This window comes from Ornithorhynchus anatinus, chromosome 11 (assembly GCF_004115215.2).
Source record: "Ornithorhynchus anatinus isolate Pmale09 chromosome 11, mOrnAna1.pri.v4, whole genome shotgun sequence".
Taxonomy (NCBI): Eukaryota; Metazoa; Chordata; class Mammalia; order Monotremata; family Ornithorhynchidae; genus Ornithorhynchus; species Ornithorhynchus anatinus.
The window spans coordinates 63239342-63506031 of record NC_041738.1 but is presented as its reverse complement, the minus strand read 5'-3'; the positions used below and the strand labels follow the sequence as shown (position 1 = coordinate 63506031).

General features: G+C 50.7%; 2 protein-coding genes across 7 annotated transcripts in view; both read right to left on the bottom strand.

Annotated features, from left to right (window-relative positions):
* Window positions 1-23272: 23272 nt before the first annotated feature.
* On the bottom strand, window positions 23273-240778 carry ASIC2 (acid sensing ion channel subunit 2). Of its 3 annotated transcripts, none has more exons than XM_029075932.2 (10): window positions 240131-240775; window positions 79482-79632; window positions 69629-69756; window positions 49076-49226; window positions 46603-46659; window positions 44546-44699; window positions 43395-43486; window positions 32086-32165; window positions 29128-29196; window positions 23273-23600 (listed from the first exon to the last, which is right to left on the bottom strand). In XM_029075932.2, the coding sequence occupies exons 1-10, from the start codon at window positions 240701-240703 to the stop codon at window positions 23592-23594; spliced, it is 1464 nt and encodes a 487-aa protein (XP_028931765.1). In that variant the 5' UTR covers window positions 240704-240775; the 3' UTR covers window positions 23273-23591. The 3 variants fall into 3 exon arrangements, with proteins under 3 accessions (XP_028931765.1, XP_028931764.1, XP_028931766.1); XM_029075931.2 differs by having other exon boundaries at window positions 23273-25582; window positions 240131-240774; XM_029075933.2 differs by lacking the exons at window positions 23273-23600; window positions 29128-29196 and adding an exon at window positions 32594-32629 and having other exon boundaries at window positions 32121-32165; window positions 240131-240778.
* Window positions 240779-264368: 23590 nt separating this feature from the next.
* Window positions 264369-266690, bottom strand: part of LOC103165922 (pollen-specific leucine-rich repeat extensin-like protein 1) — a 6030-nt gene continuing 3708 nt past the window's right edge. The window contains exon 3 of one of the 4 annotated variants that reach the window (XR_003762798.2): window positions 264369-265591. Coding sequence is in view for 2 of the 4 variants with exons in the window: in XM_029074742.2 (XP_028930575.1) it covers window positions 264795-265569 (775 nt within the window). In the remaining 2 variants the exon portion in view is untranslated. Of the gene's footprint in view, window positions 265592-266287; window positions 266663-266690 lie in introns of those variants that run through there. The other 3 variants (XM_029074746.2, XM_029074742.2, XR_003762797.2) reach the window with 3 other exon arrangements.

The window sequence follows — 266690 nt, the reverse complement described above, 5'->3', positions numbered from 1 at the left end:
TTCAAGACAGTCCCAAGGCCCACATTCCCTCCCATCGGTGCTCTGTGGTATCAGGGCAGATGTGGAAGAGATCTGATGGTGCTCCTGAGGGCTGAAAGAGCGGGAGGAAATGCAAATAGTGCAGTTTCTCTAAATGGAACATTTCTCCACCACCCCCAAATGAACTCTTTTAGCAAAATGAACATCAAAAGGAGGACAGCCACTGACACCCTGGCTTCTCCACTCATCTCCACACACCCAAGCCAGGGAAGTCTTGGGCACAATGGACAAGAAGTCTGAGGCAACTGGTAACCCAACAAGGGTATGAGAAGGCCAGCAGTACCCAGATCCTGCTTTCTATACACCCTATCAAAACCCCACGTAGGAAGCTAGAATTCCTGACTTCTGTATATGGCAATGTCAATTTCTAGGACAATGTCTGTATTTTCACCTGAATGTCTGGCATGGAAGTTCATGATGGAGGAGAGACATTCACCTGAATGTCTGAATTTATGAGGAAGATTTGGGGAGAGGGAAAAATTCAGGGGTTTCAGGTATTAGACTCTTGGGTAATAGTGATAATATTTATTGAATACTTCCCAAGGGGCAACATATTGTACTAAACACTGATAGGTACCTCAGTGACAAGTAGGGAATGAGGAAAAAGCTGTGGATTTAAAGCCAGAGTTAAATCTGGAACACAGGGTGAAGGCAGTAGGCAAGGAAATCAATGAGGGAGGGAAACCATGGTTGCTGAGTAGGGGAGAGCAAAGTTGAATTCCTTCTCACCTGCTAGGAGATGTTTGAGGTGGTCCTAGTGCCTGATTCACACCAGCTTCCCTCTGTGGCACAAAAGCAGGAAGAAGATCTGTTGGTGCTCCTAGAGGCTGAGAAGGAAATGGGAAGAGATGCAGGCAAGTCAGTTTCTCTAAAAGGACACATTCCTCCACCCCACCTCCCCAAATCAATCTACCATTGAAGATGGATGAGATGACCCCCAGAGGCACCCTGGATTCTCCACTCTGTCCTCCCCCACCCCCAGACTAGCTAAGGCCTCCACATAGGTAAGAGGTCTCCAGGGCAACTGCTGAATTAACAGGGCTGAGGAAAAAAACTTGCAATACCCAGGGCCATTTCTGCTCTCTACTCCCTACCCCAACTCAGGGAGGAAGCTATAGGGCTCTAGAGTAGAAGGGGATGGTGGGTGCGTGCGCGCGCGCGCACACACACACACACCCCAAGTCTCAACACTGACCTCTCACTCCCCTAGGAACATCCCTTTACAGATATGGAAAAAGGTCCCTTCTGTGGGTGCTACAGGTGTGCATAGCAGGTCCCATGAGAGGACCGTTCATTATCTTCTACCCTATTCCTGCACTGGACCCCTCTCCCACAAGCAAGTATCAGACCTGTAGGGCTGATATTCACTCTAAAGATCCCCCACACTTCTGTATTAGAAAAAAAGTCAGTAGTACTGATGCCTGCATCAACTCTCCAACCTCTATGCAACTCATTCACTTTACCTCAAATGGTCTCACATTAAGTCTCCCCCAATTCAGTTTCTCAGAGGAGAATCAAATAGACAGTGACCTTCCCTGCCTCTCTCCTAAAGCACCTCCTTCCTTTCTTCCCCAGAAATGACTGCCAGACACAGAAGAGTCCCTTCATGGGAGACTGAGGATGTCCAGAGTGACTCTGGAGACCGGATTGTGAGCACCCAGAGGTTAGACCTGTCTATAGAATTAAGGGCCCCAGGTCTTCTCAGACCCACAGTCAAGCCAAACAGAACCAGCTCCCTGCACAGAGCCCCAGCCCCCCTTTCCAGAAGCAGTTTCTGTGCCTACAGTGACCTCTTCTTGCTTGCTGCTCTCTCCCCCAACCTAGCTAGCCCTAACCCCTTTCTTTCTTTCTCTCTCTCTCTCTCTCTCTCACACACAAAAAGCTACCAAAACCTTCTCTTTGAGATAGCAATACAAGCCCCAGCTCCACCTCCATGCTGGGGCAGGTCAGGTCTCAGAGTTGACCTCAAAATCCAAACAGCAGAAGGATGGCCCTCAAGGCCAAGAGATGCATCAGGAAACCTCTGTGGAGAAAGTAATATCCAATCAAAATCTGCTCTTGGTCTCCCCCAACCCTAACCTATGCCCAGCTAGGAACTGAGAGTGCTGGACTTCTTTCCTACTCTCAGACTGGGGCTGACAGAGGAGCAGTGGGGGGTGTAAAAGATAGATAAAAGGGCTTCTAGAGTAAATAAAAATAGTGGATATCAGGGAAAGAGTTCAACAGCAAAGGGGATTGCATTTTAGTAGGAAAAGAGATTTTTAAATGTTGGAGTCAAATGGGGGTCTGGGTTTTAGCTAGCTGAATAAAAGAGAGGAGGTGATAGAAATACAGTGAGAAGAGTAGCATTAGAAGAGTAGAGTGCATGGTCTGAGTTGTAGTACAAGAGGAAGGCAGTGAGGCAGGAAGAGAGAAGGTGATTGACTCCCTTAAAGATGGTATTTATTGAGCCCTGGAGTGGAAACAAGCAAATGAGGTTAGATGCAGTCCCTGCCCCTCATGAGGTTCACAATCTCCATCCCTGTTTTACAGATAAGATCCTTGTGGGGCAGAGAAGTGAAGTAACTTACCCAAGGTCACAAAGGAGGTCAGCAGCAGAGCAGAGATTAGAATCCAGGTCCTTCTGACTTTCAGGCCCATGCTCTATCCCCTACACCATGCTGCTTCCTGAAGAAAAATCAGCTGCTCTCTGTACTCATATAAGGGGGAATTGGAGATGTAGGGGAGCTAATTGCAGGAATAAGCTTCAGGAAAGGAGAGAGCAGAAAAATCCTCACAATGATCAATACTGGATGGAGAAAGAAGAACAAGTAAGAAAGAGGAAACAGCATTTAAGTTACTCAGCTGTAGGGGCTGGTTAGAAATAGGCAAGTCACCCCCAGGCTTCGGGCCAGCAAAACATCTGAAAATTAATACAGAAAGTCAGAGTGAATTACTGTAGCCAGATTGTGAAAAGAAAATAGATAGGTCCGCTAGGCCTCAAACCCCCAACCCCAGCCAACCCCCTCCCCACACAGCTACTAACAACCCATACCCTCATCTGGACTCAAGGTGACCCAATCCCCCCCCCAAAGAGCAGAGAAACCCCCATAATGACCACCACCTACCAAGCCCCAACACTGTAGGAAGAAAAGCAGCATTTCAGCAAAAGCTGAAGAAGGACCCTAGTAAAAGTGGCTACCTTCCCGGAGGCTTATATGGATCGGGGAGCTTAATTGGGAGCAGCTAATTAGGGTGGGAGGCAAGCAGGGCCGGACCGGCCAGGAGTCCCTTGTCCCTCATCTCCTAGGCTGGAGCAGGAACACCTGGGCTGGGGGCGGGGTGGGGTCAGCAGTCTCCTGAGAGGAAAGCACAGAGTGCTCCTTGGAGGAGGGGGGCTAGGGTGGGGGCGGGGCCCAGGAGTCTCCCCGGGCCTCCCCCAGTGAACCCACTTTCTGGAAACCCGTGGTCACTGTGGGCTAGCCGCCCCACATTTGATCTCTTTATCCGGGGTTTGACAATGCCATTATTCCCTTTCCCACTGACATTTTGGCTGGATTCGGCCCCTCCTTAGGAGCAGGGGGTGAGGGCGGGGGGGGGGGGGGGATCTCGAGGAAGAAGTGAAGAAATGCCCCCACCTCCATAGCTCTGCCCAGCGAGCCACCCCTGGAGGGGGAGGGGTCCTCTGCCATCCGGGGGAGGGGGAATCCCTCTTTCTCTGGATCCTCAGAGAGAGAATAATTACAATCATTGTGGTATTTGTTAAGTGCTTACTTTTTGCCAGGACTATTCTAAGTGGTGGGGTACATGCAAGGTAATCAGGCTGGGCATGGTCCCTGTCCCACGTGGGCCCAATGGCATTTGGAGATGACTCCGGGGGACGGTCTGCGACCGTGGCTCGGGCAGTCTTGGCTGGGGGTGTCGAGGACCGGTGAATCCAGTGCCTTCCGGGATGGCTGTCGGTAGATTCCGGAGGAAGATGGTTTGGCTGGCGGGCCGCGGGCCTGCGGGCCACAATCGTGGAGTCGCTGTTCTATCTACCACTGGCTTTATTTTGGCGGGGGCCAGGGTGGGAGTAGTGAGAGGAGATGAAGTCAAAGGAGGGAAAGGGGCATGGGGGGTGGAGGGGTGCATGGAGAGAAAGAGTCCCCGAGCCTCGCCCTCCTCCCTGCCCATCCCTCCCTGTGATGGCCACTGTCCCCCCTGTGATCTCTCCCTCAGGAGGGTCAGGGGGCACCGAATGGCAGTGCTGCATGGAGTTCAGACCCACAATCCCACCTCTTCCTACCCTGTCCTCCCGCTCCCCCTCACCATGCCACCTCCGCTGCCCCCCTGCAAAACGGGGCCGGGGAGATGGCTGCCGGCACAGAGGCGGACGCGATCGCATGACCCCATCGCTGGATACGGGAACTCTCTCAGCCCGCATCTTCGCCTCGTTCTTCCTGGACACAGGGACGTTTGGATCCGCTCTCAAGCTGGAGGGTAAAAGTGACCTCTAGGCAGATTTTGAAGGAACAGACCCAAGGTAGAGGTGAGAGTCCCGATATGGAATCGGCCTGAAATTCCCTCGCCCACACAATTCACACCACAGAGTGCCGGGGAGCCCTCCTCCTCTGGAAGTCTTCTCCGACCCCTCCCATCTCAGCCCAGGGGCCGCCGTCCGTGCCGTCCCGGGAGAAGCCGTCTCCTAAAGGAAATTAGAACAAACAGGGAAAAAATCATTCGCTCACACCAAATTCCCTGCTGAAAACAGTCACTCGCTCTGGGCCCAACACACACCTGGAAGAATCCCGCAGATCTGTCGGTTTCTCCTTGGTCATTCTGGGAGTCACGGTTGAACCCTGCACATCTACAGAAAAGGCAAGAGAGACATTCAGAGACTGGCCAGTACCTCAAGGGGGCCGCAGATATACAGAAGGTTGTCAGCTCCTCGTGGGAGGGGATTCTGTCTATCGACTGCATTATACCTTCCCCGGTGCTCAGTACAACGCTCTGCACACAAACACCCTTTGTGTATTGAGATCGGTTCAATAAAGGGATGCGTGAGGAATCTGATCATGCAGAGGCACATAGACTTGACTGATCGGCGGACCCTTTTTAAAAACCAAGTTCTTTAGAACAAGCCGGAAGTGAGAGCTTAGGTCTAGACTCTCTAATTCTCTGCTAGGAAACCTAAAGTATGTTGGATCTAGAATAACTCACTCGGAGTTATTTATTGAGCACCTACTTTGGGCACTGAGCACTTGAGAGAGTACAAGACAGGAGAACTAGGAGACTCATTCCCTTCCCCCAGTGAGCCCAAAGTCTGTAAAGGGATACAGCCATGAATAAATTATAGATACAGACTCAAGTGATATGGGGTTGAGGGAGGGGTGAATAAAGGGAGGAAATCCAAAGTGCAGGTATTGAATCGACATGTTACAGGTTAAGAAACTGAGGTACAGCAGGTTTATGTGACTCGCCTAAGGTCACAGAGCTGGCAAGAGGCAGAGCTGGGATTAGAACCCAGGTCCTCCGATGCCCAGGCCCAAACTTTTCCCGCTCAGCAGGCATCTGCCCAAACCCAAGTTTTAAAAAAAGATAAAAAGCACCCTGCCACAAGGTGATGCCGCCTCTAACCTGTTCAGTAAGCCTACAGTCTGAGGGGCACAGTCCATCCGGTCACTCCAAAGACAGTAGAGCCGACCGGTGGGCACGATACAGGTGGAGATTCTTCCAGTGATCGTCTGAATGAGCGGCGAGTTCTTCGACCTGTTGGTCCTCAAATATGGCCAAGCCCCAAACCCAAGGGTAGAGTCCAACTGAGGTGAAAGTGACAAAGCCAAAGCCATCTTCACTCTCCCTGGAGCCCAGGCACAAAAATACAATTGAGAGAATCGATTCCCAAGGTTCTGAAGACAGTCCCCCATTTTCCTGGCCCCAGAATTTTTCTTGCTCTGCCCGATACTCAGGCCATGCAGACCCAACTAGGAGAGTTACATCTGGGGTTCATGGCATGAAGCCAGCCCCCCTTTGCCTCGCACTCATTTTATCATTCTTCCCGACACCTGAGTCATGAAGACCCATATGAGAAGACAAATCTGGAGTTCAAGGAATGAAGCCTGGCCCCCTTTCGCTGGCACTCCTATTTCATTGTTTTTGCCAGTCTCTGGGCCATAAAGACCCATTTGGGAAAACTGAAGTCTGGGGTTCATGGCCTGAAGTCAGTCCCCACTTTTGCTGGCACACATTTTTATTCTTCTCAATGCCTGGGCCATGAAGACCCAAAATAGGAACACTCAAATACAGGATCTGCAGCATGAAGTCAGCCCCCCGTTTTGCTAGCACTCATGTTACTATTGCTCTTCCCGGTGCCGGGGCCACGGAGACCCAAATGGGAACACTTAAATCTGGGGTTCGTGGTGTGAAGCCAGCCCAAATTTTGCCAGCACTCACATGATCTGTTGCCTTTGGGCCTGGGCCATGAAGACCCAATCGGAAAGACTTGAAAATGGAATTCGTGGCATGAAGCCAGTCCCGTTTGGCCAAAGCCCATGTTATTATCAAGCTTTCAAATGCCTGGGCTGTGAAGACCCAAAAGGGGGTCAAATCTGAGCTTCATTTCATGAAGCCATACCCTCTTTTGCCACCATTCATTTTTATTGTTTTTCTCGGACTTGGGCCTTGAAGGCCCAAATGGGAAGACTCAAATCAGGGGTTCAGGGCATGAAGCCACACCTCCTTTTGCATGCATCAATATTTCTCTCTCCCCCTGCCACCCAGGCCATAAAGACCCAATAAAAGAGTCAAATATGGGGTTCACAGCATGAAGCCAGTAAGTACCTCCCTTTAGCTGGTATATTTTTATCATTCGTTCCAGTGCCCCGGCCATTAAAAGACCCAAATGAAACTACTCAAATCTGGAATTCATGGCATGAAGCCATACCCCCTTTTACAGGCACCCAAATTTTTAAATTGTTCTCCCTACTGCGCAGGCCATGGAGACCCAGATGGGAAGACTCAAATCTTAGGTTCATGACAGAGGCCACTACCCCTTTTTGCCAGCATTTTCTCTGATGCCCAGGATACGAAAAACCAAATGGGAAGACTCAAATCTGGGGTTTGTAGCCTAAAGCCAGTCCCTGCTATCTTTATTGTTGTTCCCAGTACCTGAGCTATGAAAACCTAAGTGGGAAGGTTCATATCTGGGATTCGTGGCATGAAGACAAGACCCTTTTGCCAGCATCCACATTTTCTCTCTCTCCCTGGTACCTGGGCCGTGAAGACCCAATAAGGGAATAAAATCTGGGCTGCATGGCATGAAGTCACACCCTCTTTTACCAGCACTCATTTTTATTGTTCTTCCCGGTGCCTGAGCCATGAAGACCCAAATGGGAAGACTCAAATTGGGGGGTTTGTGGCATGAAGCCAGTTCCCTCTTTTGCCAGCACCCATATTTGTAATTACTCTTCCCAGCACCTGGGCCATGAAGACCTACACGGGAAGACTCAAATCTGAGGTTTGTGGCTTGAAGCCAGGAGCCCCTTTAGCCAGGACACATATCATTATTGTTCTTCCCAGCACCTGGGAGATGAAGACCCAATAAGGGAATAAAATCTGGGCTGCATGGCATGAAGTCACACCCTCTTTTACCAGCACTCATTTTTATTGTTCTTCCTGGTGCCTGAGCCATGAAGAACCAAATGGGAAGACTCAAATTGGGGGGTTTGTGGCATGAAGCCAGTTCCCTCTTTTGCCAGCACCCATATTTGTAATTACTCTTCCCAGCACCTGGGCCATGAAGACCTACACAGGAAGACTCAAATCTGAGGTTTGTGGCTTGAAGCCAGGAGCCCCTTTAGCCAGGACACATATCATTATTGTTCTTCCCAGCACCTGGGAGATGAAGACCCAATAAGGGAATAAAATCTGGGCTGCATGGCATGAAGTCACACCCTCTTTTACCAGCACTCATTTTTATTGTTCTTCCTGGTGCCTGAGCCATGAAGAACCAAATGGGAAGACTCAAATTGGGGGGTTTGTGGCATGAAGCCAGTTCCCTCTTTTGCCAGCACCCATATTTGTAATTACTCTTCCCAGCACCTGGGCCATGAAGACCTACACAGGAAGACTCAAATCTGAGGTTTGTGGCTTGAAGCCAGGAGCCCCTTTAGCCAGGACACATATCATTATTGTTCTTCCCAGCACCTGGGAGATGAAGACCCAATAAGGGAATAAAATCTGGGCTGCATGGCATGAAGCCACACCCTCTTTTACCAGCACTCATTTAATTGTTCTTCCTGGTGCCTGAGCCATGAAGAACCAAATGGGAAGACTCAAATATGGGGTTTGTGGCATAAAGCCAGTCCCCACTTTTGCCGGAATCCATCTTTTCACTGTTTTTCCTGGTACCTCAGCCATGAAGATCCAAATTGAAAGTCTTAAATCTGGGGTTCTTGGCATGAAGCCAGTCCCCCCATTTTTGCCAGCATCCATAATTTTATTACTGTCCCCGGCACCCAGGCCCTGAAAACCTAAACGGGAACATTGAAATCTGGGGGTTTAGGCATGAAGCCAATCCCCCCGTTTGCCAGCACCCATATTTTCACTGTTCTTCCCGGCACCTGGGTCATGAAGACCCAAATGGGAACACTGAAATCTGGGTTTCTTAACAGGAAGCCATTCCCCCCTTGAGTCAGTACCCTCCCAACACCTGGGCCACGAAGACCCAAATGGGAACATTAAAATCTGGAATTCGTGGCAAGAAGCCACTCCCCATTTTTGCCAGCACCCAAATTTTCATTGTTCTTCCCAGTGCCTGGGCCATGAAGATCCAAAATGGGAAGACCTAACTGTGGAATTTGGGACATGAAGCTAGTTCCCATTTTTGAGGCCACCCAGGTGTTTGTTCTTCCCAAGCTGGGAAGACCTAAGTCTGGGGCTCATCACTTCAAGCCAACCCCCTTTCTCTGGCATCCAGTTTTCTGTTTCTTCTTCCCAGTGCTCGGGACGAGAAGAACTGAATGGGAAAATTAAGGTCAACCCCCTTTTGCCACCAACTATATTTTTAAATCATTCTTCCCGACACCCAGGTCCTAAAGGCTTATAGTGTCACACAGGCATAACATTGCTATGGCCCTGCCCTCGAGGGCTCACAGTGTCACACAGATACGACGTCACAGCGGCTTTGCTCTGGATGGGCTCACGATGACCCACCGGCGGAACATTTCTGTGGCCCTGCCCTAAGGCGAGGGACTCAGTGTCCAACGGGTCCAACATTGCAGTGGCCCTGCTCTCGAGAGCTCACAGTGTCACATGGGTACAATGTCACGGCAGCTCTGCTCTGGATGGGCTCAGTGTCACAAGGGCAGAACAATTTTGGGGCTCTGCCCTAAGGGGGAGGATTCACAGGGTCCGACGGGTCCAACGCTGAGGCGGCCCTGCCCTTGAGGGCTTACAGTGTCACATGGGTACAACATCACAGTGGCTCTGCTCTGGATGGGCTCACAGTGTCACGTGGGCAGAACATTTTTGGGGCCCTGCCCTTGGGGGGGCGGGGCGACTCACAGTATCCAACGGGTCCAATGTTTCGGCGACCCTGCCCTCGAGGGCTCACAGTGTCACACGGGTACAACGTCACGGCGGCTCTGCTGTGGATGGGTTTACAGTGTCACAGGGGCAGAACATTTTGGGAGCCCTGCCCTAAACAGGGGGGACTCACAGTAACCGACGGGTCCAACGCTGAGGCGGCCCTGCCCTCAGGGGGCTCCCAGGGTCATAACATCACGGCGGCTCTGCCCTGGAGGAGCTCACAGCTTCAGACCGCTCCACAATTGTGGCAGCCTCATCCTCGGTAGCGAAGGGTGGGAAGGGGGCTGAGCCACAGATCACGGCCCGCCACCCTGCCTTTGGGGACCCTACCCTCAGGGGGTTCGGCGTGTCCGACGGGTCCAGGTTGTGGCAGTCCACTCTTAAGGGGGCTCATGTGTGCGACCGAGAGCCCAGAACACTAGAGCGAGCACAATTTTACATTAAGGGCATTTAATAAGTGCCATTATGGGCTAAACCTTTGGGAGGATTCAGCACAAACAACACACACCATCACTGCGCTTCAGGATTTTACAAGTACTGCATACAGCTTGTGTGCAATAAATACCATGGATACATTGTAGTGTACTCTTCCACATGCTTAGTTCAGTGCCCTGCACCTATAAAGTGCTTAGCAAAGACCACTGACTGATTTGAAGAGACAGAACCATTATCTTTTTAAAAAAAAACAAAAAACAAAAACAAAACACAGCATCTGTTAAGTGCTTACCTTTTACCAGGCCCTGTACTCACCGCAGGGAGAGGCACAATTTATCGGTTGGGACACAATCCCCATGCCACATGGGGCTCACGGTGTTAATCCCAGTTTTACAGGTGATGTATCTGAGGCGGAGAGTGGCGGAGTACCTTGCTCAAGATGACACAGTAAACACATGGCAGTGCCGGGATTAGAACCCAGGTCCTTCCAACTTCCAGATCCAAGTTCTATCCACTAGACCGCACTGCTTCGCTGTTGTCCATAATTCCTTACAACTGGTTGGAAGAGAAAAGAGCAAGAACAGAGACAGAGCAGGAAGCAGCCCCCCAACCTCTAACTCCCTACTCCCAACCCCGACGAAGCGACACAGTCTCTGCCCACAGGCACAGGCTGCTCGCCCACAACCCTGCAGAGGCGGGACCACCCCCTCCACCCCTCTCCACTCCCGACCGGTACTTTCTGGGCTTTGGGCACCACTTTGAGCTCTGGGTTCTTGGTTTACAGTAGCTGATAAATGTTTCCCACGGGTCAGGCACTCTACTAAGCACAGGAATAGATACAAGCTTATGGGACTGTGCCAACCTGATTACTTTGTATCTACCCTAGCACTTAGAACAGTGTTTGACACAAACTATTATTATCAGATCATATCCCACATGGAACTCCCAATCTTAATCCCCATTTTACAGAGGAGGTAATTGAGGCCCAGAGAAGTAAAGTGACTCACCCACGGTCACAGAGAAGACAAGTGGCAGAGTTAGGATTAGAATGCAGGTCTTTCTAACTCTCAGGCCCGTACTCTACCCACTAGGCCATGCTGCTTCTCATGCAGCATACCTTAGTGTAAGGAGCACGAGTTTGGGAGCCAGAGGTCATGGATTCTAATCCCAGCTCTGTGACTTGTCTGCTGTGTGGCCTTGGGCAAGTTACTTACCTTTTCTGTGCTTCAGTCACCTTATCTGTAAAATGGGGAATAAGGCTGTGGACCCCACATGGGACAACCTGATTACCTGTATCTACCCCAGTGCTTAGAACAGTGCTTGGCACACAGTAAGCACTTAAATACCATAATTATTGTTATTATTATGGATGGAGAGGACAGTGTCCCAGCCCTCTTATTAGAGGGAGTGGGGCAGACAGACCAACATTCAAGACACACAGAGGTGTAGACAGACAGACAGTGAGCATGCACCACCAGACACTCAGCCCACACGCCCCATGCATCCGTCAGTAAGGCGTCCTCTGTCTCAGCCATTCAGTACCCTCGACTCGAGATCCAGTGGTCACCCCAAAACCAGGCCAGACTTTCCCCAAGACCAAGACTATCTGACCCTAAAACCTTCTCCCAACCACCACCCCGCAACCAACCTGCATATGCCCCCAACCCCCAACCAGCAAGGGCAGCTCTCAGCCTCCGGACCCCTCCCTCCTCAGACCTTTCCCCCAGCCCCCCACCTTCTCTCCCCAGTTTCCCAAATCCTCCCCCACCCCAAGCAGTGCACAACATGTACACATCATTGGCAAAGTCAAATGCATTTGGCACCCAATACCCTTCCCTTCCCCCCCAACATGTGTATTTCAGTCATTTCAGAAACCGTGGAATCAACCCCTCCCTTACCCCCCTCCCAACCCACCAACTCAACCCTAATGGCTCTCCCCAACCTTCATTAACATCATCATCATCATCATCAATCCCACCAATTCATCAGCAATCCCAACAACTTCAGTCCCACACCCACCCTAAAAAAGGGTAGGGGGTATAACTGGAACAGCCAGAGCCCCCCTCCTTACCTGAGCCCACTGTGGGCCACGTTCTGTCTCCAATCATCTTGCAAACTGAGGCAGGCCAGACTCAGAAGTCTTATATAGGGCTGGGAAGAACCCAGGAGGCTCTGGGGCTGTAAAGGGGCAGTTCATTCATTCATTCAATTGTAATTACTGAGCACTTATTGTGTGCAGAGCATGGCACTAAGCGCTTGGAATGTACAACTCGGCAACATATAGAGACAAACCCCACCCAACAACTGGCTCACAGTCTAAAAGGGGGAGACAGACAACAAAACAAATCAAGTAGTGCCTCCTGACATCATTGAGACACACCTGGGGAAGAAATGGATTAGTTAGGGGTGGGGCCTGGGCTGAGATGCTCAGCGCTGCGTTGCCCTACAACACTGAAAACACCTGAGCCCAGATCTGTTCTTTAACTCAAGTGCAGCACAACGCTTTGGTCTGTACATCCGCCTTTTTGTCTACACCTCTGTGTGTCTCTGTGTGCCCAACAATACTGAAGGCCAGCACAAGGCTCTGCGCAGAATGAGCTCTTTGTGGAGGTGAGACTGATCAATCAGTCCATCGATCAATCAATTAAGCTTATTTATTGAGTGCTTACTATGTATCTAACACTGTACTAAGCACCTGGGAAAGTATAACATAACAGACTTGGTTTTGGTTTCTCACTGCCTATTGGTCTCCACCCCCTTCTCTCCGTCTCCCCTCTACCCTTCGTCCTTGCCCCACCCCAATTTTTGTATCTCCAGATCCTGGCCGGGAGGCCGGATGCCTGGGTGCTTGGGTTTGAGGAGCAAGGGAGAGGGAGGAGGAGAGAGGTGGGGATGGTGTCCCTCTGCTCCCCAGGCCTGCTGTGGACTTTTCCAGAGGGGAAGGGAGGGGAGTGGCCTTATGGATAGGAACAGGGGAAGCTGTTCCATGCATGGGAGTGGCTTGGACAGAGATCGAGCCGTCCCCTTTTCTGGGTGAAACACAAGTACCAACAGCTAAGTGGTCTGAAACCTTGGGAGAAAGTGGGCCCCCTTTCTCCCTATCCTTGTGAGTGTCCGCTCAGATCATTCCTCAACGTGCCTTGCTTTCTGACCGCCACCAGTTTCGACAGCGGCCAGCGGGATGGTAGATGTTCCGTCAAGATGGAGATACGCAGACCAGATCGCAGAGAGATGAGCCTGCCATTTGTCTTCTTCAGGCTCTCTCCTCAGGGCACGGTGCATTGGTCTTGGGTGGAACACAAACTCATTATTTTAATAAAGAATTTGTTTTAACTTGGCTATAAGTCCTCTTGAATACAGGCTATAAATGTATGAATCGCTTTAAAAAATTACTCATAAAAAAGATAAGTTTGCAAAATGTGCCACTTATTCCAGAACTGTCAGTATTGATAATGACATAAAGAAACCAACAATTCAAAGCACTGAATAGGAGGGCATCATTCTGAATAATTATCATGCTATCAGTTTTCCTTTTTTGAAAAAAATCAGCCTAATGTTCCTCGGCAAACTAATGAAATGTCAACTGCAGTCCATGTTGGGGGAATGGATGACAATGGTGTGGGCATCACTCACCTTCCTGGATTCGGCATAGACTTTCCGGTCCCCCACTTAAACCCCACTATTGATACATTTAGAAAGTCCACTCTGTTCAGCCAGTGTTTCAGACTTTAAAGCAATTAGATGGAGTGTCCAACCTTGTGAGTCAACACAAACAAGGAAGATCATGGTCTGGAGAGTCAGGACTCAATCAATCAATCAGTGGTATTTATGGAACATTGACTATGTGCAGAACACTACTAAGTGTTTGACTCAGGCAGACTGACATCATGGAAGGCTTTGGAAAAAGAATCTGGGTGGTTCCTGCAGCCTCTTGTTTCGGAGGCCAGCGAAGGCAGCCAATCGGTGACCTCGATCTATCCCAACTGAACCAGACTGAACCCAGTGTGTTGGGTCTTGGTCACCGATGGCCAGGAGAAGATCCAGTTTCCCCGGGGCCAAGGCACTGCCGTCCACCAGCAACCTCTGGCATCCGGACTTGAGTAAAGGAGCAATCCCACCTCTGGACTCCGGGGTGGCCCGCTCCCTCCTCCCTCTCTGATCTGCTGCTCTCTGATCGCTGATCGGGACTGGTGTCCAGGGACCACCATTGGGATGTACGGTGGCATCCAGATTCAGGAATGTTGGAGCTCCTGGACCAGCCACCTGACACATTCACTCCACGGTCAACTTAATCTCATCAATCAATCACTGGTGTTTATTGAGCGCTTACTGTGTGCAGAACACTACTAAGTCCTTGGGAGAGTACAGTATAACAGAGTTAGTAGGCGTGGTCCCTGGCCAAATGGAGTTTACAATCTAGAAAGGGAAATAGACATTAAAATAAATTAGAGTGAGGAGAAATGCCAGAATGTAAAAGGATAGATACATTCTGTGGGTCTGATGGTGGGGTGAATATCATTTGCTTAAAGGGTACAGCTCCAAATATATAGGTGATGCAGAGGTGGGAGTGGGTAGGGGGAATTTGTCCAGATTCAGCAGTGACGAGAGTTCGTGGAGCGGTACTCAACACAGACGCTCTGCCGCCGGCTGCGTCTCATCCAGATCCACTGACACAGATGTGGTGTTTGGCATATAGAAAGTACTTAACAAATGAGGTAATAATAACATTCTGGGTTACAGTACAACAGGAGACCATAGCACAGTGTACATCACCCTACTTGGATTCTTTGGACAACCAAGCAGGGCAGGGATGGGTCAGTGATTCACCACCAGGCCCAGGCTTAGCCTGGCAGGGATCAGCTCTTCATGGCCCGCACGGGAGTCCCGTTTGCTGGCTTTCTTCCCAAGGCTTCTCAAGAGAAGCAGCGTGGTCTAGTGGTTAGAGCATGGGCCTTAGAGTCAGAAGGACCTGGGTTCTTATCCTGACTCCACCACTTGGCTGCTGTGTGACTGTAAGTCCCTTAATTTCTCTGTTCCTCAGTTCCCTCATCTGTCAAATTGGGATTAAGACTGTGAGCCCCATGTGGGACAGGAACTGATTATTCATTTATTTGGCTGTATTTATTGAGCGCTTACTGTATCCAGAGCACTGTACTAAGGACTTGGAAGAGTACAATACAAATATAATATCTGTATCTATCTGATTATCTTGTAACTACCCCAGCACTTAGAACAGTGCTTAGCACATAGTAAGCATTTAACAAATATCATAAAAACAAAAACAAAAATGCTGGGAGCCCCACACTTGCTCACTACACGACTGTGAGCCCCTCACTGGGCGAGTGTGTGTAGTCCAAATTCTCACAGGTGAGCCTTCACTGCTCAATAGGGGCATCACCAATCTGAGGGGTCCCTGCACCCCCAACAGTGGTCTGAGGCATCGGTATCTGGGAATCTGGGGGCTTCCTGGTCAGAGGGCGACAGAGGAGACTGACTTGGGCCTGGGAAATCGGGGGTTCTCTGGTTGGGAGGTTCGAAGGAAGCTGGGGGCTCCCTAGTCAAGGTGTTAGGGAGGAAGCCGGGGGCTCCCTGGTCTGAGGGTTAGGGAGGAGATAGGGCTTGCTCCTGGGAGGTTGGGGTGGGGGTGGGCTCCCTGTCTGCAGCGTTATGGTGGAGTCTGGGGTCAAGCCAAGTAACAGCAGGGGCAGGGACTGGAGGAGCTGGAGAGGCAGCAGTTCTACTAGAAAAAACACTCCTTTATCTTCCTTGAAGCAAAGCTACCTCAGGGGAGATGACATGCTTGAACTTCTCTTCAGTTCCTCAGAACAAAAGCAAGTTTTGCCAGTCCTGCAGTCAGCTCAACAGCATGGAAGCAATGTTAGCATTCAATAAATACCAATAATTGATCAATTGATGATAATGGAGGTAATGGTGGGATTTCTTGAGCACTTACTCTGTGCCAAGCCTTGTGCTAAGTCCTGAGAGTGATGCAGTACAATCAGTTCGGATGCAGTCCCTCTTCCAAATGGGGCTCGCAGTCTAAGAACAAGGAGTTGAACTCCCCTAACCCATTGCCTCACCTGTAAAATCTTCAAAGAATGTGAGGAGAGAGCAGGGGGACAGAGTGGACAGATGGCCAAATGTAATGGTAAGAGAAGAGAGTGGATGGATAGCCCAGAGCTGTGTCAGGAAGAGAGAGTGGACCACCCAGAAGAGTAATGAGGAGAGAGCAGGGGGCCCAAGATAGCAACAGAAGGTGAGAGTGGATGGCCCAGAGCAGTGACAAGAGGAGGGAGTGGATGGCCCGATGCAGTAACAAGAGGAGGGAGTGGACAGCCTGGAATAGTAGTGAAAAGAGAGCAGGCGGCCAAGGTAGTGACAAGAGGTGAGAGTGAATAATAATAATAATGATGATGGTATTTGCTAAGCGCTTTCTACCTGCCAAGCACTGTTCTAAGTGCTGGGGTAGGTACAAGGTAATCAGGTTGTCCCAAGTGGGGGTCACAGTCTTAATCCCCATTTTACAGATGAGGTAACTGAGGCACAGAGAAGTTAAGTGGCTTGCCCAAGATCACACAACAGACAAGCGGCAGAGCCGGGATTAGAACCCACGTCCTCCGACTCCCAAGCCCGTGCACTTTCCACTAAGCCACACTTCTTCTCTGGGACCCCAGAGCAGTAAAAACAGAAGAGAGAGGACAGCCCAGAGCAGTGACAAGAGGAGGGAGAAGACCACTCAGAACACTAACGAGGAGAGAGAGGGTGGCCCAAGGTAGTGTGGAAGCACGGTGGTCAGGGCCTTTCATTTGCTCCTTCTCTTCAGACTTGAGCTACTTTGCCTCTAGGACTTCTTGATTGTCTCATAACCATTTTGTGAAGTGAACCAGAGTAGCTCCAGTGACTAGTTGAGAAGCAGTGTGGCTCAGTGGAAAGAGCACGGGCTTTGGAGTCAGGGCTCATGAGTTCGAATCCCAGCTCTGCCACTTGTCGGCTGTGTGACTGTGGGCAAGTCACTTAACTTCTCTGTGCCTCAGTTCCCTCATCTGTAAAATGGGGATTAAGACTGTGAGCCCCACGTGGGACAACCTGATTCCCCTATGTCTACCCCAGCGCTTAGAACAGTGCTCGGCACATAGTAAGCGCTTAACAAATACCAACATTATTATTATTATTAGAGTCCTTAGGAGTGGTAGAATACCAAGGGATAGAATGTGATTGACCTTTAGGCCTGAGCTCCATGTTGTCAGGGCCCAGCTGTCATTTACTCAAAGCAGGCACTCTCTTCCTTGGTTTCATCCTGTCCAGACTTCTGCCTTAGAGGGAGCTTGGCATTCCAAAATCTTGAGACAGGATGAAGCTATTCCTCCCTTAGCAAGGTCTGCACCCCTGGCCTGGCTTAACAGCCTGAGAGAGTGGTATTCGCCCACTTGACCTCTATAAAGAGGAGAACCAGGCCAATTACCCTGAGTTGGAAATTCACTCCTGGTTGTCCTAAAGTATAAATCATGTATTTTGCTCTCCAATCACATCCTAAGGTCAGATTTCATTCATTCATTCATTTATTCATTCACTCAATAGTATTTATTAAGCACTTACTATGTGCAGAGCACTGTACTAAGCGCTTGGAATGTACAAATCGGTAACAGATAGAGACAGTCCCTGCCCTTTGACAGACTTACAGTCTAATTGGGGGAGACAGACAGACAAGAACAATGGCAATAAATAGAGTCAAGGGGAAGAGCATCTCATTAAAACAATAGCAAATAAATAGAATCAGGGTGATGTATATCTCATTAACAAAATAAATAGAGTAATGAAGATATATACAGTTGAGCGGACGAGTACAGTGCTGAGGGGATGGGACGGGAGAGGGGGAGGAGCAGAGGGAAAGGGGGGAGAAGAGGGTTTAGCTACGGAGAGGTGAAGGGGGGGTAGAGGGAGCAGAGGGAAAAGGGGAGCTCAGTCTGGGAAGGCCTCTTGGAGGAGGTGAGCTTTAAGTAGGGTTTTGAAGATGGGGATGAAAATTAGTTTGGCGGAGGTGAGGAGGGAGGGCATTCCAGGACCGCGGGAGGACGTGGCCCAGGAGTCGACGGCAGGATAGGCGAGAACGGGGGACGGTGAGGAGGTGGGTGGCAGAGGAGCAGAGAGTGCGGGGTGGGCAGTAGAAAGAGAGAAGTGAGGAGAGGTAGGAAGAGGCAAGGTGATGGAGAGCCTTGAAGCCTACCGTACCAACTGCATATAAAGAAACTCTGTATTGTTTGGAGCTGAGTTGGCCTTGACTAGTAGGAGAAACTCGGCCTGTCAACTACCGCTTCCTACTAGTGCTGGTAGAAATAAGCTTTTCTCTGACAAACCCACTTTGACAAGAGGAAAGAGTGGAGGGCCCAGAGCAGTGACAAGAGGAAGGAGTGTACGGCCTAGAACAGTGAAAAGAAGAGGGAGTGGGCGGTCCAATGTAATAATAATTGTGGGATTTGTTAAGCACTTACTGTATGCTAAGCACGTACTAAGCACTGGATATGAGATCATCAGATCTCATGTGCAGCTCACAGTGTAAAAGGGAGAACAGGTATTGAATCTCCATTTTGCAGATGAGGGAACTGAGGCCCAGAGACATTAAGGAACTTCGTGTTGGACTTTGAACTGTCCTTGATCGTTCATGTAAATGACATCCTTCCCTTGGAGATTTCATTTTGCACCAACTGTGTGGCTCTCGTGGCACACTTGGAAGTCTTAATTCTGAAACTGGAGCCAGCTCAGGGAGAAGGAGAGAAGGTTTACCCAGATCCACCTAAGATGAGCAAAGTGGACAAGTGGACAGAGGATGGTAATAGTAGAATTGATCTTGTGATGCAGGGAAAAGGAAGTTGTGTGTTAACCAGTTTCTGCAGATCCAATCAGAACGTAACATCTATTTTCCTATTTTAGAGTAATTAGAAGGGCTGTGTTAAGAGGCTGGGGTAATCAATTCATCAATCAGTCAGTCAGTGGTATTTAGTGAGTGCCTGCTGTGTGCAAAGCTAAGTACTAAGCATTTAGGAGAAAAGCAGCATGACCTAGTGGCAAGAGAATGGGCTTGGGAGGCAGAAGACGTGGGTTTGAATCCTGACTCTGCCATTTGTCGGCCGTGTGGCTTTGGGCAAGTCACTTAACTTCTCTGGGCCTCATCTGTAAAATGGGGATTGAGACTGTGAATCCCATGTGTATCAGGGACTGTGTCCGACCTGATTAGCTTGTATCGACACCAGCGATTAGTACGGTGTCTGGCACATAGTAAGTGCTTAATGAATGCTATTATTATTATTATCATTATTATTATTATTATTATGAAACACACAAAGATAACCCTCCCCACCGGCCCCAGTTAGATTATTAGGCCCCTGATGGACCTTCCTACAGAAATACTCTGGATGTGTCACCCCCCTCCTCAAAAATCATCAGTGATTGCCTATTCACCTTTGAATCGAGCAAAAACTCCTCACTATCAACTTGAGAGCTCTCCATCCCCTTGCCCCCTTGTACCTCACCTCCCTTCTCTGTTTCTACAGCCCAGCCCGCATACTTCGCTCCTCTGTCGCTAACCTCCTCACTGGGCCTCGTTCTCACCAGTCCCGCCGTTGACCCCTGGCCCACGTCCTGCTTCTGGCCTGGAATGCCCTCCCTCCTCACATCCACCAAATTAGCACACTTCCCCCCTTCAAAGCCCTACTGAGAGCTCACCTCCTCCAGGAGGCCTTCTCAGACTGAGCCCCGCCTTTTCCTCTGCTCCTCCTCCCCTCCCCATCACTCCATTCTCTCCCTCTGCTCTACCCCTTCCCTGCCCCATAGCACTTGTGTATATTTGTATATATTTATTATTCTATTTATTTTATTAATGATGTGTTTATATCTATAATTCTGAGTATCTATTTTGATGCTATTGCCGCCTGTCTTCCTGTTTTATTGTCTGTCTCCCCCTTCTAGACTGTGAGCCCGTTGTTGGGTAGGGATTGTCTCTGTTGTGGAATTGTACTTTCCAAGTGTTTAGTACATTGCTCTGCACACAGTAAGCGCACAATAAATATAATTGAGTGCATGAATGAATGAATGAATGAATGAATGAATAACTTGCTCAGGGTCACACAGCAAACAAGGTAGAAACAAGAACTCCTCCCGGCCTCTCCCCGTCGCCGACACACATACAAACAAACACACAGTGGAGAGAACACCGACATCTTCCAATACCTGTCATCAACAAAAAAGGGGAAAGTAAGTGCGGTGGGGGAAGAGGGAAGAATGCAGGAGGAAAAGGAGTGGCACTTCAATCCCAGGACAGCCTGTTCTGCTAAGGCACAGTTTCATTATGCAATTTGGGTAAATCACTTTCAAAGAACTAGGGAATGTTCTTTGTAATATGCATACCTCTCTGGTTAGATTCCACAAGTTGAGATCATGTAATGAACAAGCTTATATCCATAAAGATCAAATTACTGGAACTCTAATGCAGGAGGAAACCTGCATGTAGCTTAACTTCCTGCAGATGATAGGTCTCAGTTAGAGTGTAAATTCCTTGTAGGTGAGGAAGGTGTCATTTCTTTGTCTCGTACTGCCCTAGCACTTAATACACAATACTGTTACCGATTTGTAAATTCCAAGCGCTTAGTACAGTGCTCTGCAAATAGTAGACGCTGAATAAATACTATTGAATGAATGAACACTGGCCTGGTGGGTGCTCAGTAAATGCTATTTCTACCTACTGCCATTAACTACAGACAAATGGAAGTTGAAGAAAGCATTGAATTACTGGCCAGAGTAAGAGTTAGAACCTCACTCTCACGGGTGTGCCTGAACTCAGATTGAGGTGTGAACATGCCTGGGCTCCAGTCTGAGCATCATCTGTCAGGGGCGTAAGCAGAGCGATCCAAACCCGGAGGCCAGGAGGTAGGAGAAGAGCAATGGAGACCCGGCAGTACAGCAACACTGTTTCTGGTCGAAATTATGAGATCAATAGATGGCAGACAGAGGGACACGTGGGTAGCTGCTGGAAGACAAACGGGATCAGGGACCATCAAGGGGGCAGAATAAAGTGTAAGAAGGTCCGGGGCAGCACAGTCTCAAGCAAGATGACCCAGCAGAGAGGCTTCTGGGAAACCACTGCAACAGACAGATCATCTTGCAGGAAGCAGCCAGGAGAGGTGTTAAAGCTCCAGGGGATAACCAGATACCAAGAGGCAGGCTTGAAAACAGAGAGGATTTGACCGGTCTATTGTGAATGTCTTTAGGTTTGTCTCCATTTTTCTTTATTTTATTCATGCATTTAGCACTTACTATGGTCCAGGCACTGTACCAAGTGCAGGGGTAGATACAAGCTAGTCAGGTTAGACACGGTCCATGTTCAATATGGGGCTCAAAGTCTTAATTCCCCATTGAGGGAATTGAGGCACAGAGAGCTAAGTGGCTTGCTCAAGGTCGCATAGCAGACAAATGATTCATTCATTCATTCAATAATATTTATTGAGCGCTTACTATGTGCAGAGCACTGTACTAAGCACTTGGAATGTACAAGTCAGCAACAGATAGAGACAGTCCCTGCCCTCTGACGGCCTTACAGTCTAATAGGGGGAGACGGGCAGGCAAGAACAATGGCAATAAATAGAGTCAAGGGGAAGAACATCTCATAAAAACAATGGCAAATAGATAGAATCAGGGTGATGTACATCTCATTAAGCAAAATAAACAAAATAAATAGGGTGATGAAGATATATACAGTCGAGCGGACGAGTACAGTGCTGAGGGGGTGGGACGGGAGAGGGAGAGGAGGAGAGGGAAAGCAGGGAGAAGAGGGTTTAGCTGCGGAGAGGTGAAGTGGGGGTAGAGGGAGTAGAGGGAAAAAGGGGGGAGCTCAGTCTGGGAAGGCCTCTTGGAGGAGGTGAGCTTTAAGTAGGGATTTGAAGAGGGGAAGAGAATTAGATTGACGGAGGTGAGGAGGGAGGGCATTCCGGGACCGTGGGAGGACGTGGCCCAGGGGTCGACGGCGAGATAGGCGAGACCGAGGGACGGTGAGGAGTGGGCGGCAGAGGAGCGGAGCGTGCGGGGTGGGCGGTAGAAAGAGAGAAGGGAGGAGAGGTAGGAAGGGGCAAGGTGATGGAGAGCCTTGAAGCCTCGAGTGAGGAGTTTTTGTTTTGAGCGGAGGTTGATAGGCAACCAGTGGAGGTGTTTAAGAAGGGAAGAGCCATGCCCAGAACATTTCTGCAGGAAGATGAGCCAGGCAGCGGAGTGAAGAATAGACTGGAGCGGGGCTAGAGAGGAGGAAGGGAGATCAGAGAGAAGGCTGACACACTAGTCTAGCCGGGATATAACGAGAGCCTGTAGCAGTAAGGTAGCCATTTGGGTGGAGAGGAAAGGGCGGATCTTGGCGTGTACTTGGGAGTCAGAGGTCGTGGGCTCTAATCCCGGCTCTGCCACTTGTCAGCTGTGTGACCTTGGGCAAGTTGCTTAACTTCTCTGTGCCTCAGTCCCTCATCTGTAAAATGGGGATGAAGACTGTGAGCCCTACGTGGGACATCCTGATTACCTTGCATCTACCCCAACGTTTAGAACAGTACTTGGCACATAGTAAGTGCTTAACAAATACCAACATTATTATTATTATTATCATTTTGGCAGAATACCAGTTACTGCTAATCTGGGTTTCCCAAGCACTTAGCACAGTGCACAGTACCAAGTGGGTGCTCAGTAACTGCTGCTATTATTACAACTACCCCTAAAGGACAGCATAATTATTGCAACAAACTCTATTCTCCAGTGCAGACAGTGCTGTCCCACTCAGTCATACACTCAGTCTGTCCATGGCATCGTCTATGAAAGTGAAGAATGGCCTTCATGTGTGTCTTCAATCAATCAGTCAATCAATCAATGGTATTTATTGAGCACTTACTATGTGCAGAGCACTGTACTAAGCTTTCAGGAGGGGACAATTCAACAGAGTTAGCAGGCACATTCCCAGTCCATAGTGAGCTTACAATCTAGAGGGAGACAGACATTAATATAAATAAGTAATTTATAATGTCTAAGTTTAAGATATGTGCAAACCTGTAGACATGTAGATATGTCTGTAGACACATGTATATGGATGGACACACAGACACTCAACAGACAGACACACACAAATACACATGGTATAGCAGAAGGAAAGCTCAAGACCATCGTGTTCTCCAAAGGCAATGTATCCAGCAGATGGACCCAGCCCTGACAAAACAGCCAAGCTTAGTTCTTTGTAAAATTCACTGGATCTTTTTATTTCACATCATATTGACAAGATACATAGTCCCCCTCCCCTGGGTGGTGGTGACAAAGTGAGAACCCGGCCGGGGAGTGCATTGTTGCTTTACAAATCAGAACCCACAGAGCACGCTCCACATCTATGCTGGAAGAATGTGGTTCTGCGAGCAGAGCGGAGTGGTGGAGATGGCGCTGGGAACAGTGATGGGGGCAGGAGGCAGGGCCCAGCTGGGGCTGTTGGGCTCCACCAGAGCGGGTCGATACCAAAGGCTCGGGTCACCGGCGGCTTGGGAAAACACCAGGGGCCGTCAGTGTGCCTTGAAAACAGAATACGGAGGAAAACTGCTTTGAGCAAAATGGAATCTTCTCCTGCTCAATGAGAAACCTAAATCGGTCCCAGTATTCCCCGACTAAAGACAACTGTGAGAAATCCAGAATGTCCTGTGTTACCATTCTGATGGGTCTGGGAGACACGGTGTCCGCAAGGTCTGAGCTCACCGAGTTTTCAGAGCTCCACTTCGTGTGGACCCTCCCAACCCCTATCCTCTCCTGGGCACACCCAATGACAGACAAGACTCCAGCCGACTACAAGAGGTGTCATTGGCCGTGAAAACTTCCGGAAATATGGGACAGGAGAGTCACCCATGAAGGAACAATGAAAAGTAGTTTCAAACAGTGAAGAGCGCGGCCTTCCCCGGTTTGCCAGAGGCCCGGACGTTGGGATCCCCTCCTCCCAGATGTCACCCCAGAAGTCTCTGGGAGCAGCCTTTGGAGGAGGTTGGAGGATAGGGGAATGCTAGGAATAGGAAGACTCAGTAACAACATCTGGCAACAAAGGTCCCTAGATAACTTAGGCCATATCTTTTTTTCTGAGTCCCAACCACCTCTGGGTAGCTCCGGGGAAGGTGGAGGGGTCTGCCCAAAGAATGGAAAGGAGGGTGAACCCAAGAGGGAATGTTGTTCTTACATTGGCAAGCTGGGCTCTGAGCTCTGGGGAGGCCGGGTGCGAAGAGTCTGCATGTTGGGCTCGGAGCCAGGGGGTCTGGCTTTGGATGCCGCAGCAGTGTGGCACTTGGGTGGGATATACCTGGCCTCCAGTAGCCAGGGGAGCCCCGAGCAGACAGCCTTGCTCTGCTGGGCAGTTCTGTCTGAAACCCTGAAGTCTCTCCCCGGGCACAGATTTGGGGAAAGAAACCACCTGGCTTGGGCAGGAAGAAGCCAGTGGTGGGGTTTGGTGTGGGGACGGGGGGTGGGGCGGGAGGGGGACATTTCTGCTCCCAGGAAGAGGACATGGTGGATGGATGAGTCTTGCACTGAATCTTGGATGAGGGTCACAGCTGCTTCCCTATCCCCACCCTCGATCCTGGTCTCACAGCAGTTACTGCAGAGACCTTAAACAAGGGACAGCTTCCGCCTCAATCCCGCTACCCAACTTTGACCCTCCAGGACAGTGACTGAAGGTGGACATTTCCATGAGATCAAGTTTGATAACAGGAACGATTGAGATTTGAAGCACAGAATAAACCAACCTTCTCCGCCCCCCAATCTCCAAACCAGACTATACATGCTGCATGACAAACCTCAAAGTACAACATAGTAGCCTTGGAATCTGTTCCAAGTAATCCAGTGCACCGAGTCAGAATAAGCGAGCGAGGCCTGGACCTAGTGACCTCTGACCCCGGGGCCCCAAAGGCAGACCGGTCATCACAAGGCCTGGCCCGTTAGGTTGTGAACCATCACAAACTACACAAACACAAAACATGTTAGGAGTCTGTCGGTTTCCTTTGTTTTTATTCTAGTTCAGCCTATGATGCTAGTCGAGGTGAGGTCGTCGAACATTTTGGCAACGATTTCATTCTGAGGAACAAATCTTGCCATGGAAATCAGAAATCGTAAAGAGGAATACTGCTTAAAAAGACAGGTATGAATATGTTGCCATAAAAAGTATCGGCATGCAAGTGTTTTATACATCTGGCAGGATATGACATGGTGGTTTTGTTTTCACACGGTTCAAAAATGAGGATTCCTCCATTTTAGAAGTAACCCCACAGGAAACGAGAGTGTAATCAAGCCAGCGGGGACTCTAGCTCGGTTTTGGCAGAATTTTTATGCATAGCAATTGACTTCTTTCCACCGGTTTGGTCCTGAGCTGGACATCGCTGCTCCCAGGCAGGGTCGTCGCTCCGCCGGCGAGGGGTCAGCAGGCGATCTCCTCTGGCGGCCCCAGTGCCGGCTGCAGCGGCACATTCACAGTGTGGCTGACCGTCTCCGAGTGGTTGGGCATCGGGCCGCAAGTGCTCTGAGGGGCGAGACCAGCTCTCTTCCTCCTGCCTGACTGCCTCCCTTCCCCGACCACCACCATCCCTCACTCCTGTGGCCATATGACATCGCTCAAACATGGCTCACTATCAAGCATCTTCTCACTGACTGGATCCTGACCAGGCCCCACGGGCCCAGTTCTCACCAAGGGAAGATGAGGGGAGGCTCTTGGACAGTGAACCCTACCTGGGGTTTCCTGTCCTGCCTCCCACCTCAAGGCTGCAGGGATGGGGTGCCCGCGGCCAGCGGGAGGGAAGAGATGAGAGCTGAGGCAGATTTTGCACCCATGGCAGGAAACAATGAAGCAGGGCTTGGTGAGGAAAACAATTAAAGTCTGGTCATAATATCTAAAACTATACACCACCCTAGTGGTAGCGGGGCTTGGGCCATCAAGACAGGGCTCAAAGCACTAGTGACTCCAGGCCTCTGAGCCCGGTTCAGTGTGGATAAGTAGCATGGCCTAGTGGAAAGAGCCCGGGCCTGGGAGTCAGGGGACCTGGGTTCTAATTCTGGGCTCTGCCACTTGTCTGCTGTGTGACCTTGGGCAATTCACTTCACTTCTCTGGACCTACATTCCCTTGCCTGCAAAATGGGGAATCAACTCCTGTTCTCTCTCCTATTTGGACTGCGAACCCTGAGGGGGACTTGATGAGCTTGTATCTACCCCAGTGCTTAGTACAGTGCTTGGCATGTAATAAGCACTTAAATACCACATTTATTAATTATTACTCAGGAGTTGGGCCTGATTGACCAACAGAGAACTGAGGCTTTACTGGTTTCAGTGCTACCACATAAGGGCTTAGGACAGCCCCACGAATGAGGCCTATGGCAGGTGAGCAGAAAAACCCACTAGGGGCAGCTCCAAGGACAAGGCCAATGGCAGCTGAGGAGAAAACCCACTAGGGGCAACACCGGGGATGAGGACGACTGAGGCGATCAGGGGAACCTGCTCGGGGCAGCCCCAGGGATGAGGCCAATGGCAACCGGGCAGAGGAACCCTCACAGGGCACTCCCAGAGGCGAGGATGACTGAGGGAGAATCGAGTAACTGGCTCAGGGCAGCCCCAGGGACAAGACCAACTGTATCTGCACAGAGGTGCTGGGAGCTCCTGACAGCAGCCTCCAGTTGACCCAGACTGCTATTCACCAAACGCTCAGACCGGAAAGAGGGTTGGCTTCCAACAAACAAAAGAAAGCACTTCCTGTCCCAATGGGTGGAAGCCCGTGGATTTGGTTCCCAAAGGAAGTTATGCAGAGAGAAAACACCAGCAGGTGTTCAAGGTGGGTGCTTGGATAAATCCTTGGACAATAAGACCATAGTGTGTTGTGAGAGGGAAAGCTAGGGATGCCTTAGGGAAAGGTCCAGTGGGAAACCTTGACAGGGGTTAAGGCAGAAGGTTTGTTACTAGGAGAACCGTGATGGTTCATTATAAATCCAAGCTAAGAGTCCTGAGAAGGTGCTTCATCACTGTGTGTCCAAGAAGATAACCACCTAACCTTTCGTTTTTGGGGGGTTTTTTATGGTAGTAGTTAGGGGTTGGTATGTGCCAAGCACAGTTCTAAGCACTGGGGTAGATATGAGATAATCAGGTTGGACACAGTCCCTATCCCACATGGGGCTCAGAGTCTTAATCCCCATTACAAAGATGAGGTAATTGAGGCACAGAGAAGTGAAGTGACTTGTCCAAGGTAACAAAGCAGGCAAGTAGAGAAGCAGCGTGGCTCAGTGGAAAGAGCATGGGCTTGGGAGTCAGAGGTCGTGTGTTCGAATCCCAGCTCTGCCACTTGTCAGCTGTGTGACTGTGGGCAAGTCACTTAACTTCTCTGCGCCTCAGTTACCTCATCTGTAAAATGGGGATTAAGACTGTGAGCCTCACGTGGGACAACCTGATTACCCTGTATCTACCCCAGTGCTTAGAACAGTGCTCTGCACATAGTAAGCATTTAACAAATACCAACATTATTATTATTATTATTATTAAGTAGCCGAGCCGGGATTAGAACTCAGGTCCTTCTGACTCCCAGGCCCATGCTCTAGCCACTAGCCCACACTAGTTCTTCCCAGCATCTCGCTGCCCAAATCCAAAACAAAATATTAAATTGGATGGACCAGAGACCTGACCCAACCAGTCAATTCTTACACTCTGGTGAATTTTTTCAACTTTCCATGAGGATCGCTCCAGGCGGTCAAAGCCAGAACCTCTCAAAGGAGATCTGTCATCTGGCCTGACGACTTGGACGACGTGAGCTAATGCTCTTCCCGAGATGGTGGGGTGAGAAGGTGAGGCATGGAAATTCAGAGGGGATGTGATGGCCATGGGAACCCTAACTAGGGGTGGGAAGTCCTTCCTGAGTTCCAGAATGGGAGTACCTGAGATCTTTGGGACTAGATTCAAGGGGTAAGGGGCAAGAAACTATTGGAAGCGTTTTGTGGAGGTGTCCTTGAGCAAAAACAGGGCAAATGGCTCGAGACATCTGACGCTTCCCAGGAGGCAGGACTGGAGGGGCTGAGCAGTGTGAGTGGGTGGTGGGCCCAATGGGCAGCCTGACCTAAGTGATGGGCGTGCCCATTCCAGCCCTGCTCCACAAGACTCCCTGTGTCCGGGGCCCAATGCCCAGAGGGTTCCCAGTGCCATTAAGGCCTGTTGCCTGACATGGAACCTGTAGGAGTGGATGGCTTGGACAGAGAATCTTGAAAACCTATTCCCTGGTGGGCAGGACCTCCAGCTCTTCTCATTCCTCACCCTCTCCACTCAGCTGAAGGGAAGGGCAGGGTCTAGGGACCCGGAGTAGCTCTTTGGAGTCCTACTCCCTCCATCCCATTGGCCAAGTATCTCTGTTTCCTGCTCCCTCCCCCAAACACAGTCGATGTTGTCTCTAGAATTGGTCCCTGGGCTCTGCTCCCTACCTACCAGACCACCCACTCTCTGAGGCGCCACTCTGGGCAGTGCAGTAGGTAGTGGGCATTGGGCCGACAGAGAGACCATGCTTCTAGGACTTGGTTCTGTGCAAGAGCCCGGGACCCAGAAATCCCAGATGCTATTTGGACTGGAATTATCAGCTTTGACACCCAAAAGATTCACTCCTCTGGGCCAGCTCTCAGGGAGGGCTTTTCTTCTCCCCAACCAGCACCTCTTCCAGATGAAAAGTCAGCAGCAGAGCCACAGGTCGATGAGGCCAGCCCAACTCAGTACAAGGAGCTGCAGGCTTGCTGAGAAGCCATGCCATGGTTCTGGCCACTGAGAGGTATGTCCCCAGGGGTCCCACACTACAGAGGACAGAGGGTAGGCCCCGGCCCTGATGAGGGTAAGGGAGGCCGACAGAGGGAATGATTGGATTTAGGAAAGTGAAAACAGAAAATTTCCTCATTAGTCCCAGTGTCGGGTGCTTGGAGTAGAAGCTACTGAAGGGAGATGTCCCAGGCTGGGCGTCTCCCTGTCCAGCTAGGCCTTGGAGAAGGAGCATCCGGGCCCCAAATGCTGGCCTGGCCGGCCGAAAGAGACAGGGCCCGCAGACACATTCTTACCACATTTTCCTCATGGCTGCTGTCCTCTTCTTCTCTTCCAAGCAGATCAAACAACTTCTCTTTGATCAGCTGAAAGAGAGGAGGATTCAGACTTAGAAATAGGATGGTCCAGAACCCACTCAGTCAGGGAATTGTGGGAGCAGTGGAAATGGCCTGATGGGAGGAGGGAGAGGGTTTCTTCTGAGTCGGAGGAGGAAGGGGGCTTCTTCTGGGTGGGAGGAGTGAGTGGGCTTCTTCTGGGGGGGAGAAAGGAGGGAGCTTCTTCTGGGTGGGAGAAGCCTGGAGAGAGAGGACTTCTCCACTGGCCTTCGGGGAGTTTGTAGCCAAGTTTCACTAAGCCTAATTCTGCCCATAATTCTACCCTCCCCATGACCCTCAAGTTCAAGCAGAGGTTCCTACTCAAACCACCCCCAGCACACAGTAATTTTCTGTCAGATATGAAGAGGGAGGACACTCCAGGCCAGAGGCAGGACGTGGGCGAGAGGCTGGTGCCGAGACAGAGGAAATGGAGGTACAGCAAGTCAGTTTGCATTAGAGGAGCCAAGTGTGCGGACTGGGCTGTAGGAGGAGAATAGAAGGGTGACGTAGGAGAGGACAAGGTGATTGAGTACTTTAAAGTCAATGGTAAGGGGTTTCTGCTTGATGCAGAGGTGGATGGGCAACCACTGGAGGTTCTTGAGGAGTGGGGGAACATGAACTGAACGTTTTTGTAGAAAACCCAACCCAGACATTTTGCTTCTCTAAAGCCAACCAACTCACTGCATCTTGATCTCTTCTATCTCACTGCTGAACTCTCGCTCACGTCCTCTCTCTGGCCTGAAATGCCCTCCCTTTTCCAATCCAACAGATAATTACTCTCCTCCATATCAAAGCCTTATTGAAGGCACATCTCCTCCAAGAGGCCTTCCCTGACTAATCCCTCTTTTCTTTTTCTTCCACTCTCTTCTGTGTCACCCTGACTTGCTCCCAGCCCCACAGCACTTATGTACATAGCCATAATTTATTTATTTTAACGTCTGTCTCCCCATCTAGACTGTAAACTCATTGTGGGCAGGGATTGTGTCTGTTATATTGTTGTATTGTACTTTCCCAAGTGCTTAGTACAGTGCTCTGCACAGAGTAAGTACACAATAAATATGATTGATTGATTAATGATAATATTTTTCTGGGAAGGGAAGGAGGGATACTTCCTTCCTGGCAGAGGCTCCAGAGCCAAGAGCTCTGTGAGTGAGAGCACATCTCCCAGACTGCTTCCTTTGGCAAGCAGACCAACTCTCCACTGGAGGTTGCCGTCCCTGGCTGCCAGAACACCTGCCTCAGAAAGCTCCCATCGATCCAGGAGGAGCTGTCTTCTCCAGAGGGGCTGGAAAGGCAGTGTGAGCAATCCCCTCCCTCCTCTGCCCATCTCCAGACAACACCCCCATTTTAGATAGAGAGGAGTGGAGGCACCAGGCATTACTCGAGGCACCCAGAGAAACTGGAGGAGGGATGGGGCAGAATTCAGGGCGTCCATTCACAAGTGAGAACTCTGTATGCTGGACCACCTGGGAAAATCTGACGGCAGGACCTCTTGAGACTCCCCACCAGCTGGCGGCAACCCTGTTTTGGAGAAGTCACTCAAGTTCGGGTCTCCTCTGTCACCAGAGAGGCTCTGTCCCATCCTTCCTCCCCAGCCCTTCTCAACTCTCTTCAACTCTGCCCAGCCCTCCTGCTGCCTCGGAGGAAGGGTGGGGGTTCGGGGGGGTACCCCCAGTGATCTTGGCAGGGAAACCCAGGGACCTAGCATTCTATGGGGGAATCTTTACCTGGAGGAAGGGATGGGGGATGGTAGAGGGAGAGGAAATGCCCTGAGACTGGGGGTGGAGGACCAGTTATCTCTGTCCCCCTTCCCCGCTTCCCCATCTCCAAGCAGGGTTCCTCTCCCGCTTCTCTGCCCACTCTCCGGGAGGTGTGGCAGCAGAGGGGCAGGGTGTCTTCAAAGTACCCAGCAGAGACAACAGCAGTGTCGTGGGGGAGCTAGTGTTCACAGCTCTATAGAAAGAGGCCGAGGTTCTTCGGCTCAATAATGCCCGGATCTTCTCTACCTGAGAGAAGCCCCCTCTGGGCCAGTATAGCCCTGATCCTAAGTCTGATCCTAAGTGTTGAGGAGCAGGTGGCCAAGGACCACAAGCTTGGCCCAGGATGGAGTGTCCAGAGCGGCATTAGGAATGGGTTTGGCCCGAGGTGGCTGCAGCTCTCTCGAGAGCCAAGGAGCTGATCTCAGAGAGGAGCCGAGGAACTCCGAAAGATGGGCCGCCATCAAGGACTCTCTGGACTGGGCTGGGCCGGGTGCTGGAGACGAGGCAGGCGGCACTAGATGGGTCCGGGGGATGGGATCTGGGAGATCAGGAGGCTGGGGCATCAATACTCAGGCCCAGGGTATCCTGGGTCTTCATCCCAGTGGCCACTCACCACCATCCCATCTCTGCACCAGAATCAGAGAAACTGCCTCCAGTGCTCCAATTTACAAATATGTAAAAAAGATTCATGAACTACTGTTTTCCTTTTGACATTCAGAGCATTGGGGGATATTCTTTTGAAACAAACCTAGTGCAGTGGGCAGATTTCCAGAAGTGTCAACCCGGTAGGGACATTTAGAGACTAGCTAGTAATAATAATAATAACCATAGTTGTGGTATTTGTTCAGGAATCTTTTTCATTATTTGGTAGTTTCCAATCCATTCCACATTACCTGCCAGAGGTCTCCTACCAAAGCAGCCAGTCCAACACAGGCCTGGGGATCCGCAGCAAGATTTGGGTCCTGGCAGGCAGCCCCCAGGCCGCAAATAAGGCTGGTACATTGGTAACCCTGATTGTGAAGGACTTCCCATGGGGTTCTCCAGCCCCTGGCCCATCAGCTGAGGAGAAAGCGAGGTTTCTTTTCATTATTTGTCTGGTGAGAAACAATGTCACTCTTACCTCATAAATGTAATCAAAGAGCTCTAGTATTGTAAGGATACTAGCACCAATAAATAATCCCATCTGACCACCAATGTCACCTAGAGAGAGAGCATAAGGGAGAGAGGAGATGGAATTTTCATAGGACACTGTGGGAAAGAAGGTTCAAACAACCCCCCCCACAATTCTTCCCAGAACCTGCCACCCAGGATGGATTCTGGCCTGGAAATCCCACACTCCCTCCCCCAGTCCAGCCCTCTCCAGGAGCAGAGTCCAGAAAGCAACGGTGTTCACAGGGGCTCCTAGGACAGCTCAGGAGTGAGACTCCAGGCGACTCATTTCCATCCGCCCCTGGCACAATCCCCACTAAGTTCTCGTGCCATCTGGGCTTGCTCCCCACCAGCTTGGGGCAACAAAAGCGGCTTCTGACAGGAAACTCTCTCTCAGTCCCAAACCAATCCCTGCCCCTGGCCAGCTTGGTCATTGCTTCCACCAAAGAAAGGAAAACTGCCTCTCGTGGACACCATACCAGGCCCCTCCTACAACTACAGCGACAACTGCAGTCCTGGAGAGAAAGAGAGAGAGGAAGAAAGGGAGGGAAAGGGGGAGAGAGAGAAAGAGGGAGAGAGGGAGGGGGAGGGAGAGAGAGAGCATGTTTCTGGAACATGCAGTAACATGTTGTAATACAGGTGACCCTGTGACAAGGGCAACCCTCAGACCAGCCAGAGGGGCCTTTTGTCAGGGAACCAGAAGTGACCCTCTAGTTTTAGCTAGGGGACTTAAGACTCAGGTCCCTGGACTCCTTACCCTTGTCCTGAAGTTCCCTCATCAGCATCCCCCAAAAACAGCAGTGCCAGAGGAAACCTGTCAGAACAGGGCCTCAGCCAAAGGCTCAAGGGCTGCCATTATTCCAGCCAGCTACTGGCCACCCGGTCAATAGACCACTCAGCATGGTCTGAATGTCACGTAGGAGTTTGGTGCCTGGCTGCTGTTTAGTAGCTGGTTCTCCAGGCACCCAAGAGCATGGTCCCGCAGGGATGATAGTGGGGCCGGGGCAGGGCTGGATTGTCCCCACTGGGGTCTGGTGACTGACCACTGGGGTGCTGATGGGGCTTCTCCCTCTCCTTAGCACACCACACCTGACAAGAGGAAAGGGAATGGCCACGACATCGGTAAGACCCCAGGGCAACGTGGCCTGTCTCCCTTTCCAGCTCCAGAGGCAAGTAGCCACTTCCCCCATGCTCTGCTCACAGCAGCTCTTATGGCTAAGGCACTGGACCCTGGGCTCTGGCTCCCAGCCCCCGGCCCCCAGAACAAAGCTGTGACCTCTCAGGTCCCCAGAGTTAGAGCTTGGGTGAAGGTCTCTCCTGATGGCCGCTAACCTCCACCATAGCTAACCTGGTGTCCGTCAAGGAGGAGGGTACAGATTTGCTTGCCATTCCTCCAGTTCCAGCCCATATAAGCATAGTTAATGCACACAGTAAGCACTTAATAAATATTACTGATTGACTGATTGATGAAAGGGACATTGGCTTGAGGCCCTCCAAGGCAGCAGGTGGTGGTGAAGTTTGAGACTCTTCCTGCTTGCCTATATTTTCAATGGGGGTGGTCAGACCTGAGATTCTGGCGTGGGATCAGTTATGAGGCCAGTGGCAAGAGCCTTCTGAATGGTCTTTTGGTCTCCACCTCCAATGAACTCAACTCATCCCTAAAGCAAAAATCTCATTTCTGAGCACTGACCAAACAGCCCAGTGATCTCGTTCACTGCCGGCACCACCGCACTCAGATGTACAGGGGAACCGGCTACTAAATGGTACCCAAGCAGCAAACTCATGTACAACACCTCTCCGAGGTCCAGAGGCCACTATGGGGAGTTTTGAAGAACCACTGGTCACATACACAGGACAAGATGATGACTGTGAGGGGAGGAGTCAGAGGTTGGTAATGGCAGGGGGTGTGGGGCTGATGCTTGGCCTTTCCTTAGGCCCAGAGCAGCAAGCTGGGATTGGGAAGGCAGCACAGGGCTCCTGTGCAAAACTCAAAGAGACACATGGGATGATTTCTCCCACAGAACACTACGCCTTGGGGCGTGGCTTGGCTAGAACGGCCCCTCCCAGAACAAGGCCCAAGGGGGACATCTGCTCCTGTTTAGATTTTTCTGATCCAAGGGTGAGGAGGCAAGAGTCAAAGAAAGGGCATTTTGAGGAGCAGCTGGTATTCCTCAAACAGAGACCCTTCATTCTCAGCCCGCTTCATGGCTCTGTGTTGGTCCTGGCTCCGCAGTGGAGAGGTTTTTAACAAAAGCCACTGGATAAGAGATGCAGGCAGCCAGAGAAGGGCCTAGACCCACACACCAATCAATCAATCAATCATTTTTATTCAGCATTTACTGTGTGCAGAGCACTGTACTAAGTGCTTGGGAGAGTACAATATAACAGAGTTGGCAGACATGTTCCCTGCCCACAACAAGCTTACAGACTAGAGGAGGGGCAGACACTGATGTAAATAAATAAAATACGGATATACACATAAGTGCTCTGGAGCTGAGGGATGGGTGAATAAAAGGTGCAAATCTAAATGTAAGAGCAATGCAGAAGGAAGTGGGGGAAGAGGAAATGAGAGCCTACTTGGGGAAGGCCTCTTGGAGGAGATGTACCTAAAATAAGGTTTTGAAGGTGGGGTTAGTGACTGTCCGATATGAAGAGGAGAGAGTTCCAGGCCAGAGGCAGGACGTGGGTGAGAGGTCGATGATGGGACAGATGAGGTTGAAGTACAGCGAGTAGGTTGGCCTTACAGGAGTGAAGTGTGAGGGTTGGGTTGTAGTAGGAAAGCAGTGACAGCAGGGTGGTCATTTGCCTGGTTTCATACCAGAGTGTCTGATTTTCCACTGATTTAATAATGTTGGCATTTGTTAAGCGCTTACTATGTGCCAAGCACTGTTCTAAGTGCTGAGGTAGATACAAAGTAATCAGGTTGTCCCACGAAGGGCTCACGGTCTTCCTCCCCATTTTACAGATGAGGTAACTGAGGCACAGAGAAGTTAAGCAACTTGCCCAAGGTCACACAGCTGACAAGTGGCTTAGTCAGGCCGGGATTAGAACCCATGACCTCTGACTCCCAAGCCTGGGTTCTTTCCACTGAGCCACGCTGCTTTTTACTGATTTGTCTCCTCTTCAGTATGGTGTGTGTGTGTGTACGTGTGCATGCACGCACATGCACGTGCACATATATGAACATGTGTGCACACAGTGGGGATTAGACAAAGTGGGGTGGGGGGGCGAGGGTCCTGGTGTTCTTGACTGCTGTCCACAATCACCATAGTCACCAGAGGCTGACCCTGCTTGACTCTGAGCCTCCACTACTCTGTCTCTAAAAAGGGACCAGTGAACACCCCATCCCCTGTCTACCACCCAGCAGAGATGGAGAGAGCACCATCCCTCCAGGACTCTGCAAAGTTTGGAGAAATCACCCCAAAATTCAGGGTTGCCCACCCTTCCTCTCCTAGACCATGTCCTGGCATGGACCCAGAGGAAAATGGTGAAAGGAGGGGTGGTCTGACTGCTTTTCTCTAACCCTCTAGAATAATAAAGATGATGACCATAATTCTCTGTAAGTGTCATAGGGTTGAGCTTCCTGATCACCAAAGGTCAGTGGTGAGAACAGATTGTGCCAGCAGGGGGCAGAATCAGCCTCAAAAACCATTCAACTTTATTAATGCCATCTTTATTTTGTTTAGTAGAAATAGCATATGAATTTAGGTTCTGCTCTTCTAGCAGGGAGAGTAGTAAGTGGATAAAGCAGGGGGAAGGAATGTAGACTCCCCACTGTGCCCACCACCCCCATCTCCCCCAACCTGAGTGAGGCAGCTGTTTCCGGAAGCAGCAGATCTCAACTCCGGAAGTGCGGAAGCAGAGCGAGTGGCTCCTGGCCTTGGGGGCTCTGCCCCATGACCGTCTTGAAGCAGAGAGATCAGGCAGCCCCGGACTCCCTTGCCTCCACAGTTTGGCTAAGAGTGGTCCCAGTCCAATGCCCCACACTTGCTCTGGGGCCGCTGGAATGAGGGGCACGGCGGCAGCTGGGACGCAGCCCTGGAAAATGGTAGTCCTGGACTTGACCTGCTTTCAACCCTGCCTTGTACTCCTCTTCCCAGCCAGTGTGGCTCAGCCTCCTTTCCCCTCCCCTGTCATGGCCTGCAAGCTGTGAGCTGCTCTTTGTCAGTCTGGGCTCGGAGCCAACAGCCTCTCTGAGCCCGTCCCCAAGTCCCTTTCCCCGGCAACCACGGGCTTCCCATTTCATCCCTAGAGTGGCCCAGGTTCGCCTGGGGTTGGCTCTCTGAAGAATAACTGCACTTCCTACTCATTGAGTCACACAGCGACAAAGCCAGGTGGTGGGTTCCGGGCTCGGCTAGCAGCTGGGTCCAACCTTGAGCTGCGGGGGCTTCCGGAACTGAGTGGGCTCTGATGAAAGCCTGGAGTGGAGGGATGGTAATGCAGGAGGCTACTTTTCCTTTTCCTTGTTGGCTTTCTGGGATCCTGAAAATACAGCCCTCTGAAGGCTTTCTCGCATATGATCCTGCAACCACCAATCGGAATCCGGCACTCGTGTCGGGCAAGTCTTTGGGCCTCCTGGTCCCATCTGCTCTCTCCCGCTGTTCTGATTACTGTCTGGGAAGAGGGTTGATGCTGTCTGTGACTACAAGGTCAGACTTAGTTACTGCCCATGGAAATGGAGGCCAGAGCTGAACCTCGCTCCCAGTGAATCAGAGTCCTCTACCCCTCCAAGCTCCCGCCACACTCTTTCCATCCAACTTGTGCTTCCTCAGTTTTTCCAGCTCCGAGTTCAGTTTTGACCTGGGTTTACTTGTCCTGATGACTTTCCTCCTCTTTTTATTGACTGATTCTTTACTTGCTTTAACCTTATCTCAGAAAGCTCAGTGCTTAAATGTTGACAACCCCCTCTCCCTCTTTGGCCCCTATCACTAGTAAACAAATGGAAGAAAATTACCTTAGCTCACTGCATTCCTGGGGCCAGATAGCCCTAGGTCAACACTCCCTTCACTAATGACCTGCAAATTAACCAGCCTGGCTCTCAGGGAGGAGTGGGCAAATAAGATCAAGCTCCTGAGCACCATTACAGGGCAGAGGGCAGAGGCCATGAGTGTGGGAGGGAACTCGAACCCCGCTCCAGTCTATTCTTCACTCCGCTGCCTGGCTCATCTTCCTGCAGAAACAATCTGGGCATATCACTCCCCTTCTTAAACAACTCCAGTGGTTGCCTATCAACTTCCGCTCCAAACAAAAACTCCTCACTCTAGGCTTCAAAGCTCTACATCACCTTGCCCCTTCCTACCTCTCCTCCCTTCTCTCTTTCTACCGCCCACCCCCCACGCTCCGCTCCTCCGCCGCCCACCTCCTCACCGTCCCTCGGTCTTGCCTATCCTGCCGTCGACCCCTGGGCCACGTCCTCCCGCGGTCCCGGAACGCCCTCCCTCCTCACCTCCGCCAAACTGATTCTCTTCCCCTCTTCAAAACCCTACTTAAAACTCACCTCCTCCAAGAGGCCTTCCCAGACTGTGCTCCTCTTCTCCCTCTACTCCCTCTACCACCCCCCCTTCACCTCTCCGCAGCTTAACCCTCTTTTCCCCCCATTTCCCTCTGCTCCTCCCCCTCTCCCTTCCCATCCCCTCAGCACTGTACTCGTCCGCTCAACTGTATATATTTTCATTACCCTATTTATTCTGTTAAAGAAATGTACATCGCCGCGATTCTATTTAGTTGCCATTGTTTTTACGAGATGTTCTTCCCCTTGACTCTAGTTACTGCCATTGTTCTTGTCTGTCCGTCTCCCCCGATTAGACCGTAGGCCCGTCAAACGGCAGGGACTGTCTCTATCTGTTGCCAACTTGTTCATTCCAAGCGCTTAGTACAGTGCTCTGCACATAGTAAGCGCTCAATAAATACTATTGAATGAATGAATGAATGAACACCTATGTTTCTGCTCATCTAGATGGCCTGTCACTCAAACATGGGGAGAAGTCACCTGGTCTGAAGAGTGGCTGTCTTTTTCACAAGCTCAGTGAATCAAGCTTGTTTCCTGAGTCCCTGCCACATATCCTAGGACTGAGTACATCTTTCATTCATTCATTCATTCATTCATTCATTCATTCATTCATTAGTATTTATTGAGCACTTACTATGTGCAGAGTACTGTACTAAGCGTTTGGAATGTACAACTCGGCAACAGATAGAGACAATCCCTGCTCAGTAACGGGCTCACAGTCTAAACAGGGGAGGCAGACAGCAAATCAAAATAGAACAAAACAAAACAAGCAGTCTGGCGCAGACATCATCAAGATAAATAGAATCATAGAGATATACACATCATTAACAAAATAAATAGGGTAATAAATAATATATACAAATACGCACAGTGCTGAGGGGAGGGAAGGGGGAAGAGCCGAGGGCGGGAGGGGGGGAATGGGGAGGGGAAGAGGAGCAGAGGGAAGGGGGGGGCTCAGTCTGGGAAGGCCTCCTGAAGGAGGTGAGCTCTCAGTAGGGCTTTGAAGAGGGGAAGAGAGTTAGTTTGGCAGATGTGAGGAGGGAGGGCATTCCAGGTCAGCGCTAGGAGGTGGGCCAGGGGTCGACGGCAGGACAGGCGCCAACGGGGGACAATGAGGAGGTGAGCGGCAGAGGAGCAGAGCATGCGGGGTGGGCAGTAGAAAGAGAGAAGGGAGGTGAGGTAGGAGGGGGCAAGGTGATGGAGAGCTTTGAAGTCCAGAGTGAGAAGTTTTTGTTATGTGCAGAGGTTGAAAGGCAACCACTGGAGGTTTTTAAGGAGGGGAGTGACATGCCCAGAGCGTTTCTGCAGGAAGATTATTCGGGCAATGTATTGAAGAATAGATTGGAGTGGGGAGAGACAGAAGGAAAGGAGATCAGAGAGAAGGCTGACACAATAAGCCAGTTGGGATATTATGAGAGCTTGTACCAGCACGATAGCCGTTTGGATAGAGAGGGAAGGGCAGATCTTGGCGATATCGTAAAGGTGAGACCGGTAGGTGTTGGTGACGAATTGGATGTGTTGGTGAATGACAGAGCAGAGTCAAGGATGACACCAAGGTTGCAGGCCTGTGAGACAGGAAGGATGGTAGTGCCGTCCACAGTGACGGGGAAGTCAGGAAGAGGACAGGGTTTGGGAGGGAAGATAAGGAGCTCAGTCTTAGACATGTTGAGTTTTAGGTGGCGGGCAGACATCCAGGTGGAGATGTCCTGAAGGCAGGAGGAGATACGAGCCTGGAGGGAGGGGGAGAGAACAAGGGAGGAGATGTAGATTTGGGTGTCATCTGCGTAGAAATGATAGTTGAAGCCGTGGGAGCGAAGGAGTTCACCAAGGGAGTGAGTGTAGATGGAGAACAGAAGAGGGCCAAGAACTGACCCTTGAGGAACCCCTACAGTTAGTGGATGGGAGGGGGAGGAGGAGCCCACGAAGGAGACCGAGAATGAACGGCCAGAGAGATAAGGAGAACCAGGAGAGGTTGGAGTCCATGAAGCCAAGGTGAGATAAAGTGTGGAGGAGAAGGGGATGGTCGACAGTGACAAAGGCAGCTGAGAGGTCGAGGAGGATTAGGATAGAGTAGGAGCCTTTGGATTTGGCAAGAAGGAGGTCATTGGTGAATGAGCCAGCTAGGACAGAGGACAGTGCTGGAAAGCCCTTGGGGACCAGGCACTAGCACCAGAGGCCTCCAAGAGCCCCAGCCAGTCCTGGCACTGGGCTTCCACCCTCTACTTGGGGGTCCTAGATTGGTTGGGGCCATCGCAGGGCTGGGGAGCTGGGGGGCTGGGGCAGACAAGCCCATTTCTTGGACAACACAATTGACTTGACCACCAGCCCCTTGGCCAACAAGATTACTTTTTCAGGAGCCCAAATGACCATGGCCTAGCCCCAGTTTTCTGGGAGGGTGAGCTGGAACTTGGAAACAGTGGGCGGGGGGGAATCTTGAGGAACAGGCTCTCATTTCAAGAAAGATGGGGGGGCCCTTGGCCCTGATGCAATCTCAGCAGCCCCAGACCAGAAAAGGGCAGATGAGGGATCCAGAGCCCAAGTGGTTCCTCCAGGAAGCAGTACCAGGATTACCTTCACCCACTGCTCCCCACTGACATTTGGCTTCAGAACTCTGCTCCACAGGCAGGTCAGCAGGTTACACCTAGCAATCATGTGAAAGCCATTGATGGGGAAGATTTAGAAATCGATGAGGAACTCATTGAAGTGAGAGTTCATCTCAACATCCAGTGCCAGGCTGCGACCTCCAGAACTAAGCTATCACCCCTGGCCATGCAAGACCTTAGTACAGTGTTCTACACACAGTAAGCCCTCAGTAAATATGATTGAATGAATGAATGGAAAGATAAATGTCATGTCTGACTGACAGACACCGGGAGAGGGGGGTGAGGAGGGGACAGGGTTGAACTTGATCAAGACCTGTAAGAGGAATTGGGAGAAGCTTTGAATGCGTGGGTTCTATTAATGGGCATGATCTGTTGTCCCTAAGGGGGAAGAAGAGGATGTCCTTCTGCTGAAAGGCTGTTTACCCGCCAGATTGTGCCCGAACAGTAAAGGCTGGTGTGGGGAACTTCATTAAAAGCTGAGACCTGCCAACTGTTGGGGGCGGGGGTCCCTCTGGCACCTGCTGTGGGGTCCAGGCTGGTGGAAGAGGTGGGCGAGCAGCCATCTCAAGTTCTTGCCCAACTCTGACTTTAGCTCCCTTGGTTCTACCATTTCCCAATCTCTCCTGCACACTCCTGGGCATTTCTGTGCACTTATGTGATCTCCCAAACACTCCTGGGTGTTCCCAAACACTCCTGGGCTCTCCTGGGTACTTCTGGTTCATGCAAGGGTCTTTCAGGCCAGGACCTTTCCCTACATGCCACGTTGGGGAGAGCTGAGGGAAGGAATGGGTTCAGGGCTGCAAACAGCCCAGAAGCCTGGGAGCCCAGGAGTCCTTCCCAATGCCAGTCTCCACGGCACACTCACAGAGAGACCCGAGGTCTTCTCTGGGCTCAATCTTCCATATCCCTAGCTGAGGAGGAGCTGTGGCATCTCCTCTTGGGTGGCTCCAGAAATTCCAGAAGCCAGGAATTCCTAGAGTGGCCCAACCCTATCAGTCCCTATCAGGCTCGCAGAGCTGTGGGAAGGGCCATCGGCCCTCAAGATACCAGGCTTTCTGCAGTCACCTGACAACCCGAGCTCCCCAACTGCTGCAAATTTCCATTTTAATAATTTGCAGGTGATACCAATGTTTTCCTGGCAGAGCATTTCAGTGAGGGAACAGTAGCTGGATAAAGTCTGGCCCTCCCTTTGGATGCAAAAATGCAATAGCAGACATACCCAGAGTGCACTTTTCTCTTTTTTTCCTTAATAAATTGCAAATTTGGCTCAAGAATTCAGGGTCAAATGTGGTAGTTTAGTTCTTTCCAAGTGAACTTCCCTCTGCTCACTGTAAGGAAGTTTATTGTGAAGAGGTGATGACCAGCTTATCCCATGGGGTGACCACACAAGGTTATCGCACATAGGTATCACCCAAGGTTATCTCCTGGGATATCACCCTGCGTTATTGCACGGGGTTACCTCCTGAGGTCATTGCCCGGGGTGTTGTACAGGGTTATTGCCCAGGGTTATCGCCTAGGTTTATCACACAAAGTAACAGATGTTTCCAAGACCAGGTACACACAAATTTAACTGGCCCCTGTGGCTCTCTGGCCAATCCCCTAAACCAAGGCACCTCTGAGACCAGTTCTAAGGGAAAGTGAGAGGAGGGCAACTAAGATGGCTGGGCAGTGGAGGCGCTTCTGGCAGAAGGTGGACTGAAAAGTCTCAGCCCCTTGGGTCAAAAAGGTTGAACACTGAGAGCTGGCTGCTGGGGAAGGGAACTGGGGAAGGGAACAGAACATGGCCAATTCCAAAAAGGAGAGAAGGAATACAGAGAGGGAAGCTCAAGCCCCTGCCAACCCACCTAGGATACATGGTGGGACCACTGCTGCTGGGCCACTACAATGGGACCACTGTGGCTGGGCTTCTACATTGGGGTGACTGCAGCTCATCCACTGCAGTGTGTGGTGGGATCACTGGGCTGGCCCCTGCAACTGGGTCACTGCAACTGGTCCACTAGAGGCCACTGACCACCACGTGGAGATGCCCTAAAGGCCAGAGGAGATTGGAGAATGTGAAGAAGGAGAGGGAACGGAGCTGAAGAGGACATTTGGGAGTCATCGTCACTGAGGTGGGAACTGAATCCAGGTGAGCAGATCGAATCCCAGAAACAGCAAGGGTGAATTGTAGGAATAAAGGGCCCAGAGCTGAGCCCAGTGGAGCTGCCCAGACTGAGGGCAGAGCTCAGTGGAGCAGCCCAGACTGAGGGCAGAGCCTAGTGGAGCAGCCCAGACTGAGGGCCTTCACGAGGAGGAAGAACAGCATTGGAGACTGAGGAGACTGTAAGCCCCTATGGGGACAGGGAGATTGTCCCTGAATTCTACTGTACTCTCCCAAGTGCTTAGTACCATGCTCTGCATACTGTGGGTGCTCAATAAATACTATGGATTGATTGAAGAGGATTAAATTGAAGACAGGCCAATAGATTGAGTGAGAAAGCAATGATTGGAGCTTGGGGGAGCCCAGCGTCAGTAAGGTGAAGGGAGACCTGGAGACACTTAAGCACTTGTACAAGCTCTACCTCAACCAATGGACCAATGAGGAAATACCAGAGCGACTCAAAGATGCCATAGCATCTCATCCCCTCCCTCTTCATATCTGATAAATGACCACTCTCCCCACCTTCAAAGCCTTATAAAAAGCACATCTTCCCAGACTAAGCCCTCATTTCCTCTTCTCCCACTCCCTTCTGAGTAGCTCTTGTACTTGGATTTGCATCCTTTATTCACTCCTCCCTCAGTCCCATGGAACTTATTTACATATCCTAATTTATTTATTTACAATATTGTCTGTCTCCCCCTTAGACTGTAAGCTCGCTGAGGGCGGGGAATGTGCCTACCAACTCTGTTATATTGTACTCTCTCAAGTGCTTAATACAATGCTCTGCACAGAGTAAATGCTGAATAAATACAAATGATTGATTGATTGACCACTCTTACCCTCCTTAAGAAGAAGGGTGAGAGCTGAGTTTACAGCAATTATTGGGGCATTTCATTACTCTCCATTACCCACAAGATCATAGCCAGAGTCTTCATGGGTCCCCCTCCCTAAAGAGTCCTCTGCCTTCCCCACCTCCCCCACTCACCCACAAAGAGTTGGCAAGAGATAGGACTGAGGTTTTGGCTCACCGAGTAAGGCTGCAACTTCATATGCTTTCTTCTGCTCAATTGTCTCATAGTTGAGCGCTTCAAAGAAGATATCAAGGACAAGAATATTCTCTCTGTGGAGACAGGAGAGCAGATGTAGACACAGAGACCAGGGATTCTCTTTCCCTTCCCTCATCATCCTTGCTATGCTTCGCTTCCTCTGCCCTCCCTCAAATGCCTCCACTGGCCTATACCCTCACTGCCCTTGTCTCTACAGATGTGTGTCTCCCTCAAACCCCTCCCCTGTGCCCCTTGTCCCTGCCACCGTGGAGGGTTGGGTAACTGCTCTCCTCCTCAGTGAGATTGGAAACTCTGGGCCTTCCCTGGAGGCTCCTGGGGTCAAGTCTCCCTGGCACCATCAAGCCAGGATTCAGCCTGCAGATCCAGGCCTGGGAGAGCTGGCCTCCTACCTGCACTCTAGTGGGGGGATGGCCCCACTCTGGAGCTGGCTTCCTACCCAACGCACTAGGGGAATGGCCCTGCTAAGGAGTTGGCCTCCCACCCAAACTACTGGGGGAGTGGTCATGCTGTGGAGCTGACGTCTTGCCCATACACTACCAAGGGAATGGCCCTGTGGTGGAGCTGGCTTCCTGCCCACCCAACTGGGTGAATGACCCTGCTGTGGAGTTGGCCTCCCACCCATCCTGCCGAGGGAACAGCCCAGCTGTAGAGCTGACCTCCTACCCTCACCCTATCGGGGATACGGCCCTGCTGTGGCCATGAGTCCTGGAGAGATGGGAGATATGAACCTGGCCTGTCTAGGGGCCACTTCAGAAGGTCGGAGTGAGGGGTTTACCTATTCCATTTATCCCAGGGAAACAGGGGCAGCCCAAAGAAACATCTTGGCAATAAAAAAGTAATTATGTTTCCACAAAATATCTACTAAGAAGCAGTGCTTGACAGACCCTGCTGCTTCTCGTTAGCCCTCGCCTTCTGAGAGATTTAAGTCCTGCAGCAACTAGTCAATTCTGTCCACAGAAAGCATACATGTTCTTATGAGTTGTGAAGACATGACTTAAAGCCACCTGGTCTGCCAAACACTTCCAACTCCCTCCCTCCCTCCTTTCCTTCTCCCCATCCTATGCCCCCTTCCCTCCAGTCACTCTCCAGGAGTCTGGCCTTAGGTTACTTACGAGATGTATTTTTCTGACTTATTAAACTTTTTCTCCAGGTACTTGGCAGAGGTTTTGCTGGGAATCTTCACCATGGACAGCTCTTTATTGTACCTAGTTAGGTTACAGGGTGTCCTGCAGATACAGTAATTACTGTCCTTCTCGGCCAGCAAACCTGGGCAGGAGAAAGAGGTAGAACTGAACGAGGCAGGGATGGTCTCCCTGGACTTGTGAATTTATGAGCCCTTCCTCAGATCAGTGTTCTCTACGACAGCCCAATTTGTTTATCTTGACCACTCTAATCTATACTTTTCTGCTTGTTTCCCTTGTTAGAATGGAAGGTCCTTGTAGGTATGGCTCATGTGACTCTTGAGGGAGTATGCATTAACAAAGCTTGTGATAATAATAACAATAATAATAATGATGGCATTTGTTAAGTGCTTACTATGTGCAAAGCGCTGGGAGGGCTACAAGGTAATCAGGTTGTCCCACGTGGGGCTCACAGTCTTAATCCCCATTTTACAGGTGAGGTAACGGAGGCTTAGAGAAGTTAAGTGACTTGCCCAAAGTCACACAGCTGACAAGTGGAGGAGCCGGTTTTAGAACCCATGACCTCTGACTGCCAAGACCGTGTTCTTTCCACTGAGCCACGCTGCTTCTCTATTCTTCCAATTTGCAGAATTGTAGATTGAGTAGTTTTTTAACTGTATACTCTCTCCTAGGACGTAGGTAGTCTGCGTTTAGGCAGCTAGAGTCTTGTGGGGCTCCAGATACGGGCCCTGTATTTATAGTATAAGGGAGGGGTGGTGGTGAGCGAGGCTTGCTTGAAACTTAGTGCAGCAATCAATCAATCATATTTATTGAGCAGTTACTGTGTGCAGAGTACTGTACTAAGCACTTGGGGGACTTCAACATAGCAGAGTTGGTACACACGTTCCCTGCCCAGAGCCAGGAGCAATGAAACCATAAAACATAGGACTGCATAATGGATGAGCTCTGTTCCTCCCACTGCTCTCAGACCCTGCCTCCCAATTCCTTCACACTCTTCAGAGACTCTGGCACTATTTGAACAGGCTAAAACAGAAATCCTGGCTTTCTATGGACAACAATTAGAGAGGCAGCATGACCTAATGGGAAGGGCACAGGACTGGGAGGCAGGAGATCACAGTTCGAGTCCCACCTCTGCCACCGGCATGCTGTGCGACCTCGGGAAAGTTGCTCAACCTCTGTCGGCCTCATCTGTAAAAGGGGGTTAGAGGAATTGTGAGCCACATGTGGGACAGGAACCTAGCCCAGCATTTGACCCCGTGGACCGTAAATGCACTTCACCCAGAAAAGGGTCTCGTCGCTTTTGGCCGAGAGCCTCCAACCTTACCCAGAGATCTCTGAGGAAGGAAAGACACAGAGACACAACCATGTCGAGGGGCAAGGGCCAGCAGAGAAAACACCACCCATCGGGTTGGAGGAAAGGATAAGGCATGAGGGCAGCGCCACCCGACCAACTCATCGTGGAAGGACACAAATGATTGAGAGGACCAACAGACACCCAGTGGGAACAATGGCAACCAGTGGACACGAGGGAGGTTGTATGTAATAAAGTGCATTGGAGTGATCTGTGAACATTCTCTGGCAGTGACAGAGGATGTGCCCATCAAATTTCAACTTCCCCCTTGATCTGTGATGACAAGAAAGTTGCTTCTTGTTGCCTTTAACTACCTCCTCATTGAGACTCTGTGGCATCGATCCACCAGAGCTAACAACTTTGTGATTCTGTACTTCTCAGGTACTTAGTCTAGTGCACCATACCAATCAAATGCTCATAAGCACTATTACTATAATTACTACTGGGACCCGGAGCTTCAGAGCACCTGGGATCCCCCATGACAGGAGCTGAAAGGGCTTAATGGAATGGTAGGAGGGCACACGGCTTGGTAAGGTAGGGCCAAAAATTGGGATTCCTGTCACCGGTCTTCTGTCCCTGCCCACGGCCTCCATGGGGAGAGCAGTGAGCCCTCGCTGCCAGCAGCTCTGCAGTGTCCACATCCCCAGAGAACCGGGAAGCACATGGGTGTACTGACCTAGGGCTGGCTCGGCACATTCCTTGTACTGCTCAGGGGTACAAAAAGGAGCGTCACCTGCAGGGAGTGAAAAATACACATTAGAGAAGCAGCATGGCCTAGATCATTCATTCAATCGTATTTATTGAGCACCATGTGCACAGCACTGTACTAAGCGCTTGGAAAGTACAATTCGGCAACAGATAGAGACAATCCCTACCCCACAACGGGCTCATGGTCTAGAAGGGGGAGACAGACAAAAACACAAAAAAAGGAGACAGGCATCAAAATAGATATATAGAATGATAGATATGTACTCATCATTAATAAAATAAATAATAATAATAATAATGTTGGTATTTGTTAAGCACTTACTACATGCAGAGCACTGTTCTCAGCGCTAGGGTAGATACAGGGTAATCAGGTTGTCCCACGTGAGGCTCACAGTTAATCCCCATTTTACAGATGAGGGAACTGAGGCCCAGAGAAGTTAAGTGACTTGCCCACAGTCATCCAGCTGACAGGTGGCAGAGCTGGGATTCGAACCCATGACCTCTGACTCCCAAGCCCGGGCTCTTTCCACTGAGCCACGCTGAATAAATATGTATAAATATACAAAAGTGTTGTGGGGCAGGGAAGGGTGTAGAGCAGAGGGAGGGAGTAGGGGCAATGGGGAAGGGAGGAGTAGAGGAAAAGGGGGGGTCAGTCTGGGAAAACCTCCTGGGGGAGGTGAACTCTCAATAGGGCTTTGAAGAGGGGAAGAGAGTTAGTTTGGCACATGTGAGAAGGGAGGGCATTCCAGGTCAGCACTAGGACATGGGCAAGGGGTCGACGGTGGGACGGGCGAATGAGGGACCGTGCAGAGGATAATGGTGGAGGAGCGGAGTGTGCGGGCTGGACTGTAGAAGGAGAGAAGGGAGGTGAAGTAGAAGCAGGAAAGGTGATGAAGAGCTTCGAAGCCAATAGTGAGGAGTTTTTGCTTCATGCGAAAGTTGATAGGCAACCACTTGAGATTTTTGAGGAGGGGGTTGACATGCCCAGAGCGTTTCTGTAGAAAGATAATCCAGGCAGCAAGGCGAAGTATAGACTGAAGTGGGGAGAGACAGGAGGAGCGTGGGCGTGGCATGGCCTGTGGCATGAACATGGGCTTGGGAATCAGAGGTGATGGATTCTAATTCCAGCTCCAACACCTGTTTGCTGTGTGACCTTGGGCAAGTCACTTCACTTCTCTGTGCCTAGGTTACCTCATCTGTAAAACGGGGACTGCGACTATGCACCCCATGTGGGACAGGGACTGTGTCCAACTTGATTATCTTGTATCTACCCCAGTGTTTAGAACAGTGCTTGGCACATAATAAGCACTTAACAAATACCATAGAGAAGCAGTGTGGCTCAGTGGAAAGAGCATGGGTTGGGAAGTCATAGGTCATGGGTTCAAATCCCGGCTCAGCTGCTTGTCAGCTGTGTGACTTTGGGCAAGTCACTTAACTTTTCTGTGCCTCAGTTACCTCATCTGTAAAATGGGCATTAAGACTGCGAGCCCCACGTGGGACAGCCTGAGCACCTTGTATCCTCCCCAGCACTTAGAACAGTGCTTTGCACATAGTAAATGCTTAACAAATGTCATCATCATCATTATCATTATTATTATTATCATTACATGGTGAAAAGAGAAGCAGCGTGGCGCAGTAGAAAGAGCACGGGCTTTGGAGTCAGGGCTCATGAGTTCGAATCCCAGCTCTGCCACTTGTCAGCTGTGTGACTGTGGGTGAGTCACTTAACTTCTCTGTGCCTCAGTTCCCTCATCTGTAAAATGGGGATTAAGACTGTGAGCCCCATGTGGGACAACCTGATTCCCCTGTGTCTCCCCCAGCGCTTAGAACAGTGCTCTGCACATAGTAAGTGCTTAACAAATACCAACATTATTATTATTATTAAAAGATGCTCCAGAAAGTTGCCGAAACCAGCCAAGAGATGATCTGCAGGGTCCCCCTGGGTTCTGGACTGTGGCAAGTCTGACCCTGTGCCCCCTGGGGGAAGTGGGCTGCCCACAGCTGCTACACAGGGCCCAGGAGGCTTCTCTCTCTTCCCCAAACATGTTGGCCCCCAGGCTAAACAGTCTGTCCAACTTCCAGCCTGGACAGAGTGCTTGGCTGGGAGCAGGGCGAGGTAGTGATAGGTATGAGGAAATCCCAAGGGTGTGATAGGGAATTGGCTGGCATCTTACCCATGCCGGGCAGCAGGATAATGGTCCCCACCTCCCCACCCCCCCGACCCACTCTCCACTGGGCGCCAGGTTAGGGCAGGGTGTGAGGGAGAAGACAAGTCGGGAGAGAGACTTCTTCTAGTGCTGCCTCTGGACAACATATGCTGGGGTCTTTCACAGCAGTAGCAGTTGTACCTGGGGGCAGCACAGCTGAAGAAATGAGAGTCAGCATCACAGGAGGGCAAAGCAGGCAGTGTCCTGCTGACCCCTGACCCCGCCTGCATTTACCTGGCATGTGGACCATCCTGCAGTTGCAGTTCTCCACAATGTAGCGGGTCTCACAATCGATCCTACAAGCCGTAATGCTGTAAACAGGGAAGAAGTCCAATCCCAGGTCCGAGGGCCGACATTCACCCCAGGGAGGGGGCAGGTACGTCAGCTGCAGGACAGGAAGGGGCAGAGGTGAGTGGGGGGCACGGTTAAGGCCTTCTTTCAGCCCAAACCAATGTGGGGGAAGAGCGGGGCCAGAAGGAGTTCTACTGATGACCCTGGCCTCTGGTTGTTTGCTCTGGAGGGTCCCTCACTGCAGGGTCCCTGGCTGGAGGGTCCTTGGCTGGCAGGTCCCTAACTGGAGGGTCCCTCAGTGGGCAGTCTCTGGCTGGAGTGTGCCTGGCTAGAAGGAATCTGGTTGGAGGGTTCTTCAGTGGAGGATCTCTGGCTGGAGAGTCCCTCATTCGAGAGTCTCTAGTTTGAAGGTGTTTGACTGGAGGATCCCTGGCTGGAGGGTGCCTGCCTGGAAGGTTCACTCTCCAGTGGCTGCTCCTGCAGGAGGAAATTCAAGTTCAGGATTGGGAAACATCTTGGAGAAATGGCAGCAGATATGGGATTTGGGAAGGCAGAAGCTGATGGTCCTTTCCCCCAGCCCTACAGGCCCTACCCAGCCCTGTCTAACCTTGCCTTGCCTTGCCTGGCCTTGCCCATGTGCTTTACAGGGAAGGAAGATGGTGGTGGAGGCCGCAGAAACTGTCCAAGGGCTGCCGCTCTGACCTTGGATGGGAAGGGGGGCGGACCGGGCCAGTGGGTTCTAGCTGGCCCCGAAGGTGAACCGAGACTCACCTGGAAGCCAGATCTGAGAAGTCAGTGCCAGAAATGATGCTATCTACATTGGAGGGGGGTGAGGAAGGGCTCAGTTCCTCTAGACTGTAAGCTCACTATGGGCAGTGAATGTCTATCAACTCTTTTCTATTGTACTCTCCCAAGCCCTTAGTACAGTGCTCTGCATACAGTAAGTGCTCAATAAATTCGATCGATTAAATCATTCATTCATTTGTGGGGGCCTGGAAGCAAGTGTCCAGGAGAAGAGGGTGCAATAGATAGTGTTGCCAGCTCCAGGTCAACAGCTCCGTGAGTCAAGGCCACTGGGTACTGAGCCCAAAGAAGGTGAGAGCAGAGGCTCGGGGAGAGGGCGGGGGAGTCTGGTTCACTGGTGCAGTGCTTGAGAGCCACTGCTTCACTGCAGATGGGAACCTACCAGCCTGGTGGCAGCAGGGGTCAGAGCCTAAGGCAACAGTGTGTGCCCCCCTGCCTGCTCCTGCCCCAGAAGGCATCAGTCTTCATCATCCTGTGGCCCAGCCCCCCTTCTTGGCATCTTCATCACATACTGCCACCAACCATGGGAGACTGACATCACAGGGTGCCTCCTGGCCCCATTCCTGCCCTGATTCCTCATGTCCCACGTGGCCAGCAAGACCCCGAAGCCCAGGCTGCACTCTACTCTTAGAGGCTGTTTATCCCTCCTTGGGGGCTCATCCGTGGCCCAGGCTTCTCCTGGGTCCCAGTGTCCCGGCCTCCCCCGGGTTGGGGGGAGAGGGCGGCGGGGAAAGGAAAAGCAGGCGGGGCTCCTCTGGGGGCGGGGGCAGGGGAGAGTGCAATTCATAAACCTGCATGAACCTAAATATTCTGCCTCCCCGCCCTGGACTGTCCCAACAGCTCAGTACAGTCCACAACCTCAGGGAGTCGGAAGTAAATACCATTACTACTACTCCTTTTTGTGAAACACAATCTTCTCATTCCATCTTTAACATGGCTTACCCAGTTTACACACCAGCTATAATTGTAATGTAATCCCCACATCCTGACAGGTCAGGCAAATAAGAATAAATAATAAGCAGCACTAACAGCTCACATGTTTGGATTGCATTTGGGATGGGACCCCCTCCTCCCTGCACCCCTCCCTGTGATCCCCCTAATCTTTTTCTCCTCCTTGCTGGAGGTTCGAGGCTGGAAGATCACTGGAGGAGGAGGGGCTGGAAGCTGGCAGCCTTGGAAGCTTGTTAGGGAGTGAGAGAATGGAGGTCTGGTTCAGCAGGCTAGGGGCCTCATGTTCGATTGAAGGATGAGAACCCTCAAACTACCTGCTGTGCCCTAAAGTCGCCACAGGGATTCAGTCCACTCTAAGCACTTGTACCTACTCCATTGTTTTGTACAGCGAATGGCAGCGTATAGTCAGGGCTTAATAAACCCCATTTTTGACTATTATTATCAAAATACTACAATTATTTAACCACTCAGTAGTCACAGACCAGTATGACACCAGTCAGCCTGGAATGGGAAGCTTAGTCCAGAGGACTGACTCCAGGTGGAAGAAAAACCCCGAGATTCACAGTGAAGCCTACGGAATGAATCCACCACTTACGTAGAACTCTCTGAAAACAGCACCACCACAGTTTTCTTCCCCGCAATGTCAGCCTCTCATTAGATGGCAAAAAACAGAATTTGTTCGCCACCATGCTCAGAGGAGTGCTGGAGTGCTTCTCTTCATTTATAGCTATAATGTATCAGAGCGCCAGCTGCTCCCAGTTTGTCATCCAGGCCTGAGAACAGGTCCCAGATGCTGTACGTTGCATTACAGAGCATAATAAATAATCCCAATTGCAACTATGGCACTAGTTGAGCCTCGGAGGTGCCCCATCCTTCCTTCCTAACTGCCAGAGAAGGGGGCAGGAGAGGAATAGAGCCGATGGGCACAATCTCCTTTGGAATCAAGCCTTAGGTTGTCTGTCAGTTGACCATTATGGCCATGGCAGTCTGTAGGTGATGGACAGGGCTTAACCAGACTCTAGCTGGACCTCGACATTCAGGGGAAGAGCGTGGAGTAGAGGCAGGGTTACGCTGCGGCACTACACTGTACTGGATCTGTGCTGGGGCTAGGCTGGGGCAGGTCTGGCCTACGGCTGTTGGGTGGGGGTCTCTATCTGGCCAATGCTGTTGAGTTTCCCTCCGCACTTGGCTTTGTTTCTCTGGTTTTTGTATGTGGACTTGCATTCTGTCCTAGGATTACACAGTGGTGGGAGAAGCCAGTGAGGGTTTGGAGGGGGGTAACATGGGGGCAGGGGAGGTGAGGGTGGAGGGCCCAGAGAAGAGTGAAAGGAAGACAAGAAGTATAGTCAGGAGGGAGAGAGACTTATGCTGAGGAAAAGGCACAGGGCAAGCATCATGCTGAGGATTTTGTCTTTTCAAAAAGGATAAAAGAAGCAAGCAATGAAGACTCTCTCAACTCCCACCCCTGCAGAAAAAAGGCAAAGAACATTTAGTGTGAAGCATTAATTCATTAATTCAATTCATTCAATCATATTTATTGGGTGTTTACTGTGTGCAGAGCACTGTATTAAGCACTTGGAAAGTACAATACAACAATAAACAGACACATTCCTTGTCCACAGTGAGCCCACAGTCCAGAAGGGGACACACAGACACCAAGATAAACAAATGAAACACATGCATCCAAGTGATGTGGGGCTGGGATAAAGGAAGAACAAAGAAAGCAAGTTAGTGAAATGTAGAAAGGAATGAGGGAAGTGGTGAGGGGAGGGTAGTTTGGGAAGGTCTTCTAGAGGAGACGTGCCCTCAATAAGGCCTCGAAGCAGGCGATAGTAACTGTCAGATTTGAAGAGGGAGGGTGCTTCAGGCCAGAGGCAGGACATGGGTGATGGGTCGGCGGTGATATAGGCAAGATGGAGGCACAGTGAAAAGGATAGCATTAGAGGAGCAAAGTGTGTAGGCTGGGATGCAGTAGGAGAGTAGCGAGGTGAGGCAGGAGGGGGCAAGGTGATTGAGTGCTTTAAAGCCAAAGATAAGTAGTTTTTCTTTGATGCGGAGGTGGATGGGCAACCAGTGGAGTTTTCTGAGGAGTGGGGTGACATGTCCTGAATGTTTTTGCAGGAAAATAATCAGGCAGCAGAGTGAAGCATGGACAGGAGTGGGGAGAGACAGGAGGCTGGGAGGTCAGCAAGGAGGCTGATGCAGTTATCCAGGTGGGACAGGATGAGTGATTGTATTGACATGACAGTTTGGAGGAGAGGAAAGGGTGGATCTCAGAGATGCCGTGAAGGTGGGGCCGACATGATTCAGCGATGGACCCAACACGTGAGTTGAATGAGAGAGAGAAGTCAAGGACAACACCAAGGCCACAGGCCTGAGAGACAGGATGGAATGGTGGTGCCATCTACAGTGATGGGAAAACCAGGGGGTGGACAGGGCTTGGGGGGAAAGAAAAGGAGTTCCATCCTGTACACGTCAAGCTTGAGGTAACGGCAGGACATCCAAGCAGAGATGTCCTGAAGGCAAGAGGAAATGCAAGACTGCAGAGAGGGAGAGAGATCAGGGCCAGAGATGCAGACCTGGGCATCAACCACAGCAGGGGAGCCTATTGGAAAGATCACAGGCCAGGGAGTCAGACGACCTGGGTTCTCATCCTGGATCCGCCACTTACCTGCTATGTGAACTTGAGAAAGTAACTTAATTTCTCTGTCCCTCGGTTTCTTCATCTGTAAAATGGGGATTCAATATCTGATCTCCCTACTACTTGGACTGTGAGCCCCATTTGGGACAGGCACTATAACCAACCTGGTAATTTTGAATCTACCCCAGCACTTATTATAGTGTTTGGCATATAGTAAGTGCTTAGCAAATACCATTATTACCAGATGGTTCAGCTATACTCTTAACATTCAAGATGTATTACTATAAGGCCAGTTAGATTGAAATTCCACATATCTTGAAAGCCCTGAAAATAAAATGATCCCTTAGTGGTGTGGGGTCGAGTGCAGGGGTGACAAGTAATAAATCATCTAAAATTTATCAGCCAAAGGGAATACTCTGACTAAAAATCATAATCAGCCCATCTATGACTTCAGTCACTGTATCAGTCTGATCATTCTCTGTTTTAGGGTGTGGCAGAAGGTCCTGATTTGGGTCCCTCTTCTGGCCCAGCAGGGGGCTAGGCCAATCAGCACAGCCTGCTTGGGCAGAAGGGGCTCGGATCAGAGCAGAACTGATGCGGGGGAGGTGGTTCTGACTGGAGGTCTGCGTGCTGGAGCACAGGAAGTCGCTCCAGTTGGACTGATCCCACTGCCCAGAGGCAGGGGCTGGGTTGCCCCGAGGTCTGTGTGCAGAGGAGCTTACAGAGGAGCTCCAAGTGCAGAGGTGGAGATGCCATCGGCCAGGGGGAGCAGCCTCAGCCCAGGGAGCTCTGGCCAATCGAGAGAAGTCATTCCAAAGTGGACGAGGGCACCAGTTTCTTTTTTTTTTATGGGATCTGTTAAGCACTTACTATGTGCCAAGCACTGTACCAAGCACTGGAGTAGATACAAGCTACTCAGTTGGACACAGTCCATGTACCACACGGGGCTCACAGTCTTCATCCCCATTTACAGGAAACAGAGGCACAGAGAAATTAAGTGGCTTGTCCAAGGTCACACAGCAGACAAGTCACAGAATCATTCATTCAATAGTATTTATTGAGCACTTACTATGTACAGAGCACTGTTCTAAGCGCTAGGAATATACAATTCGGCAACAGAAAGAGACAATCCCTGCCCAATGACAGGCTTACAGTCTAATCGGGGGACATGCGCAGTAGCCGCTCTCCTCCTCCTCGCCTTGAGAAGCAGCGTGGCTCAGTGTTAAGAGCCCAGCCTTAGGAGTCAGAGGTCATGGGTTCCAATCCTGACTTCGCCACCTAATAACAATAATAATAATAATAATAATGATGATGATGGTTGTTAAGCGCTAATTATGTGTAATGCATTGTTCTAAGTGCGGGGGGGGGGGGGGGGAGGGGGGCGGGGAATACAAGGTGATCAGGCTGCCCCCGTGGGGCTCACAGTCTCCATCCCCATTTTCCAGAGGAGGCCACTGAGGCCCAGAGAAGAGACCTTCATTCATTCAATAGTATTTATTGAGCGCTTACTATGTGCAGAGCACTGTACTAGGCTCTTGGAGTGTTCTGCTGTAGAATGCCTTGTTGAAGGTTAGGCTCGGTGGATGTGCATTGAATGTTGGGCAATTCATTCACCCTCCTTTCTTAAACATTCTTATCTGTAAAATAGGGAGAACATAGCATTGCCTTTCATGTTTGATGCTGGATTTTAACTGGGTGTGGGATGAACTGGGGAAACCAATGGGTTGCACCAAGCCCTTCCAGTCTGTGCCCTTGAAATGAGTATTGTTTACTGAGTTGTGGTATTTGTTATCTTGCTGCTGATTGGTTGATTACAGGGTGGAAACCTTTCCAGAATCTTCCCCTTTGGTCCACAAACTTTCTGGGGCTTCGGTTTGAAGACAGCCTCCTGAGGAGGTTTTAAACAAACCCAAGGAAAAGCTTTTTCTCCTTTGACTTTACAGGCTGAGAATATCAAAAGGTTCACAAGGGGTTTGGAGACAATCGTGGACAAGTGGTTTGTAGTGGGAGGGAAACATAGCAACGTAGAGGGAAAAGTTATGGTCCATCCCATAATCATCAGGACACACATTCAGGAGGGCACGACCACACAGTACCTGTTGCTACTGACAGAGACCAAATCTTGTCCGGGCTGGGAGGTAGCCTTGACTCAGGAATTGCTTGTTTAATCCTGAAGCTGCACCCCAGGCTGGTCTGTCTGCCCCTGTGGTCCCTCAGAAGCCTGTCACTATGTGTATTCGGTATAACACCCGGTTCACAAAGACCCTGATTGGGATCTGAATGGAAGGGAATCTCCTCCCTGTTCTGCCCTGCTTCCCTGCTGAGCTCCTGGGAGAAAACTCCTCAGTGAAATGGGAATCACTTTTCAAAGTTGACACGGGGGGTCTCTGTCATGATGAAGCCAGATGAAGCCAGTCTGCTGCCCTGATCTTTGAGGCCAGGAGCCTGTGCTCTTGGCTGGAGGGGATGAGGGAGGGGGGAGGACTCCTTGGGCCTTTGCAGAGGGAGGAGGGAGGACTCCTTGGGCCTTTGCAGCCCGCTGGGCCCCTTGAGAAGGTTCACAGGCTAGAACCACCTTCTGGTCAGGCTGAGTGGAGGCTGAAGGGACTTCAGGGAGGGAACTGGGAGGAGCAGGGGAGGAGGGGCAGGGAGGGGTGAAGAACTGAAGACAGAGCCAGACAGGGGCAAAGGGTTGAGGCCCAAGCAAAGAGAGAGACCAGACAGAGGGTCTGAGGCAGAGAGACAAAGGGAGAGAGAGATTGGGTCACCTACAGGGAGAGAAGAGAGAAACAAAGAGCTTCAGAGATAGAAACACAATCCAGAAACCGAGAAACAGAGGGGGCCTGGCAAGCCAGGAGAAGCCCAGACCTAGCCAGAGGGGGGGGAGAGATGGAAAGAGACCATGAGAAGGAGGCAGGCAGATGGCAGGCAGGCACATGCATGCACACAAGCAGGCGCGCGCGCACACACACACACACAAACCACACACTCATTCTCTCTCTCTCTCTCTCTCTCACTGGCTCTCTTCTCCCTCCCTCCCCCCACCCACTCTCTAGTTAATTAGCAGCCCCAGGTAAGCAGACAAAGACAGCATCACCAGAGGTTTACTGCTGCCTCTGGGGCTGCCCTCATTTTTAGAGAAGCAGCGAAGCTCAGTGGAAAGAGCCTGGGCTTGGGAGTCAGAGGTCATGGGTTTAGAGACCGACTCAGCCACTTGTCAGCTCTGTGACTGTGGGCAAGTCAAAACTTCTCTATGCCTCAGTTACCTCATCTGTAAAATGGGAATTAACTGTGAGCCTCACGTGGGACAACCTGATTACCCTGTATCTACCCCAGCACTTAGAACAGTGCTCTGCACATAGTAAGCACTTAACAAATACCAACATTATTATTATTATTAGAGACGAATTTAGTACGATTTTCCTTTTGACAAAGAAAGTCACTGCTACCATTTTGCTGCTGCTGTTACTGAAAAGAGCAGAAAGGTCATAGTGTCTTATTAAGTCCTGGAAGAGATTACGCTTCCAGTTCACATTCTGAGTCCTAGACCCCCAGAGCCACCATGTCCCCACTCAAACTCTGACCACAGCTCAGAGTCTCTTCACTCACACTCTGAACCTGGGACTCCAGTCCAGAGACTTCCGGCTCACACTCCAAGTCTGAGACTCCAGTCTAGAGTCTTCCAGCTCACGCTCTGAGTCCGAGACCCTCAGCGCCACAATCTGCCCACTTGTACTCCAAGCCAGAGTCCTATCAAACTCTGAGTTCAGGTCCCCAGCCCAGGAATCAGCTGGTGCCAAACCGGCACCTCCAGCCAGCTGAGCTCAAACCCACCCAATGGGGAGAAGAAAACAGAAAACCCAATGAGCCAGGAGCTGTTTCCTGGCCAACGGACAGCTCAGATGTAGCTCAGCAACTAGGGCAGAGGGAAACTGTGGATGCCCGCTCCACCCAGCCCCCACCCTGTGCCACTCTCCTCTCCTGCCCCACTGCTGTACTGATAATAATAATAATAATACTGTTGGTATTTGTTAAGCGCTTACTATGTGCCGAGCACTGTTCTAAGCGCTGGGGTAAACACAGGGGAATCAGGTTGTCCCACGTGGGGCTCACAGTTAATCCCCATTTTACAGATGAAGAGGCACAGAGAAGTTAAGTGACTTGCCCACAGTCACACAGCTGACAAGTGGCAGAGCTGGGATTCGAACTCATGAGCCCTGACTCCAAAGCCCGTGCTCTTTTCACTGCGCCACGCTGCTTCTCATGATGCAGGCTCCATCTGCTTCAGGTGGCTTTGAGTTGGTATTGCCAACTGTGTGCTCTGACCACTGGTCTCCCTTCCCAAGGTCTCTGAGAGACTCCAGCCTGGAGGGGACAGGCATCGACCTTCTCAACTTCTGCCCTTTTGGCTCAGCAGATGGCTGGTCTGGACAGCAGAGAACAGCTGCTACCGGCCTCTCCCCAGCACTGGTGCTTGTCCTGTCCCATTCAGCCACTGCTGTGGCCAAACAGCAGTCATTACACACTGAGCGGGGCTGAGGAAGGGGAACCCTGGCCAAGGGGAGAGAGGGATAGTTGAGGGGCTCCCGGACTGGTCCCATTGCTTCAGGGTTGGATCTTCCTACTCTCCAGGAGGCTGGGCTTTAAATGAGAACATCAGTGAGTCCTGCTCCACCCAAAATTCCACTGAGCAGCTTTGTCCCAGTATCTTTCCCTCTACAAAAACCTCAGGAAACTAGAAGATTCCCAAGCAGGAAAACTGCACCCCTGCTTGCAAAGGATAGGCCCAGGTCTGGATGTCCGGGCGGCCTCCTCGCTGATCTTGGACAACTCTGGAGGCACCAGGAGGCACCTGCGTTGGTTGCACTGTGCCTCTGGACTGGCCCTGACCGAACATCTGCAGCCTCCTGAGGGGCAGCTCTTGCCTTCTATGTTGGCGGGAATCCCACACTCTGGGTGGGCCTTGAGGAATTTCGACAGGCAAGGCCAGAAAATGTGAGTGGCCTGCACAAAGACGTCCACTGACGCTCTCGGTGGTTGAACTGGAAGAGTTTCCTGGGGGACCGGAAGGGCATTCTGACCTCAGCTGGCAGATCTCTCGATGCTGCCTTGAGCCTGGGGGCCAAGACTAGGCTGAACAGGCCCAGGCTTGCCACCCAGCCTTGCTTCACTCCGATGGTGGTGGTGGTGGAGGACGAGAGGGAGGAGGGCTTTGGGGAAACTGGTGGGAGAGCCACAGGGAAAGCCAGGCAGAGTTGTAGGGAGGAAAACTGCAGGGAGGGCACAGGGAAAGCCAAGAGAAGAGCCATAAGGAGAGCAATGAGGAGAAAAGCCTCAGGGAGAAGAGCAGCTTGGAGTAGAGCCACAGGGAGGAAAGCCAAAGGGAGAGCTCTGGGGAGAACAGTAGAGAAAGTCATTGGAGAGCCTCTGGGGAGAACCATAGAGAAAGCCACCGGGAGCGCCCTGCGGAGAACGATAGAGAAAGCCAAAAGGAGAAGCAGTAGGGTGAGCCACAGGGAAAGCCATAGGGAGGAGATCCTCTGCATCAAACAGAAACTCCTTACCACTGGTTTTAAAGCACTCAATCACCTCACCCCCTATTACCTTACTCCACTGATCACCTACTACAGTCCAGCCTGCACACTTCACTCCTCTAACGCCAACCTACTCAATGAACCTTGCTCTCCCCTTTCTCATCACTGGCCCCTAGTCCAAGTCCTCCCCCTGGCCTGGAACTCTTACCCCCTTGGTGATGGCATCCAACCTCCTATAAGACTGTGAGACCTGGACTTGTTCCAGATGGGACTTGGCCCCTGGAGTCATTCCATCAGCTCCACCCACGCACCACTCACAACGCTAAGTGGGAGGACCAGATGACCAACAATGAGGTCTTGGAGGGTAGCCTGCTGGACAGCATCGAAGCGCGATTCATAGCAACACAGCTCCACTGGACAGGTCTTGTGAGGAGAGGGAATGACAGCAGGATATCTAATTTTCTGCAGTATGGGGAACTGAAAGGGTAGCATACAAGCTTAGAGGGCAGAAAAAACTATTTAAAGATATGATGAAATGTAGTCTCAATCACTGTGACATTCGAGCAGACGGTTGAGAGACACTAGAGCAGAAAGAACAGCCTGGCAGGCGACAATCAGGAGAGAGGCAGCTCTCCTCAAGCAGGGGCTAGAGGGGGACACACTGCAGAGGCTGACCATCCTGGAGGGTGGCAATCGGGATGGGGCCTACTCTCCTGGAGCAAAGGCTTGTGTAACACTGGAATGTAAAGAGGCAGAAGAAAAGAGAGGCAAGCCCAAAGTGGGACCATTACTAGGAAATGACACAGGGCGGGGGGAGGGGGGATCCCACGCCAGAGTGTCAGTCTCATTCGTTCGCGTGGGTGAGACCTCACCGCCAGGAGCGTCAGCTCCAAATTCAAAAGGCAGCGATATATAAATGGGCAAATAGAAACCATGAGTCGTGAGAAATATCATGTTCCTTAAGAAATGAGTTTGTGAAGAGAAACGAGGGGGCAAGAGTCAACTCCACTTTGCTCCAATCCATGTGTTTAATTTTGCTTTAGTCTAAGCACTCCTGGGGTCTATTTCTTCAAGGGCCAGCTCTGTGCAGATATCAGTGATTCCGAAAGTGTTTGCATTCATCCTTAACTTTGGTTGAGGAGCCTGGAAGTGGCTGCCAAATTAACAGGATTCTCCCACTAATCTGGCAGGGTAAATGGAAGGAAATGAACAATCTCAACTCCTAGCATTCCCTGTTTCTTCCAACGTAGCTTCCTGGGAGCCTTAACAACTTTTCAGATGATTTTCCTCAGCAGTGATGCTTTTCAATGACCATCCCTTAAATTCTAGTCATAGAAGAGCTTCAGATGCAGACTTTGCAAACATTTCTCTGGTGTTTAGGGATTTCATTAATCAGGCAAACATCACTTTATTATCGAGAAATTCATCTCCCCGGCTTCCCTTCCCTCTTTCTGACCCCATGCAGCGGCAGATAGGATCCCTCATGGGCTCAGTCTTGCTCCCCATTTGACAGATGAGGTGACTGAGGTGCAGGGAGGAGAAGTGACTTGCCCAGGGTCATGCAGCAGGCAAGTGGTAGAGGTGGCATTAGAACCCAGGTCCTTCTGACTCCCAGGCCTGGGCTTTATCCATTATGCCATGCTGCTTCTCTGCTGCTCTACCACTTGTCTGCTGTATGACCCTGGGCAGGTCACTTGGTTCCTCTGTGCCTCTATTCCCTAATCTGTAAAATTGGGATTCTATTCTTAAAATTCCTCCTATTTAGACTGTGAGCTCCATTTGGGACCTGATTATTGTATATGTACCCCAGTGCTTAGTGCAGTGCTACTAGACTGTAAACTCTTTGTGGACAGGGATATATCTATAATTCTATTTATTTATATTGATGCTACTGATGCCTGTTTACTTATTTTGATGTCTGTCTCTCCCCTTCTAGACTGTCAGCCCAGTGTGGGTGGGGATTGTTTCTCTTTATTGCTGAATTGTACTTTCCAAACGCTTAGTACTGTGCTCTGCACACAGTAAGCGCTCAATAAATACGATTGAATGAATGAATGAATGTATCTACCAACTCTGTTATGTTGCACTTGCCCAAGTACATAGTATAGTACTCTGCTCACAGCTAATTGTGGGCAGGAAATGTGTCTTACTGCTAAAGCGTCCTCTCCCAAGTGCTTAGTACAATGCTTTGCACATGGCAAGTGCTCAATAAATACAACTGAATGAATTTCCAGGTGTGGGTGCCAGGGGAGGGCACCTAGCGAGAGGGCTTTTACTGTTTTCCACTGAAGCTGAGCCTCACCCATTGTTCATAATATCTCTAAAATATGCCCCTTCCTCTGCATCCAAACTGCTTCCCCATCTCTGCATCCAACAACAAGTCCTTACCATGGACTCTAAGGTCCTCAATCACCTTGCTCCATCCACCCTCACATCACATAACTTACTCAGAGGCCTGTCTGGAGCCTTTTTTTTTTTGAATGGAATTTGTTAAGCTCTTCCCTCTAGACTGTAAGTTCATTGTGGACAGGAAATGTGTCTGTTATATTGCTGTGTTGTACTCTCCCAAGTGCTTAGTACAGTGCTCTGCACACAGTAAGCATTCAATAAATACAATTGATTGATTGATTAATTGAGGTGCCTGGCACTGTAAGATACTCATGTTGGACACTGTCTATATTCACTGATTCATTCATTTCATTAATTCGATCATATTTATTGAGCACTTAACTGTGTGCAACACACTAAACTAAGCACTTGGAAAGCACAATATAGCAACAAGAAGATACAATCCCTGCCCACACCGGGCTTACAGTCTAGAGGTGGGGGAGACGACATCAAACGAGTAAACAGGCATCAGTATAAATAAATAGAATTATTTACATATTATATATATGTGTATATATATATATATATACATACACTATATATATGTATACATATATACATGTGTGGTGGAGCAGGGAGGGGTGGGAAAGCAAAGGGAGGCAGTCAAGGTGACGCAGAAGGGAAGGGGAGCTGAGGGAAAAGGGGGGCTTAGTCTGGGAAGGCCTCTTGGAGGAGGTGAGCCCTCAGAAAGGCTTTTAAGGGGGGGGAAGTATGATTTTTTTGCAGATGTGAGGAGGGAGGGTGTTTCAGGGCAGAGATAGGACCTGGGCCAGGGGTCGGTGGTGAGACAGGCGAGATGGGGGCACAGTGAGAAGGTTAACACCAGAGGAGTGGAGTGTGCAGGCTGGGCTGTAGAAGGAGAGAAGGGAGGTGAGGTAAGAAGGTACAAGGTGATGGAGAGTTTTGAAGCCAACAGTGAGGAGTTTTTGCTTGATACGGAGGTTAATAGGCAAACACTGGAGATTTTTGAGGAGGTGAGTGACATGTCCTGAATGCTTCTGCAGAAAGATAATCCAGGCAGCAGAATGAAGTATGGACTGAAGTGGAAGAGGTTGGGAGGTCAGAATGGAGGCTGATGCAGTAATCTAGTCAATATAGAATGAGTAATTATACTAATGTGGTAGTGGTTTGAATGAAGAGGAAAGGGAGGATCTTGGTTATGTTGTGAAGGTGAGACTGGCAGGATTTAGTGACAGATCGGATATTCAATAGTATTTATTGAGCGCTTACTATGTGCAGAGCACTGTACTAAGCGCTTGGAATGAACAAGTCGGCAACAGATAGAGACAGTCCCTGCCGTTTGACGGGTGGGGTGAATGAGAGACCGGAATCAAAGATGACACCAAGGTTGCAGGCTCGTGTGAGGGGGTCCCACATGGGCCTCACAGTCTTAGTCCCCATTTTACAGATGAGGTAACTGAGGCCCAGAGAAGGTAAGTGACTTGCACAAGGTCACATAGACAAGTGGAGGAGCCAAGATTACATCCAAGACCTGGGCTTTTTCCATTAGGCCATGCTGCTTTCCTCATGTTTCTGGCTTCTGTCCCACTTCTAGGTAGGTCTTAGAAAACTAGGGTTTTCTCTGGCTCCTCCTTGGCCATCTGGTCCTTCTTGACCTCCCAGTCCTCAAGGCAAGAATGCGGTCCTCTCCTGGCTCTGCCCCACCCCACCACTCCCTAAGACCCCACGATGCAGCCTGCTGCCAGACTGGCTGGGTCGGGGGGGAGTGGGGAAGTATGGTGAGAGGTGAGTGAAGGCCACACAGGTGTTTGGCCATGCTTGTAGGACTGGCCTGTGTCTCCTGGACAGAATGCTCCCCTCCCTTCCAGCACCTGCTGTTTCCTGCCAGGGAGCCTCTTTCCAGGGCAGAAGGGTAGCAGTTCCAAGTCTCACCCAGCCCTTCTGGAGTGTGGAATCCCAGGGTGCACAGTGGTGCTCCAATTTCTGTGAGGAGGAGGCTTTGCTCCTGCTACAGTCCTGCCAACCTCCTTCTGCTCGGTGGCATCAGCTCCCCATCCCAGTGTATCCTGCACAGTAGTCCCTAACACCTTCCCAACCCCGCCATGAGATGCTGCCCAGCACCTATCGTCCCCCTTTTAAATCACCAAATTAAGGCAATTTAGGACCTCTGAGGTGCAACCAGTCCAGTTCCTGACTCCCTGGGCCCCTCCCACACAGCTGCCTGTCCCCCCCAGCCTTTTGGCCCCAGCTGGCTGGCCTGCCAGCCAGGGAAGTTGTCCTCTTGGCTTCTCTTTCCCCCACGGCTTTGCGGTCCCTCTGAGTGATCCAGCCCAGAGTTAAAGCTTCCTTTCATTAGAGTTTGGTCTGCGGGCTGGATGTTAAGTGTCTGTGGGCCATGGAGCCTATAAAGCTGACTGGCTGGTTGGAAAACCATCAGCAGCTAAGGTACCTCAGCACTGGGAATTGCATTTGAGAATAAATTAATGGACAGTGCAGGCAATTACATTACAATAGTATTAACTACCCCACAGGGACAAAGCCTCAATTTTTCAGTGAGCTACTGACTGTTGAAAGCTGAGGTTTTCAGGTGGTTTTCTGGGGTGAAGCTGGGCAGGGCCCCACAGTCCCAGATGGTAAGGTGATTACCTCCCTCCCCCTCACTCCTCAGGCAACCTCCTTGGAACTTGACCCCGTCTTCCAAAAGCCCCCAATTTCATGTGGTCACTCTCCTTGGATTTCTCACTTACAGGCCACTGCCACTGTCGACTCGAGTTCAGATAAACAGCACTTAGAGCGCTTCTAAATTTATTCCCTCTCTCTGTTTAACACATAGTTTCACCTTTGAACACTGGCCCTCCTTTGTGGCATTGGCTCTGGGAAGCTGTCAGCCACCATGACCCTGGGCAGTAACTTCTATGCTCTGAGCCTCAGTTTCCACATCTATAAAATGGAGATTATTATTATTATGGTATTTGTTAAACACTTACTATGGGCCAAGCACTGTTCTAAGTGCTGGGGTAGATACAAGGTAATCAGATTGTTCTGTGTGGGGCTCCCAGTCTTCATCCCCATTTTACAGATGTGGGAACTGAGGCACAGAGAAGTTAAGTGACTTGCCCAAAGTCACACAGCTGACAAGTGGCGGAGCCGGGATTAGAACCCATGACCTCTGACTCCTAAACCCGTGATCCTTCCACTGTGCCACGCTGCTTCTCTGGTAAGATCCCTCCTCTCTCTCCCTCTTTAATTGTCAATCTTGGTTATTTTATATGTATCCTGGTGCTCTGCACAATGTTTTGGCACATAGAAAGCACTTAATAAATGCCACAGTGAGTTAATAAATCCATAGCGGATCTGTACTCAGGAGCTTCAGTAAATGCTATTAACTGAGAGACTGATGATTCCTCCATCAAAAGATTTCACTTCTGTCCATTTGGCATGGCTCCACAAAGTGCAATTTATCTAGGAAACTGAGGCAATTAATCTATAGCATTTATTGAGCATTCACTATGTGTAGAGCACTGTAGAGCTTGGGAGTGTACAATACAATGGTAGGTAGATATGATCCCTGCCCAAAGTAATCTTAGGGACTAGAGGGGGTGAGAGAGACTAGAGGGGGTGAGAGACAATAAAATAAATTATAGATGGACCTGTACATAAGTGCTAGGGGAACGAGTCGAAAATTAAAGTGCTTGAGGAGTAATAATCATCATCATCATCATATTTGTTAAGTGCTTACTATGTGCCGAGCACTGTTCTAAGTGCTGGGGTAGGTACAAGGTAATCAGGTTGTCCCACGTGGGGCGCACAGTCTTAATCCCCATTTTACAGGTGAGGGAACTGAAGCAGAGAGAAGTTAAGTGACTTGCCCAAGGTCACTCAGCGGACAAGTGGGGGAGCCAGGATTAGAACCCACGTCCTCTGACTCCCAACTTCGAGCTTTTTCCACTAAGCCACACTGCTTACTCACGTGCACAAGTGATGCAGAAGAGAGGGCAAACAGGGGAAACAATGTGGCTTAGTGGAAACAGCACAGGCCTGGCCTGGGACCTGGGTGCTAATCCCAGCTCTACCACTTCCCTGCTGTGTGTCCTTGGGCAGGTCTTTTAACTTCTCTGGGCCTCAGGTTCTTCATCCATAAAATGGGGATTAAATCCTAGTTCCTTCTATTTAGATCATGAGCATCATATGGGACAGGGACTGTGTCCAAACTGATTATTTTGTATCTACCCCAGTGCTTACTATAGAGCTTAGCACATATCAAGCAATTAATAAATATTATTATTATCATTAATAATTATTAAGTGAGGGCTTAGTCTGGAAGGCCTCTTGGAGGAGCTGTGATTTTAGGAAGGTCTTGAAGGTGGGGAGATTGGTGGTCTGTAAGATATGAAAGGTGAGGGAGTGCAAGGCCAGAGAGAATATGTGGGCAAGGGGTCATTGGGTGCGGTGAGACTGAGGAACAAAGAATAGGTTGGCAGTAGAGGAGCTACGTATGCAGACAGGTTGGCCTTTTGTTCTAGTTCAGGTGATGGGCCTCTTCTCAATTTCTGGAGGCAGATGTGGTCTAAAAAGAGTCAAATGGTCCCGGATTGGTGGGTTTTGTCCCAGATAGCCTGGTCAGTTGATCTCGCTCTAAGCCCCAGTTACTACTTGGTCACTTTAAATTCTTGGATTTCCACATCAGGGATGGAACCTGCTCAGTGCAGGCTTAGCTCAGGAGGACCCAGAGCATTCTTGGATTTATAGTACAACCATTCTGTGCTACTGGGACTTGGATCCATCCTAGCTCCTCTCCACTGCCCTGATCCATTGGTCCCTTAGAGGGAAAGATAAGGTGCCCAGGCTGCTCCATCCCATTATGTCCCCCGCAACTGCTCGGCTACTATGGCTCCCTTAGTGACTCATGGAGGATTGGCAGGCTATTCGGGCTTTAGGATGTGTCTCCCTTGTCCTTGGATCCTTGGTCTCAGGCAGGCCTCCGGCAGATCCTGAACTGCTACGTGTGGGGCACGTCAGAGGCAAGGGTTGAGGAAGGGCAGCGCGATAAACAAGGAAGTTGGCTGGGAGAGGCGGGAGGAAGCTGGCTGGGAATGGTGGGAGGATGCTAACTGGAAGTAGAGGGGGGAAGCTGGCTGGGAGTGGAGGGAGGAAATTGGCTGGGAGTGGCGAGAGTAAGCTGGCTGGGAGTGGTGGGAGGAAGCTGGCTGGAAGCAGTGGGAGGAATCTGGCGGAAGGAGCTGACAGGAGCAAATGGAGGGTGTTGAACCCAGCAGCTGAGTTCTTGTGGAAATTGTTGGTTTTTTGTTTCTGAATACCAGTCAGATCTCCTATTCCTGAGGGAACAGGCCAACTGCCCTCATAAACAATGCACTGTGTCTCTATATGTGCCACCCAGGCTGGCACACTCTGGCGGCCTCTTTCTTGGGCTTGCTGGCACCGAGGATCCAAAATTTTTGGTGTCTCTTGCTATAGGTAATCAATCAATGGTATTTATTGGACACTTACTGTGTGCTTGGGAGAGTGCAATACAATGGAGTTGGTAGACAGGTTCCCTACCCACAAGGATCTTACAGTCTAGAGGGGGAGACAGACATTAAAATAAATGATGGATAAAGGAAATAACAGAGTATAAGGATAAGGACATAAGTGCTGTGGGGTTGAGGGTGAAGTGAGTATCAAAATGCTTAAGGGGTACAGATCTAAGAGCACAGGTGATGGAGAAGGGAAAGAGGGTGGGGAGATGAGAGGTGAGGCAATGTGGAAACCAAATCTTAACCAGTCTTACTTCATTTTGTTTTCAGTCTTCATTTTGAATTAGTCTAGTTTGTTTTCCTAAATCATGCTTCAGCCACCCTCTTCCCCAGTTGTCAATTTCAGCCACACCCTGTCATCAGTTAAGAAAACTGCAGCCACACTTGATTGGATCCTGCTGAAGGTGTGATGTGCACCACACCACCACAGGCTATAACTATCTCTCCCTCCTTTCGCTGATGGGATTGACCCCATTTTGGGGCAACAGGCTCTGTCCATCCTCAACCATACAGTGCTGTAATAATATTGCAATAATTAACCCCTTGTGCTGTGATACTGCGACTTGATTTTTCTGTTAGACCTGACAGTGGAAGGAATTCTTGGAGGATATGATCTGAGTAGGTAGCTGGGCAGCTGTCCAACCCTGGACATGCTGAGCCTTCATAAGCCCCATGTGAGGGTTGTACCAATCAAAGAGATGCGCTAGGTGCCTACTTTGTTCAAAGCATTGTACTGAGGGCCTACTGTGTGAAGAGCATGATACTGAGTATTCACTGCATGCAGAACTCCAAATTGAAGGTGTCTTGCGTGCAGGGCCCCGTACTGTACTGTGCAGAGCAGTGTACTGGGTGTCTACTGTGTGCAGAGCAGTGTACTGAATGCCTACTGTGCAAAGTGGATGGGTAAGTCTTCCGCCCTCCTGCTCTAACCCTCCATTCCCTGGAACTCTCATTATTGCCTGCCCCAGGAGCCAGGAGAGTGACTGCAGGTAACTGCTCGAACGTACTTGTTACAATTTTCTGGGAGAGAATTCTGTGTTCAGCAATTAGCTCAACTGCCAGCATAGGCAGGGGGGAGGATTGGGCAGTCGTCGAACCTGGGGACGACGGCAGAGCAGAGCAGATGCTCGGAACCTCAGCAGCTGCCACCTGAGTCCTTGAAAGAACATCAAGTCCATAATACTCCAGTCTAGGAAACACAGAGTCAGTCTCAAGGCTTTCAGAAAGCAAGGGAGCCGGGGCCTGATCACTTCCTCACCTCACAGAGCAGAAAGGGGAAACGTCTGGCACCCCAACTGCCCGCCATAGCTTACCCATCGTGTTGGACGACTTCCTCTAGCTCATAAACAGCTTGTTCTTCTACCTCTTTCAACAAACAGCTCTTCCCCTATCTCCCTATCGCCATCGAACTATACCTTCCTATCTCTACATCTGTCATCGAAGCAGCATGGCTTAGTGGAAAGAGCACAAGCGTGGGAGTCAGAGGTCATGGGTTCTAATCCCACCTCCTGCCACTTATCAGCTGTGTGACTTTGGGCAAGTCATTTAACCTCTCTGTGCCTGTTACCTCATCTGTAAAATGGGCATAAAGACTGTGAGCCCCACGTGGGACAATCATGTGCTTGGCACATAGTAAGCATTTAACAAATACCATTATTATTATTATTATTATTATCATCTTTCTCTGGTGATAGAGATGGAGAGGGACTGAGGAGAGGAGATAAGGAGGGAGGGAGAGAGAGAGAGAGAGAGAAACTTCCTGTCTGTTTTTGAAGGTGATACAGTTGACCACAAGATGCTCGCCACATGGTGCCAGAGGATAGGCTGAAAAGGCCAATCAGTGACCGACACCCCTTCCACATTGTGCACACATAAAGAGAGATCCTGGCTGTGACCAGAGGCGCTGGGTCAGTCAGAAAGGTGTGTGGTGCCACCCTCGGCCCAAAGACCAGGAACTGTATACCCCCACCTTGCCAGTCACAGCTTTACCCTCCAAATGCCTAAAGGCTGCAGTGGCATCTCCTGGACAACAGAGGGACCCCTCCACTAGTCGTGGCACTTTCCTCCACTCCCCCAACCAAGTGATGTGGGGCCCAGCCTGCCCGCTGCCCCATCTCCCAGCTGCTCTCTATGGACTGGAGGAGAGGGAGGGTAGGCCTGAGCTAGAATTCATCAGTCCTAGATGACACTGTGTCTCCACTGGCCTGTAATTCCTACCGAGAGGCAATTTGACAGGGTTTGGTCAGTGAGGATGAGGTTTCTACCTCTCCAACACCAGGGTCACCGATCGGAAACACCCACGCCGATGTTCACCCCGAGACCACCGATCAGAAACACACAAGCCAATGTTCACTCCAGAGTCACCGATCAGAAACACTCACGCCAATGTTCACCCCAGAATCACCGACTGGAAACTTCCTTGCTGATGTTCACACTAGAGTCACCGATCAGAAACCCCCATGCTGACTTTCATTTTGCCGCCTTCCTGCCCGGGGCTCCTCGCTGTCCCACAGCAGGAGGTTTGTGCCCATCCATGGCTTCCAAGCAAGGCCCTCCTCCCACAGGGGGCAGTACGGCATCATCCCATAGCCCAGCCCCACAGTTAGAGGGGCTTGGCAAGGCGGCCACTTCCCCATCTTGGGTCCGGCAGCAAATGGAGAAAGGAAAAGAGCCGGGGACTTACCCTCTGCTCCTGGGTGGCCACAAAGGTCTGGAATCCAGGGGCTACCCCAAAGCCCAGCTCCTGGACAAACGGGGGCTCCGACTGACTGTGGATCTGAACCTTCACACCAGCTTCAAACGTCGTTTCCTCTGCAACAGACACAGGGACCGATCAAAGGGGTTCAGAAATTGAGCGCTATGGGTCCGTTGAGCCCCATTGAGTCAGGGAGCCGGGAGAGACCTGCAGAAGCCATCTGGTCCATTCTCCTGACTCAATTCCCCGTTTGCCAATCAATTATATTTATTGAGCATTTAATGTATGCAGAGCACTTTATTAAGCACTTGGGAGAGAACAACAGAGTTGTATAGACATGACTGTGACCTCAAAGAGCTTGCAATCCAATGGGCTGGGGGAGCAGAGATTAAAATAAATCACAGATGGGAGAAATGGCAGCATATAAAAATAGGTACATAAATGTTGTGGGACTGAGGGTGGGGTGAGTATCAAAGTGCTTAAGGGATGCAGATCTGAGGACACAGGTGACACAGAAGGGCAGGGGGATAGGGTAGGAAAATGAAGGCCTACTCAGGGAAGGCCTCTTGGAGATGTGATTTTAATGGGGCTTTGAAGGTCTTGTAAAGTGGGCAGAAGGCCATCTTTCTTCCCTGACCTCTGTCATCTCTTGACCTCAAGACAGACGTCTGGTTGATTTGCAGCTGAACCCACATGCCCCCAGGAGACATCTGTGGGGAACTAAAAAGGCAGCAGTCCTGGGGAGAGGTTGGGAAGACTGTAGAGGAGAGGCCTATCTGAGCTCCAGTTTCAGAGAGAAGACTGAGCCTGACCTTGCCAGGAACCCAGCCCACCCTATTAAACTCCTAAACCTGGGATCGGGGCTAATGCTGCTGCTTGCAAAATAGTGGCCAGTGGTGGTGGCCAGCTATACTGGCCAATGGCACCAGGCTGGGGAACAGCTTGGTGTCTAGGTGGCCCCACGGGGACAGAACCCTGACCCCCCCCCCCATCTGCGAGGCCCCCAGGCTTCCCAGGCCAGAGAAGGTCAGGGAAGTTGCTTGGTTCATCCTCATGGCTCTGAGCCCAGAAGTACGGGAGAAATGGCAGGGGCAGCAGCAGTAGGGATGGAAAGGGGCAACTCTTTCCATAGCCCTTTCAAGAACCAAAGGGCCAACGGAGCTAGTTACGGCCACCTGGCCTGCCTGAAGGGCTGAGGGGGCAAAGCTAATGCCTTTGATCAGCTGGACTCTCTTTTGTAGCTGGTTGCCAGATGTCCACTGCTGGGCCATATTATTTGACATTTAGCCTCATCATGCTTTTAAAGAGGTTCTTCTGTTTATCTGAGGACCTGTGGAGGCAGACAGAGGACCAGTAGAGGCAGAGGACTGGTGGAGGCAAGATTGGTGGAGGCAGAGAAAGCATGGAGACAGACAGGGCCAGAACATCCCCTGGCATCTGGGCAGTTGTGGATTTCTTCAATCAACGGTATTTACTGAGCACTTACTATGTACAGAGCATCATTCTAAGTGCTTGGGAAAGTACAATACAATACAGTGAATAGACACAATCCCTGCCCTCAAAGAGTTTACAGTCTAGCACCTGAGTGTGAACTCCATTCATTCATTCAATCTAATTTATTGAGTTCTTACTGTGTGCAGAGCACTGTACTAAGTACTTGGAAAGTACAATTCAGCAATAGAGACATTCCCTGTCCAAAATGGGCTTACAGTCTAGAAGGGGGGAGACAGACATCAAAACAAGTAAACAGGCATCAATATAAATAAATAGAATTATAGATACATACATTTTACATATATACTTAAGTGCTGTGGGGTTGTGGGGAGAGCAAAGGGAGCAAGTCGCGGTAATGTGGAAGGGAGGGGGAGCTGAGAAAAAGGGGGGCTTAGTCTGGGAAGGCCTCTTGGAGGAGGTGAGCCTTCAGTAGGACTTTGAAGGGGGGGAAGAGTGATTGGCGGATTTGAGGAGGGAGGGCTTTATGGGCCAGAGGTAGCACGTGGACCAGGGGTTGACAGCGGGACAGGCGAGATCAAGGCACAGTGAGGGTTAGCACCAGAGGAGTGAAGGAGAAAAGGGAGGTGAAGTAAGAAAGGGCAAGGTGAAGGAGAACTTTGAAGGCAATAATGAGGAGATTTTGTTTGATATGGGGGTTGATAGGCAAGCGCTGGAGATTTTTGCTGGGGGGGTGACATGCCCAGAACATATCTGTAGAAACATCCAATGGTCCCAGACACAGCATGGGCCTCACAGTGTAAGTAGGATGGAATAGGATTTAATCCTCATTTCACAGATGTGGAAACTGAAGCACTGAGAAGTAAAATGACTTGCCCAAGGTCACAGGGTAGACAAGTGGCAGATATGGGATTATAACCCAGGTCTTCTGACTCCCAGGCCCCATGCTCTTTCCATTAGACTAGGCTCTATTTCTTTTTCTTTGCATCCTGCCTTTCCTAATTGGAGAAGCAGTGTGGCTCAGTGGAAAGAGCATGGGCTTTGGAGTCAGGGCTCATGAGTTCAAATCCCAGATCTGCCACTTGTCGGCTGTGTGACTGTGGGCAAGTCACTTAACTTCTCTGTGCCTCAGTTCCCTCATCTGTAAAATGGGGATTAAGACTGTGAGCCCCACGTGGGACAACCTGATTCCCCTGTCTACCCCAGCGCTTAGAACAGTGCTCGGCACATAGTAAGCGCTTAACAAATACCAACATTATTATTATTATTATTACTAATTGCTGCCCACCAGACAAGACTGACTTCTGCATTGGTCTCCCAGCAGTCCACTGCCAGGCTGGTCTGCATGTGGCACTGGTCTAAGAAAGAGAGAAGATAGCTTATCCCCATTTTACAGATGAGAACACTGAAGCCCAGCAAGGTTTGCTGACATGTCACCCTGGAAGTCAGTGGCAGGGTTGGTACTAGAACCCAAGTCTCCTGAAGACCAGTCCCATATTTTGTCCACCAGACCACACTACTCTCTTCTAAGCATGCCAGTGCCAACATCAGAGTCAGAATCCTGAGCCAGATAGACCGTGAGTCTGACCTTTACCCTTGTACAAAGTCTGACGTTCTAATAAACCACTCCTGCTTGCTACTGAGAGTCTTTGGTCTCCAGATCTGGGTTCCTAGTAGGGTGGTTAATAGAATTGAGGAAAGCCCACCAGAAACTATGCCAGTATCCTTGGCATAAAGTGCTGATCCGGTGGGTAGGATGCATGTGCATGAACAGAGAAGTGGAGGATGCTGAACTCTAATACCTCTGTGCCATCTAGAGGAGTGTGCATTCTAAATCCTTTCTCCAACACGCTTGCTGCAGCTCAGGCTGCTGGGCACCAGATCCGGGCATGAGTCCAGGCACCAGCCCAGGTCATGAACTTCACCACAGACTGCCTTGCCATTTCCGGAGACTCTCATCTGCTGCTGGCCCAGGATTCTGCATCTCCCAGCCCCGCTCCCCAGGGCCCCGGATGAAGACTCTATATAACTAGGAGGAATGGAAGGAGTAGAACCAAATTGGAATAAATTGCACCGTGGGTTGGTCAGCATTATTTATGGCTCTGAAATCCAGTTCTATTGCCCAAGACAGAGCTGTGCTGGGATTGCAGTCATTGAACCGTTTTCTGAATTAGAAACAGCCAGTGGTTACAGAGGAACTGAAAGCCTCACAGGCATCAAGCTGAAACAGTAGGTGCAGCGACCACCACTGCTAATAATAATAATAGTAACAATAATAATAACTGTGGCATTTGTAAAGTGTTTACTATGTGCTAAGCAGTACACTAAGCATGAATATGTGCAATATAATCAAATCAGACACAGTCCCTGTCCCACATGGAGCTCACAGTTTAAAGGGGAGGGAGAGCACATATTTAATCCCCAATTTCCAGAAGCAAAAATTGAGGCACAGAGAAGTTAAGTGGCTTGTCCAAAGTAACAAAGCAGGCAAGTGGAGGAACTGGGGTTAGCAGTAGTAGTATTTATTAAGCACATACTATAAGCAGAGCACTGTACTAAGAGCTGGGAAAGAATGCGGGGGTAAGCATTAGACATGAATTGTCTCTCAAGGGGCTCAGAATCTAAGAGGCAGGGAGATCAGGTACCCTCCCCACACGTTATTATCATCAAATGCAGTCGAGTCATTTCCAATACATGGTGACTCTATGGATATATTTTTTCCAGAATGCTCTATCTTCTGCCATAATCTGTTATCCATTATCCGTTATTGTTGTTATGGTTTTTATCCATCTAGCTGCTGGTCTGCTTCTTCCATGTTTTCCCTGGACTTTTCCTAGTATTAGGATCTTCTCCAGAGAATCAATCCTCTTGATGATGTGTCCAAAATGTAATAATAATAATAATAATGTTGGTATTTGTTAAGTGCTTACTACGTGCAAAGCACTGTTCTAAGCGCTGGGGTAGATACAGGGGAATGAGGTCGTCCCACGTGAGGCTCACAGTCTTCATCCCCATTTTACAGATGAAGGAACTAAGGCAACAGAAGTGAAGTGACTTGCCCACAGTCACACAGCTGACAAGTGGCAGAGCCGGGATTCGAACCCATGACCTGTGACTCCCAAGCCCGGGCTCTTTCCACTGAGCCACGCTGCTTCTCAATATGCTAACCTAAGTCGAGTCATTTGGCCTTCCAAGGACAACCTTGACTTAATTTGCTCCAAATCCCAATTGTTTGTTTTTCAGATAGTTCATGGTATTTGCAAAAGTCTTCTCCGACACTCCACTTTACAGATGAGGAAACAGGCTCACAGAAGGAAAGTGACTAAGCCCTCCTTTCCCCTTCTCCCACTCCCTTCTGCGTGCCCTGACTTGCTCACTTTATTCAACCCCCCTCCCAGTCCCATAGCACCTATGTACATATCTGTAATTTGTTTATATTAATGTCCGTCTCCCCACCTCTAGACTTTAAGATCATTGTGGGCGGGAAATGTGTCTATTTCTATATTATACTCTCCCAAACACTTAATGCAATGCTCTGCACACAATAAGCACTCAATAAATACTATTAAATGAATGAATGACTTATCTTGGGCCTTCTGCCCAAGGTCCAGGCTCTTTCCAATAGCTGGGCTGGGCTGTTTCCTCTAAACTCGTACCACCACTGCCACCACAATCGTCCCTGCCAGGCAGAAGGGGGTGTCAGTGTCAGCGTTAGCATCCTTCCTCGGCACCCTCACTGTGGACAACCAGGCACTGCGCTAAGTGCTCAAGCTGCATATCCCCTTACTCAGCTGGGCTGGTTGTTTTTCTCTGCCTGTCGTCCGCAGTGTCTGTAGGCCAAGAGCAGTTCTGGATCAATGTCCAGTCCTTCTCCCCAGCACCTGGCACTGTAGTTGGCCCACTGTAAGCACACTGCAAGTTGATGCCCTGTCCCCACGATCCCACAGTCTCTAGAGCCCAGCAGACTGGAGGGGCAGGATTTGGGAGGTGGCCAGAGTCGCCTGCCCCCAGGGAGCAGATGTCAACCAAGCACATTCCTAGGCCAGTGAGGAAGCAGACATGAAGACTCACTCTTACAGAGGAAAAAAAAATCTGATCACAACATCACACCATGAGGCCTATCAGTTTTCCTGAGCTAAATCACAGCAAAAACACAAGGAGCACATATCTCTATTGTCAGCCCCAACTGGGGGCTGGGCAGTCTAGTGGAAATATCACACGTCTGGAAATCAGAAGCGTTGGATCCTTATCTCATCTCTGTTACTTGCTGTATGAGCTTGGGCAAGTCACTAAACTTCTCTGGGCTTTATTTTTCTTATCTGTAAAATGGGGTTAAAATACCTGCTCTCTCCCCCTCCCCCACCTTAGGCTGTGATCCCCAAGTGGGACAGGAATTTTGAATGATCTGATTATCTTGTATCTACTCCAGCGCTTCATACAGTGCTTGGCATTTAGTTAGTGCTGAACAAATACCATTATTACCATCATTGTTATTACCATTTCACATGACTTTGGGCAAGTTATTTCACTTCTCTGAACCTCAGTTACCTCATCTGCAAAATGGGGATTAAGACTGTGAGCCCCATGTGGGACAGAGTGTGTCCAACCTGATTGACTTGTACCACAGCATTTAGAACAGAGCTTGGAGCATAGTAAGCACTTAACAAGTCCCATTATTACTATTATTATTATATGTATTTTCACTGGACTTTAGTATTGCTCATTTTGAATGTTTGGATTTCCACTCCTAGGCTAGAGCAAGCTCAGTTTGGGGCAGTGTAGGAGACACAATGTTCTGGGACTTGAGGAATGGGTGTCCCAGAATCCTGGGGGACTTCAGCCCAGCATTTGGTCTCCTCTCCCCACAGCCAGCCCTCCAACCACTGTAAGGAATCAATCAATTAATCAATCAATCAATAATACTTAGGGAGCACTTACTGTGTGCAGAGCACTTACTGGGTGCAGAGCACTGTACTAAGCATTTAGGAGAGCACAAAACAACAGAGCTGGTTGTCACGTTCCCTGCACACAAGCTCACAATCTAAAGAACACTTGTTGCTTTACCCTATCAGGAGTGTTAATGGAGTACTTACTGAGTGCAAAGCACTGTACTAAACAGTGGGGAGAGTATAACAGAAGCACAAGACAGATCCCAAGCCCTTAAGGACTGTCCATTCTAATAGATTTACATTTGTCTGGAAGTTCAGAAGTCTTTGGCATTAGAACTCAGCATCTCAGATTTCTGAGGGAAGGAGAAAGAATACGGAGGCTGGTCCTCTGAGTGACAGCCCACCTCCTCCGTGAACATTCACAATTTATCTCTTCCTCCTTCTGGTGGGCGACAGGGGAGTGGGCTGGGTGGCTCCCGGGTTCCTCTCTGGACTACACTCACCTCACTGAAAAGATTCTACATTCTTTGAGTATCTGGCAGCGACATTGGCCATTCCTCCAATCATATTTGTGAGTTCCTCTCCCCAAGACCCCCACATCCCAGCCCCCTGTTCTCCCCGAGAACAGACCCGACAGGAGGCTGGTTCTGTGTGGCCCCCACACACTAGTTGTGCTCAGTGCTACCCTAGCCCCAGTCATCGCCAGTCACTCTTCCTCCTTTGAATCTTGGTACAGTCACCTCTCCACTTCACCTGCAGGCTGCACTGAATGTTTCTCTTTGTGGCTCGGGGACCAAACAAGGTTTTTTCCTGGGAGCACAAATCCTGGTGGACAGTAAAGTGAAAGAAACCATAGCAACGTTGCGAGTTTACTCCAGCTTCTGTCATCTTCACAGGAGGAACTTACAGCCTGGCAGGCACAGCCCAGAATTCCATAGGGTTTTATGGCAGAAAACAAAGCCTGCCCAGATTCTTCCATAGTTCATATCCTTGACACCGACTTTTTGCTTCCCTCATCCACTTCTTCCCAAGGAGGACTTCTGCGGCAGTGCCAGCTGACCCCCTGCGGGGAGAATGCTTTCACCAACTCCACGATAGGGTGACGCATTTGGCTCTCAGGCACATCATTCAGGCGAAACCCTCCAAGCTGATATTGCAATTGCTCACTTTTTTATGGCTACAGAGCAAGCAGGGGGTGGCACTGGGGAAAAGGGAGGCGGGGCTTTCTGTGAAGCTGGGGAGGAGGTAGTACAGGCTGACCATAGGAGTGTGCATGGTTTCCTCTGAAACTGAAGTATATGTGGGTGAACTCGGCGCTGACCTCTGCAGTGGAGGAAACCCTAGTTTGGGCCACTTTAACTGAGGGTCTCTAGGCCCGCTCCAGAGAACTGCTGCCCCAGCCCCTACTGCTGTCACGGCCACTTTTGGGCTGCAGGAGGGGAGGGAAGGGAGCCAGAAGGCTAGATTACTGCTGCCTGGCACCTGTGAGCAGCCTCATGTTTGTTTTCTTTCTATTTAAAAATAAATAGAAAACCCCTTCCCCTGATGCTGGAGCTCCCTAGTCTCTGTATATGACTGGTGCGGGGAGGCAGTGGCAGGCATTCTTTTTATTTAAAAATGAATTAAAAAATAAATCTTCCAGTCTGTGGATATGACTGGATGGGAGAGGTGGTGCCATGAGTGGAGCCATACTTGGGGGGCGGGACCAGGCCGGCATCAGATTGCATCATATGATTGGGAGCAGGAGGTGGTGCTATTCTGGACTATAGCTCAAACCCTTCACCTAAGGATTGGAAGAATTGACAGGCCACCCAGGCAACTTCATAAGGCAACCAAATGCCTCTGTAAATCACACCACTGTCATGGCATTTTTTCACCATTGTGTCCAGGAAGTGAAATAATAACAATAATAATAATAATGTTGGTATTTTTAAGCAGTTACTGTGTGCCAAGCACTGTTCTAAGCAATGGGCTTGACACAAGGTAATCAGATTGTCCCACGTAGGGCTCACAGTCTTCATCCCCATTTTCCAGATAAGGTAACTGAGGCACAGAGAAGTTAAGTGACTTGCCCAAGGTCAAATAGCTGACAAGCAGCAGAGTCGGGATTAGAACCCATGACTTCTGACTCCCAAGCCCGGGCTCTTTCCATTCTGCCACGCTGCTTACTGTCAAAGAGGCTAGCTCCACAGGAGACCAAGAAGAACAGGCACCATTAAGGAATAAGCCAATCCCATTCCTTCAAAATGAACCTCCTGAGAGGGATAGCAGTCTTGGAAGAAAGCCATGTCTTTACGCATCTGGTCCAAGGACAGGACGCTGATTATGGTACAGCTCCAAACCCCTCACCTAGCCAACAGTTGGAGGTTTCTTTGAAACCCTTCTGCTACCATCTTGTTTGCTCTGTACCTGAGTTGTCTTCCCCAGGTTCACTATCCTGAAGCCTCTGGGCTCACATTCTGTTCTCATTTGTGAGTCAAATTGGCCCCCATACTTGCCCCCTGCAGTTGGGGGCAGTGATTGCTTTTATTGTTCTAAGATGAAGGAGTGGGGAAAAGCTCTGTACTTGACAAGGAATTCACTGCACCTCTATGTCCTGCCAAGCGCAGCGATCCCAGACCCAGCTGCTTCCTGAACCCATGATTCCTCACCTGCACAGTCCACACCAGCGAACCATGGAGATCTCACGTCTCCTTCCAGAAGCAGAGGAATTGAATCCCTCCCGGGACCCTTGGCCTCAGATACCCACTCCCCAACATCTCTGGCCAATGGATTACAGAGATCAGAACTTCACAAGGCTGAATATTCTTCTGGACAGACTGTTCTTTTACAGCTCCTGAGCTTTTAAATTATTAACATTCTTACATATTAGTACTGGCCTACAGGCCAGTCTAAACCCAATAGGCCAAGGTCTTGAAGCTCTCATGCTATCTGCAAGTAACACTTTAAATTAAAAATGGAAATCATCCCTCCCCCATCTCCCCACCAGACCCTGATTCTGTCTTTCTTCAGGTAGCTGGCACCCACATCAGCTGCTGCATTACTCTCATCATCATCCTCCTTCTCCCCATCTTGATCTTTTGGGTGGGGCTGGCAGGGCAAGGCAGGCAGGGCAGGCAGAGTGGATAGAATGGGTGAGATGGGATGGGCAGAACGGGAGCACTCACAGGGCCACAGACCACTGCTTGATCAAAGTCCTTAGTAATGTGGAGCATGATGGAAAAATGTTTCTGTGACTTTAGGCAGTCATCCAGGCATAGAGGCACCCAGATTTGGGCCCTCCACCCATAACGGAGGGTCGTGGCCAAGACACAGTGGAGGTTGAGGCCACAGCCACATAAACTTGGGGGACTCTGGGTCTGGGTGCCAGCTTCCAGTTCCCAGTGTGGTGGGAGGGAGCAGGAGGGAAGGCAAAGCACCCGAGGGCAAACCTGTGAAGCTTTTCTACAGCCACCGACTGGCCCCGCCATGCCACCAAGCCCAGAGTGGCTCAGTCTTACCTGTTTCTCCCCAGATGGGCAAGTACTCATCCTGCTGTATGTCCAGCATGATCTCCAGACCGTTGCCTGTGCCCCCCTTGACAGTGGTCAGCAGAGGCTTGCCATCTTCTCCAGAATTGAACATGTAACACTTCCCATACTTGGTAAACACCTGAAAGGAGAAAGGAGAGAAAATCATCAGTTCGACCCAGGCCAGGCTCCAGGGGCCTCAGCCGTGGCTACCAGTCCAGTTCCGCCTCCCTTGGTGGGAACATCCACAGCGGTGTTGCCTCCAATCCCACTGACCATGGGGACATCTGGGAGAAGGAAGGTAGAGATTTTAGGCTGCCCAGCCCTTCTGCCTCTCTCTCCCATAGCTCTGGGAATAGGGGAGGGGGGCCTGGGATGGGATGAGGGAACAACTCCTCTCACAAATGGTAAGCTTCCCCCTTGCACTGCCCCCCGCCCCCCTGGAGTCACAGTGGCCCCAGCCACCTTTGTCCAGGAAAGGGAGTCAGGTGTTGGTCAGACATTACCAATCAGTGACCGCCCCCCCCCAGGACTAAGTAGCAGCCAGCTCCTTTTGAGGACATCAAGTCCATGGGCTCCCCTTTTCTAATATCAGGGTTGGCAAGCCTTGAGTCTCTCCCACCCATTTTTCTGCCCAGCATGATGGGCTGGGGCCAGGAACAGGTGCAGGAACCTGAACTTTCCCATCTGACACCAGGTTCAGAGCCATCCGTGGCCCCTTGGTCCTGGAACAGAAGGCCACGAGGACACCCTATCAGGGCCTTGTCACCTGTTTGCTCTCGTCTGAATTCACAACTGGCCAAGCAAAGATTGCAATGGATCTGTGACTCCTTTGTGGTCCAGTCTGCACTCACTGCTTGCCCAGCAAAGACTGTGTTTGGGCCTTGACTCCTGTATTCCCCTGCATTCTCATTACTTGCCCCAGCTGCCCTAGTTGAGTGTTCTGGCCTCCCACCCAGACCTTCTTACCCACCATGGACTGACTTCCAGTCTTCTCACTTGATTTTACTAAAATATGTCTTGCTCCTTCTCCATTTCTAACATAGTAAAATAATTCCACTGGAGCTAAAGTTGCCGAAGGGGAACACTGAGTTCTCTAGTTGGCTTGGGAGGTCGGGCTGGAGAAAACAAAGCTGCTTCTATTTAATGACACCATCGATTTTCCCGCCCAGAGCCTGGAGCTTCAGAGGTTTTTGTCTCCCATCAAGCATTAATTTGAGCTTCTGGAACTTCAAAGGCCTGGGAGAAGCTCATACGCTCACAATACTATAAATGCAGGATATGGCAGTCTTCTATGCAAGCACACATGCATATACATGGAGACACAAGCATGCGCACACACACACACACACACACACACATTCGCCATAGTGGTACAGAGTGTAGCCTGCTCTTAACATTTTCAGCTGAGCACTTCAGAGCCCAAGAACACAATTTGTTTAAATCAAAAAAGTCAGTTGGAGCCAGGATAGATCCTTGAACAGAAATCCACTCACTTTGCTTTAGTTCTAGATGGCCAAGGGCCCCCACCCCTGCCACCCAAAGCTTCAAGCCCTGGAGGCTGCAGGGAGGAAAGCTGCAAGAGGCTCAGAGAGATTGCCCGGCCCCGGGGCTGGGCTGCCACGTCTCACCTGGCTCTCCAGGAACGTTGGGTGAGCACAGCTGCTCCAGAGTTGTGGGTACCATCTCTGGACTGGCAAAATCCACTCTCTTGGGCCAGAGACACAGAGTTGGGTGGAGTCCACTGTCCCCTCAGGGCTGGAGGGGGCTGAGTTGCAGCCTTTCTACACCACACTGCAGTCACCTCACCAAACCATTCATCCCCTTGACACTGGAAGGTCCTGAGGCCTGGGCCATCAACCTCCAGCCGACCTCCCCCTCCTCCTTTTCCCCCCCCAGCAGTACACTCACTCTGGTCCGTATTCCAAATGGGGGGTGGGGCCTTAGGGAGGGGGCAGGCTTCCAAGAGCAAATAGTTCAGAAAAAAAGTTCATCCCCAGCTGGAAAGTACTAGATCTTCTCAGAGAGTTAGAATGTGTGAAGCCGGGACTCAGTGTCACCCAGATGAGGGGACATTCACTCGTTTTTCACCATGAAATCTCCAGGTAGGAAGAAGACTGCCATCCAAAGAGCCACTAGGCTGGACCAAGCACGGGTCATCTCCCACCTCGGCTAAAGTATCAGCCTACTCACGGACCTTCCTGACTCTCCCCACTCGGGTTCATTCTTCGCTTGGCTGCCCAGATCATTTGGTAAAATCTCATTCTGGACACAGCTTCCCACTCCTCAAAAACATCCAGTGGGGATTAGACTCAGCTCATAGACTAAAGCTTTGCTTCATTTCCCCAGTTTAAACATAGCCCTCCTCCCCACCACAAGCCCAAATATCCTAAAAGGGAGCCTCCTCTCTGCTATGTCCGCTTGTTGCCCAATAGGAGATTGGCTGCTAAAAACCACCTTTACCCAGAACCCATGCCAGTCCAGCCCAGGCTGAGGCAGCAGGCCCCTCCCCTTTCAGCGAGACCTACTGCAACCAAAGAGCAGAAGTTCTGCATTCCTTCCCCCTGAGGAGGAAGACCAGAGAGATCCCAGATGAGCCGCCTCTTGGGGTGAGCAGGGAGAGTGTGAAGAACTAAGGTCAGACCAGCACTCTTGGCTTCTGAGGCAGCGGGGCCAGTCTTAAGACCCAGGCATCCAGGCCCCAGTAACTCTCCACCCACCCACTTACACTGACTTTGAGGTGAAGATGAATCTTCTTGCTTTGGAATGTAATAGGTCCGATGTCATAGGCTTGGCTGGTCTGGGGTTAGGATGGAAGCATTGGGATAAAGTGGTAGACTTTGGCCACACTGCATCATGCTCTGTGGCTCACCTGCGGTGCGGGACTTCTGTCCAGACAAGGGGGTTCTGCCCCGAATGCCGGTGCCTAACGAGATCCCGCAGCCACATCCGGCAGGTTGTATGGACAGCAGTAGCCCATCCAGAGCTGGGATTCAGAATCCGGACGGCATTCATCTCCCTGACCCAGGCATCCTTGGCGGACTGAAGGGGCAGCGGCGAGCCTTAGGGAGGGGTCACTTCAGCCGACTGGTCGCCCTCCTTATTCATCGAAGGTCAGGGAAACTGGGGGAAGGGGGCTTGCTCTCAGAGGCTGCTGAAGTTTCCAGAACTGGCCAGAGCTGCAGAGTGGTTTCCAGGAGCATGGTGGCTCTTAGCCGGCACAGCTTTCTGGGAGCCCACTGCCCCTGGGTCTACAGTTCTAGCCAGTGAGGGAGCTTAATCACGAAGGATTTCTGCTAGTGAAATTAACTCTGTAAACATGAAGAATTTTCCTCCTTCCATTTACGATAAACATGGAATTAAATGTCTGCTCAGGCCTACTAAAACCCATATCAGAGACTTCTCAGCTAATAATAATAACAATACTAATACTAATGATGATTATGATATTTGTTAGGTATTTACTATGTGGCAAGCATATAATAATAATAATAATGGTATTTGTTAAGCGCTTACTATGTGCCAAGCACTGTTCTAAGCACTGGGGTAGATGCAAGGTAATCAGGTTGTCCCATGTGGGGCTCACAGTCTTCATCCCTATTTTACAGATGAGGTAACTGAGGCACAAAGAAGTTAAGTGACTTGCCCGAAGTCACACAGCTGATAAGTGGCGAAGCCAGAATTAGAACCCATGACCTCTGACTTCCAAGATCCGTGCTCCTTCTACTAAGACACGCTGCTTCTCTAACTAAGCACTGGATTTGATTCAGTACAATCAGGTCGGACACAATCCTTATCTCACATGGGACTCACAGTCCAATCAATCAGTGATACCTATTGAGTGCTTACTATGTGCAGGGCACTGTACTAAGTACAATAGAGTTAGCAGACGTAATCTGTGCCCACAGGGGTATACAACCTAAAGGGAGAACAGGCACTGAATTCCTGTTTTACAAGAGGAAACTGAAGTTCAGAGAAGTTAAAGGACTTACTCAAGGTCACACAGTGGACAAGTGGCAGAACTGGATTAGAACCCAGGTCTTCTGACTCCTACCCTTTCCACTAGACCATGCTGCTTCCTACTGTGTCCTGAGCCATTTCCGCAGGTGTACAACCAAGGCTAATACATTCAGTGTACAAGGTATTATCGCCCTTTCCCAGTTTGGACAATCAAGTGCCACTTCTGTGATGCCCACATTTACTTATTTACTGATTACTTAAGAAGGCTCCTTAGAGCTGGTATAAACCACTTCCTTATTTGTGACAGCAATTCAGTACTGGAAAGTTGGATAATCAAAGCAGCACATGCCAGAAGCAAATGAACAAACCATCATAAATTATGGAAGTTTTCCCAGCATCAGTTTTCTACTAAGCATGAGGGAGGGATGGAGGAGTAGGAGGAAGGAGAGGGTGAGAGTAGAAGGACAGAGGAAGGGAGGGGTGGAGATATGGAAGGAGGGAGAGACAAGGGGAAGAAGGGAGGGATGGGGAGGGGCAAAGGAAAGGAAGGAGGGACAAGGGAGTAAGGGGATGTGCATGAAAAGCAGCAGATTAACACTTTTAAGGCGACAGAGAGCAGCGAAACAGGATTATAACTCAAAGATGGGAGGGAAGCAGACATAAACTACTGCTCCTTCCCTCGCCACCCCCTCCCACCACCACACCCCTTCCGCTGTTCCCCAGAGCAACAGTTCAAATTTTAGAGTTCAGGAGTCCAGAGAAGTAGCTGAACTGCCTCCCTCTGGACACGCTAGGGGCGTCAACATGGGTCAAATGCACCAACCAGTTGAGAAGGATTTCCATAATCCTTCTATCTGAATGACACCAAATGTATCTGATGCGAAGGCTAGTCAATGCGATGGAGTCACTGTAGGCACTTTCTGCTGAAGTTAAACAAGGCAGGGCTGCGACTTTGAAGTGGAGCTAGTGTGGAAGGAGTATTTGTTTCCTTCATCACCATCATCGTCACCATCATCAATAGCATTCAGTAAGCACCCACTGAGTGCTATGCACTGTATGGAGCACACTCAATCAGTGGAATTTATCATCATCATCAATGGCATTTATTGTGTGCAAAGCACTGTACTAAGCAATTGGGAGAGTACAATTCAACAGACTTGGTAGACATGTTCCCTGCCCACAACAAGTTATCAGTCTAGAGTACTGTCCATAGGCAGAATGCTGTACTGAGGGCCCACAGCATGCTGAACACTATACTGAGCACACACCATGAAGAGAGCATTGCACTGAATACCCATTGTGTGCTGAGCACTGTACTGAGCACACACTACGTGCACTGCACTGTACTGAACATACTCCATGTGCAGAGCATTATAATGAGCATCTGATAAAGTATACAGGAGTTAGAAGACAACATCTCTGCCCTCAAGTAGACTGTAAGCTCGTTGTGGGAAGGGAATGTGTCTGTTATAATGTTATATTGCACTCTCCCAAGCTCTTAGTACAGTACTCTGCACACAGCCTTCAATAAATATGATTGATTGATTTATTGATTGATTTACTTGCCATCTATGAGGGAAGACCGACACTTGAATTAAACATAAGGGAAGCACTAAAGTATATAGCATATAATACTAATAATAATGATGGTATTTGTTAAGCACTTACTATGTGCCAAGCACTGTTCTAGGCACTGATGAACAATGTTGGGGAATGAAAAGGTTAACACTGAGATGCCCCTGATGGGGGAGGTTCCCTATTTCCAGGGGGGCCCATTCCCCAAGATAATGATTGTAAAAAACTAGGGAGACCTGGAAACAATGCAGAGAGAGACTTGCTGGCACCAAATGAAACTTGATGAGATGGAGGTGTGTGGTTGACTACCTGGAAGCTGACCAGTGCCATAGGGACCGGACACACACAGTGGCAAAAACGATGACTTTTACATAGGAAGAGACTCATTTGAATGTCATGCGAAACATGTTTAACATGAGGTCCACAAAGGGGGTGTGATTTGCATGAGACAATTAGTTGGCTTACAAATTTGTCTGGGCATTCTAGCAGTACTGCCAAGCCCGAAGCAAAGGGTTTGAACGACAATCCAACGTGGCACTGTCTTCCCCAGCCAGTCATACGACATTCCGATGCCGGCCTAGTTCCCGCCCCAACAAAGGCCCAGTATGGATGTCTGAGTGGGCAGTGAGTCGCAGGCCAGCTTTCTGGCTGGATGTGGAGGCAGCCGCGACTACTCGGATGGAAAAACAGGCTGGCCCCCGTGGGCCTATTATGGAAAGGGAAAAGAAAAGTCAAACCTGGATTTTTCATTATTTTTTAAATAAAAAGAGTACAAACAGAAGGTAGTGGGTGAACCCGGCTACCCTGCTTTCCCCCTCCGGTTGTCACTCAGGAGACTGTGAGAATGGGTTGGGACAGCAGAGGAAAACATGTGCATAAGTCCCCGGGGAAGAGTCGGTGCCCACAGTTGGCCTAGATTCCTTCCTCCCGAGCAGCAAGAAAAGTCTCGCCTCCCTCCTGGGTCACCACGTCTCTCCCCCCTCCCCATCACCCTAGATCAGGCAAAGTAGTAATTTCAACTACTAATCCAATCAACCAGTAGCCATTAAAAGCCACTCACTTATCATATCATCTTGAAGGACTTTGCCTGATTAGCATTTTGTAAAGGAAAATGCACCAACCCATCATTATACCAACTTAGGGCAAGTTACTTAACTTCTCTGAGCGTCAGTTACCTACCTCATCTGTAAAATGGGGATTAAGGCTGTGAACCCCATGTGGAACAACCTGATAACCTTGTATATGTTCCAGCACTCAGAACAGTGCTTGGCACATAGTAAGCATTTAACAAATACCATCATTATTATTATTATTACCGTAACATGAAAACACATGCTAAACCTGTGCAGTAGACTATGTAGGGGGAGAAGGAAGCGACCAACATCGCTCCTCCCTTTAGAAAGTGCTCAGGTGAAGCATGGGGGGGATAAACTTTGAACTCAGGGTCAGATAGAGGTCTGGAATCTTGGGCCCTTCTGGTCTTTTGGGTTTGGTCAGCCTTCTGTCAGAGAGGGTCAGTCTGCTGGGGGACAAGTATCTGCAAGGGCCCAGGCAATAAACTCAGTTTTATTCACAGAAGGGGTGTTGCTTGCCATCAGACAGCTTAGAGCTGCTCCAGTCTCCAGAACCCAAACATCACCGGAGTCTCCTGCAGATGGGGAGCAGGAGGAGCGGTCATTTGGGATCCTGGCTAACAAACAAGCTCTTCAGGGGCCTGAATTACAAGCATGTTTATAGCATAGAAGTGATAGTGTCAGCCCGTTCTAGACTGTGAGTCCGTTGTTGGGTAGGGATTGTCTCTACCTGTTGCTGAACTGTACTTTCCAAGTGCTTAGTACAGTGCTCTGCACAAAGTAAGTGCTCAATAAATTAGATTTAATGAACGAATGATAGTGTGGGCATTGGGAGATACAAAGTGAGAAGATCAGAGATCATTTGGGGAAGACTTACTGGAGATGTGACCTCCGATGGGCTTTGAAACTGGGGAGAGTTGTAGTCTAGTGGATATGAAGCTGGAGGGAGTTACAGGCAGGAGAGAGAGGGTGAGCAAGAGAACTATGGCAAGAGAGACAAGAACGAGGCAGTGAGGTTATTTCTTGAGAGGAGTGAAGTGTGCCAGCTGGGGTGTAGTGGGAGAAAAGAGTGGGTAAGTAGGGTTGGAGAGAGCTCATTGAGCACCATAAAGCCAATGGTCAGGAGTTTTTTGACTGATGTGGACAAGAATGGGAAACAACTGGAGGTTTTTGAGGAGTGGAGAGATGTGTGCGGTAAGACACTTTAGAAAAATGATCTGGGCAGCAGAGTTAAATATGGACTGGAGTAGGGAGAGAATGGAAGTAAGGAAGTCAGTGAGCTGGCCAATGCGGTAGTCAAATACTAGGTCAATTCTGTGCCTTAGATCTGACAGGCAGCAAACACCCGGCCAACTCCACATCTCGGACCCTCACCATGGCAAACACCATGTCGATTCTGCACTGCAGACCCAGCTGGCAACCAATACCAGGTCAACTCCACAGCTCGGGCCTGGCCGGTGGCAAACACCAGGCCAACTCCATATTATAGATCCAGCTAGTTGCAAAATCAGCCAACTCTGCATTTCAGACCTGGTCAGCAGCAAATATCAGGTCAACACGGTGCCTCTGACCCAGCCAGTGGCAAATACCAGTCCAACTCCAGACCTCACATCCAGTCATTCATTCATTAGTATTTATTGAGCACTTATTATGTGCAGAGCACTGTACTAAGCACTTGGAATGTATAAATCGGCAACAGATAGAGACAGTCCCTACCCATTGACGAGTTTACAGTCTAATTGGGGGAGAGTCATCAGCACGCACCAGGCCAACTCCATGTTTTAGGCCAGGCCAAGGAGAAACACCAGGCTAAATCTGCCTTTCAGGCCCAGCAGGTGGCAAACACAGGCGAACTCTGCACCTCCAGTCCTGCTGGCAGCAAACCCAAGGCCTCAGCCCTGGCCGGTGGCAAACACCAGGCCAAATCTACATCTCAGGCCTTACCGGAGTCAAATACCAGGCTAGCTCTGCTCCTTAGGCCCAGCAGGTGGCAAACACCAGGCCAACTCCCTGTCACAGACCCATTTGGTGGCAAACATTAGTCCAACTCTACCTCAAGCCTTGCTGGCAGCAAACCCCACGCCTCACACCTGGCCGGTGGCAAACGCCAGGCAAACTCTGCTTCTAAGGTCCAGCAGGTGGCAAACACAAGGCCAACTCCAGGCCTCAGACCTGGCCAGTGGCAAACACCAGGTCAATTCTGCACCTCAGAGTTGGCCAGAGACAAACAAAAGGTCGACTCTGCACCTCAGGCTGTTGACTAGATCTGGTCACTGTCACAAGCTGTGAGCATGGAGGTGTTACTCCCAGCTAGCCAGAAATGGGTGTTCTCCCACAGTCTGAGCCAGAAACTCCCTCCCTTCAATAACTGTTCCAGTCTCAGCAGGCATATAGAAGGAAAGTAGGGGAGGATGGCTCCAGGGGTTCTGGGGGTGGGAAAGCACTTGGGAATGGTGAAGAGCTGCAGGTGCTGTGGCATGGGGAATAAGAGAGAGAGCGAGAGAGAGAGAGTGTGTGTGTATGCGCGGGTGCACACTGTGGGTTGAAGGCAAGCTAGATGGCTTTGACTGGGGGCAGCCAGTCTCTGGAAAAGAATTAAAGCCCAATAAAAAAGTCAATTAGACCCAAACTAGTCTGAATCTTAATCTCCCCAAGCTGCCCAGCTGGAAAGGGATCTGCAGCTTGGAGCTGCCATTTCCCTCCATGAGGCACCGCTCTCCAGTGAAGCATTGGAGACAGTTTTTATTTCAACCGTAAAAGGGGCCGATAGGCTTGATGAGGAGTTATAGCCCCCAGTTGCTGGTCTCTGGGTTTCGCTGAAAGACCGATTCCCCAGAGGGACTCAAATCCAGTTCCAACCAGACAGCCACCAGGGACCACAACTGAGCCTTTGCTCGGCATTGCGGCCCAGCTCATTCACAAGTGCTTCTCCCCCAACCCCGACATAGACTGGACATGGAACCATTTAATCCCATCTTCAGGTCCCGGCCAATGAGGGCCCACAGTGACGCTACCACCCATCCTCAGCCCTCCCAGCCAGACACCAACTGGGAGCCACTGCTGAGCCAATCAGGGCATTTGAAATCATCCCAGCTGGAGACTCTTCTATAGGTACATTGGTGCCTAATGCCTAATTCAGCACTTAGAACAGTGCTTGGCACATAGTAAGTGCTTAACAAATACCATTATTATTTAATAATAATTGAATAATTTAATAATGATGGTATTTGTTAAGCACTTACTATGTGCCAAGCACTCTTCTAAGCGCTGGGGTAGATAGAAGGTTATCAGGTTGTCCCACATGGGGCTCACAGTCTTAATCCCCATTTTACAGATGAGGTAACAGGAACAGAGAAGTCAAGTGATTTGCCCAAAGTCATACAGCAGACACGTGGTGGAACCGGGATTAGAACTCAGGTCCTTCCAATTCCCAGGCCTGTGCTCTATCCACTAAGCCACACTGCTTCTCTTAATACAGTGCTCGGCAACCCAGGCGATGCTGGATGAATATCGATGAAGACGTGGTACTTATCTATATTTAAAGAATGCACTTGTCCTTTCTATTCAAAGATGTTGCTACTGATAATAATCATAATACTTAAAAGCTCTTACTATGAGCCAAGCACTGTGGTAGATACAAGACAACCAGATCACAAAGAGTGCCTGCCCCTATACTTGACTCCCAGTATAAGAGGGAGAGAGAAATAGTACCTCATCCCCATTTTACAGATGAGGAAACTTGGGCCCAGAGAGATGAAGATGTTTACCCAAGGTCATGCAGCATGCAAGAGGCAGAGCCCAGGTTAGAACCCAGGTCTTCCAAACCCCCAGTCACATACTCTTTCCACCAGGCCACGCTGCCTGTGTCATCTTCACTTAGATTGTTATAGCTCCCTGTCACTGAGGTCCAAGGTCAACACTTGATGAGGAGTTACAGCCCCTAACCCTAACCCCCTCCTCACCCAATCCAACAGCCTCACTCCATTCTAATCCACTTCAACCTCTCAATTGCTTTTGACACTGTGGTCCACCCTGCTCTCCTGGAACCATTAATCTGCCCTTTTCTCTCCATCCCAACTGCTACCACATTAATCAATCACTCATCCCATCCCGCCTAGATTATTATATCAGCCTCCCAACCTCCTGTCTCTCCCCATCCAGTTCACACTTCACTCCGCCACCCAGATCATCTTTCTACAAAAATACTCAGGACATGTCACCCCTCTCCTCAAAAATCTACAGTGGTTGCCCACCCACCTCCAAATCAAACAAAAACTCCTCACCATTGGCTTTAAAGCACTCTATCACCTTGTCCCCTCCTACCTCGCCTCACTTCTCTCCTACAACACAGCCCACATACTTCGTTCCTGGTTCTCCTCCTATCTCTTTAACCATTCCTTCTCAGTCTCTTTCATCTGTTCCTCCTCTGCCTCCCACCCTCAAACTGAGGGGGAACCCCAAGACTCAGTTCTGAATCCCCATCTAGTTTCCATCTATACCCAGTTCCTCGGAGAACTCATTTGCTCCCAAGGTTTCAACTACCATTTCTACGGAGATGATTCCCAAATCTACCTCTCCAGCCCTGTCTTCTCTCCTCTGAAGTTTTGCATTTCCTCCAGCCCTCAGCACATCTATACTTGGCTATCCCACCAACATCAAACTCAACCTTTCCAAAACAGAACTCATCTTCCCACTCAAGCCCTCTTCTCTCCACAACTTTCCCATCACTATAGACAATATCATCACCATTCTGCCTCACAAGCTCACAACCTTGGCATTATCATTGACTTAACTCTCTCCTTCAACCTCCTTATTCAGTCATCAAATCCTGTCAGTTCTATTTTAACATCTCCAGAACTTGTCACTTGTTTCCGTTTAAACTGCTACCTCCCTGACCAAGCACTCGTCATCCCGCCTTAACTACTGCACCAGCCTCCTCACTGGCCTCCATAACTCCAACCTCTCCAGTCTATACTTCACTCTGCTACCAGAGTCACAGTCAGCTGTGTGACTTTGGGCAAGTCACTTGACTTCTCTGGGCCTCAGTTACCTCATCTGTAAAATGGGGATTAAGACTGCGAGCCCCACATGGGACAACCTGATTACCCTGTATCTACCCCAGCGCTTAGAACAGTGCTCTGCACATAGTAAGAGCTTAACAAATACCAACATTATTACCCAATTCATCCCTCTAGATTGTAAAATCATTGTGGGCAGGGAATGTGTCCACCAACTCTGTTGTATTGTACTTGCCCAAGTGCTTAGTACAATGCTCTGAGTGCTCAATAAATATCACTGATTGATCATTTTTCTCAAAATTAGTTCTATGCACATCTCCCCCTTCCTCAAAAATAGCCAGGGATAGCCTAGCCCATTCATTCATTCAATCGTATTTATTGAGCACTTATTGTGTGCAAAGTATTGCATTAAATGCTTGGGAGAGTACAGTATAATAATTAACAGACACACTACCTGCCCACAATGAGCTACATCTCCACATTAAAGCAGAAGCTCCTCATCTCTGGCTTTAAGGCACTCAATCAGCTCTCCCCCTCCTACCTATATATGCTCCTCCTTCTGTATCACCAAGGCCACACATTTGCCTCTAATTCCAACCTTGCTCACAGCTGTCTCACAGTGGGCCCGTTGCTCACACCCTCCCTCCTGCCTCGAATCCCTTCCCTCTTCATACCCTGCAGACCACCTGTCAGACAGTCAATCATATTTACTGAGCTCTTACTGTATGCAAAGCACTATACTAAACGCTTGAGGGAGTACAATATAATAATAAACAGACACATTCCCTGCCCACCATTTCTGCCCACTGCCCACCTGGACAGTGATTCCCTGATGCTCCACAGCGTCAGGCCCATCCCTCCCCGGCTGGCTCTCTGCCTCGGGACAAAGCACTGGCAGAAGAGGTACTGACTCTTGACTTCAATTTGTTCAACTTCTAAGTTGCTTGAAGCCCCAGCTACACTGTGAGAAGCAGCACGGCTTAGTGGAAAGAGCACGGGCTTGGGAGTCAGAGGTTATGGGTTCTAATCTCAGCTCCACCGCTTGTCAGCTGTATGACTTTGGGAAAATCACTTAACTTCTCTGTGACTGTTAGCTCATCTGCAAAATGGGGATTAAGACTGTGAGCCCCACGTGGGATAACCTGACTACCTTGTATCTACTCCAGTGCTTAGAACAGGCCTTGGCACATAGTAAGCGCTTAACAAATGCCATTATTATTATTATTATTGTTCAGGTCCTCCACGACTCTTTCCTCCCTGCATTCCCACTGAGTCAGCTAAACTCTCTGGTCCCAGCCCTGGAGGCAGCCCTCTGGGCACACTTTGACCCCCAGCGTGTCCTCTATGTTTCCTCTCTTTTCTCTCTCCCTTATCCCTCTGGCTCCTCAGCCTCTGCTCGACGACTGCTGCTTTTGCTGCTGGGATCTGTGGGCTGCCTCCTGCTTCCTCAGAGTGCTTCAAACTACTGGACAGTCTGCAGCAGGAGGCTCCCTCTGCCCGGTCCACTGTGACGGGGCTCACCAACTGAGCAAACTACCCATGTTAATGGTTGGTATGTCCAGTCTGTTGTAATCCCCCAGGCCCCACCTTCCCCCAGCCACCTGTAGCCCTCACCCCACAGTCGCCCTCTGCCCACCAGTGGGCCAGGCCATCAAGTGGCCACTGAGGGAGGGGCCGGAACTGTTTCAACAAATGCTCACTCGGATCCTGTGCTACTTTCCCAGAAGCCTGAAGGTAGAGTTTAATTTGACAGGGGGAAAAAAAAGTCTCAGTGTTTCTGGGCAAGTGTGCATTTTCACAGCTAAAAATAGCCTTCAAAATTATATATTATTTTCCAGAGGTTCTTTCCTTCAACTAGCTCCTCAGCCCCCATAAGGCTGACCAGTAAGCAATGGATGGGGAAGGTTTACGTGCCCATTATGCAGATGGGGAATTCCACAATGAGAGTTCCCAACTCCCCTGGAATGGAAGAGCCAGAAAATGCCTGCACCTATCAGAACAGAAGAGCAACACCAAACCTAGAAAAACATCAGGATTCCCACTCGTGGCCGCAATACTTCCAAATCCTGAAGACATGAGATGTAGACAAGTATGAGGTTGTGTTTAGGAGATCAATTAGTCATAGTTATTGAGTGCTTACTATGTTCAGAGCACTGTACTAAACACTCGAGAGGATACAATATAGCAGAGTTAGTAGACATGCTCCCTGCTCACAGTGAGCTTACAGTCTAGAGGACATCCTTACAAACTACAGACTAGAAGATGAGGAAAAGGCCTTCAAGACAGCCCTCCACATCCTCAAAACTCCCCTCACCCTCAGTCAATCGATCGATGATAATTATTGAGCATTTACTGCATCCGAGAGTACAGTATAACAGAGGGAGTAGACATGTTCCCTGCCCACAATGAACTTGCAGTCTAGAGTGGAGAGTGGGGAGACAGACATTAAAATAAATAAATTATGGATATACACAAAAGTGCTGTGAGGCTGAGAGTGGGATGAATATCAAGTGTTTTAAGGGTACAGATCCAAATGCATTGGCAATTCAGACATCATAGGGAGTAGGAGGAAATGAGAGGTGTGCCTAGGCAATGCAGAAGGGAGAGGGTGGGAGAAATGAGGGCTAAATCAGGGAAGCCCTCCTGGAGGAGAGAATTTTAAAAAGGTTTTGGAGGAGGAGAGACTGGTGGTCTGCTAGATAGGAAGGGGGTGGGAGTTTCAGGCCAGAGGGAAGATACAGCTAACGGGTTAGTGACGAGATAGATGAGATTGAGGTACGGTGAATAGGTTGGTGTTAGAGGAGTGAGGTGTGTGGACTGGGTTGTAGTAAGAGATCAGTGAGGTAAGGTAGGAGGCCCCTCTCAGAGTCGCATTTGGAGAGTTTCCAATACTCTACCAGTCTCGACTATGGGAGGGTAGAGTCAAGGAGAAGCTTGGGCAGTGGCAAGTGAGTGGAAGGCAATCTGCTACAAGTCAAAACTCACCTCCCCTGGGCAACAGTGGCATGGGAGAGAGACGAGGGTGTTGACTCAAGTTTACTGCACGGAAGGAGGAAATGGTAAACCACTTCTGTATTTTTACCAAGAAAACTCTATGGATACACTACCTGAATAACTGCAGATGGAGGTGGGGCATTCTGGAAGAGATGTGTCCATGGTGTCACTATGGGTCAGAGACAACTCGACAGCATAAAACAAGACAAGGTAGGCGGGGGCGAGCAGATTGAGTGCTTTAAAGTAGACAGTAAGGAGTTTCTGTCTGATGTGGAGGTGGATGGGCAACCACTGGAGGTTCTTAAGGAGTGGAGAGACATGAACTGAATTTTTTTAGAAAAATGATCTGGGCAACAAAGTGAAGTATGGTCTGAAGTGGGCAGAGATAGGAAGCAGGAAGTCAGCGAGGAGGCTGAGGCAGTAGTCAAGGTGGGATAGGATAAGTCCTTGGATTCATGTGGCAGCAATTTGGAAGGAGAGAAATGTATGGATTTTAGCTATGTTGTCAAAGTAAAACCTTTGGGATTTAGTGACAATGAATATGTGAGTTGACTGAGAGAGATGAGCTGAGAATAATGCCAAGATTGTGGGCTTGTGAGATAAGGAGTATAGTGGTGTTGTTTGCAGTGATGGGAAAGACGTGGGGAGGACAGGGTTTGGGTGAGAAGATGAGAAATTCTGTTTTGGACATATTTAGTTTGAGGTGTCGGTGGGACATCCAAAAAGAGATGTCCTGAAGGCAGAGGAAATGTGAGACTGCAGGGAAGGAGAGAGATCAGGACTGGAGTTGTAGATTTGGGAATCAACAGCACAGAGATGGTAGTTGAGGCCATGGGGGCAAATCAGTTCTCCAAGGGAGAGGGTGTACATGGAGAATAGAAGGGGACCCAGAACTGAAACTTGAGGAACTCCTACAGTTAGAAGGTGGGATGCAGAGGTGGAACCAATGAAAGAGACTGAGAATGAGCGGTCAGAGATAGGAAGAGAACCAGAAGAGGACAGTGTCAGTGAAGCCAAGGTTGGATAATGTTTCCAAGAGAAGGCGATGGTCCACAGTGTTGAAAGCTGCTATGAGATCGAGGAGGATTAAGATGGAGTAGGGTCCATTGGATTTGGCAAGAAGCAGGTCATTTTTTATGGCATTTGTTAAGAGCTTACTGTATGCCAGATACTGTTTTATGTGCTGGGGTAAAAACAAGCTAATCCATTTGGAAGCAATTTGGACCTGAGAGAGGCCAGTTTCTGGAGAATGAAGGGGATGGAAGCCTTTCCACCTTCAAAACATCTCCGCTACCCTCAACTCAGCTTTCCTCTCCTCTCAAAAAACACCTCCTCCAGGAGACATACACTCCCCTGATCTGTCCCCTCTCCACCCTCACAACTCTCATTTGTGTCAGTCCATTGGCCCCCTCAGCTCATTTGTCTATGATGCCTTAGGTTCATTCTCCAGGCTTTTATTTACTCCTTGGTTCATGCTCTTGTTGTTAACTGTTGTCATTATGTTCTTCTTCTGTTCCCTTTGTTCCTGCCTGTCTCCTATCTTCCCTACTTGACTGTCAACATCTTGAAAACAGGGGCCAGAGCTCTCATTTCTACTGACTGTTCCTAAAGGCCTTATATGGTGCTCCCCTCCCAGTAGGCTCAGTGAAAACTAATGTCAGACCAACTGACTGATTGACAGATGGGGGGAGGCTCCTCTGAAAGACTGTGTGTGATGGGTCTCACTCCCACCACATGGGAATTCCACCAGGTGGGGCCAGGGAGACATGGCAGCTTGCTGGAGGCAGCACCTTTTGTGCTGGATTTTCTCAGTTTGTAAGAACTCGTACAACACCCTGTAGTCAGCCAGTGCCCAGTACAGCAACCTGAACCCAGAAGACACCCACACAGAAAGCAGCACACAGTGGGGTAGTAGGTAGCCCGTGATCAACAGGGCAATAATGATAATAATTATAATTGTGGTATCTATTAAGCGCTTACTATGTGCCAGGCACTGTACTAAAGCATTGGGGTGGATACAGGAAATCTGGATTGGACACAGTCCCTGTCCCACATGGGGCTCACTCAATCCTCATTTTACAGATGAGGTAACTGAGGCCCAGAGAAGTGAAGTGACTTGCCCAAGGTCACACAGCACACAAGTGGTAGAGCTGGGATTAGAACCCATGACCCTCTGACTCACAAGCCCATGCTCTATCCACTATGCCACTGATATGGGGAGAAGTCAGAGGGGGCAGGGGGTATCGACAGAGGGAATGGTCAGTTTGATCGGGGGGAGCAGTTAAAGGGTATTGACCCAGGGAGGTGGTCGGCAGGCATGGGGTACTGGCGGGAGTGGCAGTGGAATAGTGGTTATTGACCAGAGAGAGCACTCAGTGGGTACTGACCCGGTGCAGTCAGCAGAGCAGTGAATCCTGGTCTGGGGAGCAGTTAGTGAGGGCAGCGCAGTCCTGGCCCCTGAGCACACTCAACCGCTCCTCAGTCAGAAGCACACAGACCTGGGGATAGGAGTGGGACTCTCGGAGCCTCCTCCACTTTGCCATGGCCAGGACAGGAGCTGAAGGGTCCTGAGGTAAGACCGGAGCCAGGTGGGGCCACTCGCATGGCAAGGAGACTACCTCTTGTGGGAAGATGCCAGACATCAAGAGATAGCCGACCGAACATGGAGTTCAGAGCACCTGGCATGGTGAGTGCCTAGCAAGTCTGGCATGGTAATTGCCTGGCACGGTGAGCAACTGGCACGGTGCGCACCTGCTCCTCCTCCAAAAGCTTTTCCCTAGACTTGACAGAAGTGTTTGGAGGGGGTGGGGGGACTTGAATGAGCAACATGCCCAAGTGCTGAGTGCTGGCTAATTCATCAGTTTAAGGTAACAGCATCAGTACTTCCAAATGCCTGTTAATTAAGAGTGGTGTGCCACAGATCAGAAGTTAATAAAAGTTTCATCAAGACCCCATACCTCTTGGGCTGGCAATTTTTATATCTTCATTTTTTAATCATCATTTTATACTCCCATAATGTAATATTGCTTATATTAAATTTCAATTAAGAGTCTTCAGCTACCTTCATCGAAGACATGATCACTGGGGAAATTACTTAAAGAGAAAGAATGATGGAGTTTGGTGCTCTTCCTGAAACCTGGGGCATATGGCTCCAGGATGTTTTTCATGGTATTTGTTAAGTGCTTACTATTTGTCAAATACTGACCTAAGGATAATAATAATGTTGGTATTTGTTAAGCACTTACTATGTGTAAAGCACTGTTCTAAGCGCTGGGGTAGATACAGGGTCATCAGGTTGTCCCATGTGGGGCTCAAAATCTTCATCCCCATTTGACAGATGAGGGAACTGAGGCACAGAAAAGTGAAGTGACTTGCCCACAGTCACACAGCTGACAAGTGGCAGAGCTGGCATTCGAACCCATAACCTATGACTCCCAAGCCCGGGCTCTTTCCACTGAGCCATGCTGCTTCATGCCATAATGGGGGTAGATGCAAGCTAATCAGGTTGGTCCCAGTCCTTGTTGCATGTGAAGCTCATAGCCTTAATCCCCATATTACAGATGAGATAATTAAGGCACAGAGAAGTGAAGTAACTTACCCAAAGTCACACAGCAGACAAATGACGAAGCCAGGCTTACAACCCAGGTCCTAACTCCCAGGTCTGTGCTCTATCAACAGGCCATGCTGCTACTCAATTTACCCCTAGAGGCCAAGGAGGAGCGTCCCGGGTTAGCAAATGTGCCTGCTGACCCTGGGAAGCCCAGGTAGGCCCCCAGCCCCTAGTAATATCATGAAAATAACCACTGTGGGGTTTTTTAAGCCCTCATTAAGTACTAAGCACTGTACTGAGTACTGAGATAATTACAAGGTAATCCTATTGGTCACCATCCTTGTCCAAACTGGGGTTCGCAGACTGAGGAAGGGGGGGAATAGGTATTTAATCCCCATTTTACAGATGAGGAAATTGATGCCCAGCAAAATTAAGCGATTTGCCCAAGGTCACACAGCAGTGATCAAGCAGCATGGCGCAGTGGAAAGAGCATGGCCTTGGGAGTCAGAAGATCATGGGTTCTAATACTGCCTCTGCCACTTGTCTGCTATGTGACCTTGGGTAAGTCACTTCACTTCTCTATGCCTCAGTTACCTCATCTGTAAAATGGGGATTAAGACTGTCAACACTATGCAGGACAGGAACTGTGTCCAATCTGATTTGCTTGTAGCCACTCCAGCACTTATTACTGTGCCTGGAACATAGTAAGCACTTGACAAATACCATAATTATTATTAATTATTAAAGCTGGAATTAAAACCCAGGTCTTCTTTCTCCTAGGCTCCAGCTCTTTCCACTAGGCCACACTGTGGTCAAGAGACACCCCGCAGGCCACTCCAGTCTACCCCTCCTCAATCAATGACATTTATTGAGCACATACTATATGTAGAGCACTGTACTAAGCACTTGGGAAAGTTCACTACAATAGAACACTACAATGTTCCCTACCCACAGCAAGCTTATAGTCTAGAGTCCCTCCCCACCCATCTAGCAACTCTGGCGGACCCACTTCTCCATGACCCACTTTGACCATCTGCCCTGAGGGGGCAAGGGCTGAGTCCCATCTGTGATGTCTGACCCCAACATTTAGCACAGTGTTTGGCATATCGTTAGGGCTTATGAAATGCCATAACTAGCTGCCTTGATTCTCACCCTCCTCTATCACATCAGTAGCAATCCAGCTGAGAAGTTCTTCTTCCGCTCCACTCTGTCCACCGCCTGACAGCCCTCAGTCCACTGCCCTGTACCCCTCAGCCCACCACCCTGTGCCCCTCAGTCCATTGCCCTGTGTCTTTTTGTCCACTGCCCTGAACTCTTCAGCCCACCACTTTGTGGCCCTCAGTCCTTCACTCTGCACCCCTCTGTCCACTACCCTACACCCCTCAGTCCATCACTTTGTACCCCTCTGTCCACTGCCCTGCACTCCTCATCCTCATCCTCCCAATGCCCAGCGCCCTTTCTCTCAATCTTCACCAACTACCCTCATTTCAGCCGGGAGAGGGATGATGGTAAGCAGTGGCCAGATCCTCAGTTCCTCCTCCTGTCTCCAGGGTGGAGAGAGGAGGACACCGGGAGCCACAGCATGGAGAGTTTTTGCATATTTCTTCTAAGACTGATTTCATTAGACACAACCTGATCCCAGATGAACTCTGCAGAAGTGATTTTACTTCCTGATTATGCAGATTTCCAAAAGCACACATTTTCCTCTCCAAAATTTAAGCTGCAGTCACAAATTTTAGCTGCTTCTCAGGAAAAAGCAAGACCCTTTTCTGATGATAAGACATAATTTAATTCTTTGGCATTGAGATGAAGCAAAACTTTTCTTCAATGGCAAATTCCATATGCAAACCAAGTTCATAGATCAGAGCTCTCTGACAATGACTTCCCAATTAATGCAAAATGAAGTGTTCTGCATTTTGTGACAGGGGCTTTTGCTGCTAAATTTTATGTTAAAACTGGTATATAATCATTGTTCTACATTAATGCACAATGAAATATTCAAACAGAGACTAATGGGGAAGATAGGAGCACCTCTTTGTGGGAAAAGAACCCAGAAACACCAGTGCAGCCAGTGCAATGAATAAGTGAGTGTCTCTGAGTATCACTGGTCCAGCTCTTTGAGGTCACTGGCTCAGCTCTCTGAAGGTTATTGGTCCAGTTCTCTGAGGTTACTGGTCCAGCTCTCCAAGCTTCCCTGGAACAGCTTTCTGAGGGTCAATGGCCCAGCTCTCTCAGGGTCACTGGCTCAGCTCTTTCACTGTCACTAGTCAAGCTCTTGACCACCAGACAGCAATTTCTCAGGGACTTTGTGCACAGCTGGTTGTCACAGAGGCTGGATTGGAATGAAGTGGGTATCTTGTTGCCTTAGCAACAAGAAGGAGGTGCCGAGGTACGTAAGTCAGTGCCCCTGCCCCAGCAGCAGAATCAGTGACCACTGAAGTGAGGACAGTAATACCCAGCCTCAGTGGCTGAAAACTTTACTGAGCACTTGGGAGAGTACACTACGACAGAGTTGGTAGATATGTTCCCTGCCCACAAGGAGTGTTCAGTTGAGAGGGAGAGAGAGACACTAAAATATATTACAGATATGTATAGAAGTGCTGTGGGGCTGAGGGTGGGGTAACTATCAAGTACTTAAAGGGTACAAATTCAAGTGCAAAAGTGTAGCAGAAGGGAGAGGGAGTAGGGAAAATGAGGGCTTAGTTAGGGAAGGTTTCTTGAAAGAGATGTGAATTTAGGAGGGGTCTGAAGGTGGCAAAAATTGCAGTCTATCAAATAGGAAGAGGAAGGGAGTTCCAGGCCAGAGAGAGGTTATGGGCAAGGAGTAGGCAGTGAGATAGATGAGATGGGGGTATAGTAAGTAGGTTGGTATTAGAGGAGTGAAGTGTGAGGGTTGGGTTAGAGTAGGAAATCAACAAAGTAAGACAGAAGGGGTCAAGCTGCTTGAGAGGTAAGGAGTTTCTGTTTGATGTGGAGGTGGACTGGCAACCACTGGAGCCATTTGAGGAGAGGGGTACATGGACCGACCATCTTTTTAGAAAAATGATCCAGGCAGCAGAGTGATGTATGGACTGGAGTGGGGAGACACAGGAGCAGGGAGGTCAGCAAGGAGGCTGATGCAGTCATCAAGGCGGGATAAGTGCTTGGATCAGGTTGGATGGAAAGGAAAAGCTGGATTTTATCAATGATGTGAAGATAGAAGTGACAGGATTTGGTGACATTAAATATATGTGTTGAATGAGAGAGCTGAGTTGAGGATTATACCAAGATTATAGGCTTGTGGGCCAGGGAGGATCACTGTGTTGTCTACAATGATGGTAAAGTCAGGGGAAGGACAGGGCTTGGATGGAAAGATGAGAAGTCCTGCTCTGGACACGTAGATTATGAGGTGTTGGTAGGATATGCAAGTAGAGATGACCTGAAGCAGGTGGAAATGTGAGATTGAAGAGAAGAAGAGAGGTCAGAGCTGGAGATGTATATTTGGGAATCATCCACATGGAGATAGTAGTTGAAGCTGTGGGAGTGAATAAGTTCTCCAACAGAGTGGGTGTAGATGGAAACTAGAAGGGGACCCAGAACTGAACCTCAAGACTCCCACTGTTAGGGGGTGGGAGGGAAGGGACAGCCCCATGAAAGAGACTGAGAAGGAGTGGTCATACAGATAGGAGGAGAACAGGAGAGGACAATGAGTCACTCAATCAATCGTATTTATTGAGATATTACTGTATGCAGAGCACTGTATCAAATGCTTGGGAGAATACAATATATCAGAGTTGGTAGATATGTTCCCTGCCCACAGTGAGAATAAAATTGAGAAGGGGAGACAGTAATAGAAATAAATTAATTAAGGATTTGTACATAATTGCTGTGGGGCTGAGGAAGGGATGCATAAAGGGTGTAAATCCAAGTGCAAGGGTGATGCAGAAGGGAGTGGGAGAAGAGAAAATGAGGGCTTAGTTGGAGAAGCCTTCTTAGAAGAGATGTGCTTTTTATAAGGCTTTGAAGTTGGGGAGAATGATCAGCTGGGCATTCCAGGACAGAGGTGGGATGAGCGAAAGAGGTCAGTGATGAGATAGACAAGAACTAGGTGCAGTAAGTAGGTTGGCATTACAGGAGCAAAGTGTGAGGGTTGGGTTGTAGTAGGAAATCAGGGAGGTCAAGTCTGAGAGGCAAGGTGATTGAGTGCTTTAAAGTATGTGGTAGGAGTTTATGTTTGATGTGGAGGTGGATGAGCAACCACTGGGACACATGGAACAACTTGGAGAAATATGGACTCTGTGAAAGTGTCAGTGAAGCCAAGGTTCGATAATGTTTCTTGAAGAAGGGAATGGTCTAGTGTCAAAGGCAGCTAAGAGGTTAAAGAGGATTTGGATGGAGTAGAGGCTGATGGATTTGGCAAAAAGGAGGTCATTGGTCCGTTTAGAGAGGTTACTGAAGGGATGGGAATGGTAGCCAAATAGGAGAGAGCAAAGGAGAGAATTGAAAGAGAAGACGTGGAGGCAAGTAGATGTAGTCAACTAACACGAGCTGGAGAGGAATGGTAGGAGGGCGATGGAGCAATACCTACAGGGAGTTGTGAAGCCAAGGGAGGGTTTTTTTTAGAATAGGGAATTCTTGAGCATGTGTGAAAACAGAGGAAAACAGAAGCCACTGGAAAATGAATGATTGAAGATTGCTGTCAGGGAAGGAAGAAGGGAGGGGGCAAGTGTATTGATGATATGAAGGGATGGAGTCGGGGGCAGAGGAGTAGGGGGTAATAATAATAATTATGGTATTTGTTAAGTGCTTACTATGTGCCAGGCACCGTACAAAGTGCTGAGGTGGACACAAGCAAATCAGATTGGACACAGTCCCTGTCCCATGTGGGACTCCCAGTCTCAATCCCCATTTTACAGATGAGGTATCAGAGGAAGTGAAGTGACTTGCCCAAGGTCACGCAGCAGACAAGTGGTGAAGCCAGGATTTGAATCCATGACCTTCTGACTCCCCGGCTCATGCTCTGTCCATTATGCCATGCTGCTTTTGAGAGAAGACAGGTGATCTCCTGTTAAGATACTCCTGGGAAAGATGGGAGAGTTGAAGCAGGGTCAGGAGGAGGGAGGGGCTGGAAAGAAGCCGAGGAGATTTTAGGAAGATCACGTCTTACAGTTGTAATTTTATCAATAAAGTATGTGGCCAGGTGGTTAGGGGCAAGAGATGTGGGGGGTGTGGAGACAGGATGGTTAAGGAGGGAGTTACACATCTAAATCAACTGGTGAGGGCAACGGGCAAGGAAGTCAGAAGGATGGAAAAATGATGTTGTCAGGAGGATGAGAGGGCATAATTAAAGCAGGAAAGGATGAACTTGAAATGAATGAGGTCAGCCTGATGTCTGGATTTCCGCCATCAGAGCTCAGCAGCTTGTGCATAGGAGCCTAGGAAGCAGCGTGGCTTAGTGGAAAGAGCACGGGCTTGGGAGTCAGAAGACATGGGTTCTAATCCCGACTCTGCCATTTCTCTGCTGTGTGACCTTAGGTAAGCCACTTAACTTCTCTGTGCCTCAGTTACCTCATCTGTAAAATGGGGAATAAAACTGCGAGCCCCACGTACAACCTGATTACCTTGTATCTTCCCCAGGGTTTAGAACAGTGCTTGGCACAGAGTAAGCGCTTAACAAATACCACAATTATCATTATTATTAGACAACATTCTATAGAGGTGATCCAGGGCTAAGGGTTAGTGGCATGAGATTGCAGAGGGATAAGGGAGTGAGTGAGTTGAGTTTGGTGGAGAGGGAGTTGTTGAGGATGCCAATTTATGTGTCAAGGGAATTTAGTTTGGGTACAGAGACTGAATGGGGCATGATGTCATTAGAAAATTGGAGGGTGTCAGAAAGATCAGAGGTCTCTGTGGGGGAACAGGACAGAATTGCAAGGAATGAGTAGTGTGAGAGAAGACAGGTGAAGAGGTTGTGGTCAGATAGAGGAATTTCACAGAAAGAAAGGATGGAGCTTGTACAGTGACTAGAAATGATGATATAAAGCATGTGCCTGAATTGATGAGTAGGAAAAGTGGAGTGAAGCAGGAAGTCAGTGGAGTTGAAGATTTAAAGGAGTGGGGCAGCTGAAGTATGTTTGGGAACATCCACATGGATCTTAAAGTCCCCAAGGATCAATGTAGGAATGGAGAAAGAGGGAAGGAATGTGAAAAAGGGATGAAATCGTTCAGAAAGTTGGAGATGGGGCCTGGAGGGCTGGGGGGAGGGGGCAGATGATCGTGACTAGTATCTGGGGTGGGTGGTGAAGGCAGATGATATGGGCTTCAAAGGAAGGCTGGGGGAGGTGGAAAGTTGCGAAAGCAGCATCTTGAGAGCGAGAAGGAAGCAGACTTCTCCCTCTTCTCTAGTGAGTCTTGGGGAGTTGGAGAAGATGAGGCCCCTGCTCTAGAGAAATCAGGAGGGGAGACAGTGTCATCTATGGAGAGCCAGATTTCAGTAATGGCAAGGAGAAGCACACACTGGATCAGCAACAGATCAAGGATGAAGGGAAACTTTCCCATGATGGCACAGGGTTCCACAGGCTGCATTAAGCTGAGACTCTGGGGGGGCGGTGTGGGGAGAGGGCATGATGCGAGGAGTTGGGAGGGGTTGGATGGGAGTTCATTTTTCAATCATATTTATTAAGCACTTACTGTATGCAGAGTACTGTACTAAACGCTTAGCAAAGTACAACAATAAGGAATGACAGTACCTGACCACAACAAGCTCACAGTCTAGAGGGTCTAGAGGAAGTGAGCTGGGGGAGCCAGTGTCGGGGGAAGGTCGATGAGGAGTGGCTAAGGATGGGGAAAGAAGGACAGATTTGGCTTGTGGGAGGAGAGGCAGCAAATGGCTCGAGGGGTGGGGAGATGATGGATGGAGGGAAATGAGGGGGGTCCTGGGAAGGAAGGATGAGGATGGGCTTATTAGAAGGAGGGGATTGAGGGGACGTGGTAGGGCCAGATAAATTTAAGGTTTATAGGAGAGTTTGAAACAGAAATAATGGTTTAATCTGGTGGCTCCATTGATTAACTGCTGAATTGAATGTAGTTCCTTGGATCCTTCAAAGTTGAGAGGAACGAATGTTTTGGAATAAACAGAGGGCTGGGATGACGTGAAGGCCTGCAGCAGCATGGCTTAGTGAATAGATCAAGGGCCTAGGGAGTCAGAAGGACCGGCGTTCTAATCCCACCTCCACCACATGTCTGCTGCGTGACCAAAATCACACAGCTGATAAGTGGCTGGAGCTGGGATTAGAACCCATGACCTCTGACTCCCACGCCTGTGCTCTTTCCACTAAGCCATGCTACTTCATAATAATAATAATAAAAATGGAATTTGTTAATCACATACTATATGCCAAGCACTGTTCTAGTGCTGGGGTAGGTACAAGGTAATGAGGTTGTCCCAAGTGAGGCTCACAGTCTTAATCCCCATTTTACAGATGAGGAAACTGAGGCACAGAGAAGTTAAATGACTTGCCCAAGGTCACACAACAGACAAGTGGAAGAGCTGGCATTAGAACCCAGGTCACCTGACCCCCTGGCCCTGTGTTCATTCCACTAGGTCATGCTGCTTCTTTACCAAAAGCCAAAACATTGCTTTCCTCCTTCAGGAATTTAACTGAACTTGACACTGTCCAAAGAAGTCATCCAGATTCACTTAGAAAATAGAATCTCAATTACCTCCTAATTAGGCTGCTGCTTCAGGGAACTGGGAGTTTATTTGCCAGGATAGTTCAGGGAGCCCAGCCTCATACCCTTTGACCTCACCTTCAGAAGAAGGGGGCGGAGGGGGAAAGGGAGAGTCAGAGTAGAAGATAGGACCACCCATCCATCTCTGAGCACTGACTCTGGCAGCCGAGGGTCTAGCTGACTGGCAGAGATTAGGAGGTGGCTGTTGACCCTCCAAGGGGCCCTTTCTTCTCCACCCAAACGGCTACCTTACTGCTACAGGCTCTCGTTATATCCTGGCTAGACTACTGTGTCAGCCTTCTCTCTGACCTCCCTTCCTCCTCTCTCGCCCCGCTCCAGTCTATTCTTCATTCCGCTGCCCGGCTCATCTTCCCGCAGAAACGATCTGGGCATGTCACTCCCCTTCTTAAACAACTCCAGTGGTTGCCTATCAACCTCCGCTCCAAACAAAAACTCCTCACTCTAGGCTTCAAGGCTCTCCATCACCTTGCCCCTTCCTACCTCTCCTCCCTTCTCTCTTTCTACCGCCCACCCCGCACGCTCCGCTCCTCTGCCGCCCACCTCCTCACCGTCCCTCGGTCTCGCCTATCCCGCCGTCGACCCCCAGGCCAGGTCCTCCCGCGGTCCCGGAACGCCCTCCCTCCTCACCTCCGCCAAACTGATTCTCTTCCCCTCTTCAAAACCCTACTTAAAACTCACCTCCTCCAAGAGGCCTTCCCAGACTGAGCTCCTCTTCTCCCTCTACTCCCTCTGCCACCCCCCTTCACCTCTCCGCAGCTAAACCCTCTTTTCCCCCTTTTTCCTCTGCTCTTCCCCCTCTCCCTTCCCATCCCCTCAGCACTGTACTCGTCCGCTCAACTGTATATATTTCCATTACCCTATTTATTTTGTAATGAAATGTACATCGCCTTGATTCTATTAGGTTGCCATTGTTTTTACGAGATGTTCTTCCCCTTGACTCTATTTATTGCCATTGTTCTCGTCTGTCCGTCTCCCCCGATTAGACTGTAAGCCCGTCAAACAGCAGGGACTGTCTCTATCTGTTGCCGACTTGTTCATTCCAAGCGCTTAGTACAGTGCTCTGCACATAGTAAGCACTCAATAAATACTATTGAGTGAATGAATGTTTCCTAGGTGCTGCACTACTGGCTCCTGTCCAACTTCTGCTGACCACTGCCTCTGCAAGGCCCCTGCCTTCATTCCAAGTGCAGAGGGCTGAGCCCTCACCCCTCCTGCCCTGGCAACCCTGTCACTCCTCACTTCTGGTGGCTTTAGTCCAGGGCATCCAATCTAAGGACCAGGTCTCATAGAGAAGCAGCATGGCTCAGTGGCAAGAGCATGGCTCAGTGGCAAAAGCCCGGACTATGGAGTCAGGGGTCATGGATTCAAATCCCGGCTCTGCCACTTGTCAGCTGTGTGACTGTGGGCAAGTCACTTCACTTCTCTGTGCCTCAGTTACCTCATCTGGAAAATGGGGATTAAGACTGTGAGCCCCACGTGGGACAATCTGATTCCCCTGTGTCTACCCCAGCGCTTAGAACAGTGCTCTACACATAGTAAGCGCTTAACAAATACCAACATTATTATCATTATTATGGTGCATTCACTGCATTCACCACCTGCAATCACTACATTCATGGTGTGTGCACTCACTGAACTCTCTGCACACTCATCACACTCACTGCACTCGCAGTGCCCTCATCGCTCTCACTATATACTCTCTGCGAATTCATTGCACTCACTACACTCACAGTGTGCTCACTGCTCTAACCCTGCACTCACCACTGTCTCATCACACTTTCACCACAATCACTACACTGGCAGGATGCTCACCATACTCACTACACACTCGCCACACACTCACCACTCTTGCCGCACTCACTGTCTGCTCATCACTGTTACACTGCATTCACTATGCACTTACCACACATTCATCACACTCACTGTATGTTCACCACATTCTCCTCTTGCTCTCACTGCATGCTCACCGTGCACTCACAGCATACTTACACCACTTTGACTGGGCTCTTACCACGAGCTCACCATATGCTCATTGCACATTCACCAGGCTCTCACTACATTCCTGACACACTCATTGCCCGAGGCCCTAGATTCACTCCTTCTCTAAGGCCACCATCGCTGCTCAGAATGGAAAGGCCCAGAGGCAGAGAGGAAGCAGCCTGGGACACTGCCTGGCCCGGTGCCCAGATCTTTTCCAAATACAGCAGTGACGAAAGTTCTTGTCTCTCTGGGGTCTCTCCCCAGGTGAGACAGCCTTCCCCAGTGTCCCCTGCCCCACCCCAACTGCCCAGCTACTGCCCGCCCAAACCAGGGCGCAGAAGATTGACATGTCAAACCTGCCAGTGAGTCTTAGGGGGGATGGGGAGCCGCCTGCTGGGCAAACACCCACAGTTCCCATGGCTGCCCCTGCTGCCCTGCCCGGCAGGCCCTGAGCATGTCACCCGCCTTCTCAAAAACTGTAAAATGGGGATGAAGACTGTGAGCCCCACGTGGGACAACCTGATTCCCATATGTCTACCCCAGCGCTTAGAACAGTGCTTGGCACATAGTAAGCGCTTAACAAATACCAACATTATTATTATTATTATTAAAAACCTCCACTGGTCCCCCATCACCCTCCACAGCCAACAGAAACTCCTTAACTTTGGCTTGAAGCCAATCAGCTTTCTCCCTCCTAACATCTCATCAATCTCCTACTACGACCCAGCTCACACACTTCACTCCGCTGACACCAACCCACTCTCTGTACCTCAATCTCATCGGAGCTGACCCCATGTTCTCACCCTCCCCCTTCATATCCAACAGACCATCACTCCCCAGTCAATCAATGGTATTTACTGAGCATTTCTTGTGAACAGAGTGCTGTATAAGCACTTGGGAAAGTACAGTACAATAGAGTTGTTAGACACAATCCCTGCCCACAAGGAAGTTACAGTAGAGAAGGGGAGGCAAATATTAAAATAAAATGGCAGAGTATAACAATATATACATAAGTGTTGTGAACCTAAGGCTGGGTTGAATACGAAGTGTATCCACCGAAGCACTTAATACAGTGCTCTTCAAACAGTAACCACTCAATAAATATCATTGATGAAAAGTGCTTAAAGGGTATAGATCCAAGTGCATAGGTGGCACAGAGGGGAGGACTGGTAGGGGAAATGAGAGTTTAGTCAAGTTTAGTTTAGTCATCTCCTCTTGGACATGTGATTTAGGAGGATTTTGAAGGTGGGGAGGATAGGGGACTTGTCGGATATGAGGGGGGAAGGAGTTCCAGGCTAGAGGAAAAACATAGGCAAGGGGTCAGCAGTGGGATAGAGGAGATGGAGGTATAGTGAATAGGTTGGCATTCAGAAGAGTGATGTGTGTGCATTATATTGTTGGAGATCAGGAAGCCCTACTAAAATCACATCTCCTCCAGGAAGCCTTCTCTGACTAACCTCACCTTCCCAGCCTATATTCCTCCCCATCTGCCACTCCAGCACTTCCACATCACCAAAGCTTTTATGTACTCGCCTCCCCATGACCCCGAAGCACTTAGGCATATATCTTTAAACTCTACTATTTTCCCTACATGTAATTTATTTGAGAGTCTACCTTCCCCTCTAGACTGTAAAATCCTTGAAGGCAGAGGTCCTGTCTACTAACTTTGTTGTACTCTCCCAAGCACTTAATATAGTGCTCTGCCCACAGTAGGTATTCAATCAATACTACTGATCGATTGACTGATGGCAAATGGGAAGGCAAATCCAACTGTGAGTATGTCTACACCAGCTAGCCAGGAGAGCCCTACTAAAATGAATCTCCCAGAAGACCAGCCAGATTCTCCATAGAGAATCTCCACAACAACCACTGGAGTCAGAGGAACCCCTCAGTGCCAATATGTTCTTATCCCTGATGGGGACAGACTTGAGTCTCTCCAAGAATGAAATCCAGGGTGAAAGCAGGAAAGAGACAGAAAAAGAGACAGAGAGAGACTTCCCACAGAAAGCAAGCCAGGGAGCAATCTCCTCTGGTTTGGAAGCAATGACTTAATCCTAGTCCAGCCAGCCTTCCCAGGTGAAACGCCCCCTTCCCTTCCGCAGAAAAACCGGCTAAACTCTACCCTAGCTCACCTTTCCTCAGGCACACAAGGCCTGGAATGCCTCATTGGCCCTCACCATGGCGACAGGATGCAGATGGTAACCACAGTGCTTTACATCCCCCAACTAACACACCCCCAGACATTCTACTTTGTGGGAACTGCAGCTGAGAGAGACAGAGATCGAGAGAGAGACAGAGCATGAATGAACAAGGCAGGAAAATGGGCGAGTGAGAGGGGAAGGGACTGTACAGTCAGGGGATGAGTTGGTGTGGCCTGCACCAGAGAGGTCTGGGGTCTGGTCACTTTCAGGAATGGGCAGGGAAGAATAACCTGGAAGCCTAAATCCTGGGCTGGACCCTGGAAAGTATTTGAGAGGCTGTGCCAAACCAAGAGGAAGAGAAGGTGGGGGGAGTGGGCAGCTGATCATAGTAATAATCCTTCCCGTCTCACAAGCCCGCAAGCGTGGTGTCACCTTGACTCCACCCTCTCATTCACTCCACATATCCAATCTATCACCAAAACCTGTCAGTCATATCTTCACAACATCGCCAAGAGCTGCCCTTTCCTCTCCATCCAAACCACTACCTTGTTAGTACAATCACTCATCTTATCCCAACTGGATGACTGCATCAGCATCTTTTCTGATCTTCCAACCTCCTGTCTCTCCCCACATCAGTCTATAATTCACTCTGCTGCTCAGAGTATCTTTCTACAGATATGCTCTGGGCATGTCACCCCCCTCCTCAAAAATCTCCAGTGGTTGCCTATCCACCTTCGTATGAAGCAAGTGGTGGGTCCGGAAACCTACCAGAGTGGCCGGCCTGTTTGTCTGCCTGTCTGCCTGCCTGCCTCTCAGGCTGCTCCGTTCTCTTGCAGTCACCAGGAAGCTGCAGATCATGGCGGATTCTGTGGCTCTCTCTGCCCAAGATCCTACCCTCACCCCCGTGTCTCCTCCTCCTCCACTGGCATCCTCACCCCCCACTGATGGTGCCAGGACTGCTGGGGAAGAAGCAGCCCTTCAGGGCAATAGGTCTGGCACTGTATGGCTGGAGATCACCCAGCCTGGATTAGCCCCGAAGCAACAATAAAATTGAAAAATCAGTGCAAGGTTGGCTAAATCCACCTCAGCAATTCACTAGGAGAATTTCAGACCCAGCTTGAAAAGTGGCAGGGATATGTTTGTTTCCTCTAAAGAGAGACTGGGGGTGTTCTCAGCCTGTCTGGATTTTCAGATTCCTCTGAAAATGCTTGCCCCGGAGGAGCAGACAGGAGCTCATCTGTGTGGGAAAATGGGATTTGCCAATGGGCTTTGCCATCTCCAGTTCTCGCTCCCGCACGAGTCGGCAGAGAGGCCTGGGTCCGCCCCCATTTCAGCTGGAGATGGAGGGATGAGACCTCCAGGAACAGATGGCTCAGACAGGCAGCAGCCGCTCCCAGCATTGAGGGCCCAGGCTCCACCCCCTTCCCGGAGCGGGACTGGCCCCTGCCCACGATCAAACCATTTTCCGCATCCTGTCCCCTGAAAGAGGGCCCCCGGCCCACTGTGCTGCTGAGCCGATGCCCCCGCGGCAGCAGCCGCTGGGTCTGAGGCTGCTCCTTGGCCTGTTCTCATCACGGCGAGACAGCAACCCCTTTCCCAACCACTGGACCATTTGAGACGGTGCTCCCCCAAGTCTTTAATGGTCTGCTCTGCCTTCCCAGCCTAACGGGCCCCTTCCAGTTCCCAGTTCAGCAGACACTGGGGGTTGGGGGCGGGGGGTTGGGGAGGAGTGGGGAGAGGGGTGCTGAGCTGTTCTCACCCACTCTCTCTACGTGTCCCATCCAGGGGATCATATTGCTTCAATGAAGGGTGCAGCCTCCGTTCCAGCACATGACTGGCGATCCTGTCCGGTAGCAGCAGCAGCAGCATAAGTGATAGCAGTAGCGACAGAAGTAATAGTAGCCACAACAATAGTAACAGCAGTAGCAGCAGTAGCAACAAGAATAGTAGTAGCAGTAATAGCAACAGCAACATAATAATAATAATAGTGGTATTTGTTAAGCATTTACTATATGCAAAGCACAGTTCTAAGCGCTGGGGCGATACAAGGTGATCACGCTGTCCCACGTGGGGCTCACCGTTTTAATCCTCATTTTCCAGATGAGGTAACTGAGGCACAGAGAAGTTAAGTGACTTGCCCAAAGTCACACACCTGGCAAGTGGTGGAACCAGGATTAGAACCCATGACCTCTGACTCCCAAGCCCAGGCTCTTGCCACTGAGCAACGCTGCTTCAACAGCAGTAATGACAGCAGTAATAGCAGCAACAACAGTAATAGCAGTGGTAGTTACAGTAGTAGCAGCAGTAGTAGCAGCAAGAACAACAGTATGGCCTAGGGGCAAGAACCCAGGCTTGGGAGTCAGAGGATGTGGGTTTTAATCTCGGCTCCACCACTTGCCTCCTGTGTGACCTTGGATAAGTCACTTCACTTCTCTGGGCCTCAGTTACCTAATCTAGAAAGTGGGGATTGAGATTGTGAGCCCCAAGCGGGACAACCTGATTACCTTGTATCTACCCCAGCGCTTAGAACGGTGCTTGGCACATAGTAAGGGCTTAACAAATACCATAATATCACTACTACTAATAACAATAATAGTAGCAGTAGGAGCAACAGTAGTAGCATGGGAAGCAGCGCGGCTCAGTGGAAAGAGCCCGGGCTTGGGAGTCAGAGGTCATGGGTTCTAATCCCGGCTCTGCTGCTTGCCAGCTGTGTGACTTTGGGCAAGTCACTTCACTTCTCTGTGCCTCAGTTATCTCATCTGTAAAATGGGGATTAAAACTGTGAGCCCCACATGGGAAAACCTGAACACCTTGTATCCCCCAGCACTTAGAACAGTGCTTTGCACATAGTAAGCGCTTAACAAATACCACCATTTTATTTTTATTTAGCTATAGTAGGGGCAGTAGCATCAACAAGAGTAAGAGGAGCAGCAGCAGTCGGAGCAGTAATAGCAGCAAGAGAAGCAGCGAGGCCTAGTGGAAAGAGCACAGGCCTAGATGTCAGTAGACCTGGGTTCTAATCCCAGCTCTGACAATACCTTGCTCTTGGGCAAGTCACTTAACTTCTCTGTGCCTCAGTTTCCTCAACTGTAAAATGGAAATTAAATACCCATTCTCCCTCCTACTTAGACCATGAGCCTTTGCAGGACAGGGACTGTGTCCAAACTAATTAACATGTACTTTCCCCAGTACTTAAAACACTTAGTAAGCGCTTAACAAATAGCATTGAAAAATAACAGTAATAGAAGCAGTGGCAGCAGTAGCAGCAAGTGTATAGTAGTAATCTCAGTAGCAGCAGCAATAATAACATCAGTAGTTGTAGCGGCAGAATTCGGAGCACCAACAAAATAGCAGCAACAGTTAGAGCAGCAGAAGTGGTAGCAGTAATAATAATAATAATGTTGGTATTTGTTAAGCGCTTACTATGTGCAGAGCACTGTTCTAAGCACTGGAGTAGATACAGGGTAATTAGGTTGTCCCACATGAGGTTTACAGTTAATCCCCATTTTACAGATGAGGTAACTGAGGCACAGAGAAGTTAAGTGACTTGCCCACAGTCACACAGCTGTCAAGTGACAGAGCCGGGAGTCGAACCATGACTTCTGACTCCGAAGCCCAGGCTCTTTCCACTGAGCCACGCTGCTTCCCTAGTTGCAGTAGCAGCAACACTAGTAGTAGGGCCCTTGGGCAAGTCACTAACTTCTCTGTGCCTCAGATACCTCATCTGTAAAATGGGGATTAAGACTGTGAGCCCCATGTGGGACAGGCACTCTGTCCAATTTCATTCATTCATTCAATAGTATTTATTGAGCGCTTACTATGTGCAGAACACTGTACTAAGCACTTGGAATGTATAACTTGGCAACAGATAGAGACAATTTCTGCCCAATGACGGGCTCACAATTTGATTCGCTTGTATCTAACCCAGAGTTTAGAACAGTGCTTGACATACAGTAAGCACTTAAATTCCATCATCATCACTAGTATTACTATTAGTAACAGTAGCAGCAGCAGCAGCAGTAGCAGAAGTAGCAGCAGCAACAACAGTAATAACAGCAGTAGTAGCATGAGAAATAGCTGAAAAGCAGCTTGGCCTACTGGACAGAGCACAGGCCTGAGAGTCAGAAGGACCTGGGTTCTAATCCCAGCTCTGCCACTTCTTTTTATGGCATTTGTTCGGCCCTTACTATGTGCAAAGCACTCTTCTAAGTGCTGGGGGGATACAAGGTGATCGAGTTGTCCCACATGGGGCTCAAAGTCTTCATCCCCATTTTACAGATGAGATAACTGAGGCACATAGAAGTTGTTACTTGCCCAAAGTCACACAGCTGACAAGCAGCGGAGCCGGGATTAAAACCCATGACCTCTGACTCCCTAGCCCGTGCTGTTTCCACTGAACCATGCTGCTCACTTGTCTGCTGTGTGATCTTAAACAAGTTACTTCACTTCAGTTACCTCATCTGTAAAATGGGGATTAAGACTGTGAGCCCCATGTGGGACATGGACTCTGTCCAAACTGCTTAGCTTGTATCTACCCTAGTGCTTAGTACAGTGCCTGGCACATAGTAAGTGCCTAACAAATACCAAAACAAAACAAAAATAATAGTAGCAATAGTAGTAGCAGTTGCAGTAGTAGCAACAACAACAATAATAATAGCAGTAGCAGTAGTAGCCACAGCAGCAGCAGCAAATGCCAGAACAAAATGTGTGTTCTAAACATGTAGTGTAACAGGAACCCAGTTACCAGCAACCCAGCCCAGTCCACCACTGGGGCAGCGGGTGATGCTCACACAGTCTGCTGGGGGAAACGGTGGTTTGGTCCGCAACACTCGACCTCCCTGGTCGCCTGATCCCAACCCTGCAGCACCCCTGCCAGGCTCTGACCAGCGTGGCCGTGGCTTGGGAGTTCTGGACTTCTTTGGAATGAATAATAGTAATAATTATGGCGGTATTTAAGTGCTTACTATGTGTTGAAAACTGTGATAAGCGGTGGGTGGATAGAAGATAATCGGGTCAGACAAAATATAATCAGGTCAGACAAAATGGGCTCCTAGTCTAAGTAGGAGGAAGAACAGGTATTTCCCCCACCCACCTGCCCCTCGCCGTCAAGTCTGTTCATGGCTGTGAACCTCTTGTGCATTTTTGTGTGCACCCTAGACCCACAGCACTTATGCAAATATGTTTATACTCTACTATTTTTCCTATCTGAAATTTATTTTATTGTCTGTCCCCCCCGGAGACTGTAAGCTCCTTGGGGGCAAAGAATCTACCAACTCTATCATATTGTACTTTCCCAAGGGCTTAGTACAGTGCTCTATATCTTAAATGCTCAAAAATTACCACTGATTGATTGAATGAATCCCCACAGGCATTCTTCCTCATAAATGTGAAACAAGTTGTGGCAGCTAAGAGCTCAGGAAGGGTAAAGTGCTGCTCAAAAAGCTCCATGGCTTTCCTCCCATCACTGGAACCACTGTTGGGCATTTCTGTATGCAGAGCTGTTCTTCCCTCCATCCATCTTCTGTTTACTCACCTTACCTCTTTCCATCCTCTGTCCACTCTCTCTCTTCCTTCCCTTCAATTTAATTGTCTCTCCAGCTCTCCTTCCCTCCACACTACCTCTGTCCACCCTCTGTCCACTCTCCTTCCATTCCTCACTCCATCCATTCTCCTTCCTCTCACCAGCCCTAATGAAAACCAGACTGCTGACAACTTGCCCACGTCCTTACTCCTTCCAGCTTCATATTCAATAAACCACCACTCTCCCCTCTTTCAAAGTGTTATTAAAATCACATCTGCTTCAAGAGGCCTTCCTGACTAATCCCTCATTTCTCTTACTTCCTCTTCTTTTTGCAGCACCTATGTATTTGGATCTGTACCCTTTGAGCACTTAATATTCACCCCTTCCTCAGCCCCAGAACACTCATGTCCATATCCATAATTTATTTTAATGTCTGTTGCAACTCTAGACTGTAAGTTCCTGATGGGTAGGGAATGTGTCTACCAGGTCTTTTGTAGTGTACTCTCCTAAGCATTTAGTACACTGCTCTGCATACAGTAAGCACTCAATAAATACTATTGATTGGTTGGGAAGTGGGGGATTGCCTGAGCCCTATTTTTGAGTCTGGAGTGAGGTCCTCAGGGCTCCTCCCTTTTCTCTCCCCTATGCCACTCCAATCTGGCTCAGAACCAGAAACCCTCACCCAGGAGTCTGCTGAGAGGGGCGGGGAGGGGAGAATAGCCCTCATCCTCCCTCCTTCCCTTCTCTCCACCTTGCTCCTCTCCCCTCCTCCTCATTGTTTTACAATTCCAACTGTCTCCTTCACCCCAAGATCCAAAATCTGGATTATTTGTCCATGTGGTAGTCCCAGGTTCACTCTCCACCAGTCCCTTCATTGGTTCCTCTCTGCCTCACCTTGCAGCCCCACACTTGGAGCTCCCCACTAATAATAATAATAATGGTATTTGTTAAGCACTTACTATGTGCCAGGCACAGTAGTAAGCACTGAGGGGGCAATACAAGCAAATCAGATTGGATGCAATCCCTGTCCTACATCGGGCTCACAGTCTTAATCCTCATTTTTGCAGATGAGGCAACTGAGGCTCAGAGAGGTGAAGTGACTTGTCCAAGGTCATACGGCAGACAAATGGCAAAGCCAAAATTAGAACCTACAATCTCCTGACTCCCAGGCCGGTTCTTTATCCATTAGGCCATGCTGCCTGAACCTGCTGTCCCCCATCCTCACCTCCCTCCACTAGCCACCCAGGAGGAAGACTGCATAGGATTGACTCCTGATGAAATGCAGAACTGGGACCTCATTCTTAACTGCCCAGAGGCAGGGAAAGTTTCTGGTTGACTTGACTGGGATTTTCCCTTGCTACTGCTGCTCTCCAAGGAAATGGAAATGCTTGAAATCTCCCATGCAAAATTTAAGTGGGGAGAAAACAGAAAATGCTTGATCTTAGACCCACCAAGTGGGCCCCAGGCTGCAGATTTGAATTTCATCTCCCACGGAAGGGAGTCAGTGCTGAGCATGAGGACCCAGAGTCAGCCAGGTTGTGGCTCCTCCTTCCCCATCACCAAGGAGCAGGGTTGGGGGGGCTGGTGGGGCAGGGCCACTAGGGGCATCAATGCCAATGACAGTGGCACAAGGAACGGGGTGGGAGGGAATCTCTGGGGCAGAGAGACGTGCCCAGACAGTGGCGGCTCCCTCACGACCCATATAATACATTAAATTCTGCCTCATTCTAATTGGATTTGCACCTGTCTCATTTCTTTCCTGGCTGTGCTGGATGGAGATCGGATTCTCGGCCGTGGGCTCAGCCTCTACCCCTCAATGCACCAGCCGGAAATGGAGCCACTGCAGGGAAGACAAAGGCTCCCACTCCAGTGTGCTTTCTAGGTTCACCGGCCTCTCTGGTTGTGCTGAGCCACTTTGCTCAGCCAGAGAAGTTGCAGGGTCTCTGCACCCCAACTGGCAGGCGGAGGCAGGGCCCGCAGCAATAGAATTACAGTCTTCAAACCTCCAGGCAAATTTCTCTGCCATTTTGCCTTGCCTGGCACTCTAACAGATGTTTTCAGCTTCTTCAGCCAACATGGGCTGAACTATTTTTCAGGGAGGAAAAGAAAATAGTTGTCAGGTCGTGAAACCTCCCAACCCCCTAGAGACATGTGCCCAGTGCCCGGCCTGCCCTGGTCCCCGAGACAAGTCTCCCAACGGCCTATGGGAGCCTCACTGTTGTTTGCTCAAATCCTCTGTGGCTCTTCTCTACATCCCAATTTACACACTTTCTACAGGCCAGGAGTGCTTGGCACAGTGCTATGCACACAGCAGGCTCAATCAACCCCACCACCACCTTCAGAGTTCATTTCCTCCTTTCCTGCTGCCGGTAACTGCCCACCCCCTGCTTTTCCTTATTATGTTACTTTCCCCCAACAATTTTCACATTCTCTAAGCCCCATGCATCACCCATCCCAACCTCCATGGCCACCACCACTCCTCTCAATAAATACCACGACTACCTCCCGCTCGTCTCTCTCACTTCCCACCCTGGGATCATAGCTTCCCCTGCCTGGAGCTCCCTCCCCTCAGCCACCCCCAATACCTCCCCTCTCACAGCCTCCTAGAATCCCCTCCACAGGAGGCCTCACCTCGCTAAACATCCCTACCCTCCTCTCCTGTCTGGCCCAGGGCGCTGGACCCCACTACCTCTCTGCTTCTTTGTGGGTGTGTCCTCTTGGGGCTGTTCTGTATACTCTGATCCTCCCTACTATGGTCTGTTCATCCATCTGTGACTTGTAGCTTCCTCATCAGTCGTTATCACTAACCCTAAACCTAACTCTGAGGATGGGGTCACATTTCGCACTTTTTCCCTCAGTTCTACCACCATCCAGGACTTTGCGGGCATCGTAGTCAGCCCTACACATAAGCCGAGCTTGAGCTGAGAGTGAGGGCTCTGTAATAATAATAATGGTGGTATTTGTTAAGCGCTTACTATGTGCCGAGCACTGTTCTAAGCGCTGGGGTAGACACAGGGGAATCAGGTCGTCCCACGTGGGGCTCACAGTCTTAATCCCCATTTTACAGATGAGGTAACTGAGGCACCGAGAAGTTAAGTGACTTGCCCAAAGTCACACAGCTGACAAGTGGTAGAGCCGGGGTTCGAACCCATGACCTCTGACTCCAAAGCCCGTGCTCTTTCCAGTGAGCCACGCTGCTTCTCTGTACCCCCCCGCCCCCTGCCCAGCAAGAAGCCAGGGCCCCGAGAGCCCTTCGCCACCTTCCTCTCTGGCAATCTCACTGCCCCAACCTTGCCTGGCTCAGCTGGCCGAAGGTCTACTCTCACAGGATCCTGAAGGCAGGCCCCGAGAGACTCGCTGTCCAAACGCCAGCCGGCTGGGGTGGGGAGCCGTCAGGGACAAGATACTGAGCCGGTGGGAGCACAGGGCCATCCCCTCCGGACGACCAACAGGCTCCAATCCCAGGGCCTGAGCCTGGATCGAATCGGTTTACCGCCTCGCTTCGAGGTCTGGTCCTGACCATCAATCAGTAGAACTTATTGAGCGCCTACCATCAGCAGAGCCCAGCTCCTTCTCTAGGAGCTAAAAGCCTTCTGCAACTCCTCATCAATCTGTTCCTACTTCCAGCACCATGCCAGTTAGTGCTGGATAAATGGCAGGTTTTTAATGAATATACTGCTTAATTTTATGGCAGCTTCAGCCAGAGAGGGAGAGAGCCAACTATATCAATGGGCTTTAGCACCAGAACCATTTCAAAGAGCGACCGTTTATTAAGGCTCAATAATAAAAGGCCCTGCGATCCAGTAATGGCCTCCTCTAAGTGCGCTCTGCTAATAAAATGGACATTGATTTAAAAGACAATATCTAAATTCTGCCCTCAGTATGTCAGGGAAGAAAGACAACCACGCTGTGATCGCAAACTATTTAGCTGACTTGTTTAATCATCAGAAGCCTTGCAAATTACTCGTTGTTTGCAGTTACCGAAACTGCCGCTAGTAAATGCTTCGTCTGTGGGGTCGAGATAAAGTTAAGCCGCTGCAGTGACATGGCTGCCCGCACCCATCTTCTACTCCCAAACTGCAGCCATCTCAGAAGGATTCTGCAAGGACGGATGCAGGTGGCCCCAAAGCTGGAGGCGGCCCCTCCCTGGGAAGTTGACAATTTCCCACTCGCTGATTTGATCCAGGGGAGGGGAGCCTATTGAAACACTACCACACTTTACATTCTGGGAGGTGGCGGTGGGGGGAAAGAAAAGTCTCTAGGGCAGTTCAAAGTTCTCCGCATAGACGCCCCTTCCCCACCCCACCCCACCCAGCTGGTACAGGACAGAGACTTCAGTAGCCGATTCCCTCCACCATTCCCGGGCCCCAAGGGCCAATTTTTCAGCCAGCCTATTCTAGGAGGGAGAGCATGGGCCAGGTGGGGGCTGGGCTCCAGACGAAGAACTGAACCTGCTCCTGGGGAAAATACCTGCAGTATAGGTTAAGCAGTTACTATGTGTCAAGCACTGAACTAAGCTCTGAGGTAGATACAATATATGCTGACATGACACAGACCCTGTCCCACACAGAGGAAATAGGAGAGAGAACGGGCACTGATCCATATTTTATAAATTAGAAAACTGAGGCACAGAAGAAAGAAGTGCTCCCTTTCCCTTTTGTGTTGTTTATGCAATTAGATCTGGCCTCTTAAGTGCTTAATATTCACTCCACCCTCAACCCTGGCTTAGTGGAAAGAGCACTGGCTTGGGAATTCATTCATTCATTCATTCAATCGTATTTATTGAGCACTTACTGTGTGCAAAGTACTGTACTAAGTGCTTGGAAAGTACAATTAAGCAACAGATAGAGACAATCCCTACCTAACAACGGGCTCACACTCTAGAAGGGGAATCAGAGGTTGTGGGTTCTAAACCTGGCTTCGCCACTTGTCAGCTGAGTGACTTCGGGCAAGCTGCAACTTCTCCTTGCCTCAGTTACCTCATCTGTAAAATGGGGATTAACACTGTGAGCCCCATGTGGGACAACCTGATTACCTCTTATCTAACCCAGCGCTTAGAACAGTGCTTGGCACATAGTAAGAGCTTAACAAATACCATAATTATTATCTGTAATTTATTTTAATGTAGGTCTCCCCCTGTAGACTGTAAACTCCTGATGGGCAAGGAGTGTGTCTACCAACTCTGTTGTACCATACTCTCCCAAGGGCTTAGTACAGTGTTCTTCACAGTTAGCACTCAATAAATACCATTGATTGATTGATCACACGGCAGTCAAGTGGCAGAGTCGACATTAGAACCCAGGTCCTCTGACCCCCAGACCCAGGTTTTTTCCACCATACCTGTGGAAGGAGGGAACATGGTGGAGGAATGTGTCAGAACCAGGTTGCTGGACCAAGAGGACAAACCCTGGGGCTGTTCTGATAACATGGCAGGCAGAGCCTGCATCAGAAAGAAGATTTCAGGGAGAGTTCTCAGGAGGGATGTGGAGTTTCCTACTCCATTTCTCAGGTCTGGAGAGTGACAGGCACCGGTTGGGGCAGGGCTATTTCCAGAGCAAATGTGTGGAACCAGGAGAGCTGTCACTATAAAAGGAAGTGGTTTCTGAGGCCAATCGATCATATTATTTATATTTATAAATAAATTTTTATATTTATCATTTATTAAGAGAAGCAGCATGGCGTAATGGATAGAGCACGGGCCTGGGAGTCAGAAGGTCATGGGTTCTAATCCTGGCTCTGCCAGATGTCTGCTGTGTGACCTTGGACAAGCCACTTAACTTCTCTGGCCCTAAGTTACCTCATCTGTAAAATAGGGATGAAGACTGTGAGCTCCACGTGGGACAGGGACTTGGTCCAACCCGATCTGCTTGTATCCACCCCAGCGCTTAGTACAGTGCCTGGCACATGGTTAAGCCCTTAACAAATACCATAATTATTATGAAGCACTTACTGCATAGAGAGCACTGTACTAAAAGCTTTGGAGAGTACAATGTAACAATATCACAGGTAAATTCCCTGCTCACAACAAGCTTAGGTCTAGAGGGTTCCCCCAGAGAACCCTCACTTCACTTCTCTTTGCCTCAGTTACCTCGTCTGTAAAATAGAGATTAAGACTGTGAGTCCCATGAGGAACAGGGACTGTCTCCAACCTGACTACCTTATATCTACTCCAACACTTAGTACAGTGGTTGGCACATCGTAAGCTATTAACAAACATCATTAAAAAGAGGGACGGGGGCAAGGGCCACGCTTGGCTGTTATTTCACAGATCCGCTGAAGTGCAGAATATGCCCATAAAGACAGCAGGGGGTCTTGTTGATGTCCCTAACGGGGAGAACAGGATGGGGTTGGGGGTCCTGTTGGACATCACTGATGAGGAGAATGGGAGGTCAATGGGGAAATGATTCTCCACCCCCACCAGGACAGCAACCACTAGAAATGAAAGCTGGAGATCCTGAAACTCAGTCAATGGCTCTCCCCTGGCAAGAGACCTGAGACCACAGAAAGCCTCCTTCTGTTGTTCCATAGACACTGGTGGGGCAAAAGCATGGGAGTGGGAGCCACACACTCGCCGCTAAAGCTTCTGTAAGTAACCCTGAGACAGGGAAACCCTGGGATTTATGACAGTGAAGATGTTGACGGCCTTTCATCTGAGTTTCCCCTCTGTGGCCCTCTCCATGGCCACCCGGGGCTGAAAACCTTTGTGGTCACTGGGGTCAGAAGGGGCCGTGGGAATTTGCATTTGCACAACCACAAATTAGCTATGGAAAAATGAGCGGCTGGAGAAAAGCCATACTGAATTTCAACCATCTGGAACTGAAGCTGTCGGCACTGCGTGTCCTCTGGCTGATCGTCCCCTCAGAGGCCAGCTGGGCGCCAGGCACTGAGGGCTGAGGGGTGGGACAGAAGGAATGGCACGAGAGCCCATGACAGCTGCAGTTTTCTGGGTGAGGGGGCATTTACTTCGTCGATAAACCCGGCTATGACCAGACCAAACAGAACAGAAATGAGATGGCGACTCTGGGGTCCCCGTCCACAATGCTAACAAGACAACCTGAGCTGCAGCACCCACTGTGAGCAACATCATGTGCAGAAACTGCTGCTCCCAACCCCACCGAGACAAGGCAACCTGAGCTGTAGTTCCTTGCATAAGCAACACCAGGTGCACAAACCACTGCTCCTGACCCCACCAGGAAGGAGGCCAGTTGGAGGAGTGGGTCACTATTGCAGTAATAGTATTAAGCACTTACTGTGTGCAGAACACTGTCCTAAATGCTGGGACAAAATACGCATATAGGAAAACATGATCCCTGCCCCTCATGGGGTTCACAGTCTAAAAACAACAGTTTTTATCGCTAGTCTATGGTTTCATTATAATGCAGCCTTGAAAATCACCTTGGGCTCCCAGGCCAGTGGGGTGGAGAAGTGGCAGTAGACTATCAGCCAATTAAACAATGGTACTGATTGAGCATTTACTGTGTGAAGAGCATTGCACTGTGTATGCTCTGCTCCTTCTCCTTCTTCTGGGGACAAGGTGGGGAGGTGTTAAGAGGAACAACTGTCCTGGTAGAGAACTATTTGGGGATGGGGGTACAGGGCACGAGAGAGGGGGCACGTAAAGAGGGAACAGTAGAGGGGGTATGTGGGGATGGGGGCCATGAAAGGTGAGGGGGCATGGAGAGAGGGGGAGGGCAGCTCAAAGAATCATAATGTCAATAATCAGAGCTCAATGTGTGTAAATTCACTCTGCACCAGTCCACCTCTTGCTCAAGATTTGCTAGCAATATGATGACGTCTCCACCACACCCACATGCGCAGTAATGCCTGGAAGTTACACTGCCCTACAGCCCTTGTCTGAAAGCCAGAGACATTTTTCCAGCAGAGGTGGAGGCCTGGGAGGCTCACAACTATTTCTCACAGGCTCCTATGTCCCCTTCACCATTTATTTCCGTGAGCCCAGCAGAAACAGCAGCGGTGGCTGTCCTCAATCAACCAACCAACCAGTCAGTCAGTGGTATTTGCTGGTAGTCAACCTGTCAGCCAGGCAGCCAGCAGTGTGTAGAATAGCCACGCTCTGCCGGCTGGACCAGGTGGGATCGGGTAGGGTTAGGGTCCAGACTGGGGGCAGTAGAAGGTGGCGGCCTCTCACGTCCCGATGCCCCACCAAAGTGAGAGAGGACCTAGTCCAGGTGTGGGAGGCCTTCCCAGACAGAGTCCCCCTTTTCCTCTGCTCCTCCTCCCCTCCCATTACCCCGACTCCTCCTCTCTGCTCTACCCTCTTTCCCACCCCACAGGACTTGTGTATATTCATTCATTCATTCATTCATTCATTCATTCGTATTCAGAGCACTGTACTGAGGGCTTGGAATGTACAATTCGGGCAACAGATAGAGACAATCCCTGCCCAACAACAGGCTCACAGTCTAAAGGGGAGAGACCCACAACAAAACAAAACAGAACATAAGAAAACAAGTAGCCTGGTGTCAATATCATCAAGATGAATAGAATCATGGATATATACATATGCTTAACTAAATGAATAGGGTAATAAATAATATATACAAATATGCACAAGTGCTGTGGGGAAGGGAAGGGGGAAGAGCAGAGGACAGGAGAAGGGGGAATGGGGAGGGGAGGAGGAGCAGGGGAAAGGGAGAGCTCAGTTTGGGAAGGTCTTCTGGAGGAGGTAAGCTCTCAGTAGGGCTTTGAAGAGGGGAAGAGAGTTAGTTTGGCAGATGTGAGGAAGGAAGGCATTCCAGGTCAGGGCAAGGATGTGGGCCACAGGTCGACGGCGGGACGGGTGTGAATGAGGGGCCATGAGGAGGTTAGCGGCAGAGGAGTGGAGTGTACGGGGTGGGCTGTAGAATGAGAGAAGGGAGGTGAAGTAGGAGGAGGCTAGGTGATGGAGAGCTTTGAAGCCAAGAGTGAGGAGTTTTTGTTTCGTGCAAAGGTTGATAGGCAACCACTGGAGGTTTTTGAGGAGGGGAGTGACATGCCTAGAGCGTTTCTGTAGAAAGATGATCTGGGCAGTGGAATGAAGAATAGACTGGAGTGGGGAGAGACAGGAGGATGGGTGATCAGAGAGGAGGCTGTCACAATAATCCAGTCAGGATATTATGAAAGCTTGTACCAGCAAGGTAGCAGTTTGGAAAGAGAGGAAAGGGCGGATCTGGGCGATATTGTGAAGGTGAGACTGACAGGTTTTGGTGACAGATTGGATGTGTGGGGTGAATGAGAGAGCAGAGTCAAGGATGACACCAAGTTGCAGGCCTGTGAGACGGGAAAGATGGTAGTGCCATCCACAGTGACGGAAGTCAGGGAGATGACAGGGTTTGGGAGGGAAGATAAGGAGCTCAGTCTTGGACATGTTGAGTTTTAGGTGGCCGGCAGACATCCAGGTGGAGATATCCTGAAGGCAGGAGGAGATACGAGCCTGGAGGGAGGGGGAGAGAACAGGAAGGAGATATAGATTTGGGTGTCATCTGCGAAGAGATGATAGTTGTACATATTTATTATTCTATTTATTTTATTAATGATGTGCATATATCTATAATTCTATTTACCTATTTTGATGCTATTGATACCTGTCTACTTGTTTTGTTGTCTGTCTCCCCTTCTAGACTGTGAGCCTGTTGTTGGGTAGGAATTGTCTCTATCTGTTGCCCCCGATTAGACTGTAAGCCCGTCAAACGGCAGGGACTGTCTCTATCTGTTGCCGACTTGTTCATTCCAAGCGCTTAGTACAGTGCTCTGCACATAGTAAGCGCTCAATAAATACTATTGAATGAATGAATGAATGAACTGCATTTTCCAAGCACTTAGTACAGTGCTTTGCACACAGTAAGCAATAATTAAATACGAATGAATGAATGAATGAATGAATGAATGAATGAATGAATGAATGAATGAATCTGCTAGAAGACCCAACACTCCCCACCTCTACTCCCTTTTCCTTTTGCTTGGCTTTCATCGTCAAAGTTTCTTGGCTTTCACATTAAGGCCTTCTCAATGAGCATTTATTTTTCTAAAGTATTTCCAGATGACTTCTCTATTTCATCCTTACAACAATCTTTTGAGTTCAAAAGAGGCAAGAATCACTATCCCCATTCCACACACAAGAGAAAAGAGGCCCACAGAGGCAAAGGAGTTGGCCAGAAGGGGCTAGAGGGGAGCAGAAGGGGCAGAGGGGGTCAGAAGGGTTAGAGGAGGCCAGAGGGGGCCAGAAGGAGGCAAAGCGGGACAAAAAGGGCTAGGGCTGGGGCTGGCTGAATCCCCTGCTTCCCCCATTTCCCAGTCCAGTTACCTCTGCCAGACTGGGGCTGTTCCCGGGACAACTCTAAACTGACATCTTCTCAACCCTCAGTGTGCTTTTCCAAACTTCATTACAGCATCCTGCTTTGAAATGATAGATTACCCTCCGTCAATTTGTGGCATTATCTTGGGCAACAATATACTGTATTGTTCCAATTCGTGCCATCAGTCTGTAAAATCAAGGCTATAAAACCCCGTAATTTATGAAGCTCTCTTACAAACCCATGTATTATACACACATGACTATCACTGCCTCTTTCACAGAGACAGCTTTCAGATCTGGAGATTGTCTCAGAGACCCCTCCCTAGCCCACCCTCAGCAGAGGGGAAAGTCAGCACATGGCTCAGGAAGATGGGACACTGCTGGATCCAGAAAAATGGCATCCATCTCCATTTCCCAATAGGATGGGAGGAGAGCACGCTATCACAGCGTCCATCTCTCACAAGAGAGCGAGTGATCAGCAGCAGCTGCTCTCACAAGAAATGAGCAATCGCCGGCGGCCACTGTCACAAGAGAACGAGCAATCGGCAGCAGTCGCTCTCACAAGAGAAAAACCAGCAGCCACTCTCACTAGAGAACAAGCCATCACCAGTGGCTGCTCTCATGAGACAGTGAACAGTCACTAGCGGCCATCTCACAGGACAGCAAATGATCACCAGCGACTGTCTCTCATGGGAGGAGAATGAATGATCACCAGCAGCCACCTCTCACTCGTCTAACCTTTTGTTAACTTCTCATTGGCCCACGCTATCCTCTTCTCAGTCAATCATATTTATTGAGTGCTTCCTATGGGCACTGTACTAAGCACTTGAGAGAGTACAATATAACGATATAACAGAGCTGGTAGACTGCTTCCTCTCCACAAAGAGTTTACAGTCTAGATGGGGAGACAGACATTGATATAAATAAATAAATTGCATATATGTATATAAGTGCTGGGGGGCGGGGGTGCACATGAATAAGAGTGCAAATCAGGGCAATGCAGAAGGGAATGGGAGAAGACGAAATGAAGGCTTAGTCGGGAAAGGCCTCTTGGACATGTGCCTTCAATAAGGTATTGAAGGTGAGGAGAGTAACTGTCTGTCGGATATGAAGAAGGAGGGCATTCCAGGCCGGGGCAGGATGTGGGTGAGAGGTTGATGGTGAGACAGATGAGAATGAGGTACTGTGAGTAGGTTGGCACCAGAGGAACAAAGTCCTGGGCTGGCAGCGTGGCTCAGTGGAAAGAGTGCGGACTTGGGAGTCAGAGGTTGTGGGTTCTAATACTGGCTCCACCACTTATCAGCTGTGTGACTTTGGGCAAATCACTTAACTTCTCTGTGCCTCAGTTACCTCATCTGTAAAATGGGAATGAAGACTGTGAGCCCCACGTGGGACAACCTGATTACCTTGTAACTACCCAGCCCTTGGAACAGTGCTTGACACACAGTAAGCACTTAACAAACACTAAATTATTAGGAGGAGGAGGAGAGCAATGAGACGTGATAGGAGGGGGCAAGGTGATTGAGTGTTTTAAAGACAAAGATAAGGAGCAAACTTCTCTAGCCTCACTCACCATCTTACAGGGTGAGGGTTAGGATTGGGATCTGGGTGGGAGTGCTGTTTCTGGGAGAGTGATGATCCTCCAGGCCATCAGTTACCCCCAAATGGTCCCCCAGGGAAGGACAAGCCAGCAATGCAAACCACCACCCAGAGAGAACAGGCTGATGACACAGTCCACTGCCCGGAGCAGACCAGCTGACGAGGCACTTCACCACCCACAGCGGACTGGCCAATGATGTAATCCACTGCCCAGAACAGACCAGCCAATGACACAATCCACTACTCAGAGTGACCGACCAATGATGCGAATCCAGTGTCCAGAGTGGATTGGCCAATGATGCTATCCACCACCCAGAGTGGACCATCCAGTGATGCAATTTACCAGAGCAGATCGGCCAATGATATGATCCACACTCAGAGCGGAGCAGCCAGTGATGCAATCCACCGCCCAGAGCGGATCGGCCAATGACGTAATCCACTGTCCAGAGCAGATTGGACGATGACACAATCCACCACTAAGGGTGGACCGGCCAACCACGCAATCTACTGTCCACAGCAGGCCCGTCAATGATGCAACCCACTGCCCAGAGTGGACTGGCCAAGGACACAATCTACTGCCCACAGTAGACCAACCAACAATACAGTCCACTACCAGGAATGGACCGGATAGTGACACAAACCAACACTCGGAGCAGGTGGGCCGACGACACAAGGCACTGCCCTGAGCAGACCAAGTTGACAATGTAAACCACCACGCAGAGCGGGCTAACCAATGACACAATCCACCAACCAGACCAGACTGGCCAATGATGCAATCCACACCCAGAGCGGACTAGGCAGTGACACAATTCACCACCCAGAGAGGATCAGCTAACAACACAATCCACCGCCCAGAGCGGGCCAGCCAATGACACAATCCACCACCCAGAGTAGACCGGCTATCAGCGTACTCTACTGCCACCAAGAATGGGCTGACCAATACCCTTTCTAGGGGAGAATCCAAAGCATTATCAAAGCTGAACTGTAATCTGATCCAGCCACTTCCGTCCTTATGTTGGGGCCTGAATCCCACAGGTCTTGGGGTTGGGGGTGGGGGGTGGGGGAACTCTCCTGGCTTTGCCCCATCCACTCCCAGCCCTCCTGGCCTGGCCACTCTTCCCTAGTGGTCACAAGGAGGGACCAGGTTTCAGAACAAACAAAATCAAATCAACCTCCAAGTTACCCGTTCTGGCCCAAAACGGCAAAAATAAAACTACTTGGCTGCGACAATGGAGAGACGTGTTTCAGTTGTTGTCTGAAACACTTGATGCTCGTAGAATATTCAACAGAAAAATTCTCATTTCATGTACCGTCAAAAATATAAGGTAATTATAGGGATGCTAAATATCTCCAGCTGCTCCAAGATATTTGAATCTTAAATCAATTCGGCTCACAAGCCTGCTTTGTCTGCAGCTGCTGCCAGGATGCTACAGAATAGAAGTGCAGTGGCTGGAAACACATCAGGTGCAGCCTCGTACCAAGAAACTTCGACAAACCTCCAGTCACAAGCACCGTAGAAGACACCGAGTAGGGCTGTTTTGGTTCCAAATTAATTGTTAAGAGAAGTGAAAACCACAGTAGTTTATGGCTCCTCTGCAACAGAAACCTCCTACAAACAACTCACTACAAATGTGGGGTATTAACCGCCAACTGGTGTTTCTCTAAAATCTCCCCAGAGCTGAGGAGAGGATGTAAAGTAGAAAGGAAATGAATTAAAACACTATTTACTCTGGAGTCTTTTAGGTATCAGTGAAAAATATACTTGTTTCCAATAATTTGCTGCATGAGGTGGAATGGGGGAAGAGACAAGCACAACTCATCTGCCTCACAAAACAAGGTACACACGGATTGAGCATCACTTGGGCTTCTTGCTCAGAGTAGCTCCATTGAACAGTAGTTGAAAAAAGAACTTCCCAGAAGGGCTCCCATTTGACAGTGATAGTCCATGTTTTTCCATCCAAGAATGATTAGCCAAATGCAGTCCACATAAGAGAGGGAAGAGCCAGCAGACACACATTTTGGTTTGGGGATGGAAGCTCTCAGGGTGAGTGACAAACAGACATCGGTGCTACCGTCCAGGAAGGTGGCCCAAAGATTCAAGTACTAGTTCAGTAGAGCAGCATAGCCTAGTGGAGAGCAGCGTGGCCTAGTGGAGAAAGCCCAGGCCTGGGAGTCAAATGGACTTGGGTTCTAGTGCTGCCTCTGCCACTTGTCTGCTGTGTGACTTTGGACAAGTCACTTCACTTCTCTGTGCCTCAGTTATCTCATCTGTAAAATGGGGATGAAGACGGTGAGACCCATTTGGGACAGGGATTGGGTCCAAACAGTGCCTGGCTCATAGTAAGTGCTTAACAAATACTACAATTAAGTAGTAGACAGTCCCATCAGAGCCCCAACTATAGTGAATGTTTCTTAACCCAACCTTCTGGGCCTGGCACAAGGCCCGCACCTCATGGGACTGGATGACTCTGAGGCCCTGAGGGAGCCTCTGGATGTGCGAGACAGCTTGGGTGGGCCCCAGGCAGAGGCGGTTCTGGCCTCCGCACTGCTTAGGCTAGCTCCATCTGCCCCAATCTGGCTGGAGTGTCTGCCCATCTCTGCCCGGTGACTGACCCAAACCTCCACCCTGTCCTTCAGAAAGCTGCTGCTCCACCACCAAACCCCAGCCAGAGGGCTTGAGGCTCAGATTTCTGAACTCAACAGTGAGAGGGCCAGGCCTTTCCTTGACCAAGCTACACTTCCCTGGGGCAGCCAGCTGAAGATACCATTAGATTTTACTCTCCCTGAGGGCAGAAGCCCGGTCTTTTATTATTTAGCACCACCATCCTCCCTGTCTCACAAGCCCGTAACCTTGGTGTTATCCTCTACTCATCTCTCTCATTCAACCCACATATTCAATCTGTCACAAATCCCGTTGGTTCAACCTTCACAGCATTGATAAAATCCACCCTTTCCTCTCCATCCAAACTGCAATCGCATTAATCCAAGCATTTATCCCACCTTGACAAGAAGAGGCCTTCCCTGACCAGGCCTTCATTTCCTCTTCTCCCACTCCCTTCTGCATTGCCCCTGTACTTGGATTTGCACCCTTTATTCACCCCTCCCTCAGCACCATAGCCCTTAAGGACATATCTTAATTTAATTTATTTATTTTATCTTAGTGTCTGTCTCCCCCTCTCAACTGTTCACTGTGGTCAGGGAACATTTCTAACAACTCTGTCATACTGTACTCTCCCGAGCACTTACTACAGTGCTCTGCGCACAATAAGCTGTAAATAAATCCAAATGATTGATGTTTTTCCACCAGACTCTTTCAAGAGTTTACTAAGGCGCTCTGCACACGGAAGACGGAGAGGCAAAGGAGGTGAAGGAGAGGAAGAAGAGGAAGGAAAAAGGAAGTAAAAATAAGGAAGTACCCCATTTTAAAAGCCTTCTGGAGAAATGCTTCCAAGCCTTGGGAAATGTAAGACATACTAAACCCAGTTCCCCAAGCTTATTTCCTGAAGATAGTATTCCCAACCAACATCCATTGTCCAACTTTTATTGGAATCTTTGAAAGTCTTTAATCATTTACACCCTGTGTCACACTGTGTGCCACCAGGTAGACGGCCAAAAACGTTTCCCTCTTGGGCCTATGTTTCAATTCCTTCAACTGCCCCTATTTCGCCTTTATGAGAAAGCGCCAATGGAATCCTCTTGGGAATTTTTAACGAAAAATAAGAATCCAACTAGGTCACCGAAATGCCAAAAGCGGAGTTTGTAATTACAAATATTTAGTCATTCCAGGAACCCACACTCCGTCGAGTTCAAAACTGTAGGAGTGTTTGTTCATTTGTCATTTGTCCTGGTTGTGTCACCCGCTCTCATGGCATCATCCCCTCCCATGGCACTACCCAATTACATTGCATTGCTTGCTCCCGTGGTGTCATCTGCTCTCATGCATCACTTCCTCCCACAGCACTGCCTGCTCACTTGGTATTGCTCAGTCCTGAGGTGTCATCCACTTCCATGGCATTGCCCGTTCACACTGGGTCATTAGCTCCCAAGATGTCATCCACTCCTGTGGCATTGCCCATTTACACTGTGACACTCACTCCCATAGCATCAACCTCTCCCGTGGCATTGCCCACTCACACTGTGTCGCTCACTTCCACGGTGACAGCCACTCCCATGGTATTACCCCCTCCCATGGCAGTTCCTGCTCACACTGTGTCACTCACTCCTGTGGTGCCATCCGCACCCATGGCATTGCCTGCTCACACTGTGTCACTCCCTCATGTGGCATCACTCTCTCCCGCAGCATTACCCGTTCACACTGTGTCACTCACTCTCATGGTGCCACTCGCTCCCATTGTGCCATTGCTACTTCCTCTTCCTTAGCCACCTTGGCCAGCTGCCATTCTTCCGGGCCTCCCAAAGCCTCAGAGGTGTTTTCAGGTTCCCAGGTGAGGAGCACCTCTTCGGGAGCCAAAGAGGAAAAGTGGTGGCCAGAGAGGGCGGCCCCACCGATGGCCAGCATGGATCACGGGGACGGATGCAGCGATCACGTCACGCTGAAGGGAAGGGAGGGGACCACGAGTTCCGGCCCTGACTGGCTGGGGAGAGGTGAGGGCCGTGGTGGCTGGTGACAGAGCCGGTGAGGATGGAGAGGAAAGTTCCAGGGCCTACGTCTAGAAAATGGTTTTGGGGGTCATAAGATCCGGGGCAGTGGCTGAGTCTTCTTCCTTTCTAGGAGCCTCCCACGGGCCATCTTTGCACCCAGTTAGAGAGCTACCCTCAGCCCAGGAGACAAGACTGCTGATTCAAGAGGGGACCGATTGGGGTGGGCATGGCTGGGACATATCCTTCACACTTGGCCCTCAGAGATGCTGCCGGGCCGCTGGAGGTTCAGGGGGCTGCTGCTCAGAACCCGACAGTGAAGAGGAGAAAGGCCAACTCCCTTTACTTGATGCTATCCAGCCCTGCTCGCCTTGCCAGTGTCCCCAGTCGCAAGCCCGGGTTGCCCAGGCTCCAGACTGGTCAGAGACCCGGACGACTGCAGCTGTCTGATGGCAAAGATGGGTCCAAGGTCTCAAAGAGGATGAGTACCCCATCCCCGCAACCCTGAACTGCACTGAAGTTGTTTCTGCAGTCGTGGTGATGGCTTGTGTTGGGCCATCTACCCTCTCTCAGGCCAAGTGCTCCTGGGCCCAGCAGCACTTGAGAAGCAGCTTGGTCTAGTGGAAGGAGCACGGGTTTATGAGTCAGAGGACCTGAATTCTCATCCTGGCTCTGCCAATTGCTTGCTGTGTGACCTTGGGCAAGTCACAACTTCTCTGTGCCTCAATTTTCTCAACTGTAAAACGGGGATTAAATCCAACTCCCTCTTATTTAGACTGTGAGCCCCATCGGGACAGGGACTGTGAACAACCTGATAAATTTGTATCTACCCTAGTGCTTAGTACAGTGCTTGGCACCTACTAAGTGCTTAACAAATACCATAAAACAAACAAACAGGCATTGGGAATAGCTGTCAGGTCTGTAGCTGGTTTCAGCTCTGAGACCTCCTCAGCTGCAGGCAGCGGTGGGTGCTCACTTGTAATGACGGATTAGATACAGGCTCCCGACAGGAAGGATGGGCAGGTCTCAGCCCTCAGGCTCCAGCACCACGAGTTCACACGGAGGAATAGGCGATGGTACCCATGGTTGGCACAAAGCCTCTCACCCCTTGCACACTCTGGTCCCTGCCCACCGAGCTTCCCCCAGAGCCCAGGGTACCATGAGTAAGGAGGCGGGCAAGGGGCAGCATGGTGCATGTGTGGTCTTTGCCCACGTTAACCAGCTCTAGGTAGAACTCTAGAAAGAGCCAGTCTCTTTCCCCTGGACCACACCTCTTCCCTGTCCAACTTCCTCAAGCGCTTAGTACACCGTACTGCTCCCAATGTGTACTCATCAAACACCGATTCCATCCCTATTCCTTTGTCTGGTTGTTTCAGGGGGCAGTTCTGCAACACCAGACAGTTCTTCTTTCTTCTGGGACAGGATTGGAAGCCCTCATCCCGGTGGCTGGGTCTAACTGCAAAACTACGCCTATATTCCAACCGTCCCCATGCCACCCCCACCCCTGTCAACCACCGCTCCAATGGGGAAGGCCTTTCGGTACCAACTACTGCATGCCCAGAGCCGACCCTCTGCAGGCAGCCTAGCCTTGACCAGGGCCAGGATTCCTCAAGCAGTCGGTCCAGTTCCATGGTGACACTTTGGCTGGGAGCTCCATGAGCACACCTCAACAAATGGAACCAGGAAGGCATCCCCACCCTGGTCCTCCAGGCATCTTGCTGCCCAAGATGGAGGCCAGCTGGTAGGTTGACTGGCTCTGATCCAAACAGGGACCGGGGATGGAGGAGAGCAGCCAGGAAAAATTCCATTCACCAGTTTTGCCTCTAGCCTGAGAGCTGAACAGGGTTCCGCTATTAGAGGATCTCAGACTACATCTCATCCCTAAACAAATTCTACTCCCATAGCTGAGTGCTACTGGCAGAAATCCAGAAATGAGGCCAACCTCTGCCATTTCCAGTGTTCCCTCCCGGCTAGAACTCTGCCCTCTCAGCTGGCCCCCAACACCACTGGACTCCAAGTCACTGCCCCTGCCTCTGACCCTGGCTGTTCACCGGGTGGTCCCCCTGCCCCCTCCCGTGATGACCCTGCTTGCAGCTCCATCAGTGTGACAGAGGATGTCACATTAAAATTCTCCAAGGGGCCCCAATGCCTACTCAGACTGAGCTCCCCTTCTCCCAGACTGAGCTCCCCTTCTCCCAGACTGAGCTCCCCTTCTCCCTCTACTCCCTCTACCGCCCCCCCTTCACCTCTCCGCAGCTTAACCCTCTTTTCCCCCCATCTCCCTCTGCTCCTCTCCCTCTCCCTTCCCATCCCCTCAGCACCGTACTCATCTGCTCAACTGTATATATTTTCATTACCCTATTTATTTTGTTAATGAAATGTACATCGCCTCAATTCTATTTAGTTGCCATTGTTTTTACGAGATGTTCTTCCCCTCGACTCTATTTATTGCCATTGTTCTTGTCTGTCCGTCTCCCCCGATTAGACCGTAAGCCCGTCAAATGGCAGGGACTGTCTCTATCTGTTGCCGACTTGTTCATTCCAAGCGCTTAGTACAGTGCTCTGCACATAGTAAGCGCTCAATAAATACTATTGAATGAATGAATGAATACTCAGCACCCTCCTGCCCTCAGGTCCATCTTCTCTTCCTCCCAGGCTTTTTGCCCCAGGGATCCCATGCTTGCTGCTATATTCACCTCTCCCCTCTGGCTGGTCTGGGATCCTATCCCCTCTTGCCAGCTCCAAACAACCCCAGGCCCCCTCCATTTGGACAAGCCAGTCCTCGATCCCCCTGCCCCCCGACGCCCTCCCCAGTCATCCCTCTCTGTCTCTGATCTTGTCCGTGGGCTGAGTCGCCGACTGCCTCCGCTCCCTCTCCACCAGCTATCTGGTAGACACCCTATAATCTGGATTCTTTCCCCTCCACTCCCATGAGGTTTCCTGGAACCTTCTTCTTCTGGCCCAATCGATTCTCTCCCTCCTCACCCTCTCAGCCACTTGGGACTTAAGTCGCTGTGCCTTCCTTTCCCCTAGGGATACTCTGGCTTCAATTCTGCTGACCTAACACTCTCTTGCGTCTCTTCCAACCTCTTATCAGGGTCCCTGCAAAGCCACTAACTCCCCGCCCTACCCACATCCGCAGGCTGTGATGGTCCCCAAGTCTGCTCGCCCCTCTCTTTGCACCCTAAGGGCGTTCATTCACATATATGATTTGAACGCCTACTTCTATGTCTGGTATTCAGAAATCCAGCCCCCTGGCCCTGGCCCTGACCTTCCCCAGGCATTATATTTTCAGTTCCTTCTGCCTCCACAACTCCCCTCCACCACCTTGAACTTAATATGTCCAAAACCAAACTCTTTATCTACCTCCCTAACTTTTTTTTCCTCCCTTCACCATCGCTGTGGACACCACCACCACCACCACCATCTCCCTGCCCTAGAAGTCCACAAAGTTGGCATCATCACTGACTCTGTGTCATTTACTTCCAAAATACATTCTCCTCTAAATCCTGCCAGTTTTAACTCTAGATTATCCCCTGGATCCATTCCTTCCTCTCCTCTTTAAGGGTCACCATCCTCACAATCTCTCTGCTGGACTGCTGGAACAACATCCTTGCTGGCCTCCCTACCTTAGGCATCTTCCCTCTGCAGTCTTTATGATCAACTGCATGATCACTTTCTTAAAATGCCATTAGGCCAAGATACCTTCCCTCCTCAGAAATATCCAAGGATTTCCCATTTCTCCCCCACGTTAAACACAAATTCCTTCTTTTAGAGCTCTCTACCAGTTAACTATCTCCTGGTTCTCTGCTCTCTTCCATTACTTCATTCATTCATTCATTCATTCATTCAATAGTATTTATTGAGCACTTACTAGGTGCAGAGCACTGTACTAAGCGCTTGGAATGTACAATTTGGCAACAGAGACAATCCCTGCCCAATGACGGGCTCACAGTCTAAACGAGGGAGACAGACAGCAAAGCAAAACAGAACAAAACAAATCAAGATAAATAGAATCAAGGAGATATACACCTCATTAACAAAATAAACAGGGTAATAAATAATATAAACAAATGAGCACAGTGCTGAGGGGAGGGGAAGGGGGAAGAGCAGAGGGCGGGAGGGAGGGAGCAGAGGGAAAGGGGGACTCAGTCTGGGAAGGCCTCCTGGAGGAGGTAAGCTCTCAGGAGGGCTTTGAAGAGGGGAAGAGAGTTAGTTTGGCGGGGGTGAGGAGGAAGGGCATTCCAGGACAGTGGTAGGATGTGGGCCAGGGGGTCGACGGCGGGATAGGCGTGAATGGGGGACAGTGAGGAGGTGAGCGGCAGAGGAGCGGAGTGTACGAGGTGGGCAGTAGGAAGAGAGAAGGGATGAGCAGGAGGGGCCAAAGTGATGGAGAGCTTGGAAGCCAAGAGTGAGGAGTTTTTGTTTCATGCGGAGGTTGACAGGCAACCACTGGAGGTTTTTGAGGCGGTGACATGCCCAGAACGTTTCTGTAGGAAGATGATCCGGGCAGCAGAATGAAGAATAGATTGGAGTGGGGAGAGACAGAAGGAAGGGAGATCAGAGAGGAGGCTGACACAATAATCTAGTCAGGATATTGTGAGAGCTTGTACCAGCACAATAGCAGTTTGGATGGACAGGAAAGGGCGGATCTTGGCGATGTTGTGAAGATGAGACTGGCAGGTGTTGGTGACAGATTGGATGTGTGGGGTGAATGAGAGAGCTGAGTCAGGGATGACACCAAGGTTGCGGGCCTGTGAGACGGTAAGGATGGTAGGGCCGTCCACAGTGACAGGGAAGTCAGGGAGAGGACAGGGTTTGGGAGGGAAAATAAGGAGCTCAGTTCAGACATGTTGAGTTTTAGGTGGCGGGCAGACATCCAGGTGGAGACGTCCTGGAGGCAAGGAGAGATACGAGCCTGGAGGGAGGGGAAGAGAACCAGGGAAGAGATGTAGATTTGGGTGTCATCTGCGTAGAGATGATAGTTGAAGCTGTGGGAGCAAATGAGTTCACCAAGGGAGTGAGTATAGATGGAGAACAGAAGAGGGCCACCATACCACAGCTCCCAATCCATCCATCAGTGCCTATTTAGTGACCACTTACTGGGTGCAGAGCACTGTACTAAGTGCTTGAGAGAGTACAGTACATAGAAATGGTAAACACGATCCTTGCCCTCAAGGAGCATTCAGTATGGAGGGAGAGGAAGATATTAAAATTAATTACCAATAGGGGAAATGGCAGAGTAAAAGGATATGGACATAAGTGCTGTGCGGCTGAGGGTGCAGTGAATATCAGGGGCTTAAAGGGTAAAGATCCAAGAACATAAGTGATGTAGAAGGGAGAGCAAACAGGAGGGATGAAGTGTTAGCCAGGGAAGGCCTCTTAGAAGAGAGGTGATGGCTTTGAATGTTTCTCCTGAGTTTCTAACAGAGTCTCCTCAATCTTTGCCTCCCATCCGTACCCCAAAACTCCAAAAGGAGAGAATTTTGGCAATGGCCAGCAAAGACACCTCCATGTTCAAATCCCACAACCTCATATCTGACTAGACTTGGAGCATCACCAGCTATTCTTCAGCACCAAGAGTCTCCAATTCTTTCTCCAAAGCCTGCCCTATCAATCAGTCAATCAGTGGTACTTACTGAGCACTTACTGTGTGTAGAACACTGGACTAATCACTTGGAAAATGACAATATTGTGCTCCAGCTGATCCACCTGGAAATTACACACTGCTTCCTTCTGTGTTGGAACCCTTTCCCTGAAGCCGCGGGGTCTAACTGAGCTCTTCCTGCCACCCAAATCTCCTGTTCTGGCAAGGCTGGAGCAGAGCCCTGTTCTACTGGCCTTGAAAGGGGAATAAGGCAGCCAAAGATGAATTCTCGAGCCAGAAGCACACCCAAAAGGGCATTTACCAACACTCAGCCTCCCTCTCATTAATGCTGATTGAATTTGCTGTTGAACAGTCAATCAATAAACGATGTTTATTGAGTGCTGACGGTGTGCAGAGCACTGTATTAAGTGCTTCGGAGCGTACAACTCAACAAAGATGATAGACACATTCTCTGCTCACAAGGAGCTTTCAGTCTAGAGGAGGACATAGACATTAAAATAAATTACAGATCAGGAAGCAGCAGAGTGCAAGGATGTAGACATAAGTTCTGTATGGCTAAGATGAGGATCAAAGTACTTAACTGAAGTGGAAGGGAGGGCGAATACCTGAGGTAATGAGGGGCTAGTCAGAGCTCTTTCCCTCTGCCCCCAGGATTTAATTCCATAGTCGCTGGGCCTGTGATTCTGCACCACACATGCAGCACTAACTCCAGCTGAGGAAATTTTTGCCAACCATTCCAAGTGCAGTCTTGGTTTCCTGAAGAGGAGCGGGCAAGGTGGGGCTCTCAGGCTACACTGACGGAGGTAGGGGACTCCTACTTCCAGCCCCTGCGCTCTCCTCCCTGTCCCACATTTTCAGCTGGGGGAGACCCTGCAAGTGAGGCTCTTCCTTGGCTCCGACCTGGATGGTCGTGAGGCCTATGCGGGGGAAGCGGCCTGAGGATCCGACAACCTCCGGCCCCATGATGCTGACTTGGACCCAGGTTCTGAGCCGCCACCCGGGCAACACGGCAGCGGAGGCCACTCAGTGTGCCGAGGGTCGGGGCCAGGTTTCCTCCAGCTCCCCTCATGTCACTGGGGGCCCAGCCCAGCCCACCAGCAAGCACCCCTTCAAGGGACTGTGCTCCACAAGGAAGGAGAGCGAAGGCACACAGAGGGCATCCATTCAAAGCCCGACCATCTTCCCACTGGAGACCCTTGGCTAGGAGGGAGCACCAGGGTGAGACCAAAGGGCAGGAACACCTCTTGCCCAGGCCGAGGATCTCCCGGCTCCCGGAGTCAAGTGGCCAGTGGGAGAGTGGACTCCCCGTTATCCAGAGGCCCCTGCCTTAGGGCAGGAGGACCGATGGATGGCATGGCCCCCTGACCTTACCACTATAGCAGGGGCAAACCAGGAAACCCAGGAGGAAAAAGTGGGCTCCTAGTAGCTGCAGGAGCAGCAGTAGGGCAATAGTAAAAAGAATTAGGAAAGTATTCTCTGGCCAACGGTACAAAGCAGCTTCTTGACTCAGGCATCCAGGGAAGCTGGACAGACTGACTCACCGGGCAGTCAGGCTCTGGGATGTGAATCGTCTCTGCCACACAGGTGGACCTCGAGGTAGCGCCTGAGGCAGCAGCTGCAGCAGATGCCCCCGAAGCCAGCGACCCAGGGAAAGTTGCCTTGGGCCCCAGAGACTTCAGCAGAGGGGCCCACCTCCCCACGCCACACTTCTTTGGACAGAACAGCCCAGCAGCCCCGAGTGGGCACCAAACCCGCCGGGCCACGAGCAGGGCCCCAGCGGGACCTCGGAGGCCCTTGCCAGCTCTGCCGGCTTTTGAAACAACAAACGACGGTGACGCTCAGGTCTTCCCGGTGCGGCCCTCGGCCTCACGGGCTTCCCGCCCGGAGGCCACGTCCCCCAGTCAATCGATGGCATTTACCGAGTGCTGACTATGCAGGGCACTGTACTACACGCTTGGGAGACTACAATATGACAGAGCCGGAAGACAGGTCCCCTGCCCACGAGGAACTTCCAGTCTAGTCCTTCTAGTCCTGACTGCCCACCTGTCGCTTCCCCCTCAACCACCCCAAGAGCGCAGCTGTCTGAACCGAGACCGGTGGCTGAGGGTCCAGACGGCAAACTGTTCCCCGACCCCTTTCTCCAGGTCGACAGACTTTCCGGGCAGTGCTCCCCGCGCACCCCGCAAACACCGGCGAGGAGGGACCACAGGAGCGACGTCTCGGTGCGGAGCCAAGATGTGTCCGAGGGGGGTCCGCGGAGCCCTCCTAACCCATTAACAGGCCTCAGCTCCAGGAGCTGGCGATTCCAAGGGAGGGCAGGGCAAGGGAGGGCAGGGCAGGGCAGGGCAGGGCAGAGCCGGACCGCCGCTGCCCGGGGAAGGGAGGGAGGGTCCCGGGCTTCGGGCGAGGGAGGGAAGGAGGGCCCACGGGGAAGGCGAGCGCATGGACGGAGCCCGTCCGGCGGGATGGCCCGTCGGTGAGCCGCGGGCCCGGCCGGACTCCTCCCTCTCTGGGGGCTCGGGGCTGAGGGGGCCGTGGGGCCGAGGGCGCCGCCGGCACTCACGGAGGAGAAGTTCTGGGGCCCGCACGGCTCGCCGCGGTACTTGCAGGACAGCAGCATGTCCTCCAGCTGGTGGCCCAGGCGGTCCATGAAGCCGGCGCTGATGCCCTCGAAGTGGCGCGGCGGCAGGAAGAGGCGGAAATCGGCCAGCTTGCGGAACCAGCGGCGGCGCGGCTCGTCCCCGCCCAGGAGCTCGCTGACCAGCGGCCGCGCCGTGCGGTTGGGCAGCAGCAGCCCCAGCCAGTGGCCGGCGTAGTAGAGGTCGCCCTTGGAGAGGCGCGGGAAGCGGAGCGGGTTGTTGTTGCACAGCGTGACGGCCGGGAAGGGCAGCTGGCGGCTCCACTGGCGGTGCACCCGCGTGTGCGAGGGGAAGCTGAGCCAGTGGAGCAGCCGGTTGGAGGACCAGGAGAGCAGCAGGCCGAGCGACGTGCAGAAGGCCAGGGCCCACAGCGCCCGGTGCCGCAGGGAGCCCCGCGCCGCGCGCCCCGCGCACATCTGGCGCAGCCCGTGCAGCTTAGCGCGGCTCAGAGGGGGGCGGCGGCTCGGACGGCGGGCCGCCCCCCGCCGCGGCCCCGCCTGGCCCCCGCCTGGCCCCCGCCTGGCCCCCCGCCGGCCTCCCCGCCGGCCCCCCCGCCTCTTGGCGGACCATGCGGCCGCGCCCCGTGCGGCCCGGCACGGCGGCCAGCCCGGCTCGGCCGCGCCGGCTCATTCATTCATTCAGTCAGTCCGCGGCCGGCCCGGCCCGGCCCGGAGGAGCCGCCATGAGCGTCCGCAGGGGCAGAGCGCAGCCCGCGCCGGGGAACCGTGCGCCCGGGGGGAGACCCCGAGGCGCCGCATGCCCGCCCCCGCCCCGCGCCCCCGCGCTGGCCGGACTCTGGCTTGGCCGCCGGGCAGGGCCGGCCCGGCCCGGGCCCCGCCTCCCTCGGGTCCCTGCAGGTCCTAGCTCCGGAGGACGCCCCCCACCCCCAACACACACACGCACGCACGCACACACACACACACACACACAGACCCTGCCCTTGACTGGCCCGGGGGGCTAGGACCGTGGCTGGCCCCGGGGGGGACTAGGACCGTGGCTGGCCCGGGGAGGCTAGGACCGTGGCTGGCCCAGGGGGGCTAGGACCTTGGCTGGCTCAGGGGGACTAGGACGGTGGCTGTCCCAGGGGGGCTAGGACGGTGGCCGTCCCAGGGGGGCTAGGAGCGTGGCTGGCCCAGGAGGGCTAGGACGGTGTCTGGCCCAAGGGGGCTAGGTCGGTGGCCGTCCCAGAGCGGCTAGGACCATGGAGAGAGAAAAAGCGCGGGCCCCCAGCGCCTCCAGTGGCGGCGCCCGGGCCCCGGAGAGGATGCGGGCAGAGCGGGAGGCTCCGCCGCGCCTCCCCGCCGGCCCCGCCGCGCCTCCCCGCCGGCCCCGCCGCGCCTCCCCGCCGGCCCCGCGGCCCCGCGTAGCGCTGCGCTTCCCAATCCCGCCCCTCCCCTCGATCGTCAGCGGCCGGGGCTGCCGATGCCCCGCGGGGCCGGCGGGGCGGGAGAGCCGCAAGGGGCTTCCCCACCCCGGGCCGCGGGCACAGTCAGGAGCGGGAGCGGGAGCGGGGCGCGGGGCCCTCGGCTCCCCGCCACCCGTCGACGCGCCTCCTCTCCCCGGGAGACGCTCCGGCTCCGCCGGCCTCCGGACTTCTCAGCCCGCCGGACGCGGCCCGCGCTTCCCCCCTCTTCCCCGCCCCGCGGCCCGGGCGCTAAGGCGGCAGCGGGGGCGGCGTAGGTGGCGGGCACTGTGGCCTCGGGCGCCCGGTGAACTCGGGCGGCGTCCACGCAGCGCGGGGCGGCGGGCTGGGGGCTGTACGGTGCGCCCCCGCCGATGGTCCGATTGGTGCTCTCGCTGCCCGCGGCGGGCTGGGCCGGGGCCGGGGCCGGGGCTGGGGCTGGGGCTGGGCCGGGGCCGGGGCGGGGCGTGCGTGGCGCCGTGCGGGGAGCTCCGTGCGCTCCTGGAGACACGGTGCTGACGCGCCTGCCTCGGCCCCTCCCCCTCGCTGCGTTTCGGTGCTCGGCCGCTGAAACCGTTGCGCGCCCAGGCTGGTCGGTCGGTCCGTCCGTCCGTCCGTCCGTCCGGACAGTCCCGGCCCCCCGAGCCCCCTGCCAGACACTCTGCGGGAACCTCCCCGGGGCCAAATCCAGACCGACCTGTTGTGGGCGGGGAATACGTTTGTTTATTGTTCCACTGCACTCTCCCAAGAGCTTCGTAGAAGCAGCGTGGCTCAGGGGAAAGAGCACGGGCTGGGGAGTCAGAGGTCATGGGTTCAAACCCCGACTCAGTCACGTGTCAGCTGTGTGACTTTGGGCAAGTCAATGAACTTCTCTGGGCCTCAGTTACCCTACCTGTAAAATGGGGATGAAGACCGTGAGCCCCACGTGGGACAACCTGATCACCTTGTATCCACCCCGGCGCTTAGAACTGTGCCCGAAGCTTAACAAATGCCATTAGTTTAGTACAGTGCTCGACACACAGTAAGCGCTCAATAAACACGATTGACCGATTGACTGACTGGCCAAGACCCCCCACCCCGACCCTGCGGTCACCAGGCAAGTCTGCCGGAAGGACACAAAAAGGCAGGATGCTCAGCCTGGAGAGACCCACCGGGGGCAAGAAGCCTCGGTTCACCCCAAGGGAGGGGTGACCAATGAGGACCACTTGGACCGATGAAGGAGGGGTTCGGCTCGTCCTCCCCGACCCCCGCCACCCCCGCCGAGCCCTGCGCTCTACCCGAGAGGCCCCCTCCTCTTGGATGGAGTCAGGGATTCTCCTGACCGACCCCTCGGTCGGTCCACTGAGCAGACTGCCTGTCTCCAACTTTTCCCTTCCCCCCCCTTCCCCACCCTCCCTCTGCTCAGAGTTCATTGACATGGAAGGGTCTCTAGGGAGACTCGCCCACCCCCTTCTGCCCTCAATTCTCCCCGTCTCCTCCAGGATAAATTCCGGGTTTGGGGGGCGAGCAGAGAACCTGGCCGTAACGGGACCGGTCCTCCATTCTATCTGAATCGGGCTGCTGCCTCCCTTTTTCTGTCGTGAAATCTGCCTCTGATTTCAGCTTCAAAGACCTTTCCGTTCTCTGCATTTTGATGTGGTTTTGATCCCACCGTCAGTCACATCCCTTTTTAAAAAAAATCGGCAGATGAATCTCTGCTTTCTCGGAATTCCCGCTCCTAACACCAGTGGGTTCATGCTTCCACCGTGGGAGCGGGGAGGGAGGGGACGCCGGAATCGGTTTTCGGTTGCTCTCACCAACGTTGCTCTCCCCGCCGCAGCGGGAGGCAGACCCTTCCGTCGTGGCCCCCTCGGGCGGCATTCGCCGGAGGCTCCTTCCCCCACCTCCGTGACCCGCGATCTGGGCAATCTGCAGGTCAATTAGCTTCCTTCCTCCTCCGACAACTCCCTGCCCTCCTGGGCTGAGATAAAGCAGTAGACAGTGAAATGGTTCTTGGAGGAAACTCTGTCCACCATTTAGGGCTGATTTCCGTAAAAGAGAAGCCTTATTTCCAGTCATTGCTACCAGTGGGCGCTAAATAAAGACAGTTACAACTACTACGACCTCCGAATGGGTGACCAGAAAAGATATCGAAGTGGGGAGGCCACTTGGCTTAGAAACGGACGATGCTGCCGCCAGTGACCTATTGCATCTCATTCAGATGAATCGTTGTCTAAAGAGGACCTCACAGGATTTGGGCAATCCGCTGCCTTATTGCAAGATGCCAGAAGAGATGAAGAAATTATGGCTTCTCCTCCTGCTCTCCCTCCTACTTAGCCCTGTGTGGGACGCGGACTGTTTCCTATATGATTAACTTATATCTACTCCTGAGCTTGGTACATAGTAAGCACTTTATTATTATTATTATTATTATTAGACAAGATTTTAGAATTAAGAAATCTTGTATCAATTTTGAAGAAAGTTGATTAATTTGCATTTACGTTCCATGAATTACACCTATATGAGGCGTATGGAAAAACCACAAGACTGAGAGTCAGGAGACTCAGTCACAACTTTGGCCTTGTTCTGCTGTGTGTCCTTGGCACACAGCCTCTATTTCCTCTTCCATAAAATGGGATAACATAAATATGAGCTCCATGGAGGACAGGAACTGTGTTCCTTTTCATGATCTTGTAGCAGTATGGCCTAATGGATAGAGCACGGGCCTGGGAGTCAGAAGGTCATGGGTTCTAATCCCAGATCCATCACTTTGCTGTGTGACCTTGGGCAAGTTACTTCACTTGTCTGTGCCTCAGTTTCCTCATCTCTAAAATGGGGATTGAGACTGTGAGCCCCACATGGGATAGGGACTGTGTCCAACTCGATTTGCTTGTATCTGCCCCAGCTCCTAGTAGAGTGTACTAGCACTAGCAAATGCTTAACAAATTAATATTATTATTATCTACCTCAGCATTTAACACATGGTAATTCCTTAATATATACCATATTTATTATTTATTGTTATTATTATTATTTGTCTCTGATCCTTGAAATTCCCGGTATGCTCTGCAAATACCAGTGGGTTCACACTCCCACTGGAGGGAGGAGGGAGGGGACCCTAAACCTGTTTTCAATTGTTCTCACCACCGCTGCGGGAGGGAGAATCAGTGCCCGAAGCCCATCCCAAGGGATTCAGTCAGAGGCCTCCATTTCTTCTTTTGTAAAGTGGGGTAAAATAAAATGTGAGCTTCATGTGGGAAACGAACTGCGGTTCGTTTTGATAATCTTATATCTACTTTAGCTATTAGCACATGGTAATCCCTTAATAAATGCCGAAATGGTTATTATTGCTAAGAAGACACTGATGGAGAGAGGAGTTTAAAGTGGGAAGAGGAGTTTAGGGGAGTTAGTCTGCTAACTGCCCATTTTGCAGATTAGGAAACTGATTTGCCCAAGGCCAGTGGCAGAGCTGATATTAGAAACCCAGGTCCTCCGCCTCCAAAACTGTGCCCTTCAGTCAGTCAATCAATCAATCATTGATATTTATTGAGTGTTTATTTTGTGCAGACACTGTACTAAGCCCTTGGAAGAGGCATGATCAGGTTCACAAGGAGCTTATGTTGTAATGGGCTGTTTTCATTAGACCACGCCTCCTCCTGCCCTGTGAGCCCGTTGTTGGATAGGGATTGTCTCTATCTGTTGCCAAATTGTACTTCCCAAGCGCTCAGTACAGTGCTCTGAGCACAGTAAGCGCTCAATAAATATAAGCTGTGTGACTTTGGGCAAGTCACTTAACTTCTCGGTGCCTCAGTTACCGCATCTATAAAATGGGGATTAAGACTGTGAGCCCCACGTGGGACAACCTGATTCCCCTGTGTCTACCCCATCACCTTGCCCCTTCCTACCTCTCCTCCCTTCTCTCTTTCTACCACCCACCCCGCACGCTCCGCTCCTCTGCTGCCCACCTCCTCACCGTCCCTCGGTCTCGCCTATCCCGCCGTCGACCCCTGGGCCACGTCCTCCCGCGGTCCCGGAACGCCCTCCCTCCTCACCTCCGCCAAACTGATTCTCTTCCCCTCTTCAAAACCCTACTTAAAACTCACCTCCTCCAAGAGGCCTTCCCAGACTGAGCTCCTCTTCTCCCTCTACTCCCTCTGCCACCCCACCTTTACCTTTCCGCAGCTAAACCCTCTTTTTCCCCTTTTCCCTCTGCTCCTCCACCTCTCCCTTCCCATCCCCACAGCACTGTACTCGTCCGCTCAACTGTATATATTTTCATTACCCTATTTATTTTGTTAATGAAATGTACATCACCCTGATTCTATTTAGTTGCCATTGTTTTTACGAGATGTTCTTCCCCTTGACTCTATTTATTGCCATCGTTCTTGTCTGTCCATCTCCCCCGATTAGACTGTAAACCCGTCAAACGGCAGGGACTGTCTGTATATGTTGCCGACTTGTTCATCCCAAGCGCTTAGTACAGTGCTCTGCACATAGTAAGCGCTCAATAAATACTATTGAATGAATGAATGAATGAATGAATACCCCAACGCTTAGAACAGTGCTCGGCACATAGTAAGCGCTTAACAAATACCAAATAAATGAACGAATAGGGTTTCTTCCTTTGTCGTTTTTAAAGATCCTGCCCCACTTTGGTCCAGATTCTCTGTGCCTGTGGTGACCTGCAGTCCACTCCTGCCCTTCATGGAACAATGATACCACTAAATTCCGAACTCCAGTTCTTAGAAATGCCCCGGCAGTGCACACCTAGCTGGCTGAAGTACTAAACTCCGTGCCCCTGTGGAGAAAGTGAAGTTTTCATAGCCTCTACTGGGAAAGGGGCCTAAACCAGGCACAGGCACCAGAATCTAACTTAGTCCTACCCTTGCTTGTATGTAATGCAAATGCTTGCTGCCCCCATCAATCAAATCAATCAATCCTATTTATTAACCCCTTACTGTGTGCACAGCACTGTACTAGGTGGTTGGGAAAGTAAAATAGAATATAATTGTTAGACATGTTCCCTGTCCTCAAGGAGGATACAGACTAGAGGGATAGACAGACATTAATATAGATTACAATGGATATGTACATAAGTGAGAAGCAGCGTGGCTTAGTGGCAAGAGCACAGGCGTGGGAGTTAGAGAGCATGGATTCTAATCCCAGCTCCACCATTTGTCTGCTGTGTGACCTTGGGCAAGCCACTTAACTTCTCTGTGACTCAGTTATCTCATCTGTAAAATGGGGATAAAGATTGTAAGCCCCACAGGGGACAACCCGATTACCTTGTATCTACCCCAGAGCTTAGAACAGTGCTTGGCACATAGTGCTTAACAAATATCATTATTATCATTATTATTACTATTATTATTTTGTGTCATGGGGTGGGATGAAAAATCTAAGCAGTTATGGGGTACAGACCTAAGTGCATAGGCAACACAGAAGGGAAGGCAAATAGGGGAAGTGATGCAGAAGGGAAGGCTAATAAGGGAAGTGAGGGCTCAAAATTAGGGAAGGCCTCTTGGAAGAGAAGCAATTTTAGTAGAGCTTTGAAGGTGGGGAGAGTTGTGGTCTGTCATTTAAAAATGAGAAGGTAGTTCCAGACCCAAGGGAGGATATGGGCAGCGGGTCAGTGGTGGGATAGACAGGATTGAACTACAGAGAGTTGGTTGGTGCCAGGGGAGCAGAGTGTGAGATTTGGGCTGTAGTAAAAGATCACTGAGATTAGTAGGGAGAGACAGCTGATTGAGTGCCTTAAAATCGGTGGTCAGGAGTTTCTGTTTGATGCTGAGGTGGATGGGCGCATGTGTGTGTGTCTCTGTGTGTGTGTGTGTGTGTGTGTATGAGAGAGAGAGAGAGAGAGAGAGAGAGAATGTCTGTGTATCTGAAAGGCCACCATGGGACGCGCAGTCCTGGCCAAAATGGGCACACAAAAAGGCTAACCCTCATTGTGTCATGTTTAATGGTTGAAGCTTCTGGCATTTGTTAAGCACTTACTAAGTGCCGAACACTATTCTAAGTGCTGGGGTAGTTACAAGGTAATCAGGTTGTCCCACGTGGAGCTCACAGTCTTAATCCCCATTTTCCAGATGAGGTAACTGAGGCCTAGAGAAGACAAGTGACTTGCCCAAAGTCACACGGCTGACAAATGGCGGAGCTGGAATTAGAACCCATGACCTCTGACTCTCAAGCCCGGGCTCTTTCCACTGAGCCATGCTGCAGTGCAGGGACCAAGAACTACCCATCTGGTTGATGGTCATCATGGGTCTCTGCAGGGCAGCCACCAGCCCCAGCCACAGGAGCTGACAGCCAAATGTGAGTACTGCGTTACAACCCCCGGGGGGGGGGGGGTTGGTTCACACAGTAACACTTGGCTGCATTTTCATTCACAGGAGCAAATTAGGATAATCACTTTAGGCTTACCTGGAATTTCTACTTAAATCCAGGGGCAATAGGCAGTATACAATTGTCAGACACATTTTTGGTAAGCATTTCCAGTGACCTTTTATTTTTAATGTTACTAATTATTTCAGGGCTTCTGTTTACAGTCCATTGAGATTAAAGAGAAGAGGTTAAATTGGGTGGAATGAAGACCTTGGGAAAAGAAGCAGCAATTTGATGTTATTTCTGCATCTACATTAACTGATGGCGAATTACCAGTTTCAGAAGGCAAATACTGTGCTCAGTGTGATTATTTTTCTGAGGTGAAAACATTGCTTTCCTCACTTTTGCATGATTATTTTTCTGACCTAACATGGTGCCTTTGAAATATAAAAATGTCGTCTTCATTTCCTGTTTATATTTGTACTCCAGAATCAACCAATAAAAGATATCTTCATCTTTCCCATCCTTTCTGTGCCTCAGTGAAAGGGCAGAGGCCGGTCTTTAGTGTCTGTATCCCCTGCTAGGCCGCAAGCTCCTTAAAGGCAGGAATCATGTCTACTAACTCTATTGTACTCTCCCAAGTTCTCAGTACACTGTTCTGCACACAATAGACTGTAATTTCCTTGAGGGCAGGGGTCATGTCTACAAACTCTTCTGTACTCGCCCAAGCACTTAGTACAGTGCTTGGCCCAGGGTAGGTGCTCAATAAACATTATTGATTGGTTGATGGATCGACCCACCTGAGAGGAAGTTTAAGTATGTGACTGTTAGAGCAGCGCTCTCTCATTCCTAAGGGGACCACATCTCTCTTGATATGAGGGCAACCCCATGCCGGCTCACAGGGTCGCTGGAGTAAAGTGCTTAGTTCAGTGGTCTGCAAACAGAGCTCAGTGAACACCATTGAGTGATTAACGATGAGACTTTGATGGTCTCTGCCCCATGCGAATCTCCAGTTCTGAATTAACTTTAGGACAAAGTAGGGATCGCGGTCAGTCTAGCTGCTTTCCTGGCTTTTCCATCACTATAGACACTACCGCCATCCTCCCTTTCTCACAAGCCCTTAACCTTAGCATAATTCTCAACTCATACTCATCTCCCTCACGCAACCCATAGAATTCAATCTGTTACCATATCCTGTAGGTTCAACTTCACAGCGTCACTAAAATCCACCCTTTCTCCTCCATCCCAACTGCAAATGTGGTGAAACAACCACTTATCCTATCCCACCTGATTACTGCATCAGCCTCCTTGCTGACTTCCCTGCTTCCTGTCTCTCCCCACATCAGTCCACACTTCATTCTGCTGGACAGATCATTTTTCTATAAAACCATTCAGTCCATGTTTCCCCCGTCTTCAAGAACCTCCAGTGGTTGTCCATCCAACTCCACATAAAACAGAAACACTTTACCATAGGCTTTAAAGCATTCAATCACCTTGCCTCTCCTACCTTACCTTCCTGATTTTCTACTACAACTCAGCCCACACACTTCATTCCTCTAATGTCAACCTACTGACTGTACCTCTACCGCATCTATCTCATCACTAACCCCTTGCATACATCCTGCCTTGCGCCTGGAACTCCCTCTCTCTGCATATCCATCACATGTTCACTCTCCCCACTTCAAAGCCTTATCACAGGCACATTTCCTCCAAGAGGCCTTCTCTGACTATGCCCTCATTTCCCCTTGTCCCACTCCTTTCTGCATCACCCTTCCACTTGGATTTTCAACCTTTAATCACCCCTCCCTAGCCCCACAGCACCTATGTACATATCTGTAATTGATTTATTCATTCATATTAATGTCTGTCTCCCCCTTTAGACTGTAAGCTCATTGTAGGAAGGAAGTGTGTCTACAAACTCCACTTTATTGTACTCTCCCAAGCATTTAGTACAGTGCTCTGCACACAATAAGCACTCAATAAATTTGATAGATTCTTTGAGTGCCACCCACCCTGGTGGCCAGAAGTGACAATTCTCCCTTCCAGGGAGGGTAGAGTGATAGCCGATAAATGCTCAACACCTGGGCGTTGACACTGATGCCTTCAGAGAGAGGAGCTTCTGATGGCCCAGGCTTTCCCAGACAGAGCTTGGGAAATAGCCCAGCAGTCAAGAGTTCTTAACCAAGAATCCCAGACCCATCCACTGAACAGAGAACAGAAACCAGGTGCCAACATTGCCCCGGGACACTATCCTAATTCCTGCTGAATCCCTGTTGGCTCCTCCTCATCCGTGGCAAGAAGAGAATGCAGGCAGATGGCAAGGGGTCAGTCGTGATCCTCCCGAGGGCCTGAACCAGCCTGGGCTGCTGCCCAGACCTTCAGCTCCACCCCAAGCAGAGGGGATTCCAGAGGACTGGACTTCGTTGTTCAGCGTAGGTAGACTGAGGCAAACATGGTGGTCTTGAAGACCTGTTAGTGTGGGCATGCCCAGAGCCCCCACTGGGCCAAAAGGAGCTCCACCCCCTGGGCAGACCCAAGCCCAAGGTCCGAGAGTATCAGGTTCAGACTGGAACACACTCAACTTCCCCTGGCTGAGCTGACCACTGGGACAGAAAGAGATATCACTGGGCAAATGGCTCCCTTCGACCTAGCAACCTGGCCCAAAGCAGTGGTCTCTGAACTCCACGGTTCTTCAAGCCCTACCTTTCCCCTCCCCCACATGACTTCCCCATTTTGCTACCAGTCCTTGTCCTGCCACCTGAGTTCCAGCCTCCTTATTGGTCTGCCTGTCTCCAGCCTCTCTCCTCTTCTGAGTCCCTGCCACCTTCCTTTCTAAGTAATATTGGGATGCAGCACTCTGCATATAGCCCTCTCTCTCCCTGGGTGACAGCTTATGTATATAGTCTTCTCTCTGCCTGTGTTTACAGCCTTTGTATATACCCTTTTCTCTGCCTGTGTGTACGGTCCTGTCTCCACACTCTTCTCCCAAGAAGGAGCCAGGAACTGTGGACCAAATAGCCAGTGGACAGCACAGAATTGGAATCACGAAGGAACAGAACCCATCGAAGCCTAAACTATTCATGAAGTCTGACTGTGTCTCGGGATCCTTAATCGAAATCTGTGGAGAATGGTGCATTAGCTGAGCAGAAAGTGGGACGATGTCAGATCCCTGAGGCATTGGAGAGGCAGAAGGACTGAATCCTAAATCTGCCAACATGGCCTCTGGACTCACAGCTGAAAAGACAGTGGAAATCCACGAGGCTTTGCTCCGACCACTGTGCACATGCCCCTTCCCCACCTCCTGCCATCACAAGGGGACAGGCCTTCCCTTCCTGGGGCCCCCAGGTGGGGAATAACAATTTTGAAATGGTGTATTTGTTAAGCACGTACTATGCACTAAGTGCCAGAATAAATACAAGATAATCAAGTAGAACAGAGTCCCTGTCCCACATGGGGGATCACAGTCTAAGGGGGAGGGAGAAAAGTATTGAATCCCCATTTTACAGATAAGAAAACTGAGGACCAGAGAAGTGACTTGCCCAGGACAAGGGAGTGGCGGAGGTAGGATAAGAACTCGGATTTCCTGACTCTCAGTATTAAGCTCTTTCCACTAAGCCATGCTGTACCTCAATTTATTTTAGTGTCCATCTTCCTTGCTAGATTGTAAGCTCCTCAAGGGCAGGGATTGTGTCTATTAACTCTATTATACTCTCCCAAATACTTTGTACACTGTTAGTAATAATGATGATGATGCTATTTGTTAAGCGCTTACTATGTGCCAAGCACTGTTCTAAGTGCTGGGGTAGATGCAGAATAAGTGCTCAATAAATACTAGTGCTTAGTTGATTAGTTGATCAGATAAAAAAGAAAGAGGAAGAGAAAGAACAGGGAAAAGGGAGAGAAAGGAAGGAGAAAGGAGGGAAAAGGAAGGGGAGGAGAAAGGGAGGGAGGGAGGGACGATGGAGTAATTAGTAAGAAGTGAATAATAAAGCCAGTAAACCATCCTCCCATAGGAAGATTGTGTAGAGGCTCTTCCTCATGGTCCTGATGGCAGCTGGCCTATGTTCTGGGTGCCAGGGAAGCAGGACTGTGGGTGCCCACACGACTAATGAGAAACACTTGGGCCGGCCACAAACACGGGAGTTGTCAGTGTGACTCATTGAATGATTGCCAGATAAAGCACAGCCAACTATTCGAAGATAAGAGCACTAAGGCCAGATGGGCGCCTCTCTTTGAAACGTCACTTCTCTTTGAAATGTCAGCCTGACACCCTGTACTATTTGTTTTCTCCTGGAGCTGTTCAGGGATACCATCCTCACCTGGAGCATTCTGCCAAATTCACCCATGTTCAGTCCATGCCCTCCACTCCGCTCTGAGAACCATTCACAACCTCCCTCCCCAGGGCAAATACCCTCTCTGAAGTTGATTTACAGCCTCCCTCTCTGAGGCAGACCCAGAGCCTCCCTCTCTGAGGTCGACCTGCAGCCTCCCTTTCAAGGTGGGGTGGGATGGGGGAGAGTGGTGGGGAGGGGTGGAGAGGGTGAGAAGCTGGGAAGGAGAGGTCAGGGTGGGGTAGGGGTGAGATCCACCATATGCCTAGGCACAGCTTTGAATTATCTTTGGTCCAGCAGCCCCATCTAGATCTGGGCCTCCTCCCTCCTGGATGGCCCCATCCTGCCCTCAGCAGCGAGAACCTTCTGACTCAAGCATCCAATGATCCAACTTCCCTCCTCACAAACCCACACATGGCTTCCTGTGGCTGCGATGCCTTGGCCTGGGCCTCTGGGTCTCACTCCCCGCCCCTTAGCCTCCTTAGCCCCTTAGCCCCTTAGCCTCTCCTCTGCGTGGTCTCCACCTACTCTGTCCACATTACCCTCTATCCCTGACACCCTCAGCCCAGATCCTCCCACCTGGAACTGGTAAACTGCTCACTTCTCAGGACCCCTGCTCAGAAGGAAAGGGATTTTGCAGAAACTGTCAATCATACTCTTTATAACATCAGACGGAGCCCAGCTAATTCGAAAAAGGGAATCAGGCCAAGAGCCCAGAGTTAGGAGAGGTGGTGTCCAAGAGGTTTTGGACAGGATATAGGTTTCAGGGTCTGCCCTGTTTCTGGGAGGGAAAGTACTTAGCAACTAGCTTTTCTCTAATGAGACTGAAGACAAGCAGAGTGAGCTGGCCCAAGGGGGCCCTGCTGCAGAAAATTGAGCTGCATTTTGGGGGCTTAGGAACCCCGAGTTTACATTCAAAACAAGGGCAAGACCAGGTATGGTGCAGCATTCCCAGATCTGGTTTAGGATTCCACTGTACTATCTGGTTGCTGTGGCAACCTCTAGACCCAATATATATAATCCCCGGGCTGTAACCACAGAGGGTGGGTGATGGGATGGGGGTTGGGAGCCCAGCTGATATTGAGAAAGGAGAAGAACGCTAGGCAACCTCTCTCAATCGCAATAGCAGGCCTACGGGATGCTCGACTGGTCATTTGAACCCCCAAAGCTCCCTGCACCTTTCCAGGGGGTAATCCCTAAAGGGCCGGGGATGGAGGCAGCAAATGTGCCAGGGCTTGATGGGACAGCATGGTGGGATTGGCATCGTGGGGCGACAGTATGGGATGCCTTGGTCAGGAGCCTCCAAGGGGCCCCCTCCTCAGCTGCAAACATTTAGATTCCCTGGGAGCCCAAGGTCAAATCTGAAGTCCACCTTCCAAAAGCCTGGGCTGGAGCAGGTGGGGACAATGACGTTCAGGTGGGCGTGGTGACGATGCCCTCGATAATGATAGTGATCATGATGAGAGCAATGAAGGCCAGAATATTTCCAGTCACATGACAAAGGGTCATTTTTGCCAATCCCCAAAATATGTGTCCTTTGAATGAGGATTAAAATGGATTAATCCTCGAGTCCAACCTAATTAAACCAGAGGCCAGCGAGGCATAATTAACATTAACAGGAGTGGGAAAAGTCTCTTTCCAGGGTTCTAGAGAAAGCCTCAGAGACATACATTTTGCAGGGATCAGGTCTACAAACTCTGTTGTATTGTACTTTCCCAAGCGCTTAGTACAGTGCTCTCTACACAGTAAGTGCTCAATCCAACAGTCAACCAATGGTATTTATTGAGCACTCACCATTGCAGAGCAAGGTACTACCAACTGATTTTCTTGAGCCATGAGGGTTTGACACTGCACCTAAAGTTTTCTTACGCATCTGGTTTCCACATGTTTTCCACAAACTAAACCCAAACTGGGCCGGCTCTCTCTGAAGACAGCAACCCCATGATTATTCAGGAAGGTCTTTCCATGGGATCTCCCCATCTCAAAATAGCAGCAGAGTCTCGGGGAACAAGAGCAGAGACCAAGAGGTATTTGGCACTCTGGGTTTCAATTCTCATGCCATTCTCATTTTTCTGGCATTTGATTATGTTAGGCATTTAAGATGCATTTATAATATTAACCTTTTCAGACAGGCCACTTCTGAAGCAGTTTTATTTGTCTACTTAAAATGCATCTTGGGCTGTTGTCTGTAATTCCAATGACCTGAGTTAATGAATCAAAGATCAAGAGAGTCAAAAAATCATTTTCTAATAAATGACCTGCAGAGCAATGTGAGGCACACTTTCATTTGTCAGAACTGCCAAATGCCACTCACCTACTCAGAAAGTTGAACTTACATATTTGGATCCAATTCTTCACGGGGTTACCTGGTGACAACCCGGCACAACTACACCACCACCTGGTGTTTTGTGGTGATAACAATGCACAGTAACGGAATTGCCTAGTATTAGCTGGTGACAACAGTTTATGACAACACCCCTGCCTGGTGTTATGTGATGATAACAGCATAAAGACCCCCATCTGGTGCGATGTAGTGAAAACACTGAACAACTATATCACCCCCTGGTGTTATTTGGTGACAACGCTGCACAATAATGCAACAGCCTAGTGGTACCTGGTGACAACAGCTCAAGACAACATCCCTACCTGGTGTTACATGATGAAAACAGCACATGACAACAACCACTGCCTGGTGTTATGTGATGATAACAAAACACAATAACACACCTGCCTAGCTTTACAGGGTGATAACACCACACGACCACACTCCCTCCTGGTGTGATATGGCAACAATATCATATAACCACACCCCGCCTGGTGTGATGTAGCGACAACACCATACGACCGCACCCTGCTGGATGTGAAGTGGAGACAATGTAGCACAATCACCCCCTGCGTGATGTAATATGGAGACAACACCACGCAACCACACCCTGGTCTACTGTGATAATAATAATGATGGTATTTGTTAAGCACTTACTATGTGCAAAGCACTGTTCTAAGCGCTGGGGGACCAGGTTGTCCCACGTGGGGCTCGCAGTCTTAATCCCCATTTTACAGATGAGGGAATTGAGGCCCAGAAAAGTTAAGTGACTTGCCCAAAGTCACACAGCAGACAAGTGGTGGAGCCGGGATTTGAACCCATGACCTATGACTCCCAAGCCTGTGCTCTTTCCACTAAGCCACGCTGCTGCTCTATGAGATAACAACATCATACAACCACACCCCCGCCTGATGTAACATGGTGATAGCAGTGCACAACCACCCCCTTGCCTGATGTAATGTGGAGACAATATCACACAACTCCCCCGACCTGGTGTGACATGGTGAAACCCCACAAAATCACCTCCCTGCCTGGTGGACTGTGGTGACAACAGTGTACTCTGAAGTGATGGAAGACGCAGTGGAGATGGACCTGAACTGACAGCGGTCAGTGGTGGCCAGGCAGGGTAGGGCTCTGGAGCACAGGGCAGCTGTACTGGAATAAGGTCTCTGGAATGAGCAGGGCAACGAGGGGAAGGAGAGAAACAATGCCAGGCACTGCAGGCAGCAGCTACACATGCAGCAGTGTGGCCGAGGATAATCTGGCCATGTGGAGCTGGGACTGGTGGTCTCTCAGTGCTCATTCTGCAGTTGCTAAGGCAGAAAGAGCCACGAAGGACTCCCCCGCTGCAAGGGCTCCTGAACCTAACCAACCTTGACCTAGCCTGGGTGGCTGAGGCCCGTGTCCCCAGCACTGAAAAGGCACCTGGCCCACCTGCTGGATGGATCATCATCTTCCTCATGCTCATCTTCTTCCCCCTGCCCTTTTCCTGCAGTGGTGTTAATAATTCCCTATTGGGGGGCTGTTGTACCCCTTAACACTTTGTCTCTCACCTCAGCCCCATCGTACTTATGGAAATATTCTTATACTGTATATTTCTCCCATCCCTAATCTACTTCAATGTCTACCTCACCCTGTAGGTTGTAAACTCCTTGTGGGAAGGGAACGTGACTACCAAATCTGTTGTACTGTATTCTTCCAAGCACTTAGTACAGTAAGCACTCAATAAATATCATTTATACTATCAATCGATGGTATCTGTTGAGCACTAAGACCTTGTGCTTGGCTCTTAAGCAACACTGTGGGAACATGTCAGTCCCCTTTCCTCCTGCCTCCAAGGATCAGAGATTGTTTATTCCTCTTTCCTCCTGTCCCCAGAGGTCAAAAGTCATTTATGGTTCTTTCCTCCTGCCCCAAGTCATTGCTTCCCATTTTGTTTCTCCTCCCAGTTACTGGTCCAATAAGTGTTTCTCCAAGAAATGTTCTGTTTTCCTTGCAACATTAAGTCTTAATCCAATGCATGAGTGTTCTGTGATTATTTTTGGATGCTTCTGTCTTTTGATTGCAATTTTCTTGCTAATTATCTTAAAGACGTTTTTACTCAGTGGGACACCATTAATCTCAAAATAATTTCGATCTGGCAGTTCTTGTTTAACTTAGGAAGGTTCTCAGTTGACAGGGCAGCATTGACGCTGGTAAGGTATTCAGTGAACCAAAAGATGCACCTCTTCAGGAGATCACCGGCTCGGCCCTGTCCTTTCTAGGCCCTTCTTGAATCATTAGGCTTCGATCTTGGCCCTTTTGGCCTTTGTTTTCCAGCCTGAAGCAGAAGTGCCTCCACCCTCGGGCCTCTGGGCTGCCCTCTATGTCTCCTTGGTGGAGGCCCTAAGATGCAGTGCCTGGAACTACCCACCTCATAGAACCTGGGGGTCTCCAGACCTCCACCCATCTACCCCTCAGAGTAAGAGGAGCACCTGACTTCTTCCCACCTGCTCCATAAAGCCTGGGAGCCACCTGACCTCCACCCGCCTGCCTCACAGGGCTTGGACATCACCTGACCCCCTGGCCTTACTAAAGCAGTCTCACTTTCCTCCCAGGGTGATGGGGTCCCAGTGCCATGCAGCACCAGCTGTAACTTCCATAAGAGGAAGCTCCCCCAGCATCTCTCAGAGGGGCTCAGATTCTGCTGTCCGGCCTCCGGGCCCAGCGGCTCTCCCAGAGACCGGAGCAGCAAAGACCACAGTGAACGAAAATCAACAAGTCCCCCCATGGGACTGACTGCATATGGCAATGAGCCCACATTTGCAGCTCTGACTAATGACTCTTTTTACCAGAGGCCTAATCACATAATGAGACCTTATAGTTCTCTTTAACTATTGAATGTCTTCCAAACTGCCTGGTTGTGCTTTGCCTTCTAGTGCAACCTGTAGTTTAGCTCATTTGCATGCTCTAATTACAAGTATTTAATTTTAAGGGGCCGGGTGAATTCCACTGAAAGATGTTTGTTTCTGTTTTCCCATCTGTGACCTAAGCTCATGTAAAAAATGTAAGTGGTCAAGTGAAGGCAGGCGGGAGCATGTCCTTGGTCAGCTGTCAAGTCATCACCTGGGGATTGTCCTTGGTCAGCTGCCTGGCCCTGCCACTGGGGAGAATGTCCTTGATCGGTTGTCCAGCTCCCATCGCTGGGGGACCATCCTCGATCAGCTGTCTCCCATCACCATTAGACCATCCTCAGTCTGCTGTCCAGCCCCCATCACCAGGAGACTGTCCTCAGTCAGCTGTCCAGCCCCCATCACCAGGGTATTGTGTCCGTTGGCATTTTGGTTTGGGTGGAAATGGCTGGAATTCCTCTAGGACCTGTGGGAAGCTTGGAGGTAACCAGCCGGGTGTCATGTTAGAGGAAGGCCCAACTCCAGCACAAGTTGGCCAACCTCAGTCATTGATGGAACAGTCACTGAGAAGTAATGTTGCCTAGTGGATACAGCTTGGGCCTGGGAATTAAAAAGACTTGGGTTCTAATTCCAGCTCTATCAGTTGTCTGCTGTGTGACCTTGGGCAAGTCATTTGGCTTCTCTGTGCCTCAGTAACGCATCTGTAAAATGGGTACTAAGACTAAGTCTGTGAGTCCCATGTGGGACATGGACTGTGTCCGATCTGATTAGCTTGTATTTACCCTAGAGTTAAGTACAATGCCTGATGCATTATTATCATTATTATTATTATTATTATTAAATGCTGTCAAGTCATTTCCTATTCATAGTGACTCCATGGATATACTTTCTCCAGCGCGTCCTGTCCCCTGCTATAATCTGCAACCTTTCTAATGGTTTTTCCATTAACGTTGTTATGTCTCTATCCATCTAGCTGCTGGTCTGCTTCTTCCACATTTTCTCTGGACTTTTCCTAGAATTAGTGTCTTCTCCAGATAATTAGTCCTCCTGCTTATGTGTCCAAAATATGCTAGTCTAAGTCAAGTCATTTGGCCTTCCAAAGACCACTTTGGTTTAATTTGCTCTAAAATCCATTTGTTTGTCTTCGGGCAGTCCATGGTATTCGCACATAGTAAGCACTTAATGCATACCAATCCTCTAGACTATAACCTCATTGTGGGCAGGGAATGTATCTGTTTTATTGTTAAATTGTACTCTCCTAAGTGCTTAGTACAGTGCTCTGCACACAGTAAATGCTCAATCAATAAAATTTACTGATGGACAAATACCATAAAAACACTCAAAAAAATGTACCCAGTGTGCCAAGTCAAATGACACTAGAAAATGACTCATCTCAAAGGGCAGTGTGTGCATGCCAGACAAAGGTATCGGTGGGCAAAGCTGCCACATAGGGACTCTTAGCCTCTTCTACTGTTAAAAATTGGGTACCGAAGAATGAAACTTCGGTTAAATCCCTAAGTGTCCGTAGAGAGAAATCGCTGAGAGACATGGTCTCTTTTCCTCCATCTGACTACAGAACGTGGCCCCGGCCAGGTTTTGGGAGGGTCCCTGGTGTGGTGAGATTTTTTACAGTGGGATTTTCTCCTGAGGACTGGTTTGCCTGAGCTATTTAGACTACAGAATTTTTGCTGTGGATTGCTTCATCAACTGAAAACCTTTTCTATTGTTTTCCTGACACAACAACTTCTGTGATATTTTTCTTATTCTTTTATTACCATTTTTGTCCATAGCTCTCTGCCATAATCCTGCTGCATTATTAAAAGATATTAATAGAGCACTGTAAAGCTGTCTCCTTGGCTTTGGAATATGCTTTCTTGCGCTTGGTGCCCTAGCCCGGAGCACAATCCCCTAGCTGGTAATAACTGCAAACTCCCTGAGGGCAGGGATCTTGTCTTTTCCTTCTATTGTACTCTCCCAAGCACCCAGTACAGTGTTCTGCATGTTGGATGCTTAATAGGTACTGATGTAATAATAATAATAATAATCATAATAACTTTGATCATTGTTGTTATTAAATGGTATGTAGGTATTATGTCCATATCTGTAATTTATTTATATTAATGTCTATCTCCTCCTTTAGACTGTAAGCTTGTTGTGGGCAGGGAATGTGTCTGTTGTTGAATTGTATTCTCCCAAGCAGTTGGCACAGTGCTCCGCATGCAGTAAGCACTCAGTAAATATGATTGAATGAATGAATGAATGTTTTAAGCATGAGCTAAGTTCTGAGGTAGCTAAAAGACAGAAGAGTATAGATGGCCCCTGTTCCACATGGTACTCACAGTCTCAGAGGGAGGAAGATCAGGGATCTTAGCCCCATTTTACAGTTGAGAACACTGAGGTCCTGGGAGGGCCAAGTGACTTGCCCAAGGTCACACAGTGAAGCAGAACTGGCAATGCTGGCATTAGAGTTGGAATCTCCTGATTCCCAAAAGGATTAGAGTGTGAATGCCTGACTCCCAGAAAAATTAGAACATATATCCCCTGGATCCCAGGGGATTAGAGCCCAAACTTCCTCTCTCCTAGAGAGATTAGAACCCGAATTTCCTAACTCCCAGAAGGAAGTCTCCTCATCAAACTGAAACTCCTCACCATTGGCTTTTAAGCTTTCTATCACTTTGCTCCTCCTACCTAGCCTCACTACTCTCCTACTACAACCCAGCCTGCACAATTTACTCTCTAATGCTGTTTCTCACTGTGCCTTGATCTTGCCTATCACACCACCAGACCATCACCCACATCCTGCTTCTGGCTTGGAGCGCCCTCCCTCCTCAAATCTGACAGTTACTCTCCCCCTCTTCAATGCCTTATTGAAGGCACATCTCCTCCAGAAGGCCTTCCCCAACTAAGCCCTCCCTTTCCTCTTCTCTCACTCCCTCTGCATTACCCTGACTTGTTCCCTCTCTTCTTCCCCTCTCCCAGCCCCATAGCACTAATGTACCTACCTGTAATTTTTTTTTATATTAATGTATGTCTCCCACACACACACACACACACCCGTCAGACTGTAAGCTCACTGTGAGTGGGGAATGTGCCTGTTTATTGCTATACTGTACTTTCCCAAGAGTTTAGTACAGTCCTCTGCACACAGTAAGTGCTCAATAAATACAATTGAATGAATGAAAGAATTAAAGCTCAAATCTCCTGTCTCAATTAGAGACAGGATGTCCTGACTCTCTGACTGATTAAAGCCCAGATCACCTGACTGACATGGATCGCCTGACTCCAAGATGGATTAAATCCTAGATCTCCTGCCTCCCAGACAAATTAGAGCCAACTCTCCTAATTCCCCATTGGATCAGAGCCCAGATCACCTGACTCCCAAATGGATTAGAACCTATATCACCTGAATTCTAGATAGATTAAAGACTGGATCACCTGATTCCCAGATGGATTAGAACCTATATCTCCTGCCTCCCAGGCAGATTAGAGCCCGGATCACCTGCCTTCCAGCCCTATATGCTCTGTGCCCTAGGTCTTCCCACTGGAGAGGCAGTGGCTTTGCTCGGGCCAGCTGGGCAGACAGAGTGTACCTCTCCCATGGCCTGGGGGGAGAATGTGCCCTGTGAAAGTCCATCCAGGAGCTAAGAGGCTTGGCTGCTTCCCCTCAGGCCCAGGGTCTGAGGCTGATCAGGGAGCAAGAGTGGCCTTCCACACTTCTGGGGCCTCCTCACTTTGTGGGGTTCGGGGTCCGGGGACCAGGGTCCAGCACTGCCGCCCCGGGCTTCTATAAACCTCAGCTGGAATTTCAGCCCCTATGGGCCAATAAATGATGGGCCTGGAATGGGCTCCGTGCCTTCTGTGTTCAAACAAGCGCCAATCAGTCAATCAGAACTTACTCTCCCAGCCCCAAACCCTTCCCCCATCCAGATTGGCTTCTCCTGAGGGGCTCTGGTCTTGGCTTCCGGTCCTGCCTCCAGCCCCCGAGGCCTCAACCCCTGTCCCCCAGCAAGAGGTCCTGGTCCAAGAGTGTAAGCTCCTCGAGGTCAGGGATCTCATGACTACTGACTACTGCACTCTCCCAAGCATTCAGTATAGTGCTCTGCACACAGTAGAGTGATAACTCCTTGAGGCCAGGGATCATGTCTACTAACTTAATTGTATTCTCCCAAGTGCTCAGTATAGTGCTGTGCACATAGATTTGGTATCCTGAGGGAAGCCTACTCTAGAAGCCAGTCTTCGGGCTATCAGTAAACATTTGGAGGGCACTACAGTCCCTGCATTGAGAGGGCCTTGGGAGAGAGTCTGTGCTCACTACATCAGCCTGGGGGGGTGGGGGGGAGCGGCAGCAGCAGGGTGGGTGGCGGTGGCAGGGGCGTCGGTACTGGCATCGGCGGCTGGTCAGACGGAGGTTGGCAGGTTGGAGGTTGTCCGTGCCGGCCACAGCCTGCTTCACAGCACTGCAGCGAAAGCCAAATGCCTGCTCTGGACAGGGCTGGAGAGGCCCTGAGGGATAGGAGGGTGCCCATTTCTAGGCCTTGCTCCTAAAGTCCCCTGGCCCGGCCTGGCTGGGGGGCAGAGCTGCAGGGGGGCCGGGGGCTGGACAGAGAAGCCCAGCAGAGCAGCTGCTTGACACCACTCTGGCTCTGACCACACAGAAGAATGTGAAGGGCTCGAGCCAAGCGGGAGGCATAGAGACCCCTCCAATGCCTCTCCCCTCCCGCCCCACCATCTGTCCCCACCTGGCCTGGCTTAGCTGCTGAGGCAGGGTTTTGGGGGGGCTGGGTGCTCAGCACCCAGAGAGATTACCTCTACTAAAGAGGATTAATTTCTGCGGGGCTTCCTCACCAGATTTCAGGGAAATGTAAATTCTGGCTTCTAGCTGCCTAAGCATTTGGAAGACAAAATTTGCAGCAAATTGGATTATGAGAAGTTACTGGTAAAGGAAGTGATTTCTTAATCAGTATTTAATGGAAATTAACTAGCAAGAGGGCTATTAGTGTCAGCCTCTGCAGATTTCCCCCCTTTTGACTGACTCCTGCAGCAGCTTTCCAAATACGTACTCCTAGGGTGGCATCTGGAACATGGATGCCTGGGGTGGAGCCTAGCAGCATGGCTTAGTGGCAAGAGCACGGGTTTGGGAGACAGAGGATGTGGATTCTAATCCCGGCTTCACCACTTGTCAGTTGTGTGACCTTAGGCAAGCTGCTTAACGTCTCTGTGCCTCAGTACCTCATCTGTAAAATAGGGATTAAGACTGTGACCCCACGTAGGACAACCTGATTACCTTGTATCTACCCCAGCGCTTAGAACAGTGCTTGGTACATAGTAAATGCTTAACAAATACCATTATTATTATTATAACACGGACTCTTAGGGTGGCTTTTAGGACATGGACTCCTATGGAGGAGTCTAGACAATGGACTCTTGGGGCAGTGTCTAGAATACAGATTCCTGGGATGACTTCTTCATCGCTAAAAATGATCAGAGTAATGTCCATCTCTCCCTATCTGCCACAGTTGTTTTAAGGCTAAAATGAGATCTTTAATTTCTAAGCACTTTAGAAAATGAAAAGTGCTTTACCAATTCAAGGAATAGTTAGTTCTAGCCTCTCCAGGCCCCTACTCTTGGGGGACTCTGCTGCCTGTAGGGACAGGGCAGGCCAAAAAACTGGCACACAGCAGGCACCCTAAAAATCAGGAACTCAATCTCAAGGTGTAGGAGAATCTTAAACTGCTTCTCAGTGTCTTTAACAGGTTCCTCCTCTGCCACTTTCCTGCTAACTGTAGGAGTTCCTTAGGACTCAGTCCTGGGTCCCCTTCTATTCTCCATCTACACCCACTCCCTTGGAGAACTCATTCACTACCGTGGCTTCAACTACCTTCTCCATGTGGATGATTCCAAATCTATATCTATAGCCCTTATCTCACCCCTCCTCTTCAGTCTCACATTTTCTCATGCATTCAAGACATTTCTATCTGGATAGTAATAATAATTGTGATATATGTTAAGTGCTTACTATCTGCCAGGTACTATACTAAACCCTGGGGTGGAGACAAGCAAATTGGGTTGGATATAGACCCTGTCCCACACAGGGGCTCACAGTCTTAATCCCCATTTTACAAATGAGGTAACTGAGGCCCAGAGAGATGAAGTGACTTGTCCAAGGTGAAACTGCAGACAAGTGATGGAGCTGGGATTACAACCCAGGTCTTCTGACTCCCAGGCCCGTGCTCTATCCACTAGACCATACTGTTTCTCTGGTTGTATGTCCCACCAACGTCTCAAACTAAACATGTTCAAAGCAACTCTTCACCTTCCCATCCAAGCCACGTCTTCCCCCTGAGTTTCCCATCACTGTAGACAACTACACCCTCCACCTCTTCTCAGAGGCCCAGAACCTGGGCATTATTCTCAATTCATCTCTCTCATTCATTCCATAAATTCGGTCTGTCACCAAATCCTTTTGACTTTACCATCACAATGTCTCTAAAATTTGCCCTATCTCTTCCATCCTGCTATCACTGCTACCACTCTGATCCAAGCATTTTTCCTATCCCATCTCAAACACTACATCAGCCTCTTCACTGACTTCCTTGCTTCCTGTCCCTCTCCTCTCCAGTCTATACTACACTTGACTGCCTGGATTATATTTCTAAAAAACTGGTTCATATCTCCTCACTCTTCAAAAACTTCCAAAGGTTGCCCATCCACCTCTGCATCAAACAGAAACACCTTACCATCTGCTTCAGTCAGTCTATGGTATTTATGAGCACTTGCTGTACTCAAAGCACTGTACTAAGCTCTTCGGAAAGTATAATACAACAGAGTTGGTAGACATGATTCCTGTCTACAGGCAGCTTATAGTCTATAAGGGGAGACAAATATTAAAATAGAGATAAGAGAAATAATAGAAAATAAGAATATTTACATAAGTATAGCTCTCCCCCTCCCACTTACCTTGCTGATTTCCTCATACAACCCAATATGCATACCCCACTTTGCTTAATGCCAATTTATTATCTGGACCTGGATCTTGTGTATCTCCCCCTGACTTGCCCATGTCCTGCTTCTGGCCTGGAACTCCCTCTCTTTTCATTTCCAACAAACCACTACTCTCATCAACTTCAAAGTCCTAAAAAAAAAATCACATCTCTTCTAAGAGGCCTTTTTTGATTAAGCCCTCATGTCCTCATTCCCTCTCCCTCCTGCACTGCCTATACACTTGGCTGTGTACCCAGCCTCACAGTACCTATAAACATGTCTTTATATTCTGTTACTTCCTCTACCTTCAGTTTATTTCAATGTCTGTTTCTTCACTACACCACAAGCTCCCTGTTGACAGAGATCACATCTAGCAACTCTATAGCATTGTATTCATTCAATAGTATTTATTGAGTGCTTACTATGTGCAGAGCACTGTACTAAGCGCTTGGGATGAACAAGTCGGCAACAGATAGAGACAGTCCCTGCCGTTTAACGGGCTTACAGTCTAATCGGGGGAGACGGACAGACAACAACGATGGCATTGTATACTTTCAGGTGCTTAGTTCAGTGCTCTGCATGCAGTAGGCATTCAATAAATGCCATTTATTAGTAGTAGTAGTAATAATAATGATGATAATAACAATAATGGTATTTGTTACACACTTACTATGTATCAAGCGTTATACTAATCGCTGGGGTAGATAAAAGTAAATCAGATCAGATACAGTTTCTCCTACATGAGGCTCACTGTCTAGAGGAGGTGAACAGGTATTTTATTAACTGAGAAATAGTTAATAGTTTTCCCGGGAAAGAGAAAGAGCACACAAATAAATGCCTTCCCCTGCCTCCATGCACAATTCCCCGCCTGTGTCTCTGCATCTCCTCCCCTGTGTATCTCCATATCCTCCCCTGAGTACCTGCATGTCCAAGTTCTAACAAATTTTTCTGCAGGTCGAGAGCAACCAGGAAAATATAAGAACCTGTTAATAAACATGGAAAGACGGGAAACTAATGATGTCTCTCAGAGGGCTGACATGAAGGACTCATTTGTTAGATCTCTCGTCGCAAGGGAAGTGAAAAGACCTATCATATAGCTGTTGGCAAAAAAACGGGTGTGGGGATGGGGATATGTATCCGAGCACAGATAAATCAGCAGTTCTAAGAGCTATTCATTGGTCATCATGGAGAAAATTAGCAGACTATTTATGTAACCATTTACAAATATTTTCCAGATTTTAAAGAGAGTAAGCACACAAGAGCCCAAGGTTGGAAGCAGGGAAAGAGAGTGATGAGAGGGTTATGTTAGGGCAACACTGACAATTATTATCATCATAGCGATAGCATGTGAGGGCATGTAAAAGCAAGTGGAAGCATGAAGAAGCATGTGGGAATGTGTGGAAGTGTGTGAGCCCTTGTGGGAGTACGAGGGGACTGGGGGCCTGTGGAAGCATGGGAGAGGATGGGAAGCGTGTGGGAACAAATGCCTGTGATAAATCAAATTATCTTTGTGAGCAAATGTTCTGCAGCACTTATCGCAGCAGCGAGCGTCAGTGGTGGTGGTGGTGAGCCAACCCTGGCCCCCAATCCAGGTGCAAGTGTGTGAGAGCATATGGGGACATGTTGACTGCATGAGAAGCCATTTGGGAATCTGCGCTAAGAACAAGCTGGGTGGGGCTTGGGAGTAGCCAACTCTGAGAGGTGCTAACTGATCAGGAGGAAGGGAGGAAGGACCATTTCGACCTCACTCCGTTGAGTCTCTGACCTCGTATCCACCTACTCAGGCTGGGCTAGGATTGGGCACGAATGGGGCAGGGGGTCTAGGCCCAGATCTCTGGGAGGGAAAGAACTGTTTCTCCCCCTGACCTGGAGATCCTTCAGGGGAAATATCCTCCCAGACAAATGGAGTTGGCATGTCTGCTACAACCTAGCAGTAGGTTGCAGCCCCCTTGCCTTAGCTATGCAGCTAGCACTGAGTCAGGCACGACCAGGAGTCCCACTGAGAACGTCTCTAGGGGAAATAGTGGAGTAACAAGGAGGATGACTAAGTGGGGTAATGAGGGAGGCGACCACATGGAGAGTGAGAAGGGTGAGTAGGTGGGGTAGCGAGGGAGGTGACCAAGTTGGACAGCAAGAGGGGGTGACCAGACAAGCCACTTGGGGGATTTTTCCATATCCAGTTTCTGTGGTTCTCTCATTTTTCTCAACCAACCGATAGGACACAGCACCTACTGTTAATAATTTATTAATACATCTTATTTCTAAATCTTCCTTTAATCTGAACTCTCTGTGTGTTGAATAATTTATATGCCGGGGGAGATTTTGCCAAATATTGATCTTTCCCATGCATATCACTACTAAACAGCGGATATTGGATAGGGAAGCTTCCAGCTCCGGGAAGAATCTGGGAGCATTTCAGAGATAAGACGCACTAGTGTAATTAATCTGAAACAAAAGCCTGTGATAAATCAAATCATCTTTGTAAGCAAATGTTCTGCAGCGCTTATCGCAGCAGCAAGTGTCAGTGGTGGTGGTGGTGGTGAGCCTGCCCTGGCCCCCAATCCAGCAGTGGCTTCTGAGGTCCCATGCTGGATGATGGGGTCTGTGGAGGTGTGGGGAGGTGTAGGGAAGAGAGAGAAGGCTAACTGGCTTCTGGTCTGGCGCCCAGTGTGATGGGGTCACCTCAGAATTTGGTTGCACCATGACTTTGGGGTTTGTTTCTGCAGGAAACCAGGGAGAGGCCAAGTAGATTACTGTGTTTGGTGCTTACTGTGTCCGAGCACTGTACTAAGCACTTGGGAGAGCCAGAGTTGGAAGCCACGTTCCTTTGCTCCCACTGGGCTGGGGTACGAGCACCAAGCTTGTTGGCGAGGTCTGGTTGAGGAGTTGTGCTTCAATATCAGGGGTGGGGGTAACTGCAGGCCCCTTCCCCCCATCAGCTGTTCATAATTATGCATGGTTGTGTGAGGCATATATACCATACATGTATATGTACTATATCACATATGTAGCACCATCTTACTCACTGTTCCCCAGTCTCATCTAACCTGCAGCCAACTCCTTTCCCACTTCTTCCCCTTAGCTTGGAACTCCCTCTCCCTGCATATATGTCAGACCACCACTCTCACCACCTTCAAAGAATCATTAAGGTCAGATTGCTCCCAAGAGGCCTTCCCCAATTAAGCTCTCTTTTTCCTGGCTCACTCTCCCTTCTGCGTTACCTATGCACTTGGATCTATGACCCTTCGCCATTTGATATTAGCCCCACTCCCAACCCTACAGCACTTACATACATATCTTTAAATTATGTATTATAAATTATTTATTTATATTGATATCTTTCTCCCCCTCTAGACTGTAAACTCATTATGGACAGGGAACATGTCTGCTAATTCTGTTGTACAGTACTCTCCCAAGTACTTAGTACAGTGCTCTCAAATAGTAAGTGCTCAATAAATACTATTGATTGACTGATATCATGGGTAGACATATATATGTCACCCTATACTTTAAGGTCCTTAAGGGCAGGGATTGTGTCCATTAACTACTGTAGTGTAGAAGCAGCATAGCCTAATGGAAAGAGCAAGGGTCTGGGAGTCAGAGGACCTGGATTCTAATCCCAGTTCTGCCACTTGTTTGCTGTGTGTCTTTAGACAAGTCACTAAAATTATCTGGGCCTCAATTTCCTCATCTGTAAAATGGAGATTAAATCCCATTCCCTCCCATTTAAAATGTAAGCCACTTTTGGGAAAGGATCTGTGTCCAATCTGATTATCTTTTACCTACCCCCAGGCTTAGTCAAGTGCTTGTCAGATAATAAGCACTTTAAAAATACCACAGTGATTATCATATTATTGTAAACGTCAAAGGACGTACAGTGCCCTGCTCACAGTATTTGCTCAATAAATGCCACTGACTAACTGATTGTTCCTATTTACATGTAAGACAAGATATTCAGTGCTTAGAACAGTGCTTGGCACATAGTAAGTGCTTAACAAATACCATAATTATTATAAAACTATGAACTCCTTGTGGGCAGGGAACATGTCTACCAACTCCGTGGTATTGTACTCTTCCAAGTGCTTAGTGCAGTGGTCTGCACCCAGTAAACTCCATAAATACCACTGATTGATTGGCTGATTGATTAGTGAGCTTCTAACAAACACAGATGCAATTAGTTCTCCCATGAGGTGCTTGCAATGCCCAGGGACTACTGCAGGGCCTGACCCTCCTTAGGGCAGCATCTGAGGGGCCTGGACTGCTGCTGGCCAGAGGAGTCCCACTGACCTGGAGATGACAGAGTTCAACTGCAAGATTCCCCTGAGCCAGTTTCTCTCATACCCGCATTACCCCAAGTGTCCTCTCAGGTGGTGGTGGCAGGGGGGAGGGGGAAAAGAGAGGAAGGGGGTATCGGGTGTCCCTGGATTTTCTTCCAAATTTTAAGCCCCCCTGGAGCACATTTTTCAATCCCAAAATGAAATGAAAGGACCAGAAAGGCCTTCCTCCACCCTCAGGATGCAGCTTTGTCCCAAACAGACAGCTGGATTAAGACCAAGAGACAGGAGCCCCAGGTCAGATTTAACAGGATTTGGAAAGGTCCCATGGGAAAGTGCTGGCCCCCCAGAATCCTGTCAGAAAACTCCAGAGTCCGAGACTGCTGTGGGAACAGGACAAGGAAAAGCAAAGGCAGCCCACTTGACTGCTTCTGGGCAGGGCATGACTGGGCAGGATAAGGCTGGGCCAGGTAGGACAGGTCACAGCCAGGTAAACTGGGCAGAGCAGGGCCTGGCTGGGCAGGACAGGGCATTGCAGGGCTTGGTAGAGCACAGCTAAGTTGTACTGGGCAGGACAGAGCATTGCAGGGCAGAATGGGGCAAGGCAGAGTAGCAGATGGGCAGTTCATTTTCCCTGAATATATAGAAAGAAAAGCAGAGCTGCCAGCTTGGTTGTCCCTTGTAGAGAACCATGGACTGCCGGGTTCCGAGGCTGGAGGCGTAGGAGCCCCAGAGTCAAGAAGTCAAAAGCTGAGAGACAGGAGAGGACAGAGGACTGGGGGGCTACCAGAGGCAGAAGTCAGCAGGGCTAGGGGTCCGAAGGATAGAGAGCAGACAGGCAGGCCAGAGCCTGGCAGTGGTCAGGCTGATTGTGGGGTCCAGTGCAGGGAGGCAGGCAAGATCAAAGTGGCCAGTTAGGAGACAGTTTGGCTAGTCCTGAGAAAACGGGGCACTGGGTGCTGGGCCCAGGCAAGATGATGAAGGGTGAGAGTTAGCCTAGCTCTCCTTGGCTCGAAACTCCTATGCCCAGCCTCCATCCACCCCCACTCCCAACCTATCAGTAAATATGGCCAACTGATCCTGGCCAAATATTCCCACCACCCACAGTCCTGGACCCAGTCCAGAGGTGAGCCACCGCCATCCAAATTCCTTCCACAGTTTCCCTACTGGACTCCTTACCTCCAGTCAAGGCAAGCACTACCTTCACCCAGTGTCCTTCCTCTTAGGTTGCTAATAATAATATTTATAATAATTGTATTATTTGTTAAGCACTTACTATATGAAAAGCACTGAGGTAGATATGATATAATCATAACAGACCAAGTCCTTAACCCCCATGGTGTTCACTGCCTAAGAGGAAGAAAAAACAGGGATTCATTCCCCATTTTAAAGATGAGGTAAATGAGGTATAAAGAAGTTAAGTGACTTGCCCAAGGCCACACAGCAGGCAAAATAGCAGAGCTGAGATTAGAATCCAGCTCTCCTGTCTCCACTCCTGCACTCTTTCCTCTAGACCACACTGGTGCTCTGTTCAGGATTGAACCGTGGCCTCAGTTGCTGTTCCTATCAAGTCCAGTGTCTATACCTGGTATTTAAGCCTCCCTGCCCATCGGGCTCCCCTTTCCTACCCTCCCCTGCTTTGGCTACTCTCCCGTCCATTTTCACTGCCCCCTGCACCTCTCTGGCCTCTCCCCACCCAATCTTACACAAGTCACTCTGACTTCCAAACCATTGTCCCAACCAGCAATTCCCACTCTGGGCAGGCCCTCCCTGCTCCTCTTCCTCCACTCCATTAAGCAACAACTGAGGCTGGACCTGGGAGCTAGAAGTTTAGGTTTCTAAATCAGCCAGCATCATTTTCTAGCAGCCTCTGTGGCTGGCCTGATGGCCCTATTCCGTGAGGATAAAGAATGACAGTCCCAAAATGCAGTGAGGCAGAGCAGCAGAGGCTGGTTCCCTTGATCACTTCTGAAATTTCAATAACTTTTAATTTTCTTCAAGTGACACAGAGAGGGGGAGAGGGCAGGGAAGAAACAGGTTCCAGCTTCATTAATCAAAAAAATTAATCCAATAAAATTAGAAATGAAACAGGCAGATCAGAGAAACAATTGAAACTGCAGGCCTCATAGACACAGAAAATTAGCTGGGATAAATTATTTACTTTGAGCAGATTTAAGGAATGACACCAAGTCTTGGCTGGCCAATGGGATGATCATTTAAGGGTATTTAAGAGGGGGATTGGGCAGGGAGGTGCCCAGCTGCCACAAGCAGACACCACTGGGTGATGGGTGAGGAGCACAGGCAAATACCACTGGGTTATTGGTGGGGACGAGCATAGGCAGACACCACTGGGTGATTGGTAGGGGGTGGGGAGCACAAACAGACTCAACCAGATGATTGGTACGGGGTTGGGGGGACACAAATTGACACCACTGAGTATTTGTTGGGGAGGTCGGGCACAAGCAGACACCACCAGGTGATTGACAAAGCAGACACTACCATCTTCCCTGTCTCACAATCCCATACCTTGGCATTTTCCTCACTAGCTGGAGGGGCAGGATTTGTCTGCAGTCAGTTTCCCATCCCCAGTGCCCATCCAGGCTGGCCTTGACTGTGTGTGTGTGTGTGTGTGTGTGCGTGCGTGTGCGTGAGAGAGAGAGAGAGAGGAGAGCTGGGGGCAGTGTAGAAGAGGTGAGGCAGGAGGCCAAGAGATCAATAGTCCTCCTCTCCTTGATAGGCCCAACTCCCCTGAAGATGTGGAATGCTTTCTGTAGGTTCAAGGGCAGGGTCTGGGAGAACTGGCATTTGAGGCAGTGGATAACTGGGAGGCTAAACTGAGTCAGGGCAAAGGGGTTAATTGATCTGATTTTGATCAATCAATCCACCAAACAATCAATCAGGGGTTCTTACTAAGTCTTACTTTGAGCAGCAGAGTACTAAGTGTTTGGGAGAGTACTGAAATTAGTAGATACAATCTGGGACTTTAAGGGATTCATAGTCTACTATGTGCATAGCACTATAATAAACACTTGGGAGTGTATAATGAAATAAGTAGACATGATTCCTGTCCTCAAGGAGCTTAAAATTTACTGCTGCAGAGCACCATACAAATGGTTGGGAGAGCACAATAGAATAGTTGACAGAATCCCTGCGCTTGAGGAGCTTACAACTTACCTGGGAAGACAGACATTAAAATTAGTTACAGGTAGTGGAGGAAGCAACAGAATATAAGGATGTGCACATAAGTTTTGTGGTGGTGGGGGTGGGGTGACTACCAAAAGACTCAGGGGCTAAGGACCTAAGTGCACTGGTGATTCAGAAGGGAGGAAGAATAGGGTAGGGAGATGAGAGATTAGTTAGGGAAGGCTTCCTGAAGGAAATGTGATTTTAGAAGGACTTTGAAGATGGGGAGAATGGAGGTCTGCCGGATGTAAAGGGGAAGGGAGCGCCAGATCAGAAGGAGAGCATGAGAAAGGGGGTTGTTGGTGAGGCAGATGAGAGCAAGACACAGTGAGTACGTTTGTTTATTAAGTATTGCTTTAGTGGGGAACATCAACACCACCTTCCTCCCCAGCCCTGACGTTCCTTCAGCCATTAGCTTCTTCTGAGAGGCTGCCATGTTCAGAGCACTGCGCTAAGTGCTTGGGAGAAGACCATGGAAACAGATTGGAAACCTGCCATAGAGGTGGGTGGGGTGGGGGAGTTGTAGTGGGGAGGGGGAGGTGAGCAGGGCATGATGGGGGAGCATGATGAGGGTGTGATAGGAGACACAGTGTGGGGTGGCGGAGACGTGATATTCCACTCAGCCACCTAGCACTAGACCCTCTGTCCATTCATTCATTCATTCATTCAATTGTATTTATTGAGTGCTAACGGTACTAAGCACTTGGGAGAGGACAATATAACAATAAACAGACACATTCCCTGTCCCTGCAACCAGGCTGCTGTGAGTCCCCAGCACCGATCCTCTCAGGCAGGTAACCAACAGCATTAGGACAGGCTGGGATGCTCTCAAAGTGAAGACTTTCTCCAACCCTCTATGTGTAAAAATGGCCAAGAATCGCAACGCTGCAGACGTGTGTTGGAGGGAGTGAAAGCAAGAAGCACAAAGCCCTTTTCCACTCCAAGAAACCTGCTAAAAATCATATGGAAAGTTGAGGGAACCTTTTATAATAATGTTGGCATTTGTTAAGTGCTTACTACATGCAGAGCACTGTTCTAAGCGCTGGGGTAGATACAGGGGAATGAGGTTGTCCCACGTGAGGCTCACAGTCTTCATCCCCATTTTATAGATGAGGGAACTGAGGCACAGAGAAGTGAAGTGACTTGCCCACAGTCACACAGCTGACAAGGTGCAGAGTTGGGATGCGAACCCATGACCTCTGACTCCCAAGCCCGGGCTCTTTCCTCTGAGCCACGCTGCTTCTCTAATGCTTTCCCTCAGGAGGCCAAGTTCAATCTGAGCTTGATAAACTCAGTTCCAATGCTGTGAAGGGCTCAGAGGCTACAGCCAAGCTCAAGTTCACTATGAGAGTCTGTCATTATTACAACCCAGGGGAGTAACTCAAGGCATCTGGAATTCCCTCCCAAATCCACAAATTTCTGGCATGAAGGAGGTGAGGAGAACCCTCAGGGAATTTGCACAGTTCTGTGAGCAAATCTCTTCCAAAATCCTCCTGTGGAATTTGTCCAGTGTCTTTCGCCAAATGGAAGTCCAGGTGGAGTAGATGTCAGAATGAAGGTCAGCATTCCCTAGGAAGGGCAGCAAAGAGATAGGCGCAGAGTCGAGCCATTAGTCTAGCCCAGCTAGACTACTGTGTCAGCCTTCTCTCTGACCTCCCTTCCTCTTCTCTCGCCCCGCTCCGGTCTATTCTTCACTCCGCTGCCCGGCTCATCTTCCTGCAGAAACGATCTGGGCATGTCACTCCCCTTCTTAAACAACTCCAGTGGTTGCCTATCAACCTCCGCTCCAAACAAAAACTCCTCACTCTAGGCTTCAAGGCTCTCCATCACCTTGCCCCTTCCTACCTCTCCTCCCTTCTCTCTTTCTACCGCCCACCCCGCACGCTCCGCTCCTCTGCCGCCCACCTCCTCACCGTCCCTCGGTCTCGCCTATCCCGCCGTCGACCCCTGGGTCACGTCCTCCCGCGGTCCTGGAACGCCCTCCCTCCTCACCTCCGCCAAACTGATTCTCTTTCCCTCTTCAAAACCTTACTTAAAAATCACCTCCTCCAAGAGGCGTTCCCAGACTGAGCTCCTCTTCCCCCTCTACTCCCTCTGCCATCCCCCCTTTACCTCTCTGCAGCTAAAGCCTCATTTTCCCCTTTTCCCTCTGCTCCTCCACCTCTCTCTTCCCATCCCCACAGCACTGTACTCGTCCGCTCAACTGTATATATTTTCGTTACCCTATTTATTTTGTTAATGAATTGTACATCGTCTTGATTCTATTTAGTTGCCATTGTTTTTACGAGATGTTCTTCCCCTTGACGCTGTTTAGTGCCATCGTTCTTGTCTGTCCGTCTCCCCCGATTAGACTGTAAGCCCGTCAAACGGCAGGGACTGTCTCTATCTGTTGCCGACTTGTTCATCCCAAGCGCTTACTATGTGCAGAGCACTGTACTAAGCGCTTGGGATGAACAAGTCGGCAACAGATAGAGACAGTCCCTGCTGTTTGACGGGCTTACAGTCTAATCGGGGGAGGCGGACAGACGAGAACAATGGCAATAAATAGAGTCAAGGGGAAGAACATCTCGTAAAAACAATGGCAACTAAATAGAATCAAGGCGATGTACAATTCATTAACAAAATAAATAGGGTAACGAAAATATATACAGTTGAGCGGTCGGGTACAGTGCTGTGGGGATGGGAAGGGAGAGGTGGAGGAGCAGAGGGAAAAGGGGAAAATGAGGCTTTAGCTGCGGAGAGGTAAAGGGGGGATGGCAGAGGGAGTAGAGGGGGAAGAGGAGCTCAGTCTGGGAAGGCCTCTTGGAGGAGGTGATTTTTAAGTAAGGTTTTGAAGAGGGAAAGAGAATCAGTTTGGCGGAGGTGAGGAGGGAGGGCGTTCCAGGACCGCGGGAGGACGTGACCCAGGGGTCGACGGCGGGATAGGCGAGACCGAGGGACGGCGAGGAGGTGGGCGGCAGAGGAGCGGAGCGTGCGGGGTGGGCGGTAGAAAGAGAGAAGGGAGGAGAGGTAGGAAGGGGCAAGGTGGTGGAGAGCCTTGAAGCCTAGAGTGAGGAGTTTTTGTTTGGAGCGGAGGTCGATAGGCAACCACTGGAGTTGTTTAAGAAGGGAGTGACATGCCCAGATCGTTTCTGCAGGAAGATGAGCCGGGCAGCGGAGTGAAGAATAGACCGGAGCGGGGGCGAGAGAGGAGGAAGGGAGGTCAGAGAGAAGGCTGACACAGTAGTCTAGCCGGGATATAACGAGAGCCCGTAATAGTAAGGTAGCCGTTTGGGTGGAGAGGAAAGGGCGGATCTTGGCGATATTGTAGAGGTGAAACCGGCAGGTCTTGGTAACGGATAGGATGTGTGGGGTGAACGAGAGGGACGAGTCAAGGATGACACCGAGATTGCGGGCCTGCGGGACGGGAAGGATGGTCGTGCCATCCACGGTGATGGAGAAGTCTGGGAGCGGACCGGGCTTGGGAGGGAAGATGAGGAGCTCAGACTTGCTCATGTTGAGTTTTAGGTGGCGGGCAGACATCCAGGTGGAGACGTCCCGGAGGCAGGAGGAGATGCGAGCCTGAAGGGAGGGGGAGAGGACAGGGGCGGAGATGTAGATCTGCGTGTCATCTGCGTAGAGATGGTAGTCAAAGCCGTGAGAGCGGATGAGTTCACCGAGGGAGTGAGTGTAAATGGAGAACAGAAGAGGGCCAAGAACTGACCCTTGAGGAACTCCAACAGTTAAAGGATGGGAGGGGGAGGAGGCTCCAGCGTAGGAGACCGAGAATGATCGGCCAGAGAGGTAAGAGGAGAACCAGGAGAGGACAGAGTCCGTGAAGCCAAGGTGAGATAAGGTACGGAGGAGGAGGGGATGGTCGACAGTGTCAAAGGCAGCAGAGAGGTCAAGGAGGATCAGAATGGAGTAGGAGCCATTGGATTTGGCAAGAAGGAGGTCATGGGTGACCTTAGAGAGAGCAGTCTCGGTAGAGTGGAGGGGACGGAAGCCAGATTGGAGGGGGTCTAGGGGAGAATTGGAGGGGGTCTAGGAGAGAATGGGACTTGTTCATCCCAAGCGCTTAGTACAGTGCTCTGCACATAGTAAGCGCTCAATAAATACTATTGAATGAATGAATGAATAGACCGATCCCGAGTTGGGAAGCAGGGCAGCCATTTACACACGCTTAGTAGCTAAACCCTTACAGGCCAGCTTACAGGGGAGCCCCATTAACATCTCCTTGACACAGGCGCGAGGCATAAACCAATTACATGTGACTGGTTTTGTTTGGACGAAAAGGCATGGTGATTTCTCTCTCCCTAGACCCCCTGGGACTTTGCTCAGGCCCAGGCTAATAACGGCTTTCCACTCATGGCATGCAGGAAGATGCTTACATAGCCCATGCAACAAGTGTTGTTTGACACAAATGTGATGAAGACTGACATCAGCTTGAATTATTTGATTAATATTTTACATAAGCCTCTCCGAATGCCAATTCTCACTATATTCCCGGAGAGGAGCTTGGGCCATATATGAGATAGTATTTTGTATTCCAAAGTGACATCTCTATGACCCATTTGATTCGAGTATTGATGTCTGCCCCAGAAATGCCAGAGGAGATCAACCTTTGACCCAGCTTACTGGGCAAACTCCTCCACCAGGTTTAAGTCATGAAACTTCTAGGTCTCCCAGCAAGAGCCGGGTGAACAGACCTACCTGCCCCTCCAATCAGCCCCTCTAGTCACCCCCTCCAGTAACCAACTCTTCTCTTCAGATCTCCCGCCACTGGGTTTTGTAGAATAATGGGTGAGGTTGCACTAGGATAGGGGAATGGGGAGGTGGGAAACAGAAGTAAAAAGGTAATTGGGAGTTGGCAGAGACCCAGTTGACAGGTGGAGAGTCCAAAGGGAGTGATCTCTGGGAGCCACATTTTGATGTCTCAAGAGTTGCAAATGCCTTCCCAACCCCACCTCTACCTCCCTCCCTCTCTTACCCCTCCCTTTGTCCCATATGCTCCTCACTCTGCCCACTTTCCCATATCTCATCACCGGGGCTCTTCTGAGTCTCTCTCTGGGATCTTTCCTGAGTCTCTCTGAGATCTCTCCCTGGTTTCTCTGGGGTCTCTCTGGAGTTTTCATGTGGCCACAGGAATCGGTCATCAGGCACAGTGGTCAGTCGGGTATGGTGGTCAGTCCTCATGCAGCTATGGTGGTCAGTCCTCATGTGGTTGTGGTGGTCAGACCTCATGAGGTCTCAGTAGTCAGTCCTCATACGGCCACAGTGATTAGTCCTCATGTGACCATAGTAGTCATTCCCTGTGTGACCGAGGTGGTCAGTCTTTGTATGGCCGTGGTGGTCAGTCCTAGTGTGGTCTTGATGGTCACTCCTCATGTTGCCACACTGGTCAGTTCTCTTGCAGCCTTGGCAGTCAATCCTTGTGTAGCAGCGTGGCTTAAGGCAAAGAGCCTGGGCTTGGGAGTCAGAGGTTGTGGGTTCTAATCCTGGTTTCGCCACTTGTCAGCTATGTGACCTTGGGCAATTCACTTAACTTCTCTGTGCCTCAGTTCCCTCATCTGTAAAATGGTAATGAACACTGTGAGCCCTACATGGGACAACGTGACTACCTTGTAGCTACCCGAGCACTTGGAACAGCGCTTGGTACATAGTAAGCACTTAAATACCAACATTATTATTATTATTATGTGTCTACAGTGGTCAGTCCTCCTGCAGCCTTGGTGGTCAGTCTCTGTATGATTACGGGGGAACAAGGGCAGTCAGTCCTTGTGTGACCTTGGTGGTCAGGCCTTGTGCTGCCTCAGTGGGCATTCAAGGCCACAGAGAGCTCAGCCCAACAGCCTCAGGGTCCCTGTCCTTCTCCCCCTTACCCCTGCCTTCCCACACCCCGTGCAGCCGGGATGTGGCTGGCATGGCCCCATGAGTCACTGGAATAAATTCTCTCATTTTGCAGCTGAAGCAATTATCTCAATTCTACTCCTGGGGTGGGCACTGGGGCTGGCTGTGGGATGGGAGCCCTCCAGCTCACCCAGACCCTGTAGGCCCCTACCCCCAACCCCAGTCCTTGCAGTTCCCCAGCACCACTAGCCCCTCAAGTCAGGGGCCCTCGAGGAATCTGTTCCCTCAGCTCGGCTCAGCTCAGTGTACTCTCTCTCAGATGCGGGGCCAAGGTCTCCACCTCTCTGGATAAAACCATCATCCTCAGCAGGACCTCAGTGTCCTCTGAGGGGTCACAGAGGTCATTTGGTCCATCTCCCTGCTTTCAGACACTGGAAAGACAAAGCTGAGGTGAGCTCCCAAGGGCACGGAGGAAGCTCCTCCCAAGCACCACTTATTATTATTATTATTATTATTATTATTATATCTGTTAAGCATTCATTCATTCAAATGTATTATTTGAGCACTTACTGTGTGCAGATCACAGTACTAAACACTTGGGAGAGTATAATACAACAATAAACAGACAAATTACCTGTCCACAATGAGCTCACATTCTAGACGGGGAGACAGACACCAGTATAAATAAATAAAAACCATATATGTACGTAAATGCTGTGGGGCTGGAATGGGGGATGAATAAAGGGAGCAAGTTAGGATGACACAGAAGGGAGTGGGAGAAGAGAAATAGGTGTTTAGTCAGGGAAGGCTTCTTGGAGGAGATGTGGCTTTCAATAAGGCTTTGAAGTCAGGGAGAGTAATTGTCGGTTAGATTTGAGGAGGGAGGGAGTTCCAGGCCAGAGGGAGGGTTTAAGCACTGTTATAAGCACTGGGGTAGATACAAGTAAAGCAGGTTGGACACAGTTTCTGTCCCAAATGGGGCTCACAGTCTAAGTAGGAGGAAGAACAGGTACAGAATCCCCATTTTATAGTTGAGGAAACAGAAGCAGAGAGAAGTTAAGTGACTTGCCCAAGGTTAAACAGCAAGCAACTGGCAGAGCTGGAATTAGAGCACAGGTCCTCTGACTCTCAGGCCCACCCTCTTTCCACTAAGCCATGCTGTTTCTCAATAGGTGGCAAACACCTTTGGGTTCGAAATGGAGAAGTGGGGGCAGAACGGGATTGAAGGAGAAGAAGGAGAAGAAGGGGCAGGGACAGGATTGCACTCCTCTTGTAGGAGACTGGGATTGAGTTTAGATTTGAGGAAGAGTTGACAGACCTTCAAACAATTCATTTTCTATAGCTATGAATGAGTCAATAAAAAAGTATAGTATAATTTCCCTGGAGATCAGGGAAAGAGAGCTCAAGAGACACCCAAGAGATTCCCATTTACCTTTTACCATAAAACAAATACTGGGAAAAAATGAGGTTGCCAGTAAGATTGCTGTTTAGAGCTTCATCCCTGTTCCCATCCCCAACCCTGCAGACACAATACCTGCCCTCAGGGAGCTTACAGTCTAGACAGTCATACACACCAGAATGGTGAAGTGATGTCCCGCATCGGCCCCAATCACATCACTCTCCCGCTGTCCTACCTAATTTCATTTATTCATTCATTCAATAATATTTACTGAGCGCTTACTATGTGCAGAGCACTATACTAGGCGCTTGGAATGTACAATTTGGCAACAGATAGAGACAATCCCTGCCCATTGACGGGTTTACAGTCTAAGCGGGGGAGACAGACAAAAACAATAGCAATAAATAGAATCAAGGGGATGTACATCTCATTAACAAAATACATAGGGTAATAAAAATATATACAAATGAGTGGAGGAGCACAGTGCTGAGGGGAGGGGAAGGGAGAGGGGGAGGAGCAGAGGGAAAGGGGGAGGAAAAGGGGGCTTAGCTGAGGGGAGGTGAAGGGGGGGCAGAGAGAGAGCAGAGGGAAAAGGGGAAGCTCAGCCTGGGAAGGCCTCTTGGAGGAGGTGAGCTCTCAGAAGGGCTTTGAAGAGGGGAAGAGAGTTAGCTTGGCAGAGGTGAGGAGGGAGGGCATTCCAGAACAGCAGGAGCACCTGGGCCAGCAATCAACAGCGGATAGGGGAGAACGGGGGACAGTGAGGAGGTGGGCGGCAGAGAAGCGGAGCGTGCGGGGTGGGCAGTAGAAAGAGAGAAGGGAGGAGAGGTAGGAGGGGACAAGGTGACGGAGAACCTTGAAGCCAAGAGTGAGAAGTTTTTGTTTCATGCAGGGGTTGATAGGCAACCACTGGAGGATTTTAAGAAGGGGAGTGACATGCCCAGAGCATTTCTGCAGGAAGATGAGCCGGGCAGCAGAATGAAGAATAGACTGGAGTGGGGAGAGATAGGAGGAAGGGAGATCAGAGAGAAGAGTGACACAGTAATCCAGCCGGGATATTATGAGAGCCTGTACCAGTAAGATAGCCGTTTGGGTGGAGAGGAAAGGGCAGATCTTGGCAACATTATAAAGGTGAGACAGGCGGGTCTTGGTGACGGATTGGATGTGTGGGGTGAATGAGAGAGCCGAGTCAAGGATGACACCAAGGTTGCGGGCTTGAGAGACGGGAAGGATGGTCATACAATGGGCAGCTGGTGGGCTGCTGCCTGGGCAGGCAGGGCTGGGGAGTGGACACAATTTTTTGGGAGATGGGCACCCCGGGACCACAGTGCTCTGAAGACATGTGAGCCCAGTACCCCAGCTCCTACCCAGCCAAGGCCTCCTTCAGCCCCCAGCAGGTTCTGGTGGGAATTAAGGGAGGGGGTGAACATGCCTAGCCCTCAGCTCCCTTGGATACTGAAGAGTAATCGTACCAGTACGAGGACAGTACCCCCGCCCCCCTGCCAGGATCATATGACCACCAGAGGAAAGGCTCTAGCTTGCCAAGTGCAGACCCTGGGCCAGTAACACCAATTACCCAAGCGCCAGGTCCTCAGCTACTGTCTTGTCCCCGGGGCACTAGACTAAAAGCTACCTGAAGGCAGGGACCAGGTCTACTAACCTTGTTCTAGCATTCTCTCCCAAGTGCTTAGCACAGTACTTTGCACCCAGTAAGTGCTCACTAAACACAATGGATTAATTGATTGACACTTCAGATCTTGGGAAAGCCCACTAGAGCAAACGAAAAAAGAAAGGATTTGATTAGCACCAAGTCCTGTGCAGGCTGTAATAATCTGTGTCATCGGTAGAAAAGTGCCCTGATTGGGATCCCTGCTAAGGACTAATAATTGGCTAGGACCCTCCATCAACAAGGCCACCAGATTAGAAGCAGCATGACCTAATGCAAAGAATATGGGATAGGGAGACAGAAGGACCAGGGTTCTGGTCCCAGCTCTGCCACTTGTCTTCTGTGTGACCATGGACAAGTCACTTAACTTTTCTTTGCCTTAGTTACCTCAACTGTAAAATGGGGATTAAGGCTGTGAGCCCCATGTGGGACATGGACTGTGTCCAACCTGATTAGCTTGTACCTCCCCCAGCACTTGGAACAGTGTCTGGCACATAGTAAGGCTTAACAAATACCATAAAAATAAATAAATAAATAAATAAATAAATAAATAAATAAATAAATAAATAAATAACTGCTGGTCTGCCCTGAGTGCATGCCCCTGCCTTCCCCCACCAGCTCCTCCGAAGCAGACAAAGTGCTTCTTGCCAGGAAGGAGCAGGTAAGTGCCTGCTAAGTGAGAAGCAGGGAGGGAGGGAAGAATGGAGTGAGGGAGACAGGAAATTGTCAGCCCCAGGGAAGACCTCAGATCCAGGGATTTAAGGGGACTGGGGAGACAAAGAGCAGGGGAGGGCTGAGAAACAGATCTTGTGAGTCCATGGAGGACGGGACAGGAGATGTGTTTCTCTGCTTCCCCTCCAGTCAACCAATCAGTGGTAATTATTAAGCACTTGCAGCCTGCAGAGCACTTTACTAAGCACTTGGAAAAGTATAGAACGGTAGAGTCAGGAGACACACTCCCTGCTCTCAAAGAACTTCAGAAACCCAGAGAACCAAGAAGGCAGACAGGAGGAGGAACTCATTTCATATCTAGACTGTAAGCTCACTGTGGGCAGGGAACTTGTGTACCGACTCTGTTATATTGCATTCTCCCAAGCGCTTAGTACAGTGGTCTGCACACAGTAAGAACTCAGTAAATATGAATGATGTCTTTCAGTCTGGATGGAAGGAAAGAACCGGTCTTGTCCTGGTGATTCCAGAACAAGGATGAGCTCCAAGCTCCAAGCTCCTTTATCACTATCAGAAAAGGGAAATGACTCAACACAAACTTGTCAATCAGCACTTTCCCATAGGCTTTCCAGGTTCCAGCTAGAGCTGGAAACCAGGCTGCTGTGCAAAATAAGTATTTTAGCACATGTGATCCTCATTGCTGGTAGGGTATTTCTGTTGCACTCCACATGCTCACCAGTGTCTCCTTCATTGGTTTTGCTAGAGCCGGGAGCTGGGAACAGGGAACCAGACGGAGGTAGGGCTGGGCGTGGAAGGGTGGAGAGGAGTTGGGAGAGGCCAGGTGCTCCTCTGAAAGGTCTCATGGGAAAAGCCTGATTGCCCGCTAGGCTCCTTAGGGTGGTGAGACATAGTCTGAGGTGAATTAGTGGCTATAAGTAAAGCAGTAACACTGGTTTCGAGGTCAAAGTCACACAGACTCAGATCTCACTTCTCTCTGGTTTCTGAGTTATTAGAATGTGCTACAAAGGGTGCTGCTAAGCTGCTGCAGCAGCCATTCATTCATTCATTCAATAATATTTATTCAGCGCTTACTATGTGCAGAGCACTGTACTAAGCACTTGGAATGAACAAGTCGGCAACAGATAGAGACAGTCCCTGCCGTTTGATGGGCTTACAGTCTAATCGGGGGAGGCGGACAGACGAGAACAATGGCAATAAATAGAGTCAAGGGGAAGAACATCTCGTAAAAACAATGGCAACTAAATAGAATCAAGGCGATGTACAATTCATTAACAAAATAAATAGGGTAATGGAAATATATACAGTTGAGCGGACGAGTACAGTGCTGTGGGGATGGGAAGGGAGAGGTGGAGGAGCAGCGGGAAAAGGGGAAAAAGAGGGTTTAGCTGCGGAGAGGTAAAGGGGGGGTGGCAGAGGGAGTAGAGGGAGAAGAGGAGCTCAGTCTGGGAAGGCCTCTTGGAGGAGGTGAGTTTTAAGTAGGGTTTTGAAGAGGGGAAGAGAATCAGTTTGGCAGAGGTGAGGAGGGAGGGCGTTCCAGGACCGCGGGAGGACGTGGCCCAGGGGTCGACGGCGGGATAGGCGAGACCGAGGGACGGTGAGGAGGTGGGCGGCGGAGAAGCGGAGCATGCGGGGTGGGTGGTAGAAAGAGAGAAGGGAGGAGAGGTAGGAAGGGGCAAGGTGATATAGAGCCTTGAAGCCTAGAGTGAGGAGTTTTTGTTTGGAGCGGAGGTTGATAGGCAACCACCGGAGTTGTTTAAGAAGGGGAGTGACATGCCCAGATCGTTTCTGCAGGAAGATGAGCCGGGCAGCGGAGTGAAGAATAGACCGGAGCGGGGCGAGAGAGGAGGAAGGGAGGTCAGAGAGAAGGCTGACACAGTAGTCTAGCCGGGATATAACGAGCCCGTAGCAGTAAGGTAGCCGTTTGGGTGGAGAGGAAAGGGAGGATCTTGGCGATATTGTAGAGGTGAAACCGGCAGGTCTCGGTAACGGATAGGATGTGTGGGGTGAACGAGAGAGACGAGTCAAGGATGACACCGAGATTGCGGGCCTGAGAGACGGGAAGGATGGTCGTGCCATTCACGGTGATAGAGAAGTCTGGGAGAGAACCGGGTTTGGGAGGGAAGATGAGGAGCTCAGTCTTGTTCATGTTGAGTTTTAGGTGGCGGGCCGACATCCAGATGGAGACGTCCTGGAGGCAGGAGGAGATGCGAGCCTGAAGGGAGGGGGAGAGGACGGGGCGGAGATGTAGATCTGCGTGTCAACCGCGTAGAGATGGTAGTCAAAGCCGTGAGAGCGAATGAGTTCACCGAGGGAGTGAGTGTAAATGGAGAACAGAAGAGGGCCAAGAACTGACCCTTGAGGAACCCCAACAGTTAAAGGATGGGAGGGGGAGGAGGCGCCAGCGAAGGAGACCGAGAATGACCGGCCAGAGAGGTAAGAGGAGAACCAGGAGAGGACGGAGTCCGTGTAGCCAAGGTGAGATAAGGGATGGAGGAGGAGGGGATGGTCAACAGTGTCAAAGGCAGCAGAGAGGTCAAGGAGGATTAGAATGGAATAGGAGCCATTGGATTTGGCAAGAAGGAGGTCACAGGTGACCTTAGAGAGAGCAGTCTCGGTACAGTGGAGGGGACGGAAGCCAGATTGGAGGGGGTCTAGGAGAGAATGGGAGTTAAGGAATTCTAAGCAGCCCTGAGCTCTGCTCTGGAATCTCTACCTTCTCCACACCAAGACCCCGCCAAGCCAAGTCACAGCAGGAGTTCCAAGGAGAGGGGGCCAGGCTCGAAGTCCCCCGATTAAAGTCAAACAGCTCTTCGTCCCTCCTGACCTGCTCCTCTTCCTCACTCTCCCATCTCAGTTGACAAGCCACCAGACTCCCATTTCAGCCTACTCACCACCAATCTACATCTAATTCTTACTGGTTCTTCCTCTACCACATTCCCCACTCTGTCTCACTGGCACCAACACTCAGTCTCACTGCCCCTCTGGCCCACTGGCACCAACACCTCAGCCTCACTCGTCCCACTGGCCTGTTGGCACCAGTACCTCAGCCTTACTGTCCCACTGGCACCTGCCCCTCAGCCTCACTGGCCTTGCTGGACTGCTGGCACCAACACCTCAATTTCACTGCCCCACTGGGCCACTGGTGCTAACAACCCAGCCTCACTGTTCCTACAGACACCCACACCACAGACCTCACTCCTACCTCATAACCAAAAACAACCTCCAAGAGGAAGTATAAAGAAACTCAGACCCAAGGCAGAGCTGAGAGATGAAAAAGGGCACAAGCTTGAGCCCAGTTGCTAGCTTGAGTTCCCCTCCCCAGCCCCATTGGCTTCAGCCTTCTCCTGTCACCAAGATAATTCCTTTCTGTTCACAAGCAGGGTGATTTATTAGGGTGGAGAAGCTCTTCAATCTGAGAGATTAGTCTCCCTGCCACTGGTACCCACAAATTCCCAGCATCAGCACAATGTCATTTAGGTGCAAAAATTTTAGAAACCCTCTATGGATTATTTATCTTCTGTTCTTATTGGATTTATACCCATAGAAGCTTCAGAGTGCATTTGCACTTAAAGATAAGTGTTGGTAGAAGTCTCCCTGTTGATTGTCCAAATTCAACACCTCTAAAGCCACCATCAATTTACCCTTCACACCTCTCTCCCTCTTTCTTATACACATTCAGAGTCACACACACACTCTCTCTCTCTCACTTTTTCAGCCTGCCAAACCATGTACTGGGAGTTCAGCATCATTGTTGCCTCAGGGAGGTACAGAGGTGTTCTCCCCCGCTGAAAAGCAGGTATTCTTGCTCTCCTGTGGCCCTCTTTTCCAGGTGTACCATGAGGCTGGAGGTTCATTCACCCCACACTTCCAATCAGTCACCAACACCTGTCAGTTTCACCTTCACAGTATCACCAAGATCCATCCTTTCCTCTCCATCCAAAATGCTACCGTGCTGGTATAAATTCTCATAATATCCTGACTGGATTATTGTGTTAGCCTCCTCTCTGATCTCCCTTCCTCCTGTCTCCTCCCCTAGCCTCCTCTCTGATCTCCCTTCCTCCTGTCTCCTCCCCCTCCAGTACATTCTTCAATCTGCTTCCTGGATGATCTTCCTACAGAAACGCTCTGGGCATGTCACTCCCCTCCTCAAAAACCTCCAGTGGTTGCCTATCAATATTTGCACGAAACAAAAACTCCTCACTCTTGGCTTCAAAGCTCTCCATCACCTTACCCCCTCCTACCTCACCTCCCTTCTCTCTTTCTACTGCCCACCCCGTACACTCCGCTCCTCTGCTGCTCACCTCCTCACGGTCCCCTGTTCGCTCCTCTCCTGCCATCGACCCCTTGCCCAAATCCTACCACTGTCCTGGCATGGCCTCCCTCTTCACATCTGCCAAACTAACTCTTTTCCCCTCTTCAAAGCCCTACTGAGAGCTCACCTCCTGCAGGAGGCCTTCCCAGACTGAGCCCTCCCTTTCCCTCTGCTCCTTCTCCCCTCCCCATTCCCCCCTCTCCCGCCCTCTTCTCTTCTCCCTTCCCCGCCCCTCAGCACTATGCATATTTGTATATATTATTTATTACCCTATTTATTTTGTTAATGATATTTATATCTCTATGCTTCTATTTATCTTGTTGATGTCTGCGTTAGACTGCTTGTTTTGTTTTGTTTTGTTCTGTTTTGTTTTGCTGTCTGTCTCCCCCGTTTAGATTGTGAACCCTTTATTGGGCAGGGATTGTCTCTAACTGTTGCTGAATTGTACACTCCAAGTGCTTAGTACAGTGCTCTGTACATAGTAAGTGCTTAACAAATACCAATAAATACTACTGAATTAATGAATGAAGGAACACAACATGGCCTAGTGGAAAGAGCACAGGTCTGGGAGTCAGAGAACCTGGGTTCTAATCCTGGCTTTGCCTTTGCACTTGGATTTGCTCCCTTTATTCACCCCAACCTTAGTTCCAGAGCACTCATGCAAACATCTCTAATTTATTTATATTAATAGCCATCTCCCCATCTAAAATGTAAGCTCACTGTGGGCAGGGAGTGTCTACCAACTCTGTTAATACTGTATTCATTCATTCATTAGTATTTATTGAGCACTTACTGTGTGCAAAGTACTGTACTAAGCGCTTGGAATGTACAATTGGGCAACAGATAGAGACAAACCCTGCCCAATAACGGGCTAACAGTCTAAACAGGGGAGACAGACAGCAAAGCAAAACAGAACAAAGCAAAACAAGCAGTCTGGCGTAGATATCATCAAGATAAATAGAATCATAGACATATACACATCATTAACAAAATAAAGTAATAAAGAGTAATACTGTACTCTCCCAAGAGCTTAGTATAGTGCACACACTAAGTGCTTAATCGATATGATCGATTGATCTGCCACTTGTCTGCTATGTGACTTTGGGCAAATCACTTCACTTTTCTGGAACTGCAGGATAGGCGAAGGGGAGGGTCAGCGATTCAGGCCAGGTTGAGGATCGGTCACAGGTGGAGCAATTGTCCAAGGGGTTGGGTTCTAATCCAGGCTCTCCCACTTGTCTGCTGTGTGACCTTGGGCAAATCACTTCACTTCTCTGGGCCTCAGTTCCCTCTTCTGTAAAATGGGGATTAAGACTGTGAGCCCCAAGTGGGATGTAGATTGTGTCCAACCTGTTTAGCTTGTATCTCTCCCAGCTCTTAGTACAGTGCCTGGCACATAATATTCACTTAACAAATACCATTTAAAAAAAATAGTATTTGCTGAGCGCTTACAGTGCAGTACAGAAAGCACTTGGGAAAGTACAATACAACAAAAAGCACAGGGTAATTTATGCAGCCAGCCCAACTGACCCACACCCGGATTCATGATGAGAGGCAGCATTGCCTAGTGGATAGGGTAGAACAGAAGCTTGGGAGTCAGAAGGATCTGGGTTCTAATCCCAACTCTGCCACTTGCCTGCTGTGTGATCTTGGGCAAGTTGCTTCATTTCTCTGGGCCTCAGTTACCTCAACTGTAAAAATGGGGATTAAGAATGTGGGACAGGGACTATGTCCAACCCAATTTGCTTATATTCACCCCAGTGCTTAGTACAGTGCCTGGCACACAGTAAGCACTTAACAAATACAGTCTTACACACTGTAAGCTTGTTGTGGGCAGGGAATGTGTCAGTTTATTGTCATATTGTACTCTCCCAAGTGCTTAGTACAGTGCTTTGCACACCATAAGTGCTCAGTAAGTATGATTGATTGAATGAATGATCTGTGCTTCACTTCCCTCATCTGCAAAATGGGGATTAAATACATGTTCTCCCTCCTACTTGGATTGTGAGCCCTATGTGAGACCTTTCATTCATTCATTCAATAGTATTTATTGAGCGCTTACTATGTGCAGAGCACTGTACTAAGCGCTTGGAATGAACAAGTCGGCAACAGATAGAAACAGTCCCTGCCGTTTGACGGACTTACAGTCTAATCGGGGGAGACAGACAGACAAGAACGATGGCAATAAATAGAGTCAAGGGGAAGAACATCTCGTAAAAACAATGGCAACTAAATAGAATCAGGGTGATGTACATTTCATTAACAAAATAAATAGGGTAATGAAAATATATACAGTTGAGCAGACGAGTACAGTGCTGAGGGGATGGGAAGGGAGAGGGGGAGGAGCAGAGGGAAATGGGGGAAAAGAGGGTTAAGCTGCGGAGAGGTGAACGGGGGGTAGTAGAGGGAGTAGAGGGAGAAGAGGAGCTCAGTCTGGGAAGGCCTCTTGGAGGAGGTGAGTTTTAAGTAGGGTTTTGAAGAGGGGAAGAGAATCGGTTTGGCGGAGGTGAGGAGGGAGGGCGTTCCGGGACCGCGGGAGGACGTGGCCCAGGGGTCGACGGCGGGATAGGCGAGACCGAGGGACGGTGAGGAGGTGGGCGGCAGAGGAGCGGAGCGTGCGGAGTGGGCAGTGGAAGGAGAGATGGGAGGAGAGATAGGAAGCGGCAAGGTGATGTAGAGCCTTGAAGCCTAGAGTGAGGAGTTTTTGTTTGGAACGGAGGTTGATAGGCAACCACTGGAGTTATTTAAGAAGGGGAGTGACATGCCCAGATCGTTTCTGCAGGAAGATGAGCCGGGCAGCAGAGTGAAGAATAGACTGGAGCGGGGCGAGAGAGGAGGAAGGGAGATCGGAGAGAAGGCTGACACAGTAGTCTAGCCGGGATATAACGAGCCCGTAGCAGTAAGGTAGCCGTTTGGGTGGAGAGGAAAGGGCGGATCTTGGCGATATTGTAAAGGTGAAACCGGCAGGTCTCGGTAACGGATAGGACGTGTGGGGTGAACGAGAGAGATGAGTCAAGGATTACACCGAGATTGCGGGCCTGAGAGACGGGAAGGACGGTTGTGCCATCCACGGTGTTAGGGAAGTCTGGGAGAGAACCGGGTTTGGGAGGGAAGATGAGGAGCTCAGTCTTGCTCATGTTGAGTTTTAGGTGGCGGGCCGACATCCAGGTGGAGACATCCTGAAGGCAGGAGGAGATACGAGCCTGAAGGGGGGGAGAGGACAGAGGCGGAGATGTAGATCTGCGTGTCATCTGCGTAGAGATGGTAGTCAAAGCCGTGATAGCGAATGAGTTCACCAAGGGAGTGAATGTAAATGGAGAACAGAAGAGGGCCAAGAACTGACCCTTGAGGAACTCCAACAGTCAAAGGATGGGAGGGGGAGGAGGTGCCAGCGAAGGAGACCGAGAATGACCGGCCAGAGAGGTAAGAGGAGAACCAGGAGAGGACGGAGACCTGATCAGCTTGCATTTACCCCAGTGCTTAGCACAGTATTTGACACAATCTAAGTGCTTAACAAAAACCACTATATTATTATTATTATAGTTCCAGAGCACAAACTCCTCCAAGGAAGAAACCGAGCTTTCTACTTCCTTTCATTCCTTCTTCCATTCTGCACTGTTTACTGGAGGCGGAATAGAGGCTTGGGAGAGAGTACACAAAGGTCCCCCTGTACAACAGAACCAGTACCTGCCCTCAGGAAGCTGGCAAACCAATGGGAGCAGCCCAGTGGGAGCAGTACAATCGGAGCTTCCAAGTTAATGTGTGGTGGGCTCCCAGGTGCGGAGCACAATACTTCTGGGAGAGGGAGAAGTCCCCAGAGTTCAGAGATGTACACGTGGTCCAGCTTTGTGGGTGAAGGGCAGTCGAAGCAAGAGGAAAGGAGAGAGATGTAAACAATGTCCCCTACGCACTGAGAAGGCCACCTCCTTCTCTCCCTTCAGCCTCTCTAGCCCCTCTTGGTGGCCAGCCTCCTCTTCCTCTTCTGCCAGCTTGGAGGAAACCAGCCCCCATGACACCTCTTGACTCTATTTATTGCCATTGTTCTTGTCTGTCCGTCTCCCCCGATTAGACTCTAAGCCAGTCAAACGGCAGGGACTGTCTCTATCTGTTGCCGACTTGTTCATTCCAAGCGCTTAGTACAGTGCTCTGCACATAGTAAGCACTCAATAAATACTATTGAATGAACCCCTGTCAAGCTGGTCATTGACTTCTCGCACTCCGTAGGTTTCTGACTTTATTAATGGGAAAGAATTCCAATTTGATTGGGAAATCATTAAGCTAAACCAAGCTGAGAACAAAGCAATTGAGTAGAAAATTGTTAAACACCGGCTGCCTCCTTCAGCTGCCCAGAGAATCCAGAAAACAAATCAGGCTTTGCATTCCCTCAGAGACAGCGAGGGGCTGGGTCTAGGCTGAAACACTTCTCAGAGCTCCCAAAGGACAGTGGCAAGAGGTGCCCCAATCCTCAGGGATAGGCAAGTCCCGCTCCTCCATCTGCGGCTCCCTTTATAGCCATGGAAACTCTGGAGAGAAACATGGAGAGAATGGCAGCCTGCTTCTAGCAGGCAGCTGAAAACTTTCTGAGAGTAGTAGCTAAGGAGATAGAGTAAATGATGGAGGAAGAAGAGATGGAGAAGCTCCAGCCATGGGGCCAGTGGGCAATAGCAGGGGCCAAGAGGTTGACTGGAGGATGGGCGGGCCCAGCAGGACCTTTGAGAGCAGCCATTCACGGCTTCCAATGCACCAGGATGGGCCCCCGTCCATGGAGGTCTACTGCTGATCTTCTGGACACTGCCTGGCATGCCATGCAGTACTGGATACCCACGGTGAACTGGGGCCCTTGCTGCCAACCTGGCCAAATTTTGCCTCCTTGGGATCATGGGTGGGGAGTGAGGTGGGGACTCCCAGCCAGGCGAGGTCACAGAAGTAGAGAAGGGGATCCCAAAGGCAGCGTCCAAGAGGGTGGCCAGCATGTGGTTCCTTCCACTACCCCAGTGCTCTGTCAGAGACGGAGGTATAGGCTGGATGGAGCTCCAGGCTGAGCTGGCAGCACCTGATCCCTGGGTTTACCTTCTCAGTGGGCAGCCTTTCCCCAAGTTGACTGTGTATAGTTTGGCAGTGACCTGCCAGTGAGGCTATGAGGCACAACCTAGGCAGAGCATGTGATGTTTGCTGCTGGCATGGTCTGGGAAGGCATGCATCATAACGAGGAGGTTCCGGTTCCATGAGAAGGCCCAGAGCCAAGAACATAGTTTCGCAGCACCTCCCTGAAGACACTTTTCTGGGAAGATCATCTGGATGGTGAGTATCTTCTGGCCTGGAGTTTCCGCAGCTCCGCTGCCCCTTCTCCTGAGGCAAAAAGGCGGGATTTGAAGGGAAATATTATTCCCTTTGGCATAAACCTGGGAAGAGCAGCTACATGGGTGGAGAAGCTGGTTTTTGCCCTGCCTTGGGCAGGCTGGAAGCCCGGAATGGCCAGAGGGATGGGTCAGAGCTGTTAGCAGAAGGGGCTGGGCTATGAGAGGTAATAGCAGTGTCAGTGGCAGAAATGTGTTTCCTAGCCGGATCCTCAGTCTGAATCAGTGTCCTCCTGTCTTTCCCTTGCATGGAGAAAACTGAAAACAGTTAAAATTGTTAGAAATGATTCTTGTGAATTGGCAGAAGGATTTGGTGGGAAGAGTTGTGGTAGTGGGGGTGGGGGCAATAGCAGGGGCAATGAGGTTGGGGACAGCTTGGCCAGTAGAAGCTCACTGTTGGAAGGATGCCAGAGGGGAGGAGAGACAGCACGTGACCCCAACCTAAAGAGGAGAGGAGTGGAACTCTGTTCCCTGAGCCTCTCTCTCATCTCTCCCTCCTACCTGGAGCTCCCTGCCCTTCACATTCTTCAGACTGCCCCTCTCTCCCTCTTCACAGCCCTTCTGGAATGACATCTCCTCCAGGAAGCCTTCCTTGATTAACCTTTCATGTCTCCATCCTACAATCTGCACAACTGCCCTTTCCCACTTGGACATCACTTAAGTTCTTGGGTTCTCACACCCTGCCACTGCTGCCATTCTGAATATAACTTTACCATCAGTTACTTCCTCCTACCATTAGCTGATCTTAGTGTTTGCCAGATCATAAGCTTCTAGAGTGCAGGAGTCATGCCTGCTAATTCTGCTGTATTCTCCCAAACAGTACACTGCTCTGCACACAGTTGGTGCTCAGTACACAGATGGATCAATCAGTTATATTTACTGAGCAGTTATGTGCAGAGCACTGTACTAAGAGCTTGGGGGAGTAATAATAACGATGCTATTTACTAAGCACCTACTATGTGCCAGGCACAGAACTGAGTGCTGGGGTGGATACAAGCAAATCGGGTTGGACACAGTCCCTGTTCCACATAGCGCTCACAGTCTTATTCCCCATTTTACAAATGAGGTAACAGAGGCCCAGCCCATCAATGGGCAGGGATTGTCTCTATCTGTTGCTGAATTGTACATTCCAAGCGCTTAGTGCAGTGCTCTGCACATAGTAAGCTCTCAATAAATACTATTGAATGAATGAAGTGACTTGCCTAAGGTCACACAGCAGACAAGTGGTAGAGCCGGGATTAGAACCATGACCTTCTGACTCCCAGGCCTGGGCTCTATCCACTCTGCCATGCTGCTTCCCACAGAGTCAGTAGACACGTTCCCTGCCCATAAGGAGCTTACAGTCTAGGGGAGGTACACTTTAGTGTACAGTACATTCAGTGATGGATCAATAGGGGTGCCCAGTGGGTGGCATGTCAGTGACATCAGGGGTGAGAGTGGAGAAGGGGAACATGGTCCCAAAACCACAATAGCCCCAAACACCTTCACCTATTCCTCTCCATCCCCATGGCCTCCATCTAGTCGAGGCCCAATTGACCCACCGGATTCCCAACCAGCCTGTTTGCCTGGGGCTCCCACCCTTGAGTTACCCTCTGCTGGACCATGGACCACCAGAATGTAGGCCTCCAGGCCCATCTCCAGCAAAGGCTGACCTGGTCTGAATTCTCTGTCCCCTGTTCAGAGATCCCCAAGGATCCCTAAGGCAAATTGTACTTCTAAATTGGGCTTCTAGGCCTTCTACCAATCTCCCTCCTCTCCCCAGCCTCCCCTGTTCCTCCCTGCCCCTCCCCACTGCTCCTCCCTAGCTCCTCTCCTGCTTCTCCCTTGCTAACTTCCCAGCATCTGATTGTCCTGCCTCCAAACTTCTGCTCCCTCCCATCCCCTGTCCATTCCTGGAACACCCGCCTCTGTCCTGCCTCCTTCCCCAACAATCTCCCTCCCCTCCTTCTTCACAACTTCCCTAGCCCCAACGGCTCCCAGAGTGGTGGCTGGAAGAACTCCACTGAGGAAGCAAATGCCCATGGAGGAGCACTGTCTCCCTGTCTGCCGGAGTGGGCTATGAGCTGGGCCAGGACTAATGGGGACATTGGGTGGCTGTACAGTAGTTTCCCATTTTCCTGTTGGGATTGCAATCACTGGGTCAGGTGGCACATCCCCATCATCCCCAAGGCCTGGGGTGCTCCCAGCAGGCTCCCTGCCTTTCCTCTCCCTGTTTCCTGCCAGGCTGGTGGCATCCTGGGCCATGTTGGCAAAATCAAATCTGAGCTAACTGTTGTCCCCATGATGACCTAAAAATGCCCTGTTACAGCTCGGGGCCTGAATGCAGATTGGCTGGACTCCTCCACTAACCACCAGCCTCTCCATTCACCCCTTCTGCCACCAGGACCCCCCCTCCAGAACCCCTCCCCTCACCAGATCCAGCCACGGCCAGATCTGCCTCCACGGACCCCACCCTTGCCAGACCCTGCTACCACCAACTCCCTACCCCCCACCCACCCCACTAAACCCACGCAACCCAGAATGCTTGCTACCACTCGATGCTCCCAAGCAGTCAGGGCTGTGCACAGCGCGTGCCAACGATTGATCGGTCACTACCTTGGATGTCAATAAGGAAACAGCTGGGGTGGAAAATCAATAAAATCTTTACTGGCAAATGCAGTTTGATGAAGGCTTTCCGGCAACCTCCATCCCAGGGGGCAGACGTGTGGAGCAAAGCCAGCACTCCATCGATCCAAGGGATCTCCCTTAAATCTCCCCTGCTCCTCTCCAGGACCTCCCTCCTCAATTAATCAATCAATCAATTGTATTTACTGAGCACGTTCTGTGTGCAGAGCACTCTACTAAATATTTGGGAGGGCACAATATAGCAGAGTTGGTAGACACATTTCCTGGCCAAAGCGGGCTTATAATTTAGAGACAAGCTTACAGTGAAGAGATAAGCTTCAACTCTTGAGTCTTTTCCAGCACTAACTCGAGGCGACCTCCTGCCTTCTCTCAAAATTTATCTTCATCTCCTGTACCTCTGAACCCATCCCTTCGCACCTTATCAAAACACTTGGCCCCTCCCTTCTCTCTTCTCTGATGGCCACCTTCAACTGTTTGCTCTCCAGTGGCTTCTTCTCCACCGCTTTCAAGCATGCTCACATCTGGTAGACACATTTCCTGGCCAAAGCGGGTTTATAATTTAGAGACAAGCTTACAGTGTAGAGATAAGCTTCAACTCTTGAGTCTTTTCCAGCACTAACTCGAGGCGACCTCCTGCCTTCTCTCAAAATTTATCTTCATCTCCTGTACCTCTGAACCCATCCCTTCACACCTTATCAAAACACTTGGCCCCTCCCTTCTCTCTTCTCTGATGGCCACCTTCAACTGTTTGCTCTCCAGTGGCTTCTTCTCCACCGCTTTCAAGCATGCTCACATCTGCCCTATCCTAAAAAACCCTTCCTTGGCCCCACGGCTCCCTCAAGTTATCGGCCCATCTACCCCCTACCATTCCTCTCCAGACTTTTTGAGTAGGTTGTCTACATCTGCTGCCTTGAAAAAATCGATCAATTGTATTTTTTATAGTATTTGTTAAGCATTTACTATGTGCCAAACACTGTAGTAAAGGCTGGGGCAAGCTAATCATGTTGGACACAATCCATGTCCCACATGGGACTCACAATCTTAATCCCCATTTTACAACTAATTGTAGTATTTAATTTGTCCTCTTGTGCCATACACTGTTCTAAGCCCTGGGGTAGATTCAATATAAACAGGTTGAACACAGCCTCTGTCCCATATGGGTTTTACAGTCTAAGTAAGAGGGAGAACTGGTATAGAATCCTCATTTTCCAGATGAGGAAACTGAGGAACAGAGAAGGGAAGTGATTTGCCCAAGGTCATGCAGCAGACAAGTGGTAGAGCAGGGATTAGAACCCAGTTCCTCTGATTCCCAGGCCAGGGATCTTTCTGTTAAGCCATGCTGCTTTGTGAGGGAGGGGGTTCCTCTTTTCGCTTAGGCCCCGCCCAGGGGCTGAGTCCTGCATCCAAATTCTTGGTGCCCTTGGGGAAGCGGGGCTGAGGTTCCACTCCAGGGGTGTTTTGGCCACCGGCAGGGAGGGATGGGACCCAGATATGCGGTTCTTTCTGCTGTAGAGGAATCTGCATGTGCATTTCAGAAAAGCAATCCAGAAAAACAAAAATACCATTAGGAGAATTTTAATCTCAGACCCAATCGTTGCCCAAGAGATCCTTGTGGGGGCCCCAGCCAGCCGCCAGAACCAGCTCCAGTTATGAATTGAGCACGGGGAACAGACAGGGCCGCCCTCTGTTTAAGTGGGGCCAGTCCGGTAATGCTGCCACAAGGAACAAACAAGGAGGCAGACGACTCTCACTTTTGAGCTAAGAGGAAGTAAAGGGGGGATGGAGAGGAGGAGGTCCGGAAGGAGACAGAGATGGAGGAGACAGCACACTGTCTACGACAACCCTTTTAGATTCTCCTGCCAGTCTTCTGGCTACAAGACCCCAAACAGAGCAGATTTTCAAAGCACCACCACCATCAAAGCCCAGAACCAGGAGGGAGGTGGGCATCTGTGGGTCGGCTACGAGCCAGCCCATGGGAACCTGGAGGGCTGGGAGGTCCGGATACGGATCATGGATGGGGATGATGCCCCAGGCTGGCCAGAGGACGAACAGGCACAGCATCGGGGGTCCGAAGCATCTCTGGGCCCCCAAGTATGAAAGGTACTGGGTAACACGGGCACCGTGAGTTTCCCTCCAAATTCCTCCAGCACCGCAGCCACCAACCTTCCCTAGACGTCTGGACGGCACTGATAATGATGATTTACAGGAAGGCTTTGATGCCAGCTCCACAGTCACACTTCAAAAATATGTATTTAGAGCCGCACAAAAAGGATGTAATTACCATTTCGGAAAAATATGTTAATTTGATGCAGTGCATCGCGGCTGTCAGCGCTCAGCCTCTGCTGCAAATGGCTGGAAAACGGATATTATGGGGAGATACATTTTTCTCTCAGCAAGACGAATAGGCGAGGAACAAGAGCAAATAGCTCAAACCTAGGCCCCCTGCTGCTCACAGAGTGGGGCTGAAACCAAGGATGCTTTTCCAATATCACAGCTCAGAGATCCCCGCCGAGTCTGCAGGGCTGACGAATAGGAAGCCAGGCCTCACCCCGTCCCCGCCCCACAGCGGCTCCAGCCACCCCACCCCAGCCTCCACTGGCTCCGTGCCCCTCCGGGCCCCTACCCCCCCCGCCCCCCCCAACACACACACACACTCCGCACCGGCCCCACGACGCTGACATTCGCTATGCATTGTCCCTTGACTACACCAGCCCCTTCCCCAGCCCTACGCTCTGCTGCGACGTGGACCTCAAGCTCCATGGCTTGGTCTCCCCAGGGCACCTCCCTGCCTGGGTTCGAATCACGGTTTCACCACTTGCTTGCTCTGTCAACTTGGGTAAGTCATCTAACTCTCTGTGCCTTGGCATCCTCATCTGTAAAATGGGGATTCAAAATCTGTTTTCCCTTCTTCCCAGACTGGGGGTTCCATGTGGAGCAAGGGCTGTGTCTCACGTGCTTATCATATATTTACTCCAGAACTTAGTGCAGTGCTTAGTACAGTGTAAGTGTTAACAAATACCACAATTAATATTATTATTTTTTATCATTATTAACAGCAGAAGGGACTTCCCTGGGACAGGGGGTGAGGTGGGAAGGGGAAGATCACATCTCCTCTAAGAGGCCTTCCCCGATTAACCCCTTTTTTCCCCCAACTCCCTCTTCCTTATGCATTGTCTATGTACTAGGATCCATACCCTTTAGACATTTGGTTATTCACCTCTCCCTCAGCCCCACAGCCCTTATGGACATTATTGGTAAATTACTTATTTACACTGTTGTCTGTCTCCCTCTCTAGAATCTAAGCTCCTTGTGGGCAGGGAACATGTCTGCTAACTCTGTTGTATTGTACTTAGAGAAGCAGCGTGGCTCAGTGCAAAAAACACGGGCTGAGGAATCAGAGGTCATGGGTTCAAATTCCGGCTCCACCACTTGTCAGCTGTGTGACTTTGGGCAAGTCACTTAACTTCTCTGTGCCAGTGACCTCATCTGTAAAATAGGGATCAAGACTGTGAGCCCCACGTGGGACAACCTGATCACCGTGTATCCTACCTAGCACTTAGAACAGTGCTTTGTACATAGTAAGCACTTAAAAAATGCCATCATTATCATTATTATTATTATTTTTACTCTCCCAAGTGCTAAGTGTAGTGCTCTGCACAGAGCAACTGCTCAATAAATACCATTGATTGATTGGAACCCTTCAGAGGGCATGTAGACTGCTATCTCCCCCACTCCAGCTTGAGGGAAGCCACCAGAACACTCAGAGGCCCAAGAGCAGTTGAGCCCATGGGGGCTAGAAGTGGCAGGTGTGTGTGTGGTGGGGGGAGAGCAGGCTGGTCAAGGAGACAAGGCAGTGTGGTCTAGTGAATTGAGCTCAAGCCTGAGAGTCAAAAGGACTTTAATTCTAATTCAAGCTCCATCACTTATCTGCTGTTTGACCATGGGCAAGTCACTTCAATTCTCTGTGCCCCAGGTACCACATCTGTAAAATGGCGATTAAAGATGGTGAGTCCCACCCCAACTTGGGACTTCAACTGTGTACAACTTGATTAGCTTGTATCTACCCAGAGCCTAGTACAGTGCCTAGGACATATTAAGCACTTAACAAATGCCATCATTATTATATTAAGTGCTTAATAAATACCATACCAAATACAGGTCTAACAGCGTGGCTCAGTGGAAAGAGCACGGGCTTTGGAGTCAGAGGTCATGAGTTCGAATCCCAGCTCTGCCACTTGTCTGCTGTGTGACCTTGGGCAAGTCACTTCACTTCTCTGGGCCTCAGTTACCTCATCTGTAAAATGGGGATGAAGACTGTGAGCCCCACGTGGGACAACCTGATTCCCCTGTGTCTACCCCAGCGCTTAGAACAGTGCTCTGCACATAGTAAGTGCTTAACAAATACCAACATTATTATTATTATTAGATGTTCATTCATTCAATAGTATTTATTGAGCGCTTACTATGTGCAGAGCACTGTACTAAGCGCTTGGGGTGAACAAGTCGGCAACAGATAGAGACAGTCCCTGCCGTTTGACGGGCTTACAGTCTAATTGGGGGAGACGGACAGACAAGAACAATGGCAATAAACAGAGTCAAGGGGAAGAACATCTCGTAAAAACCGATGGCAACTAAATAGAATCAAGGCGATGTACAATTCATTAACAAAATAAATAGGGTAACGAAAATATATACAGTTGAGTGGACGAGTACAGTGCTGTGGGGATGGGAAGGAAGAGGTGGAGGAGCAGAGGGAAAAGGGGAAAATGAGGGTTTAGCTGCGGAGAGGTAAAGGGGGGATGGCAGAGGGAGTAGAGGGAGAAGAGGAGCTCAGTCTGGGAACGCCTCTTGGAGGAGGTGAGTTTTAAGTAGGGTTTTGAAGAAGGAAAGAGAATCAGTTTGGCGGAGGTGAGGAGGGAGGGCGTTCCAGGACCGCAGGAGGACGTGACCCAGGGGTCGACGGCGGGATAGGCGAGACCGAGGGACGGCGAGGAGGTGGGCGGCAGAGGAGCGGAGCGTGCGGGGTGGGCGGTAGAAAGAGAGAAGGGAGGAGAGGTAGGAAGGGGCAAGGTGACGGAGAGCCTTGAAGCCTAGAGTGAGGAGTTTTTGTTTGGAGCGGAGGTTGATAGGCAACCACTGGAGTTGTTTAAGAAGGGGAGTGACATGCCCAGATCGTTTCTGCAGGAAGATGAGCCGGGCAGCGGAGTGAAGAATAGACTGGAGCGGGGCGAGAGAGGAGGAAGGGAGGTCAGAGAGAAGGCTGACACAGTAGTCTAGCCGGGATATAACGAGAGCCCGTAACAGTAAGGTAGCCGTTTGGGTGGAGAGGAAAGGAAAGATGTGAGTGCTTGTCCATTCCAGATGGCCTAAGCCAGACCTGGCTGACAACTGCCTGCCCTCACTGGACAGTATGTCCACAGGGCCTACAGGAAATCTGGCTCCCAGGACTCTACTGGTCCTGGGCTCCACTGCTCTGCAATGCTCAATCCTCGGGGACACAGAGAACTGGTTTCTACTCACCACACAAAAGCCAATGCCTGGGTGAATGGGCCAGCAGGAACTTCCCTGAGGGGACAGGCTGTCTGGGACCTCTATGGGTGTGTGTGGCAGGGGGTGGCGAGTGAGCCAGCAGGGACATCTCTGGCAGCATCTTGTCTTCACTGGACTGTAAGCCCACTGTGTTATATTGTAGTCCCCCAAGCAATTAATCAATCATATTTATTGAGCTCTTATTGTATGCAGGGCACTATACTAAGTGCTTGGGAGAGTACAATATAACAATACAACAGAGTTGGTAGACATGTTTCCTGCCCACAATGAGTGTACAGTCTAGAGGGGGAGACAGACATTAATATAAATAAATTACAGATATGGACATAAGTGCTGTGGAATTGAGGGAGGGGTAAATAAAGGGAGCAAATCAGGGTGACACAGAAGGGAGTGGGAAAAGAGAAAATGAAGGCTTAATCAGGGAAGGCCTCTTGGAGGAGATGTGTCTTCAATAAGGCTTTGAAGGTGGGGAGAGTGATTGTCAGATATGAAGATGGAGGATATAGGCAGGAGGTGGGGAGCAAGATAAATGAGATCAAGGTACAGTGAGTAGGTTGGCATTAGGGGGGCAAAATGTGTAGGCTGGGTTGTAATAGGAAAGCAGTGAGGTAAGGTAGGAAGGGGCAAGGTGATTGAATGTTTTAAAGCTGATGGTAAGGACTTTCTATTTGATGGTAGTGTATGGGCAACCACTGGAGGTTCTTGAGTAATGGGGAAACATGGACTGAACATTTTTGTAGAAAAATGATCTGTGCAACAAAGTGAAGTATGGACTGGAGTGGGGAAAGACAGGAGGCAGGTGGTCAGCAAGGTGGGTTAGGATAAGTACTTGGATTAATGTGGTAGCAGTTTGGATGGAGAGGAAAGGGTAGATTTTAGCATTCTTGTGATGGTTGAACTGGCAGGATTTAGTGACAGATTGAATAAGTGGGCTGAATGAAAGAAATTAGTCAAGGATAATGCCAAGTTTCTGGGCTTGTGAGACAGGAAGGATGGTGGTGCTGTCTACAGTGATGGGAAAAGCAGAGGGAAGACAAGGTTTGGGTGTGAAGATAAGGAGTTCTGTTTTGAACTTGTTAAATTGGAGGTGTTGGTGGGATATCCAGGGAGAGATGTCTTGAAGGCAGAAGAAAATGTAAGCCTGGAGAGGGAGAGAGATCAGGGCTGGAGATGAAGATTTGGGAATCATCTGCATAGAGGTGCTAGTAGAACGCATGGGAGCAAATGAGTTTTACAGGAAGTGAGTGTAGATGAAGAATATAAAGGGACCCAGAACCTAACCTTGAGAGACTCCCACAGTTAATGGGTGAGAGGCAGAGGAGGAGTCTATGAAAGAGACTAAGAATGAGTAGCTAGAGAGATAGGAGAAGAGCCAGGAGAGGACAATGTCAGTGAAGTCAGGGTTGGTTGTTTCCAGGAGAAGGGGGTAATCAACAGTGTCAAAGGCAGCCGAGAGGCTGAGAAGGATTAGGATGGTGTAGAGGCTGTTGGATTTGGCAAGAAGGAGATCATTTGCGACCTTTGAGGGCGTGGTTTCTATGGAATGAAGGGGACAGAAACCAGATTGAAGCGGGTCAGGGAAAGAATTGGAGGAGAGGAACTTGAGATGGCGAGTGTAGACAACTTTCTCAAGGAGTCTGGAGAGGAATGGTAGGGGGGAAATGGGGCAATAACTAGAGGGAGACTTGGGGTCAAGGGAGAGGGGTTTTTTAGGTTAGGGGAGACATGAGCACGTTTGAAAGCAGTGGGGAAGAAGCCATTAGAGTGAACAGTTGAAGATTACAGTCATGGAGGGAAGAAGAGAGGAGACAAGCACTTAGTTCAGTGCGCTGCACATAGTCAGTGCTCAGTAAATACCATTGATGATGATGAGCTAGTCCTTGCATACACTCTTGCCCCCAAGAGTGCCACCTTCTGCCGACATCTCTGAGCACTGCACCACTCTCAGGTTGATGACACCAATCCATGGGCATTTGCTTCCTCAGTGGAGTTCTTCATGTTGCCACTCTGGGAGGAGTCAGGGCTAGGAAGTTGTGCAGAAGGAGGGTAGAGAGATGGTTGGGGAAGGAGGGAAACAGAGAGCAGCATTCCAGGCATGGGACACAAGGACGGGAAGGAGCAGTGGCTTGGAAGTGGGACAGTCATATGGTGGTGGAGGGGTGAGGAAGTTAGAGGGGGAGAAGCAGGGAGGAGCAGGATAGAGGAGGGTGATTGGTGGAATCATAATGGTATTTGTTAAGCACTTACTATGTGCCAGGCACTGTACTAAACACTGTGGTGCTTACAAGCAAATTGGGTTGAACACAGTCCTTGTCCCGCTTGGGGCTTACAGTCTTAATCCTCATTTTAAAGATAAGGTAATTGAGGCCCAGAGAACTGAATTGACTTGCCCAAACCCCATGTAGAAGTCCGATTTGCCTTAGGAATCTTCCAGGACCTCTAGGCAGGAGAAGGAGAGCCAAGATCAAATCAGTTTTTGCTTTCAGTTCTACCGGCAGATCCCTTTTTGGCTTTCTATCCCTCTGATGAGCCCCCTCCCCAAACAGGCCCATTTCTCTCCCTAAAGATCCACAGTGAGACTATGGTGGGGAAACCGGTGGCCTGCACCAAGGCTCACAGGGTAAAGTCTGTTGCCGACTTGTTCATTCCAAGCGCTTAGTACAGTGCTCTGCACATAGTAAGCGCTCAATAAATACTATTGAATGAAAAAAATGAAATAAAGGGAAGATCCAATATGCAGACAGTGGAAACTCTTGTCTTCCCTGGAATGAGGGAGGGCCAGCGCCTGCCGGGGACTACAGGCCTGCCATTGCACTGTTATTCACTGCCTTAACCTTCGCCAGGGCCCTGAGCACTGAGAGAAATTGGTTTCTTTTCTGGGAACCTATAATTTAAGCAGCAACTCCCAGAGGCACTTGTGAATTTGACTAGAGAGAATGGAAGAGGGCTCAGAGAAGGGGCTTTTGGTGGAGAATCTGGGGCAGGGAATGCTCCCAAAGAGGCTCCTTGGGACTCCAGAGCAAGCGGTTTCCTGGGAAGGGAGAAGGGGTCAAGACTGGGGTAGGGGGGAATGGAAAAGTGGGCAACCTCAGGGACAGGTATCACCAGCCAAGGATGAGGAGGGTGACTGGTGCCTGAGAGAGGCTATGCTGCAGGGGTCTATCTGGCTCTCTCTCTCTAGACTGAAAGCTCACTATGGGCAGGGAACCAAGTCTGTTGTAGTGGACTCTTCCAAGCGCTTAGTACAGTGCTCTGTGCACAATAAATGCTCAATAAATGCCATTCATTGATTGATTGCCACGGACACTGATGACCTTGGGGGAGGGGGGCATCTGCCCAGCTACATTGGGCCCTGGCATGCTGGTTGGCAGAGAAGGGGGTTGCTTGGCTGCAGTGGGTTCTGGAAGTCTGGGGTCCAGAGCAGAAGTTTGTGTCCCACCCTCCCTTCTCAAGCACACTCACTAGACTGCATCCCTTTTTCTGTTGAAGGCCTGGCTGGCAGGGGCGATCAATAAGTAATTAGAATGACTCAGTGAATTGAGCAGGCAGCCAGCTTGGTGCAAGGAGATGAGTGCAATGAGAACCAACCGGCCACACTTAACCCTTAAAGCCACTGCCCAGGAACAGGGCCGAGACCTGTCCCCCTGAGCCCCAGGACACCCAGAGTTCTGTGGATCTGGTGGTGGCAGAAAACTGAGAGAAGTTTGGGGCTTGATTCTCTCTTTTTGTCTGGAGGCCCAGGGTTTGGTGAAGGTGCGAGCTGGTTGGGGTGCACCCTTCCCTGGACACCGAGCTCAGGACCCCAGGACCCAAGTCAGAGATCCTTCTGTGTCCCAGCTGCTCCCACAGATAATGACAGTAATGCAATCCATGCAGGGACGAGAACCCCGACCTGCTCCACCCATGTCCTTACAGCCACCTGGAATTTCTGTGTCCTAGGCTGAGCAAGACAGGGCTGCCCCCCATCCTGCAACTGGGGAATGCCGAGAAGGATGGTGCAGAGAAAATCCGGCTGGGGAATCTCAAAGGCTATCGGGTTTGTTAAGCACTTGGGCCAAATGCTGTGCTAGGCACAGGAGGAGATATGGGAGAATCAAATCAGACACGGTTCCTGCCCAACATGGGACTCCTAAGCTGGGGAGACAGGAGGAGTGAGGTGCCCAAGTCTCTCAGGTCTTAGGTTCTGGCCTGGGACTCCACCTCCCTCCTCCTATGTCAAACTGAGTTCAATGCAGGCACCCCTACAAAAATTAAAATGTGGTCTTTGTGCAACAAAGGTATTGGCCCCAAGTGTGTACAACTGGACAACTGGAGAGTAACTCCAAGGGCCATTAAGAAGGTGCGATGCTGCATTCAGCCCTGATGGATTAGGCCTTCTCCTTTCAGCGAGGGGAGCCAAGTTTGCCTCCCCACTCTCCTGCTAGAAAGAGTTATCTACCATCCATGCTGGAGAGTGCTGGTTTGGGTGCCTGCTGGGGATAGAGGTGACCAGGCCCAGCCTATTCCCTCCCTTCCTCCTGCTCTCCAAGCACAGTGAGCACCAGCCAGCTCAGTCACCTATCTATCATGGACTTGGCAGCTCCTCAGCACACCTTAGTCTCACCACATCTAGCCACACCATACCACACCCAACCACACCTGACCATGCCATGATGCCCAACTACATCCGGCTACACGACACCTGACAATAACCGGCCTCACCACACCATACACAGCCATCTCACACCAAGCCCAACCACATCCGGCCATGACACAACATGCCTGATAATGCCTGCTTGTCACTCTGGCCAGTTTGAAAAGCAGCTGACAGACTCAACTCAAATTCTGGAGCCCGACCACAACCAGTCCAGTAGCCAGGGACTGGTAGAAAGGCCAGTGACTCTGCAGGGCATCTGGTGCGGCACGAATATGGTTGATAAGTGGTCTGAAACAGAGGATTGTCTGGGGCAGAAGAGCGGGGAATGGGGTTGTGGACAGCAGATGCCCAAAGGGACAGGAAATTCTGCCCTAGGCCACTCCTGGCTTCCAAGCTGCTGGACATTTGGACCTCCATCGTCCACTCCGGAGTGCTTAGTACACAGCTCTTCAATCAGTAGGTGCTCAATACATAATACTGAGGGATGGACTGATTGATTGATTGGCCAAGGAATTGCCCAGATGGCCCTCTGCCAGGGCACCCCTTTGAGGTATCCTACCCCCAGGACCCGCCCCACAGCAGGCTCCCCAAGCCAGGCAGTGGGCAGCAGGAGAGCATGAGGAGAGTTTACACTAACACTCACTGGTGATAGAAGGAGGGAAGGCAGAAGATCAGCTGTGGCTACTGACTGGCCACAACCCGACCATGACGTCAGTGTCCACCTGGAGCAGAGAGACCGGCAAACAAAGCACCCCCAGAGGCTGCCTGCCTCTTTATATCGAGCCCCTCCAACTTTGAAAGAAGCATAGACAAGCAGCATGACTTACTGGAAAGAGCATGGGCTTGGGAGTCAGAGGACATGGGTTCTAATCCCAGCTCTGCCACTTGTCTGCTCTGTGACCTTGGGCAAGTCACTTCCTTCTCTGTGCCTCAGTTACCTCATCTGTAAAATGGGGATTAAAAGTGTGAGTCTCACGAGGGACAACCTGATTACGTTGTATCTACCCCAGTGCTTAGAACAGTGCTTGGCACATCTTAAATACTTAAATACCATAATTAGTATTACTATTATTATTGCTCACCCCCAGTAAAAAGCCCCATTCTGAAGGCTCTGAGCCTGAAACGCCAGCTGCCAACATGGGTACAGAGAGCACCCCAGCAACTGCTAGCTCCAGAGTACAGATTACCCCAAAATCTTCCTGCCTGTACACAGAGCACCCCCAGTGGCTGTCAGTCCCTGCATATAGAGCTTGCCTGTGGCTAACAGCCCTGGTATACAGAGGCCCCAGGGGGTGCCTGTGCAGCAATGGCCTAGTGAATTGAGCCTGAGCTTGGGAGTCAGAAGGTCATGGGTTCTATTCCCTGTTCCTCCACTTCTGTGCTGTGTGAACTTGGGAAAGTCACTGCACTTCTCTGGGCCTCAGTTCCCTCATCTGTAAAATGGGGATTAAGACTGTGAGCCCTGTTTGGGACAGGAACTGTGTCCAACCCAATTATCTCGTATCTACCCCAGTGCTTAGAACAGTGCCTGGCACCCAGTAAGCGCTAAATAAATAACATAATAATCATCATCATTATTATACAGAGCCTCCTTGCGGCTGATGTCCCCGAGATATAGATGCCACCCAGTGACTGACAGCCCAGTAAACAGCTGCCCCCAGCGGCTGCCTGCCCTGGTATACAGGGCCTCCATGTGGCTGTCAGACCCAATAAACAGATGCCCCAGTGGCTGCCAGCGCCAGTATTCAGATGTCCCTGTTAGCTGCCAGTCCCGGTATACTGTCGTCCCCAGCGGCTGCCAGCCCCAGTATACTGACATCCAGCAGCTGCCAGCCCTGTCATACAGTGCCTTCCTGCATCTGCCAACCCTGGTACATAGACTCCCCTAGTGGCTGCCAGCCCCAGTATACAGACATTCCCCAATGGCTGCCAACCCTGGTACAAAGAGCACCCCAAACAGCTGCCAATCCCAGTATATAGTTGCCCCCAGCAGCTGCCAGTCCCGGTATACCGAGACTCTCATGTCTTCAAGCCCACTCATACAGAGAGCCCCTCGTTTTGCCCAGCCCAGACCAGCCCATACCCAACTCTGCCCCAGCCCAATACAGCCCCTACCCAGCTCTGCCCCAATTCAGTCCAGCTCATAAGAGGCTCTACTCCAGCCCAGCCCTAACCAAACTCTGTCACCCCCAGCAGCTGCCAGCCCCAGATACAAACATCCCCAGCGGCTGCCAGCCCTGATACACAGAGCCTCCCTGTGGCTGCCAGCCCCAGTATACAGGGCAGGATATGGGAGAAGGAGGCACGAAGATGGGATCAGGGGTGTAAACTATGTTCTGTTCTTCACTTGGGATTGCTACTTGCCCTATATCAATCAATCAAATATATTTATTGAGCATTTACTGTGTGCAGAGAGCACTGTATTGAGTACTTGGGAGAGTACAACAGATTTAGTAGACCTGATCCCTGCTTTCAGGCATCTTACAATCAACTGCCTATAGAAGAGTATGCTGAGCACTTGAAAGAGAAGAGTAGAGTTAAACAACACCATCTCTTCCCTTGAGGAGCTTACAGAGAGATGGAATTGGGGAAAGAAAGCCTATGGAGAAGCAGATGATCTGGGTTCTATTCCTGATTACATTTTTGATAAGTTGTGTGAACTTGGACTCATTACTTAACCTCTCTGAGCCAGAATGTCCACAACAGACAAAATAATGAGAATAATTTCTGCCTGAAAGACAGTTGGTAGGTTGTGAGAGAAAACTGAGATTGAAAATTAGAGAAGCAGCTATGTCTAAGGATTGAGCACAGGCCTGGTAATCAGTAGAACCTGGATTTTAATCCCTGCTCTGCCACTTGTCTGCTGTGTGACCTTGGACATGTCATTTATCTTCTCTGTGCCTCAGTCACCTCACCTGTAAAATGGGGTTTAAGATTTTTAATCCCACATGGGACAACTTGATTACCTTGCATCTAACCCAGAGCTTAGAACAGAGCTTGGCATAAAGTAGTGCTTAACGAATACCATAATTATTATTATGTGGGACATAGACTGTGTCCAACCTGACTAGCCTGCATCAACCCCAGTGTTTAATACAGTGTCTGGCTCATAGAAAGTACTTAAAAAATACTCCACTTCCTCTGACTTCCAAGCCCATGGTCTTTCCACTAAGCCAGGCTTCTTCACCACTAAGCCAGGCTGCAACCAGCTCCAGCCTAACACATACCCAGATCTCTGCCCTTAGTAAATGTTCAATAAATACGATTGATTGAGTCCATATCCAGTCCACACTCAGCTCCAGCCCAGCCTCCATCCCAAGGCCAAACTCTGCTTGTTGCAGCCCCAGCCCTACCTCACTCCCAGCCCAATGGCAGCAGCAGGGCAGGGTAGAACAGGGATCGCTGCCGGAGCTACCGCAGGGTAAATAAAAGTTGAAAAGTGGCCATCGCATTCTCCCCATCCGTCTCTCGCAGCCCGATTACGCCGGATAAACGGCTTCCTTTTGCCCCAAGCTGCGGAGGGTCGCCGAAGCAGCCGCTCCGTCTTCCCGGGATGCCTCTGCCCTCTAGTGGCCACCCACAGTAAGACACAGAAGGCCCCCGAGGCGTGGATTTTCATACCTTCCGATCAGCCTATCAATGTCAGTCAATCAATAGTATTATTCATTCATTCAATAGTATTTATTTATTGAGTGCTTACTATGTGCAGAGCACTGTACTAAGCGCTTGGAATGTACAATTCGACAACAGATAGAAACAATCCCTACCCATTGATGGGTTTACAGTCTAATCGGGGGAGACAGACGGACAAAAAGAATGAAGGGGATGTATACCTCATTAACAAAAGGGTAATAAAAATATATACAAGTGAGCACAGTGCTGAGGGCCGACCGTGCGTAGAGCACTGTACTAAGCGCTTGGGAGAGGACAATAAACTCCAGGCCCACAACCCCCATCCCTCATTTTTTCCCCGTCTCTCAAGTGCTCTCCCACCTCCCAGGGGAATCTACCCCCACCACCTGCACCTCCAAACCGCATCCCTTCGCAATTTATTAAAACAGTTGCCCCTTCCTTCGCCCCTCCCTGACGGCCACCTTCAGCGGCTCACTCGCTGATGACTCCTCCCCCTCAGATTTCAAACACACCCATATCTCCCCTATCGTAAAAAATCAGTCAATCAGTGGTATTTTGAGTGCTTACTGTGTGGAGATCATTGTATTAAGCACTTCGGAGAGTACGCTACAACAGAGTTGGCAGACACGTTCCCCGACGAGGAAGAGAAGCAGCGTGGCTTAGTGGAAAGAGCACGGGCTTTGGAGTCAGAGGTCATGGGTTTGAATCCCGGCTCGGTCACTTGTCAGCTGTGTGACTTTGGGCAAGTCACTTAATTTCTCGGTGCCTCAGTTACCTCATCTGTAAAATGGGGATGCAGACTGTGAGCCCCACGTGGGACAACCTGATTCCCCTGTGTCTACCCCAGCGCTTAGAACAGTGCTCTGCACATAGTAAGCGCTTAACAAATACCAACATTATTATTATTATTCTCGGTGCCTCAGTTACCTCATCTGTAAAATGGGGATTAACTGTGAGCCTCACGGGGAGCAACCTGATTACCCTGTAGCTACCCCAGCGCTTAGAACAGGGCTCTGCACATAGTAAGCGCTTAACAAATACCAACATTATTATTAACGAGCTCGTGGGCAGGGAAAGTGTCTGTTATATAGTTACGGCATATTCTCCAAAGCGCTTAGTACAGTGCTCTGCAAACAGTAAGTGCTCAATAAATACGATTGATTTATTCCCAATAGATGGGGCGATGGACATTAATATTTAGGTTGATATGTCAGAGGGCAGCCTCATATAATAATAATAATAGTGTTTGTTAAGCACTTCCTATGTGTCAAACACTGTTCTAAGCTTTGGGGTAGATGCAAGGAATACCCTCAGTACAATCTGCCTTCCATACTGAATCTCTATTTGGCCCGATCTGGCGAGCTGGGATGGCGTCGGGGAAGATGGAGAGGGGCCTTTCCCGTAGCCCGGGTGAATGCCAGGCCGGGCCGCCGTAGCGGGGGGTCTCGCAAACGGGGGTCTCCCGGCCAGTCGCGGAGAGCTGCTGCCCCCGCCCCCGCTAATGCCACTCTCGGGCTGCGGGATGGGAGGGACAGGAGGGGAGGGAGGGAGGGAAGGCAGGCGGGGAGCCGCTGGTGCACATTTAATATTATTATTATTATTATGATATCTGTCAAGCACTTACTATGTTCCAAGCACTGTTCTAAACGCTGGGGTAGCTATAAATTAAGGAGGTTCCCCCACGTGGGGCTCACAAGGCGTAATCCTCATTTTATAGATGAGGTAATTGAGGTACAGAGAAGTTAAGTGACTTGCCAAAGTCACACAGCTGACAAGTGGTGGAGTCAGGATTAGAATCCACAACCTTTAACTCCCAAGTCCGTGCTCTTTCCACTAAGCCAAGCTGCTTCTCATTTCCCGGCATTGGGGCTCCCCCATCTGCGGGCACGACTAACCGGAGGGAAGGAGGGAGGAGGGGAGTCTTTGTCCCCTTCATGGCTCTGTATCCCAAGGATTGGAGAAGCAGGATGGCGTAGTGGATAGAGCACAGGCCTGGGAGTCAGAAGTTCATGGATTCTAATCCCACTCTGCCACTTGTCTGCTGTGTGACCTTGGGCAAATCCTTTCACTTTTCTCTGCTCCAGATACCTCATCCGTAAAATGAGGATTAAAACTGTGAGCCCCAAGTGAGACAACCTGATTATTTTGTATCTACCCCAGCACTTAGAACAGTACTCAGCACATAGTAAGCGCTTAACAAATACCATAATAATAATAATAATGAAGTGGGGATTGAGATTGTGAGCCCCATATGGGACAGGGACTGTGTCCAAGTTTGGTTTGCTGTGTCCACCCCAGCATTTAGTATAGTGCCTCACACATAAGTAAGCGCTTAACAAATTCATTCATTCAATCATACATCTGGGGCCTCCTCCCTGTCCTCTCTGTTACCTCCACGGTTCTGCATCCTAACAATCATAATAATCATAATAATAATGGTATTTAAGTACTTACTATGTGCCAGGCACTATACTAAGCGCTGGTGTGGATACAACCAAATAGTGTTGGATTTAGTCCCTGTCCCACAAGGGGCTCACAGTCTCAATCACCATTTTACAGATGAGGTAGCTGAGGCTCAGAGAAGTGCAGTGACTTACTCCAGGTCACAAAGCAGACAGGTAGTAGAGTCAGGATTAGAACCCATGACTTTCTGACTCTCAGGATTGTACTCTATCCACTACGCCATGCTGCTTCCCCAAGGATCCAAGGCCTACTCCACCTCCTCTGTGATCCCTCCAAGGTTCTGCACCCCAAGATCCGGAGCAGCTGCGAGGTTGGAAAAGTGGCAGACCCGGTTCCAAGCAAGTCCCTCCTTTAGCAGAGGTAGTAGGGCTGGGGAGGGGAAGGATAATGATTTTGATTTTTCAGAAACATTCTCTCCTTCTCTAATAATGTTTTAATAGTTTTAAATCCTGCCTGCTGGAAGGCCTGGGTTCCATACCTCTCTCTAATCCTAATTTTGATTTTTTTAGAAACATCCTCTCCATCTCCAATAACACTTTAATAAAGTTTCAGACCCTGTCTGCTGGAAGGCCTGGGCTCGAAACCCCCAAATCCTAATTTTGATTTTTTTCAGAAACATCTCTCTGTCTCTAATGAAATTTTAACAGTTTCAGAATCTGTCGGCAAGGACCAATCAGAGAATGTGACTCATGTCGAGGGTAGCCAATGAGAAATGACATTTTCATAACCTCGCCATAAATCAACCCCTTCAACTGAGTGAGGGAAGATCAGATAGAGACACTCAGAGATGGTAATTGAGTCAGGAGTAGTTTAGACAGTATGCATCCCTGTCATGTTCTTCTCTGCAGTCTCACAGTTCCTTCCTCCTGCCTTCAGAACATCTCTCCTGGGATGGCCCGCTGCTGACATGTCACTCTTGTCACATCCAAAACAGAACTCCTCATCTTCCAATGCAAACCCTGTCCTCCCCTTGACTTTCCCATCATTGTTGACAACACCACCATCCTCCCTATCTCACAAGCCCACAATCTTGGCATTATCCTCAGCTAATCTTTCTCTTTCAAGAAACAGTGTGGCCTAGTTGAAAGAGCACAAGCCTGGGTGTCAGAGGACCTGTGTTCTAATACCCTTTTCATCGTTTGTCTGCTCACTTAACTTCTCTGGGCCTCAGTCTCCTCATCTGTAAAATGAGGATGATATACACCTGTTCTCCCTCCCTTCAAGACTGTGAGTCCCATGTAGAAAAGGGTTTCTGTTCCTGACCTGATTATCTTATATTCACCCCAGCACTTAGTACAGTGGTCTGAATACAGTAAGCGCCCAATAAATCTGTTTGAATGAATATTATTTTCATATTATTGTTGTTATTATTAATAACCTGCATATTAAGTCGGTCACCAAATCCAGTCAGTTCTACTTTCACAACATCTCTAGAATTTTCCACTTCCTCTTCATTCAAACTACTACCTTCCTGATCCAAGCATTGTAACCCACCTTGACTTCTAGTATTAACAATAATTATTATTGTAGTTTTAAAGTGCCTTCGATGTGCCAGGAACTATATTAAGTGCTGGGACAGATAAAAGATGATTACTTTGAACACAGTCCCTGACCCACATGGGGCTCAGAGATCTAAGTAGGAGGGAGTAGGATTTAATCCCCATTTCTCAGATGAGGGAATTGAGGCACAGAGAAATTAAGTAACTTGCCCAAGGTCATGCAGCAGACAAGTGGCAAAGCTAGGATTAGAACCCAGTCAGTTAGTTAATCATATTTTTTGAGTGCATACTGTGTGCAAAGCCCTGCACTAAATACTTGGGAAAGTACAGTATAACAATAAACAGACACATTCCCTGACCACAACAATCTCAGATTCCCAGGCTCATTCTCTTTTCCCTAAGACATGCTGCTTCCTTCTATTGCATTAATCTCCTCATTGCCCTTCCTGCCTCCAGCCTCTCCCTTCTCCAGTCCATACTTCATTCTACTGTCCAGATCATTTTTCTAAAAAATCATCTGTTTACATCTCCTCACTCCTCAAAAATCTCTAATGATTGCCCATCCATCACCACATGAAACAGAAACTCCTCTCCATCAGTTTTAAGGCACTTAGTCATCTCTCTCTCCTACCTGTCCTCACTCCTCTCCCACTACACCCCAGCATACACACTCTGCTCCTCTAACACCAGCCTTCTCATTGTACCTCTATCTTGTTCATCTTGTTGCCAACCTCTTGCCCCTCCTGCCTGGAACTCCCTGACCCTTCATATTAGACAGACCTCCACTCTCCCCATTTTCCAAGCCTACTAAAATATTTTCCCCAAGAAGGCTTCCCAGACTAAACTCTCATCTCCCTACCCTATTCTCCATCTGCATCAATTGATCAATCAATTCATCAGTGGTATTTATTGAGTGCTTGCTGGGTGCAGAACAGTGTACTAAACTCTTGGAAGAATACAATATAATAGAGTTGATAGACACATTCTTTGCCCACAGTGAGCTTATATTCTGAAGGGGGATACAGACATTAATATAAATAAATAAAGTGCTGTGGGGCTGAGGGAGTGGTGAATAATTGGTGCAAATCCAAGTGTAAAGTTGAACCAGAAGGGAGTGGGTGAAGAAATGAGGGCTTAGTTGGGGAAGGCCTCTTGAAGGAGATGTGCCTTCAATAAGGCTGTGAAAGTGGCAACAGTGATCGCCTATTGGATATGAAGAGGGAGGGAGTTCCAGGACCAAGACAGGATGTAGGCAAGAGGAAGGCAGCAAGACAGATGAGATCGTGGAGTGAGTAGGCTGGATTAGAGGAGCAAAATGTGCAGAATGGGCTGTAGTTGGAGAGCAGCAAGGTAGGTAGGAGGGGTAAAGTGATTGAGAGCCTTTAAAACTAATGATAAGAAGTTTCTCTTTGATGTGGAGGTGGATGGGCAACCACTGGAGGAAGTGGGGAACCACAGAAGAGTGGGGAAACATGGACTGAACATTTTGTAGAAAAATGATCTGAGCAGAGTGAAATATGGACTGGAGAGGGGAGAGACAGGAGGAAGGAAGGTTAGCAAGGAGGCTGATAAGTAATCAAGGCAGGATAGGATAAGTGCTTGGATAAATGTGGTAGTAGCTTGGATGGAGAGGAAATGACAGATTTTAGTAATATTTTGAAGGTTGAACTGACAGGATTTGGTGACAGAATAAATATTCGGGTTGAATGAGAGAGATGAGCCAAGGATAACATCTTATGAGACAGGGAGGATGGTGGTGCTGTCTACAGGGATGGGAAAGTCAGAAGGACACAGTTTGGGAGGGAAGATAAGTAGTTATATTTTGTTGCCTATGCATTTGGGTCTATACCCTACTCCCAGCCCCACAGCACTTATGTACACATCCTTATACCCTGCTATGTCCCCTACCTGTAATTAGAGTGTAAACTCCTGGAGGTGAGAATTCTGGGATACAGTTTTTCTGGGGGTGGGGTTTCTGGGAGGTGAGGTTTTGGGGGTGGGTTTCTGGGAGAGTTTCTGGGGACGTGCATTCTGAGGGGGTTTCTGGGGTAGGGTTTCTAGGGAGTAGTGTTTCTGAGGGGCGGGGTTTCTGGGGGCAGGGACAGGGCAGATGCGGGAGCAGGGCTGGGCCGGCTTGTTCCAGTGTTTGGGGCACTGCCTCCTGTGTGTGCGTGTATAGGCACGAAAGTATGTTTCAATCAATCAAGCAATCATATTTATTGAGCTCTTCCTGAGTGTGGAGCTCTGTACTAAGAGCTTGAGAGAGTACAATAAACTGACTCATTCTCTGCCCACAGTGAGCTTACAGTCTAGAGGGGAGGACAATGTGTATGGATGTTTGTGTATGTCTAAGTGTGTATGGAGTGCGGGTATATAGAGGTGTGTGTGTGCGTTTGAGTGTCTGTGTGCTGGGGGGGATTTATCCCACTTTAATGGGCTTTCTACGGCCCAGTCTGGGTGTCGAGGTCGGGCTCTGAGCCGCTCCCGGGGCGGCCTTCCCACCTTCGCCCAGCAGGTGGGGGCCGCGAGCCGCGCGAGAACCCACGGGGTCCGGGGCGGAGCGGCCGGCGCTGGACGCTCTCTGGGCTGGACCGCAGCGACGGCCCCGTGGCCACCGCCTGGATCGGATCCTTCCATCCTTTCCCTGCCCCTGCCCACGGGTGCCTGGCCCTGGTGGGGGTGGGGACCCGTGGCGTGGGCGAAGGATGGACACAGGCTTCCCGGCCCAGCCCCGATCTGTTCCTGGGGTCAACCAGAAAGCCGGTGACGCCCCCAAACCCTCGCTCTTCAAGCTTCTCAGACCCGAGCCAGGTGGGAGCCGAGGCAGCCGGGCTGACCTATAGGTGAACGTGGGGTGACCCAACTATGAGGTGACCCGAAAAGCCGGAAACATAATCCGGAGCTCCTGGACAGGCGGGGAACAGCCCAGATAAACCGCGCCCCCCAGGGCTTTGAGGGGTCGGGAAGGATGCTAGCTGGGGGAGATGGGTGTCCTGGCCCTCTGAACCCACAGGACAAGCAAGCCCAACCAAACAGCTAGCCTCCAGGACCTCCCTCGGGACAGGGCTCTGACTGCCTGGCTCATCTCCCCATCTGGTTTGTTTATGCTTAGTTATGTTATATTCTCCTACGCACTTAGAGCACTGTTCTGCACACAAAATGCATTTAATAAATATGATTGACTGACTGATTGATCGTCCAAGTTGGACCATTCCCGTTACCCTCTGACCTCGGACGGCTGGTCTAAGGCGGACACAGCCTTATTCCCCAACCCCTACCCCAGCCACTCAGATGAGAACAAGAGATGGAGAGGACTACGGAGCCCAGCCATGCAAGAGTCCTAATCATATCAGCAGTTAATCAATCGCTTTTTCTGAAGAGCAACTGTGAAGGGCACTGGACTGAGCACTTGGAAGAGGACAATAGAGGTAGTAGACCCCATCCCTGCCTCGAGGAGGTTACAGTCTACAGTGTGCAAAGCGCTGTCTTAAGCCCTAGGGGGAGGACAAGATAATTAGTAGACTTAATCCCTGCACTCAAAGAGTTTATAATCTAAGAGGCGAGACAGAGACTAAAGTAAACTGCAGGAAGAGGAAAGCAAGAGTGTGCAAAGATATGGTCAGAGGTACCCAGAGGGCCAGGGGCAGTAACCAAGTGCATTGGGAAGGGAAATGAGAAAGGAATCAGGGAAGGCATCCTGGAGGAGATGGTATTTCCAAAAGGCCTTGAAGATAGGGAGAGAAATGACCTGCTGAAGGTGGAGAGAGAGAGGGAGGGAGGGATGGAGGAAGGGAGAGTGAGAGGGAGCAAGGGAGGGTGGGGGCGCATTTAAACAAGAGGCCCCCTTGGGTGGCCAGTGGGGGCGGGGGGGAAAGGCAGGTCAGAAGGAGGAGGGGGAGGAGAACGAATGATACATCTCCCATATGAGAATGTGATCTACTAATTAAGGACACAGATCTGGCAAGGCTGACGTGATCAAGGCCTTCCTGTCCTGGTCTTCCTCCAGTGAGCAGAATCGTCTCCATTCCTTCTCCCTGGGCCCAGTACAGAGTAAAAATAACTTAGACATATCCTTAGCGATGAGGCACAGCTCTGACCTTCACAGCAAGGCTGCAGACTCGGCAGCCCAGGCCCAGGCAGAGAGTCCCTCACGGAGACCACGTGGAAGCAGGAGGAGAGAGTGGGGAGGAGGAAGCGGTATCCCAGGGTGGGAGATGGTCAGAAAGGCCTCTGTGGCTCTAAGTCAGAGAATCTGTCACTCCATAAGCTGGTGAAAATCCCCACCCAACCAGGCCCGGGGCCACAGACAGCACCGTGCCTTCTGGGAGATATCTGGGCCTTTCCCTTCTGCATCCCAGAGCTGAGGAGGGAGCCCCCCCCCCCCATGCCCCCATCACCTATCCAAGCACATGCACATGCACACAAAACCCTGCGTAGTCATACACACATAAACACATACCCTCGTGCATACACCATTACACACCCAAGCACTGCATTGCAGGGCAACAGAGGACACTAAAGCAAACCAGGAGTTTGGGGGAGGGTGACCTGGGTGCCACCCTCTCATGCCCTCTTCCTGGGCCACTCACTTGGAAATCTCCCAGGAGTGCTCCCCGGGCATGGGATCTGTGTCAGCTGGCACGTCTCTTCCTTCAGCTGGGGGAGCAATGATTTACTCTCTCTGCCTTGCAAGCATGCACTTTTGGAACTTTGGGTGTCCTTGGGCTTCCTTCACTCCCTGTGACAGCACCTTGAGCCTGGTCAGGGGCCCCTGTGCTTACCCAGCTCGTGCTGTCCCCTCCTCAACTGAGTATGGCTCAGCCACTATTTCCACCTCTAATAAAATTCTCACACTCCCACTGGGCCAGAGGGCCAGTGCCAATTAGCAAGTCTTCATTATCTGATTTCTCTCTCCAGTGTCTCCAGGGAGACAGAGGTGGTGAGGAGGGACAGAATGGATGAAGGAAAAGGAGGAGGAAGAAGGGAGGGAGGGAAACAGAGTGCTTTCCGGGCATAAAGAAAACCTGGAGCCCAGAGTGGGGAAACCAATTCCCCAGGTTGCCCAGCCTTCTGAGTCTAGGAGAGGGAACTCTGAGTCTTCCCAAATTCTGGCTGCTCCAGGGCAGCAGGGAGGTCCCTGGTTCGGTGGATTGTTCCTTTGCCAATTGCTGCTTCTAGAGAGAGAGAGCAAACAATTAGTATTCCTTGCATGTGAGCAGGAACCAGGCACAGTATCCCCAACTAATGCTAGGGCAGAAGAGAGAAGGAAGAGGAGGTGGAGGGAAAGGAAGGGAAGAAAAGCGAGGGGAGGGAAGAAGAAGGGAGGCAAGTAAAGGGGAGGGAAGTGAAGGGGAGGGAAGGGGAGGAGAGGGAAAGAGAAGGACAGGGAAGGGCAGGAAAGGGAGCCAGAGGGAAAGGAAAGAAAAGGGAAGGGGAGGAAAGGGAAGGTAATCTGAGGCAAGAACTCGAGATTTCCTGACAGCTGGCCCTGGGATTGCCTGCTTGTCTGTCTGCCTATCTGCCTGTTTCTAGCACATAGCATGGTGCTTGGCACCTAGTGAGCATTTAACAAATACCACAGTTATCATTATTAGAAGTCAGAGGCTCTGGGGTGGCAGGTCCCGGCTCCCGGCAGAGGTTGGCCAGATGGGCTGGCTGATGGGAAGGTCCAGTTGTCATGTCATTACCCATCCCAAATGCCTGACCAGGGAGGGATGAGGGGGAGAAGGTGGAGACTTGAGTGACCGGCTCCTGATCTTGGGAACAGGGCATCCATGCTTTCTCATGAGTCTCTCCCTGTGGTCAGTGCCCAAAGAGACTGTCCACCTGTGAACCAATTACATAGCCTGAGCCCTGCCAGAGAGAAGCCCCCTCCCATCGATGTGGGTGCAGTGGATGGGCTTAATGGGGCCTGGAAGGGGAAGGGGGATGGAACCAGGGTAATGGCTGGGGGCGGGGGGCAGGATGTGGTTGGGGGTGGAAATGTCTGGCCTGGAGGAATGGGCCCATTTCCTGTTTCCCCCCACGAAGGTCTGACCACTTCTGACCCTAATAATAACAAATAATAATTGTGATGTTTGTTAAGCACTTCTATGTGCACGTACTGTACAAAACACTGGGATAGACAAAAGATAATCAAGTTGGACACAACCCTGCCTGTACATGGGGCTCCAAATCTATGGCGGGGAGAACGAATTTTATTCCCATTTTACAGGTGAGGACATTGAGTCCTGGAGAGGTTATTATTAATAATAATAATGGTATTTGTTAAGTGCTTACTATGTGCCAGGCATTGTACTAAGCACTGGGTGTAGATACAAGCAAATCGAATTGGACACAATACCTGTCCCACATGGGTCTCACAGTCTCAATCCCCATTTTACAGATGAGGAAACTGAGGCACAGAGAAGTGACATGACTTATCCAAGGTCACACAGCAGACAAGTGGTGGAGCTGGTATGAGAACCCTGACTTTCTGACTCTCAGGCCCATGCTCTATCTACTACACCACGCTGCTTCAAAATGACTTGTCAAAGGTGACACAGTAGACAAGGGAGGAAACCAGGATTAGAATCACTTCTCCAGTCTCCCAGGTCCATGTTCTTTCCCCTAGGCCACACTTGTTCACAGCCCTTGCCTGGCTGCTCCCAGCACCTGCCAGTCCACCTCTGCTCACATCCACCCTGGGAATGGCCCCTACTGGGTAAGGATGAAAGTCACAGGACAGAGGCCTGCCTAACTGGAAGAAGCCAAGCCAGAGTTTACCCTGAGGAGGCCCAGCCTGCCAGTTAGCCACTCTGAATTTCTCAGGCCTTCAGGTCTGATCGGCCCTGGAGTCACTGCCAGAAAGGCGGGCCCCTCAAAGGTGGTCCCTTCCCAAAAAAGTGTTGAGAACCAGAGCCAGCTGGAGATCACGGGTGAGGGATGGGCTGGGTCCAGGGAGTGGGGTACTGTCATCCCCTTCAGGAAGGAAGTAGGGCGGCCCCTCACCACAGCCCACTTAGGGAGGGTGAGGGCTTGGTGGGAAAGAGGTGAGGAGAAAGAAGAGGAGGCAGGAAGGGAGGACAGAAGGACAGGAAAAGGGATAGACCATCTCAGTTTTCCCCTGGTAGCCCATTATGGACACCCTTGCGGGTACCCTGCCGCAGGCTTGCTACTCTAACCTCCCCATTGTCTCCACCTAGTCCAGCCCCCGGTTGCGGGGCCCATTCCTCACTATTGCTTTCCTCCCAACTTGATTGAGAACTGCAAACTGGGTGATGCTTGGCAGGTCCATGGAGGTGGGAGGATAACACCTGGATTAGACTGTAAACCCATCAGTGGGCAGGGACTGTCTCTACCTGTTGCCGATTTGTACATTCCAAGTGCTTAGTACAGTGCTCTGCACATAGTAAGTGCTCAATAAATACTAATGAATGAATGAATGATTGAATGAATGAATAGAGGGCCAGCACCTCTCTGGCTCTGACAGTGACCTCCTTTGGTCCATACTTCCCTACCACTACTACCACTACTATAACTACTACTTTTCCACACTGCCCTGCTTGAAATACTCTGGATTGTACCGCTCTCGTTCAGCTGATCGGTGGTTTGCTTCAGGAATATTTAAGCTTCTTAAGCAGGAGGATTTGGGAATTGCCTTTAATTTTGTTACAGACCCTCATGCAAAATGGGCTTTCGAGTCCTGATGGGAAATGATTGTCACAGTGTGAGAGCTCCTAATTGCTGGGCATAGGTCTCTGCCAAAGAAAAGTATTTTCTGAGACAGATTGCTCAAACCAAACCAATTCCTGGGAACTTCCTCATGAGAGGAAGACAGGTGTGAGGAAGAGAGAAACAGGAGAGATACATAAAGCAGAGAGAAAGAGAGAGAGAGATTCAGCCACAGGTTGGAAAATAGTCTCTGCTGGGATCCTGTGGAAGCAGCTGATATTGCCCAGCCCAGCATCACCTCTGAAGATGAAGGGAGAAAGGGCAGTGAATGGATGAGCCTTCAGTTCTTCACCATTCCTGGGGACAGGAACTCTGGGCTGGGTTTGACATCAAGTGTGGAGAGGGAGGGAAGATGTTCTCGGGGGCAGGCTCCTCCCCCGAGGACATCCTCCATCCTCGGCTTGACTTAGAGAGCCCGAGAGCAAAGTGTGAGTGCATGTGACAGGGATCTGAGCGGCGTGTGTGTGTGTTTGTGTGTGTGTGTGCGCATGCGTGTACACCTCTGTGTGAGCATAAGAGTGAAAGTAGGTGTGGGAGAGGGAAAGATTTTTCCCCAGGGAACAAGTGTCTGAAAGGGAGAGGGGCATACAACCCTGTCCATGCTGTGTGCACACATCATGCGCACGCACCACTTGCCTATACCACACATACCTGCCCTACACACCCACAGACTATCCCTTGTTGTGCAGCCACATTTTTCGTTTGCAGCCCTGAAACCACTTTCCCTTTTGCCTCATTTCCCAATGCTTTCAGAGCTGGCCCCTTCACAGCCTCCCATGCCCTGGAACCTCCTAACCCTGAATTAACCCCGCCCAGGAACCCCCTGTACTAGTCCATCCCCATCCCAGGACTGGACCTCCCCTCTCTCCCCAAGTCTACCTTTCTCTGTCCCTCTGACTCTTGACTTTTCTTTGCTTCCCTTCCCTGTCTCCCATCATCCTTTTCCTCTGCTCTTTCTCCATCTTCCCCTCTCTCTGGGAGTAATGTCTGCTGCCCTGTCTCTGAGCCTTTCTTTTTCTACATTTATGTGTCTCTGGATCTGCCCATCTGAGTCTCTCTTGGTTTAACTCTGCCTGTCTTTCTCTCTCTCTCCTTGTCCGTCTGCTCTTTCTGTCTCATTCTCTGCTTCTCTCTCTCACTAACCCTCTGTCTCAGTTTCCATCTGTGTCTCTCTCATGCCCTCCTCACAGCTGCCATTAGGAATGTTGAAGACGTGGGAGGCACATAGGAAGTGTGAAAAATTCTTCTGAAAAGGAAACTGGGGAACGGGTGGAGAACCCGGGGACAGACAGCCCAGGGATGGGTGAACAGTCAGGGGATGGACAACCTAGGGATGGGTAGACAACCCAGGGAAAGCGACCTCTGGGGTTGGGAATGAGAGAGCTGCCTGCCGGCTCCCAGATAACCACATTTCAGGAGGAGAACTGATTCTCTGTGTTGCCTGACTAGCTAGGCTTGGTCACTTCCGAAGCCATCCACCACCACTGCAGTCACAGTGGGCCTTTCTCCCCTGCAGGTACAGCCTCCACCTCAGATTTCTGGATTGGACCCTAAACATCTATCACCTCAAGACCTGTCTCCAGGTACTGATTCCTCCTACATGGACACTGATATTCAGGCACCCTGGGGGTGGACCAGAGAGGGTACAGAAGGAGGCAGAGAGGCTGGAGCTGGATGGGAACCCCAAGAGAGCTTGGTCACTCTGTGCTAGGCCTGAACCCAGCAGGTGCTGGATCTGCAAGGGTTGATCTGGGAAGAACTACGCAAGAGCATGCAGAGGGGCAGCATTGCTGGGCCTCTTGATTGACCCAGGCCTCCACTGACTAAGGCCTCACTGACATTCCCACTAAGCAGAAATTGAGCTGCTTTGCCAGTGACTAGTGAAAGTAGCCAAGTCGAGGTCCCCAGGACTGTCTCAGGGTGGGACTGGTGGATCTGCTCACCCACCCACCCACCTGGAGCAGTGACATAAAAGTTAGGCGGGCACTTCTTTAGAGGCAGGTGTGATATGAGATGATTCTCCCCTCATATCTCTTCCTCTGGAGACATGATTCCTCCCCTGCAGAGCCGGGCCAGACTGGACAGGGACAGGCAGGTGGGTGGCTGGTGGCATCACAGCAGCTAGATGACAACCTGGATGTAGAGGCCCTGCTCTTGGGTGCTGGGAGGGAGCGAGGGAGAGAGGAAGGAGGCAGGGAAAAAGAAAGAGAGTTGACAGAGAGGGGCAGGAGGGAGGGATGGAGGATAGAAGAGAGGAAAGGAGTGCTGAGAAAAGAGGTGGAGGGAGGGAGTGGAGCCCACAGCCTTGGAGACGCTACTGGCCCCTTCACTCAGTTAGCAGCTTGGAACCAGTTCTTTGTCGGCTGCCTGGAGACCCACACTTGCAGCTGGGCTGCCTACCTGAGTTTCCACCGCTGGATCAAAGCATCCTGGGAAACCAGGCCCATTCCACCTGTAAATCCAGTCCTGCACTCAGGAGCCCATCTCCATCTGGACATGCTGGGCAGGGGCCCAAGGGCAGGGCTGAGCCTGCCATTCTTCCCATGATACCCTGAGCTCCACAGGGGCAAGACCTCTACCTCCTTGGTGACCACTCCCCAATGTTTATGTGGATAAAGAATGCAGTGTGCCCTTGGGCAAAACACACAAACATTCTTCTGTGCCTCAGATTCCTCCTCCTTCCCCCCCCCCCCCCCGACTTCTTCCTCCTTGACCATCCCCACCTCCCACTTTCTTCCTCTCCTCCCTTTTCCTTTCCCCCTCCTCCTCTTTCCCTTCTCCCCCTTCTTTTCCTCTCCCTCCTCCATCAACTCCCTCTTCCTCCTCCCTCCTCCCCTCCTACCCCATCCTCCTCTCCCTCCTCTGCCTCCCCCCATCCTACCCAGAAGGTGGGAGGGCGTGGGGGGAGGAGGGAGGGGAGTCCTTTGAGGATAGGACACTGAATACCAGAAAAAGATAATCGGACTCTTCCCCAAATCTCACCCCTTGTTTCCCAGAGAAGCCCATTGTCCATGGAAGTAATACAATGGGTGAAAAATGTGTTAATAATGAATGAGTGAATAATGGAAATGGCTTATTAGAATTATGTGGAGACACCTCAAGCCAGCAGTGGAGAGCTTAATAACTGATGCCCCAGGGCCTACCTCCAGATATTAGCATCTGTTACCAAGCACCAAAGAGTCTGGTCCAGAAAACCACTTAACCCCATCTCTGACAGGTTGTTATTACACCACTCAGGAGAATGGATTAGGGATAGAGCAATCCCTATTAATCACTGATTAATAATTTAAGGAAGTTAAATTAAAGCAGAATTTCCAATTTGTCTCCCTTTCACTGCCTCTCCAGCTCACCTTCCTGCTGCCAAGGCTGACTGACCTCCCTGACATTTCCTAAAAGGCTGCTGGCATCTGTATCCACTGCCGGAACCCCAATCTGCTAGTGTCTTTGTCCCTGCCAAAGTCCCAATCTGCCAGTGTCTGTCTCAATTGATGGAGCCCTTATCTACCGGTGTCTATCTCCACTGCCGGAGCCCTGATCTGCTGGTGTCTGTCTCCACTGTCAGAGCCCCAAGATGCCCCATAACCTGATTTTCTGAAGTTGCTCAAGCACCTGAAAGCATGATCCCTCCTGGCTCCACCCTGCCCAGCCCAGCCCCCGTCATGGTGATGTCTGTGGTCATGGTAATGAAGAGTTGTGATTGTAGACACAGTGACGGTCATGGGGAGGGTCATGGTGATGGTCGTGATTATGGTGACAATCACAGTCATGGTGAAAGACAGTGGCGGGGGGGGCGGGGGTTGTGGTCATGGGCATAGTGATGAATGGTGGAGGCTGTGGTCATGGCAATTGTTGTGGCCATGATGATGGTCTTGATCATGGGGCTAATACTGAACTCTGAGTTTGGGAGAATGGGCAGGATAGCCTTGGTCCATCTGCACCCCAGCTTGATTTCAAACAACTTGATTCAGAGTGCCCAAGCCCCAAGCAAAGTTTAGTTTCTTACTAAATTGCTGGCAGTAGCTGCAGTGGAGGCAGCCTCTATTGGCCGCTGAACTGTCTGCTTCCCCAAATACCTGTGGTTGCTCTGTCTCCCAATTCCCGCTGGTCCTGTAATCCTTGGTCCACCCCTGACCTGGCCTTCTGACATCCCTTTGGCTTTGGCCATTCTCTGACTAAGCAGCCAACAGTGGCAGTGTGGCAAGTGAAATGACTGCTGCACTGGTCTCCCAGTATCCACCACCAGGCTTGTCTGTCTTCTGCACTGATCTTCCAGCAGGCCACCACCAGTACAGTCTGTCTGCTGCATTGGACTCCCAATGTCCACTGCATCACTTGCAACTGGGCTTCACTATCTTTAAAACATTTATTCCATCCTCCTGGCTCATATGTGCCCCTTCCATTTTAACAGCAGCACGTATAGCAACTGCTTGGGAATCCTGCTGTCATCCCTTCTCCTCCCGTGTCCCACCCAGCAGAGCTGATTGTGGGCGCACTGCTTCGATGCTGGTGAGTTGACTGGGCTCCAAGACCTCGTTGTTGGTCATCTGGTCCTCCCACTTGTTGTTGTGAGTGGTGCATAGGTGGAGCTGATGGAACTGTTCCAGGGCCTGGGGGTCCTGTCTGGAACAGGTCCAAGTCTCACAGCTGTACAGGAGGTTGGATGCCACCAGACCTCATAGACGTTCAGGTGAGTATAGAGCTTGATGCTCTGTGTATGTCAATCTGCCTATCAAACACCCTGATTATGTGCCAGTCTGATTCTCTCTTTTCTTTGTCTAACTGTGCATCACTGGGCGTGCATGGTTCCATTGGTGTGGATGTTTCTTGTAGGCAGGGAGCATGGCTCAGCCTTCCACCGTTCCCCATAGGCACCTAGGTCAGAGAAGGGCTCTCAGCAGGGCTCAGGGATCCCATCACTAGCACTACTGGGTCCAGAGCCAGATTCAGAGGCCACACTAAAGTCTACATGGCCAATAGGAGACCCAGATTGTGCAGATAGGCTTCCAAGGTGTAGGCTGCTATGAGACCTCAGTTTTCTGGGCTTATTGTCAGCTAAAAGTCCATGGACTGCACCAGATGGCAGAGAGACCTGTGGTCACTGGCCAGTCCCCTGGGCTTATGTGCCCCAAGGGTTGGCCGCTGGCCCCCAGTGGGCCTTTGGCAGAAGTTGCAAAGGCTTTGGACAGTGCTTGGGGCCTAAGTTAAGAGAGTTTCATGGTGGATCAGAACAGTGGTCTCTGATTCCAGCTTCTACAACCTCAGCCCACCCTCAAGTGTGTGTGTGTGTGTGTGTGTGTGTGTGTGTGTGTAGATAAGGGGCATGTAGGGGAGGGAGGAATCAGGGCTGGGGAAGGGTCTACTGACTAGACATCCCTGGGTGATGAGGAAAGTGTCAGTCGGGCCTACCTGGTCCATCCAAAGCATTGTGGAGTAGCCTTGGGATCCTGGAAAATTTTTTAGCCGCAGCCAGACTTTCTCAGCAATTCTCTGAGAAGGGGCTGTTGGCAGGACCAACACCCCCAGAAGGTGTCAAGGGCAGGGAGTTTCCCGAACTCTCCTGCCTCGGCTGGGATGCAAGCAAGCTGAACCCACACTGCACTGTCATCTGAGCCCTCTCTCCAAGCAGGCCCTGGATCTGCCACAGGCCCACCACCCAACCATCTGTTCCACCCCAATCCCATACCAAATACCTACTTACCACCTTGCTGCTGGGGGAGAGGGGAAAGGGAGGGAGGGGCTTTGGGCCAAGAAAATGGGGCAGGGTTGGGACTGCAAGAGAGGCAGATGACTCATCTGCCCAGGTGGGCCCAGGTTGGGCTCTATCCAGAGATGGACATCAGGAGGGAGCTCTGACCACCTCCACACTTAGCTTCTCCCCGGCTCCTGAAGGACGTGGTGAAGACAGCAGTGGCTCTGAAGCCCTGGGGGATCCCTGGGGTCCTTAAGCCAATGGAGGGCTCACGGAGATGTCTGGATGGGGGCCCAACAGGCCAGTTCAAGTCAGCAGGAGACCAGCAGATTCAGCAGCTTCTCTCTTCCGGGACTCTGGTGGTAGAAGCTTCAGCCCTGGAGAGAGTGAGTGGAGACCAGGCCGTCCCAGGGTGGCCAGTGGTCCTGGGGCAGGCAGGGGCTTAGAGCCGGGCATCTTTTGGCAGGACATCAACTGCGGGGTCGCGGGGGATCACCTGCCGGGGTCGCCTGTGGAAGGTCGCCTGTGTGTGGTGCTGAGAGACCTGGGCCGCTGGGGTTTCTAAATGGGAGAAAGAGGTCATTGCATCTGCAGCCACCTTTACCAGTGGTGGCAGTGGCAGCTCAAATGTGCTCGGAGGAGGCTGGATGGCCCAGTCCAGCTGGTCAGGGTCTAGGTAGGGCAGGGGGCCCTGTGGTGTGGCCCCGAGGACCTGGGTCCCTGCCCTGCCCTCTGCCCAGAGCCCCACAGGGGGTCAGCATTCTGGGGACATTTTGGGGTAGATTCAAGAGGTGGAGGGGATGGGGGAAGGAGAGGGAGAAGTAGGGAACCAGGGGAGAAAGGAGAGAAATAGCCAAGGAATTAGAAAGAGAAGAATGGGGGTGGGGAGGAAGGGGCATAGGAGGGAGAAGCAACCAAGGAAAGATGAAGTGGGAAGTCCTTCCAAGCGCTCCAACATGTCATCTCCTCCAGGAGGTCCTCTCTGATCAGCCCACTTTATTGTCCAGGCCCCCTCTTCAGACTCACGTAGGACTTTTGCCTGTTATTTAGCTAAGAGCTTACTGGTTTTTTGATCATTCGTCTCCTCTATCCTCTCCCTCTTCCGCCTACTGTGTGTGCGTGGGGGGGGGGGTGATTTCTGCTTACCCCGGTCCTCACTCCCCATCCCTCCCCACAGTGAGAAATCCCCCAAGGTCAGGAACATGGCCTGGCATGTCCAGGGTCATGTCCAGGGGTTGGGTATTGGACTCAACACACCAAGAGCTCAACCACCAATGCTGCTGGAGGCAAAGGTAAAGAGGGCGGTGGTGGTGGAGTTGGCAAAGATGGTAGTGGTGATGACAGGTGTTCAGAGTCCATTTATTTCTGCCACATATTCCCTTCTCTCTCCCTCCTCCCACATCTGTTTCCCTGTCCTTCCTCATCATTCTTTCCCCCAACCCCCCTTTCCTGTTGCTTCTTTCTCCTGCCCCCTCTCCCACTTGCCCTCCATTCATCCCAACTCTGACTTCCCTCCCCACTGCACATGCCCCACCCCTTGCTCCATGCCCCCTACTCCTGAGCCCCCTGCCCCAACTACCTCTGCTCTCTTGCCTGGCGATTCACTATTGTTTGAGGGAAGTGAAAGCTCTCCTCTTCCCCATCTGCTTCCCTTTTCCGTCACCTCTTGGCTAGGCTTTCTGTCCAGCCCTGCTCCTCTTTAGCTTCTCTCTGCTCTCTGACCACTGGTTAGTTTGTAGTGCATGTGTGTGTGCATTTGTGTGTGGAGGGGGTACAAACGTGTGTGTACATGCATGCGTGTTTCTGCCTGATTAAGTACTAGCTGGAATCATAGCCTCCTCCATGTGCAGTGTCCCAGGAAAGCCCATGCTAGTACTGGGTCAGCAACAGCCCAGAGCCCTCTCTGCAGGCCCCACTGCAGAGTTCTAGGCAGCTCCATTCATTCTGACGAGAGCATCCTCAGTTTCCATGGTGACTTTCTCGCATAGAGCTTCTCCCATAGTAACACACGGGTTTTCTATGAATGTTGTCTGGCAGGGGAGGGAAGTAGGTCAGGATTGTCTCCCCAGGCTTTAGAGGTGGGAAGAGAGAAGTTAAGTGACTTCCCTCAGGGGCCACAGTGAGTGGGTCCTGGTTTCAGTATTCCATGGAGAAGGCTATACAGCTGCCCCAGGGCAGTGGACTGGGTCTGATGGATGGGTCTAGGCAGACCTGCCTAGGTGAGCTGAACTAGGTGGGCTGACCCAGGTGGACTGGCCTCCACAGTCCCATTGACTCTTAGATCTCCTAACTCTAGAAGGCATCAGGAAGGAGTGGGCTCTGAAGCTTGGCCTTGCGTCAACCCAAAGCAATGGCTCCCAAACATTCCCTGGAAGCCCCCTCCCCATTCAGTGTTCTGGCGATCAGCCCCTACCCCTGAACACACGCCCCCTCAGACAACCCCACTGACCCAACCCTTTCCTCAGGACAGCATGGGATAAGCTTTGTCCTGAGGGCTCACCCTTCCTCCATGAATCCCAACCTGACATTTCTGTAACATTTCCAGTCACCGCCTGCTTCCAGAGACAAATTGAAAGGTGGTATCCAATACTGACTATAGATCCCAAACGTCAATTTGGAGAGAGATCAAGGGGGCGGCCCTGACCATCCCTCCTGATTTCCATGCTTCCTGGGGAAGGGCCAAGCTGATGAGAAGCTGACACAGCTCTCATCGCCTGCTAAAGTCAACTCTGCAGGTAGTGGGGAAGGAGGGTGGAGGGAGAGATGGAAGAAGGCAGGAGCGTTGTCTGGCTTGAGTGGCTTGGGAGGAGGGGAAAGCCCTATCCCCCAGCTGGCTGGGTCAGTGCCATATGGCAGTTGGTATCAGCGAGGGCAGTGGGCCCAGGACTGATGGGAACTGCTTCCAATTTCATGTGTCCCTGCAGCTGGCACAGTGGGCCAAGCGTTCTTGTGGGTCAGACCTCCCAGCTACCTGGTTCCCTCTAGCACTTACTGAGCTGGGAGCAGGGCCCACCAGACAGCGAGAATATTTCTCTGCAGGATTTCTTCAGCTCTGTGGCTGCTGACCTTTGCCAACAGGAGCTGGGGGCCTGGCAGCTGGTCCAGGTCCTACCCCAGGCCTGCCCCAAAGTCAACCCACTGGGAAGGGTGCCCAGTCTCAAGTCCAGTACATGCCTTTGGGACAGCATGCCTTTGAGCTGGGACTGAAGATAAGGCTAAAGTTGGAGGAAGCCAGAAGATTGCAAATGAGGTGGCAAGCTTACAAACAGGCAGGTAGGTGGATGGATAAGGAGATGAACCAAATGATAGAGATGAACTATTTGCTGAGATTCTAGTTGGCAGTGAGAGCCAGGGCCTGGGGGAGAGGGATTTGGGGCCTGAGGGAGAGGGAGGAGAGAAGCGGAGGCTGGGGGAGAGGGAAGCAGGAACTGAGGGAGAGGGAGAGTACGCTTTGGTATTCACCTTACCCTCGGCCCCACAGCATTCACACATATCCATAATATATCTATTTATCTTTACATATGTCTCCCTCTCTAGACTGTAAGCTTGCTGTGGGCAGGGATCATGTCTACCAACTCTGTTGTACTGTACTCTCCCAAATGCTTTGTACAGTGCTCTGCAAATAGTAAGTGTTCCAAAAATACCATTGATTGATTAAATGATTGAGAGGGAGGCAGGGAGACAGGAGAAGGCATATTGCAGGGGTAAAATCAATGCTGAATTTGTCCCTTTTTGACTCTATCCCTCTCTCCTCCCATAGAGCAGGGGGAGATAGGACTCAGAGCCTGTGTCAGCAAGGAAGGAGAACATGGGCCTCCCGCTGCTCAAGAAACCAAATCATATGTGAGCCTGGAGGGGCCCCAAACTTGTCTGGAAAATTCTGGACACAGCTGCCTGGCTGCCCGACATGATCTCATTGTTTCTACCTGAGTGTTTAGCACAGTGCTTGGCACATGGTAAGGACTTAACAAAAAGCACAATTATTATTACTGTTAGTATTACTGTGGAGCTACATAGCCTAGGAAAGAGCCCAGGACAGGGAGTCAAAGAACCTTGGTTTTAATCCCAGCTCTGTCACTTACCTGCCATGTGATCTTGGACAAGTCAGTTCAATTCTCTGTGCCTCGGTTACCTCATCTACTAAGTGAAGATTCAATACCTGTTTTCCCTTCTACTTAGACTGTGAACCCCCTTAAGGGACCTGATTATCTTGTGCTTAGTATGCTTGGCACATAGTGTGTACTTAACAAATGCCATTATTATTATTATTGTTATTCTGATGCTGCCACCAGAACCCAGAGCCCCTAAGCAGGAGTCCCCCACTACAGCAACCATCACATGGCAATCAAGGAGTTGTGTTACCCCCAACACAGAAGCAATACCATTCCATCCTACATACAGTAGGATACATGGTCACCTTAACCAGGTGACAGGGATCAGGCTGATCCCTCCTTGTCTAATTCCCCTTCTGACTGCGGTATATCCTCTCCTCAATCCTGGATTCTTACCCTGCTTGGATTTCTGGACCCAGTCACCCTATCTTCTGCACCCCTGCATCCCTTGCTTCCTGCTTACCATACAACATCTCCCTGATCAATGGACCGATGGACTGATGGATTGATGTATGGACTAATTGACTATTCGAACTGTCAATTGATGAGTGGACTGAATGGTCCAGCACCTACCCTGGCATCTCCTTCTCCTCCTCGTCCTCTCCTCCCTCCTTCCATTCCCTTCCATTGGCTGGACAAGTTGCTAGCCCCCTCTCGACTGTAAGCTCATTGTGGGAGGAAGTGTGTTTGTTATATTGTTCTGTTGTACACTCCCGAGTGCTTAGCACAGTGCCCTGCACAGTTAGAGCTCAATAAATACCACTGATTGACTGCTTAGCATGAGCACTGGGCAGAAGGGTGGCTGCTGTTGGTGACAAGAACTGGACAGCAGTTAAGGGAGGATCTCAGGCGAGGTAGCAGCTGCCCAGCACAGCCTCTCAATGACGTGGCTTGCTTCACCTCTCCCATCTCCTGCCAGTTTCTCCAGGGCCGATTCATCTCATGGTTTGGGGTTTCTGAACACCACACCTCCCACCCCCATCCTATATGGGGCCACCTTCAGCAAGAAACCAGGCCTAGTAAAGGAATCCTGGGCTGAGAGTCAGCTGACCAACCCTCAGGGAAGGGAGTAGGGAGGAAGCAAGAAGGGAGAGAGGGAAGAAGGGAGGGAGGGAGGTGCATCTCAAGGCATCTCAAAAAGCAGCATGGCTTAATGGAAAGAGCACGGACTTGGGACTCAGAGGCTGTGGGTTCTAATCCCAGTTCCACTGTGTGACTTTGGGCAAATCACTTAACTTCTCTGGGCCTCAGTTCCCTCATGTGTAAAATGGGGATGAAGACTGTGAGCCCCATGTGGGACAACTTGATTACCTTGTATCTACCCCAGCACTTAGAATAATGCTTGGCACATAGTAAGCATTTAACAAATACCACTATTATTATTAATATTAAGGCTGAGAAACCCTGGACCACCTTTCATTCATTCATTCAATCATTCATTCATTGAATCATATTTATTGAGCACTTACTGTGTGCAGAGCACTGTGCTAAGCGCGGGGGAGAGTACAATATAAAGAGACATATTCCCTGCCCAAAATGAGCTTCCAGTCAAGAGGGGGAGACAGATGTTAATATAAATAAATATGAATAAAGGGAGCAAGTCAGAGCTATGCAGAAGGGAGTGGAAAGAGGAGAAAAGAGGTCTTAGGGAAGGACAACTCCATATTACACTGGATTGGCATTCAGGGCCCACTGCTGGGGCTGGGGGTCAGGGGAGTTACTGAGGCATGTACCCACCTCCTGCCTGTAACCCATACCACCAAGTAAAGAAATAAGGACCCTGCTACCACCAAAACAGCTGTTGGGCTCCCAGCCTCACTTTCCCCTTAAAGATGGTCTGTGGGCTCCCAATCAGGCCCATGGGTTGGGCCTGTGAAGCTGAGGCAGGAAGTCCAGCAGGGGGTAGCTACCTCGTGCTGCCTCCTGAGAGGCCCAGGAATCCCCAGACAGAAAGCTGAGGCCATAGTAAGCCCCAGGAGGGCCCAGGGCAGTCAAGGTCCAAAGGATCCTGAATTCTCACACACCCCAAGAGTCCCCTCCACCCTTGGAGGGCACACCACACCACTTGACAGTACACCCCACTCCCCCATAGGGTACACACCTCCTCTAGCATATGCACCCTCTTGATTACAGACAAAACCCTAGAGTACATCCCAGTACACCCATACCCCTAGCATACAAACCCCCAGAGCGCGCACACACACACACACACACCATCTACAGTACACCCACTAGAGTACATTCACACCCCTAGAGTACACTCCCCCAGAGCACAAACACACCCCTAGAATACATGCCCTCAGAGTACACACACACACATCCCTAGAATATATGCGCGCGCGCACACACACACACACACCCTTAGAGCACACACCCCCATCCCTCCAAGTACACCCACCCCTGCAGAGTACACTCTCCCACTAGGGTATTCACACCCCCTTGAGTACATTACCTCTGCAGAGTACACGCCCCACCCATAAATTACATTCCCCTGGTAGCCTATGCCACAACCCCTGCTGTAGCACAACTTCTATAATACACACCTCACCTCTCGAGTACACTCCCTTGGTAGCATACCCCCCACCCTTAAAGTACACTAACCACCCCTGGAGTATACATCCACCTATAGAGTACATATTCCCCCAGACTACACACTTCACCCCTAAATTACACATCTTCCCCAGAATATATACCCCCTGGAGTACATATCACCCCAGAGTACAAGCCCTACCACTAGAGGATGCATTTCCCTAGAGCATATACACATTCATCCCCTAGAGTATACATTCCCTGCCTGAATACACATCCACCCCCTAGAGTGGCTCTCCATCTCTCTTCCAGGACACCAGCCCTCAGGGGAGTGGGGGTGGGGGCCCCTCCAGGGAGGTGGAGAGGGGGCCATCTCGCTATCCTCTCTTTAGAGCAAACACTGAATTCCAAACCAGTCCAGAGGAAGAGAAATCCATTTCAACTGAGGGGCCGGCTGATAAATTTCTCAGGAATGCAATCACCAGAACGGTCACCAGGCCACCTGGAAATGTGGAGTGGCCCCACGCAGCACCCAGAAAGGCAGAAGTGTCTTCAGACCTGAATCCCAAACACTGTCACCTTCCCAGACATGCTGGCACCACCACTGGAGTGGATGGAATTCTGGAGACCCCAGCCTCCCCACCCCTGCACACTTCGCAGCCCAACCCGAGGCAGACTGGGGGCCCCAGGGCTTCGCGCTCCCCAGTTTGAGCCTCATCTCCCAGAAATAAGCACTACTGGGGGGCCCTGTCCCAGGACCTGCCACCCCAGCCATCTGAGCAGACCCTCAGGGAGGGGTCACCAGCCCCCCGCTGCCTCTCTATCACCAATCTGCTTGGCCTGCGTCCAGAGGATCTGCCTGGAGCCTTTGTCCTGGTCTCGCCAGACTTAATAATAATAATAATAATAATGTTGGTATTTGTTAAGCACTTACTATGTGCAGAGCACTATTCTAAGCGCTGGGATAGACACAGGGGAATCAGGTTGTCCCACGTGGGGCTCACAGTCTTCATCCCCATTTTACATATGAGGGAACTGAGGCACAGAGAAGTTAAGTGACTTGCCCACAGTCACAGAGCTGACAGTGGCAGAGCTGGGATTCGAACTCATGACCACTGACTCCAAAGCCTGTGCTCTTTCCACGGAGCCACACTGATTCTCAGCGTGGCTTGTGGGGGGCGGGGGGGCCCATAAGGAGATGAAGAGGGCAGGGTCTGACACTCTGGCCCATGATATAGGAGTGGCAAAATCTGGACCAGGATCCCAGCCCTCCTGCCCAGGGCTCTCTCCACTAGGCCCCCCACAGCCAGCCTTGCCAGCCTCTTCTCCTCAGCTCACTCCAGTTTTTCTCAGTAGTCATGGGCAGATAGAAAGGGGTAGGGAGGGGCAAGGGCTGACAACAGATGGGTTTTAAACAGTCAGTTCAATTCCATTAGTCTCCCAGGAGCTTGGTGAGCAGTCAGCTCCCCTTCCTGGGCATAAACGTTCCCAGAGATCTCTCCTTCTGTTCAAGGGGGCGGCAGGTCTGGGCCAGGGCAGGAAGCTTCTGCTGATTTGGCCTCGCTGAATCGCCAGAGCCCATTGCCAGAGGAGGGTGTGTCCCTCTTGCCTCTTCTGGGTGGTGGCTATCAGCCAGAGCCCTTCACCCCATGGAGGGCTACAAAGTTATAGATGAAGAGGGAAAAATTGGGTGATCTTGGAGATCTGGCTCTACCCCCACCTCCTTGGCCCCAACATGGGCCAAGCCATGCCAGATGTCCAATGCTATTGGCCATTCCATACTAGGCATTCCTAGAGACCTAGCTCTATCTCCACCTCCCCAGTCACAACATAGGCTAGCCCATGCCAAGTGTTCAATGCCACTGGCTGTCCCACACCAGGCATCCCTGGAGACCCAGCTCTGCCCCCACCTCCCTGGCCCTTTCATAGGCCAGCTCATGCCAGGTGTTCCACATCAGGCATACCATACTATCCATCTTATGCCAAGCACTTCCCAGAGACCCAGCACTTCCCCTGCCTTCCCGGCCCCCAAATGTCCAGCCCATGTCACGTGTCCCTCGCCGGGGGTCCCACACTGGCCATCCCGTGCCAGGTGTCCCCAGGACCAGTTCTACACTGCCTCCCTTGGCCACTACATCCCCACAGTTTCTCCCTTGGCAGACACAAGTCCAGCGCAGCCCAGCACTCAACTCTGCTCCTTTACTGCTGGCCACTGCTTTCATTGGTCTTGTGACCCTCAGGTCCCTGAGCCCCTCATCAGGGCCCTCATGGCCTTCTGTCCTGAGGCAAGAGGGAAAGGGCTGTTCATGTCTCCTGTACTCTGCCTGGAGCCAGAGAAGAGAGCTGATCATGCATGATCTAGAGAGACCGGGACCTTACATGGCCCCAGCAGCCAATGTCAGAGTGGCCACAGGCTATAGCGTTTGATCCAGACCTGGTGTCGCTGACCGGGCTGGGGAGGGCGGGGAGTTGGGGGGAAGGGAGTAGGGGGGGCCAGGGTGGAACACTGAGCCACTCTTCAACAAAACCAAGTGGACCATCCTGCACGAGATCACCCTGCACTGGACCTGTTCCACTCTTGACCAGTCCCACCCTGGACCGCCCCACACTGGACGGCCCCACATTGGACCAGCCAACACTGAACTGTCTGGCACAATCTAATGAGAAGAGACTAATGAGATGCAGTGTAGCCTAGTGGGTAAAGCATGGGCCTGGGAGTCAGAAGGACCTAGGTTCTAATCCCAGCTCTGCCACTTGTCTGCTGTGACCTTGGACAAGTCACTTCACTTTTTTGTGCCTGTTACCTCATCTGTAAAATGGGGATTAAGACTGTGAGCCTTGTTAAGTGCTTACTATGACTTGTGGGATAGGCACTGTGTCCCACATGATTATCTTGTATCTACCCCTCAGAACGCAGTATAGTTTTTTTAAAAGCACAAGCCTGGGAGTCATGGGGAGCCTGGCTCTAATCCTGGCTCTGCCACTCATTTGCTATGTGACCTCATGCAAGTCACTTAATTTCTCTGGGCCTCAGTTTCCTCATTTGTAAAATAAGGATGAAATACCTGTTCTATGTGAGCCCCATCTGGAAGAGGGACTGCGTTTGATCTGCTTAAACTGTATCCAGAGTTTAGAGTGCTTGGCACAAAGTAACTGCTTTACAAATATCACTATCATTATTATTATTATTATTATCCCACACTGACCCAAGATGTTGTGGAGAGGGACAACTCCCCTGCCCAACACACTTACACATAAGACAGGGCCCTGTTTTGCCTCCCACTCCAGCCCTACAGCAGCCATAAGAACCTAGCTGGGAGAAACTGCTGTTGCCAAGATGTTGTTGCCAGGGTACTGTTGCTAGGGTGCTGTTGCCAGGGCAAGAGCCAGCTGCCCCCTGAACCTTCCATTTGCAAGGCGAGGCAGCTGGGATGCCGACCTGCAATTCCCCAGTTATCTCATCCCCCCCAGAGCCTGTGGTGGGCGGCAGGAGGGGAGAAGAGAGAAAGAGAGAGAGAATATGATCAAAGCTGGCTTGTCCAAGGGCGATCTGCTGGGGTTCTACAGGGGTTGATTCAGAGGATGTTTGTGGATGTGGGTATATGAGCTTGTGTTAATAGGTGTGTAGGTCTAGTGTATATGAGAGTTTTGGATGAATGTATATGTTTGCTAGTGTGGGGAGGAGTGTGGAAAGGCCAGGGGCTGGAGAAGAACCCAACTGCTTATCGGTGGAGTTCTGCTCCCCTCAATTCCTGCCCCAAGATGTTTAGCCAGGAAAGACCCAAGCTGACCATTCACTCACAGGAGTTTCCACATGACCTTGCTGTTCCTAGTAAAGAGAGCACGGCCTTGGGAGTCAGAGGACCTGGGTTCCAATCTGCTGAGTGACCTTGGGCAAAGCACTTCACTTTTCTTTGCTTCAGGTACCTCATCTGAAAAATGGGGATTAAAACTGTGAGCTCCATGTGGGATGGGGCTGTGTCCAACCTGACTAGTCTGTATCTACCCCAGCACTTAGTACAGTGTCTGGCACATAGTAAGCACTTAACAAATACCATTTTTTTTAAAAGAGCTGGAGGGATACTTAAACATTAGCACTGGGCTGTCCATGAACCCAGGCAGACAGGTGGGTGGGTTGATGGGGAGCTAGGCGCTGGGGGGGTGGGGGGAGGCGGGGGTTGCTGGCAGTGAGAGTGGTGCTGTGAAATCAGCAGGCCTGGAGCTGCAGCCCAGGTATCCCATCATCCCAGGGAAAGAATTCAAGCTCTGTCCCGGAGGTGCCACCATGCCCACCTTCCCTAATCAGGGCCTCTGTAAGCAAGGAGTCACAGGCACAAGAAAAACCCAGGCAGAACCCCAGTCTACAAACTTCCCTGATGAAAGGAGCAGGAGCAAGGGGAACAGGACAGGGAGGCAGCAGTGCTCAGGCTTTCCCTGCAGCTGGTGGGCAAGGCCTCTCCTCCCAGCCCTGAGGGAGGCTTACAACCATCAGCCTGAGGAGGGCATGGAGGGCATGGAGGAGCCCACCCTGCTCCCCTGACCTGGAGCAGAGGTGAGGGGGGCAGTGAGGAGATAGAGGTGGGGCACTGCAGTTATATTTTTTGTGCCACCAGCGGAGGTGTAGGCAGCTGCTGGGCAAGTTACTTGGCCTGTCTTTGAGACCCAAGATTGGGAACCATCCCGGGAGTGCAGTCAGGGAGGGGTAGGGATAAGGGCAAGGAGAAGCATTCCCCCTGGGGTGGAGGGCTGGGGGTCACTAGAGATATCTGGGTGCTGGAGAGAGCAGAGGCAAGCAGCCCACCCTACAGGGCTGCCCCTTTTGACCCACACTGGGCTTCCAGGGGGAGAAGGCAAAAAGTATCCACAGCTGGACCAACGCTCAAAAGGCGCACACAGCTGGCTCCTGGCCAACAACCATCCCTGAGAGAACGGCCCGAGGCTACATAGGCTACATTGGGGAAGCAGCGTGGCTCAGTGGAAAGAGCCTGGGCTTCGGAGTCAGAAGTCTTGGGTTCGACTCCCGGCTCTGCCACTTGCCAGCTGTGTGACTGTGGGAAAGTCACTTAACTTCTCTGTGCCTCAGTTACCTCATCTGTAAAATGGGGATTAACTGTGAGCCTCACGTGGGACAACCTGATGACCCTGTATCTACCCCAGAGCTTAGTGCTCTGCACATAGTAAGTGCTTAACAAATACCAACATTATTAACATTATTATTATTGTTATTATAGCCTGAGCCAAGCCACTGGCCCAGTAGGGTCCCTCGGCCAGGCCAGAGCCAAGGTGGCACTGGGGGCTGAGAAAGCCTGGACACTTACCTGCTGCCCATTGCTGTGATGTCTGACCCTCACCCCCACCACCCAGCCTGGGGTTCTTGAATGAGCACTTCTCTGCAGTCACAGACCCAAGGGCACAAACTGGCTAGACCCCTGGCCTGCTTCACCTCTTGGGTGAATTCCTGCAGGGGTGACCGGCCCCTGAAGGGCTTGCCCATCCCCCTTCCCTCTTCTCCTGGAGGGGTAACTCACCCCATCTCCTTCCTCAGGAACAACACTCTGACTGGCTCTGACCAAGTCCTAAGAGGGACACCGGCAACAGTCAAATAGGAACGTTTCCGCTGACTCTGTTGTGTTATACTCTCAAGTGCTTAGTACTGGGCTCTGTATGTAATAAGCGCTTAATGAATACCATTGATTGATAGCCACAGCTTTGTCCTTGTAAACTCACTCCCCCTCCTTGCCATTAGACCCCACATAGTGGTCCAATAAATCAGCCCCTACATCCCTTCCCCAAAATTAGACCAGTCAGTCAGTCAGTCAGTCAATTGTATTAAGAGCTTACTGTATGCAGAGCACTATACTAAGCGCTTGGGAGAGTACAACAGTATAACAGATACATTCCCTACCCACATTGAGCTTACAGCCTAGAGGGGGAGATAAACATTAATATAAATAAGTTACAGATATGTACATCTGTCCTCCCCCAACACTCAGGTTCCTCTCCCTATCCCCCAACCCCACCCCCGCTGCAACTCCGCCCCTCTCCCTATCCTCCTCACACAGGCTCTTCTTCCCATCCCCAGAGTTCAGGATCCTCTCCCCATACCCCCCGCCCTCCCCCCACCAGCCCCAGGCTCTCCTCCCCATCCCCCCTACTCAAGCTCCTCTCCCAGTGCTCTCTACACAGGCTCCCTCCTTACTTCTTTCCCCATTCTCACCACACAGGCTCCTCTCCCTCCAACCTGCACATCAGGCTCCTTTCCCCATCCCACCTACTCAGGCTACTCTCCCGGTCCCTCCCCAGCCAACTGAGGCTCCTCTCCCCCTTCAGGCTCCTCTCCCTCTTCCACCTCCATTCCGCCCCCACTTGGGCTCCTCTCCCAGTGCTCTCTACATAGACTCCTCTTCCCATCTTCCCCACTCGGGCTCCTCTCCTCGTGCTCCCCCCCAAAGGCTCCTTTCCACATCCCTCGCACCCCACACTCAGGCTCTTCCTTGCCCCCCCATGGCCCAGGCTCCTCTCTCCTTGCTCCCTACACAGGCACTTCTCCCCATCCCCATCACAGGCCCCTCTCCCCAACCCCATATACACTCTTCCCCTTGCCCTCCCCCAACACACTTATCTCGCCAACCCCAAACAGATTCTTGTCACCACCCCCCATAAACTCTCTCTAGACTCGCTCCAGCTGCTGAACAGATCCGAGCCCGAATCACAGTCATCCCAGCTCCCGGGGTAGCCAAACACAACTAAAACAGAGAGCTACAAGGACAGACAGAGGCAAAAAGGCAGAGACATTGAAACAGAGAGAAAGATGGTGATAAACAGAGAGACAGAGAAGTAAAGAGGAACCCAAAAACCGGGGGGGGGGGGGGGGGGCAGAGGTAGAGACAGAGACAATGAGTCAGAAAGAGAAACAGAGACAGAGGCAGACAGTAACAGATTAAGAGATGGAGACACAGAAAGACAGGCAGAAAGTAAGCTCGTTGTGGGCAGGAAATGTGTCTGTTTATTGTTATATTGCACTCTCCCAAAGGCTTAGTGCAGTGCTCTGCCCACAATAAGCACTCAATAAATACGATTGACTGTCAGAGAAAGTCAGAGACAATGGCAGAGAGAGACAAAGAAGCAGGTAGAGGCAGAAAGTGAAGAAGAGAGAAAAAACAGATGGGTAGAGACAGATAGTGACAGGGAGGCAGAGAGTAACAAAGGACAGAGACACGGAGAGGGTCCACAGGAAATAAGCAAAGACAACAGAGAGGCAGAGGGAACGAGAGGGAGAAAGACAAAGGCAGAAAGACAGCAGAAATAGAGGAATTGAGAGAGACAGAGAGGCAAAGAGACAGAGGGAATGAGAGGACAGACATAGGCAGAGAGATAGCAGAGGCAGACATAGGCAGAAAGATTGGGATAGAGAGAGAGAGGGACAGATGGAGGCTGAGAGACATAGGCAGGGAGACATCAGAGAGACAAAGCGGACAAGAGAGACACATAAGCAGAGACAGCCGGCAGAGAGACAGAAGGAACGAGAGAGAGAGACACAGCCAGAGAGAAAGAGAGAAGGTAGACATAGACGGAGAGATAACAGAGACAGAGGGAAGGAAAGCAGACACAGATGGAGCGACAGAAAGGAAGAGGGAGAGACAGGTATATGCAGAAAGGCAGAGGGAAAGAGAGAGACGGGCCTGGGAGAGAGACAGCGGGGACAAGAGAGGCTGACCCAGGCAGAGGGACAGCAAAGAGACAGAGAAAGACAGACCCAAGCAGGGAGACGGCAGTGAGATAAAGGGGAGGTACAGACCCAAGCAGGTAGACAGTGGGGACGAGGGAGAGGCAAACAGACCCAGCCAGGGAGACAGAGGGTCGAAGGAGAGAGAGACCCAAGCATGGAGACAGAGGGTCGAGGGAGAGACGGGCCCGGCCAGGGAGACAGTGGGGACGAGGGAGAGACAGACCCGATCCCAGGGAGACTGGGGACGAGGGATAGACAGGTACAGGTGGGGAGACAATAGGGACGAAGGAGAGACAGGCCCGGCCAGGGAGACAGTAGGGACGAAGGAGAGACAGACCCGATCAGGGAGACAGTGGAGACGAGGGATAGACAGGCACAGGCAGGGAGACAATAGGGACGAAGGAGAGACAGGCCCGGCCAGGGAGACAGTGGGGACGAGGGAGAGACAGGCGCAGGCAGGGAGACAGCGGGGACGAGGGAGAGACAGACCCGGCCAGGGAGACAGCGGGGACGAGGAGAGACAGACCCAGGCAAAGAGACAGTGGGGACGAGGGAGAGACAGGCGCAGGCAGGGAGACAGCGGGGACGAGGGAGAGACAGACCCGGCCAGGGAGACAGCGGGGACGAGGAGAGACAGACCCAGGCAAAGAGACAGTGGGGACGAGGGAGAGACAGGCGCAGGCAGGGAGACAGCGGGGACGAGGGAGAGACAGACCCGGCCAGGGAGACAGCGGGGACGAGGAGAGACAGACCCAGGCAAAGAGACAGTGGGGACGAGGGAGAGACAGGCGCAGGCAGGGAGACAGCGGGGACGAGGGAGAGACAGACCCGGCCAGGGAGAGAGTGGGGACGAGGGAGAGGGAGGCGCAGGCAGGGAGACAGCGGGGCCGAAGGGGAGAGGAGACAGACCCGTCCGGGGAGACAGTGGGGACGAGGAGAGACAGACCCAGACCGAGAGACAGTGAGGACGAGGGAGAGACAGACCCAGGCAGAGAGACAGACAGAGGGACGAGAGACAGACAGACACAGGCGGGCGGAGAAGCAGAAGGAACGATCTGATCGGGGACACCGACAGGAGGGAGGGAGGGAGGGAGGGAAGGGAGGGAGAGAGCGAGCCGGGCAGAGAGAGCCAGGCGAGAGAGAGCGAGCGGGGCGGAGGGCCGAGGGGCGCGGCGCGGCGACGCGGCGGCGGGGGCGCGCGTCGGGGGGCGGGGGCGCGCGGGGCGGTCCGGGCGCACTCACGGTTGTGAAGTCGCGGTGTCCGCACTCCTGGCCGCGGAACCTGCAGTAGAGCATCATGTCCCGCAGCTCGTGGCCCACGCGCTCCACGAACTCGCGCATGCTGAAGGCCTTGGGCTTGTAGCGCTGGAAGCGGGCCTTGCCCCGCAGGGCCTCGAGGGCGGCCGGGTCGGCCAGGTGCGGCTCCCGCACCTGCAGGTGCACGTCCAGCAGGGCCAGCAGCTCGCCCGCGTGGTACAGGTCGTTGGCGGACAGCCGCGAGAAGCGGACGCCGTTGAGGTTGCACACCGTCACGGCCGGGAAGACGAGGCTGCGGACGGCCACCTCGTCCACCTTGGTGACGTGCTGGTAGGAGAAGTAGAAGGAGACGCGCTCCGAGCTCTCCAGCAGCAGCAAGCCCAGCGAGCCCGCGAAGGCGACCGTCCACAGCAGGCGGCGCACGGTCAGCGGCCCGGACGCGCAGATGTGGCGGAGGCCGTGCAGCGTCGACGTGGTGGCGAACATCTGGGCGCTGGACGGACGCAGGCTGCCCCCGCTGCCCGCGCTGCCCTCGCTGCCGCTGTCCTGGGGATCCATCGGGACCCCTTCCCTTCCCCCGCCGCCCCCCGGGGGGGTGGCCCCCTGGGCTCCGGCGGGACAAGGGACTCGGTCCCCCGGACCGGCTCGGAGCCCGCTCGGCGAGGGCAGGACACGGATGGGGGGTGGGGTGGGGGGTGGGATGGGATGGGGTGGGATGGGATGGGATGGGAAGGGATGGGATGGGATGGGAAGGGAAGGGGGGGCTGCTGACGGGGGCTGGGGGGGGAGGGAGGGTCGAGGAGGCGGAGGGGGTGGGGGGACCGGGCGGGGGCGGGGGGAGAGAGAGAGAGCGAGGAGGGGGCGGGGAGCAGCCGGGAGAGGGGGCACCGGGGTGCGGGAGAGTGGGGGCCGGGGTGGGAGGAGCCAAAGAGAGAGGAGGGGGCGGGGAGAGCGGGGGGAGCAGGCGATGGGGGCGAGCGAGCAGCCTCCGCGAGGTGGCCCGGGCGCGGGGGCGGGGGCCCGGCCGGGGCCACCGTCTACCGAGAACCCATCCCGACTCGGCGGCGGTGGGGGCGCCAGGCCGCCGGACCGGGGGGACACCAAGGTGATGTGCGAGGGATGCGGGCGGGGAGGGGGCGCTCAGCCAATGGGGGACGAGCCCGCCCCCTCACGCACACACCCCCCGACAAGCACGCACACACACTGGCCCGCACACTCTCTCCCGGGCTTGCCCCGGCGCACGCAGCGCGCACGCACGCAGACCGGCGGCCAGGCGGCACCCCGACTTCAGGCCACATTGGGCCGTCGCCAGCGGGGCGCCGGGCCCTCCTCCCATTTCCCCCTTCCCACTTCCCTCCTCCTCCTCGTTCTTCTCTTCCCTTCTCTCATTCCCCTCCTCCTCCTCCTCCTCGTTCTCCCTTCTCTCATTCCCCTCCTCGTCCTCCTCCTTCTCCTCCTCCTCCCTTCTCCTCCTCCCTTCTCTCATTCCCCTCCTCCTGTTTTCCTCCTCCCTTCTCTCATTCTCCTCCTCCTCCTCCTCCCTCCGCAAACCTCACCCTTCCCTTACCCCGGGCCACGTTCCAAATGCGGGCAGCCTCGAGAGGGGAGAAGGGTGTCTTAGTACGAGGAGGAGGAGCATGGAAACAGGGTGGACAGGAAAGGGTGGCTTCTAGAGCTGTTGTGACTGTAGGATTGACAGGATTTGGCGACAGATTGAATATGTGGGTTCAATGAGAGAGATGAATCGAGGACAACACCAAGTTTACAGGCGTGTTACATAGGGAGGATAACGGTATTGCCTATAGTGATGGGAAAGACGGTGTGGTCTAGTGGGAAGATCATGGGCCTGGAAGTTAGAATTCTAATTCTGGCTGTACCTCTTGTCTGCTGTGGGATCTTGAGCAAGTCACTTAACTTCTTTGTGCCTCAGTTACCTCATCTGTAAAATGGGGGCTAAATCCTCCTTTTTCCTATTTAGACTGTGAGCACCAGAAGGAACAGGGACTGTGTCCAACCTAATTATCGTGTATCTACCTCAGTGCTTAGTAAGCGCTTCACGAGTACCATTAAAAAAACGTTGCAGGAAGATGAGGAGGTCTGTTTTAGATATGTTTAGTAGATGTCCTGAAGGCAGGAGGAAATGTGAGACTGCAGAGAAGGAGAGAGATCAGGACTGGAGATGTAGATTTGGGAATCATCCACGTAGAGATGGTAGTTGAAATTGCAGGAGCAAATGAGTTCCCTGAGGGGAGTGGGTGTAGACAGAGAATAGCAGGGGACCCGGAACTGAGCCTTGAGGGACTGCCACAGTTAGGGAGTGGGAAGCAGAGGAGGAGCCTATGAAGGAGGCTGAGAATGAGCAGTCGGAGAGTGAGGAGGAGGACCAGGAGAGGGCAGAGTCAATGAAACCAAGGTTAGATAATATTTCCAGGAGAAGGGGGCAGTCCACCATGTCGAAGGCAGCTAAGAGGTCGAAGAGGTTTTTTTTTAAAAAAAAACCACCAACAACAAAAAAGAGTATTTGTTGAGCGCTTACTGTGTCAAACATTGTTCTAAGCACTGGGGTAGATACAAGTTAAGTTGGACAAAGTCCCTGGCCCTCACGGGTGTCACAATCTAAATAGGAGGGAGAACAGGTATTTAATCTTCATTTTACAGTTGAGGAAACTGAGGCCCAGAGAAGTTACTTGCCCAAGGTCACACAGCAAGCAAATGGCAGAGCTGGGATTAGAAACTAAGTCCTTTGGCTCCCAGGCCCATACTCTTTCCACTAGGCCACGGTGATTAGGATGGAGTAGAGGTGGTTGAAATTCGGCAAGAAGGGGTTCATAGTTCTTGACACATAGTAAGAGCTTAACGAATGCCCCAATTATTATTATTATTACCTGGGCACACCCTGGCACAGACACAGAAAGCAGACAGGCTCTCCCTCTATTTAAATCCTCAGTAGGGCTGAGCATACTAGTTTGCAGGGAAAAGAGGAGAAATCCTCTTTGAAGGTCCAGGTGAGAGAGATCCCCCAGGGGGTTCTCAGTGCCCCTTTTGGGTTGGCCTATCTGAGCCTTGGGGTGTCCCCAGGTTTAGGCCTCGGGATCCCTTGCCCAGGTCAGTAGAATAGCAAGAGCTCGAGACAATATCCTCCAGGTGGCTCCAGATTCAGTTTCTTTCCCTCTCTAGCCTGGGTCCCTTGGCAGTCTGGGAGGGAAAGGAGACCGGAGCCCAGCCTTCAGAGGAAATGTAGTGGGGATGGAGACCCCCGTCCTCCATCCGCCCTACTTCGACTCGTCTGCGGAGCAGCCAAGCCAGGGAGGACCAGGGGCTAGAGCACTGATGGAGGGCCCTGAGAAGCATCTTAAAGGCAGCACTCGGCTGGGAGTGGGGTCTGCAGCGCCCCCATGTGGTCATGACTGTGAACCCGTCATTGGGCAGGGATTGTCTCTGTTGCCGAATTGTCCATTCCAAGCGCTTAGTACAGTGCTCTGCACATAGTAAGCGCTCAATAAATACTATTGAATGGATGAATGAATGAATGATCTGCCTGTGCAGCCCTTCCAGGCCCTGGGGAAAGAGGGGAGACTGTATCCTCATGGCAGTCATCCAACTCCAAGGTCCCCTCAGCCATCCTTTTTTCTTTCTCTCTCTCTCCCTCCCTCTCTCCCTCCCTCTCTCTCACTCCCTCTCTCTCTGTCTCCCTCTCCCTCCCTCTCTCTCTCTTTCTCTCTTTCTCTCTCTCCTTCTCTCTTTCTCTCTCTCTTTCCTTCCTCCTATCCTCTTAGCCCCATTCCCTTTGCTTGAGCTCCCTATTCTGTTTCCTCCCACTCTCTCCCTGTCCTTTCTCTGCCTCCCCCGACAAGAGAGGGGTTGGGGGTACATAGGCTGCTAGTCTCCAAATGAGGCCACCTGGAACAGCTGCTCTCCTGCAGACCCCACAGCCTGGCTCTCCCCAGCCCTGCCAGCCTCCGCAGCCTGGTCCTTCCAGCCCCAAGTCCAGTCCTCCCCACCCCTGCCAGCCCCACAGCCTGGCCTTCTCTAACCCTGCCAGCTCCACAGCCTGGCCCTTGAAGCCCCACAGCCCTGTTCTCCTCACCCCTGCCAGCTCCCCAGTTCTTCCGTCCCCACCCCTTCCAGTTCCCCAGCTTGGCCTCCCCTACCCCTCCCAACCCACCAGCCCAGACCTCCCAACCCCATAGCTCAGCTCTCCCCACTTCTACTAGCCCCCAAGTCCGACCCTCCCCACCCCTGTCAGACCCTCAGCCTGGCCCTCCCCACCCCGCCAGCCCCCAGCCCAGCCCTACCTACCTCTGCTAGCCCCTAGCTGGCCTTCCCCATCCCTGCAAGCCCCCAAGTCGGCCCTCTCCAACCCTGCTAGGTCACCAGCCTGGCTCTTCCCCCCACTGCCAACCCCTCAGTCTGGCCCTCCCCACCACTGCCAGCCCTTCAGTCTGGCCCTCCCCACCACCCCCACCAGCCTCTCAGCCATCCCCTCCCACTCCTGCCAGCCCTTTAGCCTGGACCTCTCCACCCCACCAGCTCCTAAATCTGACAGTCCCCACCCTGTCAGCCACTCAGCCCCCCTCTCCTCCTTCACCAGCCCCTCAAATCAGCTCTTCCCACTACACCAGTCCCTTGGCCAGGCCCTCCCTACCCCTGCCAGCACCGCAGCCTGGCGGCCATCACCACCAGCACCCCAGCCTGGTCCTCCCAGCTCTTCAACCCAGACCTCTCTACCTCTGCCAGTCCCCTAGCACAGCCCCCACTGCCCCCAAACCCACCCACCCCTCCAACCAGCACAAAATACAGACCAATCCCTACCACTGCTGCCTCATCCAGGCTCCTAGGAGGAAGAATATTGTCTTGGAATTTCTTCTTGTCAGTATGACCCTGAGGAAGAAGCTCAGGGCTGGGGGTCAGAAGACCCTGGTCCCAGGCCCAAGTCTGCCTCTGGCCAACTATGTGACCTTAAGCAAGTTGCTAGACCTCTCTGAGTCTGTTACCTCATCTGTAAAATGGAGCTAAGGAAACTGCTCACTCTCCCTCTCAGACTGGGAGCCTCTGTGGGACAGGGACAGTGTCCACTCTGATGGTCTTTTCCAGCACTTGAGCACACAGGCAGGTCTGAGTCAGTGTCATCATCACTGCCATACAGCATTTGTCCATTACAATATACACCAGTTCTCCTGGAAGCAGGCATTGTGTCTTACAGAAGCCACAGCTGTGGAAAATCCACATTGCAATCCTTACCCCAAGTGCTTAGTACAGTGATCTGCACACAGTAAGTGCTCAATTAATATGATTGACTGACTGACTGACTCCCTATGAGTCCAGCCCAGGTGCTTGACCATTCCCTCCCCATGGCATCACATTCTATCTAGAATGGAAATCTTGCAGAAGGGAATTCAGTCTGCTTACTCTCCCACGCTCTCCCAACTATGCAGGATGGTGTCCTGCGCATAGTAGGCACTCAGTAAGTGGGAAGCAGTGTGGCTTAGTGGAAAGATCGTGGGCCTGGGAGTCAGAGGACCTGGGTTCTAATCCAACTCTGCCACTTGTCTGCTGTGTGACCTTCTCTGCACCTCAGTTTCCTCATCTGTAAAATAGAGATTAAATTGTGGCTCAGTGGAAAGAGCCCGGGCTTGGGAGCCAGAGGTCATGGCTTCGAATCCCGGCTCTGCCACTTGGCAGTTGTGTGACGGTGGGCAAGTCACTTAACTTCTCTGTGCCTCAGTTACCTCATCTGTAAAATGGGGATTAACTGTGAGTCTCACGTGGGACAACCTGATTACCCTGTATCTACCCCAGCGCTTAGAACAGTGCTCTGCACATAGTAAGCACTTAACAAATACCAACATTATTATTACTCCCTCTTACTTAGACTGTGAGCCCCATGTGGGACCAGGACTATGTCCAAACTAATTATCTTGTATCTACCCCAGCAATTAATATATGCTGGGGTATAGTAAGCACTTAACCACTTACCCACATCTTGCCTCTGGCCTGGAACTCCCTCTGCCTTCATATCTGACAATCACTATCCCCTCCTTCAAAGCCTTATTGAAATCATATCTCTTCTAAGAGGCCTTCCCTAACTAAGCTCTCATTCCCCCTATTCCCTTTTCCATCTGTGTTGCCCTTGCACTTGCATGCATATACCTTTTACTCACCCCACCCTCAGCCCCTCAGCACGTAGGTACATTTCTGTAATGTATTTTAATGTCTGTTTCCCCACTGGATTGTGAGTTTCTTGTGGTCAGGGAATGTGTCTACAACTCTGTTGTATTGTACTCTCCCAAGTGCTTAGTGCAGTGCTCTGCACACAGTAAGTGCTGATTGAATACGATTGATTAACAGGTAACAGTGATAACAGGTATTATCACTGACTGACGGATCAGAGTCCTCTCTCTGCCATTGTCCCCTAACAACACAATTGGAGGGCCCCATGCTGGGGTGGGTTGATCTGGGATATCTGGGGTGAGTTTCTAAGGAAGGCTAAGGAGTCTCCTCCCCTGGAGACAGGGATGGACTAGATGGGCCATCTGCACATGCAGAGATCTGAGCTCCTAATGCAGTGAAGAGGCTGGGTTGAGTTGCCCAGGACACAATTGCTGAAATGGAGAATGGGGACACTGGTCCATGGGAACACTCTCGGCCACACTCTGGCTTCAAGTCCTAGAATGCTATGTGGCTTACACTGAGCAGGTTGCCGACTGGACATAGAAGTCCAAGTATATCTGTGGTGATCTACGGCTTGGGGCAAGAAGAGCTGGTCACCTCTTCCTGACTTCAGCTTTCCCCATCTTCAAAGACTTCCTGAATGCCCACCTCCTCCCCATCCATCCCATAAGCCACCCTTGGCACTTACCTATATTTTACCTCAGTAAGTATCCATGGCACATCCTACTCCCGTGTCCTACAAGAGGTGTGCTCTCTCCCTCTGCCTGGCCATTCTGAGTCCACCCTTGGTCTGGGTGGGGAGTTGAGGGGGACGGATTTGGGAAATTTGGAGAAAGGGGAGAGAGTTTCCTGGACCTTCAAACATGGGCCTTTTGAGAGCAAAGTTTCCTTCCTTTCTTTGCTACAGAATGTAATCGTGGTGGTGGAGTTTCCTGACAGGGTTTGAAGGGTGAGTCCCAGACCTGAAGCATCAGAAACCAACTCATAAAACTCAGGCCTCCCTCCTCCTCCTCCTCTCTTACCACCTCTCCTGCCTCCTTGAGGTGAGACTGCAGTTTCTTATGATTCTGTGAGAAAGAACTGAGTCATCTAGATTCCCCCTCACCAGCCAAACAAGCCAAAGGCCAATCAATCTGTAGTGTTAACTTAGCACCTACTGTGTGCAGAGAACTGTGATAACCACTTAAGAGAATCATTAGAGTCCATAGAAATGATACCTACCCTCAAGAAGCTTCCAGTCTAATCTCTGGGCAAAGGTCAAGCCTCGCCTCCAAGAGGCCTGGAGGATTTGGGGGTTTGGGAAGAAATGCTACAGATGGATGGATGGAAAATGACATTCAGATTTTTATCCTCACTCTCTGTCATTGGCCCCCGGGGGCATTGGGCACTGGAGGCAGCTGGGCAGGTTCCGGCAGTCTGATATCCAATGGCTCCTACTCTATCCTAATCCTTCGCAACTTCTCAGCTGCCTTTGACAATGTCGTCCATCCCCTTCTCCTCAACATGTTATCTAACCTTGGCTTTACAGACTCTGTCCTCTCCTGGTTCTCCTCATCTCTCTGGCCATTCATTCTCAGTTTCCTTCGCAGGTTCCTTCTCCCCCTCCCATCCCCTTACTCTAGGAGTTCCTCAAGGGTCAGTTCTTGGTACCCTTCTGTTCGCCATCTATACCCACTCCCTTGATGAACTCATTCACTCCCACAGCTTCAACTATCTTCTTTATGCAGATGACACCCAAATCTACATCTCCTCCTCTGTTCTCTCTCCCTCCCTCCAGTCTCGTATCTCCTCCTGCATTCAGTACATCTCCACCTGGACGTCCGCCCACCACCTAAAACTCAACATGTCTAAGACTGAGCTCCTTATCTTCCCTCCCAAACCCTGTCCTTTCCCTGACTTTCCCATCACTGTGGACGGCACTACCATCCTTCGCATCTCACAAGCCCTCAACTTTGATGTTATCCTTGACTTTGCTCTCTCATTCACCCCATACATCCAATTCTTCACCAAAACCTTCCGGTCTCACCTTCACAACATCGCCAAGATCCGCCCTTTCCTCTCCATCCAAAATACTACCTTGTTGGTACAGTCTCTCATCATATCCCCACTGGATTACTGCATCAGCATCCTTTCTGATCTCCCATCCTCCTGTCTCTCCCCACTTCAGTCTATACTTCACTCTGCTGCCCGGATTATCTATCTACAGAAATGCTCAGGGCATGTCATCCCCCTCCTCAAAAATCTCCAGTGGTTGCCTATCAACCTTCATATGAAGCAAAAACTCCTCACTGTTGGCTTCAAAGCTCTCCATCACCTTGCCCACTCCTTCACCTCTCTTCTCTCCTTCTACGGCCCAGTCCACACACTCTGCTCCTCTGCCGCTAACCTCTTCATGGTACCTCATTCCCACCTGTTCTTCCGTCGAACCCTGGCCCAAGTCTTACCTCTGGCATGGAACACCCTCCCTCCTCACATACGCCAATCTAGCTCTCTTTCCCCCTTCAAAGGCCTCCAGGAGGTCTTCCCAGACTGAGCCCTTTTCCTCTACTCCTTCCCTCCCCATTGCCCCTACTCCCTCCCTCTGCCCTACCCTCTTCCCCACCCCACAGCACTTGTGTATATTTATACATATGAATTATTATATTTATTTTATTAATGATGAGTATGTATCTATCATTCTATGTATCTATTTTGATGCTATTGATGCCTGTCTACTTTTTTGTTTTGTTATCTGTCTCCCCATTCTAGACTATGAGCCCGTTGTTGGGTAGGGATTTTCTCTATCTTTTGCCGAACTGTACTTTTCAAGCGCTTAGTACAGTGCTCTGCACACAGTAAGCGCTCAATAAATACAATTGAATGAATGAATGAGTGAATGAATGAATGAATGAGATCAGAGAGCGCTCCCCTGCCCTTCGAGCCTATGCCCACAAGGGGGCGCTCCTTCCCCGTGCTGAATGAAAGCAGAGCGAGGACAGGAGCCCTGAGTGACCGTGCGGCCATGCATCACTGCTCCACCGGACAGCCCCCATTCCAACCACTCTGTCAGTGGTTCTGGAGCAATTGAGGAAGGGGGTCGGGCCACTCCCGAACACACTCACACACACACACACACTGGATGGACTTCCACAAAATGCCCAATGTGTCATCAATATGTGACATCACAGGTGTCCAGAGTCTGTGAGGGCAGTCAGTGGTCACCTGGCCTGAGGGCTGCCCCCCCAAGCTCTTTTCCCTCCCTCGAGGCTGGGCCCTGAAGTGCAGAGTTCCCCACTTATTTCAGGATTTAGAAACCCGGGGGCCAGCAGCCCTGGTTGGGCCCCAGGTGATGATGATGATGGTATTTGTTAAGCACTTACTATGTACCAAGCACTGTTCTAAGCGCTGGGGTAGATATAAGCTAATCAGGTTGTCCCACGTGGGGCTCACAGTCATCATCCCCATTTTACTGATGTGGGAACTGAGACACAGAGAAGTGAAGTGACTTGTCCAAAGTCACATAGCTGACAAGTGGTGGAGCTGGGATTGCCCAAGCTCTTTCCACTAAGCTCCGCTGTTTCTCTACAGTGCCACAGTGACCCTCCCCTCTGCCCCCTGGGCCCCCAGTATAGAGCTCCAGCCTGACCCTAGTGAGGCCTAAAGTCCCATAGTCCCCATATTAGAGCCCTTACTAGGCCCTATTGACCATCTTAGCCCTTTGGCCCCCAGTTTAGAGCCCCTGCCAGTTCTCAGGGCTCAGTTTAGAGCCCAAGCCAGGTCCCAGTGACTCCCTAATGATGATGATGATGATGATGATGATGATGACATTTTTTATGTGCTTTATATGTGCCAGGCACTGTATTCATTCAATAGTATTTATCGAGCACTTACTATGTGCAGAGCACTGTACTAAGCGCTTGGAATGAACAAGTCGGCAACAGATAGAGACAGTCCCTGCCCTTTGATGGGCTTACAGTCTAATCAACGGGCTTAAGTAGCTCTAGTAGACACTATTCCTGCCTTAGATCATTTTTCTACAAAAATGTTCACAACATGTTACTCCACTCATCAAGAACCTCCAGTGGTTCCCATCCACCTCTGCATCAAGCCCAAACTCCTTACCATTCGCTTTTAAACTTTCAATCAGCTCTGTCCTGCCAACCTTACTTTTCTGATTTCTTACTGCAGCCCAGCCCGCACACTTCAATCCTCTAATTGGTACTCACTGTACTTCAATTCATCTATTTTGCCACCAACCCCTTGCTCAAGTCCTCCCTCTGGCCTGAAACTCTGACCCCCTTAATATTCAACAGACCACCACTCTCCTTACCTTCAAAACCCTCCTAAAATAACACCCCTCTCCAGAGGTCTTCCTCCAGTAAGCCCTCATTTCCCCACTCCCTCTCCCTTCTGTGTTGGCTATGCAGCTGGATCTTTACCCTTTAAATACTTGATATTCACTCCACCCTCAGCTCTACAGGATTTATGTACTTATCCATAATTTATTTTAACATCTGCCTCCCCATCTCAACTGGGCAGGGATTGTCTCTATCTGTTGCTGAATTGTACATTCCAAGCGCTTAGTACAGTGCTCTGCACACAGAAAGCGCTCAATAAATTCGATTGAATGAATGAACTGAGCAGGGAATATGTCAACCAACTCTGGTATTGTACTCTCCCAACCATTTAGTACTGTGCACTGCACACAGTAAGCTTTTGATAAATGCCTTTGATTCATTCATTGACATCAGCAAGGTAAGGTAATAATAATAATAATTGTACTATTTCTAAAGTGCTTACTATATGCCAGGCACTGTACTAAGCTCTGGGGTGAATACAAGGTAATTGGGTTGGATACAGCCCCTGTCCCTCATAGGGCTTGCAGTCTTAATTCCCATTTTCCAGATGAGGTAACTGAGGCACAGAGAAGTGAAGTAACTCGCCCAAGGTCACACAGTAAGCAAGTGGCAGAGCTGGGATTAGAACTCAGGTCCTTCTGACTCCCAGGCCCATGCTGTATCCATTAGACCACCCTGCTTCTCTAAGGTAGGAGAAGGTGAGCTGAATGAATGCATTAAAGTGGATGTTAAGGAGTTTCTTTTTGATGTGGAGGTGAATGGGCAACCACTGGAGGGTTTTAAGGAGTGGGGAGACATAGACTGAATATATTTTAGAGAATGATCCAAGCAGAGCTCAGGCAGGAACCTGAGGAGGTGGACGGGTTGGGGGTTGGAGAGGTGGCAATGGAGTAAGGAACCAGTGAAGGGTGAGCCCTGCAGGGGGCAGGAGGGGTCAAGTTTCCAGGACCAGATCCTTGTAAATGCGCAGAGCAGCCGGGGGAACCTGGGCGGCAGTTGCTGGCTGAACCGGGGCCAGCCAATCAATCAGAACCCCATTTGAAGCTGACCAAGAACACATTTTAAGCACCGAAAATGGACAATAAATCTGCCTGCCTGTTCAAGAGCCGAGGCCCAGAAGATTACAGGTTTCAGAGAATTTTGAATTCAGACAACTAGCGTTTGCAGCGTCAATCTGCAACTCCTGGCACAGTCGGAAAGGGGTCCCCATGGGAAAGGGAAAAATAATAATATCCTCAATTATCTTGCCAATCCTACCAATGTTTAATTTTTCACTTTCACTGACAGCATTTAAGGAGGTTTGATTTTGTACCAGTTAATCAATCTCCCAGCTCCTGGGTGAGCCACAGTCACAAGCTGGAAGTGGGTCAGGGAAAGGGAGGTAAGGAGGTCATTGAAGAGAGATGGGGAGGAGGAGACAATTTCCTGGGAGAGAATCTCTGGGTCCTGCCCACTGGAAATGGTACATGCTTTGAAGGCAGGGATCAGGTCTTCTATTGTCCTCTCCCAAGGGCTATCTACAGGGCTCTGCACACAGTAAATGTTCATTGAATACACTGATTGATTGATTGACAAAATCCTCCTTCTGAAAGCCCTTCAAGAATTTAGAGGAAGTACCTCAATATGCCTCAGTCTTTGTCTTTCCTAATGATTCCACTCCAGAGACTCCAGCCCCATTCTCCTTCCCTCCTACCTGGAGCACCAGAGGCAGAGTGTGAGACAGAGAGACAGAGAGTGTAGAGACTGCGAATGACAGGGAGAGATCAAGAGCTTGCCATCTGGGCTTCTGAGGTTGACAGTCCTGGCAATGAGATATCCAAGAGACCCCATCCGCAGCAGCAGCTGGGATGGGGGCTATCAACCCCACCCTCTCTATTAACCTCAAATCACTAGCTCCCCCATCCCTTCATTGATCTCGTACCACTAATTCGCAGCCCTGGATCACCTGTACAGTCTGCCCTCTTCACTCTTGTGCATGAGCCGCAGAGCACTGCTGGCAGAAATCTAAATATCAGGCTGACTTCATCCACTTCAAGTTTATCTTTGCGTGCTTTAATTCTGCCCTCTCCTCTGCCAGGCAAAATTATTTCTCCACCCTTATTGACCCCCATGTCCATCGCCATTGCCAGTTGTTTCAGACAGTTAACTCTCTCTTCAAACCCTTTATCCCCCCCATCCTCTCCCCCCATCCCTTGCCCCCAGTGATCTGGCCACCTACTTTATTAAGAAAATTGACACTATTAGAAGTGATCTCCCTAAAATCTCCCCTGCCCTTCCCTAGTCCCTTCCCCCTCCTGCCCCTTCTTCAACTCTCCCATCTTTCCCAGCAATATCTCTAGAGGAGATCACCAACCTTCCCTCAAAATCCACCCCCTCCACCTGTGCATCCGACCCCATTCCTTCACACCTTATCAAAACACTTGCTCCCTCCCTTTTTCCCTCCTTAACAGCCATCTTCAACTGTTCACTTTCAAATGGCTTCTTACCCATTGCTTTCAATCATGCCCATGTCTCCCCTATCCTAAAAGAACCCTCCCTTGACCCCATGGCTCCCTCCAGTTATCACTCCATCTCTCCCCTACCATTCCTCTCTAAATTCCTTGAGGGAGTTGTCCATACCCACTGTCTCAAATTCCTCTCCTCCAATTCTCTCCTTGACCCTCTCCAATCTGGTTTTCATCTCCTTCACTCCACAGAAACTGTCCTCTCCAAAGTCACCAGTGGTCTTCTTCTTGCCAAATCCAATGACTTCTATTCCATCCTAATCCTCCTCGACCTCTCGCCTGCTTTTGACACCGTCTACCACCCCCTTCTCCTGGAAACATTATCCAACCTTGGCTTCACTAACACTGTCCTCTCCTGATTCTCCTCTTGTCTCTTTGGTCACTATTCTCAGTCTCTTTTCATGGCTCCTTCTCTGCCTCCCATCCCCTAGCTGTGGGAGTTCCTTAAGGTTCAGTTCTAGTTTCCCTTCTATTCTCCACCTACACCCACTCCCTTGGAGGACTCATTCGCTCACATGGCCTCAACTACCACTTCTAAAATAATAATAATAATAATTGTGGTATTTGTTAAGTGCTTACTATGTACCAGGCAATGTACTAAGCACTGGGGTAGATACAAACAAATCGGTTGGATATAGCTCCTATCACACATAGGGCTCACAGTCTTAATCCCATTTTACAGATAAGGTAAAGGAGGCAGAGAAGTGAAGTGACGTGCCCAAGGCTACACAGCAGATAAGTAATAATAATAATAATAATGTTGGTATTTGTTAAGCGCTTACTATGTGCCGAGCACTGTTCTAAGCGCTGGGGTAAACACAGGGGAATCAGGTTGTCCCACGTGGGGCTCACACTTAATCCCCATTTTACAGATGAGGGAACTGAGGCACAGAGAAGTTAAGTGACTTGCCCACAGTCACACAGCTGACAAGTGGCAGAGCTGGGATTCGAACTCATGAGCCCTGACTCCAAAGCCCATGCTCTTTCCACTGCGCCACGCTGCTTCTCTAAGTAGTGGAGCTGGGATTAGAACCCATGACTTTCTGACTCCCAGGGGCATGCTCTGTCCACTATAGAGAAGCAGCGTGGCTCAGTGGAAAGAGCAAGGGCTTTGGAGTCAGAGGTCATGAGTTCGAATCCCAGCTCGGCCACTTGTCAGCTGTGTGACTTTGGGCAAGTCATTTCACTTCTCGGTGCCTCAGTTACCTCATCTGTAAAATGAGGATTAAGACTGTGAGCCCCACGTGGGACAACCTGATTCCCCTGTGTCTACCCCAGCGCTTAGAACAGTGCTCGGCACATAGTAAGCGCTTAACAAATACCAACATTATTATGCCATGCAGAGCTCTATGCGGATGATACTCAAATCTACATCTCCAGCCCTGATCGCCCTCTCTGCAGTCTCACATTTCCTCCTGCCTTCAAGACATCTCTACTTGGGTATCTTCCTATCACCGCAAGCTTAACATATCTAAAACAGAACTCCTTATCTTTCATCCTAACCCTGTCCTTTACCTGCCTTTTCCATCACTGTTGACTGCACCATCAGCCTTCCTGACTCACAAGTCCATAATATTGGTGTCATCCTTGACTCCTCTCTCTCATTCAATCCACATATTCACTTCTTCACTAAATCCTTTTGGTTCCACCTTCACAATATCGAAGCAGCATGGCTTAGTGGATAGAGCATGGGCCTGATAGTTAGAAGGTCATGGATTCTAGTACTGGCTCTGCCACTTGTCTGCTGTGTGATCTTGGACAAATCACTTCACTTCTCTGTGCCTCAGTTCCCTCATCTGTAAAGTGGGGATTAGGACTGTGAACGCTATGTGGGACAGGAGCCCTGTCCAACCCAATTATCTTGTAACAACCCCAGCGCTTAGAACAGTACCTGGCACATAGTAAGCACTTAATAAATAATCATTAACAAAATAAAATATGTGCAGAGCACTGTACTAGGCGCTTGGAAAGTACAATGCAGCAATAAAGAGAGACAATCCCTGCCCACAACAAGCATGCAGCATGGCTCAGTGGAAAGAGCCCAGGCTTGGGAGTCAGAGGTCATGGGTTCTAATCCCGGCTCCGCCACTTGCCAGCTGTGTGACTTTGGGCAACTCACTTAACTTCTCTGTGCCTCAGTTACCTCATCTGTATAAATGGAGATTAAAACTGTGAGCCCCACATGGGACAACCTGATCACCTTGTAACCCCCAGCGCTTAGAACAGTGTTTTGCACATGGTAAGCGCTTAACAAATACCACTATTATTATTGTTATTAATAAATTCTGTCCTTTCCTCTCCATCCAAACTGCTACCATTTTAATCCAATCACTTATCCTATCTCATCTTGATTGCTTTATCAGCCTCTTTGCTGACCTCCCAGTTTCCTGTCTCTAAGCACTCCAGTCCATACTTCGCTCTGCTGCCCGCATCATTTTTCTATCCATTCAGGACATGTTTCTCCACTCTTCAAGAACCTCCAGTGGTTGCTCATCCACCTCCGCATCAAAAAAAAACTCCTCACCACTGGCTTTAAAACACTCAATCACCTTGGTCCCTCCTATCCCACCTCACTACTCTCCTACTACAATCTAGCCCATACATTTCACTCCTCTAATGCTAACCTTCTCACTGTTCCTCGACTTCATTTATCTCACCTGTCTCTGGCCTGGAATGCTCTCCCTCCTCAAATGCAACAGACAATTACTCTCCCCTGTTTCAAAGCCTTATTGAAGGCACATCCCCATCAAGAGGACCTGATTAAGCCCTCCTTTCCTCTTTCCCACTTCCTTCTGCACCATCCTGACTTGGTCCCTTTATTCATCCCCCCACCAGCCCCACAACATGTATGAACATATCTATATTTTTAAAATTTGTCTTGATGTCTGTCTCCCCCCTTCTAGTCTGTAAACTCTTGTAGGAAGGGAATGTATCTGTTTATTGTTATACTGAACTCTTAACTTAAACTCCTAAGAGCTTAGTTCAGTGCTCTGCGCATTGTAAGTCCTCAATAAATACAACTGAATGAATGAGAGGTAGCTGAAGGAAAGGTCTTTGGCACTGTGTGTACAGATAAATCTGATGTCTGTCTTGGCTTCGGGCCTGTCTCTCTTCCTAGCCCCATCTTTTCAAAGCCTTCACTGGAGGAGAGCAACTCCCCTCCTGACTGATGCTGGCCTGAGAGCCCTAGAGCCAAGGAAGTGATTAAAAGACGAAGCAGAAACCCAAGGCCTCAGACGGTGCTGCATCCTAGCTGAACGCTGGGAGTACACCTGGCCAGGACAGACCAACATGATGCACTGCCATCCAGAAGGGAGCAGTTCTGTCTGAGCAAAAGCTTCACATGAAAAAGAGAGACAAGGAGGCAAAAGGGAAAACAGCACCAGGAGCTGCAAACATCAAGCTCAACAACACAATAAGGGACAATAAGGGGCAACCCTTATTTGGGCCCAATGAGGCCAGGACTGTGGATCCCTTGTTAGCCTTTTCAGCCTCACATCAGCAGGGTCTCCTCTAATATGAAGGAGACTCTCTAGAACTGAGACATACCTGGCCCCACCTGGAGCCCTGCAGACAGGTCTTGAGAAGCAGCACTGGAGAGGTAACAGGCCAGGGATGGAGAAGATGTCGGAGGAGGAGAGATTGAAAAAACTGGTTGGTCACCAAATCTCCAACACCAGGTCAAGGTGCTCAAAGTGGGAGGGAGGGATGGGAAGCTGGGAGAAGAAAGAGGTGTGGGGGTGAGGAAGAGGGGAGAGGGGAGGGGAGGAAGAGGGGAGAGGGAGGAGGGGGGAAGGAGTCCCAGGAAGTTTTAGTGAGTTGGAAAGCGGGAGTTTTTTCTGGCAGACAACGAGGGATTCGCCGTCATGGGAATTAATTACCCATATCCGCTTCAGTGTTCATTCAGTTCCTTCCTAACTGACGAGAGATGGGAAAGAGTCAATATTTGGCGAAGGAAAGGAGACAGAATTAGAAAGGGAAGTCATCTTTCCTAGACTCTAGAAATTTCATCATGAACCACAAATTAATGAGATGTGTTAGGAGCTCTTCTTGACACAAGGCTGCCAGCTTCAGTCAGAAGTCCCTCGGGTGGGGAGGTTGGGGGGTAGCAGAGGGGGTGCAGGTGGGGATTGCACAGTGTGGGGAGGGAATGAGAGTTCAGAGCCTTGCTTGGTTTCCCTTTGGGACCAGCAGTCAGGGGAGACAGGGAGCTGGTTTGACTCCTCTTCCCTCTGGGTTATGCATGGATTATCAAGGTTCACGCCACTGGGATTAGCAAGGCTCAAGGCACCAGGGTGACTGGGGCTCACACTACCAGGACTACTGCTGAGGCTCAAGCCACTGGGCTACCAAGGCTACTGAGGCTCAGGGTAATAATAATAATGTTGGTATTTGTTAAGTGCTTACTATGTGCCGAGCACTGTTCTAAGCGCTGGGGTAGACACAGGGGAATCAGGTTGTCCCACGTGAGGCTCACAGTCTTAATCCCCATTTGATTAAGATGAGGTAACTGAGGCACCGAGAAGTTAAGTGACTTGCCCAAAGTCACACAGCTAACAAGTGGCCGAGCCGGGATTTGAACCCATGACCTCTGACTCCAAAGCCCGTGCTCTTTCCACTGAGCCACGCTGCTTCTCAGGGTACTAAGGCTCATGCCATCAAAGTTATCGGGGTACATGCAGCTGGGGCTTTTGAGGCTCAGGCCAACAGGGCTACCAAGGCTCATGCGGCTGAAGTTAATGGGGCTTATGCCATCAGGACTTTCGAGACTTGGGGCACCAGGGATACTAAGGGTTCTGCTGCTTATGCCACAAGGGCTTCTGGGGCTCACACAGCAGGGGTTTCTGTAGCTCAGGCCATCCAAAACTACCGAGGTTCAGGCCACCAGGACTACAGAGGCTACAAAGGGTCTGCCAGAGTTTCCAAGGGTCAGGCCATACGACTACCCAGGGTCATGCTGCCAGGGTTACTGGGGCTCAGGCCACTGAGGGTACGGAGACAGGCTTCCAGGACTACTGAGGCTTGAACTGCTGAGGTTACTGGGGCTCATGCTCCCAGGGTTACCAAGGCTCACAGGATGGGGGTTCCCGTGACTCCCATAGCACTTGCACCACCGGGAGGGGAAGACCAGGAAGAGACAAGGCGGCTGCTCGTTGTCTGCTCGTTTGATGGGAGCCTGGGGCACAGCTGTCCGTCTCGGGCAGTGAGCTGTCTCCCAGAGCAGGTGACAGCCGAGATAGCGCCAGTAACCAGACTCCCCAGAGCAGAAAGCAAACCTCCGCTGCACGCGGGGAGGGGTGGGGGCAGGCTTGGAAGCTGCAGCACAACTCCGCATGGGGTTGGAGGAGGAGTAGAGGGGACGCTTGTGCAACCCAGAAGCCAGGACTAAGTCCAGGAGCTAATAATAATAATGTTGGCATTTGTTAAGTGCTTACTATGTGCAGAGCACTGTTCTAAGCACTGGGGTAGATACAGGGTGATCAGGTTGTCCCACGTGAGGCTCACAATCTTAATCCCCATTTTACAGATGAGGTAACTGAGGCCCAGAGAAGTTAAGTGACTTGCCCACAGTCACACAGCTAACAAGTGGCAGATCTGGGATTCGAACTCATGACCTCTGACTCCCAAGCCCGTGTTCTTTCCACTGAGCCACGCTGCTTCTCTAAGCTGCCTCCAGGCCTGTGAGACACCCCAACAAGGGGTTACTGAGCCCCCTTGGAGGGGAGGAACACCTGGGGAAGTGGGAGGGGAAAAGGGGGAGGGAAAGTAGGAATAGCCATGTGTGAGGTTAAAGGGCTGTAGACACTACTCCTATGGCAGGAGGAGAAGGCAGAGGGACGGGAGCCAGGCCCCAGCACCATAAGGACCAGTATGATTAGACTGTAAGCCCGTCAAACGGCAGGGACTGTCTCTATCTGTTGCCGACTTGTTCATCCCAAGCGCTTAGTACAGTGCTCTGCACATAGTAAGCGCTCAATAAATACTATTGAATGAATGAATTAATTATTTCTTATTATTGTTATTATCATTATTATTTAGTGTGGTATTTGTTAAGCACTTACTATGTGCCAGGTGCTGGGGTAGTTACAATACAATCAGATTGGACACAGACCATGTTCCTCAAGGGACTCATAGTCTAAGAAAGAGGAAGAAGAGGCATTGAATCTCCAATGGTACAGATGAGGAAACTGAAGCCCAGAGAAGTGAAATGACAAGCTCAAGATTACACAGCAGGCAAATGGAAGAACCAGAACCAGAACCTTGGTCCCGATTCCCAGAACTGTGCTCTTTGCATGAGGCCACACAACCTCACCACCAAGTAGAAGGAATGTGTTGGGAAGGAGAGCTTTGGCAGGATGCCCTTAGGTCCCAAAATCCCAGGAAGACTTTGGGGGCTCTCAGTTCCCCACTGACCACCTTAACAGGCTTGATCAGGGCATATGTCACTGGTCTACAAAAAGCAAAACAGTCCTGAGTGAGGCCATCACCAAATCCACCATATCCCTTTCTTCTTTCCCAGTGATCGTAACACATCAGGTTGCTAATAATCTTACACATAATTCACTCACTTCTTGCAGCTTTATTAAAGTGTAGCCCGTGGAGGGCATGTGATTGCATCAGTCAGTTTTCCACAGGAAGGGACCCACCTACCCAGCCTGGGTTAGACACTGGTCACAGACCATCAGACCCACCTGGTCCTCAGTGGTGGAATGGGGACCATCCATAGGAAGGAGTTTTGCTGGCCAGCCCCAGTCACTGGCCTCAGGCCACCTGGTCATCCTCATCTTAGATGGAAGGATGGGGACTGTCCAAAGGAAGGAGCCTGGCTGGGCAGCATGGATTAGATTTCAAATTTGGACACAGCTGTAGCTGTGGGTGGGGGGTGGGTTTGGGTTAGGCCTGGGCCAAGGTCGTGGTCGGGTCAGGGGCTATTCAGGATCAGTGTTGCGATCAGTGTCAGGGCAGGGTCAGGGTTAGGGTTAGGGTTAGGGTTAGGATCAAGTCAAGGTCAGGGTCAGATCAGTACTGGGATCTGGGCCAAATTAGAAGGGTCAGGTTGGGTCAAGGTTTTGGCCTACTTGAGAGCTTCGGTGTCCAGTGAGACCATTGGTCCCTCCTGAGGACTAAGCAGGGCAGAGGAAAAGGGTTGGATGGAAATGTAATTCAAACTTCCGGCCCTTGTCCCAAAGACCTCTGGATCATCCAGCCAATAGCTCTTGCCCTCCAGACAGCAGTACTGTCCCAGTGGACTGCCTGCCATGGGGGTCACAGAGGGGTGCTGGGCTCCAAAGGTCATGTCCCTGGCCTGGTCCCACACCTCGGAACGGTCTTGTCCATTCTGCCTATGTCCCCAGATTCATCCCCACATCAGTTACTCAGTGCCCAGCTCCGGGACCCTCCCTTCTTCCCCAGCTCCGCCCACTCTGCACCCTCTGTGCACCCCATGCACCCGTACTGCACCCTCTCTGCCCACACTGTGCCTTCTTTGCACCTTCTCTTCTCCCTCCTCCTCTCTGGAGCTGATAGATGTATTTCTGCCCAGCTCCTTGTCCACTGGACACCTTCCCCTCCTGCTCTCCAGTTGAATGCCAGGGGCGGGGAAGCCTTGGAAAGTTAATAAGCCATCTTAGGGCTGCCAACCCCCAAAGGGTTTCCTCTGTGGCCCCAGGTTGCTGGCCATGGATCCCTGCCACTGTCTCCCACAAGGCATGTCGCCACTTGTTCAAAGATGGCAATGTCAGTACTGGATCCTGAACCAGATGAAAACCGAGGGTCCTCTCTTCAGTGGGAGATTCCAGTCAAGAACTGTGGCATTCCTTTCTTCTCTGGACCAGATTGCAGCTGGTGAGGCAGGGAATGGGAATGAGAAAACACACACACACGCACACACACACACACAAAGTGACAAGGAAGAAAGGCAGACAGAAAATGAGGAGAGAGTCAGTGGAAGACCCCTGGAGATGGAAAGAGATAGAGGAGAGGAAGGGAAAAAGACATACACATAGAGACATATGGAAGTAGGAAGAGAAAGAGAAAGGGCTGGAGAGAGTGAGACATACAGAGAGAAAGATCGAAATGGAGAGTGTGCTCTATTTTGCCCTCTTTGCCCTTTTCTGGGCTTCAGTTTCCCCACCTGGAAAATAGGAGACTCCCCTGTCTCCCTTACATCTAGAGCAGGGTGGGCGGGGAAAGTAGAGAGAGCCCCACTGGGCCAGGCTACAGGAGAAGGCAGACCAGCCTACAGCTTTAGGGTGTCCTGGGGCAGGACCCCCTACATTCCCCAACTCACCCCAAGGCTACTCATAAAGATTACCCCCTCCTGTCTCTGCCCTAACATCCACTGTTCTGTCCAGAGCAGGCTCGACCCAACCTGCACCCCAAGCCTGCTGGACTGTCCTCGAGCTAGTGGTCAGAGGGCCAGCACCAGTGCCGAAATTGGGAATTGACTGAGGAACACAGGCTCAACCACTCCTTTCCGAAATAGGAGACTGGTTTACTAGAGCCCCTGTTCTTCACACCCAAGGGACCAGGAAGAGGCAGGATGGGGGAATGGAAAGACATGCAAGACCCGCCCCCCCGCCCAATTCCAGCCCCCCATGCCTTCTGAAGTGCTTCCAGCCAGACGGGTGACAGGTCAGGGCATTTCCTGAGGTCCCACTGGGTGCAAGCAGGGTCCTATATGAGGCATAACAGTCATGCATAACAAAGAAGTGATGGGTTCCCTGCCCACAAGATCCTTCCGTTCTAAGGAGGCAACACTTACCAAAAAGCAGTCTAGATGAATGATTGAACAGAAGATGGAAAAGTCTTGCATTCTGAAGAGCCAAGCATGGGTGGGAATATATTTATTAGTGAAGAAGGAGCAGGAGGGGGTGCCATTTAGTGATGCCAACAGGACTGGTACCTTCAATCACCGTTCACTAGGGGCACAGTGCCAGGGAGAAGCTGCCCCACAGCAGTGAGGTCCAGGATCCCAGCTCCCAGTGCAGGGATTACCCCTTCACCTCTGCAGGCTAGCCGGGGCCCAGGATTCTGGATATACCAGGCCATGAAAGTTGGCCAACCTAGGGGGTGGCATGGGGATCACTGAAGGGGGCAGCTGGGAGACCCACCCCAGGGCAGGGAGAGGCCTGGGAGCCCCTAGATGGCTCCAGAGCTCTAGCATGTGCAGCAACAATGGAGGGGACCAGGACTGGGCTGAAGGGAGGCAGTCCATGGGGGAGACTACCCAGGGATCTCTGGTCCTGGGGCCCCCATATCAGTATACCAGCCCCAGAAGCAAGGGAGTCCCCAGAAACTTGGCACAGGTGTTGCTCTACAGTCCAGCTCCCATGGTACTCCACTCTACCCCAGCCCCACCCCAGCCCAGCCCCCATGGGGTTCCTCTTTTCCCTGGCTCCCACAGGGTTCTCCTCACCCCCAGTCCAGCCTGGCCTCAGTCCCCTGCCCACCTCCCCCCACCCCACCTTACTTCCTTCTTCCCTTCACCCCCAACTCCCTTTTCCCCATTCCCTCCTCCCTCTGTCTCACAAATAGCTGAGAGCAGCTTGGATCCAGGAGCAGGGTTTGGCCCCCATGTACCCACCTGAACCTCAGAGCCCTGCTCGACAGATAGTCTTGGGGGAGGGAACAGAGCCCAGCCTGGTCCCAGCTCAGCCCCAGCCCTAGTTCCATTGATCTTTGCTTGGCTCCCACCTGGCTCAGGCTCCAAGGAGCCCCTGCTTCTACCAGCATGCAACCGGTGGGGGGGGGGTGGTTGCTTCTCCCCCATTCTAGAGGGCAGAGCTTTGGCCTTGAGGAGCCAAGTCAGGAGATCTAGTCAGGGTGCGATCTTGTGATTAGGTAGGGGGAGAGTTCAGTCTCTCCTCTTCCTTCACTAGCACTCACACATGCTATCCACCAGAACCCCTGCAACTGCTCCCACCTCCAGCCTCCATGAACCCCAGACTCAACCCCAAGACTCCCAAACCCTGACAACCCAGGGATTTCTGACTTGGGTTGAGCTGCCTCCCTGCCAGACCATCCAAACTGAACCTCCAGCCCCAAGCAGACCCCAACCCCAGCCAGCCACCAACAAGCCCAGAAGTAGTTCTGCCCTCCACATCGGGATGGCTCTGGATCCATTTTATGGAGAAGAGGCAGGCCCGTTTGCTGGGGATCGGGGAGTGGGGGAGAGGTTCCACAGACCCTGGTCAATTCCATCTTCCCAGAAGCAGAAATGAGACTGTGCCTTCCCCAACTCAAGTGCCAGAGGTGATGATGGTATTAGGGCTCAGCTTCGCTGCCACTTCCTCTGTGTTCTAGTCCTTCCACTTCCTGTTCCACTCCCTGCTCCCCATTTTTTAGCCTCTAGGAGGGGAGGCCCACTCAGATTGGATGCCTGACCCCAGGACGCCCCCAGCAGGTCAGGGGCACACCCATAATGAAGACCCAGACATCCTGACTCCCAGTTGTCACAGTGTGGAGGTGGGAAATCTCTTCCTTCTGGAAATTCTGATGGTCCTGGGAGTCAGAGGACATGAGTTTTAATCCTTGCTCCTCCACTTGTCTGCTGTGTGACCTTGGGCAAATCACTTAACCTCTCTGTGTCTGTTACCTCATCTGTAAAATGTGGCTTAAGACAGTGAGTCCTATGTGAAACAGGGACTGTGTCCAATCTACCTTGTATCTACCCCAGGACTTAATGCAATGCCTGGAACATAGTAAGCATTTAACAAAGATCATTTTTTTAAAAAAGCCCAGAGTCCCCATATTTAAGTCCCCGATGGTGGCAGGTCCCAGGACCCATCACTCTAGGATTCCTCAGGACCACCCAGGATGCCTCAGGGCCACCCACCTCACCCCAGAGTCTCAGAACACCACAGGAATGGAGCTACTCAGATCGATCCTCAGGGTGAAAATCATGGAGGCCAGTTCAGCCTTAGGTTTGAGATCCAGAGTGTTTCTCCTCCCCACCTGGTTCCAGCCCCGCCTCTGCCCAAACCCCCTTCCCCCAGGGCTGTGTCCCTTGCTACCTCTCCCCGGGGCTCTGCCCCCACAGGTCCTGAGCTATGACTGAGCTTGTCCAAAGACCCTGGGGCAGGCCTGAGTGGGGCCCCCATCCCCACTCTCTACCAACCACTTATCAGGATGGGGTCATGTAGATGAGTAGCAGAGGGACCTGGACCAGAAGGAACACTGAGGGCACCCCTGGCCCTCCCCCTCTCCATTGCAATCAACAGAAAAGCAGTTTGGGCAATGAGGTTCTACGTGCCCCCAGCGATGGGAGGGAATGGGGGAAAGGGAGGGAGGCAGAAATGGCCTGCCACTACTCCCTCAGGAGCCCAGAACTCCAGAGAACAGGAGGTGGAAGTGGAAGCACTGGACATGGTAACGCTGAAATGCTGGGAGCCATTTGCACATTGGATATGGTTGTCTTTAGCGAGAGGAGACAGGTGCCAGGAAAACCTATGCCAATGGCTTTATCAGTCACCCAGGGGTTAATATGCAGGGTGACTACCCCGCCCCAACCTCACAGCTCCCCCCAAGTGCTAGCCCCTGGGGCTCCCCCTCCCCACTGCCCTCCCAGCTGTAATTTGCATCACAAAAGCCTCCCATCAATCTCCTCTGACTGATGAACATTGTTCTCCCCCAGGGTTATGGGGGGGGGGGTGTCTGTCCCCCTAAAGTGTCCCTCTCTGGCCTCAGTTTATCTCCCAACCAAGAGGGAGGAGGGGAGAAGGAATGGGCTGGGGCGGGTTCCCAAGAGCCCTGAGGGGGTGGGGTTTGCTGAGTATAGGCCAAGACAATGCAGAGTGGAGGTGCAGGTGGAGGCACAGGTGGAGATGGAGGCTCAGGGGCAGGCGGAGGTGAAGATTTACATGGAGACTGAGGCGGAGGTGGAGGAGGAGGCGCTGGTGGAGATTCAGGGGGAGGCGGAGGTTCAGATGGAGGCGGAGGTTCAGATGGAGGCGGAGGTTCAGGTGGAGGCTGAGGTTCAGGTGGAGGTGGAATTTCAGGTGGAGGCTGAGATGGAGGTGAAAGTGAAGGCTGAGGCACCAGTAGAGGCAGAGGTTCAGGTGGAGGTGGAGGTTCAGGTGGAGGTTGAGGTTGAGGCGCAGGTGGAGGCTGAGGGGCAGGCGCAGGTGGAAGCGGAGGCTGACTTGCAGTCGCAGGCGGAGGTGGAGGCTGAGTCGCAGGTGCAGGCTCAGGCGCAGGTGGAGGTTCAAACACAGGCGGAAGTGGAGGTTCAGATGGAGGGGGAGGCTGAGGGAGGAGATGGAGGCCGAGGTAGAGGAGATAGAGGTGCCAGTGCAGGTGCCCCAAGCATCTGCCCTTGGGAAAAGCCCACCAGAGGCTCAGCACAGGCTGCAGATCTTCCTGGAGAGGTCTCTCGGCATGTGGAGATTCTTTGCTCCTAGACAGCTGCTGGCTTGGGGTGAAGGGGGGGAGGGCTGGAATTTTGGTCAACTGGTCAAAGTCAGTACTTCAGCACTCCCTGCCTGCATGGGGTGGGAGCAGGGTACCTCAAAGCCCAGCCCTCCCTTGTAGGACTAGAGTGGGGTCACCTTTTGCCAAGGGCAGGGGAATGAAGGGCTGTCAGCCCAAGGGATTCCCCCTGCCCTCCAATCCGTGAGAGGTGGAAAGGATGAGTAACTGGAGTGGCCTGACTCCCCTCCCCAAACACCAACCAGTCCCGAGAGGAACCACAGGGAGGCAGAAAGTGAATCCAAATCTCAGCTTCCAGCTCCGGGACGTGAGGAAGACAGTGCCTTGGCCCACAGGACACCTTAGGAAAGCAGACACTGGAGCCTGCCCTAAGCCCCCTCCCCACCCTCTGCAACTCCAACCGAAGTTCTGGCAGAAAGCAGGCCAAGGGAGGCATTGCAGGGCCTTGTGTGGCCTCAGGCTGAGGCAGAGGCCAGCGGGAGGGAGATCTGTGGGCTGGCATTTGACAGGAGGCCGCCTGATGCGAGGGAGGCCTATAGACGGAAGTCCAATGCCCAGTCCCAGAGGAGATAGCTAGGAGTCCAGTGTACAGCGGGAGCTAGGAGTGAGATCTGTGTGCAGTGTCCCCGGCACCCGGGGTTCACCCTGGCCCCGCTCCCCCCACAGCAACCCCCCAACCCGACTGCAGCCAGGCCCTGGGGGAACTTCTCATTGTCATTTACTCCCACTCGGTGACTCAGTCAGTCCACGCGCCTGTCTGCCAGCTCCAGCTGCTTCTTGTGGGGCTGGAACTACCCTCCCCTCCTTTTCCCCTGCCTCCAACACGGGTGGATTGAGGAGACCGGTGGCTGGCTGCCACCCCCAGTCGTAAAGGTGTGGAGGGGGGCGTTCCCCGGGTGGGTGGGGTCTGAGGTCTGGGTCGATAGGGGGTCTCCACTTCTGGTCCTTCCCCAGATCCTCTTCTTCCAGCCGGTGCAGGCTTCCTGGGGTCAGTGCTGGAGCAGGTCCCCGTTCCCGCCCTGATGCTCTCTCCCCAGCCCCGACACCCATGCCAGCAGGACCCTGGAGGAGGGAGGCTGGAGAAGGCGTTGGGGACAGGGCAGT

Coding starts and splice junctions, on each gene's coding strand:
- ASIC2 (XM_029075931.2), bottom strand. CDS start 240,703: ATGGATCCCCAGGACAGCGGCAGCGAGGGCAGCGCGGGCAGCGGGGGC. Junction 79,633..240,130: donor GACACCGCGACTTCACAACC/GTGAGTGCGCCC, acceptor TTCTCCTTTCAG/GTGTTTACCAAGTATGGGAA. Junction 44,700..46,602: donor ATGTGCCGAGCCAGCCCTAG/GTCAGTACACCC, acceptor TCTCCTGCCCAG/GTTTGCTGGCCGAGAAGGAC.